The sequence below is a fragment of the Myotis myotis genome, unplaced genomic scaffold (genome assembly GCF_014108235.1).
Source record: "Myotis myotis isolate mMyoMyo1 unplaced genomic scaffold, mMyoMyo1.p scaffold_m19_p_12, whole genome shotgun sequence".
Taxonomy (NCBI): domain Eukaryota; kingdom Metazoa; phylum Chordata; class Mammalia; order Chiroptera; family Vespertilionidae; genus Myotis; species Myotis myotis.
Window position 1 is genome coordinate 27,150,769 of NW_023416316.1, and position 266,514 is coordinate 27,417,282.

The 266,514-nt window shown below is 43.4% G+C and overlaps 10 protein-coding genes, 2 long non-coding RNA genes, 1 other non-coding gene and 2 pseudogenes across 25 annotated transcripts; 6 read left to right on the forward strand and 9 right to left on the reverse strand.

Moving 5' to 3' along the window:
• The first annotated feature begins 17,470 nt into the window (after positions 1–17,470).
• GNE (glucosamine (UDP-N-acetyl)-2-epimerase/N-acetylmannosamine kinase) lies at positions 17,471–104,306 on the forward strand. 7 transcript variants are annotated; one of them, XM_036330386.1, is made up of 12 exons: positions 17,471–17,648; positions 23,773–23,978; positions 29,765–30,216; positions 34,346–34,498; positions 37,183–37,395; positions 48,396–48,483; positions 49,728–49,938; positions 53,847–53,976; positions 54,310–54,531; positions 56,303–56,485; positions 59,370–59,486; positions 60,277–62,393. In XM_036330386.1, exons 2-12 carry the CDS (start codon positions 23,815–23,817, stop codon positions 60,510–60,512), a joined length of 2,169 nt encoding a protein of 722 aa, XP_036186279.1. In that variant the 5' UTR covers positions 17,471–17,648; positions 23,773–23,814; the 3' UTR covers positions 60,513–62,393. The 7 variants fall into 7 exon arrangements, with proteins under 7 accessions (XP_036186279.1, XP_036186277.1, XP_036186274.1 ...); XM_036330384.1 differs by lacking the exon at positions 60,277–62,393 and adding an exon at positions 104,215–104,306 and having other exon boundaries at positions 17,518–17,648; XM_036330381.1 differs by having other exon boundaries at positions 17,518–17,648; positions 56,366–56,485.
• On the reverse strand, positions 24,474–29,159 carry LOC118667660 (annotated as a pseudogene).
• Positions 50,878–51,814, reverse strand: LOC118667321. The gene is made up of 2 exons (XR_004971232.1): positions 51,759–51,814; positions 50,878–51,110 (listed from the first exon to the last, which is right to left on the reverse strand). It is a non-coding gene; the product is annotated as an uncharacterized LOC118667321 (long non-coding RNA).
• LOC118667839 lies at positions 53,399–53,505 on the forward strand. Its single transcript, XR_004971416.1, has one exon. It is a non-coding gene; the product is annotated as a U6 spliceosomal RNA (small nuclear RNA).
• On the reverse strand, positions 55,755–94,555 carry CLTA (clathrin light chain A). Of its 5 annotated transcripts, XM_036330388.1 has the most exons (7): positions 94,204–94,555; positions 82,116–82,153; positions 79,953–80,070; positions 75,488–75,599; positions 71,194–71,247; positions 70,015–70,050; positions 68,615–69,058 (listed from the first exon to the last, which is right to left on the reverse strand). In XM_036330388.1, the coding sequence occupies exons 1-7, from the start codon at positions 94,412–94,414 to the stop codon at positions 68,887–68,889; spliced, it is 741 nt and encodes a 246-aa protein (XP_036186281.1). In that variant the 5' UTR covers positions 94,415–94,555; the 3' UTR covers positions 68,615–68,886. The 5 variants fall into 5 exon arrangements, with proteins under 5 accessions (XP_036186285.1, XP_036186281.1, XP_036186283.1 ...); XM_036330390.1 differs by lacking the exon at positions 71,194–71,247 and having other exon boundaries at positions 94,204–94,554; XM_036330389.1 differs by lacking the exon at positions 70,015–70,050 and having other exon boundaries at positions 94,204–94,554.
• Positions 88,333–89,492, reverse strand: LOC118667320. Its single transcript, XR_004971231.1, has 2 exons — positions 89,078–89,492; positions 88,333–88,587 (listed from the first exon to the last, which is right to left on the reverse strand). It is a non-coding gene; the product is annotated as an uncharacterized LOC118667320 (long non-coding RNA).
• A 162-nt stretch (positions 104,307–104,468) lies between the features above and the next one.
• On the reverse strand, positions 104,469–106,235 carry CCIN (calicin). The gene has a single exon (XM_036330387.1). It carries the CDS (start codon positions 106,233–106,235, stop codon positions 104,469–104,471), a length of 1,767 nt encoding a protein of 588 aa, XP_036186280.1.
• Positions 106,236–110,002: 3,767 nt separating this feature from the next.
• Positions 110,003–131,209, reverse strand: GLIPR2 (GLI pathogenesis related 2). 2 transcript variants are annotated; one of them, XM_036330393.1, is made up of 5 exons: positions 131,088–131,209; positions 122,910–123,018; positions 122,518–122,621; positions 120,643–120,720; positions 110,003–111,546 (listed from the first exon to the last, which is right to left on the reverse strand). In XM_036330393.1, exons 1-5 carry the CDS (start codon positions 131,098–131,100, stop codon positions 111,386–111,388), a joined length of 465 nt encoding a protein of 154 aa, XP_036186286.1. In that variant the 5' UTR covers positions 131,101–131,209; the 3' UTR covers positions 110,003–111,385. The 2 variants fall into 2 exon arrangements, with proteins under 2 accessions (XP_036186286.1, XP_036186287.1); XM_036330394.1 differs by lacking the exons at positions 120,643–120,720; positions 122,518–122,621 and having other exon boundaries at positions 111,480–111,546.
• A 7,013-nt stretch (positions 131,210–138,222) lies between these two features.
• Positions 138,223–139,594, forward strand: LOC118667709 (anaphase-promoting complex subunit 13-like). Its single transcript, XM_036331486.1, has 2 exons — positions 138,223–138,277; positions 139,295–139,594. Exons 1-2 carry the CDS (start codon positions 138,223–138,225, stop codon positions 139,534–139,536), a joined length of 297 nt encoding a protein of 98 aa, XP_036187379.1. The 3' UTR covers positions 139,537–139,594.
• Positions 139,595–145,534: 5,940 nt separating this feature from the next.
• Positions 145,535–212,088, reverse strand: RECK (reversion inducing cysteine rich protein with kazal motifs). Of its 2 annotated transcripts, XM_036330395.1 has the most exons (21): positions 211,928–212,088; positions 199,890–199,948; positions 192,677–192,751; positions 191,717–191,753; positions 187,558–187,643; positions 185,817–185,864; positions 173,253–173,286; positions 170,754–170,951; positions 169,414–169,681; positions 166,024–166,203; positions 165,518–165,730; positions 163,930–164,066; positions 161,823–161,963; positions 159,967–160,158; positions 158,920–159,042; positions 156,505–156,676; positions 152,204–152,396; positions 150,478–150,688; positions 148,947–149,020; positions 148,009–148,164; positions 145,535–147,091 (listed from the first exon to the last, which is right to left on the reverse strand). In XM_036330395.1, the coding sequence occupies exons 1-21, from the start codon at positions 212,025–212,027 to the stop codon at positions 146,882–146,884; spliced, it is 2,907 nt and encodes a 968-aa protein (XP_036186288.1). In that variant the 5' UTR covers positions 212,028–212,088; the 3' UTR covers positions 145,535–146,881. The 2 variants fall into 2 exon arrangements, with proteins under 2 accessions (XP_036186288.1, XP_036186289.1); XM_036330396.1 differs by lacking the exons at positions 191,717–191,753; positions 192,677–192,751; positions 199,890–199,948; positions 211,928–212,088 and adding an exon at positions 184,141–184,242 and having other exon boundaries at positions 187,558–187,645.
• Positions 212,089–219,308: 7,220 nt separating this feature from the next.
• On the reverse strand, positions 219,309–221,225 carry LOC118667324 (annotated as a pseudogene).
• A 3,516-nt stretch (positions 221,226–224,741) lies between these two features.
• On the reverse strand, positions 224,742–225,701 carry LOC118666771 (olfactory receptor 13C7-like). Its single transcript, XM_036329099.1, has one exon. It carries the CDS (start codon positions 225,699–225,701, stop codon positions 224,742–224,744), a length of 960 nt encoding a protein of 319 aa, XP_036184992.1.
• An 11,435-nt stretch (positions 225,702–237,136) lies between these two features.
• LOC118667710 (olfactory receptor 13C7-like) lies at positions 237,137–238,093 on the forward strand. The gene has a single exon (XM_036331487.1). The coding sequence runs from the start codon at positions 237,137–237,139 to the stop codon at positions 238,091–238,093; it is 957 nt and encodes a 318-aa protein (XP_036187380.1).
• A 7,786-nt stretch (positions 238,094–245,879) lies between these two features.
• On the forward strand, positions 245,880–246,935 carry LOC118667711 (olfactory receptor 13C7). The gene has a single exon (XM_036331489.1). The coding sequence runs from the start codon at positions 245,880–245,882 to the stop codon at positions 246,933–246,935; it is 1,056 nt and encodes a 351-aa protein (XP_036187382.1).
• Positions 246,936–255,431: 8,496 nt separating this feature from the next.
• LOC118666772 (olfactory receptor 13C7-like) lies at positions 255,432–256,391 on the forward strand. The gene has a single exon (XM_036329100.1). It carries the CDS (start codon positions 255,432–255,434, stop codon positions 256,389–256,391), a length of 960 nt encoding a protein of 319 aa, XP_036184993.1.
• The last annotated feature ends 10,123 nt before the right edge of the window (positions 256,392–266,514 follow it).

Below are 266,514 nucleotides of genomic sequence, written 5' to 3' on the forward strand. Positions count from 1 at the left end.
GTTTTATCGTTTCAGGTCAAGTCTGTAATTCATTTTGAGTTGATTTTTGGTATGTTATAAGGTAGTGGTCCTATTTAATTCTTTTGCATGTGGCTGTCCAGTTTTCCCAACACCATTTATTGAAGAGACTGTCCTTTCCCCATTGCATTCTTAGATCCTTTATCAAAAACGAATTGATTATATCTGTGTGGGTTTGCTTTTTTTTTTTAAGTTATTTAGGTGACATTGGTGACAATATGTGTGAGTTTATTTCTGAGCACTCTATTTTGTTCCATTTGTTTATATATCTGTTTTTATGTTAATGTCATGCTGTTTTGATTACCATAGCTTTGTAATATAGTTTGGAATCAGAAAGTCTGGTGCCTCCAGCTTTGTTTTTCCTCAAGATTGCCTTGGCTATTTGGGGTTTTTGTTGTCTCATACAAATTTCAGGATTTTGTATTTATTTCTGTGAATTTTGTATTTATTTCTGTGTATTTATTTTTGTGGATAAGGATTGCATTGAATATATATATATTGCTTTGGGTGACCCATTTAGAAACTGCTTCTTTGGTCTAGTGCTATGGGGCTCATGGATGCAGGCCCCCTTGGCTATCAGAACTAGGTGGTTTGGGGCCTGTCCTTCACATGACAGTCTTAAAAGTTAGGGTGCTGGATGTATGGTCCAAACTCTTTGCTCCTCACAGGTAGTGAAATCACCCCCTTTTTAAAATGAGGAAATAGAAAACCAGGTTGTGGAAGTGAATTGTTCAAGGTCACATAACTTGCTAGGTGTAATGATCCTTCTTCCCAACCTAGAGCTTTCATTTGGAAAAAAATTAACTAAATGTGTGGTTTACAGGAAAAAATTAACTGCAGGTGTGAATTTTAGAAAAATATTAACTATACATGTGGATTTTAGAAGATGAGACAAATTGACTATCAAGTTACTACTCTGACTCACACCCAGAAAACAAATATGCCCACAGTGGTTTATGTAGTAAAGCTTTTACATAATCTTTACTGCAGGAGGTGTCAGGGCTATCCAAACGTTACACTCCAGAGCAGTGTCGCCAACCTTTCAGACCTCACGGGCCACCAGTGGTCCGCGGACCACCGGTTGGCGACGGCTGCTCCAGAGAACACAGATGCCTGAAATTGCAAAATAGAAGCTCACCAAGTTAAGTGGTTTTTAAAGTCACACGTACAGTGAGCAAGAAGTCGGATTTTTTGTTAGGATTGGTTTACCCATTTCACCCAGTGTTTAGTTTATTCATTCATTTAGCTAATGTTCCCTAAACATCCCTTAAGGAGCTTACTTCAGGGAAGGAGTCAGAAATGTAAGAAGTAAAATCCATGTCAGACAGAGTGAACTAACTGGAAGAGGTCCCGGGAGAGAAGGACACACGGACTGTTACTGAGTGTCCTGGTTGCTGTCTTTCAGTATCTAGTAACTACAATATGAATTGTTCTGACAATTTCACCTTCCCTTATGGTAATGGACACACTAAGCGGCTGGCTGGTTGGTTTCTGACATGGGGGGTAACTATTTATCCTGATGACAGCACCCGGGGGGCGGGGGGGGGGTGCTATTCCTCAGGACGGCTGACTGTCTTTACGCCTCAGAAGCATCACAGGGTCTGAACCCAAAGAGGGTTTCTCAGAGAGGCCTGCAGTGACGACCTCCATCTGTGGAGCCTGCTGACTCTATTGCTTTGACCACGTTTGTTACGCTGGCAATGGTGGGCTTCCTTAATGTAGAGGTGGCCCGGCTGGCTTGTGGCCTGGTAAAAGCCCTGAACGCCACCTCCAGGGCTACAAATGGGATAAACCAAGAGCTGAGCCAGGTCAGGGAGGCAGTTCTAGAAAACTGGGCGGCAGTAGATTATTTGCTGTCGCAGCATCACCATGGGTGTGAGGGACTTAAAGGGACGTGCTGCTTTCACCTTTCTGACAAGTCTCAGTTGATAGAGAACATAGCCAAGATCCTGCATTTGGTGTATTCCATCCCTGGGAACTGCTTTCAGGGCAGAAGCAGATACAGTCCGGCAGGATGAGACTTTTCATCTAAAACTAATCTCATAGATACGAGATGATAGAATAGCAGTGGGGAAACGGTAGGGGCAGGAATAGAATACTGGGGAATAGCTATGGTTATGGGAAATATTAATCATGCTCTGTTAACTGTGATTGCCTTGTGTTGGTTAAAGAAAGGGCATTCTGACCTGGATGGGAGTTGTATGCCCCCAGGACCTGGGAGTCAACCTTGGACCTGGGAATTAAGAACTGCCTATCAAGCCTTAGCTGGTTTGGCTCAGCAGATAGAGCGTCGGACTGTGGACTGAAAGGTCCTGGGTTTGATTCCAGTCAAAGGCACATGACTGGGTTGTGGGCTCCATCCCCAGTAGGGGGCGTGCAGGAGGCAGCCAATCAATGATTCTCATCATTGATGTTTCTGTCTCTCTCTCACTCTCCCTTCCTCTCTGAACTCAATAAAAATATATATATATTTTAAAAAAGAACTGCCTATCATCATGGAAAGATTAACAACTTTGTTGCCCAAACAATGGAGTCCCATCCCAGCCTCCTACTTCACCATGCTTGTAATTCTTTTTTTTTTTTTTTTTTCATGCTTGTAATTCTTACTTCCTTATGTAATCCCTGTCCTACCCTATATAAGCAGCTGGCTTATGGGGGCTGCAGAGCAGAATTTTGTGGATGTCCCGCTGCTCTCTCATAGTGCCGACAGTATTGGAATAAATGCTCATGTGATTAAAAAAATTATGACACAAAATAGTAATATGGGGGGGGGGAGGAATTATGACAGCACCCCAAACATTGCATTTTATTGCACTTGGGTATCAACCTGTTATGCATGTATAAGCAAAACCATTGTTCTTTCCTCATTGCCTCTCTGTTCCTCAAGTTCTCCTTCAACACAGTCCTTTTAAAAAAAAATTTTTTTAATTGATTTTAGAGAGGAAGGGAAAGGAAGAGAGAGAGAGAAATATCAGTGATAAAAGAGAATCATTGCCTAACCGGTTTAGCTCAGTGGATAGAGAACTGGGCTGCAGACTGAAAGGTCTCAAGTTCGATTCCGGTCAAGGGCATGTACCTTGGTTGCGGGCACATCTCCAGTGGGAGGTGTGCAGGAGGCAGCTGATTGATGTTTCTAACTATCTCTCTCCCTTCCTCTCTGTAAAAAATCAATAAAATATATTTTTAAAAAAGAGAGAGAGAATCATTGATTGACTACCTCCTGCGTGCCCCCTACTCGGGATTGAGACCGCAACCTAGACATGTGCCTGACGGGGAACTGACCCATACCTGAACACTGCTAATTCCTGCAGGTTTCCCAGCATCTTGGTTAATCGGAAGAAGGGAAATGCCACAGTTTTCATTAGTGACCAGAAGTAGTTTCCAGAAGTTCTAACCATGGATCCTGTTGGCAACACTTTGAAAATTCTAAATGGAGTTTTAAACGGATGCTTTATGAGAATTTAGAAAGGAGGGGGAAAACCATTTACTATGTATATTGTCAATTACTGTGCTGGGTGACTTACATGTATTATCTCAATCCTCAGGGAATCTTGGACATGGGTGTTACGCATTGTCCTAATTTTGCCGGTGAATAGAGGTACTATTTGAGTAAGTATGGCAACACCCATCTGTAGATCAAGTCATGTAAGTGGAAAATTACAGTAATGATTCATGAGCCACAGCGATTGAAAGGTCACACCGTAAGTACGGGTGTACAATTCAATAAAGATATTGGTGAAATGACAGCCAGCGCGATTAAAGTCTTAAACAAGAAAAACTGGGCCAATGCTTGGGCAGGTGCTCTTAGTTACATAAGTACAGCGAGGAGGCTTCCTTAGATCCCCCGTTTATTTAGGCCTCAGTTCACAGCCAGCCTGCCAACACCCCCACCCTTCCTGGGCAAGACAGAGGGAATTCAGTATTAAATTCAGTCCACGTCGCTGCCTGCTTCCTACATCCAGGCCTCAGTTCTGCGGCTCTCAGAGGGACGCATGCTCCAGGCTGGAAGGCAGCCCCGCAGCAGGAACAGAAAGCGGGGAGCCCTCCGCCGCATCTGTGATGTTTACTCATGCGAAAGGGCATGATGCCAAAAGTTAAAAGCTGGGTTGTATTCTCCTCGATGCTTCCACTGTCTTCCCTAAGAATGAGTTTATTGCTAAGAAACAGAAAATGCAATCTGGAGGGGAAAGGTTTACATTGTCCTGCTGTCTAACAGCAGAGCGAGAAGGCGACCAAGGCGGTGCCCGGTGTTCTCCACCCGCCTCAGGTCGGTTCGACAGCCAGCCCCGCGCTCCCACACCCGGGCTCTTCCTGTCAGTCTGGCCTCCCTGGGCCTCTTCGCCTTCCACTTGCTCGACACCTCCGCTCGGACACCATGTCTTGGAAGATGCAGAACAGCTCATGCCGATCCTGCACATCTCGGCTCTGCTGGCCCACCCACGGAGGCCTCTTCCGGCCTGACTCCCCCTCTGGCTCTCTGGTCCTGACCTCAGTGCTCACCCTACCCTGCCCTCCTGTCTTCGCCGCCTCCCCTCAGCGTGCACGCTTTATTTTACTTTATTTCATTAGTTTATTTTATTTTATTTATTTTATTTTATTGACTCATAAACCTATTCCCCATGGAACACACACATGCACGCACGGCCCAGACCCGCATGTTAGGGTTCTGCAGCTTGTTAACCAATACCCATTGGTAATAAGGCAGAACCCGGGCTTCCTGCCTAGCTCTGGGGGTGCAGACGCACCCACTCTGCCCCCGAGAGCCCGGCTGCTCTTCACCTGCTGCCAGGTCTGCTGAGTCACGGGGGGCTTCACAGGCCCGCAGCACTTGGGGCAGCGCTAGGAAAGCGCCCCTGTTTTCCAAATAAGAGAGAGTTTCCTGCGGCTGCATCATAACCCACCAGTGATTACAACTGGTTTTGTTCTTGCTGGACCAGAAGGACCCTCCCGAGGGCCCTCCAGCTCTGCCCTGGAGCATTTCCAGGGCCTTTATTTCCCCTCGACATTGTCTGAGGAGCTTCCGGTCACCCCAACAGGCCGTGCCTCCAGAGCCCTTCTTCTTCTCCTTTTTTATTTTTCAAATCATAAAAGAAAGTTTAGAAAGTTTCAGAGGTAGTAAGTGAGCAGCTGGGAAACACGTTACAGAAGCAAAAGAGGACGCTTGGAGTTTTGGAGAGGGAAAGGCTTAGGTGGGAGGTGAGGAGGGATGGGAAAGGGGTGTGTGTGTGTGTGTGTGTGTGTGTGTGTGTGTGTGTGAGCCCTTCTTTCTCCTGAAGCCCTCTGGGTCAGTGGTTTCACTTCGCTCTCACCTGGCCCCCAAGTCTCCCGCTTGTCTGTAGGTCTGGGATGCTGAGCTTTGAGTGACATCTCTCTGAACCCAGGTCCCTGTCTGCACGTTGCCCTGACAGCTGACTAGCCCGCTTCCTGCCAGCAGAAAGCAAGGCCGCTGGTCTGTGTCTCATTGTATGAATCTCCTTGTTCTGAACCGCCTGACTCCCAGGGATCACGCTTCCTTTCTGAAACCCCAGTTGTTCCCGCGGACCTTCCCGGAGGCCTTGTCACAAGGTCTCCGACATTTCTATGTTTAGTCTCAGGCTCCAGAAGGGAACGAGCGGGAATCAGGCTATGCGGCCTCGCTAACTTGCAGAGGCTGGAGGTGGCAGCTCTGTTTCCAGGCTCCTTTGCATAGCTGATTACATTCAGTTTGAATTTTGTAGAGTAAGACAATTGCTTACCGATATTTATCTTTTTATTTTTTAAATATATTTTATTGATTTTCTACAGAGAGGAAGGGAGAGGCATAGAGAATCAGAAACATCGATGAGGGAGAAACATCTATTGGCTGCCTCCTGCACACCCCACAATGGGGATGTGCCCGCAACCAAGGTACATGCCCTTGACCGGAATCAAACCTGCGACCCTTGAGTCCGCAGGCCGACACTCTATCCACTGAGCCAAACCGGTTAGGGCCTGATGCTTATCTTTTTATTTTTTGATATCTTTATGGGCTTAGAGTGCTCCGGTCCCTGTTGCACCTGCGCACTCTCCACCTCCCCCTCCAATTACAGCATCAGCCGATGTCAGTACCAATAAGGCTGGTGATTAGAGGAAGCCTGTTTGACAAGGTCTGGGCAGCTACGCAGCCCCCTCCCCCCCACCCCGCCCCTCGGCTGACTTCTGTGTATAGGACGCCCCTCCATTTTCAGTCTAACAATTTTAGGAAAAAATAGCGTCTTATACACGGAAAAATACGGTAAGTGGAACAACAAATTGCTGTTGTTCTCTCTGTCTCTGACTCTCTCAAATAAAATAAAAAAGATCTATAATCAGCATGTTAATCCTATTGGGAGCAAAGAAGGCACTCTGAATATCTCTTAAAGTGACAGACTAAATGCATTTAGTGTGCATTGGAAAAATACATAATTAGAAAATTAAGCCTGTGATTTCACAAACATTATTGGTTAGGACAAGGCTAAAAAAAAGGATTAATGTTGATTTCAGGAAAAATGTAAGTGACGTAACATTACAAGCAGATAGGCCAGCCATCAGACTGAGAGACACTGTCTCCGCCAGTGCCCGCGTTGCCCACGGGAGCCTGCGTCAGTCCGGGCTGGGGAGAAGGGAACTCACTGAGTGTCGGGTGCTGGGTGTACATTTTTCACAGGTGTCTCCAACCTGGCTGCAGCCCTCTCACTATTATCTCTGTAGAAGGATCATCGACCTTACATTCTACCTAAGGAAAGCTAAAATAAAATGTCAGCCCAGCCAGCGTGGCTCAGTAGTTGAGTGTAGACCAATGAGCCAGGAGATCGTGGTTCAATTTCCTGTCAGGGCATATGCCCGGATTGTAGGCTCGATCCCCAGTGGGGGAGTGCAGAAGGCAGCTGATCAATGATTCTCTCTCATCACTGATGTTTCTTTTTTTTTTTTTTTTTGCGTGTCATCCTTTTTTTTATTTATTGCTTAAAGTATTACAAAGGGTATTACATATGTGTCCATTTTATCCCCCCGCCCTAGACAGTCCCCTAGCCTCCCCTATCCTCCAGTCATCACTGATGTCGAGGCCTGCGACTATTAAGAAAACTTGAATCCCTAGTTTAATGTCTTTATTTTACTTTTTGGCTCAAGGTGGTATCTTAATAAATATTTTGAATGGGTCATGTGTGAAAACAACGTGAAAAGATTATTGAGACTTTGAATGTACTTTTTTGTTTCTGTCTTCATGAAACTCAGAAGAAACTAATTTTTCTAGTGGAAAATAAAATCATCAGGCAGAAATATCAACAACAGGGAAGTACCACCCAGACACTCAATGTCCTCCTCCTTGCAAGCTACTGTCCAGGAAGACAGGAAGAATTTAGAGCCACATATTTTTTCCTTCCTTTTCAGAGAGGCGGGGCCCAGGATTTAGTCGGGGACTCTGACTCTTATTAATGACTGCTCTGTTGCAGCTAAACCAACAGAAGGAACAGCTGCCCTGCTCCTCGACTCAACAACGCTGGGTCCAGAGCTGGTGCTGCGGGATGGAAACCAGTGTGTGTTCTTACCAGGAGCTGTGCTTTCCAGGACCTCACGTAAGTAACTGAGCAGTTGGGGAGCTTTATCATGGAAACTGCAATCGGAAGCAAAGGGAGAAGAGGAAAGCTTTGGTTCTAAACCGGTCACCTCCATCATCACTGCCAACTCATGCCGGTCATTTTCTGGTTCCCATTTGTCTCCTGGCTGCTGCGCTGAAACGCACGGCCTCCCAGCATTTCTAAACTGAAAGCTGAACACGAACTCTCCTTTACAGTCCTCATTCTGTCATCCAGGGAAGTGGATCTGCTCCTGCTTCTGGAACCTTCTGCTTCATAAATGTAGTTTATTTCCCAAAGTGAAAGTTTGCTGCAACTCTTTTTATTTGTCCCTTTGCTTTTGAAGCATGGTACGTGGAGCTGCCTGGTCTGTGCTTTTTTCTCCCAGTTATTTAACTTCTAACTAGCCACGTGAGGGCGGGGAGTGCACTTGCTCTGCGCTATATGGTATCCAAATGTCCAAATGAAATGGAAATGACCATGTGGATCAGCATGTCAGATAGTGTGCTGTATTATAATGTCATTTATTTAACCTACATTTTTGTTGAAATGTGGAAATTCAGATGTTTTAGGAAATCATCATCACATTTCAATTTGGTGATTATATATATGTATATGTATATATACAATTTAAAGATGATATATAGTTAAGGAGTGGCTTGTAAGCACTTTTCAATCAAACATCATTCTTGTAATTATTTTCAACGTAGTCCACTTCTAGCTATACTATTAAGCCTAATTTCAATTTTCCTCCTTCAATGAAAATTTATTTTTTAGTAGCATTTGTACTTACATTTAAATTCAAGGTCAGATTTTCTGAACTTCTAGTTTGAACTTCTTAGGTTTTTCCTCATGTCTTCAATAAAACCTAAGAAATGGTTGTTTCTAGTTACAAAGGTAATAGTTGCTCTGACTTGCATTTTTCAAGTGGCTGACTTTTTAAAAATGTGCCTTGGAATGACCGTTTCACCCACCTGCTGATATCTGGTGGTTCTATGTCCACATACATCAACTCTGAAATACTGCGTATCGCCTTTAAGCTCTGTTCCGAGGTTCCCTCCCACTTGATATTTTCCAATATTCCTCAGCAAAACTTCCCTCCTATCAGGCTAGTCCTCCCCTTTTCATGTTATTCTTGCCCCCTTCTTGTTCTCTTCAATCACACCATGTTCTCTTCTAGGAAAATGCTCATTTAAAATCTAAGGTTGATAGGATTTCATGATAGACTGATTTGGGAGATAAAGGTAGAAAGGTCAAGGATTCCTCCCAGGTTGGAGGTGGATGATAATACCACTCCCTGGAGAAAGCCCAAGTTTATGGAGAAGAAAAAACTTCATTTTAGCGAGCTGATGGAAGTGCCTGTGGAACTCAGTCACATGACGATGCCCGCAAAGGAGTTGGATGTTTGCGTTTGGACAGAGAAGACTGGGCTAGAGATTCAGATTTAGAAACAAATTTCACTGGTTGTGTTAAGCCATGCAAGTGGATGGGGTCACACTAGATGTTTACTAAATGAGATAAAAGAAAGGCTAAATAGGGAATCCTAGGAAACATTAATTTTTAAGGAGACATTTGAGGAAGTATAGAGAGATTTGAGGTAGATGGAAAATCAGGAGGTGTCACGGAAACCCAGGAAAAAGGAAGTTTCAAGGATGAGACAGTGACCAAAATTGTAAAGAAGGGGTTAAGAGAAGAGCAGCTGGAGCATAGGGAAGACTGGCCAGTTGGAAAAAGTGAGCTGGCAAAGAGGGCACAGGGCCAGGAAAGCCCCACTGAGAGTTAAACACAATAAACTGACGTCCCCGGATTTCCGCAGAACCTTATCCTGTAAAAGTAAATTTAATCATGTCTGAGAGTCCAGCTGTCTAAGATTGAGATAACTGCTTTGTGTAAAGTAGTATAAAAGAGCTCTGAACTGGCCAAGAGTAAATGTATAACAGACTGGGAGTCAGGGGCCTTAGAAAAGCTGGTGAGACAGGTAGGACAAGAAATGCAGTTGGGTGCCTTGGGCTAGAACTAACAATAGATTTCAAAATAGATATAGCCCTAGCTGGTTTGGCTCAGTGGATATAGCGTCGGCCTGTGGACTGAAGGGTCCCAGGTTCGATTCCAATCCAGGACACATGCCTGGGTTGCGGGCTCCATCCCCAGTGGGGGGCGTGCAGGAGGCAGCCAATCAATGATTCTCATCATTGATGTTTCTATCTCTCTCTCCCTCTCCCTTCCTCTCTGAAATCAATAAAAATATATTTTAAAAAATAGCTATAAAGTTTGGGGGATGAATTATGCCTCATCACGTATCTTTCTCCAGGTCCTCAATCTTATGAAAATGTCCTTTAGGTGCTGCAAATTCAACATGTCCTAATCAGAGCTCAGCTTCTCGGCTCCTCTAGCCCATCCACACCTGCTTTTTCTTTCCTTCAAATGAGAGCATTGCCAGTCACCCAGTTTTTTGAAGTAGAAACATCAGCCATTCTCTTCCATCATCATTCCTTCTGCCACCAAGTTCTGTCCATTCTTTCTCCACATTCTTTTGATTCTGTCCTCTCGCTCACACTTCATTTCCACATCCATCACCTTAAGTCAGGTCCTGAAATACTAATTCCTAACTGGCCTCCCTTCTTCTAGTCCTTCCTCCTCTTCCCAGCTCATCTTCCACAACTCTAATGAAGCAAATATGATCATGTCACTCTCATGATTAAAAAAATCTCCCAATTCTAGCGAGGAGAAAGCCTGACCTCCTTAGCATGACATCACTCAGGGCCCCCACTGACCTGGCCTTACCCCACATCTTAGCTGCATGTCCAGCTGCTTTCTGCCTCCACACACCTATCTTATAACACGACTAAATTTCTCTTTGTTCCTCAACTCACCATGCTCTTTTACACTCGATTCACTATAAAGATAAGCAACCTTGTACTTCTAAGATCATTAGCTTCGGTGCTGGAAGGGGGGAGTTGGGGGAAGTTGAATGCAAGTGAATTGGACTAGCCAGAGGGAAAAGAAAGGGGGTGGAAATGGCTCTTCGCTAAGAGTTGTGATCTCCTCATTTGACTCAATGCTGATGAGACTGTATTTCTTAAATAAGTCATGATTCAAGGATAAGGATATATCAGGGAGACAAGAATACCTAACAGAGCTAACTTCACAACAGAGAAGGACTTGAAGTCTGAGTAGGGTATAAGCAGCTGAGGAACAGCCTTTTAATTGTGGGGAATGACATCAACAGAGGCAGACAGCGATCTGTTCAGGGCAGAAGGACCTGGGGAGGGGAGCAATGTTGGTAAGGCCGGGAGGAGGTCAGGGCATAATTGTTGGAGACTTTCAATGCCAAAGTTGACCTCCTAGGCATACTTTACCCAGCAGGGAATGGGGAGACATGGAAGTTTTTCTTAAGCAAAGCAATGACTTAGTGAAAGCAGCAGGCTTTTAAGTAGATTAATCAGGCAGTAATGTGCAGGACAGATTAGAGAAGCAGGGAATGCAGGCTGGAAGAGCAAGGAGAAGCACAGTAATCTAGGTCTGAGATGCCATATTTGCTTAATTACAATAAAAATATCTCTACATTAAATGTGTACAATGATTAAAAATAAATCTTGAGTTTAGGTATGTAAAATCGTGAAAATATAGACACCTCAGAATTAAGGAAATAAAAAGATGAAGATCTGGATGAACTAAGGTGGTGATGTTAGAAATGGGAGGGAAGAGTAGATGCCAAAAAAAACACCCACAAAACATTTTGAAGAATTTGAGAGACTGGATGTTAAAACTTAGAGAGAGAAACAGAGACCGAGAGAGAGAGAGAGATGAGAGAGAGAGAGAGAGAGAGAGAGAGAGAGAGAGAGTAGAGAATATTACAGTATGACTCCATGATTTTCAGTCTGAATGAAACTGGCAAGGGATACCATTAAGAGAAATGGGGAAGTCAAGAGGAAAAACATTAAAATAACAACGGCATACTTCACAGATCTAGAACGAACTCTCCAAAAATTCATCTAGAATAAAAAAAGACCCCGAATAGCTGCAGCAATCCTGAGAAAGAACAAAGTAGGTGGGATCTCAATACCAGATATCAAGCTGTACTACAAAGCCACTGTTCTCAAAACTGCCTGATACTGGCACAAGAACAGACATATAGATCAATGGAATAGAATAGAGAGCCCAGAAATCGGCCCGAACTAATATGCTCAATTAATATTTGACAAAGGAGGCAAGAACATACAATGGAGTCAAGATAGTCTCTTCAATAAATGGTGTTGGGAAAACTGGACAGATACATGCAAAAAAATGAAATAGACCATAAGACCACCAACTTACACCATACACAAAAATAAACTCAAAATGGATAAAGGACTTAAATGTACGACCAGAAACCATAAAAATTCTAGAAGAATCCAAAGGCAATAAAATCTCAGACATATGCCGAAGCAACTTCTTCACTGATACAGCTCCTAGGGCACTTGAAACTAAAGAGAAAATGAACAAATGTGACTACATCAAAATAAAAAGCTTCTGCACAGCAAAAGAAACCATCAACAAAACAACAAGAAAGCCCACTGGGTGGGAAAACATATTTGCCAACGTCATATCTGATAAGGGCCTAATCTCCAAAATTTATAGGGAACTCATACAACTTAACAAAAGGAAGATAAACAATCCAATAAAAAAATGGGCAAAGGACCTAAATAGACACCTTTCAAAAGAGGACATTCAGAAAGCCAAGAGACATATGAAAACATGCTCAAAGTCACTAATCATCCGAGAGATGCAAATCAAAACAACAATGAGGTACCATCTCACACCTGTCAGAATGGCTATCATCAACAAATCAACAAACGACAAGTGCTGGAGAGGATGTGGAGAAAAAGGAACACTTGTGCACTGCTTGTGGGAATGCAGACTGGTGCAGCCACTATGAAAGACAGTATGGAGTTTCCTCAAAAAACTAAAAGTGGAACTCCCATTTGACCCTGTGATCCCACTTCTAGGAATATATCCCAAGAAACCAGAAACACCAATCAGAAAGGATATATGCACCCATATGTTCATAGCAGCACAATTCACCATAGCTAAGATCTGGAAACAGCCTAAGTGCCCATCAGTAGATGAATGGATTAGAAAACTGTGGTACATCTACACGATGGAATACTATGCTGCTGTAAAAAAGAAGGAACTCTTACCATTTGCAACAGCATGGGTGGAACTGGAGAGCATTATGCTAATTGAAGTAAGCCAGTCAATGAAGGAAAAATACCACATGATCTCACTCATTTATGGATAATAAAGACCATTATAAACTTATGAACAATAATAGATACAGAGGCAGAGCTGCCTCAAACAGATTGTCAAACTGCAGCGGGAAGGCCGGGGAGGGTTGGGTGGCAGGAGAGAGGGGGGTAAGAGATCAACCGAAGGACTTGTATGCATGCATATAAGCATAACCAATGGACATAAGGCACTGGGGGGTAGGGGAGGCCAGGGGATTGTCAAGGGCGGGGGAAAAAAAGGACACATATGTAATACCCTTTGTAATACTTTAAGCAATAAAAAGGAAAAAAAAAACATTTAGACAGAAACACAGAGTCAAAAAAAAAAAAGTTGTGAAAGCTTCATTTCCCTCTTCTGAATGTGGGGCTGAAGGTCACTTTAGCTATAGAACTAGGAATAGCAAGCTGCATAGAAAATAGCACAAAAAAAAAAAAAAAAAAAAGGAAAAACACCAAACTAAATTTTATACATTGAGTATGAGTTGAGGAAATGTCTAGCCGGCAATTGAAATTATGGGCCCAGAACTAGAACGAGTATATGCAACCAAGGAATTATCTACACAGAAGTCAAAATGGAAGACTTGAGAGTGAAAGACATTCCAAACGATGGTGTGTGTAGGGGACCAGAGGCAGAGGTGTAATCGTCAGGGACTGGCCACATTTAGAGACAGGAAGCAGGGGAGGGAGGAAGAACAGAAATGATTTGAAAGGTTGAATTAGAGTCATTCCAGAGGAGGGGAATGAAAGACATGAACAGAGAGGGGTGGAGGCCTTTTGTTCATGCTTTGGACTTACAGATATTAATTATGTATCTTTGGATGTGTCTTAAGCATCCACAGAGGTATCAAGAGCCCACTTCAGTCCTCCAAAGGGATGGCATGTGGGACCCCATCTTCACTGTCAGCTGCACGCCCAGTACTAATTGGCTGTTCATCAGCTCCTGGACCAGTGCCTTGGCTGGCTCCCCGGCCTGTGTGAGAAAGCGTGAACCTTCCCAAAGGCTTATTGCTGGTCTGAATGCTGTTGATCTCAGCCTGATCCTTTGAAGTCCAAAAGAGCTTACTTCCTACTAACTCCCCCTCCCGCCCCACTGTTCTTTCCTCCCCACGGAACTCTTTAATGAGCAGTTATTTTAGAACATAATGTAGTTGATCCAACATTTTATAACAGAGCCAAAGTTAAAGGCAAACTTGTTTTTAACACTTTTCCTGTTCTGCTGGAATTGCTGGGCCAATTAAACTTTCTGAACTCCTATTAGTCAGGGGTGACTAGACACTCTCTGGCAGGTAGATAAGTAATAAATAATACTTGCATAGCCCATACAATACATTTAAAAATCCCAATAAAGGGCAGTATTTTACACAGTCATTGTATTTGTTTGTACTTTTGTTCTATAATTGGGAAAGCTAGCACAGGGACAGCTCACCACTACAGGCACTCTAAAAAGCTGATTGGCTGATGTGATAAACTGATTAGTGACTGGGGATATGAACAGTGATTAATGGTCCTGAAATACAAATTTCAAAAAATGCTTCTCTTCTTGTTATGAGTATCTATTTATTTATTTATCGTCACCTGAGAATATTTTCCTCACTGATCTTTAGAGAGAGTAGAAAGGAAGGAGGAGAGGAAGAAGAGGAGGAGGAGGAGGGAGGGGGAGAGAGAGAGAGAGAGCGATCCACCAGCTGCCTCCTGCACACACCCTGATGGGGGCCGGGGATTGAACTTGAGACCCTTTGGTTCACCGGCCGATGCTCTAACCCAGGGGCCACATGCAAATACAAATATTGTATTTGCTCCTGTTTTGTTTTTTTACTTCAAAATAAGATATGTGCAGGGTGCATAGGAATTTGTTCATAGTTTCTTTTTTTAAACTATAGTCCGGCCCTCCAACGGTCTGAGGGACAGTGAACTAGCTCCCTGTTTAAAAAGTTTGAGGACCCCCTGCTCTAACCATTGAGGAAACCGGCCAGGGCAGTTTTTATTGTTAGAGAGAGAGGAGGGGGAGAGAAAGAAACATTGCTGTGAATGAGAAACATTCATTGTTGCCTTCTCTGCAAGCCCCTACTGAGGATGGAACCAGAAACCTGGATATGTGCCCTGACTGGGAATCGAACCCACAACCTTTTGGTATATGGATGATGCTCCAACAAACTGAGCCACCTGGCCAGGGTTGTATTACCTATTATTAAAAGTATTTATATTCCTAGCTATAATCTGAAACAATGTTTAAAAAACATATTGTACTTATAATATGCGTACAAAAACATGCACATCTTAAATGTACAATTAAAAATTTTATAAACTACACACACTCATTTAATAAACATCCAGATTTTAAAAAAACTGAACGTCAACACTGTTTTTGAAATTAATTTTTCTTAACTTCCAGAGAAAAAAAGTGACGTTCTGTTCTGGGTATTTGCTGGGATGGCATGTAACTTTAAAAGTGATATGCCCAGACCTGGCCGTTGTGACTCAGTTGACTGAGCATTGTCCCATGAACAGAGAGGTCACCAGACCCATTTCTGGTTAGGTCACATGCCCGGGTTTCAGGCTCCACCCTGGTAGGGGGCATGTGGGAGACAGCAGATCCCTGTTTCTCTCCCTCCCTCACCCTTCCTCTCTCTAAAATCAATAAGACATTTTAAAAACTTATATTCCCCTCTTGAACATCTCCTGGGACTTTTAATACCACTTGTGGTAGGCAAAAGAATACCTCCCCAAAGATGTCTACATCCTAATCCTCAGAACCTGTGAATGTTTCCTTACGTAGAAGAGACTTTCCAGATGTGATTAAATTAGGATTTTGAGGGAAGATTATTCTGACCCACTGTAATCATATGGGTCCTTTTATGTGAACAAGGGAAGCAGGGGCGTCCGAGAAGATGTGGCAAGGGAAGCAGGTCAGAGGGGCCACAAGTCAAGGAATGTGGGCAGCCTCTAAAAACTGAAAAGATAAGGAAACAGATTCTCCCCCTGCAGCCTAGAAAGGCAGACCTACTGATTCCTTTTTTCTTAAAAAAAGAAAAAGAAAAAAAAGATATATTTGGCATACATTATATGTTTCTGGTGTACAACATAATGACTCAATGTATGTACACAGCATGGGGCAAAGGTAGGTTTACAAACAGGTGTGAGTACACGAAACAGTTTATTCCTGTATTTATTATTTATTGTATTATTTTGCCCCACCCTGCATATTGCTAAATGATCACCACAGTGAGTCTAGTTCATCTCCATCACCACACATAGTTACAATTTTTGTGTATGTGATGCCTACACTGCTACCTTGATTTTAGCCCCATGAAACCCCTTTCAGACTCCTAAGTCCCAGAACCATAAGATAAGCAATTGTGTTGTTTCAAGCCACTAAGTTTGTTACAACAATAGTAGGAAATGTATTCATCATCTATAGTCTGGTGACTCTGTGTTCAGACTCGTGTATCTTATTGCCTGTCGAGTAGCTTCATGTGGCATCTCATAGATCTCTCCAACATAACACATCCCAAATTAAAACCGCTGTTAACGCCCCACACCTGGGCACACCCCAGCTTTCCCACCTCGGTAAATGGCACCAATCACTCAGCACTAATGCCAGACACCTGGGTCATCCTTGTTTTCTCCTTCTGTCATCCCTCACACCTAATCCATGTTTCACCTATTCCGCTTCCAAACTAAATCTCATATCCATCCACTTCAATTGAGTTTCTCTGCCACCATTATTTTTCAATTAACTTTATTATCTTTCATTCGGATATGTGCATATACTACAAAACACAAAAGATACTATAAATAGGAATTTAGTGAAAAGGCCGACTCCTCCCAGCCCTATCAGATGCAATCAGTGACGCCACGTTTGTTATGCCTCCTTCCAAAGTGATATTTCAAAGTGACATTTGAAAAAGAAAACCAATGACACTTTGTTGCACAACATCCCTTAATGTTCGTCCTTTTGTGCCTGAGGTGACCTTTCAGTGGCTCCAAGCTAGCTGCAGGGGATTCGGCATGAATAGAAAAATCAAGGTGCAAAAGTTCGAACTTTCAATGGGTTGTTAAGACTGTTGAGTTTCACCTGCGGTAAATCATGTAATGGTTGTAAAAAAATATATATTTTTTAAATGTTTTGTTATCACCAACTCCAAGCTTGTCAATGGTGAGTCAGGACCATTACAAATTCATCATCAGGAGCTATGTGCGCGCCCTGCCACCGCTTTTTCCCCCCCAGCTTTGTTCTCGGCCGGGCCGCGGGGGGCCGGGCGGAGCTCGGGGTGCGGTCGCTAGTGTTCGCCATCAGAGCCCCTAGCAGTCAGGGCTCCGGGCCCGCTGCACGACAGCATGGCTATGGTCCCGGCCTGTGAAACGCCTGAGGGCGTGGGAGGCCAAGACAACTACCCGAGCGAGGACTCGGGTTCCCGCCCAGGCGTTCGGGGGGCCCGCGGGGCCGGGACTGGGGCTGGCGACTCCCAACAACGCCACGACCACGGAAGGCAGCGGCCGCCCCGCCTCCCCAGAAACCCTTAGCGAAGGAGGTGGGGCGTAGGAGGGCCCAGCCAATCACGGATAGCTCTCAGGTGACGCAAGGGCGCGCTCGCCGATTCGCGCCGGGGAGGGTGTGCAGGGTGCGGGCTGGGGTCCAGCGACGCATCAGACCCGTGGGCCCCGTTGCGGAAGCCGACGGCGGGCTGGGCACAGCCTGCGGGCGGGCGCTGCCTCCGGCTCTCCGCCTCGAGGCGTGGCGGCGGCGGCGGCGGCGGCGGCGCGGGAGGGAGCCGCGGACCAGCGACTGGTGAGAGCCACGCATCCGCCGGGGACGCGGGGCGCGGGCTCGGAAGAGCATCCTCCCGGCTTCTAGGTCCTCCTCCTCCTCCTCCGGTCCCCAGCCCGCGGCTTCGCACCGCTTTCCCCCCTCTCCGGCCCACACCGGCCCGGGCTCGCCCCCTCTCCCGCGGGCCTACCCGCCCGGGCCCCTCTGTAGTCCCGTTATAGGCCCCACCTGGCGGCGGGTGGCGCAGGCAGCGTCCGGGAAGTGGTGTGTGTGGTTGGGGATGGGGGCAGTGGGAGGGAGGCCGGCGCGACGCTCCCGGAGCAGTGCTATCCGGGAAGAAAACGGGCGGTCCTGCACGGTAATGCCCGTTCAGGGCATCGGAGGGCGGAGAGCTACCTGCTAGGCAGGTTGCCCTGGGGATAAAGGTTGAAGTGAGAGATGGCTGGGAAGGTCTGCGCCCGACCCGGACTGCGTTCTGAGCCTGCGCTTCCTCGGAAGTTTGATAAAGGTTTTTACCCACACGCGTGCGCGCACAGACGCACACCCCGTCCTGAGCACACTGTACACCTGCTGCGGCACGGAAAGTATTCTGGGCTCCTCTGGTGGAGAGAGGCGGGCTGGGCACAGCTTAGCATTATAGGCAGCTGATGAACCGGACTGTCGAAGCCAAACAGAAATATCGCTCAGGAATAGGGTCCTGAATTTCAGAACACTTTCAGATAGCCCCGTCCTTCTTATTTCTGTGAGTCTCATCCTCTCTGCACTGAGGAAAGCCTAGTCCCCCCTTATCCATGGGGGACAGGTTGCAAGATCCCCAGTGGATGCCTGAAACCAGCAGATAGCACGGAACCCTGTTTCCCCCTGTGTATACACATCTATGATGACGTTTAAGGCTTTTACCATGTGACTAAGCACTTATGCACTGTGTGCCTTTAACTGTTGCAGTTTGAAGTGCGACAGCAAAACTAGCACGCATTCCCCGCCTTCACTCGTAGAAGATTCATTCTTACTGTAGATTTTAGCAACCTCAATATATATCTTCTTATTGAGTTGAGAACTTTTCACGTTTTCATTTTGAGGAAGCACTTGACTGCTTCTCTTTGGCATATTTGAACTGCCAGCATCACTACTCTTACTCTTTGGGACCAGTATTAAGTAAAATGAAGTTTATTTGAACAGGAGCAGTGTGATACTGTGACAGTCAGTTAGATAACCTAGGCTGCTGCTAAGTGACTAAGGTCGGGGAGCATATATATCATGGATTCAACACTGAACAAAGGGATGAGTCACGCTGGGACGGAGTGGGGTGAGGTGAGTTTTCATCACCCTACTGAGAACATCGTGAAATTTAAAATTTTAGAAAGAATTATTTCCGGAATTTTCCATTTAATAGTCTCAGACCGCGGGTAACTGAAACCGCAAAAAGTGAAACGGGGCGGGGGGGGCGCCTACAGTATCATGTTCTCTTGGCAGAAAGGTCTCACTCATAGATGTTTATGAAATGAACAGACACAAGGCAAACGCTGGATGTGGGCAATGTCCTAAATGCTGGGTTTGATTGATTGATTTGAATGAGAGAGGAACATCGATTTGTCGTTCCACTTATTTCTACATTCATTGGTTGATTCTTGTATATGCCCTCACTGGGGATCAAACTTGCAACCTTGCCATATCAGGATGATGCTCTAACCAACTGAGCTACCTGGCCAGGGCCTATTATTTTCTTTTTAAGATTTAACTTCTTTCCTTAAAGAAGTTTTGGCCTAAGTAACTTTTTTTTTCTTCAGGAAGTTATCTTTAATGTCTATGCTAAATAAATAACATTTACACACAAGTCAAAAACATCATGGGCTTTTGTTTGGATCCAAAGTATAAGAATCCAAGGTAGTGGGCACACGGTGCAATATACAGGTTTTGTAACATAGAAACACACACCTGAAATCTATATGTTCATGTTGACCAATATCACCTCAATAAATTTTAAAAAACACACAAAAGAATCCAAGGTAAATGTGGAGTTGCATCAAGTATTTCAAAATCTAGAATCAAGCATCTGCATATAAGAAATCACCTTGATTTTAAATTTTTCAAGCGTATTTATTCCTCAATTTTAAATTCTGCATTGGACAAAACACATGAATGTATTTGTGCAAATTAACTTTAAAAATATATTGCCGAGACCGGTTTGGCTCAGTGGATAGAGCGTCGGCCTGCGGACTGAGGGGTCCCGGGTTCGATTCCGGTCAGGGGCATGTGCCTTGGTTGCGGGCATATCCCCAGTGGGAGATGTGCGGGAGGCAGCTGATCGATGTTTCTCTCTCATCGATGTTTCTGACTCTCTATCTCTCTCCCTTCCTCTCTGTAAAAAAATCAATAGAATATATTAAAAAAATATATATATAGTATGGCTTAAAAGTCATCAATTATTCCTACAGCAACATACTATATAAGCACACCTGAACATTGCTCTTCTTTAGCCATCATTCTTAAGTGAACACACTATATACACCTACAGGCAATAGAAACCTAATTACTTTGCCCCAAATAGTAATAAAGGATTAAAATGCTATTGAAACAAGTTAATTTCTAGGGGTTTGGGTAAAGACAGTAAACATTAATGTAATTCAGGAAACAAGATTTGCAAGTCTTATCTATTCCCTTTATATGCTAGACATTTCTTGTAGAAACCTTATCGGATTGACCTAAGTAACTCTGTATTTTTCATAGTTTATTTTTATAGCTAGTTTACTCTCAGTTTTGGTAGAATAAACTTTGAGTTACCTGGTAAATACTAAGCATTTTAGTGTTGCCAGATATTTACTGTTCTTTTAAAATAAATACAAATCGACCAACCATGAATGATTTGCTTTGCCTCACCCAGCAAAGTAAATATCACCAAAAATTTACTCAGCTTAAATGTAATGAGTGGAAAAAGGATTATGTATAAGAACACCTAAGACAACCAGTTTTAGAAAAATATGTCTGTCTCTTTAATTATGAGGTAGTGCTTAGATCTTATTAATACGGCACCATTGTTTTCTTAAAATGTTGATGAGATGCCATAGGCCAGTGATTTTCAACGGGTGTGTTGCAAGAATCTTTAAAACTTGAACTATCTGAGTAAATAAAAATTACACCAATTTTTTGTCAAATTTGCAAAAAATATATTTTTTGTTGTGTGGCAGAATTTCAGTAGTTTATGTGTGCCATGAGTTGAAAATTGCTGACCCATGGTAAAATTGGTTTTGTTTCACTTAGTCACAGAAACTATTGATAATATTAAGTGAGGACTTACTGTACAATTCTTGACAGAATGCTCATTATCTTATAAATGCTTTCTTTTTTTTTTTTTAAATATATTTTATTGATTTTTTACAGAGAGGAAGGGAGAGAGATAGAGAATTAGAAACATCGATGAGAGAGAAATATCGATCAGCTGCCTCCTGCATATTTCCCACTGGGGAAGTGCCCGCAACCCAGGTACATGCCCTTGACCGGAATCGAACCCGGGACCTTTCAGTCCGCAGGCCGATGCTCTATCCACTGAGCCAAACCGGTTTCGGCGCTTTCTTTTTTTTTTTTTTTTAAATTTTATTTTATTGCTTACAGTATAAATGCTTTCTATTAGGTGGAATTAGCTTTTACTGAGATTGTAAATTCACAGTGGCCCAGTGATAGGCAATTTGTGTGAACACGGAAGTTCTAGCCTAAGAGAGATGAGCTACCAACAATGGAGGGCTACTGATAGGCTTTCCACTGAATTTCAGAGTTTACCCTGATCTGAAGGGAGCTCCGTTTAAAAAAAAATTTTTTTTATTGGCTTCAGATAGGAAGGGAGAGGGGGATAGAAACATTAATGATGAGAGAAAATCATTGATCAGCTGCCTCCTGCACACCCCTCACTGGGGATTGAGGCCGCAACCTGAGCATGTGCCCTGACCAGGAATTGAACCGTGATCTCTTGGTTCATAGGTCGACACTCAACTACTGAGCCACTCCAGCCAGGCATCTAAAAGGTAGCTCCCTTTTTAATGGCATCTTTACTCAAGCTTTTCTGGATTCCTAAGTGCAAATTCTAAACATTGGTACACTTCCTGAAAGATAAGCATTGAGATCAATCTGTGAAGTGAAATTTTATCCCTTGTCCCTGATTTTTACTTTTTGAATGAAGGGTATAAAGTGGTAGAGAGACAGGAAGGCAGAGGAGAACAATAGTGTGTATCTGTATGGTAGGGCCACAGTGCTCAGAGGCAGGCAGCAACTAGAAGGGTTGGGTGAGGAGGAATGAGGTGTATGTGAAAGCTCTCCAGAAGAAGTGACATTTAAACTGTTTTGAGGTGTGAGGAAGAGTTCAGTCAAGAGGGAAAGGAAGTTTTAGGGAGAGGTACTTGTACCTAGAAAAGCACAGATACGGAGACCCACTGGTTGAACTTCAGGTCTTCGGCCCAGAGTAAGGGCATTTGAAATGGATGGAAGGATGGGCTAGGTCCAAATTAGAAATTTGCGCTTTGTCCATAGGTGATGTATCCTGGTTAGCATGATAATCAGATTAATGAACTTTAGAAAGATCACTTGGAAAGTTTGCGGGAGGCAGGGCAAAGCTAGAGACAGGCAAACTACTTTGATAGCTGTTACCATAGTTCAGACCTAAAATGAGGGATTGGGATGGAGAGGAGAGAGATTTGAAAGATATTCAGGAGATGTAATTGATTGGGCCTTAGGAGGCACACTGTGACGAACAGAGGAGACAAGAATGTCAAAGCATTTGGATGAATGGAAGGCTCATAACTAAGTTAGAGAACAAGGAAAGAGAAACAGGTTTAGAAAAGAAAATGAGTTTGGTTTGCTAACTTTAAGGTGCCTGTGGGACAGGAAATTCTGGTGGCATTTGGAGTTGTGAAGTTTGTAATCACTGGCTACAGGTGCTAATGAGGCCTTAAAGGTAGTGCTTTTTTGTTGTTGTGTTTTAATCTTTGTCTTATTCATCTTTCTATTCATCAGCACTGATCATAGTGCTTTATATATACAGGGTGTATGGTGTGAAGTTGAATAGATATCATCCTTTATAATAAAACCCTAATATGCAAATCGACTGGGAAATGACCGGTCACTGTAACACACACTAACCACCAGGGGCAGACGCTCAATGCAGGAGCTGCCCCCTGGTGGTCAGTGTGTTCCCACAAGGTGAGTGCCTCTCAGCCAGAAGCTGGGCTCATGGCTGGCGAGTGCAGCTGCGGTGGCAGGAGCCTCTCCTGCCTCTGTGGCAGCGGTAAGGACCTCTCAGTGGATGTGGCAGTGCTAAGGATCCTGTGGGGAGTGCACCTAAGCTGGCAGTCAGACATCCCCCTAGGGGTCCCAGACTGCGAGAGCGTGCAGGCCGGTCTGAGGGACCCTCCCTCAGTGCACGAATGTTGTGCTCCCAGTCTCTAGTCCCATATAGGATGTGATACTGAATCTTGAGGAAGTAATTTCCCCTCTCAAAACCTGTGTTTTCCTTTTTGATAGTGAAAGAGTTGAACTAGATAAGTAATTCTTAAAGTTTGCTATAGTCTGGTATGTTGGGATCAATTGTGAGGTATGGCAAGTGATTTTTAACTAATAAAGAGCTGATGAAGAAAAAAAAAGAGCTGATGTTTGTTTGCCTTTTAAATGATATTTGATTTATGTCACTCTTTTTTAATTGCATTCCAGTATTTCTTTTTTTTAATCCTCACCTGAGGACATGCTTAGAGGGAGGGAAGAAGAGAGAGAGAGATAAAGAAAGAGAAACATTGTCAGTTGCCTTCTGTATTCTCCCTGACTGGGGATCTGATGGAGCTCCCACCCAGGTATGTGCCCTGACTGGGAATCGGTGGGCAGTCTTTCGGTGCATGGTGCACAGGATGACGCTCAACCAACTGAGCCACTCCGGTTTCACAGTATATTTTCTTAATTGTGAGAGAAAGGGGTGGAGTTATAATTAGTCAGCTGGAATTTCATAACTCTGGATATACCAGTGGCTGTGTCCCTCACAAGTACAGTGGGAAAAAAGGTTAAAAATCACCATGCTAAAGAGTGGATAAGGACTTAAAGTCGTAAAATTCTGTTTATATCTAGGACCTTTCATTCTGATCATAAATCATTTTTATTTTTGTAACTTCAGAAACTCTATTTTAAGAACTTTTCAAAAAGAAAAAATCAAGTCATGGAGAAGAATGGGAATAACCGGAAGCTTCGGGTTTGTGTTGCTACCTGCAACCGTGCTGATTATTCTAAACTTGCACCGATCATGTTTGGCATTAAAACGGAACCTGAGTTCTTTGACCTGGACGTCGTGGTGCTTGGCTCTCACCTGATCGATGACTATGGGTAAGACGAAAGCATTTTCTTATGATACTCTTCATTGCAACATTGTGTACTGGAGAGAGCTTGGATCCAGGAACTACCATGTGGATCCAGCTTCAGATCCTGGTTCTACCACTTAGGTGTTTTGCTTTACCCTTTTGAACTAAGTTTTTACTGACCTTCCTGTTGGAAGCACACTATCATTGTGCACACAGTGCTCTTAGAATGGTATCACAGTGAATAGGAGCATCTTAGTAACATTTAAAAATATGCCTTATAGGGCTGCAACATTGATTCAAATATTCTTTCCTGAAAATAATCAATGAGGCATATTTGTCCCCCATCACTCTTTTGTTAAAATGCTTTCCCTGTTTAAAGATTTTTGTTCCATCTTCTTTTTATTGATTATTTTTTTTTTTAATATATTTTATTGATTTTTCACAGAGAGGAAGGGAGAGAGATAGAGAGAGTTAGAAACATCGATGAGAGAGAAACATCGATCAGCTGCCTCTTGCACATCCTGTGCCCGCAACCCAGTACATGCCCTTGACCGGAATCGAACCCGGGACCTCTCAGTCCACAGGCTGACGCTCTATCCACTGAGCCAAACCGGTTTCGGCGATTATTTTTTGTCTTGCATGAGTTGAGATGTGAGATTTCAGGTTATTTGACTGGACAAAGCTCCTGTGACAGCCTTCATAGGAACACACAAGAGCCCTCTCCCCGGTGTGGATGCGCACAAGTGTATGCAAGTTGAAGGCCAGGGAAAAGCGTTTCCGCACCCTTTAAAAGTGCACTGAAAAGGCCTCTTTCCAGGATGAGCCATAAAACGTCTTTAGTTTGGAGCTCTCAGGAAACGCTTTCCCACATTCCACACATGTGGTTGCAGGGCCATGAATGAGGTGGAGATGCTTTCTCAGGGAATTTCTCGTCTTCAGCGCTCTTGCGCATTCACTCTGAGGACAAACACATTTTTCTGGAGCATCACATTCTCCATTTTTTCTTGGCTTATTTCTAGCAAATTCTACAAGCCGGGTGGGATCTACGAGGCCTAGTGTTGGGTGTTCTCCAGGAGGAAGCTTCTTGCCTGTCATGTGCTCAGAATGCTCAACAAGTGATTTCTCTCCCACATTCTGTTGAGGAAGTTCTTGTTTTGCCCCCCCTTTCCATGTATTGCAAGGAACATTCAGAAAGGGAGTTTGCATCATCAAAAACCTGTTGAGAAAACTGTTGCTCTGACCCACCTCTCAGGCAGTGGAAGGACTTAAGAAATACGTCCTCTTCCAGGATGGGTTTGGAAAACACCTCGTATGATGCACTCTATGTAACAGAGAAGGGATCCTCTTTACCAACCTGATAGCTAATCTCCTGGTCCCCATCTTCATCCCACAAGCCCTCATCACCATGAGGGGCTCCTGCTGGGCTGGCTCTGGTGTGGCTGGATTTGGCTTATTCCCACCGAGGGCCCTTCTGCCCATGCCTTTCCATCCATGTGTCTCTGTCCTTGTGTTCAGTTGCTGCTCCATGCTGTCCTGTGGTTCCTCCTCAGAGGTTTGCACCAGGATATATCAACCACTTCCAGGTAGCAGTGATCTGGGTAAGTCTTCAGCAGGCACCTGCAGACTGTCAGAATATGAGAGCAGGGTCCTCTTCTGTCCTATTCACAGGTCCCAGCACTTAGCACAGTTGTCCATTGATATTGTGTCACTCATTCTACTTCCTATTCCATTCCTTTCAGAGCAAAGAGAAGGAGGAAGGTACTTTACTCCCAATGGCATTTAAAATCTCTACCACTTAGTTTTTATGTGGCCTTAGAGAAGTAGCTTAGCATCTCTGAGCCTCAGATTTCTCAATTATAAAATGGAATGCAAACCTTTGATGTAGGTTATTGTGAAGAATGGAGATAGTGATATAGAGAATTCATGACAGTGATGCTGCTTAATGGATGCTTGATAAATATCTATTAATATTATATGTTATATTAAGGAGAAATGGCACTTATATATTGTGTGATATAATAATGTGATTTCATGTTATCTGTTTTGTGAGTTCTAATGGTAATTTGACATTAAAACTGGTATATAGATCAACAGCATATAAAGTAGTAGATATGGAACAAGATTTAAAAAATCTAAGTTATTTACTAGGCAAAGTAAAATGTTATATTACCATTGCTATTTATTTTGATGACATTAGGTTTGTTGTTGATCAGAGGTGAAATATTAAAAATGAAAATTGGGAAATTTTTGAAGGAGCAGAATATCTAAACCAAAGATGAACATTCATTTTGTTATATGTAATAAGTAACAGTTAGTGCACCCTTGTGGCATGAAAATGTTAATGCAATCTCCAAAGATGGTCAGAAATACAATATTAAATGTGAAAACAGCTTGTGTTAAAGTAAAATTGTTTTTTTCAGACTGTTCTTTAAAAACAAGATAATAACAATAGCAAAAACAAATAAATAAAAACCTACCTCCAAAAACCAATTTAGCAATTTTCTCAAAGAACTTAGAGTAGAGAAGAAATTTATGGACAGCTTAAAATTTAATAGCTTTTAAAAATGTGAAACTCTGCCTAAGAAAACCCACGTTAGGGTTCAACTTGGTGGTATAAATTATGTGGGTTTGGACAAATCTATGATGACATGAAGCCATTGTTACAGTATCATACAGGGTTGTTTCACTGCCTTAAAAATCTGCTCTACTACAGAGGCAGAGCTGCCTCAAACAGATTGTCAAACTGCAGCGGGAAGGCCGGGGAGGGTTGGGGGGAGGAGGTAGGGGGGTAAGAGATCAACTAAAGGACTTGTATGCATGCATATAAGCATAACCAATGGACATAAGACACTGGGGGATAGGCGAGGCTAGGGGACTGTCTAGGGCGGGGGGATAAAATGGACACATATGTAATACCCTTTGTAATACTTTAAGCAATAAATTAAAAAAAAAAAACATCTGCTCTACGTACCCATCCCTTCTTTACCCTCACCCCAGGAAACCACTGACTTTTTCTTTACCATCTCCATAGCTTTGCCTTTTCCAGGATGTCATAGAATTGGAATCATACAGTATGAAGTCTTTTCAGATTGGCTTCTTTCATTTAGCAATATGCATTTAAGTTTCCTTCATGTATTTAATAGCTTGATAGTAATTTCTCTTTAGCGCTGAAGAATATTACTATAAACATCTGTATTGCAGCTTTTTGGGTGGATTGTGGACATAAGTTTTCAGCTTCTTTGGGTAAACAGAGGAGCACGATTGCTGGATTGTATGACTAGGGTACATTTAGTTTTGTAAGAAACTACCAAGCTGTCTTCCAGAGTGGCTGTATCATTTTGTTTCCCCCGCCAACGAATGAAGAGTTCCTGTTGCTCCAATTCCTCATCATCATTTGGTGGTGTCAGTGTTTTGGATTTTGGCTAATATAATAGGTGTGTAGTGGTATCTCATTGTTTTCATTTGCATTTTCCTGATGACATAAGGTGTGAAGCATCTTTTCATATGCTTTGCCATCTTTATATCATCTTTGGTGAAGGGTCTGTTAAGATCTTTAGCCCATGTTTTAGTTGGTTGTTTTATTTATGAGTTTTTAGCCATGGGCCAAATAAGAAATCCTAAGGGAAATTAGAAAATATTTTGGCCCTAGCCGGTTTGACTCAGTGGATCAGCCCTGGGGACTGAAGGGTTCCGGTTTGATTCTGGTCAAGGGTACATACCTTGGATGCAGGCTCGATCCCTGGCCCTGGTGAGGGCGCATGCTGGAAGCAACCAATCAATGTTTCTTTCTCTCTGTCTCTCCCTCTCTCTTCCTCTCACTTCTAAAAATCAGTGGAACAATATCCTCGGGTGAGGAGTAACAAAAATTAAAAAATAAAAATAAATGTTAAAAAATATTTTTAACTGTATAATAAATATTACAGTATACCAAATCTGTGGTTGTAAATGAAGCAGTGCTTAAAGGGAAATTTATAGCTTTAAATACTATATTAAAAAGAAGACAAGTTTAGAGTCAATGATCTGTTTCCACTGTAGTAAAAAAGAAGGAAGTAATAGAGTGGAAATCAATGAAATATAAAAATAGATTAAACAGCAGAGAAAATTAAGTCAAAAGTTTTTTCTTTCAAAATATTGTAGCCTTTAAAAGAATAAAAGAGGGGACATGTAATACTTCCAATAAAGATTTAAGAAAGAGAATAAAAGGGGAATATTAGGCTAAGAAAATTGACAATCAATTTAGATGAAATGGCAAACCGATAATACATTACCACCAAGCGGGCTTATCTCAGAAATTTTAACATCTGAAAATCAATTAGTATAATTCATATCTCAACAGAATAAAGGGGAAAACCCATACAATCATATCAATACATATTAAACATTTGATGAAATTAAACAGCTAGTTATGATAAAAACTTGTAGTAAAGCTTGGATAGAATGGATAAAGGACACCTGTGAAAAGCCTATAGCTAACATAAAATTTATGCTTTCCTCCTAAAATTGGGAACAAGGTAAGGACTTCCACTTTCACCACTTCTCTTCAACTTGTGCTAGATATAACAGCCAGTACACTAAAGCAAGATATATAAAGACATAAATATTGTCTTGCCCTAACCGGTTTGGCTCAGTAGATAGAGCGTCAGCCTGCAGACTCAAGGGTCCCAGGTTCGATTCCGGTCAAGGGCATGTACCTTGGTTGTGGGCACATCCCCAGTAGGGGGGGTGTGCAGGAGGCAGCTGATCGATGTTTCTAACTCTCGATCCCTCTCCCTTCCTCTCTGTAAAAAAATCAATAAAATATATTTAAAAAAAAAAAAGATTGTCTTTATTTACAGGAACATAGCTTGTATAGGAAAATCCAAAGGAATCTATGAAGTGACTACTAGATATCCATATAATGTACAATGATGTATGTAAAGAATCATTCATGATCAGAGAAAATTAGTATTACGTGAATTAAGTAGATTACAAAATTGTATGTAATCTCAACCAGGATAAAATATTATGCATAAAATGGCTAGAAAAAATCAAAATAACACTGAGTGTATAGGTTTATGGATGATAATTTTGAGTATTTTCCAATTTTTAAATAATAAATGTATTATGTATTTAGTAAAATAGCCATATCTTTTAGAATCTTACCATAACTGACAGGAAACCTTAAGACATTGAGTATTGCTGTGGTTACTGAAGCTTGAAACGGCATTTCACAGCCAATTTATGCTGTGAAACTTACATTTTGCTCCAATCAGAACTAGGTTGCATTGATAGTACCATACAAGGAAATTCAGGTGATAATTCCCATCATTCAGAAATTGGTATTGTTGTGATATGTCTGGTGTCCTGGTTCCCTACTATGTTTTTAAAATGGGCTTTGCTTTTATAAGTAACATTTTTCCCTATTAAGTAGCATATTTATTTTTTAAAATTTATAAATATAGAAAAAAAAAGAAAATGTCATGACCAATGTAAATTTTGGTCTCTTTTTTCCTAATAAAAAAATTCTCCCTCAGATAGTTTTCCCTCCAGGGACTCACTGAGAGGGGCACAAGTGAGATTTCCCAGATGCTGGATGGTTATGTCCTAATCTGGGTGGTGGCTACAGGGTAATGCAGGTAGGAAAATTAATCAAGTGATCTATGCATTATGGTCTGTTTTTGTTTTTTTGTAAGTTATACTTCAATTTATTTAACAAGGAAATTTTATAAAATATTTCTCTCTTCAGAGTTGCTTTTAGATTGCTTTTCTCATGTTTTTGTGGTCCTGTATTTAAGAACATGCTCTCACATCTTTATTTCTCTCTTGCTTCAGAAATACATACCGCATGATTGAGCAAGATGACTTCGACATTAACACCAGGCTACACACGATTGTTAGAGGGGAAGATGAGGCAGCTATGGTTGAGTCAGTAGGCCTGGCCCTAGTGAAGCTACCAGATGTCCTTAATCGCCTGAAGCCTGATATCATGATTGTCCATGGAGACAGGTTCGATGCCCTGGCACTGGCAACATCTGCTGCCTTGATGAACATCCGAATCCTTCACATTGAAGGTGGGGAAGTCAGTGGGACCATTGATGATTCCATTAGACACGCCATAACAAAACTGGCTCATTATCATGTGTGCTGCACCCGAAGCGCAGAGCAACACCTGATATCCATGTGTGAGGACCATGATCGCATCCTTCTGGCAGGCTGTCCTTCCTATGACAAACTCCTCTGTGCCAAGAACAAGGACTACATGAGCATCATTCGCATGTGGCTAGGTATGTATCAGACTTTATTCAGTCTTTTTTTTTTTTTAATATATTTTATTGATTTTTTACAGAGAGGAAGGGAGAGAGATAGAGAGTTAGAAACATCGATGAGAGAGAAACATCGATCAGCTGCCTCCTGCACATCTCCTACTGGGGATATACCCGCAACCCAGGTACATGCCCTTGACCGGAATCGAACCCGGGACCTTTCAGTCCGCAGGCCGACGCTCTATCCACTGAGCCAAACCGGTTTCTGCCTTTATTCAGTCTTAATGGTTGTGTTTGTCAGTACTGGGTATGTTTTAGCCCTTCCAGAAACTATCATGGATGGAATATGCCATTAGCAATCAGAAGGCTAAGGCTTTAGTTCATAGATCTTACTCTATGGTATGACTTCACCTCTCGAGACGCACCTTTTCTGTAAAGTAGGCTCAATGGATTGAATCTATGATATATTTATACAGTGGAATGCTTTTAATCCATTAGATATAATGTGATGGGTGAATATTTAGTTACAGAGATAGATCCTGACATAGCAAAAGGGGGGGAAGCAAGCTACAAAATTTATGTATAATATGCCATTTTTATGAAAACAGTAACATAATGGAAAGTTCAAGAAAGTATGTACACCAAGTCATTTATAATATTTATTTCTGGTTAGTAGAATTATGGGTGTTTTTATGTTTGTTTTCCTTTATTTTGGTTTTTAGTGCAATGAAAAATGTGTTATTTTTATTTCTAATGTCTTTGTTACATGATTGTTGGAATACTCATATGAGATAATGAATGTTGAAAGTAGTTAATAAGCCATAACTATTTATGAAAAAAGATTTTGATGATGATGATTAAAAGCAAAGTCATAGTTGTACTACCAGAGTTTGTTATATATGTAAATAAGCATTAAGGTCTGAAATCTTCAATGTTCATTGATCTAGCCTCCTGGAATTACCTTTGCTAAACAGAGGCAAAGAAAATAGGGTTACAAATAGAATTTCATTTGGTTAATTTATTATAGAGTACTATCTAGAGAACAAACCAGGATTAATTATCTGTTGAGGTATTTAGGGCTCTCCTTTTTAAAGAGGTAGAACTATTGGAAAATGAAGTTAATGAATAATAGGTGATTGTGCATATTTTAAATCAGATCACATTAAAACAGGAAAGGGATCAGGCTTTCGTATTATAGAAGTTAATCCATTCTACATATTTCTTATTCTTGGACAGATTTGTAATTATTAAGAACTCTGTCTAGATAATGCTAGTGGAAGAAACTTGTCTCTTTAGTCTCTTCTTTCTGTATGCTTCTAAGCAAACATTCTTTCATTCTGTTCTGATTATATTGTTAGCTCTTATATGTATTCTGACAAACTTTGGATTTTTGAAAAACCTGTAATGAATAGAAAATAATCCTTATAAAGCAGAATGTAGCAAGCTTGTACTTGAAGGGCTTAAAGTTCCATTTGGAACCACTTGAGCAGTTTATGAAAAGAAAGATGACAAATGAGCAAAAACTTGATTTAAAAAACAACAGTGTGTGTTTTGGGATGGGGTGAGTGGAAACAAGACAATGAGCCCAAGCCACCTACCCCTAGTAATGATACATTGTGCAGTGTCTGTACCTGCTTCTTCTGATGTTTATCACCTTACTTACAGGAAAAAATAGGATTGCAACTTTGTAACCAGAACATTAATAAATAACAGTCCTAATAAAAATATTAGCTAAGTTAAAAAGACATGTTAAATTCCCAATATTGAAAGAAATGCCACAGTAAATATAGAACTTGAACACAAAACAAAATGATGGTACCTTAATGGAAAGGGTTGTGTGGAAGGGTTGAAACTGCTGACTGAATTCTGGGGATAAAGGCAGAGTGATAATGTCAGAAGTTGTGCATTGAGAAGCTTTGCACAAAATGTATTATTGCCAGAGATGGGTAGCTCCAGCTTATTGTCCTGTGTTTTCTTTTTCACTAGTTTTTGCTCTGTAGCTATCCTTCTTTTATAAAGAATCTAGCTCCAGATAGAGTCTTGAGTTACAAAGTGCAATTTCGCATTATATGGTTATTTTCTATATAGTGCAGATATTTCTTAATCACACTTAAAGGAGAAAATAAATGAGAAATGGAAATTCTCTTGGGGTTAACTGCTGGAATTTTTCTTCATCTCCCACTTTCCCCTTAGCAATAAGTTGTAACCATAAGTTATGTAGAATGATCCTCTGCATGGGACCACAGAACCTCTCTGACATCTTCACTCTCAAAGTAAAACTGTTCCCCTCTCCCCCCTACACACACGCACAGCCATGGTCAGAGACACTTGTCCCAAAAGTGTTCTCAAGACAGAGTACATGGGCGCAGTGAACCAAGAGAAAGAATGTGGGGTGAAGGGGCCCTCTGACAGGTGCTGTCTTCCTCCTAATAAAAATATTAGCAACATTGTGTACATTTACATTAAGGTTCTTTGTATGTAGCCATGGGGAATCATGTATGAATAACTAAACTATACATTAAAGACTGACATCATTCCTTTATTTACCAACCACAGATGAGCTAATTCACATTATAGAAACGTGCATTATAGCAGGACCAACTTGTACCTTATCTTTTATCTCTTTCATTGTTGTTTCTCTCCCCATAGTTTGTTTTTTATTTATTTTTTATTTTTTTATTTATTTCAGAGAGGAAGGGAGAGGGAGAAAAGGTAGAAACATCAATGATGAGAGAGAATCATTGATTGGCTGCCTCATGCATGCCCCCCACTGGAGGTCGAGCTTGCAACTTGGGCATGTGCTCTGACTGAGAATTGAACCATGACCTCCTGGTTCATAGGTCGACGCTCAACCACTGAGCCATGCTGGTTCAGCTCTCCTCATAGTTTCTAAAGGCCCTGATCTATATCTAGTGAATTACTTAAATTTATGTTGAACTCATCTTTCTAGACTTTCGATTCTGATAGATTCTTTTAGGCCTTTGCACAAAAAAATTTCTACTTTGCACAAAAATTTAATAATTATATCCCCCTAACCCTATTTTGGAACATAATATAGGATCAATAATTTTTTTAATATAATTTGGGAACCTATAGTATTTTTTAATATATTTTATTGATTTTTTACAGAGAGGAAGGGAGAGGGATAGAGAGCTAGAAACATCGATGAGAGAGAAACATCAATCAGCTGCCTCCTGCACACTTCCCACTGGGGATGTGCCCACAACCAAGGCACATGCCCTTGACCGGAATCGAACCTGGGACCCTTCAGTCCACAGGCTGATGCTCTCCACTGAGCCAAACCGGTTAGGGCGGGAACCTATAGTTTTTAAATCAGTTACTACTGAAGAGTCTTAGTAAAAATTCTGTTACCATTAAATCATAAAAAATAAACTGCTATGTTTGAATTTTGAAATTAATAATATATAATGCATTGTAAAATTGATCATTAAAGTTAATATCAAATAAATATACTCTCATTAAAAAATAAGTGACTGGAGCCCATTTTATGGGATAATATAGGCCCTATTGATAAATGTTCTGTGTTCTTTGGCATTGCACTGTCCATCTGACCAATTTACACTTAAATCTTTGCTGAGGAACTGTCCTTGGGATCCTAGCATTGGGATAAGTGAAGCCATTCTCACCCTTTGAACAGAGTTAGAAATATTAGCCATTTGTTGAATCTGGTGGGTGATGGTAGAGGAAGCTCCTATGTATTATATGAAATATATTTAATGCTCATTCAACCTCTGAATGTCCTGATTTGCAACATATTATTATTCATTGATATTGCTGATAATTCATTAAAGACACTAGTTTGAAATTGGGAAGATTCCGTTTCCTAATGCTTTGGAATATTTTGGACTTGAAAGAATGAATTCTAGTTAGTGTCTTCTATTTAAAGTCATATATTTTGTTTGTGGTAGCAAGCACCTTTGTAAAATGTTAAGTTTGTCGAATCCTTGGACTTTTTGCTATAAGTTTTTATCATTTGAACCCAATTTGGATGACTGGCTTAAAATGTAACAACCTTTTTTCCTTATCATTTGTAAAAGCACAGACTGGGATCTGCCTTTTGGAATTTTCTTCTTCCTCCTTTGAGATTCTTAACTAATGAAGCAATGTGGTTTGATTTTTCTTTGAACAGGTGATGATGTAAAACCTAAAGATTACATTGTTGCTCTACAACACCCCGTAACCACTGACATTAAGCATTCCATTAAAATGTTTGAGTTAACATTGGATGCACTTATCTCATTTAACAAGCGGACCCTAGTTCTGTTTCCAAATATCGATGCAGGTAATTGGTGCCACCTACCTTTCCAATTGTACATTTCTGTTATGTCTTCTTTTGACTGCCCTTCCTGTCTTGCTCATTTTATGTTGAAGGCTGCTGTATTCTGAAATGCGTTGCAGTTTTCAAAGGATCACCAATTTTGTAGCAGATTGAAGAGATTGTGATGTTTTTGTAAAATCTAGTAGAAACTTAATACTAAGAAAAAGAAAAATCTCTCTACTCTTTATTCTAGTTTTATATTAAATCTCTTTCCTCCAGTTTACACCAGTGAGAAAATGCAATAGCAAAGAGACAAGCCTTAGAAGTTGAAAGAGTGTCTTTATTAAAGTAATGATTCCACTGACTATAGTAAAATAGCCATATTATTATTTCTTCTCTTCTTTATATTAACTGTACCTTAAAGTAATCTTGAGTTTAAACAATTTAGATCTAGAGTCCCCAGTTGATCCCCAAGCCTGACCTTATTGATCACCTACCAGTGGGTGGTACTATAGGCTTTGGTGCTAGTGAGACCTTAACCATGTTAATGGAGATATGAGATATGAATGAGAAGTGCCTGACATAAAGAATTTTCAAATATTCATTATTAGCTGACACCACTCATTGCTGAGCTGTTAGGCACTTTGTGGAAAAGGAGGCAGGACTATTTTCTCCAATGTCATGATGTCATCATCTTTCTCTGAAAGAATCCTTGTCTTAGTGGTAATTGGAAAAAAAAAAGTTAACCCACAACCCCGATTTTGTCCAGGTAATTTAACAATATTTCTGAAACCTTAATATTTCTTCTTTTATAATCCTTTAAACTTCTGTGTAAATATTTGTAATTTTATATCTCTCTTGTTTAATATTCATTGCCAATTGTGTTTTGTTTTTAATATACTTTCCTGATTGCATATACCTTAAATTAGAAATATTTTTCCCCTCTGAAAGTAAAGGTTCCCAGGAATGCCTAAATCATGCCTACCACTCCCCTTTCCTTCTCACGGAGTTTTTGATAAAATATACACAAGGAACAATAGGGAAATAAGAATCAAGGCATCATTTTCTCATTATCTGTTTAGTACCCAGTTCTGTAATATAGAACCCTCAGGAAAGCACGATTAGTATCTGTAATCTAGGCTTAAGGCCAAAAACAAGCCTTCAACTGAGCCCAAATTTGAATCTTGGAATAGTAGCACCTTCTGGCATTCTGCAATGGTTATAGGCATGGCTGGGCCTGTGCTAAAGAGTAGACCCTGTCTCTATTATCTCACTACACAGAGAAAGTTAAAAGGAGAGAGAACACTGCATTCCCAGCTTTTGTTAAATCAGTGGCTACTGCCCACTGGGGAATGCAGTGTGATTGCTGTCCTGCCTTCTAACCAACCAGATTAGCAACTTTGCTTCCCTTGGTAGCTAGGGAAGGGTGAGTAGAGAGGCAAGCGGAGAGGCCTCTCCCTCATATATCTGTAACATTATTTAAAATCACACATCCTATATAATAAAGAGCTAATATGCAAATGGTCATCACGCCCTCACGCCGTAACGGCTCAGACACTCAACACTGGGAAAAGAGGAATGGGGACCAGCCAGGTACAAATGAGCTCGTGAGAGAGGAATGGGGACCAGCCAGGCTGCAGCCTGGGAGAGGGACAAGCCGCCCACCCTGCAGTCCCAGGCACCAGCGGCTAGGGCTGCAGCCCAGGAGAGGACAAGCCGCCCGCCCCACGGTCCTGGGTGCCGGCGGCTAGGGCTTCGGCCTGGGAGAGGGACAAGCTGCACGCCCTGCAGTCTCGGCCGCCTGCCCTGCAGTCCCAGGCACCTGTGGCTGCAGCTGGCCCGGGCACAGCCGGCCCGGGTCCTGGGTACCTGCGGCCAGCCAGAGGCAGGGAAGCTTGGGTCCTGGGTGCCTGCGACCGGCCAGAGGAGGGAGTCCTGGGTCCTGGGTCCTGGGTGTGGAGTGAGGCAGTGGTGGTTAGGGGCAATCAGGCCAGCAGGGAAGCAGTTAGGGGTGATCAAGCTGGTAGGGGAGCAGTTAGGGGTGATTAGGCAGGCAGGCAGGCAGAGGTAGTTAGGGGTGATCAGGAAGGCAGGCAGATGAGCAGTTAGGAGCCAGCAGTTCTGGATCGTGAGAGGCAGTTGGACTTCCCCGCAGGGTCCCGGATTGGAGAGGGTGCAGGCTGGTCTGAGGGACCCCTCCTGTGCATGAATTTCGTGCACCGGACCTCTAGTTTAAAATAAGATATCAGCCACAGTAACAGAATCTATCTGTATTTTCTTGGAGCTTAGTCCACATAAGTGGGAGAACTATCCCACTGAGCTGTTGTCAGCTTGATGGGTGGAGCCTGAGACCTTTCCATTTAGGAACACCCAGCTTCAGAAATAGAAACTAGTGGCCTGTCTTGAGCCTCTTAATTGTTGTTTAAGGTAAAGACTTTTACTGGGGAATTTACAAAAGGTATTTGCTTTGCTGGGTGCTGTTTGAAAAGTCCAAACTATTGCTGTTTAAAGTTTCTAGATGAGTTGAAGCAGAGAGCTAACCAGACAACTAGTCATCACTCATGAAAAGATCAACAATTAAAATGACTATTTCCTGAATAACTGTTATGAGTATTTATGGGAAGGTTTCTTTAAGTGGTGTTATACTTGCCAATGAAAATCGTTTCTCTCATAAACCATGTAATAGTTGGTTCTGTTCATTTTCACAGGGAGCAAAGAGATGGTTCGAGTGATGCGGAAGAAGGGCATCGAGCATCATCCCAATTTTCGTGCAGTTAAACATGTCCCATTTGAACAGTTTATACAGTTGGTTGCCCACGCTGGTTGTGTGATTGGGAACAGCAGTTGTGGGGTACGAGAGGTTGGAGCTTTTGGAACACCTGTGATCAATCTAGGAACACGGCAGATTGGAAGAGAAACAGGTATCTACCTTTGCTTATATTTCAGCTGACTAGGCTTAATAGATATATATGAATTATTAAAAAATGTATGATGACATACATTTTTATCAGTGAGTGAATGAAGTTAATGACCAAATGTAGCTTAAAATCTACATAAAGCACACTGTGATTACCAAACTTTTTAAGGCTCTACTTATATTTTTATTGTCTTTGTTTATTAAGTGTGTGTGTGTGTGTGTGTGTGTGTGTATGTATGTGTATATATATGTGTGTATATATATATATATATATATATATATATATATATATATATTCTTATTGATTCAGAGAGGAAGGGTGAGAGAAGGACCTATATATATAAAAGCCTAAGTGACCATTACAACCGAACGACTGGTCAACCAGTCGCTATGACATGCACTGACCACCAGAGGGCAGATGCTCAACACAGGAGCTGCCCCCTGGTGGTCTTTGCGCTCCCAGAGCCAACTTCCCGTGGCCCCTCCCCCCACCTCGGCCAGCCCCCCGATAGGCCTTGATTGCCGGCCAGGCTGAGGGACCCCACCTGTGCACGAATTTGTGCACTGGGCCTCTAGTAGAAACATAAACATCAATGATGAGAGAGTATCATTGATCAGATGCCTCCTGCACACCCCACATTGGGGATTGAGCCCGCAACCTAGGCATGTGCCCTGACTGGGAATCAAACCATGATCTCCTGGTTTATAGGTTAACACTCAACCACTGAGCCATGCTGGCTTGGCTTTATTGTCTTTGTAATATCAGTTAGAGCTAAGAGTTTCTTAGTTAATTGTGTCTTTGATGGCTGTGTTGAAGGGAGAATGTGTTATCAGTATATGAGTGCTAGTCTTTCATTTTCTGGGGCTAGTAGAGTCCCTTTAGTCAATACTTCAGACTAAATGGCAATTCTAAATAAGATGCCTCCTTAATAACTAAAGTGTAAGTAGGATGATTAATGAATTTGCTAACCGGGCTTATCCTATCATTAACCATTTGTACGCCATAAGCATCTTTAGACGCAAGCGGCAGACCTTTTTTAATTAAATTCAAAATATCGTGGCAGTTAACTGGTTAACATTAGTCTGAGTCCTAATACTGTCTATATGCAAATATATTTCTATAGCTAATGGAAAACATATATGTAGTTCATAGAAAAAGAATTGGAGTCCCAGCAACAACAACAACAACAAAATCACAGACATTCCAGAAAACTGGGATCTTAAGCCAGCCAAAGGAATGACATTTCAATTTTTCATTTTTATTTTTTTATTATTATTTTGTTAGCTTTTTTTTTCTTTGTTTTCCCTTTTTTTTGTGTGTTTTTTTTTTTGCTCCTTTCTTTGTTCTCCATTTTTTTGTTTGTTTGTTGGTTGGTTCCTTTATTTCCTAATTCTCTTCACATTTTTTCAACCACGTGAGCAGCAGACACGTGAGCGGCGCGCTTTTGTCCAGGGAGCATCAGCCCCATGAGCAGCCTGCCTCGAGCCTAAGAGCAGCAGCCTCATATGGCCTGCCTCTGTCCAAGGAGCAGCAGCTGTGTGAGTGGCCCGCTTCTCTGTCCGAAGGGCAGCAACCACGTGAGCAGTCCGACCTGTCCGAGGAGCAGCAGCCGCACGAGCAGTCTTCCTACGTCTGAGGAGCAGCAGCCCTGCGCAGCCTGCCCCCATCCGAGGATCAGCAGCTGCGCACACCCTGCACTAGTCTGAGGAGCAGCAGCTGCACAAGCATCTTGCCCTCACCCAAGCAGCAGCAGCCGCATGAGCAGCCTGCCCAATCCAAGGAACAGCAGCTGTGTGAGCAGCCCGCCCGATCCGAGGAGCAGCAGTTCTGCGAGCGGCCTGGCCCCATTCGAGGAGCAACGGCAGCCCACCCTGGTATGAGGAGCAGCAGCCGGTCCTAGGAGCAGTAGCCCCACAAGCAGCCCACCACATCAGAGGAACAACAGCAGCGTGCAGCCAGCCCCCATTCAAGGATCAGCAGCCACGTGAGCAGTCTGCTCCAGTTCAAGGAGTATCAGCTGTGTGTGTAGCCCGCCCCCATCCAAGGAACAGCAGCTTCGTGATCAGCACATCCTCTGTCTGAGGAACAGCAGCTTTGTGTGAAGCCTCCCCCTACCAGCCAGAGGACCCAGCACAGCTATGAACAGCACCCACCAGAGGTGCTGCTGTCAACTGAGGAGCAGCTGCTACCACAACCGCCAGAGGAGCAACCACAGCCCGAGGAGCCACTGCCACCTGAGGAGCAGCCCCTGAATGACTCAACATCTAGATATGTCAGTGAGATCAAACATGGGTAAACAAAGAAGCCCCCAAAGGAAAGAAAAGGACTCGCCAGAAAAGCAGCTAAGTGAAACAGAGGCATGCATCATGACAGAAAAAGAATTCAGATTAAGAGTCCTAGAATGCATAAACTGGATGGAGGGAAAAATCAACAACTTATGCAAGAATCAAGAAGAAACAGATGAAAAAAATCAACAACTTAAGTAAGAATAAAAAAGAAATGGATGAAAAAAATCAATAAATTATGTAAGAACCAAGAAGAAATGAAGAGTGATATAGCTGCAATAAAAAACACCATTGAAAGTTTCAACAGTAGACTAGGAGAAGCAGAGGACCGAATTAGCGAATTAGAAGACAGGGAAGCAAAACACACCCAAACTGAACTGCAATTGGAGAAAAAAATTAAAAGATAGGAGGAGAGCCTAAGGGAGCTATGGGACAACATGAAACGAAACAACATACAAATAATAGGGGAGCCAGAACAACAGAAAGAGGAACAAGACTTAGAAAACCTATTTGAAGAAATAATATCAGAAAACTTCCCTGAGGTGGGGAAGAAAAAAGTCACACAAGCACAGAGAGTCCCAAACAAGGTGAACCTGAAAAGACCCACACCAAGACACATCATAATTACCATGGCAAATGTTCAGGACAAAGAGAGAATCTTACAGGCTGCAAGAGAGAGACGGAAAGTTACATACAAGGGATCTCCCATTAGATTATCAAATGATTTCTCAACAGAAACACATCAGGCCAGAAAAGAATAGACGGAAATTTACAAAGTGATGCAAAGCAAAGGACTGAACCCAAGAATACTCTATCCAGCTAGGCTATCATTCAAAATTGAAGGGGAAATAAGAAGCTTCACAGACAAAAAAGGCTAAGGGAGTTTATCACCACCAAGCCAGCAATGCAAGAAATGCTAAAGGGACTGGTGTAAAAAGAAGAAATAAAAAGCTCAAAAAGAAAACAGCCACAAAAAAATAGAAATGGCCACAAACAAGTACCTTTCAATAATAACTTTAAACGTAAATGGACTAAGTGCTCCAATCAAAAGACATCGAGTGGCTGACAGGATAAAATAACATGACCCATACATTTGCTGTCTATAAGAGACCCACCTCAGAAGAAGGGACCCACACAGACTGAAAGTGAAGGGATGGAAAAATACCTTTCAGGCAAATGGAAATGAAAAAAAAGCTGGGGTAGCAATACTTATATCGGACAAAATAGACCTCAATGTGTAGGCCATAACAAGAGATAAGGGAGGCCACTTCATAATACTAAAGGGATCAATACAAAAAGGATATAACCCTGATAAACATATATGCACCCAATGCAGGAGCACCCAAATACATAAAAAAATCGCCTGGAAGATATCAAGGGAGAGATTGACAACAATACAATCATAGTAGGGGACTTTTAATACACCACTGACATCACTGGATAAATCCTCTAGACAAAAAATCGGCAAAGAAACAGCAATCCTAAATGACTCACTAGATCAGATGGACTTAATTGACATCTTCAGAACATTTCACCCAAAAGCCACGGAATATGCGTTCTTCTCAAGTGCTCATGGGACATATTCAAAAATAGACCACATATTGGGTCACAAACAAAGTGTCCCCAAATTCAAGAAGATTGAAATCATACCAAGCATCTTCTCAGACCACAATGGCATAATATTAGAAATAAACTACAATAAAAACAACTCAAAATACTCAAACACTTGGAAGCTGAATAGCATGTTATTAAATATTGATTGGATTACCAGTGAGATCAAAGAAGAAATGAAAAACATCCTGGAAACTAATGACAATGAAAACACAACAGTCCTAAACCTATGGGACACAATGAAAGCATTTCTGAGAGGGAAGTTTATAGCTCTACAGGCCTATCTCAAAAAATAAGAAAAAATGGTAGTAAATCATTTAACTCTACATCTCAAAGAATTAAAAAGAGAGCAATAAGAAAAGCCCAGAGTGAGCAGAAGGAAGGAGATAATAAAGATTAGAGCAGAAATAAATGACATAGAGACCAAAAAAACAATACATAAAATCAATGACACCAAGAGCTGGTTCTTTGAAAGGATAAACAAGATTGATGAACCTCTAGCCAAGCTCACCAAGAAGCAAAGAGAGAGGACCCAAATAAACAAAATCAGAAATGATAGAGGCGAAATAACAACAGACCCCACAAAAATACAAATGATTGTTAAAAAATACTATGGACAACTCTACTCCAACAAACTAGACAACCTGGAGGAAATGGACATATTCCTAGAAAAATACATTCCAAAACTCAATCAGGAAGAATCCAAAACTCTCAATAGGCCAATAACTATGGAGAAATTGAAACAGTCATCAAAAAGCTTCCAGCAAACAAAAGCCCAGGACCAGACGGCTTCACAGGGGAGTTTTACCAAACATTCAAGGGAGAACTAAAACCTGTCCTCCTCAGACTACTACAAAAAATTCAAGAGGAAGGAACACTTCCAAGCTCATTCTATGAAGCCAGCATCACCCTAATACCAAAACCAGGTAAAGACAACACAATGAAAGAGAATTACAGGCCAATATCCCTCGTGAACATAGATGCCAAAATCCTCAACAAAATCTTAGCAAATTGGATCCAGCAGTACATCAGAAAGATTATACACCATGACCAAGTAGGATTTATCCTAGGGATGCAAGGATGGTACAATGTCCGCAAATCAATAAACGTGATACATCACATAAAAAAATTGAAAGAAAAAAACCACATAGTCATATCAATTGATGCAGAAAAAGCATTTGACAAAATCCAACACCCATTTTTGATAAAAACTCTCAGCAAGGTGGGAATAGAAGGATCATACCTCAACATAATAAAAGCCATATATGACAGGTCCACAGCCAACATCATACTCAATGGACAAAAACTAGCACCATTTTCCCTAAGAACAGGAACAAGACAGGGATGCCCACTCTCACCACTCCTGTTTGACATAGTACTGGAAGTGTTAGCCATTGCAATTAGACAAGAAGAAATAAAAGGCATCGAAGTTGGAAAAGAAGAAGTAAAACTGTCCTTATTTGCAGATGACATGATATTATACATAAAAAACCCTAAAGACTCCATAAAAAAACTATTAGACTTAATAAATGAATTTGGCAATGTAGCAGGATACAAAATTAATGCCAAGAAATCTATGGCATTTCTATACATCAATAGTGAACTTATAGAAAGAGAGACTAGAAAAACAATCCCATTTACCATCGCACCAAAAAAATTAAGCTACCTAGGAATAAACTTAACTAAGGAGGTAAAAGACCTCTATCAGAAAACTATAGGATGTTGAAAAAAGAGATAGAGGAAGACATACAGAGATGGGAGAACATACCATGTTCTTGGATTGGTAGAATCAACATCATTAAAATGTCCATACTACCCAAAGCAATCTATAAATTCAACACACTCCCCATTAAAATACCAACGGCATATTTCACAGACCTAGAACAAACTCTCCAAAAATTCATCTGGAATAAAAAAAGACCCCGGATAGCTGCAGCGATCCTGAGAAAGAACAAAGTAGGTGGGATCTCAATACCAGATATCAAGCTGTATTACAAAGTCACTGTTCTCAAAACTGCCTGGTACTGGCACAAGAACAGACATATAGATCAATGGAATAGAATAGAGAGCCCAGAAATCGGCCCGAACCAATATGCTCAATTAATATTTGACAAAGGAGGCAAGAACATACAATGGAGTCAAGATAGTCTCTTCAATAAATGGTGTTGGGAAAATTGGACAGATACATGCAAAAAAATGAAACTAGACCATAAGACCACCAACTTACACCATACACAAAAATAAACTCAAAATGGATAAAGGACTTAAATATACGACGGGAAACCATAAAAATTCTAGAAGAATCCAAAGGCAACAAAATCTCAGACATATGCCGAAGCAACTTCTTCACTGATACAGCTCCTAGGGCACTTGAAACTAAAGAGAAAATAAATGGGACTACATCAAAATAAAAAACTTATGCACAACAAAAGAAACCATCAAGAAAGCCCACTGCATGGGAGGACATATTTGCCAATGTTATCACCGATAAGGGTTTAATCTCCAACATTTATAGGGAACTCATACAACTTAACAAAAGGAAGATAATCCAATCAAAAAATGGGCAAAGGACCTAAATAGACACTTTTCAGAAGAGGACATTCAGAAAGCCAAGAGACACATGAAAACATGCTCAAAGTCACTAATCCGAGAGATGCAAATCAAAACAACAATGAGGTATCATCTCACACCTGTGACAATGGCTATCATCAACAAACGACAAGTGCTGGAGAGGATGCGGAGAAAAGGGAACACTCATGCACTGCTGGTGGGAATGCAGACTGGTGCAGCCATTATGGAAGACAGTATGGAGTTTCCTCAAAACACTAGAAATGGAACTCCCATTTGACCCTGTGATCCCACTTCTAGGAATATATCCCAAGAAACCAGAAACACCAATCAGAAAGGATATATGCATCCCTATGTTCATAGCAGCACAATTTACCATAGCGAAGATCTGGAAACAGCTTAAGTGCCCATCAGCAGATGAATGGATTAGAAAACTGTGGTACATCTACACGATGGAATACTATGCTGCTGTAAAAAAGAAGGAATTCTTACCATTTGCAACAGCATGGATGGAACTGGAGAGCATTATGCTAAGTGAAATAAGCCAGTCAATGAAGGGAAAGTACCACATGATCTCAACTCAATTTTGGATAATAAAGACCATTATAAACTTATGAACAAAAATAGATACAGAGGCAGAGCTGCCTCGAACAGACTGTCAAACTACAGCAGGAAGGCCGTGAGGGTTGGGGGGCAAGAAGGGGGCGGTAAGAGATCAACCGAAGGACTTGTATGCATGCATATAAGCATAACCAATGGACATAAGACACTGGGGGGTAGGGGAGGCCAGGGGGTTGTCAAGGGCGGGGAAAAAAAGGAGACATATGTAATACTCTTTGTAATACTTTAAGCAATAAAACAATTAAAAAAAGAAAAAAGAAAAAGAATTGGTCTAGAAACAAAGACATTAGTCCCAGCTCTTTTTCCCATTCTTCATAATTACCACCCTAACTCTGTATTATCTTTTATTTTTTGGCCTTTTTTGTGTGTTTATTTGTAAAGCATTCTTGACCTATACCAGGGGTGGGCAAACTTTTTGACTCGAGGGCCACAATGGGTTCTTAAACTGGACCAGAGGGCCGGAACAAAAGCATGGATGGAGTGTTTGTGTGAACTAATATAAATTCTAAGTAAACATCATTACATAAAAGGGTACGGTCTTTTTTTTTTTTTTTTAGTTTTATTCATTTCAAACGGGCCGGATCCAGCCCGCCGGCCGTAATTTGCCCACGGCTGACCTATACTGAGTAGTAGTTTCTTTAATTTTAAAAATTTTATTTTTATTTAAATACTTCATTGTTTAAAGCATTATTCTGTATTATCTGTTGACCTTCTTCCTTTTCATTCCCAAAGTATTATTTTGCTCCCTACTTCACAGAGAAAAAAAATTGAAGCCACCAGATGAAAATTCTTTCTACTTCGTTCATTCATTCATTAAGAAAACATTTAATAAGCACCTACTATGTGTTAGGCATTGGGATTCAGTAGTAAACTAGTCTAAAATGGGTTGAGCTCTCATGAAACTTCCATTCTAGCGGGGGGAGAGATGATAGACCAAAAAATAAATAGATAAATTCAGCTGTGTGCTTTCCAGACTATGCAAAAGGTAATGTGTGGGCTACATTAGATTAGATAAGGAAAGGCCTTGTTTAGGAAATGACACTTAAGCTGAGATAGTAATGACACGGAATTAGCTATGTGAGGATCAGGGAGAAGAGGAAAACCCTACTATGAAAACCCTAAGATAGGAATAAGCTTAATGTACCTGTGAAAGATGGGCCAGGGTAGCTGTAGAGTACTGAGCAAGAAGAGTGGATACAAGATGATGTTACAGAAGGAGGCAGACCTAAGTCAGGGTAAACAATTCGGATTTTTTTCTAAGTATGATGGGAAGCCATTTAAGAGAGAAGATGACTCAATATTTCTTTCATTTTGGAAAGGTCATCTGGCTGCTATATGGAGAGTGGAATGTGGTGGGTGGGGCAGGAGTGGAAGCAGGGAGACCAGTTAAGAGGTTTTCGGTTCATGTGAGAGATGACAGTGGCTTAGACTATGTGGTAGTATTAGTGATGGAGAAAAGCTAGATTTGGGGTTTACTATAGTACTTGCTGATGCTTGGATATGAGCAGTGAAAGGAAGAAAGGAATCAACAATAACTCTTAGGTTTTTGGATGAGGGTACTCTTTCTTGATACGGGGGACACTGAGGGAGGAGCAGATTTGGGAGGGGTGGAATTGAGATTTCTCTAATGGCCATGTTAAGTTTGAGAAGCCGAAGAGGACATGGCCTGTAAACAGCTAGATAGTTCCAGGGAGAGTTAGAGTTGAAGATAAAAATTTGAGAGTGACTGGCATGTGGGGTGGTATTTAGTTAGGATATCAGGTCAGCTGCCGAATCAGAGAGACCCAAAATAATAGTGCCTTAAATAAGTTAGATTTTTGTTTATTTCTTACTGGTATGGCAGAGACTTAGCCACCACCTATCTTGCTATCAAGTCCACATTTTAGCTGTTGGGAAAGGGGGAAGGGGAAGATGCCTTTACCTTTAAAAGCACAGCCTGGAAGTTGCAAATATTTTTTCACTCATCCTTTCAGAATGTAGTCACATGGCCATATCTATTTGCAAGGGAGGCTGAAGAATGTACTCTTTAGCTGGATGATTAGATGCCCAGATAAAAACTGTATTGCTAGTACAGGGAAAGGATATAGACGGTAATGGCACACTGTACTTGAGAGAGTATTTAAAACCAACGGGATTACCTGGGGAGAACATATAAATAGGGAGGAGAGGGGAGCCCAGGATCAACCTCTAGAGCAGTGGTTCTCAACCTTCCTAATGCCACGACCCTTTAATACAATTCCTCATGTTGTGGTGACCCCAACCATAAAATTATTTTTGTTGCTACTTAGTAACTGTAATTTTGCTACTGTTACGAATCGTAATGTAAATATCTGATATGCAGGATGTATTTTCATTGTTACAAATTGAACATAATTAAAGCATAGTGATTAATCACAAAAATAATATGTAATTATATATGTGTTTTCCGATGGTCTTAGGCAACCCCTGTGAAAGGGTCGTTCGACCCCCAAAGGGTTCACAACCCACAGGTTGAGAACCGCTGCTCTAGAGCTCTTCAGCATTTGGTGTTCTGGTGAGGAAGGGAAAGCCCGTCAAGGAAGACTGAAAAGGAATTGCCGGTGAGGTCAAGGCAACCAGGGGGGGCGGGGGGGGGGGTATCATTAAAGCCCAGAAAAAAGTATTGCCAGAAAATGGTGTTGAATGCTGCTGACAGTTCAAATAAGATGTGAACAGAAAATTTAATATTGGTTTGAGCAACATAGTCTTATGTCAGAAGCAGTCTTTGTACTTTCTGCCACCACACTTTATAAATACAGGCCCAGCCCTAGCCATTTTGGCTCAGTGGATAGAGCATCGGCCTGTGGACCAAAGGGGTCCAGGGTTCGATTCTGGTCAAGGGCATGTACCTTGGTTGCAGGCTCCTCCCTGGCCCAGGCCCTGTTCGGGGCTCGTGCAGGAGGCAACCAATCGATGTGTTTCTTTCACATCAATGTTTCTCTCTGTTTTACCCTCTCTCCTCCACTCTCCCTAAAAATCAATGGAAAAATATCCTCGGGTGAGGATTAATAACAACAACAAAAACCACAGACCCATCTGTCTTTCCCCTCTTTATACTGGATGGTGTGGGGTGTGGGGTTTCTCTTGCCTGTCCACTGCTAGCCTTGTGTGTTCTAAATCACCCCTCCTGCCTTCTCAGGGACTTATCAGTCATTCTTTTCTCTTTCATGTATCTTTAGCTTCCTTATCATCTAAACATGCCTAAGCCTCGAATATCTTTTTTTTTTTTCTTTTTTTTTTTTTATTATTAGTTAAGGTATTACAAATGTGTCCTCATCCCCCCCATTAACCCCCAACCTCCCCAAGCCTCGAATATCTTAAAACAAAACAATAAAAATACCCCTTCCTTGACCTCATACCTCTTTCCAGCCACCACCCTTCTGCTCTTCTCTTCCTAGCCAAGTTTATTGAAAAACATGGCATTTCACTATATTTACTCCTTCATGTTGGTCAGAAACAACGTGGAGAGAAGGTGATTGCGTGAACAGCTGATGGCTAATTGACTAACTGACCAACTTGGCCTGACCAGCTGATTGAACAACTGGCTAAGTAGATGGGAGGGAGGGCAGACTGAACGAGTGGACATGCTAGATGACTAGATAAATGACTTGTGGATTCTAGATTAATCCACCTTACTTATTTCAAGAAACATACAAAAATTTGATTGATTTTATTTGGGAATGAAGGACCCTAGTGCCCTTAAGTATTTGATATATGTATACTTTTGCTGAGAGAGCTTTAAAGGATAAACAGTAGAAAAGTTGATGTCTTTCTAAAAGAAGACTTATTTGAGACCTCTGGGTTTCAGGGATAATTATGAGGATAACATACTGCTAATTTCTTTATTCTTTGGATATTCCTGCTTCTGAATCATCATACTGTGTCCCTGGATTTTCCTAGGGGAGAATGTTCTTCATGTTCGGGATGCTGATACCCAAGACAAAATATTGCAAGCGCTGCACCTTCAGTTTGGTAAACAGTACCCTTGGTGAGTACATACTCTCTTTTTTAAAAGTGATTTAAAAGAGGAGATGCCTTGAGCACCATTTCCAGCTGTAGTCACTGTTTAATCATCCAAACAGCTCTCATTCTCCATCCCTAAGATCCCTAGCTGATAGTGAGACAGAGCTTGCTAATATACCCCCTATTACTGTACCAAGGATTCTGATGGAGAATAATTTTATTTGTCTCAGTTAGTTAACATAGCTAGGAAATACTTCTTTAGCTTACTTTGAATTTCCATAAGTATTATAAAGCAGTATAACTGATTATCTTTTAAAATAGTGTAGTTTAGCCTGGCTGGTGTGGCTCAGCAGTTGAGCGTCAATCAAGAGGTCGCGGTTCGATTCAATTTGATTTGATTCCAGGTCAGGACACATGCTGGGTTTTGATTCTCAGTATGGGGCATGCAGGAGGCAGCCAATCAATGATGTTCCTCTCTCATAGATGTTTCTATCTATCTCTTTCCCTTCCTCTCTTTCTAAAAATCAATAAAAACATTTAAAATAAAAATTATCTAATTCTGCCCTGGCTGGTTTGGCTCAGTGGATAGAGCATCAGCCTGTGGACTGAAGGGTCCTGGGTTCGATTTTGATCAAGGGCACATGCCTGGGTTGCGGGCTCGATCCCCAGTAGGGGGCGTGCAGGAGGCAGCCAGTCAATGATTCTCTCTTATTGATGTTTCTATCTCTCCCTCTCCCTTCCACTTTGAAATCAATAAGAATATATTTAAAAAAAAAAAATAAAAAGAGATATAATAATCTAGTTCACCCTGAAGGTACAAGTAAAAATAAAAAAGTCTGGTTCAGCATTTTAATTTAGATTACCCTCCTTTCTAGTTCAAATTAATGAGTTGTCCCATGTATTCGAATGTTTTTTCCTGAAAATAACTTTTCCCCACGAAGGTAAAGATAAAAACTAAAAAAATTCATTGTCACAAACTGTTATATTCTGATATTGGCTTACCAAAACTAATTTTTCGTTGATAATATAGGTAGTTTCTAATGGTACCTCAGGCTGGAAATAGTTGTATTTCAATCAACAATAGAATTAAACATTGCATTGGTGACATGTGCTTACTTACTGTGTTTGCTAAAGAGATCCATATGTTGTTATTTTCAAAAGAAAAAGTACAAATTTTATTACCTCAAGTCTGAGATTCCATTAATATGTCTTCAATATTATTTAGCATGTATGAGAGAAGCATTTAATTGGACTTTTTGGGTATTGCAGCTCAAAGATATATGGGGATGGAAATGCTGTTCCAAGGATTTTGAAGTTTCTCAAATCTATTGATCTTCAAGAGCCACTACAAAAGAAATTCTGCTTTCCTCCTGTGAAGGATAATATCTCTCAAGACATTGACCATATTCTTGAAACTCTGAGTGCCTTGGCTGTTGATCTTGGCGGGACAAACCTCCGAGTTGCAATAGTCAGCATGAAGGTAAAAGTACTCCTAAGATCTTAACTTCATATCTCATGTGAGTAATTGATTTTTAAAAAGTATGGTTGGAAGGTAAGACTAGAAGCATACATGATAGCTTGTAATCATTTGCCCACAGTATTGACTTTTTGTGGGGGTTTTTTTGTGTGTGTGTTTTTAAATTTTTATATTAATTTCAGAGAGGGGGGAGGGAGAGAGCGGGGGAGGGGGGGAGAAAGATAGAAACATCAGTGATGAGAGAGAATCATTGATTGGCTGCCTCTTGCACGCTCCCCACTGGGGACCAAGCCCACAACCCAGGCATGTGCCCTTGACTGGAATAGAACCTGGGACGCTTCAGTTCCCAGGCCGATGCTCTATCCACTGAGCCAAACCAGCTAGGGCAGTATTGACTTTTTGGATCCATTACAGTATTTGTCATTATTTTACTAATCATTAACATTCAAAGAAGTAAAATTCTTGGGGAAGCCAAGTTAGGAGACTTAAGTTGACAATGGGAGACCACTTCGGCCCCAGACAGGGCTTTTGCCACCCAGGACACCTGAAATTCTGTATTTGGTTAATAGCTTGGATTATGGAGTATGCTGATTCCTTACCTAGGGACAGTGTCTGCAAATGTGACAGGAATGGTATCTCCTCTAGAATATGATTTTGGTTGAGTACAGCATACTTTCACTCCCTTAACCAAACCATCACCACAGTGCTGACAGAGGTTGAGAGAGCCTTCATAAAAATACCAAATTGTCTGTGTTAAAATGATCTCTGATGATTTAACAAGAAAGAATAAACCTACCAGAAAAATATTTATTTGAAATATTGTTGATATATAAAGTTTCAGGAGTTTATTAGAAATAGCAAAGATTTTTTTTCTTTTTTTATTTGGAAATAGCAAAGATTTTAAACACAAAGTTGTTTAGGTCAATAAAGAAAAACAAAATATGATTTTCTCAAGAGAAGCCGAAGGCCTCCTTTATTAATACTCTTTACAAAGTTCCAGTAAGAGAATATTTTCTTAACATGAAGATAATATATTCTACATCAGTGGCCAACACCCTTTGTCATGGTGAATTCTAGAGGCATTATTACTGCAATCAAGAGGAAAAGAAGGATGTTTCTGTAACATTATTGAACATAATTCTGGAAATTATGATGGGAATAAAACATGGAACAAACTGCAAAAATGGAGAGTGTGGACAGGATAAAACAAAAATGTTATTTATAGGCAATGTGAATAAACAACCTTATATAATTAATAAGCCAATTGAGTAAAATAGCTAGATATGATAAATATATAAATATCAATAACTTTCTACTTATATGAAATTGAAGGCAAAGATTTTAGTTCTCCTTTAGGTAAGTGAGTGTTTCTCAACCCTGATTGCACAATAACATTATCTGGAACCTTTAAAAAATATATAAATACCGGCCCCCTGCCCCCACCCCCAGAATAATTAAATTGGAATCTCTGGAGGTGGAGGCCAGGCATCAATATTTGTTCAAAGCTGCCCAGGTGATTCTGATACACAGTGAAGGTTGAGAATCACAACTTTAGGTTTTATGGCACTCACTAGCGGCCTGGTGCACGAATTCGTGCACACTGAAAGGAAATTAATTAGAAGAAATATTTTAATATTGCTATTCGCCCTTTCTCTATAGTAGAAGTGTCAACCAAATTCACAGTTGACAATGACAGATGGAAACACATGTTCAATTGGCACCAGCGAGAGCTTTATATGTATCACGCATGCATGAGTCAACTTATCCTTTTATAGATATAGAATAAACTTGCTTAATTAGACCTGCTTTCTGATTTAGCTAACCTTTTTCCAGCCCAGTGAAGCACCCCAACTTCTCTTTCAGGTAATTGTCAGCAGCACAGCAGCAACTATCAATATGAAGCAGATTATTATTGCAGATCATGCAGGGAGAACAAAGGGTAAAATATTTAACTGCAGCAGTGTTTGACTGTATTCTGCGCAGTGAGAAAACCTGAAGTCATTTTCAAGGTCCACCATTTCTTCTTTTCAGTCAGGTCAAGTTTCTAAGCTTTCTAAATCTCCGTTTTCTGGCTAATGAAAATAGGATTCCACCAAGTCTCCTATCTACCTAATCCAGGACTACTGTGAGGATAAAATGAGATGAGGCACGGGAAAATGTTTCACAGACATTTGGTTACAGCGTGAAATGTTTCCACTTGGCTATAAAGCAAGTCATGTTCCTGGGCTGAAGAAACTCCAAGGATGCTAGTCGCTAGGGAGAGGAAGCTGGGCATTGCTATGTGATGTCATTACCCGGATGGTCGGACACTTAGCATATTAGTCTTTTATATATATAGATAGATGAGTGACCACTCTAACCTTTGTAAATGTATAAAAATCCATTAACAACAGAAGTGTGGAAAAAGAGATCTTATTCAGAATATCACAACAGAATCATCTATGAATAATCAAAACCAGACAACTGTGTCATCTATATAAAGAAAATTATAAAACTTTACTGTAAAATGTAAAGACTTAAGAAATATCCTGGTTGGGAATGCTGAGTATTTTTTAAATGTCAGCACTTTCCAAATTGACTTGTGAATTTAACATAATCGTAGTCAACATTTAAATGAAAATTTAAAAAAGCATTTTTCCATTTTATATTTTTTAGTTTTAACTATATTATTTATTTTATTTAGTTTTAAGTATATTTTTATTGATCTCAGAGAGGAAGGGAGAGGGAGAGAGAGAGATTGAAACATTAATGATGAGAGAGAATCATTAATTGGCTGTCTCCTGCACACCCCCCACCAGGGATTGAGCCCGAAACCCAGGCATATGCCCTTGACCGGAATTGAACCTGGGACCCTTCGGTCCACAGGCCAGTGCTCTATCTGCTGAGCCAAACTGGCTAGGGCTAAATGAAATTTTTAAAAGTTTAACATCATTATTCTGAAATTTCCTTAAAATAATGCCCAAGTGAGAACAAAGACAATTTAAAAACAAGAATAATAAGGAGGGACTATCCCTGATGGTATTAAAGCATATCAGAAAACACAGTAATGTAAACATCATGGTACCATACCATTACTGGCTTCAGTTATGGGAGGTGATTAAAGCTTAGGAACTTGAGGAAATTTACTTAGTTGCCTCGGAATTTAAGCAAGGAAAATTTGTCAACCTGAAAAAGTAAAATATGACCTTTTAATGAACATTAAGATTAGCCAACATTGACTATGCTTAAGAGAAGGGCCCACCCTGGCTGGTGTGGCTCAGTGGTTGAGTGTCGACCCACAAGGAGGTCATGGTTTGATTTCCAGTTAGGGCACCTGCCCGGGTTTCAGGCTTGATCCTCGGTAGGGGGCATGCAGGATGCAGCCTATTGATGATTCTCTGTCATCATTGATGTTTCTATTTCCCTCTCCCTCACCCTTCCTCTCTGAAATCAATTTAAAAAATTGTTTTAAAAAAGAGACAGGGTGCTCGCTTTGGCAGCACATATACTAAAATTGGAACGATACAGGTAAGATTAGCATGGCCCTTGTGCAAGGATGACACGCAAATTCGTGAACCGTTCCATATTTTTTGGTGCTTTTTTGTGTGATGTCTGTACATAAAGGCAGTTCCAAAATAAAGAAAAACTTAAAAAAGAGACGGGTGGGGAGTGGGAGGGATGGTCATCTGATTGGCTCTGGAGTTGTCATTACCTCAACAGTCATATCCCAGACTGACTTCCCAGAAAACGACTTTGGTGTATCCAAGGGCTGGTCCAAGCCAGACAATGGCTCCCTTCTAAAACAGTCATCGGAATCTGTAGAACTGTCCTATGGCGGTGTCTGATACATTGTGAAAAAGGACAAAAGATTCACTGTGTGTGCTCTTTAGTGAAGACCAGTGAGACAGAAGGTGTTGTTTCTTCTCTTTTAGGGTGAAATAGTTAAGAAGTATACTCAGTTCAATCCTAAAACCTATGAAGAGAGGATTAATTTAATCTTACAGATGTGTGTAGAAGCTGCAGCAGAAGCTGTAAAACTGAACTGCAGAATTTTGGGCATAGGTAAGATTGTGAATTACATGTCCAAGAAATGTTCATTTTAATGTACAAAACTTACTGAGTCCTGCTGCATGACTGAACATCAACTCCCTGTCTCCAGGCCCTGTCTGTGGCCACCAACCAGCATTATGGGAAAAGCATTGTTAGTACTGTATATCTGGGAACTATAGATTTAGCTCAGGACTGTTTGTCATTTCTTTGCAATCCTTCGTAATATTTGTCTTAGGATATGTTGGGTGAATTAATTTGTGTCCCAAGCCCAGAAAGTTGGCACACTTTTCTAAGATTGCTAATTAGAGTTCCTTTGCCTGTGTGTGTGTTTGTGGTGGAGCTCAGGTATTTCCACAGGTGGCCGTGTAAATCCTCGGGAAGGAGTTGTGCTGCATTCAACCAAACTGATCCAAGAATGGAACTCTGTGGACCTCAGGACTCCCCTGTCTGATACTTTGCATCTCCCCGTGTGGGTAGACAATGATGGCAACTGTGCTGCCATGGCGGAAAGGAAATTTGGCCAAGGAAAGGGCCTGGAAAACTTCGTGACATTTATTACAGGCACAGGTAAGAGTAGGGGACGGTTGCTTCAGGAGCAAGAGTGTGTGCTGGGGCACACCTTTAACACTTCGCAACTTGCTTGAGTAGGGCCTGAAAGTGAGCCACACAGGAGAGCTGCAGTCTGCTCAGGTCGTTTCTGAGCATGGCTGTGGCCTTCTAAAATCTCAGGAGCTTGTCAGAGCTATTCAAACCCCTTACTCCCCAAAGCTTCTCATCCCCCAGCTTTTCCTCCTAGTGCGTTTGGTTAGTATATTGTTTGCCCCCAGTTACCCAGTTCCCTAAGCAGCAAAGACCAAGTATATTTTGCCTTTAAATGCCTGTGACAAATGCCCCTTGTGCAGCCCCCTGGGCTCTGGGAGAGTTCTGAGGTAGGTGAGATAAAGGCAAGTCCTTCGAGCTGGTCAAAATAAACCACCACAGTTATTTAAGAATAAGGTTTGTTCAGCTCCCTCTAGTACTGCCATCTGTACTGGGAACGGGGCTACTTTTCAAGGCCACTGCCAATTTGTGTGTGTGTGTGTGGTGGGGGTTGCGGGGGGTGGCGAGGGGAAGAGGCCGAGGGATTAATGGGACCAGAAAATGCCAGGAAGCTCTTACTAATATTCAGATAAAGCATTCCCCTGGTTGTTGCAAACTTTTGTTTAGTTTCCAGAGTTCCAAAAAAGTTGCCAGTTTAGTCATTGCTTTAGTGGAGGGATGCACTTTTGGAGTTTCCTACTCTGCCATTTTTGCTGATGTCCCAATTTGTTTTTTAAATGAGGAAGCCTCAGCTAATACATGGTCTAGCCAGCATTTGATCCTAGATATGCCCAACTTCAACACTTGTGTGCTCTTAAACTCTACATTATACTACCTCCCCTTTAAGCTCATATACTTCTTCTCTTAGTCCTGAACACAGTGTCACAAGTCGGGCTATCATTTCCTGGCACAGAGCAGTTAATAAGCTGCAAATGAGAGGGGTGGGCATTGAAGAATAGGTGCCACCAGAAGTAACAGATGGCTGGGAAACTAAAAAGCAGAGCCTGCTAAGGCAGAACGGCCTTTACTCCTCAGTAACTCCCAAATTCCATAACAAGACAGTCATTGATATTCGTAATTCCTGAATCAAAAATTTTTAGACACGGTATTAAGAGGAGGCAAAATCATATTCATATTCTGTTTAAGAAAGTAGGAGGTATTTGATACCTTAGAAAGATTGTCTGCCCCCAAAGCAGGGTCTGAGACAAGGATTTAGGGGTGGGTATTTTATTTTGGCAGTGATCCTGGGAAGCAGGAGTGAGGGAGTGGGAAGAGAGTAGGAGGAGAGTCACTAGAGGAGACATGATCAAAGTTGTCTTGAGGGCAGTGGGGGCTGAAATCGACTGGAACCTCCCAAAAAGCCTGCAGAATACCATCCAGAATTGTCCACTTGGGTCTGCTGGCTCCTGTCTTGCCTCAGTTGAGGATTGCCTCTGGGCACTGTGCTTGCATGGTTGACCGAGTTCTTTAGTGTTGGAGAAAGCCTCGGGGAGAACAGTGGACAGTGTGCACTTGAGGTGGTCTGTCATCACAAGATGAGTCAAGCAGATGCAACACAGGGTATCAGAGGATCTGCTAAAATTATTTCCATCCAAGATGATTCCAAATAGTTTTGGTACTTAGTAAGTTTCAGCTACTAGGAAAGTAGGCACTGTACAGAACCTCATATTCCCAAGCTTTCCTTAACAGATGCGGTATTGCCATATCAGTTTTCTGTCTCAAATGAAGAGCCACCTCAAGGATTGCTGTCTCTCTGTAGGAATTGGCGGGGGAATCATCCATCAGCATGAATTGATTCATGGAAGTTCCTTCTGTGCTGCAGAACTTGGCCACCTTGTTGTGTCTCTAGATGGGCCTGATTGTTCCTGTGGAAGCCATGGATGCATTGAAGCATATGCCTCTGGAATGGCCTTGCAGAAGGAAGCAAAAAAGCTACATGACGGTTGGTTTCTTTCTTCTGAGGGATTAAATAGCCAAATGGTAGAAAAATACTTCAAAGTAGGTATTCCAAAGGGGGCTGAGCACTGAAACCTGAGCTCTTAACCTTTTCCCTTCCTAGAATACGAGTGGGGCTCTCTCATACTGAAGCTCCAAAGCTTCCTTAGTCCTGACCCATGTCAACACTCTTCCTCTGCAGGGGTGGAGGGGGACAGGGGTCCTGAGCTCCAGGGGAATGGGGAAGATGTCTTTCATTTTTTTAAAAAATATATTTTTTTTCATTGATTTCAGAGAGGAAGGGAGAGGGAGAGAGAAATAGAAACATCAATGATGAGAATCATTGATTGGCTGCCTCCTGCACACCCCCTACTGGAGATTGAGTCCGCAACCCTGGCATGTGCCCTGACCAGGATCGAACCTGGGACTCTTCATTTCTCAGGCCAACGCTCTATCCACTGAGCCAAACCAGCTAGGGCTGTCTTTCATTTTTGTTTTCTAAGCTCCTAGCACAGGGGCTTAATACACATCAATACACATTTTAATGAAGAATTAAATGGAGGAACGTAGTTTAGTTTTTGAATTCTAAAAGGTCTATTTGAACTAATGCTGTTTCTAGATGTTATAAAAGTCAAGATGGTTTCCATTCTAATGCAAGAGGAAGTCATTTAATATCATGTGTCTCAAGTGCAGAGAGAATGATGGCCAAGAAATGTAGATGTATATAAGGACACCAGCGTTCCCTCCCACCTTCTCCCTACAGTGAAGGGAGTGTTAGGGTGCTGTCCTAAGAGGTCGAGAGTCAGAGGGTAAATAGCACTAGTGAGGCAAGTCTGAGTGGGCACAGGGACATTTCCAAGCTTGGGAGACAGTGATGTTGTGCATAAAGGCAGAGTATCATGTAGTAAGAGGTAAGCCAAAACCAGCAGCTAATGGAGAAGCCACTGAAAAATTTTAGGGAAAAGATACAGTCAGATCTGAATTTTAGATTCTTCACTGAATTGTAAATTTTTGTTTCCTGGGAGGAAAATGGTAGTTGAATAGAGGATAGCTTTAAATGGGGCAGTTCTATAGAGTGACTTCCAGTCTTCTGGATGGACAAGTTGGGGTTGGGGATATAAGACGAGGAACAGGTTTTGAAGGAAGGTAATAGTTGGGTACCAGTGGGACATCCATATGCAGGTGGAAATGCATAGGAGGCAGCCGGCTACAGGGGCCTGATGCTCAAGAGAGAGGACTAGGTTAGAGGTAGGGATTTGGGAATCAGCATGGAGGTGACAGTTAAACCACTGAAAGGGAAATGAATGATTTAAGTCAAGAATGGAATCCTGCAAAACAGGAACACCAGGAAAGGGTCAAGTCACAGAAGCCAAAAGTGGAAGTGTTTCAGGGAGATTGTAGCCTGTAGTGTCAAATGCTGCTCATGAGTAAGAGAAAATCAGAAACGTTCTTTGGTTATGGTCATGAGGACATCACTTGAAGCCCTGAAGTATTTTTTTCAACCTTGTTTTTATCACCCCTGATAAGGAACCTGCTTAGATGTTTTTTCCTAATCATCTCACCCCATGAAACGCTAATACCACAGATATGTTCTTTGTTTATGTACTCTCTGTATAAAAAGATTTTTTGTTGCCAAGAATCAATTTCTGCCCCCTCTCCCCCGGGGGGGGCAAATGCCTGTCTTAACGAAATTCAATCAAATAGTGGAAGCAGACGCCTAACTACAATGAGGAAGAGGGGAGAAGTGGAATCTGTTAGCACGTGCAGGTGGAAAGGAGACAGTGGAAATGGAAGCAACGGTTGGGAATGCAGGGGAGAAAGGATGGTCCCTACAGAAAGGACCTTGAAGAGGGGGGAAGAGATGAGTGCAAAGCCTGGCAGAGGGTCCAAAGAGAGGGAACAAAGGAATGAAGATGTGCAGGTACAACCCTGCTTATAGTTGGGGGCTGAAAAGTAAAGGAATTCCTGCCTGTCCTTTATTATCTGAGAGGTCATAAATATGAAAATGGCTTGGTCAGGTGAGAGTGAGGGTGGGCAGGGAAAGAAGGTCTGAGGAGGTGAAGCCTTAGGAGAGGCAGCTGTGAGTGCCCCCAGGAGATAGGCGACCACCAGGTGACATTCAGTAAGCAGTCTGCATGGTTTAGCTTTTCTCTCATCAGAGCCCATGCTCAATAGAGAAGGAGGCAGGTTGATCTGAGTTGGTGACTGGCAGAGTGAGGGACAGAAAAAAAGGACTATAGGTAACAGAAATACCTACTGTTTATTTACCATTAGTCTGGCCCCCATTTAACTAAAAATACTTTATGGTCCATTATGTCATTTAATCCCTAAAATAATCCTGCTAGGATGGGTATTAGTATATTACCCCAGTCTCACAGAGAAGAGAAACATGGTGACATGAAATGGACAGGGTTGTGCAGCTCGTAATGACAGAGCTGGCAGTGAACCAGGTCTGTGCTGTTTCCTAGGTGCTGTGCCTTCCTCCATGGAAAACGGGGCGCTGGCCAGTGATGCCACATTGCATCTGGGCTGGATAAGGAGGGGCGGAGTGCAGAGGAGTCTGATGGATTTGCTGGGGGGAAGCACTGCAAGGGCTCTGCTTCATCTGGAAGTGAGAAGTGGGAATGCTAGAGGGGAGGAGGCAGTTCAGCTCAGAACTGAGGATTTTAGTGAGGGACGTTTTGGGCAGTGTATGAGCAGGCAACGAGAGGGCAGCAGAGGCCTCTGGGGAATACATATGGATGTTTATGAGTGATGAGCTTTGCAAATGTGAAAATACTGTCTTCTCACTTGGGGGCTCGCTGCCCACTGGCACCATTGTAGTTTGGCCTCCCACAGGGCTGCCACAGCTCATGATTGACTGTCTCTCCTCCTCACCTCTGCTCAAACAGAAGACCTGCTCTTGGTGGAAGGGATGTCAGTGCCAAAAGACGAAGCTGTGGGTGCACTTCATCTTATCCAAGCTGCGAAACTTGGCAACGTGAAAGCCCAGAGCATCTTGAGAACAGGTGAGTGTCAGCTCCTGGCATCTGCCGAAGGGGACAGGCCCTGAGACCACCTGGGGCTCCCCCAGATGTTCAGCTTCCCTCAGGACTGGTGCTCTGGAGTGTTACTTAGAGGCATTTTTCCTGTTTACTGAGAGAAAGGGACTTGCCTTCAAGGCATTTGGCAGCATTGTCTTTTTAAGCGGGATTTTTTGTTTCTTAGTTTAGTTTTACGACTATGAAGAAACAACCTGTTCATTTTATAGGAAATTTAGAGAAATATGAGTAAGGAAGAGTGTCACTTTCAGTTTCACTGTTTCAGAGATATCAACTATTAACATTTCCTACCAGTATTTCTATTTTTTTATAGTTGAGACCATAAAGTACAGTACATACCATTTTATACCCAGCTTTTTTCCAAAGTATCTCATGATTATTTTCTCATAGTCAGAATAAATCATGAGCTTGGCCAGTATGGGTCAGTGGTTGAGCTTCAACCCATGAACCAGGAGATCTCGGTTCAATTCCTGTTCAGGGCACATGCCTGGGGTGTGGGCACGAACACCAGTGTGTGTGTGGGGGGGGGGGGGGGGTGTGCAGGAGGCAGCTGATCAATGATGTTTCTATCCCTCTCTACTTGTCCCTTCCTCTCTCTGAAAAAAAAAAAAAATCATGAATAGCTTTAAAAGTATGGCTTCAGGTACTTTTTATTACATAGTGTGGATGTTCCTGGCTGCTGGCTCTTTTCCATCTTCATCTTCGGCATTTTTAATTTAGTTCTCTTCCTGAAACTTATTTTTTTATTTTTCTGTAGCTGGAACAGCTTTGGGTCTTGGGGTTGTGAACATCCTCCACACTGTGAATCCTTCCCTTGTGATCCTCTCTGGAATCCTAGCCAGTCACTATATCCACACTGTCAAGGATGTCATCCGCCAGCAAGCCTTGTCCTCGGTTCAGGATGTGGACGTGGTGGTTTCGGATTTGGTGGATCCTGCCCTGCTCGGGGCCGCCAGCATGGTTCTGGACTACACAACACGCAGGATCTACTAGGCTTCCCCGGAGTGGTCACTGACAGAGACTCTCAGGTTGTCTTTTAGATGTGCATTTCTTAAAAAGCAAATCTGATATTTAAATTTGGTATTTGGCAGGTGACTTTGCAGAGAAGTTTGTGTTTTTAGTCTCCTCTTCCAAAGTCACCTTTCCCAACCCCCATTTTTGTAGCTGCTGCTCTTTCTGGGGTCATTTCGGCTCACACCCTATAAATATCACTCACAGTTTTCTGTGTCAAAAGGAGCTATAATAGCCTTAGACCTCTGCTTACTAGATGTACCACTCAGACCGGCAGGTGTTGCTTCGGAATGTGACTTTGATACTAGAGTTTGGATTATTAATCCTTCCTCCCTAAACTTAGATGATAGAAAGGGATCTAGTCGGCACAGAAGGAAATCTCACCATGAACTTTTTAAAAAAAGTTTTATTGAGGTGTTTTTAAAGTGCCCAGTTTGATAAGCTTTAGTATATGTATGTACCTGTGAAACCATTCCCACAATCATGATACTGGACATATTTGTCACCCCCAAAATTATTTGTTATTACTCTCACAGAACCTTGAGCAGCTTAGACCAGGGATCTGAATGACAGTGGCCTTAGTGACCTTGTCTTCTTAAGGACAGCTGAGAACCCACTAGGACTTACAGTCTCTGAAGGAGATTAACCATCTCAAAAGGATTGTTGCTACTGACAAGCAGACACCTCTCCCTTCAGTAGCCTTTCATACAACATTGAATATGGCCCTGGAGTGTCTATCATGACAGTGTTTGTGTCAGACCTAGAGCCCACGTCTGTGAATCTGGATTCCGGCTCAATAAGATTCCATGCTTTCATGATACAGAGGCCACGGTTCTTGCTGTCAATTACAACCTGGAAGAAAAACTAATAGCCACTACTTATTAAGTGCCTACTGTGTGCCAGGTTCTGAACTAGGTGTGCCTCAAGTACATTATTCTAAATTGTTGCAGCCTGTGACATAGGTGTTTTAATTCCCATTTTAAAGAACCTCAAATTGTCTTAATGTTTAAACATACCTAAAACTATGTGGCTAGTGAGTCTTAAGTGACAGGGTTTGATCCCAGATCCCCTGTGCTTTTTCTGCTAAGCTACATAACCTCTCATATCAAAAAGCTTTCAAAATGTGAATATATTCTAATTTACTGCAGGCTATCAAAAGCTTTATTTAATAATATCTCAGTAGTAATAACTCGATTTATTCGTGGCATAATGTGTAAACAGTGAATTGAATCAAATATTCCTCTGTGCTGTATAAATTTTAGGAGCACAGTATTTGAACTAATGATAGGTTTCATGGATACTTTTAAATGAGCTAGAAAAGCTTATACATATGTTTTTCAAACTGTTTTATTACTTTAGGAGAACTGCAAGGTTTCTATAATAATATTGTTTCAGTATTAGCAGTATAAAATAAAGCTAAGTAATCCATACTACATTTGTTCTCCTTCCTAGTGGGTTAATGTGAAAAAAAAAAAAAAAGATTCTTAGAACTCTACCAGCCCGGAAATAGTCCCGGTCTTGGTTATTGTTGAAACATTCCCAGTGATTCCTGGGAGGGAAGTAGTCTGCTTGGCCATCAGTGTCTGGGGTAAGAGGGTGTACGGTGAACGGGCATCAGATGTTCCTTCATGAAATATGTAACCACTCTATACATCAGATAATTGCATTGCTACCTAAATATATGAAGGATGGTACTGAATCTAAAACCAAATCTTAGTTTTCATTAAATTCATGGGGAGACTAATATATTCCAACACAATTATTGCATATGGTTAATTATCATATCTTAATTTATTTTAATGTAAATGTTTTTGTTACTGAGCCAAATTCTAAAGAAAAAATAAATATACGTCCTTGTGGAAATCCTAGCACTTTTATTATATTGTTCTTAAATTAACTAAACTAGCTAAAAGCACTTCCCTTCCCAGAAGAGATTTACATTTTTGCATTGCTTTCTGAAGGTCATGTAATTTCTTTAAGTCATCTAATATGGATTTCTTAACCAAAAGAAAAATAACTTTGATAATAGAAAGCATTATTAGGTAACATTTAAAAAATATATTGTGAAATGATCACAGTCTGTCACCATATATAGTTATAACATTTTTTTACCCTTGGGAAGAGAGCTTTTAAGATCTACTCTCAGCAACAAATATGCGACACAGTTATTAACTACAGTCGCCATGCTGTATATTACATCCCCAATTAATTACTTATTTTGTAACTGGAAATTGGTAACTTTTGACTCTTCACCCATTTCATCCACCATCTATCTACCCTCCCACCCCTGGCAACCACCAGTCTGTTCTCTATACCTATGAACTTGGTTTGTTGTTATTTTTTAGATTCCACATGTGAGATCAGACAGTATTTTTCTTTCTCAGTCTGATTTATTTCACTTAACATAATATCGTCAAGGTTCATCCATGTTGTCACAAATGGCAAGATTTTATTTTTTATGGCTGAATAATAATCCATTATCCTATATAATAAAAGCTTAATATACAAATTGTCCCCTTGAGCGGTCGTTTGACCAGGAGTTCAATCAGAAGACCGGGAGTTCAACCGCTTGCTATGACGTATGCTGACCACCACCAGGGGGTGGCTCAGAACATGGCAGGCATTGCAGTGCTGGCAGCGGGCAGCAGTAGAGGTGCTGCCAGTCCCGATGGGCCCTGACGAGAGTGGAACCATGGTGGGATGGTGGAACAGGTGAGTGGCGGTGCCAGGCCAAGGTGGGTGCAAGCGGGGGCTCAATCGCCCCACCGATCACCCCATAGACAGCGACCAGTGGCAGCGGCGGGGGTGGGGCTGGCTCCTCGGCGCTAAGGGAGCTGCCCTGCAGGCAGGATGGTGGAGCAGGTGAGGGGGTGACACCAGGCCAAGGTGTGGCTGCAAGGTTAGGGGCATGAGCTGGGGCCTGATCTCCACAGGCCACCTCGAGGGACCCCAACCGTGCACGAATTCGTGCACCGGGCCTCTAGAGTGTGTGTGTGTGTGTGTGTGTGTGTGTGTGTGTGTGTGTGTATTCAGCACAATTTATCCATTCATCTGTCAATGGAAACTTAAGTTGTTTCCATATTTTGGTTATTTTCTATAATAATAAACGGGTAATATGCTAATTAGGCCAGACTTCTTTGAGGTGTCATTCTGGATGTCCTTCCTGACAAAGCCAGGGCGGGAGTGAAGCCAGCCAGGGTCCAGGGTGCCCGCAGGTGGCAGGAGGAGGGAAGCAGCCTGGGTGCTGGAGGGCGGCCGGAGGAGGGAAGCCAGTGCCGGCAGCCGGGGGAAGGAAGGCCTACTCTTGCACAAATTTTCGTGCATCAGGCCTCTAGTTGTAAATAATGATGCAGTGGACACAGGGCACATATAACTTTTTGAGTTAGTTTTCTTTAGACACTCAAAAGTGGAATTTCTGTGTTTTATGATCTATTTTTAATGTTTTGAGGAATCTCTGTACTGTTTTCCAAGTGGCTGCACCAACAGTGCACAAGGGTTCTTTGCTTTACATCCTCTCCAACACTCAGTATTTGTCTTTTTGATAATTGCCATTATAATAGGTGTAAGGTGGTATCTCATTGTGGTTTTGATTTGTATTTCCCTGATGGTTAGTGATGTTGAGCATCTTTTCATGTACCTGTTGGCCATCTGTATTTCTTCTTTGGAAAAATATTTATTCAGATCCTCTTCTCATCTTTTCTTTTTAAATAATTTTATTGATTTTTTACAGAGAGGAAGGGAGAGGGATAGAGAGTTAGAAACATCGATGAGAAACATCGATCAGCTGCCTCCTGCACACTCCCTACTGGGGATGTGCCCTCAACCAAAAATACATGCCCTTGACCGGAATCAAACCTGGGATTCTTGAGACCACAGGCTGATGCTCTATCCACTGAGCCAAACCAGTTAGGGCCCTTTTCTCATTTTTTAATCAGATTGCCTTTCTTTGCTATTGAGTTCTATGAGTTCTTTAAACTCAGTTTTGGATATTAACACTGTATGATATATGATTTGTAAATATTTTCTCTCAGTAGGATGCCTTTTTATTTTGTTAATGGTTTCCTTTGCTGTGTGGAAGCTTTTCAATTTGATGTAGTCCCACATATTTAGTTTTGCTTTTGTGATCTCTGCTTTTGGTGTCAAATACAAAAAAAAAATCATCACTCACCAAGACAGATGTCAAGGAGCTTAACTGCGTATGTTTCCTGTGGAGTTCTGTGGATTCAGGTCTTACATTCAAGTCATTAATCCATTGAGTTAATTATTGTGGTGTATGGTATAAGATAGTGGTCCAGTTTCCTTGTCAATACAATTTATGAAAGAGACTGTCCTTTATTGTATACTAGAGACCCAGTGCATGAAAATTCATGCACTGGAGAGGGTGCGTCCCTCAGCCCGGCCTGCCCCCTCTCACAGTCCGGGAGTCCTCAGGGTGGGAGGCAACCCTTCCATCAGGGGAAGGCAACGCCCCCATCACAGCTCTGCTGGCAGTGCAAGCCTTGGCCGGCCCTGGTAACCTGAGCCTCGGGTGGCCCTGGGCGGCTGGGCAGCTGCCATCTGAGGCTTGTCTGTGCCTCGGGCCCACCCTGGGCAGCTGAGGGCGGGTCTGAGGGGACTGGGCGCTGCCATCTTTGTGATGTGTGATGGTCAATTTGTATATTCCCTTTATTAGATATGATTGTTGGCTCCTTCGATGTAAGTTAATTGACCATACATGTATGGGTTTATTTCTGGGCTTTCTATTCTGTTCCATTGATATATGTGTCTGTTTTTATGGCAGTACCATACTGTTTTAATTATAATAGCTTTGTAATATAGTTGGAAATCAGGGAGCTTGATGTCTCCAGCTTTGTTCTTTCTCAAGATCGCTTTGGCTATTCAGGATCTTTTGTAGTTCCATGTAAATTTTAGGGTTGTTCTATTTCTGTGAAAAATGCCAGTGGAATTTTGATAGGGATTGCACTCAATCTGTAGAATGCATTGGGTAGTATGGGTATGTTAATGTTAATGTTAAGTCTTCCAACCCATGAGCACAGAATATCTTTCCTCCCTAGCTGGTTTTGCTCAATGTTTAAAACGTTAGCCTACAGACTGAAGGATCTCAGGTTTGATTCCTGGCACCAGTCAGGCGTGTGTGGTAGGCAATCAATCGATGTGTCTCTATCCCATCAATGTTTCTCTCCCCCTCTCCACTCTCTATAGAAATCAATGGAAAAAATATCCTCTGGTGAGGACTAACAAAAAAAATGTTTCCATTTATTTGTGTCTTCTTTAATTTCTTTCACCAGTGTCTGATAATTTTTAACGTACAGATCTTTTACTTCCTTGATTAAATGCCTAGGTATTTTCTTTTTAATATTGTTGTAAATGGGATTGTTTTCTTAACTTCTCTGATAACTTATTAGTATATAGAAACAGCTTTCTATGTATTGATTTTGTATTCTACAATTTTACTGAATTCATTTATTCTAACAATTTTTTGGTGGACTCTTTAGGGCAGTGGTTCTCAACCTTCCTAATGCCGCGACCTTTTAATACAGTTCCTCATGTTGTGGTGACCCCCAACCATAAAATTATTTTCGTTGCTATTTCATAACTAATTTTGCTACTGTTATGAATTGTAATGTAAATATCTGATATGCAGGATGTATTTAGGTGACCCCTATGAAAGGGTCATTCGACCCTCAAAGGGGTTGCGAGCCACAGGTTGAGAACTGCTGCTTTAGGGTTTTCTATATATATCATGTCATTTACAAATAGTGACAGTTTTAGTTTTTCCTTTCCAATTTGGATGATGCCTTTTCTTTTTCTTACCTAATTGTTCTGGCTATGACTTTTCAGTACTATGTTGAATAACATTTAAAATTTGACATAAAAAGCAAAGTGGCCCCAAGAAAGCAGTTTGAAACTAAATGTTGAGCACGTGATGAGACCATGGGAACAACTTTCTCCTTTTTATGTAGCCCTGTGTGGGTAATGTAGGTTTTAGAAGCAATCCCAACTTACTGATTGCTGTGTCACAAGCCACCTCAAAACTTAAGAGGCTTAAACAATAATCGCTATGTCATGGTTTCTATGGGTCAGGAATTTGGGAAAGGCTCTCCTTGGCAATTCTAATGCAGGGTGTCTGATGCACTTCCAGTTAGTACCTGGAGCTGGAATAGCAGGAGGCTGGGATACTAGCGACTGGCCAAGCACCTCTCTGCTTGTAGTTTCAGGGCCTCTCCATGTAGGTTGGATTGGGCTTCCTCACAGCATGTCAGCCTCAGGGTGATGCTGAAGGACTACCAGAGCTTGTGTGTTCCAACAAATAAGCAGGCAAGCTGCATTGCCTGTTATGACCAAACCTTGGAAGTCACATGGCATTACTTTTGTCATATTATCCAGTCACCTCTTGATCTGAATGTCAGAGACTTTACTGACATTTTACAACGGTCACATTCACCTTAAGAAGCCCATTTGGTATGGAAGGCAAGACCAGTTCAGATGGCACCACCAGAATAACACCAAAAGGTAAGCTGTGGGCATAGAGGGCCATGGGAGCTCAGGGGAAGGAGTAAGGGAAGGCATTGTAGAGGTGTCCTTTAAGCTAATTCTTAAACTGGATTTTGACATGTTGGATGGCATTAACAAGGCCCAGAAGTAACAAATGGTTGGTGAACAACAGTGAGTGATTGCCCGATTGCAACCAGGGTAGCTAATGGGAAGAAATGAGTAAAGAGGCCAGGTGGGCAAGATCAAGAATGCCCAACTAAGAAGCTTGGAAAGGGGCAGGTAGGCAGAAAAATAATGGCGGTTCCTCTCTCCTTCAGACATAACTACCGTAGGAATGTTGGTGGACTTTCCTTCTTGGCAATGGCAAGACTACCCCCCTCCAGAGTGTGGTATTAACAGGAGTTTATGTCGATTTCCAATTTGAAAATAATATCAGGTAAATAAGCAGATTTCGGTAATGTGGCTTTATTAGTTACGTGAACCATCACCTAAAACAGGGGTGGGGAACCTTTTTTCTGCCAAGAGTCATTTAGATATTTATAACATCATTCACGGGCCATACAGAATTATTGGCTGCTGTGGCTCAGTCAGGTGAGCACTGCCCCATGCACCAAGAGGTCACGGGTTCCATTCCCAGTCAGGGCACATGCCCAGACTGCAAGCCTGATCCCCAGTAGGGGGAGTGCATGAGGCAGCCCATCAGCGTTTCTATCTCTTCCCTCGCCCTTTCTCTCGCTCTAAAATAAAAAATATATACATTGAAAAAAAAATCTTGTTATATTTGATCAAACATTTAATTAACTCACCCCTAATGCCTTGGCAGGGCCAGACCAAATGACTTCTCGGGCCTTATACAGCATGCAGGCTGGACGTTCCCCACCCCTGACCTAAAATGTGACGGATTCTGAGGGCACATAACAAATGTGTTGATGCTTGAATAGAACACAGCCTCCTAGAGGCATCTGTTGTGTTGAGCAGTGTGGTCTAGAACTTTCTGTGCTGGAAATACTGTGCTGTGCCATACGGATAATACCTAACCACATGTGCCCCTGAGCATATGAAATATAGTAGGACTAGAATGTGCTTTTAATTTTAATTAACTCTAATTTAAATAGCCATATGTGTCTACTGTATTAGCCAGCAATTAGATAAATATTTGACACCAGAGATATGAATATGAGCAAAGTGCTACGGGGATCCAGAGTAATGGGGCTAGTCACACACTAATGCCACCGTGACTCCGGTTTACTGGCTGGATCCAAAGGCGTAAGGTCTCACTATAGTCTATGTACCCCCAGAGACACCGCCACTGAAATATACCATCCAAGACCCTAAAATAAGGGACAGACAAGAGCCATCTGGGAGAAAATATATAGGTTGGTGAGGGGTTAACTTTTAGCCCGGGAACTCCCTTTCCAAATGGAAACGTCAAAGACAATAGAAACTTGGAGCTATTTTAGTTGAGAGCAGGGGTGGAGGCCCAATGACTGTGCTGCCTCGGACTTAGAAATGACAAAAGTAAATTCCTTATTCCTTTGAACCTCACTCCAAACTGCAGCACATCTTGAGATCAATAATGAAGCTACATGTTTATTGTTCAAAACAAATTTATTCTCAGAATGCACAAAAAGCACAGGTTGAGGCTACCGTGGGAGGCTTCCCTCCCCCTGCTGCCACCTCCCCCTCCTCTCTGCCCAGGAGAACACAGTTGAAGGAAGAAACATGCAATCACAAACAATGAGTAACTCTAAAGACAAAAGGTTTGGTCCAAAAGAACTCAACATGATTAATCCAATTAGGTGAAGAGCTTCACTGAGTAGGATTAAGATATTGCAGATGTAGTGTTTCACAGCGTGGCTCTTCAGTGCACCAGGGGGGCCTGCTTGAGGGAGATGAGGACAGAGCGCATGCGGGAGACGTCTTTGGCCTGCTTGCTGGACTTAGGGTTAAAGTCACACAGCCGGGCCACCCGTTCCCACTCAGTGCCTGGGGATGACTCGTCAATGTCATTTACAAAGGCTTCTTCTGCTGCCCTGGAATCAACAACAAAATATGTTGGTTTAATGTAGAACCTTGTGAGCTACCTGGTGGCTGCCTTGTTCTAGAAGCGACTGCATCTTCATGCCTGACTTAATGGCATTCTGGTTTTCTAAGGAATCACAGCCCTTGGCCCAGGTCAGAGTCAAGAGCAGACATGTGGCCAGCTCTCTTAGGCACAGGGTGCCTGGACTGCTATGTAAAATGTTGGAATACAGGTGTTTGGTTTCAGGGCTCCTCTCTCTGTGTCTGTCTCTGCTGATACAGAAAAAAAGCAAGTCCTTAGCCAGCTACACAATGCCTTCTTTAACAAAAGCAAAGCAGCAGGCTTGTCAAGAACTTGAACAGTACTTTATGTTGGGCTGTGCTAAGTTTCAAGTAAATTTAGACTTCTAAAAAGCCCACAACTCATTGCGTTACAGCTTCTGGATTTATTCCTAAGGCTGGAGAGAAACAGGGTAGATCAGAGGGAATTCAAAACAAGCTCCCATGCTAGCAGGCATTAGAGACTAGAGCCATTCTGGAAGGGGTTTTTAGGACATTCTCCAGTTCAGCCATTTTCCCTCCAGCCAGGTACCTTGGGCCACACCGAGGGCACACGTGGCAGGGGTGGGCACCCAGGGGCTGGAGAGCCCATCAATGTTAGGTGCTTTTTGGTAGGATGCTGCTCTAACATTCTTTCAGTCAAGGTCAGCCCACCCCCACTTGGGAACCTGCTGGTGGGAGCTATAGCTCAAAAGGACAGTGGTTAAGAAGAGGGAAGACACACTATATTCATCTACTTCAACAAGCATCACGGGCAAAGCAAAAGCAATGGAGATGACTGGTCTGTGGGGACAAAGGGTTGCACTCACAGGGATGGCCGTGGCAAACACTGCTGAAGCCAGAGCCACTACAAGACTGCAGCTGCAGAGCACACACAGTTAGGGGCAGTGAGAAAGATTTACTTAACTGTTCTAGGCTGTAGCAAGGATGGCTTATGTTTGTGCTTAAAGGTGAAGAGAAGAAAAGAAACAAGGAGAGAAACTTTAGGTCAGATACAGAAAATGAGAATGAGCTCAATGCAGATGGTCAGTAAGCTAGACATGCCCTTGCCACTCTATGATTGGGAACGTGCAGCTGGCTTTGCTGGGCTACCCTGCTGCCCAGCAAACCCAGATTCAACCTTTCTAGTCTCCATTTCTACTCCAGAGAGAATGTGCAAAAATCAAATCCAACACCACCTGTAAGTCCAGCATTTCACAAGTCTCGTTGCAAATACATCTGGGGGCCCAGGAAACCCAGTTTTGTCTTCTACCAGGATGAACATCTCAAGGCTCTAGGCTTCTCAGCCTGTTGTCCACCCTCCCCACAAATTCCTCTCTTCCTCCATTTCACTTTCATGTTTCTTCAAAATCTAGTCCTAACATTTAAAGAGGAAACAGCAAGAACAGTTTCCAAGTCTTCAACAAGACTGCTTAGATAACATGAACCCCTTAAAAAAAAAAAAAAAACTTCCAAAGATGCAATTTTCTTTGGGAAGAAAAGCCAAAGTGGCTCATATCAGCCAGCTTTGGCTACCTTGACCTTGAAGCTGGGGCCTCTCTGAGCAAGGGTGAGGGAACAGGGCATCACAAGTTGGCAACTAAACCATTTCTGACATATAAGACCATAGAGAAACCATTACAGGCCCCCATCAGAGACAACCCCCTCTGCCCAAGGGAGAGGCAACCAACTCCACATTCTTCGAAGAAACCACGTGTAGAAAATGTGCCCCGACTGGTTCCTAACCAGGACATCTACCTCTCCTCATCTACCTCTGGCAGGGGTGTAGTGGTGGCAGCAAGAGGTCAGAGCCCTCCAGTCCCAAAGCCTTCCCAGACAAGATCACAAATGATCCACATTTTGAAAGGGAGTCAGCTTCCTTCTGTCCAAAACCCCAAATATGAAAAATGGCAATCAGAGTTGTAGGAAGTCATGATTCTGCAAGACAATCATTGGATCATACCCCAGCTTACCACCTATTAGTCAGCCCCCGAAGTGCCAGTTTGAAATAATTTGAAAAGCAAAGCAACTTGTGGCATAAAAGGTGCATTAACTCTAAATGAAAAGTAGAATAAAAAAAGGAAAAGGAATTAGTTTTGCAACATACACATAACCAATCACGTCAGCGAAGGGTTGTTTGTAGAAAGCTTCATCTGCCACCCTAGACAGCAAGAGATCCAAAAGGCAGGCAAGCAGGCAGGAAAAAAGAGAGAACATTGAGAAGCAGAAACATCTCAAATCCACAATAGAGGCACAACTTCTCTGGGAAAGCTGTTCCCATGGCTCTATCCTAACCCAGCAAGGGTTCCAGCGCTGGAGACTCCAGCAGGCACTGTTTCCTGCTGGCCTGCTCCACGGGGATTCTCCCTTTGCCTTACCTCAGCCACAACAAGCATTTCTTAAGAACCTACTTATGGGCTAAGCCCGTTTACAGTCACTATGTTGGTTCAATTCTCAACCCCAGCAACCTAGGACATACTAAGTGTTCTCACTTTACAGATGAGGTAATGGAAGCCTACAGGTGAAGCAACTTATTCAGCAGTAAGGCAACGGGCAGAACTCCCAACCAAAGCTGCCTGGCTATTTTCACTGCATATTAATACTTCCCAGCTGGTGTAAGCCATGTCACCCTCCTGCCAGGCTCAGTCACTATCACTGGGTGTACCAGACAAGCCAGGTCCCAAAGTCAGTTTTTTCTTGCATTATCCAATTACTGCTTCCCCACACTGGCTGGGTGGGATCAATTTCCAGTATCTTAGGAACCCATATGGCCACTTCAAAAGTCCCACCTTAGAGAAAAAAGCAGCTGGAGGCAAGTGGTTTAGTGGAAAGAACTGCAGATTAGGTTCTGGCTCTGGGTTACTGTGTCCCTGAACAGACTGTCTGCCTGTTCAGTCCATGCCAGACTTGACTGCTTTAACAAGGTGAGGCCCAGAAGCCAGCACTTAATTCTTTCTTAACTCTCACTCACATCAGGAATGTATCAGAATGGCAGGGCTCTGAAACAAAAAGGAAAGAGCAGAATGCTGAGTGGAGGAGTTTACACCACGGAGGACAGGCTGGCCACCTCGTCCACTGTGGGTGGGCAGGGAACCTCCCTCAAGGAGCCTTACCCTGTCCTTTGCCAGGTCAGTCTGGGACACAGGCGTGGAAGGGACATTTTTTTTAAAGGACAATCATGCCTGGTTATTAACAAACTCACATATTTATTTGAAGGGAAATGCTAGTGATTTTTTATTTTTAAACTCACACATACCCTTTCTTCTTTACCATTTTGGTTTTTATATGGAAGTGTTCTGTGGAAATTTAAAGAAAGTAAAAATAACAGCAAGATTGTAACTCGCAGTGAGTCAGTAGGAAAACAGTTGTTTATGGGCAAAGTAAGTGTGAGGGAAAGGAAAGGTAGGCCAGCTTGTAAACCCATAATCCTTTCAGTTTTCACAAAGACTAAACCTAATCAATTTCAACTGTGTTTTGCTTCTGCTGGAAGAAAATAAAGGTTTAATGACTCCTGTCAAGGCATCACTAAGACAACAAAAGCCTGAATATCAGGCTTTGGCTCCTTTGCAGCTAGCCCCAAAAGTGCTGGTCTGTGACAGCACTGCTCTGTCATGATTACAGACCCAGGACAAATGGAAAATCTCATACAACAAACACAGACGGCCCTCCACCTGCTTGTTCTTCACCCCCCAGATAGAGGGGCCTCAGAGCAGCAATCCTCAGGCAGGCAAGGCAGGAAGGGGCTCAGGGAAGCCTGGGAGATGAGGGGGGGGAATGCTTTCGGGCATCTTAGGAGGCTGATACTCACGAGGGCATGGAAAAATGTTTGCCTCACTGAGCATCACGGATTCCCCAAACTTTTATAAGCCTTGAGAAAAGTGAAGCTAAGTCAGTACCAAAGCTACCTATAAAAGGGGGAATGTTTGTTATGGTTTAGGAAGGGACATGGTCTGGGGTTGTTCTATAGGAAAAAACTCCTCTGACTGGCTACTATGAAAAGAGAATTCTTTTCTATGTGCTGTCCCTTAATTCATGGCTCTTGTGCAGTGACATTTAGGCCCCAACTCAGGATAAAAGGAGGGAGATGCAGTCTGAGGACTGACAGACTAGAGATGCTGTGACAAGGTCTGTTGACTGTTCTGCCCCCTGTACGGTGCCTGGCACAGATGTGCTCTGAAGGCTTCAACGGAGGCATCTGGAAGCAGAAAGCCTGAGATACTTGCATTAAAATAGGCCCTTGCTACCCGGAGTCTCCTCTTTCAAACTTCCCTGCCTTATCTTTGTGGTCCCCCTTAAAACATCCAGTTGCTGCAAGAATCACCCAGTAAGAATGAGAATGCTTGAATTGAGCACCCTCGTTTTCTTTCCTCAAAATATTCACTATTTACCTGTAGACAGACAATGAGAAAGATAAGTCACTTTAAACAGATAATTGAGACTTCTTTAGTCCCATGGGACTCTAATGTTTGAGTCAAGCTTAAATGGGGGAAGGGAGAGCCATAAGCAATGTCGAAATCTCCAGGGGAGGAGGGTGTATACCATTGGAAGAAGTTCCCAAAGTGGTTCTATAATGGCTTCCACCTCAGCCACTGAAGAATTGGCGTGAAGTGTAAAAACCATCCCTGGATCCTTGGTGACAGTGGCTAGTGCGGCACTAGCTTTACACACTGAGGGTCAGCCCTGTCTGTGCTGCAAGGTTTTTACAAGGCAAGTGATCTGGTTTCTAAACAGTTCTACATTTCCAATGAGTGGTTAAGTTTAACTCTTCCTCTCTCTGGTACCTGAAATTCATCTCTGAGACTATCCAACCCAACATCCTCAAATTCTACGTAAAGAAAAGTACACCAAGCCCTAAATCAATGCCCAGATGGACTAAACCTTTAAGACTAAGCTCCTAAAAACAGGTGTAATCAGTCTCTTCAAGGACAATCGATTCTGTATACAGACAGAAGGGATTCAGTTTAGCAAAACTGGCTTGAAAAAATTTCTGCAATGGGAAACCTATCCCCAACATAATATTTTAAGTCTGAGAATCTGAATGTCAACTTGCTTAAGCCTCAGGGACCCTGAACAGGGAGGGTCAGCCCAGTTTTGCCAAGTACTTCAGAGCAGACTGATAGGCTAAGGCAACACACTAGGGTAAACAGCGTCTTATACAAAGCACCCACTCATCTCTCTTTAGAGCTGTGAACTCACAGCTGGGGGAAACTATCTTGAATAAGCAAAAGATAAAGAGGCCTGGCCTGTCAGCACTTCAAAGCGATCACAAGCTCAGCAGAAGCCCCCAACCTGAGAGCAGTCCCACCATACTTATCACAGAACTTCAAACGGAACCAGTAAGCACAGAGAATGCATCCACCACAGGAAGGTGGCCAGGACAGAGGCTCAAACCTGGCATCTGAGGGGCAAATGACAGAACCAAGGATGGCCAACAGGAGATCACTGAAGACTGCTACATAAACAGTCCATCTGTTCTACCAGGGTTGCCCCACAATGGCCCTGGCTGGCAAAGCCATCAGCTCCCTCTTTTTTGGCAAATGTCCATATAATAGAGCTGACAGAGAGATGGGCACTTAAACCCACTTCTGCCTCTGAGGATAGAAGCCTAAGACTCTTCACCTTGAAAATTAAAACTATCCCCAAGACCTGTCTTTATACTGAAGTGAGTGAAGTCAATCCAGCAGGGAAAGCAAGCCCACGGACACCGTGGCGAGCAGCACTGCCTCTGCCTCTCTGAGCCAATTCCTCATGGATGCTAGGCATGCAGCATTAAGGACACAGCTACTGGTCAGTGGGGATACGAGAATGTTTCCTCCAACGACTCAAGAGCATTTTTTTAAAAATCAACTCAAGATTTTTTTAGACACAAATAAATACCCAGAGAACCCTTAATTCTGAAGTCGCTGTGTTGGACGACCTTCTTTGGCTACCTAATTACTAATCACATTTTCCCACTAACAGACTCCTCTGTGAAGCAGCTTTCAGAGGGCAGGGTTATAGTTAGGGAATACAACATGATGAAATTTATCATCATTTCCAGTGGACTAAGATCCTGGTATTATAGTCATGAAACGGCCTTTCCTTTCAGGGTTACATCTTTACACATGGACCTGATCCATGAAATAATTTTTCCTTTGCTGTATCATACCATTACAGGTGGTACATATGAATCAAACTCTTGGTTGAAGAGCTAAACTCACTATAACTGGGAAGGCTAACAGCTAAATTATGCTCACATGAACCAAGAGACTTGCAACCTTTATTTCAAGCATTTTTCGAAAACCTGCGAACACATTTCACACTGAAAGAGATATTAGCAGCTGAGAACCTATCCTGGCTTTGGAAATGGATTTGACTCAATCTTGGAATACAAGCTGTGCCAAGAAGCACCATGGACTAACCTGTTGTTTGCTTTTGTTTTTTGTAACTGCTCATCCTGCCTCGCATACCACTCTTCCAGCTCCTTTATTGCTTTTTCTTTCCACTCTGCTTCTTGCTTCCGAGAGTTGGCATCTTTGAAAGAAAGGAAAAACAACACAAATGAAACAAAACCTGTGCAAATGTATATTGGGAGAATAGTCAGGAGGGAAGAAAAAATTCTATTTTTCCCTGTTTGTATATCCAGTTCTTGACCTCAGTGATTCTATCCAAGGTGTTTCACCACATTTTATCCCAGTCCCCTGACACTATCACTAGTTGGTAGTTTTTGTTTTTTTTCTTTAGGGCTTTAGGAGGGGCGGCCAGGGGGTGGGGGGGGCACAAGAGTGGAAATACTGGCTTCTAATAGAAACAAGCCTTTGGGGGCACCAACTAGGGAAAAAGCAATTACAGATTTTTTTTTCTTTTTTGGTTAATCCTCATGGAGGATATTTTTTCCAATGATTTTTGAGAGGGAGGAAAGGGAACTGAAAGAGAGAAACATTGCTGTGAGAAAGACACATCAATTGGTTGCCTCCCACACATGCCCTAAGGGGATCGAAACTCCTGGCCAGGAATCCAATCCATGACCCTCTGGTGTGCAGGCTGACACTGTAACCACTGAGGCACACTGGTCAGGGCTACAGATGATTCTTTAACAATGCTGCCAATATCAGTTCAGGGTTGGCTATTCATATTAGATAATCCTTTTTAAAAATATATCTTTGCTTTCAGAGAAGAAAGGGGAGGGGGAGAGAGAGAGAGAGAAACATCAGTGATGACAGAGAACCATTGATCGGCTGCCTCCTGCACGCCCCACACTGGGGAATGAGCCTGCAACCCAGGCATGTGCCCTGACCAGGAACTGAGCCGTGCCCTCCCGGTTCACAGGTTGACACTCAACCACTGAGCCATGCCAGCCAGGCCATATTAGATAATCTTTTAACAAAATCTCACAATTTATATTCCACACCTGAGGTTGAAAATTTTTCTATAAAACACAAGATGGCACTCTCTTAACTAAATATGGTAGAAGCACCTCTATGAAGCAGAATGCTATTAGGAAAATGACCAGAGGTAGAGAAGATTTAGGAACCAGGGAACAGTAGAATATAGATGTTCGAGTTGGGAGGACTGCAAAATATTTATCCCTGCTTAGACTGCACAGTGAGTTTGTGACAGAGCTAACGAGAAACTCCAGTGGAGTGAACTGCAGGGCATTGGGGATCATTATTAGCAGTTATTCACAAAGGTTCCAGAAATTAGAGAAAATGCACACCCAGCAGGAAGTTTTTCGGGTTTAAATATGGGTTTTCCTAACATTTAACTAAAATAAAGAGACACATGACAGTAGATAGGAGAAAAGGCAGTATGCCACAGCCACTGCCGCAGTTGACACCTCAAGTTACCCAGATACTTCACTTGAAAACATGCTCTTAAGGACATCCTTTCTCACTTAATCTTTACAACAATCCCATGAAGGTAAACTGTAGTCTCATAGTCAGCAAAGAAAAACTACAGCTCAGAAAGTGAGAAATCATTATAAAGGTTACAGTGAGTGACAGAACCAAGACTCAAACCCAGGTCTGGCTGTAAAGCTCACATATTCTTACTTCATTATGCTGCCTCCAGGGGCGGGACAGAAAGGGAAGCAAGCCAAGAAATAATCTTAAGATGAGCCTGAAGGTGGCAGCCACTGGTCCAGACTAACGTTTGGACAGTAGAGAGCCAGAGCCCACCCTGTAATTAGTATCCTCAAGGGGAGAGTATAAAGCAGTGGTGATGACAACCATTCAAGGGAAGAACTGAAGCATTTGAGGGCATTTTAGGGACTTTGCAAAAAATGTCTTGTAGAAACAACCTGCAGAAAGCAGTAACTGCTAGAAACAGCCTGAGAGCATCTAAAAACCCCAAGTTTCACATTATAAAAGAACTTTCACCCTGTTATCTAACTTATCAGATGGTGACCTATTGCTCAGAGGATAATTATTTTACTCAGATTTTCCACTGATGACTCAGTATATAAACTTCTGGTGCATGTCTGTCCACGTCACTAAGTGTATGCGGAATGGAGGACGCTATGATGCAATGGGAGATGCTGAGGGTTGCCAGTGCCATGTGGGCAAGAAACTGGAAAATACTATTTTCAAAATGTAAGGTCTCCTTTTCAAGACTGGTGAAATTACTTCCAAAAAACTGCCCTTTGATTGAGGAGTATTTTCTTTCTGTGTAGTCTGATAACTTTTTAAATGTTATTACATTAGTAGGAATAAAATATCATGGAAATTTACTCAAATTTTTGTCTAAATAAAAACTGTTACCATCTGTACAAACTAGGTTCTGCATAAAACAGTCCTTTAAATTGTCTTCTTTTACAGATTTATGAAGTGACACTGGCAATAAGAATTTAGAATTCTTAAACGTTTAGCTTGATGAGACAACTATCCAAGCCATAATACAATCTCTGAGTATGGAAGAGAGAAGAGGGAAGGATAAAGAGTCCCCTTAGAAAGCAGGGCACACTGACAGCTGTCTCCTTTGGCCATCCTCATTACTATTCACAGAAAAGCAAATTATTTCACAACAGCCAGTAGCTAAGCTGCAAACCAGTGACACTTGGTTCTCTATTCTTAGCATTTTGTGCCTTCTCACAGTTCTTGCAAAGAAAAAAGGTGAAAATGAAGAAACACCTAGTTCATGGATCAATCTAATTCAGTTCAGTTAGAATGTAAGGTCAAATGTTTGACTTCCCTCAGGAAGATATCTTCAGTTAAGAAGACAATACACTTCATGGAATATTTCCCAAATGTTCAATTTGATAATTGAAGAAGAAAATGCAATTTTCACAGACACTAAAGTGAACACTCTCCACAAACAAGACAACTTTGCTAAACTTTGGGAAAAGATTAAGTTGGGTTCTGTAACATGAAAAATATCTAGTAGTAGCAATACCAGTTAAGTCCTGCCTCTAAGCCTACTAAGAAGAGATATACAAAGAATAAGCAAGGGCTGAGGCGGCCGGCACCATGAAGACCTATTTTCATCTACCTAAAGCTGTACCCTCCAGTAGAGTAGCTATTAGCCACATGTGGCTATTGAAGTTTATTAAAATTAAATAGTTTCTCAGTCATACAAGCCACATTTAAAGTGCTCTATAGCTACATGTGGCTAGTGGCTGCCACACCGAACAGCACAGATACAGAGTATTTCCATCACTGCAGAAATAACTAGTGGATAGTGCTGTAAAGGTTCAAACATAAGTGTGCCCAGTATTTGAGTCACATAAATTGGGCTGGAGAGGCAACAGATTTTACATTAATTGGCTGTGTTATCAGGGTCACAACCCTTCCTATTTCTAGGTGTCAGTTACCCCATCTGAAAAATGAGTCATGTTTTTACGAGTTCAGTGGTGTCTAGGAAGGAATAATGCTGACACTGTGGTTATAGAGAAGAATGTTATATTTCTAGATTTACAATAAAATATTTAGGCATGAAGTATATGATGTCTGTCTCTTAAAGTGGACCAGAAAAAGTATGTGATTGTATATTTACAATACATGTATCTTCTTTCAACTATTCTGTTTGAAATTTTAGTAAAAAGCTGAGGGGAAAAAAATACCCACACTCTGCCATACTCTCTAACCCGCATATACAGATACCAAGTCTCTCCTGATCTTGCCCAACAGCTGACACTTCATGTACACAGAGAGCCCTTCACGTTAGGCCAGGCTGGCTGGCGCTGATCTTAGGCTTGGCCTGCCTAACGAGATGGTGTATACTAAATGCAATGTGGCTGAAGGGATGGGTATGGACTCTGAAACAGGGCAGACTTAAGCTGAAATTCGGACTCTACTTCTTATCTGTGTGATTAAAAAACTTATTCTACCTATGCTTTTCACTTTCCTCACCCACAAAAGTGTAAAAACTTACCTTTCAGGGATATGAGGGTAAGAAAAACAAATTGTATGTTTTCTAACATAGCTCACATTTTCCTCTTAAGCGCTACTTCAAGTTTACAAAGCGCTCTCATAAATACCATTGCAGAATTCCCAGGGGATTGGTAACACTGATCTTACTCCTCTCAGATGAAGAAACAGATTCTGCAAGGTTTGTGCAAGAAAGTGTGCACAGTTGGTAAGGGCTAAGGCTGAGCCTTGAACCCAGTCTTCTCACTCCACGTCCCCGGCTCCCTTCCCTAGCACCACTCTGGTCTTCTTGAGAGGAGAGGATCTACTGGCTGCTTTCGGGCTGCCCTAATCCTTACACAGTAGCCTGTCATTAAAGATCTCCACCTGAGTAGCCTTGTGACCTTCAGGTTTAGAAAGATTATCATCCCAAACACTAGACAAGGACATAATGGCTAATTCAAGTGAAAAAGGAATAAAAGGAGAGTCAAGGTCAACTATTCCACTGAAAACAGATACCCAAAGACAGAAAGGGATTCCTTACCAAGGGCTTCCAAGCGTTCCATTTGCTCTTCTCTCCATTTACGGATACTTTCAGGCTCTGATTGCAATCGATCCACTTGTGAAATAGCTGCGTAACTGTCTGTCGGACCATTACTCTCCTTAACACAAAACATAATTGTACTCTATCAGTACCAAAAACTCCTTCCTGAAATGCACTTCATCGAAGTTAGAACCCCTGGTTATGTACAGCACTAAAGATTGTTAAAATGTTGAAGGATGACCTTAATACCAATAACACAACCTGATAGGGAGCTTTCAACATTACCACACTTAATCCTTACAGCCCAGGAAGAGGCAGAGTAGTTGTTATCCTATCTGTTAATAAATGGGACATGAGTGGGAGATAGGAAAGTCAGGGAGGTGAGTAATGGAGTTACTGGGAAACAGTGTTATCAGTTTTTGTTTCCTGACTTGACACAGAGATTAGGTGATATTTTCAAAGTAACAAAGGTAAGTACATAGTAGAGCACGGTTTAGACCTTAAGACCTACATGCTATTACACAATGCAGGAAATAGTTCACTTAATACCACCTTCATCAAAATATAGTGAATTTGAGAAGAGTCCAAAAGAAAATGTATAGTTATACATCAAGGAAAAAAATAAAAAGGGAGGCAATCGTGGGGCGTGCATGCACGTGCACAGACTGCTCTTTATAGTGGGTTAGATTTGGGAGCTAATAAACAAACTGACAAAAACTCAAACAGAACTTAATCTCTAGAGAATTATTCTAACTAGACTATCTACAAAGGTGGAAAAATTTATTTAAAGTATTAGTAGTAACTAACTTATTAGCATTTTTCATGTATCAGGCACATAAAAGCTCTCTTCCCCAAACACCTTGCAAAGCAAGTTTTTATTCCCATTTCACAGCTAGGGAATTAAACTGAGGCACAAAGAAATGACAGGTCCAAATTCATAGCTAGTAAAGCAGGGGTGAGGAACATTTTTTCTGCCAAAAGCCATTTGGATATTTGTAACATCATTCACAGGCCACAGAGAATTATCAACTTAAAAATTAGCCTGCTGCCTAGCCAGTGTGTTTCAGCTGGTTGAGTGTTGCCCCATGCACCAAGAGGTCACAGGTTCCATTCCTAGTTGGGGCACATGCCCAGATTGCGAGCCTGATCCCCAATAGGGGGAGTACACGAGGCAGCCCATCAGCGTTTCTCTCTCCCCCTCCCTTCCTCTCTAAAATAAAAACATATTTAAAAAAAATCAGCCAGCTATATTTGGTCAAACATTTAATTAACTCACCCCTAATGCTTTGGCAGGGCCAGTTCGGGCCTTATATGGCCTGCTGGCTGGACTTTCCTCATCCCTATAGTAAGGATAAAGCCAGGATCTAAACCCCATTCTATTTCACTCTAAAGGCCAATCTCTAAACCTTGGATCGGAAACTACAAATCAGGAGGCCTGCCACCTGTTTTGTAATAAAATTTTACTAAAACACAGCTAAGCCCATTCGTTTATGGACTGTCTATGGATGCTTTAAACTGGAGCAAAAGAGTAGTTTGACGGACCTTATAACTCACAAAGCTTAATATCTTTACTATGTGGCCCTTTATAGAAAAAGTAAAATTAGTTCACCCTTGGTTTAAAAGGTTCAACTGCTGGCCCCACCACATACTTACTGCCTTTGTTACTTTAGATCAGTGGTCAATAACCTTTTGTACCTCACGGACCACCAGTGGTCTGCGGACCACTGGTTGGCGACCGCTGTTTTAGACTACTGATTTAACCTGTGTGCCTCAATTTATTCATCTGTAACACAGGAATAACAACAGTACAGGTCCCTCGCATTGTTGGGAGAATTAAATAAGTATAAACAGTGCTTCATAGCACATCACAGAGAGTGTTTAAATTCACCGCAGCCTCCATCATCATCATCATCATCATCAAGGTTCATTTCTTGAGAATAAAGCTGGTTAACACTAGGGCCTGGTCAATAACATTTTTTAAAAAAAGCTCTATATAAGTGTCACTTCTCTTCGAATCCTTCTACTTTGGCAGGTAACATACCAGCTATTAATATATCCAGGAAAATCAAGGGAGTGGGGTCCTTCCTGAATCAGTCCATTCAAATTACAGGAAAGGAAGACTCTTGACCACTATAATTCAACACAATTAAGAGTACTCTGTACCTGGTAGTATTCGCCATTCATCACTCCATCAACACCATCTGCAAGACATAAGATTGCAATTTGTCAATCAGGGCTGGTCAAATGCTGAGCCAAAAGTGGTTTACAGAGTAAAATATAGTATTATATGTAGTAAGTATTCTAAGTTACTCCTATCTCTCTATCTCTCTCTCTCTCTCTCTCTCTATATATATATATATATATATATCCTATCTAATAATAGAAAAACATGGTAATTGACCACACCTTCGCTATGCTTCCCATTGGCTAATCAGGGCGATATGCCAACGAAGATGGTGGTTAATTTGCATACGTAGGCGCAATGCTCAGGAGGCGAAAGGGGAAGGATGGAAGAAGCCGCCTTCCGCTGACGGTGATCGGAAATCCAGGGGGCAGGCAAGAGCCAGGTGGCCCCCGGACCGTGATTGGGAGAACCAAGGCCGCCTTTGCCTGCCCCCCAACCCCCCCCCCACCGGTGAGGAGAATCCGGGCGGGGTAGGGAAGAGGTGGCCACCAGCAGCTGCCTCTTCCCGCCCCCCTGCCCCAGCCAGTGTTCAGAGAAGTACCTGTATTTTTTTTTTCCAAAGTACCTGTATTTTTAATAATTTCTTGACATGGTAAAAGAATTTTACATTACGATCCAAGGGTGGTGGGGTGAAGAGAAGGAGCAGCAGAACAATCCAACAAACAAAAAGGGAAACAGAAATGCATGGTGGAAGGGATTTGAAGGGTGGGTAGGGGCATTGCCCAACTAAAATGCAATTGGTTTGTTGCTGAGTACTATTCATGGGAAGACAGCATCCCGACTCCTTCTCTATACAGCATATTGGGAGTAAAAATGATGCAGCCAGGTGGAAATATGATTAGGGGTTGGAAGACAGACAGGGAAAGAAGTAGTCAGAAATAGACACTGAGAGAGTCACTGGCTGGCTGGCTGCAAATACTGACTCTCCAGTAGTGATAGAATAAAAAAGTGGGGGATATTTCTGGAAGATTCAAGAGATAGGGGGCAACTCTTCTATGGTTTTAACTTGCCCAGCAGATTTCCACATACACACGTGTACACGCCTGTGTTTGCATGCACACACATATACACATAACTGACTGCCCTCCCTGGAAGCACAGAAGAAGAAGCCACCCGCCCGAGGTCCCGGGCTGCAGCCACCCAGAGAAGCTGCCAGCCCTGTGGTCCAGGGCGGCAGCACCTGTGGCCAGGGAAATAGGTTCCCTCTTCTCCTACTGCAGTTATTACTTCAGTATTCCCCTTCTGAATTTCTCTCCTGTGCTACAACCCAACTCCACTTTTCATCGGAAGGATACGGAACAGAGAGAGCAGTGTTAAAAGCTTACATTTTTAAGCCAGTAAGGTTGGTACTTAAACATATAAATGGAAAACTAGAGTCCTTAAGGTAACAAAGGCTACAAAGGAAGGGACAGCACATGACCTATTATATCCAGCAATCCATATGGGGACTGAAAACTTTGCAATGATGACAATTAGTGAAGATATGAATCAACTAAAATAGTTGAGAGGGACAATTCTTCCATCTTTGAAAATATCTACATCAAATCTGTTTAAATAGATTTTCATCTGCATAATATAACACATTCTGACAAGACCACCATCACCACTAATGTGGTCAGTGTTGTGCTGATAAATGTTTAATAACTGAGGAACCCCCGCCCCCCGAGTGCACAAATTTTTGTGCATCAGGCTACTAGTGTGTGTGTGTGTGTGTGTGTGTGTGTGTGTGTGTATCCTCTAATCTAATAATAGATAAACATGGCAATTGACCACACCTCCACTATGCTTCCCATTGGCTAATCAGCAGGATATGCAAATTAACCCAACCAAGATGGCGGCCGGCGGCCATGCAGCTGAAGTGAGCAGGAGACTTGCTTATTCCAGTGATGGAGGAAGCCAAGCTTCCTCCCTGCTGCAGCCGGGCTCTGAGCTCCACTCTAAGCAACAAAGTTGCAATTATAGACTCTAAACAAACCCCAGATACCTGCTTTCAGCAGGCCGTGGCCTCAGAGCTGGAGTGGCAACAAAGTTTCAATTATAGAAGGTAAATAAATCCCAGAGTAAAAAAGAAAAAAAGGAGAGGTTGGGAGCTTCAGTCGCCGGCTTGGCCAGCCTGAAAACAGCCCTCAGCCCCTCATCCAGACTGGCCAGGCACCCCAGTGGGGACCCCCACCATGAAGGGGGTGTGACCAACTGCAAACAGCCATTAGCCCCTCACCCAGGCTGGCCAGGCACCCAAGCAGGACCCCCACCCTGATCCAGGACACCCTTCAGGGCAAACCAGCCGGCCCCCACCCATGCACTAGGCCTCTATCCTATATAGTAAAAGGGTAATATGCAAACTGACCCTACCAGCAGAAAGACTGGGAATGACTGGTCACTATGACACACACTGACCACCAGGGGGCAAACGCTCAATGCAGGAGCTGCCCTCTGGTGGTCAGTGGGCTCCCACATGGAGGAGCTCTGCTCAGCCACAAGCCAGGCTGATGGCTCCCAGTACAGCGGTGGTGGTGGGAGCCTCTCCTGCCTCCTCAGCAGCGCTAAGGATGTCCGACTGCAGCTTAGGTCTGCTCCCCGCTGGCAAGTGGACATCCCCCAGTGCTGCCGGGCTGCTAGAGGGATGTCTGACTGCCAGCTTAGGCCCGATCCCCCCTGGGGAGCAGGCCTAAGCCAGCAGGTGGTCATCCCCCGAGGGGTCCCAGACTGCAAGAGAGCACAGGCCAGGCTGAGGGACCCCCCGAGTACACAAATTTTTGTGCACCGGACCACTAGTATATAATAAAAGCCTAATACGCTAAGTGTCCGGTTGTCCAATCAGCCAACCAATCAAAGCATAATATGCTAATGATATGCTAAGGCCGCTCAACTGCTCACTGACCACCAGGGGGCAGACGCTCCGACTGGTAGGTTAGCTTGCTGCTGGGGTCTGGCTGATCCAGACTGAGCAAATCGGGCTGCACACACCCTAGAGCGGTGGTTCTCAACCTTCCTAATGCCTCGACCCTTTAATACAGTTCCTCATCTTGTGGTGACCCCCAATTTCATTGTTACAAATTGAACATAATTAAAGCATAGTGATTAATCACAAAAACAATGTAATTATATATGTGTTTTCCGATGGTCTTAGGCGACCCCTGTGAAAGGGTCGTTCAACCCCCAAAGGGGTCGTGACCCATAGGTTGAGAACCGCTGTCCTAGAGCCCTCCCGTAGTCCCTCTCCCTGGCCTACACACTTCCAATCCGGGCTGAGGGACCCCCCCCCCCCCACGCCGAGTGCACAAATTTTGTGCGCCGGGCCTCATGTGTGTGTGTATACATATAATTGATTTCAGAGAGGGAGAGGGAGAGGGAGGGGGAGAGAGAGAAACAGCAATGATGAGAATCACTGATCAGCTGCCTCCTGCACTCTCCACACTGGGGATCAAGCCTGCAACGAAGGCATGTGCCCTGACCGGGAATCAAACCGTGCCCTCCTGATTCATAGGGTGATGCTCAACCACTGAGCCACAATGGCCAGGCTACAATCCAGTCTTACTGACACAACTATTATTATTTTTATTATATTTTATTGATTTTTTACAGAGAAGAAGGGAGAAGGATAGAGAGTTAGAAACCTCAATCAGCTGCCTCCTGCACACTCCCTACTGGGGATGTGCCCGCAACCAAGCTACATGCCTTTGACCGGAATCGAACCTGGGACCCTTCAGTCCGCAGGCCAACGCTCTATCCACTAAGCCAAACTGGTTAGGGCCTGACACAATTATTTATAACCAAATGAGAAAGTCTACCTCAGAAATATAAAAAATGCCTAAGACCTAGAGCTGGGGTGGGCAACCTTTTTGTGAGTGCGTGCCAAAACCAGCAAAATCTCTGACTCAAAATTCTTCTGCGTGCCAACCCTAATTTTTTGAGAACATGTTACACCTACTTGATATCTCTTAAGGTGTATGTATGTGAAGAACCTTGAAGAAATAAAATTCATTCTAGCGACAACAACACGGTATATGATGATGAAAAATACATTTTTTAAATGTATACATGTACACTGATAGTCCGACAGAAAACTTTATGACTCCGTTTGATATTATCAGTAGGACATTTGTTGCTGCATCACTGATGACAGAGATTTTACATCAGGTTTATATTTCGTGACCTTCAGAGATATGCACGAGCTACTATTCTGAGCCATCAGGCTACTCCTATTACGAGACTTAACAAAATTCCTCACTGAGAACAGAGATTCACAAGCATATGTGGATGAAACCAAAACACTGGTCGGATCTAGGAAGGCAGGGAGAGTTAAGGCAGAGGCATAGAAATTGCTCTTCCCCTCTCTCATCAGTCCATGTCTATGGTCTTTAAGATAACTTGTTATGTAAAATTATTTATTTATCTAAGATGCACCTACACTGAATTTACCTGAAAAATAAAAAAGTCGATATTAAGAAAAAAATTGTAAATGGAAGATTATAAGAGAGGGTTTTGCGTGCCAGCACAAGTTACTGGTGTGCCATGTTTGGCACGCATGCCAGGGGTTGCTCATCCCTGACCTAGAGACTATCAATCCACATAGTACAAAATGGTGGCCCATATGCTGAACATACTTTAAAATATAAAGTACTAAGTTAGAAAATTCCACAAGATCAGGATTTCCATGTTTGGGGGAAGGGGCAGGCAAACAGAAGATATGGCAATAATGGGGCTGCATTCCTGAATTGGTAACACTGTTGGACATGAGGGTAGCCTTCATATGGAGCATGCTCTGGACAATTTGCCAGTACTCCTTAGCCCCAACTTTTTTTAAAAGATATTCAAACTGATTTTAGAGCAAAAGGAAGGGAGAAACACTGATGTGATAGTGAAACATCGGTCAGCTGCCTTCTGCATGCCTCCTACCGGGGATGGAGCCCAGGATCAAACAGGCAACTTTCAGGTGCATGGGGAGATGCCCAACCAACTGAGCCACACTGGCCAGGGTAAGCCCCACAAACCCATTCTGTGTTTCACTAATTTAATTACCTGACTAGTCTGATAAGCATGTGTTCCTAACCTAACCTAACCTAACCTAACCATGAGGCAGTCTCTACAGTGTTGCACACCATTCCTCTGGAGTGGCTGCTCTAATTTACTTCAAAAGCCTCAAAAAAATTTAGCTTCCACCTACATAATCTGTATTCTGTATCTGTTGGTTGACCCACACTTACTAGCTAACTGGAGGCCTGGTGCTCAAATTTGTGCATGGGTGGGGTCTGATCAGGCCAGGGGGAGGGGCCAGGGAGGTCAGCTGGCTGCACTGGGCATCATAGCGATCGGTGGTTCCAGTTGCTTGGCTTTCATATATATATATATACTAGTAGCGCACCAGTACCTCGCTGCCACCCTCCAGTAGCTCTCCGCCTGCTGCCCTGCCATCCTATAGTTCCCCCCAACCCCCTTCCGCCCCTCATAGCTTGCTGCCCTGCCCCCTCCTGTAGCTCTCCACCACCCGCTTGTAGCTCGCTGCCCCACCCTCCTGCTGATCCGTGATCCAGTCGTTACACAGTTGGTTGTTATGCTTCATGGCATAACGACCATTTACATATTACATCTTTATTATATAGGATAGGTTATGTAGAACTTGCATTATTTTGACCAATTTTTTTTCAAACTGCAATGACATTTTATTGAATGGAGTAGGAGAGGAAAGATGAAAGAAGAGATGAACCTAAATGATTTAAGAACTCAAGTAATAAAAGGAATGCCAAGCACTTAGTATGGGCCACCATCAGAAGGCCCTCTGAGGGCAATATATGAAAATATTTCACACAGCTTTCCTCTAGGGGTAGGTGCTCTCAGCCTCATTCTTTCCTTTTAAAAAAAAAATAAAAATGAAAATTGATTTTTTACAGAGAGGAAGAGAGAGGGATAGAGTTAGAAATATCGATGAGAGGGAAACATCGATCAGCTGCCTCCTGCACACCCGCTACTGGGGATGTGCCCGCAACCAAGGTACATGCCCTTGACTAGAATCGAACCTGGGACCCTTCAGTCCGCAGGCCAGCGCTCTATCCACTGAGCCAAACCAGTTAGGGCTCATTCTTTCCTTTTAACAAGCAAAGATTTCATCAAACCACTCCTCTGGTCTTGATTCCTAACTAATTACAGGCATACCTCTTTTTTATTGAACTTCACAAATATAGTGTTTTTTACAAATTGAAGGCAAGACCCTCAACCATAATAAAAAAGATTACGACTGCCTTTACTGTAATGCTTGCTTTATTGCAGTGGTCTGGAATCAAACTGGCAATATCTTCAGGGAATTCCCATAAACCCAACTTTAACTGCCCATTTTCCAAATCAACACTAACATTTTATCCATTCTTTTAGTCTCTTGCTTCTCCCAATTACCATCCCCTTGGCTTTGAGAGTAATGAAAACTTTTCTCGATCATTTCCCCAGCATGTCTTCCTGATACCAAAACATTGTTTTTTAAAAAAGGAAAATGGAGACAGAAGAAAATACCATGTTAATTTCATTAACTCAACCCCTTGGTTTCTATCCTGTTGGTTTATCTAATGTGTATAGATGAAATTTTTCAGCAAAACTGGACTCCTAAAACATAACTTTTTTTCCAGTAATCCATTCTTCTATATCATTAAATTCTCAACTTTAGTAGGATGAAGACACCTACTACTTATCGCTTCTAATGTGCCAGACTCAGTATTAAACACTTGATATACATTAAGTTTTAATCCTCACACAAACTTACATGTATCAGCACTTTACAAATGACCTTAGAGTATGCATAGGGTTCCTTGAAGTAAATAAGGTATTCTTGAAGGGGCAGATAATTGATGACACTATTTTCTCTTACATTTATTTTTTTGCTTAAAGATGTAAGAAAAATATTAAATGCATGTATTATGAAATAACCAGCCTTTAAAAAGTGGTGTAATACCTGAGCAAGCCAGGAAGTCACAGGATAGATCATCTGATAAATGAACACAAACTGCAGGATCTAAGCATTTACCAGCACACTTCAGCTTTACTCTGTTTCAACTGCTGGCTATGAATCTGTAGGAGGGAGACATTGATGTGAGAGAGAAACATCCATCCTCTGTACACGCCCTAACCGGGAATCAAACCAGTAACCTAATTCTTTTACTCCTCTGCTTTATTTATGATAGTACAAAAATCAGTTTCTCATAGTTTTTGTCATGGCTTTTTATACTCCAAGTTGTTTGTGCGTCCACCTACCCATATAATTATTAAAAATACTCTATAGCCCTAGCTGGTTTGGCTCAGTGGATAGAGCATCAGCCTGCGGACTGAAGGGTCCCAGGTTTGATTCCAGCCAAGGACACATGCCTGGGTTGCGGGCTCGTTCCCCAGTACGGGGTGTGCAGGAGGCAGCCAATCAATGATTCTCTCTCATCATTGATGTTTCTCTCTCTCTCTCCTTCTCCCTTCCTCTCTGAAATCAATAAAGAAATAATAAAAAAAAAAATACTCTATAGCCCAGGCAGCATGGCTTGCTCAGTGGTTGAGCATCGACCTATGAACCAGGAGGTCATGGTTCAATTCCCATTTAGGGCACATGCCTGGGTTGTAGGCCGATCTCCAGAGTGGGGTGTGCAGGAGGCAGCTGATTCTCTCTCATCATTGTTTCTATCTCTCTCTCTCCCTCCCCCTTCCTCTCTGAAATCAATAAATAATAATAATAATGATAATAAAAGTACTTTATAAACTTTTGGAAATATAAAGTTCACCAAAAAACTAATCAAAGTATTTGTGAGGGGGTGGGGGGGATATTAAACTGAACCTCAGTAATAAATTTATTGATGTAGAATTGCTGGGCCACAGGATATACATTTTAAATTTTAAAGGTTTCTAAACACCAATCATGCGCCCCGTTTCTCAGACCTTCACTAAGACAGTTTTATAATGTTTTAAAATTTTTGCTAATTTGATAGCAAAAAAACCCACCTTAAGGTGGCTTTGTTGTGCTGATCTTATTTCCTATGAGGTAATTAAAAATCTGACATTTGATTTTCATCTTTACTGATCTGCCTGTTCTGCCCATTTTTTATCTCTAAGTATTCTCTCTGTATGAATTATTCCTCTCATACTACAAGTGTTTACCCCATTTACTTTTTATGGTTTATGATATTTAACACCTAAAACTTAACTTGTATGTAGACAATATCAATTTTTCCCTTTATGATTTCTGTAACTGTTTTTATGCTAAAGGCCTTTCCTATTCCAAGATAAATATTCACTTTTCTACTGGTACTTGAGGGGGAAAAAATCCTCTCTTTAGTCCACCCAGAATTTATTTTTGTGTAAGACAGAAAAGAGATGATTTTTAATCCTAGAGCCTACAAGCCAGATGGACATTCTGGTTAATAAATTACAGCTAACACACCAACTATTCAGTTAATATATTCCAGCCCAGGGCCATTCCCAATAGGAAAGTCTTTGATCACTATTCCATCACAAAACTAAGAGAAGTTCTCATCCCATACCTCCTAGGTCACATGCTATCTGTCCTTTGGATCTGAAGACTCTTCCAAACCCATTGGCAAATGCTTTGAACTCTGATACCTTACCACTGTACTTACATTCAACTGGCCCAAGTCAAAGGACTGTCTGTTGCTACAGAAACATGCAGAAAGGACATTAGGGCGCCTTAATTTATTAGGACAACTAAGCTAAGCAACCTGATGCTCCAAAAGGAAACTGTCTAGGGCAGCAGTCACCAATCTTTCAGACCTCACGGACCACCAGTGGTCCGCCGACACCAGTTGACGGCCACTGGTCTAGGGCATCCAGACAGAAACAAGGGTCAGAATATGATTCCAGAGATGTAAGACTCTTTGTCCCAAACCCACCTTACACCTCTCAAACCTTTGAAGTCAAGCAGACCAGGGTTTGATTACAGTAGAGCCATGTATTAGCGTAAATGCTATGTTAGGATCATTGTTTAAACTCCATGATGGTAAGTTCTCATCTGAAATAGAATGACACTACCACTTAGAACCTGGCACAAAGTAAATGAGTAGTACTACTAAATACCATGCATGAGATTTCCTTGAACTTATCAGCTTCACCACTACCAAGAAAATTATTCTCCATCTCCAGCTTTCCTTTAAAATTCATGTACCTCCGTTTCCTTCTCCTCCAAGAAAGAACCTGACAGAAACATACCACATAGTGCCTCATTGCCATACTCCTTTAGTAGCTCCTTAATCACCTCTTATTTTCCTCCCTCCTGAATGCAGGTTTTCAACAGCTCTAGAATTAGGCTGCCTCTTTCCTGACCACCTGTTCTTCCTCAGTATCTCTGGAACCACTTCACCAGGCTTGTTACCTCCCATCTTTAAACCTATGTATGCATCTTTTCCACCTCTCCTAATAACTGAGAGAATCGCCCTGGGTTTAAGCCTAATCCCTCTGGTTTCTGCCTGCCCATCCTCCATGGGCCTTTCCCCCAATGCCGGAGGAGTTCATGTGTGCTCCTCAATCTGTTAGAGCAGTGGTTCTCAACCTTCCTGATGCCGTGATCCTTTAATACAGTTCCTCATGTTGTGGTGACCCCCAACCATAAAATTATTTTCGTTGCTACTTCATAACTGTAATTTTGCTACTGTTATGAATCATAATGTAAATATCTGATATGCAGGATGTATTTTCATTGTTACAAATTGAACATAATTAAAGCATAATGATTAATCACAAAAACAATATGTAATTATGTATGTGTTTTCTGATGGTCTTAGGCAACCCCTGTGAAAGGGTCGTTCGACCCATAAAGGGGCTGCGACCCACAGGTTGAGAACTGCTGTGTTAGAGCCTCCTGCCTTTAGCAGGACACAGAGCTCCCTCCTAAAATCTGTTTCCTCAATACACTCCCTGAAAGCCCATAGGCCTTGTAACACCCTTCTCTCCCTACTTCCAAAAAATAACAGTAGCTAGGTACTGTGTGTAGTCAGTGTACTGTGTGTAAGCACCTTACAGGTGCTTTCTACTGTAACCCCAGCAACCCTATGTAGTGTGTGTTTTGCACCTTTTACAAAAGAAAAAACTGAGGCAAGGCACTGGCGGCTCCCTGGGCTGCCTGAAAAGCTCTACGGACACAAGCAGTCTAGGGCAGCACAGAATCCTGAGAGGCAGTGCGAGAGAAAAGAGGGCGGGGAGAGAGGGAAAGAAAGGGAAAAAGAGGGTGAGGAAGAGTGAGAGAAAAGGGAAAAAAGGTCTAAGTAGTTCTCTAATCCCCCAAGGAAGTGCTGACCGCTGCACTATTACCAACTCCAACTACACTGTCAGAGATCAGGCTTTAAATCACTAAATGCTTAGTTCACTAAGAAAGTCCTTCCTAGGAACTAAGTCAGCAATCATCCCTTCCTTCCCTTTGCTGAAAGCTTAATACACCAAAGACCCATGAGTCTAACTCTATTTTCTCCCTTTTATCTTTTCAAACTGCCAGTCACCAAGAATGGACATTTTTGCCCATTTTTCTGTGAGTATCTATGTCCAGACCCACTGCTAGGCACTGTGGATACAACAGTGAGCAAGAGGTAACACTGTCCTTGAATCAGGACAGTCTTCTGACTATGGGTCCTACTTCTCCCAACACTGTCCTACCCAGGGCAGCCACAACTGCTTTTCAGAAATCATATGGGGGACAGATTGGTAGGAGGCAGCATGGTATAGTATAAAAACCCAGAGACTGCAAACGAGCAGTCTCCCCACGTCCACTCCGCCCCCCCCCCCCCCGCCAAAGATTCTGCTTGGCTGGCACAGTAATTTGAGATTTCTGAGTCTGAATGCTTTTCTGAAGAGCACCATTCTAATGCGTCAAAGACTCCAACAGATAATGAGTCTCCAACACTCATTATCTCACACCAGCATGTTTCTCTCATTTACGTTAATTGCTTGGACCCTTAAAGTAACTCCCATTTGCCCCACGAGTGCCTTATTCTCCTTTAATAAGAATTTTTAAAAAGTAAATGCAAGCCCTGACCACGTAGCTCAGTTGGTTAGAGCGTCCTCCTGATATACCAAGGTTGCAGGTTCGATCCCTGCTCAGGACACATACAAGAATCAACCAATGAACGCATAAATGGAACAACAATCCATGTTTCTCTCTCTAAAACCAATCAATAAAAAAGTAAATGAAAAGCCACGTCTCACTTCCAGCTAATTTCCTCCTTCCCTATATGATTGAAAAGATTTCTGCCCCTCATCCTTTCCTCCCACCATGACAATCCGAAACATCACACACAGATAAGGCATTAAATTAAAAGGTCAAATTGGCATACCGCTTTTTGCTTGATTTTTTTTTTTCCTTGAGCTTGGCTGGGGAAAGGCCACACATCACTCTCTATCCGCCTCCTTCTCATCTTTCGTTCTGCTTAGGCAACACTGCCTATCAAAGCCATGTCCAGCGCAAGCAGAGCTCCTGCAGTCCTACCGTAATACGTTCGAAAAATGGCAAAACTCTCACCCCTCCTTGGCCGGCTTCTTTCTCCAAGGCTAGACCATCTTTCCTGAGTTTCCTGTTCACTCCTTTTTCCTCCTCATAACCCAACATTCTGTACACCGTCCGTGCTTAAGCGCATCACTGCCATTTTTGTCTGTGTGTGTCTGAAACAATACTGTTTTCTTCCTGCCCTCCTTTCCTATTAACTGGTCCCGTGCTGGGCTCGGACTGGCCTGCAAGTCGGCCAAACTGCGCCAATGCGGCGGTGCTTCCGAGGCCGGGCTCCCAGCAGAGCCAAGTGCTCAATGAACAGTCCCGGAACGGAACGAGCTCCTTCGGGCTCCTCGGCGTGACTGTCACCCTATTTGCTCTGCTTTGCTTCCTTCCTCAGCCCGCGCCCAGGAGCGCTCCCACACACCCACAGGTCGGCGTAAGCGTCCCGAGCCTAGGTTTCTTGCATGACTGGGCCGGGGTCTCGTTTCCTCTCTGCCACTCCTCAGCCTCCCGGTTCCGCAAAGAACAAGTTACACGGAGCTCTCAGATCCACTGAGGGCCGAGCTTCCAGACCAGTCCTCCCGCCCCAGACGCGCCCGCACTCTCACCCGGACTCCCCGGCGGCTCGCCGTGCGGCTGGGGCCCAGGGGCGCCGCCGTCGAGGATGGCGAAGGCCTCGTCGTTCTCGATGCCCGCAATCTCGCTCTCCTGCTGCGCCAAGAAGGCCGCGGCCGGGTCTTCTTCGCCGGCCACCCCGTTCCCCAGAGCGGGGCCGCCGGGAGTGCCGGCAGGGGCGCCGAACGGATCAAGTTCAGCCATGGCGGGCAGTTCAACGGCACAGACACCGACGCTGAGAGACACACCGACAAACCCACCGACACCGCGCCCGGCAGCAGCCTCTGTGGCGGCGACTACGCTCGGAGGACAAGCTGGAGGAGTGAGAAGGCGGAAGCGGAAATCCTTCCCCCATATCCGGTTGGTCTAGACGAGGTTGGCGAGCCGAAAAGGTAACAACCAATCAAAGGACGGCAATCGCTCACGAGCTACCCAATCAGCAGAAGGAGGGGCGGGCCCCCGAGGAAAACTCGTGACTTGAGTTGCTCCGGGGAGGGGCGTGGGGCGTGAGAGCGATCAGCCCCGTGGGCTCGAGAAAGGCGGAAGTAGCGCTTGACTTAAAGCAGCCATTGAGGCTTCACCGGCCTGGTGCCGACACCTCGGAGGGGACGCTGGTGCTGAACCCGGCGTGAGGTGAAGTCAGGATGGCGATGATACCAGACAGAACCTTCTGGAGCTGTTACATTCTGTAGCGATCACCCGGTTCATAGGAAACTGAGGCCTCTGTGTGGGAAGGGAGGCAGTGGTCCTGGCTCCTCCGTAATGGCACTAGCCACAACGCTTATATGTACACACCTTTCCCAGCGACGGACTTGTTTTTGAAGTTCCGTCCGTGTTTTAAACCAGGGACATGTTTATAACCTGGTTAATCTTGTCTACGCCATAGGAACGATATAGAGGGGTTCCAGTTTGTCAGGCCCATGTAGAGGAGGGAAGCTCATGCAGCAGCCTGCACTCCTCTACCACCACCCCAGAGGGGAAGAATCGAACACCAACAGAGGCCAAAGATGTCTCCGGAAGTAGTCAGCAAGGGACAAGAAGCTGGTTTTTAAAAATATACATGCGTTTTTTTGTTTTTATTTAAAGGTAACAAAGCTATTATACACCGAGAAGCTAAATTACAGAGACTAGTCACGTGCCTCGCCTTAGGAAACCTGTGAGAGGTGAGATGGAGGGGAGGAGAGGCAGGGGGTGGTGCTGTGCTCTGGGAAGCGATTTGGCTCAATAATGGAAGAATCAGGTAAAGTACATGCATTCACTAGTATGTAGTTGAAGAAAGTGTGGTGTAGTCAAATCATGGAGGGCTTGAGTGCCCAGGTGAGGATTATTCCTGAATTGCAGAGCCTTCTAGGAGCCTTTGCAGGACTTGAAACAGGCAATGACTTGGTGAGAACCTTGTTCTGGAGCAGTGGTTCTCAACCTTGGCTGCACATTAGAATCACCTGGGAATCTTTTTAAAATCCTCATTTCTGGGCCTCATCCTCCGGAAATTCTGTTTCTTTGTTATGGGGTGGGGCCACAACATTAGTAACAAAGAAACAGAATTTCCAGAGGGTGAGGCCCAGAAATGAGGATTTTAAAAAGTTTCCCTGGTGATTCTAATGTGCAGTCAAGGTTGAGAACCACTGTTCTGGAGGAATCTCCTGGCCGTGAAAGAAGGCTCTGACTGTAGGAAGGGAAGTTAGGAAAGACACAGCTGCCATCATTCCGGAGGGAGATGGGGGAGGGGGGACAAGGATAATATTCTAGGGCAGGGAGCATCGGGCTCAGGTGGAAGGTAATGTACACAGTGCTTGGTAAGTGAGAGCACTTAGGAGGCAGAGGAGAGTTACAGATAACATTTACAGCTTGGAAACCCCTGGACAGAAATAGCCACAACAGAAAAAGCCAGATGAGTAGATGGAGCAGGAGATGAGAGAAAGGAAGAATTCAGTGTGGACATATTGAACCCAGGGACCTGTGGGATAGTCAGGAGACATTCAACAGGCGATTGGAAATCTAAGTCTGAAGTTGAGGAGAGAGGAGGTTTTAATGCCACCAATGGTGGGCAAAGTTGTTTAGGGCCGACTCTTCTGCTGAAAACAACTAGAAGAGCTGGGGGGGGAAGGTTTTTAAAATCTCTCTGAAGGCATCAGGGGATGAACAAAGCAGTGAGGAATTATGGGCCCAAGTTCCAGGAGAGGAGGAAGCCAAGAACAGTGAGCCTACCATTTGGAGCCACTTTTCCTCTCAAGGTGATTGCTATTTCTAAAAGCAGAATCTGAACCCTAGTGGGTTTAACTCAGTGGAGGGAGCGCCCGCCTGGGTATGAAGGGTCCCGGGTTCAATTCTGCCCAAGGGCACATGCCTGGGTTGCAGGCTCAATCCCCAGTGTGGGGTGTGCAGGAGGCAGCTAATCAATGATTCTCTCTCATCATTGATGTTTCTATTTTTCTCTCCCTCTCCCTTCCTCTCTGAAATCAATCAATCAATCAATCAATAAAATAAAAAGCAGAATCTGAGAAGCTGAGTAGATAATTCAATAAACAAGGCTGGGGAGAAAATAGTTGACCTACCAAGGAGGAGCCCTGATAAATATACAGGCTTTTTGTTGGAACCCTGAAGGCTACTGCACACTAGGAATAAAGGTGAAAACAGACTAAAGCCCAACTTTAAGTGATACAGATCCTTGATTGAATTAAAGTGATTCAGGCTTTCTAGTGCCCTTAGCCTAGCACTGCCTGCCAAAAGCAAAGGTTAAATTCTCTCTGATAGGAAAAAATGTCATGCAAAAAATAACCAAGCATGTAAAGACAAAACATACTCAGAAACATTCTCAGGGATAGACATATAGTAGGAAGCCCAGGGGATTCAGATAATGGAGTTACCAGGCCTAGACCTTAAAATCGCTATGATTAATGAGTTCAATTAAAAGCAAATGAGGATTTCAGCAGCTTGAAAATTTGAGAACTAAAATTTACAGTAGCTAATATTAAAAATTCAATGGATAAATTTTAATAATGGATTAGACATAGCTGAAAAGAGAATTAGTGAACCAGGAGGTAGAGCAGAAAAATATCCAGGTTGAAACACAGAATCAAAAGGCTGAATAAAACACAGAAAAGAGCATTTAAAAAAACACATATGGGCCCTAACCGGTTTGGCTCAGTGGATAGAGCATCGGCATGCGGACTCAAGGGTCCCAGGTTCGATTCTGGTCAAGGGCATATATGTACCTTGGTTGCAGGCATATCCCCAGTAGGGAGTGTGCAGGAGGCAGCTGATCAATGTTTCTCTCGCATCGATGTTTCTAACTCTCTATCCCTCTCTCTTCCTCACTGTAAAAATTCAATAAAATATATTTAAAAAAACACAACACATATGGGATATGAAGAATATGATTTATAAACATATAATTTTAGCTAGGAGAGGAGAAAAAGAATGAAGCAATGTTAAGAGAGAAAATAGCTAAAAATATCCCAAAATTGATGAAATAAATCAAGCTTAATATCTAAGAATCACCATAAATTCCAAGCAATATAAAACATACCCTCCCTAGTGAATATTTAAGAAATCTGTGTCTCTTGTGCACTTTTAAATTGGCATCTAAATTTTTTCATAATAATTAGTTGCCAGGGATATAATTTCTAATATATTGTAAATATTAATCCTTTTAAATAAAATTGTTTCATTGCTCTTTTCAATGTATCCAGTGGCTTCAAAAACAGTGATTTGATACTATCCATTTAAAAAATACATGACAGCTGTTCATTAACCTTAAGAAATTTGAGATTCACTTTTGCTCCATGGACATATACTACCATTCCAATACTTGCCCCCTAAGTTCTATCCTATTAGAATTTTGTGCTTGAAAGACTTATTGATCGTTATAATACAGTAGCATCAATAAAAATCACTGATATAAAATCCATGGGGAGAATGTGTATATTTCTAGGGCTGAAATTCATGAATTTCAAAAGCAATTCTGTTGGGATTTATACTAGTATATAACCTTTTGAAATAACCAAGTACTGTCAATTATAATTTGCAGAATGCTATAATTAAAATGTTTATTTCAGTATGTGGAAAAAAAGACATCAATTTATACTTCTTTGTTACAAAAATATGTAACATAAATATAATTGACTTTTAAAAAATACCCCATGATCGTAAGATTCTGAATGTTAAAATTTTGTTTTGGATTGACATCATTGTAATTATTAACAGTATAAGCAACAAAAATACACCCAAACACTTTGTAATTATTAAATATAACAGGTAAAATTTGCCCTAACTGGTTTGGCTCAGTGGATAGAGCATCAGCCTGCAGACTCAAGGGTCCCAGATTTGATTCCTGTCAAGGGCATGTACCTTGGTTGCAGGCACATCCCCAGTGGGATAAAATAAAATATATTAAAGGGGAAAAAAAAGAACATGTATCCACAATTCTAAAAAAAAAAAAAAAAAAAAAAAAAAAAAAAAAAAAAAGTAAAATTTTATTAGAAATTCCTGTCTTAATGAGATAGGCTTGTATTATCTGTTGCTGTATAATAAATTATCTTGAACTTCGCATCTTAAAGTAACAGACATTTATTATTTCACACAGTTTCTGAAAGTCAGGAATCTGGAAGGGCTTAACTGGATGTTCCTCACTGTGGTTTTGATGTGCATTTCACTGATGACTAATGATATGGAGCATCTTTTTATAGGATTTTTGGTCATGTGTGTCTTGTCTCAGATCCTTTTTTTTAATTGTGGGGGGTTTTATTTTGCCTTTTATTGTTGAGTTGTAAGAGTTCTTTATATATTCTAATACAAGTACCTTGTCAGAAATGTGGTTTTCAAATATTTTCTCAATTTGTGTCATTTCACTTTAATAGTGTCCTTTGAAGAACAAAAGTTTTAAATTTGAATGATGGTTACTTATGTTTTTGGAATAATGTCTAAGGAACTATTGCCTATTTGAAATCATAAAGACTTACACCCGTGTGAGACAGATAAAAGTTTTCTAAAAATTCAAAATCAGAAATAAAAATGGGATCACTGAAAATTTTAAAGACATTATAAAGATCATAAGAGAATATATGTTAATGACTTTGAACATTTTATTTTATTTTTTTTCTTTTTAAAATATATTTTGTTGATTTTTTTACAGAGAGGAAGGGAGAAAGATAGAGGGCCAGAAACATCGATGAGAGAGAAACATCGATCAGCTGCCTCCTGCACACCCACCACTGGGGATGTGCCCACAACCAAGGTACATGCCCTTGACTGGAATCGAACCGGGGACCCTTGAGTCCACAGGCTGACACTCTATCCACCGAGCCAAACCGGTTAGGGCAACTTTGAACATTTTAATGAAACAGAGAAATTCCTAGAAAAATACAACTTAAAAATAACAGGAGACATAGAATTGAAAATTCCTAAGAGTAGTAAAAACAATTTAATAAATTAAAATCTTCCTACAGCCCTTGCTGATGTGGCTCAGTTGGTTGAAGTGTTGTCCGGTACACCAAAAGGTGGTTTGATTCCTGGTCAGGGCACATACCCACATTGTGGGTTCGATTCCTGGTCGAGATGCCTGCCGGAGGCAACCAATCAATGTTTTTCTTTCACATCAATGTCTTTCTCCCTCCCTCCCTCCCTCTCCCTCTCTGAAATCAATTAAAAACAAAAACAAAACACCTTCCCACACACCCACAAAACCCTCCATTTGGTTTCATTAATGAAAATTCCAGTCTTTACAGATTCTTCCATAGAATGTTAAAAAGGATACACTCCTCAACTCATTTTATGGGAAGCATAATCTTGTCATAAAACTTAACAAAAACAATAAGAGAAAGGAAAATTATTGGCAAACTTATTTATGAAAAAGGTTATAAAACCCTGAGTGGGAGTGGAATGGAGTAAGCACATTCCTCCTGGTCTTTCCCAGTGCATGCAGCAGTAAAACCTAGCCAGAATGCAGGAAGCAGAAGCTGTTTGAGAACTTTGAAAAGTACATAATGGCAGGTGAATTGGGGAAGAACCCCAAAATATGAAGCACTGAACTGGTAATGAGTTCACCATTTTTTTATCCTCCTGCCACTTGGCCTCAGCCATGGGCAAGGTTATGAAAGCACATGGCAGAGTGGGCTAAGTAAAGCTCTAGCTTTCTGGCTGGAGAACTAAGAAGAGGAACCCCAGGGAACTGAATAAATAGTATAAGGGAGATCATAGAATAAATAACATAATGTTATTTATAAACTCCTTTCGAACTTTACACCTTCACAACTTTAGGTTGATCTGGTCTTCATCAGCATATAAAAGACTTGGAGAACTGAATTTACTGTCACCCAGGTCCCAGACTAGCCACTGGGTGGCGCACGATGGGACAGGTCAGAACCCCATTGCAAAGTCTTTGAAAAGTGAAATGAAATTCTAACCACAGCTCACAAAAAGTCAGTTGGAACTAATGGCCTGAACCTAACTAGGTCAGTTGCATACTAATACAAAAATATCAACATTCTTCATAGGATTTAAACAAAGACCCAAAGTCTCATGTCATAATGTTCAAAATGTTTAAGATGCAATCTAGAATTACTTGGCATATGAATAACCATATAAGGAAAATTTCCACTCATAAATAAAAAGACAACACATGTCAATACCAAGATGACTCATACTGTATATTGCAATTATCTGACAAAGACTTTAAAGCAGCCATTATTAAAAATGCTCTAACAAATAATTGCAAACACTCTTGGAACAAATGGAAAACTAGAAAGTTCCAGCAAAGAAATGGGAAATATGTTTTATGGAAATGTTAGAACTAGAAAATAAATAAATAAATAAATAATAACTGGATAGACCCCCCCCAGGAAAATGGAGATGTCAGCTAAGCCTGGAGGGCTGGGGACTGGGGCAGCTGGGAGGAAGAGGAAGGGGGGGGGGGGAGCAGGGGAGAAGAAAGAAAAGGAGGAGAAAAGAAAAAGTGGGAAAACAAATAATAAAATAGAAGACTTGCCGAAACCGGTTTGGCTCAGTGGATGGAGCGTCGGCCTGCGGACTGAAGGGTCCCGGGTTCGATTCTGGTCAAGGGCATGTGCCTGGGTTGCAGGCACGTCCCCAGTGGGGAGTGTGCAGGGGGCAGCTGATCGATGTTTCTCTCTCATCGATGTTTCTGTCTCTCTGTCTCTCTCCCTTCCTCTCTGTGAAAAGTCAGTGAAATATATTTAAAAAAATAAAATAAAATAAAATAAATAAAATAGAAGACTTAAAATCCAAATATATCAATAATTGCATTAAATGTAACTGTTTTAAACATACCAATAAAAAAAATAGAGGTAGTTACAATGAATAACAAAACATGAAACAATTATATTCTGCCTACAAGAAACTCATTTTAAATGTAATGCTATAGATAGGGTAAAAGTAAAAGAATGGAAACATTAATACCAGACAAAGTAGATTCAAAGCAAGGAAAATTATAAGGGATAAAGGCATATATTACATGATAATTAAACAATCAATTCACCAAGAAAACATTACAATTCTAAATATATATGTAAGTAACAACAATGACCTCAAAATACACGAAGCAAAAAGTGACAGCACTTGAGAGAAACACACAAATTCACAATTATAGTTGGGGACTTTACCTCTCCTATGACAAAAATCTATAGAACTAGCCCTGGCCGGGCAGCTCAATGAGTTGGAAGAAAAGGAGGAAGGAAGGACTACATTGGTTAATATATCAAATTATAATTCCCCTCTGCTAAAGATTTATTTTAGCAAGCACCCCAGTGATTCTGCTGCAGGTGGTCATGGTCAATACTATCTGGTACAGCAAGGAAAAGAAATAATACTGAGAAAAGGACAAAAAGGACAGTGTCATCATTAGGCAATCTGGTGGCATGGTGAGAACAGAAGCCAGCCTGAGTGGGTTAGAGGCAGATCTGGAGCCAGAGAGCATAGACAACCTTTGGGAAGCTCAACTGAGGGAAGAGATGGGCAAATAGTAAAAGGAAGACCTCAGAGCTGAAGTGGCTTTGTTGTCAAGATCAGAGAAACGAGAATATTTATGGGATGGAGAGAAGAGAAGAAATCAGGAAGGGGATGTAGAGAGGGAATTGAGGAGCCTGAGAAGTTGTTAGGGGACAGAATGAGGAGACAGGAGGGATCAACATCAAATTGTGGAAGGGCACCTCTTCCTCTGAGGCACAGAAAAGAAGCCAAAGCTCTGGAGAGACTTGTGGTGGACGTGGGACTGTTTATGGAGTCCAGGTCATCAGAACTCTCTGGAGCTCTGCTGGCAGGATGAGAGAGAAGTGGCTGAGAAAGAAGAGAGGGAAGCCGTGAGGCCCCAGGACACCAGAGAGGGTTGGAGAATCAGCTGTGGGGAATGGCATCCAGTCAGTAAGAGGTGACTCCGTGGTCAGCTAAGCAGAGTGGGCTGGGGGCTGGGGCAGCTGGGCTTAGTTGCATGGATCTATAAGACCCCGTTCCTCTAGCTGGGGGGATGCAGTGAGGCGAGCAGAGGTGGGGGCTTCCCAGGATTGGGGAACGGAGAAGTATGGGACAAGTTCCAGGGGAGAGGGGGTCAGCAGTGAAGTCCTAGGTTCTGGCCTAGAAAGAGGACACACTGTGTGTGTGTGTGTGAGTGTGAATTGAGTGGCTAAGTAAATTCATAAATGAATGAGGTGAATGGATGAAAGAGGACTGTATATGGCGTTCAAGGACTTGGTCAGTTTCTTCTAAATTGTTGAGGATTATATGTAAGTACATAAATGAATGAAAGGGAAACAGAGGTAGTTAGAATTGAAGGAAGCTCACCAAAGCTTTGAGGTAGGAAGTTTCAGAAAGCATTTTATGGAACCTAACTTAATATAAGGGCCAAGAACCTGGACCCTTGCCTCACTCCTTTACAGAAGCAGGAAGCAGACCGACAAATCTCAGAGGGAAGGTGGCGAAGGGTGGGTGGGTGAGGAAAGATTAACCAAAGAACTCATATGCATATACGCATAACTTATGGACACAGACAATAGTGTGGTAAAGGCCTGGTGGGGGCAGAAGTGTGGTGGAGGGGGTCAATGGGGGGAAAGAGGGGACTGTAATACTTTCAACAATAAAGGTAATTTTTTAAAAGTCCTCCTGTAGCACTTTTTAATATATGCCAGGGACTGTCCTAAGCGTTTTGCATGTTGTAACTCATTTAAACTTCACATCATCCTGTGAAGCCAGCACTCTTATTATCTGCCTTATACAGATAAGGAAACTAAGGCAGAGAGGTGTTAAGTAACTTGCCCAGGATTACCCAGTAAGTGATGGAACTGGTATTTGAACTAGCCCATCTGTACCCAGCGACCGTAACCAACCACTATACCATCCTGTCTCTCTTAGCCTGTCATTTTGCCTCATCCCCAAGCTTTTCTCCAATAGATATTTTCTCTCTTCACCCTTTACTGACCTCTCTTCCGAGTCCCTCAGACCGCATATTTCTGGAGAAAGTTTTCAATGAACCTTGCTTACTGTAAATAATTGTAAGAACTTTCCCTCAAATGATACCCAGACATACCATAACTTCATAGTAAAATACCCCCCCCCCATCTTCTACACTTCATCTTCCACCCCCAACCCATTGGCTATGCCCCATCCCTGAGCCAGGCCCATATCACCTTCTTCCTCCCCAGCCCAGGGGGCTATTCTCCCTGACCTGGGATTGGACCTCCCCTGCCTTCCTGGGAAGACTCTAGGGAAGTGAGTGTTGGAGGAATCTAAGACCTTCCAACTAAACAAATGCTTTACCTATCAGTCTATCACAGCGGCCGCCAACCTTTCGGACCTCATGGACCACCAGTGGTTCGCAGACCACCGGTTGGCGACCGCTGGTCTAGCAGATGCCTGCAACTTGACTACAGGGTTATAGAACAGGGGGCTTTCTGGATATCATCTTGGCCAGTTCCCAGGAGATGTCTCAATCTCACCCACTAGCCTCAGGTTGGAAACCTCCAGTGACAAAGTGACCCTGAATTTCCACCCACTAGGAGCCAGTGCCCAGGACATGCCTCCATGCTACCCACCAGGGACTCCTTCTCAGCCTCAGCTTGGATCCCTCCAGTGACAGAGTGGTCCTGAATTTCTACCCCCTGGGAGCAGCCCTAACCCAGAATCTCCACCTTCAGGATGAACACAGACTGGAACACAAAGAAGGAACCAACAGGCCATCTTCCTTTCTTTCCCTCTCTCATTAAATTGCGAATAATAATGCATTTACTTATTCTCCCACTTAAAAAGTGGTTTAAATCCTTTGAAGAATCTTGCAAGGTAGCTTGGCTAGACAGCAGGCAGGACAGTCCAGTGCCTCTGGTGGGGGGGCCACGATCTTCCACTCGCCTGTCTTTTGGTCCAGCAAGTAGGCATTTGGATTGATGGTGTAGTCCTTCGTCTGGACATCGCTGGCTGTGGTGATGCCTCCACAGACAAAGACTTTGCTGTCTCCAATGGAGCAGATAGCATGGGACACATCCAAGGGACAGCAGTTTGGCAAGAGAGGCACTGTGGTGGTCGTCTTGTTGGCCTTTATCTTCTGCAGGTTGATTTCCACACTCTGCCGGTGGCTGTGCACACAGAGGTTGTTGTCTTGATCAAAAGAGAGCAGGGGCCGGTGGTTGAACTCAATGGGGAAGGTGATACACTGGACTACGTCCCCAGTGTTGGTGTCAAAGCAGTCCACCACCCCGACCCGAGAAATGTAGCCCTTGACCAAGCACCGCCCAGTGACAATGTACAGGTTCCGGTCACCCTTGGTGATCACGGCTGTCCCATCCATCGGAATGCTCATCTTTCCTGCCAGGTACCAGGCCTCCTTGCGCTCATCATAGCGATAGATGTTAGAGACATACCGCCTTGGGGCAATGCTTCCACCCACTGAGTACACTGTCCCCCCGCAAGTCACCATGGTGTGGAAAACAAGCCCAATTGGGAGGTCAGGCAACTTGGTCCAGGAGTTGTCATCCATGTCATACCGCCAAGCTGTCTTCAGACCTGAAATCTGCTCAGTGGTGCCACCAGAGATGTAGATGTAGCGACCAGCAGAGGTGGCGCTAAGTGCTGCTGCCCGGTAGGGCATCTCTGAGAGCTTCAACCACAGGTTCTCCTGTATGATATAGGCAAATACTCCATCATTGAACTTGCCCTGGGCCTTTTGGCCTCCTAGGATGACCACCGAATCAAGCAGGGCCCCTTTCCGCTGGTAGCTCAACAGGCTGCATGGCTTCTCCTGCTTGCGGTCCACGAGGACACTCTCAATCATGGTTGCGTGAGCTGAGCTGTTCTCCATTCCCATCAATTTGTTGCAGGCGAATGTCAGTGTCTTGTTGGAGACGGCATTAAGATTGATGTACATGAAGAACTTCTTGAAATACTTCTCCCGCTCATCCTTTCGAAAGTACACCCAATTGATGAGCGCGCTGAGAGCCTGGTCCTCATTGAGCACGTGCAAGTTTTCATCTCGAAGCAGGCGGCCAAAGATGACGGGTGGACAGCGCATGAATTGCATGGAGCCCTCAGGACTAACCCAGTAGTGGAAGTTGTCACGAATGCCGGAGTAGGCCAAGTCTGATACCTCTTTGAGCTCAAACAACTCGGCCAAGAAGAGGTAGTGCAAGCAGTTGGCACGACGGATGGACTTAATCAGAAAGTCACTGCAGTGGATTCGAAGGCGTGGCGTGTTGAAATACTGGGCCCCACGAAGGAGTTCCTCCACATTCTGCTCTGAGATCACCACCTTGCCACTGTAGAAGTAGTCCAGGAGCTGCTCCACTGTGGTTGGACTCAGGTAGTTGGGGTCAATGGTGATGAAGAGCTCATTGGTGGTCTTCATGTCGTTGCTGGAGATGAGGCTCTTCACGAGTGGAGAGACGGCAGCCAGCACATTTTGATGTGCAAAGAAGACGTGGTGATCCACAGTGAGGGCCATGTCCCAGTACTCTTTCCGTTTCCTCTGTTTGTTCAGGTTCTGCAGCACAAAGCTGTTGTAGTTTTTCTCAGTGAATTCCAATTTCATGGTGCTTTCTTGCTGTCTGAGGCAGAAGAGCAGCAGCAGGTACTGGAGAACAGACTTTCTCAGGCCTTTGGGATTCAAATTGATGGTTGTTTGTGGAGCAGTTGATCAGGGAGGAGTGGGTGTGGGAGAGAGGATGATGTCATAGAGTGGATGAGGTCATCACAATGCAGGTCCCCTCTGAGGCCTTTCTGCCAAGACCAAATACCCTATTAGGACCTAGTGCCGAGGGCCCAGTGCTCAGAAGGAAACCAGGATTGCAACTCCTACCTGGGACCTTCAAACCTCAATTTAAGGCTGCTTCTGGAATGTCAGAGCCACTTTGGATGGGGGTGGTGTAGGGAGGGATAAGGGAAGGCGGGGGAAGGAAAAGGATTATTAGATCGTCTAGAGCAGTGGTTCTCAACCTTCCTAATGCCACGACCCTTAAATACAGTTCCTCATGTTGTGATGACCCCCAACCATAACATTATTTTCGTTGCTACTTCATAACTGTAATTTTGCTACTGTTATGAATCGTCATGTAAATATCTGATATGCAGGATGTATTTAGGTGACCCCTGTGAAAGGGTCGTTTGACCCCCAAAGGGCGTCGCGACCCACAGGTTGAGAACCGCTGGTCTAGAAGAATCCTCCCAGTGTACAGGAGGGAAACAGACCTAGAGAAGAGAGGGGACTTGCCCAAGATTAATAGCGAGCTGGGAGCAGAGCAGGACCCAGAACCCATCCTCTGTAACTTAGGACTTTTTCCACTCTCCCAGGCGTCTCCTAACTACTCAGCTCTCCCCGTCTCTGGTTCTTAGGCCTTGAAGTGTCTTTCTTGGGCAAGACTCCTGGGCATCAGAGAAGAAAAGCTCTGACGTTTGTGGCGGGAGATGCCATTCCTTAAAATAGAGGAAGAGATGGAGGCCACTCCCTGATGCAGGAGTTGGCGGGGTACTGGGGGATGGGAGGGCCTCCGAAGCCCTGATTATTTCAGTTCCACAGCAAACGGGGACATTCACCCCACATTTCCCAGTCTCTAGTTGTAAACTGTTGGCGTCTGTCATGGGTCAGCTCTCTCCAAGTTGCCCATTCATGTGAGATGGGAATAATAGTACCTGCTTCAGAGTATTGAGTTAACATGAGAAACTCGTTTAAATGAGAATGTTAAGCACGGTGTTTGGCTTGTAGAAAACGTTCAATAAATGCTAGCCGTCATTATTTTATTACTATTACATTAGTCCAGCCAAGCAGGGCATTCCTGGCTCCTTCCTGCATGGATACTGTCGGGAAGTCTGGAATGTGCCAGCCCTTAGGGCGCTCCTGAGCCGCCTGTGGCCACACGGTGGGGCTGGAGGGTCATCTCCCGCCTGTGCGGGACCCAGTGGGTGGACACTACAGGCTCTCAGTTACCCGAGCGCGCCACCCCGCTGCACCCCTCTCCGGGGTGCGAAGACCGGTGGGGGTTCCCCTCTTCCGCTGGGCTGCCAGGCGCCTGCGTCCCCCAGGACAGAGGAGCAGGGCTGGTCCGTCTGCTCCGACCCCGGAATGGAAATGCCTGGCCTCTTAGGCTCACCACACACAGACCTGTGTCCAGGTTACCGATGGGGCACCGAGCGCAGACAGGGTGTGCGGGACCGCGAGGCCTGAGAGGAGCCGTCTCAGGTCGAGGCGTCCGCCCTCGACACCCCGCCCGGCGCGCGTGTTGAGCTGGGAACCCCCAAGGGCTGGTCCGGCGGGGCCCTCAGAAGGTTCGGCTGACATGGATCCCTCCTTGGGATAGACGCTGCGGGCACTCCGGGAGCCCCACGCCGGCCCGGAGGCGGGGTGCCCACCTGGTCGAGTCCGCGAGCAGCCTTGCGGATGGCGCGGAGAGGACCTGGGCTCGCCCCCGCCTCGGGTCTCCTCCAACCTGGGCGCGGAGCCCCACTCCTGGCCCTCCGCGCGCCCTTAGCGCCCCCACTGGGAAAACTCAGCGTCGCCTGGAGCCTGGGGGCGTGAGCCGGTCAGCGCTTCCTTTCCCCGGCGGAGTCAAATTCTCATTATTCGCGGGCTCTCCCGCATCCTTCCATTCCAGACCTGGCCTTTCCTTCATCTTGGCATTTGATACTTTGCAAATTACTGAAAAGGACCTACCTTTTCATGCCGAATGCGTTCACCTTGATCCCTGGCGGGGACAGAGCATGCAGTCTCCTGAGATACCTGTCGGCACAAGGCTAGGCGCTTGTGTTTTCCGACAGGAAGGCAGCCGAGACTTCAGCCCCTCCACAGAGCGGCCTTAGATGAGCTCCACCTGGCTCCGTTCTCCCCCCCCCCCCCCCCCCTAAGCATTGCTGAGCTCTGATTGTTTCTCCAGCCCTGATCTCGCAAGACTTGGGCAGAGGGTGAGGCCTCTTGGTGTTAATGCCAAACACCTTCTCACTCCCCTTGGCCTCCAGGCCTGCCCTTCGGAGAGGGTGGCAGACCTCACCTGCTGGGGCATTTGTACCCAAGAGTAGGAGCTGGGAGGGGAGGGTCCTACTGCTTCTCCCGCTGCTTTGCCCCCCCCTCCATACCCTGCAGCCTTGGGGCCATTTTGGTGGAGGTGGTTGTACCCCTTTGCTTTTATTTCAGGCCCCCTGAACACCAGGGTGGGCAGGTCTCCCATCAAATGCTTCCATCCATTTAAGAAAGCCGGGCCTAGGAACGTGTCATGGAGACCTTTTTCCATGTTCCAGACGTTGTACAGCTGGACAAACTGGGGCCCAGAGAGGATGAGGACCTTGATCAACTCAGACTGCTCAGCGCTCGGCTTGGAGCCAGAGTTCCTGACTCCTTCTGCTGCCCTCTGGTTACAATGGAGACCTGGAATCTGGCTTCTCGTCTGCTTTTATTGAACTTGTGGGAGTTGTCATCTTTAAGAAATCCAATAAAAGGCATGCGATTACTGCCCATCTGCTCAGTCAGCTTTTTTGTCTGGGTTTTCTTCACTCTGGGAAGCTCCTCTGGTCAGCTTTTTCCTTACTCCAGCCAGCTGAGGACGGGCCTAAAGGGGCTGGCTGCGTGCCAGCGTCCACGCCTGGTTATAGATGTGTACGTACTGGGTGGAGGGTGTTTCTTAGGAAGTTCACTAACTGGTCAGTGAATCCGTTGCTCATGGTGGTTGCCTAGAGGTGGCCTGAAAAGGACCTCAGCCCAGGGCCTTCCATCCTTCCTTGGCTTCCTGCCCAGCTCAGCATTTTCTGTTCATGACGACTCCCTAGAGGAGGGGACCCTAATATTTTAACTTTCTGGGACCATCAGTTGATATATCAATTTGTTGGGAAGCCCTGAAGAAAATGAGGTGCATGTTTTAAAGATACACAGACCTGACCTGGAAATAGAAAACTCAGGAACCGTCTTTCAGTATCTCTACCTCTTTTGTACTTTTAACAACTGGCTTTTTCACTTCTTTATTCCGTATTTTCCAACTCATAATTTGGCTTGCATATAACTTTAGCTTGCCATGGCCCTAATTCAAACTCATGGCATCCTTACTTTTTTCAGTTCCACTGGTAAATTCTCTCATATTTCTTACCAAATTCCTGGTCCATGACCAGTTCATGGATTGACTACCTTTGGATCCCATGTCCACTCTAGTCCAGTCAGCTGTGTGATGGTAGGTCACATGGTTCACACCATGGCAGCCTAAGGAGACAATCTACAGGGGAGAGGTTGGAAATATTCAGAAGCTTGAATTACAGGAACTCAGAGTTATGGATTAACCTTAGTCATCGATTCAGAATCGGGCATGAATCACAGGGAGGAAATTTTTACACAAAAGAAAAAGATTTTATTTTTGTCTTAGTCAGTATCCCTGGGTGAAATGAAGGGCACAGCACGAAACTGTGTTCACAGTGCAACACAGACCTTCTGGAAACAAGTTTCAAAGACTGGCCTGCTCAGACTCCAGTCTTGAAGCAGGCAACCCCGTAACCCCTGCCCCTGCTGTCTTACCCCCTAGTGAGGTCATGATTTCAGGGACACTCGGCTTGGCGTCTGGGCTGGTCCCTCCCCCATGGGCCGTGAAATTGTTATTTAGGGGAACTTTGTGTAGTTTGAGGCAAAACAGAGAGCCAAATTATCAACTCTAAGCCCCGCATGGGATATCTCCTAGGAACATTTGGGCCTGTCACACATTCCAGGAAGGAGCAGCGGCACAGCTGCAGCCACAGCTGCCAGGAACAGCCTGGCTCCCGCCCTGCGTGTCGGGGAGGGCAGGGGCTGGAGGGTTTCCTCTGGGGGCCCTGAGTGAGCTCACCCTCACCCGAACGCTGACTTCATCCATCCAAGGCCGTTTGGCTTAGAGCCCAGGCAATATGAGGGGCTCTCTCCCATAACAGGCCCTGGGCCACCTAGCAGACTTGGGGTGTGTGTGTGTTTCAGGCCTCACCCAGCTCCCCAGAAATCAGGGGGTGCATATTGAGCTATGAAATGTCAGGGGGCTTTAAGAAAAAAAGAGGGGGGGCATCAAGGGGTGGTGGTAGGAGGAGAACTTTGTTATTTTAAGGTAGAAAAATGCAAGGAAGTGAAGCTTTTTTCTCCATTTGTTCTTTGGCAATCCCATCCGAGAATTTCAGGGGCCATGCAGATGACATCATGTCTTACAACAAAGAACTCTCAGTAATTCTGTGAAATGGAACCCCTGCCCGCACCATGTTTCTGATGGAAGCTGCTTTATTATTTATGTGTTTAAAGCTGTGTTCTATGTCACATTTAAATGAGGGTTTAATAGTCTTCAATATCTACCACAAGTAGATTCTAATGCATGAAGATCACAGGAAATGACCGTCACCTCCCAGCATCACAAACATTTGGAGTACAAAAAGTCCAGGGATGGATATTAAAAGTAAGAAAGGTACAGAAGAAGTTTACTTTAAAAATAACCCCAAAAAGTTTAAAACTTGATTTTTCCCCAAAGTCCAAATAATTGTGGTCTAACCATCAGAGTAAAGGCTTCATTGGCTCAATCCTTTGATAAGAATTAGTTCATGCACAACTGTATATCCAAGGGTGTGTGTGCAAGGCACGCACATGCATCACACACGCAAGCACATACACCCACAAAGACGGATACACAGCTGAGCTTTTGATGTTCTAGGCACTTGATATCCATGTTCTTAGTCTGCCACCTGCCCATTACATTGGGCAAGTTACTTCTTAGGAGGCAGGACATTTTCTTCAAAGTAGCCCTGGTTGACAACATTCCCTGCTGGGAAGTATCTAGCCACCACGAAGGAGGACCCGTCACTTGCAGATGCCTTTCCCACTCCCATCTTCTTCGTATTCTTCCATACCATGGCCGTGAAGTGTCCTGTAGGGGAGCAGACAGGGGGAGAGGGACACAGGTTAGTTAGCAACGTCTGGAGAAGGATGTTGCAAGAGATTCTTTAGCTCCTGCACCATCCTGCCAGGCTCAGGGCAGCTTGATCTTCACAGACACCCGTCAGAGACACGGAACATACCAACTGCCTGCTTTTCTATAGCATCAGGTCCTCTCTGCTCGCCTCACCACTTATCCATGCCCAAAGGTTTCGTGGCCTCCCAGACATCATGACGAATCCAAGTTACCCCGACAATTAGGATACCACCCTACCTCGAACCTGCCTTCAACCCTCCCCCACACTGCACTCTTCAAAGTCGCCAACGATCTCCATGTTCCTCTCCAATGGTCACGTTTTGTCTTCATCTTACTCGACATCTCAAGAACATTAGGTCGACTCCTCACCTTTTCAAAGCACTCCCCTCTTGGGGGTTCCATGATGCCACCTCTTGCCGTTATCCCCATCTCACTGCCTCTTCCTCCTCCTGATCTCACTTGTAAATGTTGGAGGACTTGCACTTCCCTAGACTCAAATCTGGGCTCACTTTTCTTGCTGCACTCCTTAGGCAATTTCATCTTTCCCTGGCTCCTACATTCACTTCTCCAGCCCAAACCTCTCCTCTGTGTTCCAAACACAACTACTTACTTGACATTTCCACTTGGATGACTCACAGACATCTCACATTTAACCTCACTCTTGATTTTGGGCCACCCCAAGTTATCCTTCTCCCCACCATCCCATTTCCCTTTCATGACAATTCTATGCACGCAATCCTAGGGATAGGTCTGTATTCCTCACCTGTAGAGAGCGCCTGGGAAGGCACATGGGCATTTCTTTAATTATTGTCAGCTGAATCCAGTGGCGTTGGCAGAGCCACGTCCTGGAAACAGACCTTGCCAGAGGCAGGAGTGTTGTCAGCCTGACCTTCAGCCCAGGTGCCAGGGGGTGGGTTTCGTTATCTAAATCCAGCCAAGCACCAGGAATCAATACGACTCAGGCCCACCCAAGAATGCACATAATCTCCTTTGTCTTGACCTTTAGTAAAACTTCCTGGTTTTTGCTGTATAAAATAAACATGCTGTATTGGCTCTGGGTGCCTGTCTCTCCATCAGAGGACAGTGGTCCCTCCCAGTCCCAGCTTTCCCTACTGTATGTGTGTCTGTCTCTTTCATTTTCTCAAGCCCCGTCGCCCCTACTCAGGAACCGGACCGCTCTCTAGCCGCGCTGGACATGGGAAAAGAGAGAAATATTTATATTCACCCTACTTCATTCCCCCACAACAACCCAATCCTGACAAATCTAACTATATATAAAAGACATCTCAAGTCATCCACTCCCAAAACTTTGGTCCCATCCACAAACTTTTCTCACTTGGACCATTGCAATAGTCCCCTGGCTGGTTCCCCAGCTTCCACCTTTGTCTTCTCCAATTCACTTTTTGCTTAAGTAGCCAGAGTGATGGTTCTGTGACTAAGTCAGACCTGTTCCTTCCCTGCTTAAAAATCCTTCGATTGCTTCCAATTGCACCTGGAATGAGAGTGAGTGCTTTGGACCAGTGGCCTCTTTTCCATTCCTTGAACACCCCAGGTTACTTCCCACCATGGAGCCCTGGCACACACTGGTGCGGAATACCTTCTGATGACCAACGTCTTCTTGTCCCTTAGGCCTCAGTCTTAATGTCACTTGTTCAGAGAAATCTTTCACAATCCCTTTGACTTCCGGAACATCTCCTTCCCAACATAGTCTTTTTTTTTTTTTTTTAATATATTTTTTATTGATTAAGATATTACATATGTGTCCTTGTCCCGTTACCCTCTACCCCCCCGCCCCCCGCTCATGCCCTCACCCCCCCGTTGTCTGTGTCCATTGATTAGGCCTATATGCTTGCATATAAGTCCTTTGGTTGATCTTTCCCCCTTACCCCTACCCCTCCCCTACCTTCCCTCCAAGGCCCGACAGTCCAATCAATGCCTCTCCATCTCTGGATCAGTCCTTGTTCATCAGTTTATGTTGTTCATTATATTCCACAAATGACTGAGATCCTGTGGTATTTATCCGCTCTCCAGTTCCATCCATGCTGTGGCAAATGGTAAGAGTTCCTTTTTCTTCTTCCTCTTCTTAAAGAATACCTTTCAGCATTTCATATAATGCTGGTTTGGTGGTGATGAACTCCTTTAGCTTTTTCTTATCTGTGAAGCTCTTTATCTGACCTTCTATTCTGAATGATAGCTTTGCTGGATAAAGTAATCTTGGTTGCAGGTTCTTGCTATTCATCACTTTGAATATTTCTTGCCAGTCTCTTCTGGCCTGCATGGTTTCTGTTGAGAAATCAGCTGACAGTCGTATGGGTACTCCCTTGTAGGTAACTGACTGTCTTTCTCTTGCTGCTTTTAAGATTCTCTCTTTATCTTTTGCTCTTGGCATTTTAATTATGATGTGTCTTGGTGTGGTCCTCTTTGGATTCCTTTTGTTTGGGGTTCTCTGCGCTTCCTGGACTTGTAAGTCCATTTCTTTCACCAGGTAGGGGAAGTTTTCTGTCATTATTTCTTCAAAAAGGTTTTCAATATCTTGCCCTCTCTCTCCTTCTGGTACCCCTATAATTCTGATGTTGGTACGCTTGAAGTTGTCCCAGAGGTTCCTTACACTATCTTCATATTTTTGGAATCTCTTTTCTTTTTTCTTTTTCGGTTGGGTATTTTTGGTTCTTTGTATTTCAAATCTTTGACTTGATTCTTGGGATCCTCTTGTCTGCTGCTGGATCTCTGTAAATTATTCTTTATTTCAGTCAGTGTATGCTTAATTTCTAGTTGGTCCTTTTTCATGTCCTCCATGGTCTCAGTATACTTATTGAGGGATTCATTAAATTTATCGGCGGTTTCCATAAAATTCTTGAAAAACCTTATAAACGTGGCCTTGAACTCTATATCCAGTCGTTTGCTTTCCTCCATTTCTGCCATTTGTGACCTGTTTCTTTGTCTCCGCATTTTGGCAGCTTCCCTGTGTTGATAGAGTGGCCCTGCGTGCCAGGTGTCCTGTAGGGCCCAGTAGCTCAGCCTCCCCAGTTACCTGGGGTGGACACTCTTGGTGCACTCTTGGTGCCTTGGTTGTTGTAGGATCACTGGAAGGAATTGACCTCCAGGCCAATTGGCTGTGAGAATCAGCTGTGTCTGGAGTGGGAGAACTTCTGTGCTGAAGACACCCTTCTGGGGCAAGACTTGCTTCAGTGGGGCTTTGGTGCTCACTGAGTCTGCTCCCTGAGTGTGTCCCTTATGGATCTGAGGAGTTGCAATCTGGATGGTCCCCCTCTGACCACTGGGTACAGTGGCTCCTGGATCTAAGGAGGTGCTAATTCAGCCTCTGCCTGAGGCCACACAGCAGCCACGAAGAGGCTCAGCTGTGAAGCAATGCAAGCGCTGCGGGGCCTTGGGCCTTCTCTTGGAAGTTCCGGGTCTGCCTGGTTCGGCTGCAGTTAGGTACATTCACATGCAAAAGCCTCTGCCGCAGCCTGGGTGGGGCGGGGTCTCAGGGAGTCAAAGAGCAGAGAAAGCAGCTATGGCCGATTCTCCGCCCGGAGTCACGTGTCTCGGAGTCGCGCGTCTCAGTGTCCCGGTAGTGGCTGCAAGCACCTCTGAGGGAAAGCCGCACTCAAGTTCGCCCGCTGCCCGAGAGTCCGCTCCTCCCCGTATGAGTCCTGAGTCCCCAGAGACTTCCCAGAACCGGAGTTCAGAGCAGTCGGGAGCTTGTGATTCAAAAAAAAAAACAGCCGCGTCCTCAGGTGCCTCCCCCTTTCCGCCCACACGCGCGAGCCGCTGTACCTCTGCACTTCACCTCCGCAGCGCCTCTCAGTGTGCTTTTCTTTCCTTCTAGTTGTAGAATTTACACTCAGCCAGCCTTCCTGTTGTTCTGGGTGATGTCCACTCTGTCCTTTAGGGTATTTTTCAATTGTTGTGGGAGCGGCAATTTCCCGGTGTTTATCTATGCCGCCATCTTAGTTTCTCCCCAACATAGTCTTATCACACCTGTTTTTTCCCTTCATAACATTCCTACCATTTGCAATGTTAGATTTGAGTACTGGCTTATTGCTTGGCTTCTTCATGAGGCTAGAGAGCCCCACATGGGCAGATATCAAATTGTTTTATTCACCAAAGTATACCCAGGACCCTGGCACAGCCTGCACATGCAGCTTTTACTGAATGAGTGAATGGAATGAAATGAGTGAATGAAAGGCATATGAAAGAATCCTCTTGGATTCTGGCTCTGCTTTCACTAGAAGTGCAGGCCTTCTATGAACTCTTTGAGACCTTAACAAGGTAGAGCCTCCTTCAGTTCCCTCTGCTCTCAGTCAAACAGACCAGTTCTTTCTCAAGTTACTGCCTGATCCTCCAGACACTTCCGTGGCTTGCTGAAGCTTCTCAGTATCAGTCATCCACTCAGGTCACCTGCCCCTTACTCATGGATCCTTTCAAGCTGCTAACATGGCTTAACTTCCTACTCCCCTCCCATTTTGGGGTCAAAGAATTGATGCTGCAAAGGTACTCTTTGCTCAATGCCATAAATTCTTCTTATTTCCTGAGAGTAAAGGTCGGGAGCTCATCTCTTCCACTTTTACTATTGAGGTGACAGATCAATGGGATATTTACTGCCACGTCACAGGATGGCATCTGTTTGCTAAAATAACCTTGAGGCAATTGTGTTTCCTCCTGGAGGGCAGGCACCACAGCAGCCTTACTGACCACCATATCCCCACTGTTTTTTTAGTACTGGATTTGGAACATAGCAGATGCTCAATAAATATCAGATGAAGAAGAGACAGAGGGAAGGAAGAGGGAGGAAAATCACGATCAGAGTGGCCCAGTTTCTCACAGAGTGGTTCAGAAAGAAAGAGGGTAACCACTTTATATCCATTAGAATGTGTGTGTTTTTTTAAAAGAAACAGATTTTGGTGAGGATGTGGAGAAATTGGAAAAGCTGTACATTGCGGATAGGAATGTAAAATGGTGCAGCTGCTGTGGAAGACAGTATGGTATTCCTCAAAAAGTTAAACATGGAATTACCATATGACCTAGCAGCCCACTTCTAAGTATATACCCAGAAGAATTAAAAGCAGGGATGTAGATATTTGCACGTCAATGCACATAGCAGTATTATTCACAAGGACTGAATAGCCAATGGGGGAGGACTAAATGTCCATCAATAAATGAATAAATAAAATGTTGCATATACATACAATGGAATATTACTCAGCCTTAAAAAGGAATGAAATTCTAACATGTGCTACAACCTGTATGAACTTGAGGACATTATGCTAAGTGAAATAAGCCACCCAAAAGAACAAATATTGAGTGATTCCCACTTATATAAGGTTCCTAGAATAGTCAAATTCATAAAGACAGAAAATAGAATAGTAGTTACTAGAGGGATAGGGAGGGAGGGGAGTTATTGTTTAATGGGTTCAGAATTTCAATATGAGATGATGAAAAAGTTCTGGAGATGAACTTTTTCATTCATAGAGTGGTGGTTGCACAACACTATGAATGTATTTAGTCCCACTGAACTCTACACTTAAAAATGGTTAAGATGGTAAGTTTCATGTTAAGTATATTTTACCACAAAATTAAAGCAAGAGAGAAAGGAATAAATGCACGAATGCATAGATAAATAAATAAATAATGGTAGCTACACTTTTCCAATTTTCCAGGGACAAGAAAACAGTGATATCTCCCATGTGTATCAGAAATGGTAAGGACTGAATACATAACTGTTCATTGATTAAATGGTGTGTTTTCCCCTACAGTTGAACTTTTTAAAAAAAATTTAGGTATAGTTTACTTATTTGTCTACATACAAAAAAGATTTCCTTTCTGAAAATAACCAAACATAAACACTACTCAATAGAGTCGATGTGATACGGTCAACGCAAGAATGAAAAGAAAACAAACCTTAAGTACAACTGTGCATCTTTTCTGCTAATCCTTACACTTGTATTAACCATTGCCCAACAAAACTCTGACTTTCACCTCAGAACAGAGAAACACTTCTTGCCAATTCACCCTGGTCCTTATGGTTGTGAGTCGCAGCTCCAGGCTTCTGGCAGCTTTGCCAGGTGTCACCGCTTCTATGGGCTTTCTGTTCATCAAGGCTCACGTCCTTTCTCAGGCAAGCCTTTTCTCTCAACAGACCACATGCTTTGGCCATAGACCCGCCCACTCCCTCTGTCACCCAGAAAAGGAAGAAAGAGCTGCTGTTTATCCACTGGTTGCCAAGAATCTGATTACAGACACAACATGATCTTCGGCAGCATGAATGCCTGTGGAAGCCTTTTCCAAACAGATGAGACTAAGTTATCTTTCTTCTGGCCCGGGAGGTTTCTGTCCGCACTGAGATAACTGAGTATGGTATTCACAGATGAGTTAAAGGACACGACTTCCTTAGCAACCATCAGATACACACTGGTTTCTAACTCTAAACTACTAACAGCTTGCTTTTTCTTTTTCTCCTAAATAGATCACATCCTCTTTCCTGCTCTGGACCCAAACTTTCTAAAATATACATTTGATAAAACACATTAAGTTACAGCAGGGCTTTGCCAGGGACTCATGCACAACCGTAAGAAAGAATGAGGAAGCTCTTTTTGTACCGACAGGGAACAATCTCTGCCAATCTGCTGTGTGAAGAAAGCCAGTGCAAAACAGATCCCGTATCTGAAGACAGAATATAAAAAAGAAAACAAAAACATATATTTACACAAATACTGGCATAAGCTCAGAACAACTCTACAACGATACACGGGAAACTGGCACCGTGGTTGGCCAGGGATGGAAGGCAGGCTTTTCCCCTCCTACAGCTGACACGTATCAGGCCACATGAAAGTACCGCTAATTCAGAATACACCAACAAACAAACCTGCTCGTTAAAACAGAACATAACAAAGGAGTTGCAAGAAACCATCTCCCTCCACTCAGCACTTGGCATAGAACTGTGTTCTTTACCACAAGATGCTGACAGGGGTGGGGTGGCTGGAAGGAGATTGTAGATATTTCAAAGGCCCTTCCACCTACACCATGACCTTAGGTCAGGGGATCCCAGAGCAACGGTGCCGCTCTGGGGGAGGCTGGGGTGGGAGACGGGCCTGCAGATCTGTAAGGGTCTTGCGAGCCCTGATGGTAACTCCCCCCAAATCTGTGCTCCTGTCTTAGGCTCAGGCTCTGTCCGTCCCCAGGCATTGCCCACGTTCACCTGGGATGACATAGGGACTACAGTTCTTCTGGGGTTTTCCTCTTTAGGGGTGGGCAGTGTGGAGCGACGGTGAGGCGGGTGGTCAGTGATCACGGAAAGCTGAGTCCCGCTCCTGGCTCAGCTTTTTATTCCGTATCAGTGCAAACAGCTTTCCCATTCTTCCTTACTGTTGCACATGATTCCTTGCCAAGATCTACTATATACCGTGTGCGGTTCCTGCCTGGGAGCAGGGGCCGTGGAAAGAGCATCAGGCTGAGGACAGAGGTGTAGAGAGGTCTCTGCCCCTTCCTGGGGCTCAGCGTCCTCCTCTGTGAAACTCGTGGCCTGAAGCCCCACCCCACCCCCAAATGGTGCTGCAAGGTTCCGAGCCGAGGACGGGTAGCAAAGCTAACCACTCGCTCTGACACCTGTCCAATGGCCCGTGAGTCTTGCTCACGGCGGAAGCAGACCCAGACACTAGAAAATCACACGGCTCCTAGACACAGATCTTCATGAGAAGGACTCCAGGTTCTGCCAGCACATTTTAATCACTGGAGGAGCCGTTACTGTCCCCTCCCTCATCGGTGGAACTGGGTTGCCACAGAGCCATCACTTCTCCCTGCGGGCCCTGGCGCCAGTCCCCTCAGGCCAGAGTGCCCAGGGGAGAAGCATTTCAGCAGATGTTTTGATTCCTGCCCCATAGTCCTGCCCACAGGGTTGCAAGAACTCCTGCCCGAAGGGGTGAGCAGAAAACCACAGGAAACACTGACTGGTTCTGAGAAATGTCACTTCCTGCTTCTGAAGAACCTCCAGAGGGTAGGAGGCCGTAAGAGGCTGCACCCATGGGTGGGGTGGGGAGGAGAGGGATAGGGTGGGTCAAGAATCCCCTTTTCAGTTTTTCTGGTCAGAGAAACTCACAGCCCCTTCCAACCCATCCTGGGCCGCCTCAGGTGCACCTGCGGTGGTTCTGAGGCAAGACAGGAGCCGGGTGAGGCCTGGTGAGGGGCCAGAGGGAGCCCGGCGCTCAGAGATGCTGGCAGGGCTGGGGTGGGCCTTGAGTGGGTTACATGTTTACTGCTCACAGGGGAGGCCTACGAGAAAGGCTGGATGGTCCCCCAGTCAGCGGCTCCTGCATCTAAACGCCACCTCCCAGAATGTCCTGTAGAGGCCAGCACCTTGCCCCTCTCCCTCTAAGACAGGGAAGGACGGGACGTCGACCCACGTTCACACAAATAGCAGTGCCAGGGCTGAGACTAGCTCCAGGGGTTCTGCAACCCAAGCTCACCTGAACCTCAATCGGCAGCCTGAAGGTGGAAGGAGAATGCCTGGGAGGCCATGAGGCCTCGGGCTGTGGCAGGAAGGCAGCAGGGCGTGAAGGGAGGAGGGAGTTAAAACCCAGAGAAGAGTGAGCGTGGCCCTTTTCCTGAAGCCCCAGGAAGCTGTTGGCAGTTTACGCAGGAGAGCAACGTGGGCAGAGAGGGTTTGGGAACATCCTGGGTGCTCGGGAGCAGGCTGGATGTAGGGAGCAAGACCAGAAGTAGGATGACCGGTCACAAGTGCTGAGGCACCACTTCTGGAAAGCAGCACCTGGCAGCTTTTAAAATGCACAGCCCCTTACGACACACGCCCGTCATCCGGAAATTTGGAGCTGGCGGGGCGGACAGCATTGGCCTGGGAGCTTAGATGGTGTGTGTGTGTGTGTGTGTGTGTGTGTGTGTTGGGGAAACAGGGTTTTACCCTTTGGGCAAAGTCAAATCAGACAAATATGGGAGAGGTAAAACAGGAGGGAAATGATTGGTTTTCAGAGGGTTAGCTCCTCTCTGACACCCAACAGTCCAGGGCGAGGCCAGTGGTGCCACCCAGTCACTCACCAGTCCCCGAGGTGAAGCCAGGCTGCTGGAAGTTGTAGTTCTTAATTTCACTGTACCACCGATCAGCCACCTCCTGTCCTGTACGGAGAAGACACTGTTTAAAACTCAGCAGCAAAATCAACCCACTCCTATTCCTTCCATCTACTCCCACCAACCGCAAGCCACTCACCCCACAGGGAGGGGTCCGAGAAAGCACCCATGAGCTGAAACAGGACTCCTGCCCAGGGGCACACCCGAGCTCAAGAGGTGGCTTGGGGGTTCGGGGGAGCCCTGGCCTGGGATCACCCGCCTCTGTTCCTCGCCCGGCCATAAAGTCGCCGTGGCATCCTAGGCAAGGCCTTCCCCGCCCTGGGCCTCCGTAAAGAGGGTTACATGCAGTGCACTCCAGGGGCTTCTGATGATGCTCCTAGTGTTCCAGAGCCTCCCCTCCTCCCACCCCAAGCCTGGCTCCCGGAATATCCACAGGAGGGAAGGCAACTGGGCTGCTGGGCCCCGGTGTCCGCGGCAGGCAGACGGGTCCTCGCTGGGAGCAGCCCCTGGCCTAGACGTGCTGATGGGAGAAACGCCCAGCATTTCCCTGGGAGCTGCGATCTCAGGGTCAGAGCTGGAAGGAGCCTCGGAGCTCAGAGCAGAATCGCAAGCTTGAATGTGTGCTCACGCCACCTGGGGCTCTTGCTAAAGTGCAGTAGGCCTCGGGGCAGCCTGTGAGTCTGCATTCCTAACAAGTGCCCAGAGGCTGCTGCTGGCTATGCACCACGCTCTGAGCGGCAAGGAAGGCCTTCGAGAGCCGTGGCCACACACTGGCCTCGTTGGGGAACATGTGAAAGCTGCTGGTGCCTGGGACCTGCCGCAAACGGATGGTACATGTATCTCTGGAGGAGAGACCCGGGCCCTGGTGTGTTTAAAAAGCACCACAAGATCCCATGTGCAGCCAGTGTGGGGAACCGCTGCCTTAGCGACCACTTACCCAGCCCCCTCTCTGTCGAGATGGGAAACTGAGGCCAGAGACGGGAAGGGCTTGCTCAAGGCTCCCTAGGGAGCCAGTTCAAGGCTGGGAGGGAACCTCCTCTCCTACTGGCTCTTTCCCATCCCTCTCCCTTCTCCCCTGGGCCCGCCAGGCCCAAGACCAGGCCGGGGAGGCGGCTGCGGGCTGTGAACTCCTGCCTTCCCCGGGAGCATGCGCGCCCCTCTCCCCGAGGGGCCCGGAGCGGGGGAACCAAGAGGACACTCGGGCCTCCCCAGGGAACTCCCAGGAATGTGAGGCCCGGGAGGGAGGAGGCGGCTGCCCCTGGGCTTGGAGAAGGCTGCAGGGAGGGAGGCCGTGCTCGCCAACATTTTTCCTAAAAAGCCAGGACAGGGCTGTCAGACCAGGAAGCTCAAGAATGTCTGGCCCGTGTGGCGGGGTCGCCACTGCAGGCTGAGACGTCAGATGAAGGGCTGTCTTGCCCGTGATGGTGATTTTCTTTCCGACGTGTTAAAAGCTCTGCTGTGCTTTTCTGGTGAGAATGTTACTACCCCAGCTCCGTGAAACAATCTGTTTTAGAAGAATGGGACGCAAGTAACATTCTTCTGCAGCTGGGGATGCTGGGGAGCAGGGTCGGGGGGGGCTGCCAGAGAGGCCTGCGGCGCACCCTGCTCCTCCGAAAGGGGGTGCGGGCAGTCCGACTCCTCTCTGCGTCCCCGCAGCAGCACAGGCCTGGCCCCACCAGGGACGCTGCGGGGGCCGCCCTCAGCCCCGGAGTGCGGAGCTCGGTTCCTGCCCGGCTCTGCTCTGCGCCCGTGGTGCCCATGGCTACCCGCGGAGGGAGGGCCCCAGGGGCTGGAAGGGGCTGCCGAGGCCGGGCAGAGGGCAGGGGAGCCCAGAAGGCGACCCACCTGGCTGATCGTAGGATGCCCAGGCCAGGTTCTCCCCGCACTGGCCGCGGCTGGACTCCGGGCTGTGCTTGAGGATCCGCGTGCTGGCCAGCGCCTCCGAATACCTGCCGGGAGGATGGTGTTTCTCAGAGGGGCCGCCCAGGGGGGCCCGAGATGAGCCCTGAACCGGCGTGGCCGCCCGTCCTTCCGGGGCTCCGGGCTCGGGGCTCCGGGCTCGCAGCGAACTGGGAGCGTCCCTTCTGAGCAGCTCTTCTGAGCCCCAAACAGCCCATTTTACAGAGGAGCAAACTGAGGTTCAGAGGAACAAAGGGGCCTGCAGGGTCGTTATTCAAGCCTGACTGATCCTGCCCCCCAGGGCCCAGGGCCGTCACCCCGGGGCGCAGGGGACTCACTGCTGAGCCTCCTGGTTGAGCTTCTTGCACAGCTTCAGCGGAGGGACGCCATGCTGCTGCCGGTACTCGTTGTGGGCCCGCAGGACCTCGTTGTTAAACTGCTTGGAAGCTGCAATGATTCCAAAATGGAGGTTGTCTCAGTGCAGGGAGAAGACCCACCGGGGTGTGAGGGCACCTTCTCAGCCAATAGCAGGCCCCTCAGTGCCCTAGCCAAAGGGACAATGTGAGGAGTGCTCCACCCCTCTGCCCCCTGTCTCCCTCCCTCCACCCCTCTGCCACCCTATCTCCCTCCCTCTACCCCTCTGCCACCCTATCTCCCTCCCTCATACCTCTGCCACCCTCTCTCCCTCCCTCACCCCTCTGCCACCCTGTCTCCCTCCCTCACACCTCTGCACATCTGCACCTATGGATTATGCAGGGCCCTATGGGCCATGTGAGGGATCTGGGTCTTTATCCAAAGCAGTGGGAAGCAACTGACTGGGGGCAGAGGAGTGAGCTGGTGAGATCAGTGTTTCTGAAAGTTCCTGCTGGCTGCTGAGTGGAGGATGGGCCAGGGGTGCAGAGCAGATGTTGGGGTGGGGGTGGGGGTGCTGGGAAGTGAGCAATGGGACTTCTGAAAGACAATGTTTGAATAGACTGGATATCTCAGACTGGACCTATGGTGCCTGGTGGGAACTGGGCAGGACTGGAGGCGGGCGCTCAGAGAGAGGGGCCGGGGTGGAGGAGCCCCCACACTGGGCTGGTAAAATCAAGAAGACAGAGGGACAGGTGAAGAAAAAAGGACCAGGAAGGACAGCATTGGGAAGTGAATGAGGGGAGAGTGTGGAAAAGAATGTGTTGGCGTTGGGTGCAGAGGTGCATTGAGGGATGAAATGGAGCCTGTGCTCAATGGGGTCATGACCTTAGAAAGGGCAAGGTCTGGGGGACTAGGATTAGGGAAAGAATACGTGGGGGAAGCCAGGTCAGGAAAGGTCAATAGTGGACAGAAGTCACATCAATTTGGATCTGAAACGGAACCCCATCCATCCAACACCCCCGTTCATCCCTCCATCCTTCATTCATCCATCCATTGATCTGTCCTCTCTGCTGCAGCAGCATCCACCCATCTCTCTGAGCACCTCCTCCGTGCCAGGTCCCGTATGGTGTGCGAGGTGCGCAGGGACAAAACAGCCACGTCCTGCCTCAAAGAGCTCACACTCCGAAGGGAGACAGCCTGCAGACAGACACTAGCAAACGGGGCGACAGGGCCCCGATGCAGCTGAGCACAGGTGCAAGAGGAACTTGACAGGCAACCTAACGCGGTCTGGGGACTCAGGAAGGAGGTGACCCCAGAGAGGAGGCCCCAAAGATGTCTGGACAGCAGCAAGCCAAGCGTGGACTGTGAAGGCCCTGAGTGACAGCTGTAGGGATCTGGGAGTGTCCCTCCGTGGGAATGGGGTGAACTGGGTGAGTCAGGAGTGAGGGCTACAGAGAACCCTTAAACTGAGCTCGTCCCATTTGGCAGGAGCCTGTCCCCAAGGCCTGGCTGAGGGCAGGCAGGGAGTAAACTGGAGAATGACAGAAGCATCAGGAAGCATCGGTTATTCCTGCCATTACCCCAGGTCATGTTCGTCAGCTGTCCTCCTCCGCTGTCTTTTCACCCCAGGCGCTGAGCAGATGAGCCATCAGGGAATCCCTCCCCTTCTCTCAGCCAGATCCCCCTGTCTCCTGGGCCTTCAAATCAAACTCACTGGGCCAGGGAGTGGACTTGAGGGGGAAGAAGGCCAGACTTGCCCTCAGGAGCTTTTGGCCAGATGCCAACCCAGGGGAGATGAAGGCAACTGCCCCTTGTGTAGGCAGAGCTGTCCCAGGGGCTTTCGTCCGGTGAGGCCCAGGCACAGCGATGTGGGCAGGACAGGGACGCGAAGCCCGTGGACAGGCAGCCCCTGGAGCCAGGGCCGGGCTCCACTTGGTCCGCAGGGCGGTGGGCCTGCAGTCTCCTTGGCAGAGGGATATTTATAAGGCTGCTAAAAACTAGGTCACTGCACTCCCAGACTATGGGAAGTTAAGAGAAATAAAAGTGAAAGTTCCTGTGCTCGACCTAAGCTTGCTGCCTAGAAACCAAAGCCAGTCATTGTCCCCACCAGGCCCAGTTCCCTGGGGCAGGGTTCCCAGGAAGGGGTCAGGAGAACTTCCTGGTAATCGTGACGGAGCCCTCCCTCCCCACCCTCTGGGAGGCACCCCCACCCCCTCGGAGGAGTCCCCTCCCAGCACAGCAGACAGTCCCAGCCCTGGAGGCTCCACACAGCAGGGACTCAGCCTCAGGGAGACAAGAGATCACTGGTGACCACACCCAGCAAGAGGCACACCCCACTTCTGTAGAAAAGCCCAAGGACGAAGATAAACATCGGGAAAAGAAGGTCGAAGGAAACCTACCCATCCCGCACCAGGCAGGGAGGGCCTCACGGCCAGCCCTCAATGGGGAGAGGGATTATGTCCTCGTAGGAGGGCCCACGGAGCTCAGGGCTGGCCCGGAATGAGGGAGGTCTTTTCTTCTGCATGTTGGCAACCACTGCTGGGTGCCGGGCTGGGCACCCTCTCATTGACTTCTCACCACCATTTGTGGGAGCTGTCCATTTTTTAAAAGGAGGACACTGAGGCTCAGGAGGGGAGGTAGCCTGTTCACATTCCCACAACTGGCTCAGGGGTGGGCCCGTGAGGAGAGAAGCGCTGTCCTTCACCCCACACCACCTCCAGGGGATACAAGTCAAAGGACATCAGAGACAGAGGGACTGACCAGACCTGGAGGAGGGTCGGGCTCAGTGAGGTTGGCAGCTGCCTTCAAATCTCTGAGGGGAGAGAGGGGGGGAAGAGGAGAAAAGAACTGAGGTTTCAGACCTGCCTAAGGGGCCCCAGAGGCGAACCGGGGGCTGCAGGAGTAGAAGCTCCAGGGGCAGGTCTGGGGCTCAAGGTCAGAGCTGCTGGGAGGTGGAAGGGGCTGTCTGGGCTGGCTCCCTGGGGCTGAGGGGTGAGGGGAGGGGCAGGGCTAGGCTGCCTTCGGGAGTGGAGGGCACAGTATCTGGGGGGGGGGGGGGGGCTGACCTGTGGGCTCTCGAAGGTCCTTTGGGGCCTGGGCTTCTAAATGCCAAAGGCTCCAAGGAGGTCCGTGCCCTCCTCCCGTCTGGCTGTGGGCTAGCACAGGCTCCTCCCTCAGCATCTGTCCTCCTCTGAGGCCGCCTCACTTCTCTCCCAACTCCCGCCAGAGGCCAGGACTGTCAGAGGCCGGGGCAGGAATTGTGGACAGGCTCCTTCTGCCCTTGGCAAGAAGCTGGTGTGAAACACTTTGGCCAAGTCCCCTCACCAAACCAAAACCTAGTAACTAACCCAACTGCAGTGACAGCCCCTCCCTGGAGTGGAATTTTAAACCAATCAGTCTCGAATTTCCTGATCACTAATGGGACAAACTGCCTGATCAGACCTGCTGCTTCCCCCGAAGGGGAGAGGACCCTGCCTAACGTAACACACCCCTTTAAGTTCTTAGTCTCTCGCTCTTTATGCCTATAAAAACCTCCCATTTGTACCACTAACTCATCGGAGCACCCTTCTAGTTGCTAGAAAGCAATGAACCCATGAACTGCTGACTAAAGCCAATTAGATCTTCAAATGTACTCGGTTGAATATTGTTCTTTAACACTGGAAACTGCCCTGGTCCCACCTTTGGGGTAAAACTGGTTTATCAGGAAGGAAGAATAAAAAGTTGAGGGGGGGGAAAGAAAGGAAGAAAGAGCAGCTTCTGTTCCAGGAAATTCAAGAGGCAAATACCAGCTCTGCCTCTGACTAGCTGTGTGATTTTGGTCAAGTTGCTTAATCACTCTAAGCCTCATCCCCCCACCCCTCACCCCCCACCCCCGTATAGAAAGATGGAGATAGCAGTGTCCACCTCACAGGGCTGTTATGAGAATTAAAAGAATTAATCTAAGTCACCGCTTTAGAACAGTTCTGGAACACAGTGAACAGTTACTCGGTGTCAATTATAATGATATCATTACTAACAAAGCCTCTGGCTTTGGGAGACGCTGTCCCATCGGATCCCATCCCTGATTTCCACGGGAGCCGGACTGCTGGTATTTGTATTAATCTTTTTTTTTTTAAGCGTATTTTTATTGATTTCAGAGAGGAAGGGAAAGGGAGAGAAAGATAGAAACATCAATGATGAGCGAGAATCCTTGCTCGGCTGCCTCCTGCACGCCCCACACGGAGGATCGAGCTTGCAACCCGGGCATGTGCCCTGACCGGGAACTGAACCGTGACCTCCCAGTTCATAGGTTGAGGCTCAACCACGGAACCAGGTCAGCCGGGCTCTATCAATCTTCGATGACCTCTTTCAGCACCTCTGAGCTCATCAGATATTTGCTGAGTGAATGAGTAAGCAAATGAATTGGACCATAGTCTTCTCTTTACAGATGAGGAAGCTAGAGTCTTTGGGAGGACATGTGAATTTCACAATTTCATACAGTGAGTCCACATTCGAGCTAGATCTAAGAGCAGCCTCCTCTGTTTCAAATCTCTCCTACTTTCCACTTTGCATGTACTTCCCTTTCCCTAAGCAAGAATGGTGGTTGATGGTTCCAGGCTGACCCTTTGCAGATGACAGTCACTGAGGGACTGCAGGAGCCAGGGCAGCCTGTGCCCATGCTCCAGGCCTGCCTCTCTGGGTTCCACATCCCCATCTGTGTGAGAAGGAAGTATGACACCTGTGGTTTTCAAAATATCTTCAAAGCAGGGAAACCCTTTCTTTGAACTTTCTGCCCCTCCCCCACCCCAGCCCCAGCAAAATCAACAGATGAAAATGGACCAGCTGGAACCGATGTGGCCCACGCAGCCACACCCTGCAGAGGTGTCAGGGCCCTGCTCAGTAGAAAATTCCTGGGCCAGTTGGTCCCTAAATGCTTTCTGCCCTGATGGCAGAGGTGGGTGGAGGGGACTTCAAGATTTTTAGAGGGAATTAGAGGGTGTGCAGAAGTCCCTCCTGAGCCAGATTCCAGGCTGAGAAGGAGGCAGGGAGCAGGTGGCAAGGGATCAGTGTGGTACGGGAGAAAGCCCACATCCGGAAAGTTAGAGAGCTGGCTTCAAATCCCAGTTTGTCCACCTACTGGTCAAGGTCTGAGTTGGGCATGGTACTCAACCTCTATAAATCTACACAATCGACAGTAAGAAGCTCCAAGCCTGGCATGCACCAGGAGCTTAACAATTGGTTGTCACTATATTAGGGACTAGCGGTTTCCACTGAGCCCAAGGCCTGCGCTGAGGGCCCATTGTCTTTCTCTGCCCCCAGCACAGTTGCTGCAAACTGAAGCCCAGCAAGGTGGGCGATGGACCTGGACATCTCTGCATACTGGGCTGAGCGTCTCCTGGAATTAAACCTGTGTTAGCGCAGTAACAGTTTTCCAGCAATGCCTACCAACCCCAAGTAGCTCTGTGGTATCTCTGAGGTTTAAGATTAAAGAGAGATGAGCTCCTATGAGGAAACGAGGGCACAGAAGAGGCAGGGACAGCTCCTTACAATGGTCTTCATGAAACCACATCAAGCCCCTTATGGCTACACATTTGTGAGAACTACGGGCCCTGCAGCGCAGACCTCAGGCTGGTGGCCTGGAGCTGCTGGTTGGGGCTGCACTGAAGGCCCATTGGGCCTGGGCTACCCAGAAAGCTCACTTTCTATTGGAGACCCTTAGGGGAGCCAGGACGGTCCTGGGCGCTCCCAGTCTTTGGGAGAGACACATACAACGCATGTGGCTATGAGGGAGAGAGGCCTGAGCCAGCATTCTGGAAGGTCCCTGGTTGTGTGTGGGGGGTGGCACCTGCCTGAACCAGCTCTAACCTGCCCTCTGCCACTGTCCCCTTTCTCTGAAACCTGCTTGATTCTGTATCTTCAGTCCTAGAAGCTGTCACCACCATCTTGCACCCAGACATACCTGTGGCACTGTCCTCTCATTTACAAGTTAGTCACCAAAACTGGCTTGAGGGTACCACCTCCCAAACCCATCCTCTCCTCCTCTGCAGTTCCTTAGAGTCCCTGTCATCGGTTGCCTGACAACTGAAGCACCCTCTTCCTGACCCCCAGCTCTGCCCTCTTCCCACCTGATCACTCTCCTGCCGCCGACAGTGAACACCTTTCTATGGCACTGCAGGTCTCAGGGATAAAGTCCAAATTCCCAAGACTCTCTGGGGTTTGGCCACCTCCTCCAGGAGCTTCCAATAGCCCTTTTGCAAAGGAGACCTCTCCTTCCCCTGAGCTCCCACTGCCCTTCACCTGCTCCTGTCTAGTGGCTGAGCCCCTTCCCGCCTCTCATTGAAGCATGTGATGCCTGTCTCATCCCCAGATGATTTGATTCATTGATTCATTTCACAATCCAAATGAACACTCCTGAGGACCGGGTCATGCCCTCCACAGCACCGAGGCCACCGTACAGAGCCGACAGACGGTGGAATGGATGGAAGAAAAGGGAGGGAGAGAAGGGAGCAAGAAGGCAGGGAGAGATGGGCAGATGATTGAACAGATAGAAGATCGAGCACTCAGCCGACAGCAGGGCAGGAGAATTGCTTCTCAGGGGAGGAGCTGGAAACCACTGATTAAAATTCGGCTTTAGGAAATTTGTGGATTTTCTCTTAATCTACAGGGAAAGGAGTTGATTCCTTAAAGTGCTCACTCACATCTGCCATGCTCTTGCCCCATCACCACCTACCGACATGAATTTTAGCTTCATGACGACACCTCATGTCACCTCTCCACACTGTGAAGGACCCAGGGGATCATTTGGGCCACCTCACTGTACAGATGGGGAAAGAGCCTTGCTCAGGATCACACAGCAAGAGTGAGCACAGCCAGGGCTGGAGGCCAGACCTGTCACTACAGGCAAGGCAGTGTAAGACCAATGCCAGGGGAAGGCATACTCCCAGCACGTGCCCATGAGGCTGCATCTCGAGGACAGATTCAAGAAGGGACCCAGCTTCACCCTCCTCAGGCTGACACCCCAGCCTCCACGAAGCAGGACTTCTGTTCAAGCTGTTCATTAGGGCCTCCCGTGAGGCAGTAGCTATGCCCAGAGAGTCAGGGCCCCTGTCTGGCGGCCAGGAGTGAGGTGTCTGTGGGAAGCCGGTCTATAGCTGGGCAGTGTCCCAAGCTGACTGTGTAGGGGGAGGCTGGCGGTCACCTCCCCCGCGGCCGGCTGCATCTCCCTGGCTGCAGCCAAGAAGAGACCTGCCCTCCTTCTAGGCGGAGGGAAGCCAGGGATGGCCTCTCAGCCCCGAAGTTGAGTCTACCAGGATGGGGAAGATTTTACACCTCAGGGAAGTGGAAGAGGCAGAGTGATGGGGGTGGGTGCTGGGACCGGAGTGCCAGCCTCCGGATGGCTGAGTGGAGGTAGGAGGTGATGACACCAAGTCCCAGAGGACTCCAAGTTGGGGCTGAAGCATGTACCCTCTCCCACCTGCAGGCCATGGGGTGGACGGTGTTGCGAGTGGCAGGTAAGATCTGCATTTTAGAAAGTTCACCGGGGGCAGCCACAGTGCTGAGCACCGGCCACCAACAGGTCGGAGAAAAAGGGGAAGCGGGAGTCTGTGCCCTGGTGGAGCCCGACACCCGGGCACATACTAGCAGCCTGGCACACACCCTGGCACACAGCCTGGCACAGAGGGGGCCTCAGGGAGGAGGGACAACGACAGAAGGATGCTCGAGCTGTCCTTAGGAGGACTGCTTGGAGCACGCCGCTTCTCAGGGAAAGATGCTGTCACCGTTTGGCTTTTTCCAACTTCTAACGCTGTCCGCCAGAAACAAAGCAACAGCCACGCCTTGGCCGGACCCTGAGCGCCGGGAAGCCCTCCCAGGCGCAGGCTCCGGCTCCCAGGCAGGGGGTCCCTCCCTCAGCCTCGCCTTCCCTCCCTCTCTCCGGTGGCCCCGCGGCCACCCAGCTTCCTGGCTGCCCCGGAAACTGCCTTCCACGCGCCTCCGGGCGCCTCGCCCCCTGCGCCGCTCCATCCGCGCCTGGGTCCCCGCCTGGCAGCCGGAGCCGCATCCCCGCGCCCAGGCGGCCGCCCAGCCCGGGAGATGCAGCCCGCCGCGGGGAGGTGACGGCGAGCATCCCAGAGCCCGCGGCTCCGAGCCGCCCCCACCCCGCCCGGCCGGCCCGGCGGCCTCACCTGACTTGCCCATGGCCGGTTCGGCGCGCTCCCGGGTTCCCGCTGCCTCTGCGCTCCGGGGCCCGCGAGCCGCTAGGGTAGCCTCGGAGGGGCCGGGCCTCCGCAGCCCCTCCCCGGCGCCGCCCGGCCCCCGCCTTATAAGGCAGCAGCCGCTGCAGGCGAAGGCGCCGGGGGCCACCGCCGGCTGCCCCGAGGAGGCGCTGCGCGCCCTGCGCCCCGCGAGCCTCCCCAACCGGCTCCGGGGAACCGGCCCCGCGCAGGGACTCCAGGGCCAGCCCCAGGCTCTCCAGGTGCGCACCGGGGCCCGGGGCCTTTGGGGTCTCAGCCCCGAGCTGCACCCTCTCGGGACTCGGAATCACGCGCCTCCCAGCAGGTTCTCAGTAGCCGTTCAGCGGACCCTGGCGCTCACCGTCGTGGCGCTGGAGGAGAATCTGGCGCGGACTTGGAGCTCTCCCCGCCTCCGCCCCGCGTGTGCCGCCTCGCCGTGTCCAGTGACAACCGGGCGCGTCCGTCCTCTCCCCGGGACAGACCCTCTGGTGCGAATCCGGGTTGGAGTTCGAGTGCTGGCTCGTCTCTGCCGATTCAAGTCCTACCCATCCCTCAGGGCCTTCTGTCCCGTCCCCTTCTTGGCCTTGCGGGCAGTGGTCAGTACACACCTGGCCCTGGGAAGCCTTGGTCCCAGCGAGGCCCCGCCCCTGTGTGAGAAGGGCACTAGCACAAGGGCATAGCCTCCGTGTGACTCCCAGAGTAACTTCTTCCTGGGGAAAGAGCTCAGTAAATTCTAATTAAAGGACGCTGGTTTAAAGATCTTTCAATAAGCGGGCACATTTAGTTTTCGCTTGTTGATTATAGGGAAACAGTAAGGCTGGGCACCACCCTGTTTACTCCCTCACACTGTGACCAGGCAAATACTTATTGATTTGAGTACTTCCCGTGTTAGAGTGTTAGACAGCTGGCTCATTCGGAGTCAAAAGGGACTCTGGTGCTAGGCGGGCATCTGATCCTTTATATTCAATTCTCTTTCCCGTTTGCCAATAAACCCCCACTGACGTGGCCAAATGAACCAGTCGGAAGAAATCCCTGTCGCCTCCAGCATCTCCAGAAGGCTGCTTCCATCTTAACCAAAACTTCAAGGCTACGTTCGGGAGGAGACAGCTGAGCACAGGGAGCCACTCACTGCACACAGGGAAGCCCATCAGGGGACCAACAAGTCCCACTCACATCTCCCTGGACAGAGGCGAAGGCTGAGGCTAGAGAGAGCCTGAGAGTGGGTGGGGGGCAAAATCTGAACTCAGTGGCATCTTCGAGTCTATAGGCCTTAGAGCCAGCAGGCACGTGGAAGGGACAGTGTGCGGAACAGTTAGGGCAGTGCCAGAGCTGCCCCCTATCAAGAGCTCTGAGCAGGTTGGAGGGGGTCAGTGCCCAGCGGGTCCTAGCTGGTGCCCAGGCAGCACAGGCAAGAGAAACGGCAGCAAAGAGAGTGCTTGGCCCAAGTTATCATTTCTTTTTGGTTTAATGTCCTAGTTAAAAACTCCTGATGTATTCTAAGATCATTAAAAGTCTCTGTTCTCGAAGTTTCACGGTTTTAGCTTTTACATTTAGTTTTAGCTCCTACATTCATTTTGATTATTATGGCATGTGGTATGCAGTCAGGGTTGTAATTCTCTCTCTCTTGTTTGGCATATGAATATCCAGTTGCTCCAGTACCATTTCTTGAAAAGATAATTCTCTCGCAGTTGGCCAGATATATGTGGCTCTCTATTCCATTCCATTGATCTATGTGTTTTTACACTAATACACACGAAGTTACTGCAGCTTTATGTACGTCTTGAAATCAGATAGTGTAAGTTCTCATTTTTTTCTTTTCAAAGTTGTTTTATCCATTTTAGGTCCTTTGCATTTTCATACAAATTTTAGAATCGGCTTGTAAATTACTGTAAAACAAACAAACAAAAGGCCTGCTGGGGTTTTAATTGGTAATGCCTTGGATAGATACATACACTTGGGAAAAACTGGCCTCTTCATAATATTGAACTTGCTGACCCATCTGTGTGGTGTATCTGTTTACTCATATCTTCTTTGATCTCCCTCGATTATGCTTTTGGGGATGTTGCTCTCTATTTAGTTCTCTATTCTTGCAATGTCTTTTTTAGATTTAGAAATCAGGGCAATGCTAACCTTAGAAAAGAAGTTGAAGAGGGTTCTCTCTTCTGTTTTCTGGAAGAGTTTGTGAAGAATTAATATTATTTCTTCTATGAACATTTGCTAAATCATCAATGAAGCCATCTAGGTATGGAGGTGTTTTTCTTTTTTTTTTAAAAAAAAATATTTTATTGATTTTCTACAGAGAAGAAGGGAGAGGGATAGAGCGTTAGAAACATCAATGAGAGAGAAACATCAATCAGCCACCTCCTGCACGCCCCCCAGTAGGGATGTGCCCGCAACCAAGGCACATGCCCCCGACCGGAATCGAACCTGGGACCCTTCAGTCTGCAGGCCGATGCTCTATCCACTGAGCCAAACCGGTTCGGCGTGTTTTTCTTTTTCATTTTGTTTTTGGGGGGGATGGGAGGTTTTAAATAATAAATTTAGCTTTATGAATAGATACAGAACCATTTAAGTGATCTCTCTCTTCGAGTGAGCTTTTGGTAACTTGTACCTTAAAAGGAATTAGTCCATTTCATTCATCATGGGATTTATAGGCAAAAAGGAGTTGATAGTGTGTTATCCTCTTACTGTCTGTATGCAGTGTGGCGGTGCCCCTTATCTTGTCTGATATTGGTAATTTGTGTCTTCTAGAGGTTTATCAATATAGCCCATCCTCATGTATTAGATTCTGTATTTATGAAATTGCCTGCTAGGATTTATTTGTAACCCTGACATCGATACTCTAAGTGCTGTGACAGCCATCTGAGGACTGTGCAGGGCGCGGGGAATTTGAGTTGCCCAACACACAGTTCCCAGGTGATGTTGGAAAGGAGACTCTCGACTTGTGTCGGCTCCCATATTGTCAACAAGCGGCCTCTTCCCAGTGTATTTAGTGCCGTGCTTCTTGCATTTTTGTGTTGGTGACTTTGCTGTTTAAAATGCCCACAAGTGCTGTGTTGAGGTGCGGTGTAGTGTTCCTACGTGCAGGAAGCCTGTGGTGTGCCTGATGGAGAAAATGTGTGTGAGATAAGCTTCATTCGGGCATGAGTCATCGTGCCGCTGGCCGTGAGTCCAGTGCTCATGAATCAACAATATAAATGAGGCCAAATCAAAACAGATGTGCAGAGATGAATGACAATTAGAATACTTAGTTAGGAACGTGGGGCAAGACTGGAAGTCATGTGGCCCAAGTCCAAGTCCTGTCTCTGCTGTCCAACAACTGATTCTGATCCAGGAGCTTGAAATGAAGACAGTAATACCTATCTTAGAGGATTTTTTTTTTTTTTTTTAGATTCAGATGACACGTAACACATTGCAGACGGATCACAAGAATTCTGTTTTCTGTTCTAAGGCTTGTGGCCAATCATACTTTAAAAAGATATTAGTTTGTAAGAACATGCAATAAATAACTTCAAAATGCAATGGGTATTTAATTTTAAAGCGTGCCTTTAGCATCTATGTAAAATGGTTTTTTGTACTTGTTCAATGGAAACTTATCTGGCCACTGGGTAAAACTAGCAATAAAACTACTGGTCCGCAGTGTGTTAAAAGCACCCTTTAAATGCCGCATATGTTTGTCTGTGCCGTATTTCACGGTCACAATTTTTATAGGCATAGTTTGTACTTTAAACCAGCTATCGCCAACCTTTCGGCCTCACAGACCGCCTGTGGTCCACGGACCACCAGCGGGCGACTGCTGCCTTAAGCCATCCTTTGGGGAAGAATTCATAATGATGTCAGAGAGTGGACTCTGAGAAGGGCTGAGTCATGGGGTGTAGAACATTCTGGGGACCATGGAGGACGGACACAAACCCCCTCTGAACAGGGAGGGACGGGAAACTTGCTGTGAGGCTGCTCGGCATGCGGAGGACTCTCTGAGCACAGAAGACCTTGTACCTAACTGCACACCAAAGGGGGGCCGACAGTCCCGTGTTCTCTTTCTGGCGTGAAGGCATGCAGCCCAGGCTCAGCCAAACAGAAGCTCTGTCCAAGAACCTGGCTCTGGAGGGGCTGGCCCAGAGGTGTGGAGGGGAGCTGAGAAAGAGTCTCGAATTCTTCAGTATTTAGCCCCAAGAGATGAAAGTAGATGTGGCCAAGTTTCCTTCAATGAGCAAGTTTAAGTTTTCTCCCATCAGCAGAGTTTTGCCTTGATCTAGACCAGTGGCTCTCAACCTTCCTAATGCCGCGACCTTTAATACAGTTCCTCATGCTGTGGTGACCCCCAAACATAAAATTATTTTCGTTGCTACTTCATAACTGTAATGTTGCTGCTGTTATGAATCGTAATGTAAATATCTGATATGCAGGATGTATTTTCATTGTTACAGATTGAACATAAAGCATAGTGATTAATCACAAAAACAATATGTAATTATATATTCAATATGTGTTTTCCAATGGTCTTAGGTGACCCCTGTGAAAGGGTCATTCAACCCCCAAAGGGGTCGCGACCCACAGGTTGAGAACCGCTGATCTATACAGAGAAACCCCAGTCTGGCCATTGTGGCTCTTGATCTACAGAGGTTTTTGGAATAAAAATTAATTGTAATAGCTGGGTGAGTGGAAGGCCATGGAAACTAGAAAAGCAGAAGAAAGAAAAACCTTGGCAGAAAGTATCCTTATTTTACTAAGTTATGCTCTCTTTCTTTTTTAAAAAAATACATTTTTATTTATATATATTTTTGTTGATTTCAGAGAGGAAGGGAGAGGGAAATATAAACATCAATGATGAGAGAGAATCACTGATTGGCTGCCTCCTGCACGCCCCCCACTGGGGATTGAGTCTGCAACCTGGGCATGTGCCCTTGACCAAAATCAAACCCGGGACCCTTCAGTCCGCAGGCTGACGCTCTCTATCCACTGAGCCAAGCCAGCTAGGGCTATGCTCTCTTTCTTATTGCTGTTGGAAAATATATGGAATGGGATGAAGCCAAAGCTGTACGGAGAGGCAAATACCCTGCATAATAAATATAAACATAAGCTTTGAGTTACATCTGGGTTCAAACTATCCCTGCTCTGCTACTTACCAGCCATGTGATCTCAGAGAAATTCTTTAACCTCCCAAGCCTTAGTTGCATCAACTGTGAACAGTGTTAATAGTACTATTTGTCTCTATAGAGAAGTTGTGAGAATTGCATGAGGTAATTCATTTAAAGCACTTGGTAGTGTGCTTCTATGAAAGTAATTCTTGGACAGTTTTCAGTAAGTGGTCCAGGAACCTTCTTGGCCATTTGTCACATGACAGTTCTCCCAGTGGGGACTGTCTGTAGAAGAGCGTGATACACAAGGCTCAGGCTGTTGTGGTCCCATGAGATCATCGATGTAAGATATAGCTGAACATGGCGTATTTGGTAGATTTCACATTTTGCTGGTATGGCGTCGAGTTTTCCTATGAGCATATAGACCAAGTCCATCTGTCAGAATCCAAATGAGAAAGAAAAGCTGTAATTAGATGACATCACTGTCAATCTTGGATAAGTAAGAGGGAAGTAGGAAGCTGGAAGGGAGAGGACTTGTCACCAGGTCATGTCCATGGAACTAAACTGTTGATGAGTCTCTTATTGTCCCTCCTTCGTAAGAGAGCGGCTTCTCTGACTCTCTGCCCCGAGCTTAGGAACCAGGAAGGGGAGAGAAGCTTCACTATCAAAGGGCTGAGAAAAATGTGTAGATAGTGACTTATTATTACTTAATACTTCCTTGTTGTGAAAGTAAAACACTTTAATGAAAATTCCTTCTAGGTGGTATCTGTATTGCTATGGATGGAATGTTTGTGTTCCCCTAAAATTCTTATGTTGAAACAATCCCCAGTGTGATGGTATTTGGATGAGGGGCCTTTGGGAGGTGGTTAGGTCATGAGGTTAGAGCCCTCATGAATGGGATTAGTGTTCTTATAAAAGAACCCCCCCCCCCCAAAAAAAAAAGAAACCCCAGTCTGGCCATTATGGCTCAGTGATTGGGCATCAATGCATGAATCAGGAGGTCACAGTTCAATCCCTGGTCAGGGCACATGCCTGGGTCGAGGGCTCAATCCCCAATGGGGGACGTGCAGAAGGCAGCCAATCAATGATTCTCTTCATCATTGATGCTTCTATCTCTCTCTTCCTCTCTCTGAAATCAATAATAATAATTTAAAAAACCCTCTTTTTTTTTTTTTTTAAGAAAGAAACCCCAGAGAACTCCCTCTCCTTTTCTACCACGTGGGGATACCACTAGCAGTGAGCAGTCTATAAGCCAGAGAGGGCTCTCACAGAACCCGACCATGCTGGCATCCCGATCCGGACTCTAGAACTGTGAGAAACAAGTTTCTGCTGTTTATAAGCCACCCAGCCTATGATATTTTGTTATAGCAACCGGAGCTAAGACATGTATCTTAGAATTCTGAACCTTACATATACTGACTTATAATAAAAATAATCTATTACCTAATTTGGAGCCTGGAGGGAGAAGACTCTCTCCTGATCTTTGATTTAAAAAAATAAAATGAGCCCTAGCCAGTTTGGCCTGTGGACTAAAGGGTCCCGGGTTCGATTCTGGTCAAGGGCACATGCCCGGGTTGCAGGCTCGATCCCCAGTAGCGGGTGTGCAGGAGGCAGCCGATCAATTATTATTTCTCATCATTGATGTTTATGTCTCTCTTTCCCTCTGCCTTCCTCTCTGAGATCAATAAAAATATATTTTAAAAAAATAAATTTGGGAGGGGTCTCCTAAAATGGCCTGAAACATGATTGATATCGTCAGTATATCTTAAATGTTATTATACTACTTATTTAAAAGGAGAAAAATAAACTAAGTATTGAACTAAAGGAACTAGACAAATTACAAAACATAATTAAAGAATCATAAACAAATACTGCATTCTAGTTAATGAATAAATTCTAAAATGTTTAGAGGTGAAATGTATGATGTTTGCGACTTACTTTGAAATGCATAAAAAATGGATTCAAGTTACTTTGAAACACAAATAAAATAAGGTACATGGATAGGAGATATGGATAAAAGTGAAAAAAGCAAACACAGCAAAATGTTCATTAAGAATCTAGAGGGTGAGTGTATGGATTTTCACTTTAAAATTGTTTGTAGATGTCCTAACCCATTGGATCAGTGGTTTGAGTATTGGCCTGTGGACTGAAGGGTTGAGGGTTCGATTCTAGCCAAGAGCACATACCTCAGTTGCAGGCTTGATCCGCCCCCCCCTCTCCCTCCGCCCCCCGCCCCCGGTCGGGGCTGTGGTGGAGTGAACCAATTGATGTTTCTCTCTCACATTAATGTTTCTCTCTCTGTCTCTCCCCCATCCTTCCACTCTCTCTAAAAATCAATGGGAAAAAAATATCCTCAGGTGAGGATTAGCAACAACAACAAATAAAAATAAAATTGTTGCCCTAGCCGGTTTGGCTCAGTGGATAGAGCGTCGGCCTGCGGACTGAAGGGTCCCGGGTTCGATTCCGGTCAAGGGCATGTACCTTGCTTGCGGCAACATCCCCAGTAGGGGCTGTGCAGAAGGCAGCTGATCGATGTTTCTCTCTCTTCGATGTTTCTAACTCTCTATCCCTCTCCCTTCCTCTCTGTAAAAAATCAATAAAATATATTAAAAAAAAATTGTCTGTAGGTTTGAAATTTTCATAACAAAGTCTTTAAAATTAATTGAATAAGTTAATATAGATAAAAGCAGAAAAGAATACATTAGAAAACAGAAAAGAACAGAATTGAAAAATATAGCCAAGGGCTGGAAGACATATTAAATAGACAGGTCTTTACAAAATCAAATAGATTAAAATGTGTATCTAAAAGGAAAGAAAAATCAAATGTATCACATTAGTAATAAAAAAGGGGATGCAATCTCTTCTTAGAAGTGTTCAGGAAAATATGGACAATTCTCCACTAGTAGATTTTCTGAACTGGACAGTTTTCTAGGAAAATACAAATTACCAAGTTTTATTTAAGGTGGGAAAATATCTAAATGAACTGATATAGCCTTAAAAAAAAAAAAAGGGGAGATCAGCTGCGGGGGAAAGAAAGGAACGAGCATTTCAGGATCAGGACAACCACACGAAATTGACAAGCTCGGAGCTGCAGGAGAACGGACAGTGAAGTACAGAGAGATGGAAGGATCTTGGATTTGATTGATGACGCTTGGCGAGAAGACAAGCTGCCCTACGAGGATGTGGCAATACCACTGAATGAGCTTCCTGAACCTGAGCAGGACAACGGTGGCACCACAGAATCTGTTAGAGAACAAGAGATGAAGTGGACCGACTTGGCCTTACAGTACCTGCGCGAGAACGTCCCCCCCGTAGGAAACTGACATCTGGCTCCCTTCTCATGGACAGAAATTTTTTTTTAATACAGAGATACAGAATGCTTAAAAAAAAAAAAAAAAAAGGAAAATATCGCTGCTTATCTAAATACTAGTGGCCCGGTGTATGAAATTTGTGCACATTAAAAGGGAATTAATTAGCCCTAGCTGGTTTGGCTCACTGGATAGAGTGTTGCCCTGGGGACTAAAGGGTCCCGGGTTCGATTCCGGTCAAGGGCATGTACCTTGGTTGTGGGCACATCCCCAGTAGGAGGGTGCAGGAGGCAGCTGATCGATGCTTCTCTCTCATCTATGTTTCTAACTTTCTATCCCTCTCCCTTCCTTTCTGTAAAAAATCAATAAAATATATTTTTTAAAAAGGGAATTAATTAGAGGAAATATTTTAATATTGCTATTTGTCCTTTCTTTATAATAGAAGTGTCAGAGATGAAAGAAAATTAGTAAAATGTATATGAATATAATATATAAATTTTTTAATAAATAGTTACAACATGATATAACAACAAAGACATATAAAAACAACATGTTGTAAAAACAACACTGATACAAACAATGAGTGATAAATTGATTAAACTTATTCTAATATCTCCCTGTACACCACATTAAGAGTAAAAACTCTTTCAGAGTGCTTGAGTAATTTCCCTTGTACGAAGTATTGACAACTTTAACTTTAACGTCACATGCTCTTCGAACTTGAGAGAAAGCAACTCATAACTGACCATGTGCAAAAACAGGTTCAGGTAGGAATATTCCTACTCTGTCTGGAGTTTGTCCTTGTGATTTATTTATTAATAGTCATCGCAAATGCTGGCATCACGGGAAACTGCCTTCAAGTTATTTAAATGGGAGCCCGGTGTCAGATGGGGACAAATCAGTTCTTAGAATCAGAATAACCTCTCCTTCTGCAGATCCTGCTAATACTTCAGCTTCGATAACGTTAGGTCACAATCTTTTGATAATAAATCCAGTACCATTACAAAGACCCCATTTACTATTAAGATTTCCCAGTAGCATGATGATTACACCCACTTTCAATTTTAATTTATGACATGGCATTCCCAAAGGAGTAATACTATTAAGAATCAATGGAATCATCACTCAAATACGTGTGAAAATCTCCAAGTATATCCAAAATTTCTTCACTTAATTTTTGAACATGTTCATTTTTTTGGACAAAGAATTGCACATTTAGATATATTTTTAATATTATCTATAGATATACTATTTCCAAAGGTAGCTTCAGTAATAGATCTGTTACAAATCATTTCATGAGGGATTGCAATAATATCCATTCCTAAATGAAAATTGCTATCCAGTTTGCCATCTCCAAGTTTTACTAACCGTTTACTATTAGCAGAATCCTCTGATCTCATATTTGTTTTAAGAGACAACTTTCTGAAACATCCCTAAATATTGCAGTACTTTAAACTCGTTTGTACTATGGCCGATTGTATAGCATGTGGCACAATACTGAGACACTGTCGAAAATCCCCTCCAAGAAGGAGAACTTTCCCACCAAATGCAACATTCAAATTCATAATTTCTCTTAGTAATCTGCCTCTGGGCGCTCCAGGCACTCTGAGGGCGGGGTCCTCCCTCAGGCCTCGCCCTTCCCAGAAACAGCTCGGGGAGGGCACCGCAGGGCCGGTGGGACTGATGGAGGTGGGGGGGTGGCATGGAGGTGGTGCCTGCGCTTCTGATCACTTGCACACTATGTTTTATACCACAGCATGTGGCAGCAGCTGTGAAGGTCGCCCCGGCAACCCAGCACTGACTGCAGGACTGACTTCTGGTTGGCTGAGCCTCCAGTCGTTACGGAGTTACGGACCCAGGGTTTTTATATATTAGGATAGCTGGACCCAGCTAGGTTTGCAAGCAAGTTCTATCAAACTTTTGAGAGACAGATAATTCTGATACAATTTTCATGTTCTAAAGCAGTAATTTTCCACCAGTGTGCCATGAATATTTTTTCCTTTTCACTTTTTGCCATGAATATTTTTTAAAATATATTTTATTGATTTTCTACATAGAGGAAGGGAGAGAGATAGTTAGAAACATCGATGAGAGAGAAACATCGATCAGCTGCCTCCTGCACACCCCTTACTGGGGATGTGCCCGCAACCAAGGTACACGCCCTTGATTGGAATCAAACCTGGGACCCTTGAGTCTGCAGGCCGATGCTCTATCCACTGAGCCAAACCGGTTAGGGCTGCCATGAATATTTTTAAAACATGCAATATCTGACTAGTCAGGGGCACTGACCTCTTTTTCCTCAGATTGTCAAATTAAAAAATGACAACAGCTAACAGAACAATAACTGTCTGGTTTGATTGAATCAAAATTATACCTTTTGTTGTTGTTGTTGGATTGGCAAAAAACACATTTTTGGTGTGCTGCAGAATTTTAGTAATTAGTTTATGTGTGCCAGGAGATGGAAAAGGTTGACTATCACTGTCCTAAAACATAGATAACCTCCCCTGTTCAATTCATGAAGCTAGAATTATCCTGATTCCAGAACCTGAAAAATATAGCAAGTACAAAAAACCATAGTGAATGTAAATACCAAATCCTAGATAAAATACCAACAAGGTGAATCTAACAGCGTACATCATGACCAAATAAAGTTTATTTTAAGGGTGTAGGGATGGCTTAATATTAAGAAATATATCCAGAACTTATAATAAGACAAAGAAAAAATATAAGGTAAACGCATGCTGAAAATATCTTTGATACAATTCAATATCCATAACTGAGTTGAACAACTTTTTTACTTTCCCTTAGCAGAATAAAAAGAAGCATCCTGAAACAAACAGTAAAACACATCAGACTGCTTAACAGTAAAACAATGGGACATGCCCATTCAATCAAGAGCATAACAAAGTTTCTTGCTGTCGCCACTATTATTCAACATTGTTTTAGCCAATACCAGGACAACAAAAAAGACAGAAGAAGAGTAAATATTGGGAAAGGAAGAGTATAGTTTTCATTGTGACTCCTCCCTGGAAAAACCTAAGAAAATCTATTAAATTAATATTAAAAATTTTTAATGATAGCCAGACCCAAGAATATTAAAAAAAAAATCAATAGCTTTTCCCACACAGCATCAATAACCAGTTAGAATGTATCATTGGGGAAATACTGACAATAGCAACAACAACAACCCATTTTAAAAGCAACCAAGTACAGATTCATTTCTCTAGACCAGTGGTTCTCAACCTTCCTAATGCCGCGACCCTTTAATACAGCTCCTCATGTTGTGGTGACCCCCAACCATAAAATTATTTTCGTTGCTACTTCATAACTGTAATGTTGCTACTGTTATGAATTGTAATGTAAATATCTGATATGCAGGATGTATTTTCATTGTTACAAATTGAACATAATTAAAGCATAGTGATTAATCACAAAAACAATATGTAATTATATATGTGTTTTCTGATGGTCTTAGGCGACCCTTGTGAAAGGGTCGTTCGACCCCCAAAGGGGTCGCGACCCACAGGTTGAGAACCGCTGCTCTAGACACATAGCCAAATGGATTCTATTCTAAGCATGATATCCCGTCCTCACCAGTGACAGCCTGAGCTGCTTTAGGAAGAAAAGGAACACTCACCGTGATGAGGGGCGCTGTCCTGGCTGATGGGGAAGGTGGTCTGGACTCACACGTGGGCCAGAGGCTGGTCCGCCATTTCAGTGCCAGCAAAGCCTGAACAGAAGAGGTTCCTGCCACAGCCTCAGTGGGCAGCCTGGAGCTCTGCTCTGGGCTGACGCACTGGCCACGTCTGTGTGACTCAAGAACGAGGGGGGGGGGGGGGCTCCTTTTCTGGGTTTGGAGGGTGAGGATTCTCGGGGAGCTGGGGAGAGACTCTGGAAATGTGGGCCTGAAGAAGGCCTGGGAGAGACGATGGAGAGGCACTAAGGAGGCTGAGTGGGGTCCGGAAGGAAGGAGCATTCAGTGGAGCGCCTCCAAAAGTGTAAAGCAAGAGGCCTTCCCCACCTTGGGCCGTGCGCGGGGATGACTGGCACATACCGCCACCTCTCCCGGTCCTCTTGGCACTGCCCTGGCCTGCTGTGCTGGCTGCTTTTTGCTCCACTTCCTTCCCTAAACTGACTCTCCACCCTGCTCTCTGCCCAGAAGGCTGACCTGCAAGGTTACTGCAGCAGGTTCCCCTTTCCTCTGGTTTCCGACTGGGTTCGGCAGGGGGACGAGGCCGAGGGAGGGAGGGAGGACGTGCCAGCTCCACGCAGCGCCTCCCCTCACCCCTTTGGGCGTAGGGGAGCTCATCCCGGCACACTCCCTGTGCTTTCTTACACCTGCTCACACCCGTGTCATTAGTCTCACTAGTAAGCCTCTCTCGAATGATCCTAATTTGGGTGGCCCCCCTATTTTCCTGCCAGACCCTGACCAAAATAAACACTTGCCTGACTGCTCGGTAAAGCGACTGTCCAGCAGAGTTCGGAGGGAGAGTGGCCTGGGGATAACAGGTGAGGCTGAGCTTCGCCTGATTACCTGGTGAGAGTCTGGCCAAGATGGGGCCTCCACCTGTGAATCACTAGGCAGGCACGTGCCAACCAGCAGACGCCATCCCAAACATGAAACCATGTTCCCTCACTTTCCTCACAGGGCACGAGGTAAGTCCCGCTCCCACGCGGACAGCGGAGGGGCCCTGTCCCCATCAATGCAGTGATTAATGCACAGGGACGGCTCTCGTAGGATTCTGCACCCACTGGTAGAGTCAGGTGCACTGTGGGTGACTTTATTCTTTGCTTATATTTCTAGGTACTTTGGGGAATGCACATGTTATTTTTATAATGAGAAACAGTACTAGTTTTGGAAAAAATGAGAGAAGGTGGAGGCGTGGCAAGGGTGTTAACAAACTTCCCGTGTGGTGTGAAGGGCCCCTGCCTTACCCTTACCCTCACCAGCCTGCCTCCTGAGAACTCAGCTCCACCTCAGATGTGGCATTGGTTCTCTGTGCACCATTTTGCTCTGGGCCAGTGAGAGGACGAGGTGAGAAGCACCGTGGAAACGAAAGTGCTGGAGAGCTGATCAGTGACTTTTATGATTCCTGCTGCTCTTTGGTCCTGCCCGATAGTCAGACCCACCCCGCAAGCCTGCCTGTCGGTCTGCCGAGCCTACTCCCCTCAGCTGACCGTGTCCACCTGTGCGTGGGGCGCTCCGCAGGGCGGCTCCGTCCCCGAGAAGCACGCGCCCTGCCCAGCGGCCGGCGCCAGGGAAAGTCCAGACCTGGCTGCAGTGCTGGCTCTGCCCTACTCCCTGCGGGAACTGGACCAGTACTTCTGCTCTCTGGGCCTGTTTCCCTCGAGGGACAAAGTGGAACCTAGCCCTTCAGCTTCGGGATTGTTGGGTTGGGAAAGGAATTTCCCTCTGCTTCCCTTCCCCTTCCCTCAAGCCCCTTCAGCAGCTGAGAGAGGGGGAAGGCTCGGGGCACAGTCTCAGGTTCCTTTGAGAAATACACTGAGTGGCCAGATTGTATTGACCACCCCATCAGTACAATGAAGTGAATTAGTTATGCAAATAATAATAATAATTAAAACCTTGAGAGTATTTGCTTAGGAAGTTTTCAATATTCAGTATTTTTGGAAGTGTCAATGAAGTCCTGATGGGGTGGTCATAATAATCTGGCCACTCAGGGTAGAGCGCCCCCTGTGGGAGTGTGGGAGGGTGACCTCCAGGAGCCTGTGGCTGAAGGAAAATCATTAATTAAATCAAACGAAGGAACATATGTTTTCTATGGATTTTGTGTCAAGGTCATTAGTGTTGCTGGCAGGTGTGACTTTCTTCCCACAGTGGAGCTGAAACAGACCCCAGCCTCCCCTGAGGGAGGGGCCCAGGCCCCGGGGAGGCCAGCACCCAGCCTGGCCCCGTTAACATGTCCTCAGTAGAGTCCAGAGCAAGCGACACAGCTCACCCCAGAGCGAGAACGGGCTTCATTTTAAATGTCCACGTTGCCCGGAAGTGCACACATAACCATATAAAGATCATTTTTATTAAAATATAAAAGTTTTCCAATATATTGCATTGAAGACATTTATATAAAAAAGCAATTGCAACGAACATGCTACATTGGCATTGAGATATTCTGAAAGCTTAAGTGCCCACGTTTAAACAACATTTTGGTATAATAAGCATATCCTTATATATTTCAGAGGGTACATATAATACTGAAAAAATACTTCATGTAAAATCTAAGTTTATGTGCATACAAAACAGTATTACACTGAATAGCTTATTTCAAACTGTGAAACATTCAAAGTATTCAATTTCTTAGACAACATGCAAACATTTTAACATTTAGATTGACATTTTAAATATATAAACCATAATTCTATAATTTTATATCAGTAAAGAAAGTCAGACAGAACACGTATCTACATTGTGCATGCCACAAACGCAAATGTGTCTTCAAAACGGAAAGTACTGGGTTAGTACACATGATTGTCACTTTACAAATATGGCTATTCACCTTCTTCATAATAAAATAGGAAAATCATGTATTATTTACATGAGCTACTAATTATTTCATTTTTTGGCAATTATTTAAGTAGCAGCAATTGGTTTAAAGATTGATGTTTAAAAACTCTTTACCTCGATGAATACTGAGAATGGAATATACATCTGGTTAACATAAAGATGCACAATGCAAGATGCTTTGATGCGATAGACCTCCTCCCTTTCACCAAAGTCACAGACACATGCTTGTAACCACTGAGATTGATTCCATTTGGTTAGCTTGCTTTTGCTTGTCACAATGGATGGGTTCCTAAACTAAATGCTGTAAGTTAAGGCTGCCTGATGATCTAATGATAGTTCCAAAGATGCTTTATCTCCATTCTATCCTTTAATGCAGGGGCTCTTCACTGTGCCCCCAGCTTCTGCACAGAGTAGGTTATTGTCTGTAAACAAACACACAAACACTAGGGGCCCTTAACACTTACAGGAACTCTAAAATGAAGTTCCTGTGATACAAAGCCCACAGTCGAGTGAGTTATCTTTCTAAAAAGTGACAATGTCATTCATCAGTGACATTGAACATATTTTAGTGAGGGACCCACCTAATGAGCAACCTGTAAATTGGAAGGCAGTGATCCACCAGAAGAAACATCCTCTTTTCATTAGTATTTGGAGGGAAATTTTTGGACATTTATAAAAACAAAACCAAACCCCTACTAATATTGGCAGATTAAAAAAAAATACTGTGTGGTGAACAGAGGTGATGAATGCTTTGACCTGGCCACTCTCCAACCTGGAACCTGCAGGCAGGAAAGTAGACTGAGGAACATTCTGCATGTCTCATGGGCGGTCAGTGATGTCCTAGACCATGTGCAAGGTGAAGCCCAGCGTGAGGAGGAAGAGGCCAGAGTGGAAGGGAGCTCCGGCCCGGACCCCGGCTGACGGCACGGTGCTGGAGACCTGCACCTGAGAAATGATGAGGGCAGAGAGCGGGACGTGGGATGCCAGGGTAGGGCTGTCGGCGTTGATAAGGGATTCGATCTTCTCGGCTTCTCTATTGCAGGCCTCAATCTGGGAGAGGAAAATCATATTCTCTTAATATAAAACCACAGAACCCATGAAAAGGTCAAGTCAAATTCCACATCTACTCCAACACAGGGAATGTGCTTTCACTTTGTCGTTTTCTTAGCCAAAGTAACATTTAATTATGGTCTTAATTCACTACATAAGTAATAACAGCATCAATGGAAATCAAATCAGAAATGAAAGGATCCACAATGCCACTGTCCCTTCTTTTTCCACAATCCTGTCACTGCTTATCCACATTCAGACATTAGCTTTCATGGTTAAACACACAGTCACAGGGAATGGACTTTCATGCCTGTTCACACATCTAATTGCTGAAGGAGCAATTAGAGGCAAGTAATTAGGCTGAACGAACTTCCTAATGATGGCAGTTTAGAGGCCGCTTGTATTCCCCCCTTCGCTTGGGCCCTCACTATTTTGATGCTGAAACTTGGGGGTTTCTGTGAGTGAGGTTCACCTCGATATTGTGGGGAAGAAAAACTGGGGCCCACGAGACCAGCTCCTCCCCCCCGGTGGTAGCACAGACTCAGGAGACAGGAGTCTGTTCTGCTTTGTCACTGTGCGACCTGCCTCCCTTGCCTCCCTAGGCCCAGCTGCCTTGTCTGTAGGATGAGCAGATCATTCCATCTGCCCACACTGAGAGTGACAGCATCTCAAGCTCTCCCCTCGCCGACTCAGCATTCTGCTGTCAAATGTGTACCTGGCCCGTCACCTGGCAAAGTGCTCGAGGGTGCAGCTCTGTCCCTCAGACACTGCCCAGCTTCTCCCTCCTGCCCTGCCGAAATGCCTCCTTTCCTCTCCTCACCACCTGATCCTCCCCATGCTGGTCTGTGCCCATCCCCTGCCAAGTCCACCGAACTTGAAGTTGACAACATGCCGCACAACTGTATGCTGAACCCCACCTGCAGAGCTTTGGGATAATGATCGACAGGAATGATCAGGATCACTATTTCGGATTCAATGCTGAAGTATCCAAATACGTCACACTGTGGGACGGACACGTGCATGCGGATTTTCTGAAGTATGTCCAGAACCGTTATTGGCTTTTTGTTCGTTACCTAGAAAGAGAAAATAAATTTCTATTATCAGAAAAAAAGAACTCCTCATTACTGCCTAAGCCAAGGGGCTGTTTTGGCCAAGGAACCCGTCAGTGCAGGGCCCTGCAGCTGGATTTGAAGTTGATGCCGATGAGGTTTTGCCTGACTTGGAACTCTGTAGCTAAAATAAACACTCGCACCAGAAGCTCTGTTTCAAAGTGACTGTTCTGAGGACAAGGGGGAGATGGGGGTAACTTTCGAGGCAGTGACAGGTACTGGCTGCTACATGTCTGGGAGCCCTGTTTCCACCTGCTTTGTGTACCTGTACTTCAATGATTCATTCGTTAACAGTGGGCAGTAAAAGCGATGGTACAGAAAAAGAAAAGAGGCAAAGCTCTCACGGGATGGTGGCTGGCTCTGGAAGCAGCCCACAGGGGAATGGGACCGTGAGAGGGCAGGCAACCCCGAGACCATCTGGCAGCTACCAGTCTCTGGCCGCCTGGTTTTGCCTCTAGACCTAACCTGCTTCCTGTGCCAGGAGGGGACCTTTCCCAGAAAGGCTCGGGCTGTGCTGCCCGGAGCAAGGTCGCCACCCAGCCAGGGTGTAGGAAGGGAGCCCAGGATCGGGACCCAGACAGCTGGAGTTCAAACCCTTGTTTCACCGCTTACAAGCTGAATGGCCTCGGGCAAGCTGCTTCTCTGCAAATCAGTCTCTTCATCTATAACTGGGACAACACACTCTACTCTGAAGGGTTACAGCGGTTTACCAATAAGGTTTCCACCCAGCATATAAAGCAACTTACCTTGGCAATTGTATCCAGTTTTTCTTTGTCAAATAAAACTCTTAACATCCCAGCACATAATGGGCAACAAGCACCTGTGCAACAGAAACCATATCATCTGTGGTCAGAATTAGAACCAAGGACACAAAACAGTTGGTGACAGGACCAACCCTTCGCTTTGTGCTAGGGGAGTTACAGCTGGCCTCCCTGATGACTGCACTTTAGGTCCCCTGACCAACCCGGGGTCTTACAATCTATACATTTACCCAAATCCTTCCTCCATCCTCGCTCCACCCTTTACCACTTCTCAGGGGGAGGTGCTGTGGTGCGAGGCAGCACAGAGAGACACAAAGCCTAGACCTGCCTCGCCTCAACCTCACTGTGACCCTGGGCAAGTGCTCTCCTGGGCTTTTGATTTCTACCTGAAAACAAGGGAGCAGGTACTTCAGGGATTCCATGGGTGTTTAACTCTAATATAACTTTAAAAATTATTTTAAACTGTTAAAAAAAGCCAACAGAATATCAGAACAAGGTCTCCAGGAGGAAGGAGACTTTGGTTTACTCACTGCTAAGCCCCCAGTGCCTAGAAGAGTATGTGGCACATAGTGGAAGCTCAAAAAACAATTGATGAATTCATGGGTGGAGCAATGGACTTGCTGGTCTTCGCACTAATCTGTTCTGACTTGGGATAAAGTCTCTTCTGCCCGCTCTGTTTAACTGAAGAGTAAGAGACTGTAAGGGAAGTTGTTTAAGAAAACTGTTATCGCTTATAATAGTCTTTTTACAAGACTTCCTCCATTATATGCAACTAAAACAACTAAATTGGATCCTAAGGCCAATCTAAGACAACAACTATCTTTTTTTAAAAAAATATATTTTATTGATTTTTTTACAGAGAGGAAGAGAGAGGGATAGAGAGTTATAAACATCAATGAGCGAGAAACATCGATCAGCTGCCTCCTGCACACTCCCCACTGGGGACATGCCCGCAGCCAAGGTACATGCCCTTTACTGGAATTGAACCTGGGACCCTTGAGTCCATAGGCCGATGCTCTATCCACTGAGCCAAACCGGTTACGGCAGACAACTGTCTTTTGTTTTTCTCCTGGACCATGTGGGTTAGGCCTTCTCTCAATTTCAAATGTTTGTGTTCATCAAAACTACTTCAATTATTCATTCGTTAATTACTAATTCTTTGTTCATTAACTTTATGGTAATATATATTTTAAAAGTAAACATTATGCATTTGAACAAATAATCATAATTTTAGTAATTAAATACTGCTTTATCTGTTTACATATAGGTGTTCGGTATGAGATTTTGCTTGAAAAAAGTTGGCCATATTGTTTTAAAACCACTGGACCAGATGATGTCTAAGGTAATCCACAGCTTTTTAAGGTCAACCCAGAGTTATGCACCTAATCAGTATCAGGTAGAGTTAAGATTTTTTTTGAAATTTTTAAATAAGCTCGTAACGCTCTCCTCAGGGATTCACTGTCTGGAGGCAGATAATCAAGGCTTCCCAATCCCGCCCCTGCCCCACCCCACATACCGGGTGGGACGATGGGTTTGCACTCAGCTGCCGAGAGTGAAGGACACTTCACAGCAGCACACTCCGTGACAGAACTGTGCTCCGAGAGGACCCCGACGGCCTGGCAGGGCCCATAGTAATCGACTGCCACGCGGTCCGAGTAGGCTGCGCACACGCTACTGTAGGTCTCCCCATTGTGCCCACAGACGGGCTCCGTGGCTCTGCAGAAGGGCTGAGGGCAAATAATCACACTTAGCCTGGAAACCTGTATGGTGCACGTTTCCTAACCGAGGCTCCACAGTAGGTCTCCCTACTTTCAGGAAGGAGAAAAGATGCAGATATAAGTTCTGGGGACCCTCTTAATTAAGCTCCTGAGGTGGGCTCCACATGGTGGAGGGGGACAAGCGGGCTGTCCCAAAATGAACTGAAGAGATGGCTGTTCTCAGCCGTTCTGGGACTTGGTGCTCACTCGTGTGAACCGATAGGAGATAAAACTCCCACTCCCTCAGACTTCTATCATTCCAGAAGTGCCCGTTTGAAGAAAACAAAATCAATCTTCATGCAAATATGGAGGCTTTATCATTTCACACTTGGGTACGGGATAAGGAGAAGGAAGAGTGGAGAGATCCGTGGGGCAGAGAGACTCTATCTAGATCAGCGGTTCTCAACCTGTGGGTCTCGACCCCTTTGGGGGTCAAACAATCCTTTCACAGGGGTTGCCTAAGACCATTGGAAAACACATATATAATTACATATTGTTTTTGTGATTAATCACTATGCTTTAATTATGTTCAATTTGTAACAATGAAAATACATCCTGCATATCAGATATTTACATTACGATTCATAACAGTAGCAAAATTGCAGTTATGAAGTAGCAACGAAAATAATTTTATGGTTGGGGGTCACCACAACATGAGGAACTGTATTAAAGGGTCGCGGCATTAGGAAGGTTGAGAACCACTGCTCTAGATCCATTAGCAGGTAAGGACTCTGTGAGAGAAAAATAGCCAGGAAGAGGGCACAAGAGAAGAGAAGACTGGGAATTCAATGTAGCAGGTATCAGAACACAAGCTCCCTGGGGAGACAAACTGAGGAAGGGATTTTCCTGACAATGAAGACCAGGAAATGAGAAGCAATCATGCCAGGTGTTAGCTGGCTGTGGGCAGAGGATTCCCGGGGAGAGGGGCCAGCACACAGATCAGTGGTGTGTGGGAAGCCTCAGTGGGGTTGTCCTTGAGATTATTCTTAAAACATGAAAACATGAATACAGATTCCACAACCTTATAAGACACAAAGATAAACTGATATAAAAAGACACTGTCTTAGAGAAACTTCTGATTAATTTCAGTGATGTGATAGGGACTTCATTGGAAGAGTGTTTGGAAAAGAACTCTTTTCTTGGTTGTTTTAATGCCCATTCTTCCTGATTTGTTTTCCAGTGAGGGCCCACAGAACTACGGAAAGTGGAAATGGTGCCGACTCATGCCGAGGGGGGAAACTTTAAATTCTTTTCCTATAAGAAGCCACTCTCTTTTCTTGCTGGTACACTAGACGGGCAAAGGCACACACACTAGCAAGGAAGTCCTCCGGAGTCGGGAGGAAAAGGCCGTCTGGGGATGGTTCCTTTTAGTAGAGGGCCGAGTTCTCTGGATGGAACAGGGTTCATAGAAGACCTTCGAGTAGTCTTCATCTGTAAAAGCAATTTTATCTCTGTGACTTGGGCTTGTCAGCTATACAACTGTACCTGGCACGGGCCTTTGTACAAGAGGCTCTTCCCTCGCTGGTACAAAGTGCAGAGATTGCTGTGCTCCATGTGGTTCGTGTCACAAACCGGATCTCGGACCTGGTCGCAGGTGAGCTGTCGTGGCAAACACTCGAACTGGCTACACCCAAATTTGTCAAAAGTCGTCAGGCAGACTTGTGGTTTGGGTATGCACCTGAAAAACACAAAGGTGCACCAGGAGCCAGGAAGGACTATGGGGAGGGGGTGGCAAAGCACTGACAAGGACAGGAGGTCGAGAGCAGGAGAGAAACTGAAAACACTTCCTATCCCCAAGAGCTTACGGAGAGCAGGAGCGTCGAGCACACACAGAGTAGGCTATTGGCTAGAAGAGCACACACAATGCTAACGGGAATCAGTCATCCTGACGAGGAGCCTGGAGAAAGCACGGGTGGCGTGGTCCCTGGCTGGAACCTGGAGGTTAAGGAGGCTGCACTGGCCTGAAGGCTGAGGAAGCAGCATATGCAAAGGTGTGATGCTCAAGACTCTGTGGTGCTGGGAAGGGCAGGTGATCCTGAGGGCAGGAGCAAAGAATGCACAGGTGGGAGTGGCATGACATGAGGCCATCAAGTGGGGCTGATGCTGGAAGCCCTGGAGTCAATAATAAATGAAACATTTTCAGGGACTTAGTTTTTAGCTTGGCTAATATCAGTCTGTCTTAAGAGGAGGCTTCACAACATGTGCTGAAAAATTCAGGTTTCTGTGCTGACGAGGCTGGGGACCTGATGCTGGCTGGTTGCGAGTCCCTGAGAGAACATCACTCCATGAAGCCAAGTTTTCCTAGAAACATCTGGACCTTGCTTCATTCTCAACTCCTGAACTAAGAGGGATTAGGGATGATGATTCTTTTCTTCTTTAGACTTTTCTGCTTCCCTCATTTCTATAAAGAGTATTTATTACTTTCTACAGGAAGATAATATGTTTAGCTTTCACTGGGTCTTTGAAGTAACAGATATACAAATATTAGTCTGTAAAACAAAAGAAGATAGTAGCCAGCATTATTTAATTTCAAAGGAAATTACTTCCATCATCTTAGGGATAAGCCTCCGGCACTGAAACCACCACCACCACCATCACTACTGCTATGTATGGTTGTCTTTTCTTGTGGGATTGAAAATTAGATTGTGTGCAGTTATGGAAATTTAAGATATTTGAAGGGAAATAATGGAAAAGAATATTTAGAACTTAATCACTTACTAACATGGAAGGAATGAGAACCAAGACCATCAGGAGAAACTTGGTAATTTTACGAAGAAAAACTTTTCAATTTGAATATCTATAATAATAAAAGCGTAATATGCTAATTAGACTGGACAGCCGAACGACCTTCTGGACGACCTTCTGGACAAAGCCGGGGCTGCAAGGGCTGAGCCCCTTGCATGAATTTTGTGCATTGGGCCTCTAGTATAGAAATAAGAGGACCAATAGGAAAAGTTGAGAACTGGGGGGTAAATTAAACATGGGTTACTGTCTTGCTTACTGTTGTGACCTACCATTTAGGAATATGCCTGGTACATACTTTATGAAGGAATACTTTTTTTTTTAAACAATTATTTTTGAACAGATAATACAAGCCCATGGTGAAACTGAAAAAGTGTGAAATGGTATATAGTGAAAAATAAGTCTCTCTCCTATTTTTGGTCCCAGTCACTGAGTTCCCTTCACCAGCAGCAAACACTATTACTAAATTTCCATAGAGGACATACCAATCCTCCTTCTAGCCCGCTCTTGTATGGGAGTGCCTATTTCTCTATATTGTGTTATCCAACGGGTTTTTTTTTTCAGAGTGGAAATCTTTTTTTTTTTCTTTTCATTTTTTTAGTGGTTTAAAGTATTACATATAGTATTACATATGTTTCCTTGTTATCAAACTTTTTATCTTTGTCAATCTGGTAGATGGAAAATGGTACACCTTGGAGTTTTAATTTAATTTACATTTTGCTTAATATGAGGAAGGTTAAGCATTTTGGTAGATTAGTATACATTCATCAAATTCATTTAATTTTCCTCCTGGGAACACATCTAGATTACGTTTCCTAGTTTCCCTTGCAGGCAGTGTGGCCAAGTGACTAACTTCTAGACAATGGAATGTGCTGGAAGTGGAGATGAATGCCACTTTTAAACCTGGCTCATAAAAGCTTCTCAGGAGCAATCTCCATCACCTCCCTTCTCTCATCGCTGGCCTGATGCAGAAGATACAGAGGAGGACTAGGAGGCCGAGGTCAGAGCTGGCAGAGACACTAGACGGAAGGATCCTAAGTCTCTGAGTCACCACGTGGAAAGCCACCTGCTGAACATCCAAATGGACTGTATTTGAACTTCTGTAATGTTAAAGTAATGATACTTTGGGGTTTATATACAGTAGCTAGAGTTACTCACCCTATTAAAAGCATCTTTTATTTTTATTTATTGATGAGAGAGAGAGAGAGAGAGAGAGAGAGAGAGAGAGAGAGAGAAAGATTTCTTGTTCCACTTATTTACACATTCATTGGTTGATTCTTGTATGTGCCCTGATCGGGGATCAAACCCGCAACCTTGGTGTATCGAGAAAATGCTGATTCAAAGAGCATGTGTATTTCAAACCTTGGACAACACTAAGCAACTGAGCTACCTTGCCAGGGGTAAAAGCACCTTTTCAAGTGTTCAAGAACTATTTGTTACTTCTTTTTCTATGTTTATGTCCTTGGTCCATTTTTCTATTATGTTATCACTCTTTGCCCATTTTTATATTAGACTGTTGATCTTTTTCACATTGATTTGTAAGGACTCTTATATTATAAGGACATCGGACCATTCTCTGTGATATTCTTCCCAGTTTGTTATTTGTCTGTGACCATGAAGAACATTTTCATTTTCATATAGCTGCAGTTTTCAATTTTTTATGTTGATTTTGTATTATACCAGTGATGGCGAACCTTTTGAGCTTGGCATGTCAGCATTTTTTGAAAAACCCTAACTTAACTCTGGTGCCGTGTCACATATAGAAATTTTTTGATATTTGCAACCATAGTAAAACAAAGATTTATATTTTTGATATTTATTTTATATATTTAAATGCCATTTAACAAAGAAAAATCAACCAAAAAAATGAGTTCGCGTGTCACCTCTGACACGCGTGTCATAGGTTCGCCATCACTGTATTATACTCAGGAAGGACATCCCACTTTTGAGATTTTATACATTTTTTAATTATAAAACCAAGATAATCTATTAGAAAGATTAGCAAATAGAGGAAAACAAACAAGCAGATACTAAACAACCCTCAATTCTACCTCCCAACACAACTATATTATCCTTTTGGCTTACTTCTTTATATATTTTTTTTAATGCATAGCACTCTGTCTTCATTCCATAGGAACTTTATGGCCTTAGATTTCATGGTATAAACTTTGCCAGATGGGCAACCAATTCCCTTTGCTATTTCTTTAACACATCAGAAACTCTTCCTCTCCCTCCCTACTGCAGAGTTTTAAGGATGGAGAGAGGCAACTGCTTATTTCCCACAAAGTCCTTCCTAAGGAAAGGGTTGTGGCACTGGGATGTGCCCTGCTCAGGTCCATGTGGCGGCCAGTGAAGCCCAGCTCCAGAGGCTGCAACCTCAGAGCCAGCAGGACACTCGCCCTGTGGCCACCACTTGCAGAAATCCACGAAGGGCAGGTCAACTCTACCCTGAGCTCGTGAGAAAACTGCAGGGAAAGGGCCCCTAACAAAAAATGTCAAATAATACTGAAGCTGCATTTTCCAGAGATTTCTCACATTCAGTTCCTAAAATGGAGGTAGGTAAGTAAAAGAAAATTTCCCATTATTATCGGGCATAAATAGTTAATAATTAGAATACATTCATTTCTCTCATCTCATGTTACCCCTCCTTGCCTCACACTTTCTGTTCCAGTTTTTACAAAACTGTTGCTATAGCTCCCAGCATATACTGTGCTATCTCATGGCCAGCAGTCAGTATCTTTGCTCTCTCTGCCTTCACTGCAACACCATCTTTCCTCCAGTGTAAACCTTGCCTGCCATGTCCCACTCATCTTTCCAGACGAATGTCACATCGTATAGGCTTTCTCGGCCTCCCCCAGGCTGCACCAGCTGCTCCACTCCTAGGCCCCCAATCACACAGCAAGTCACCAACCAGCTTTCCCTGGCTCTTGCCCTCTAGACTCCCACCAGGGCAGAGACCTTCTGAATTCATCCTTGTATTTTCATTGTCTGTACATACTAGATGCTCATCTTCAGTTAAAAGGATGAGGAGCCATTTGACTTACCTTTGGTTTTTTGGGCAGGGGTTAGGATTACATGGGTCTTTTGAGATGCATGATCCAAACTCAAACTGCTGGTCCTGGAGGCCCACACAGCGAGCAATGCACGCACTGGGGTAGGTGCGTCCATTCTGCCCACACACGGGGACAAACTGGTCTGCACAGTTACAGGGCAGTCCTGAAGAGAGGAAACAGTCTCAAGATGTGGACTTGTATATGTCCCTTTCCCTGATATTTCCTTAGGAAGGCAAACCACTAACAATCATGTAGAGGTCTCATGTTAAGATAGATTGAAAATTAAGTTTAAAAAAAACTTGCCCTACAATCTCTGAAAGGCAGCAGGCTCTGAAATGCCACTTGCTGAATAATGGCTTTCCTTTGTATCATTTATTGCCAGATAATTGAGGGCCCCCAGACTTTGATGCCAGGGTTAGAGACCCCTATAAACAAAGGTATAGGTAGAAAAAGTAAAGAATGTTCTTCCTAATCTGGAGTATAAAATCTAGAATTTAGAAGTTTAAAGTTTGGCTTGGGGGATTTCTAGACTGTACCCACCTTAGATTTTAGGTAAGCAGAATATGGACCAACAAGTACAAAAAACAAGACAAAGTAGAGAAGGTTATAACTCCTCACAGAGGTTCTTCCCGTCTCCTTCTGGAAGGGGGAGAACAAGGTAAGTCGGGAAATTATTGTAGTTTTGAGGCTTAAGAATTTTTATGAATGTCTCTCTCTCTCTCTCTGAGTCATGTTTGGACTGGAACACTATCTGGGTACCAAGAAATGTGCATTTTGGGGCCAGTAAAATCTCCTGAGAGTCTGTTAGCTAAATAGTCATGAACTTAATTTATTGTAGGACATGAGGGGCTGCAGGGAAAGGGGTCCTGATAATTGTAAAGTCCATCTTTCAAAATCATTTAAATGTAAGCAAATACATAAAAAAATAAATGTCTCCCGGCTACATCCTTAGTTCACTCTTCATTCCTATGGAAGTTTCATAGTTTTTCTAAGCAGAATTATTGTCCTTAGCAGAGCAGAGCAGAGTAGATAAAGGATAATAATAAATAAAGAACAACAATTAGCAATGAGGGCTGGTGCTTATTAGGGTTCATTGAGGATGGGGTGGAGTTCATCTTGCCTATACTTCCCCATCAGTCTGCTGTTCACTTCTTATTTCCAATGTGCTGGAGATACAATGTAGGTAAACCCTATCCTGTTCTCCCCAACCCCACTCCAGGGAAAGAAAAATCAAATAGCTGTAGCAGTATGAAACCAGACAAGGGCAACCACCTGGTTCCTCTTTACCCAGAACCAGCGGTATTTCAGATCTGGGAAAAAGCAGAGGCCAATAAATACCAGTAGACTGCAGCTGCTGTTGACAACTGCAGCTTCATCTCAAGAAAAGAGCATCTCATCTCACCAACATTTTCACCTACTGTAGCTGGTGTGAGCATTCCAGTAGCAGAAAGCATAGGAAAGTCAAGAAAGTAGTATTCTTAATTGTATTTGTTCAGAAAAATTCTTGTCTCAAAATTAAAACAATTTTCCAGGTTAATTTTTTGGAGAAACCCCTAAGGAAACCAGTGGAAAGAACCCATGTGAGGAGTTTACAGCCTTCTGTCTTGTTTTTGGTATTACCCTTTAACTTCCCAGAAATCCCCCAAGCCAGATTTCAAACACCTAAATTCTAGATTTTATACACCCGACTGGGAGAAACAGTCTTTACTTTTCCTACCTATAGCTTAGTTTATAGGAGTCTCTACCATATATGAACCAGTGGGCTAAACTAAGGTAAGTCAAGGAATAAAGTGGTGAGCTTGGCTGGTGTTGCTCAGTGGTTGAGCAACGACCTATGAACCAGGAGGTCATGGTTTGATTCCTGGTCAGGGTACATGCCTGGGTTTCGGGCTCGATCCCTAGTGGGGGGCAGCTGGTCAATGATTTTCTCTCCTAATTGATGTTTCTATTGCTCCCTCTCCCTTCCTCTCTGAAATCAATAAAAATATATTTTTAAAAAAGAAAGTGGTGAGAAAAGCATCAGAACAGAAACAAACATAGAAAATACACAGACATTTTAGATCATGACCATACTTGCAGGGGTAAATGGGGTATTTTAGCAGGTAGAAAAATTCCATTTAACTAAAACCATCCCAATCACTGACCGACCCTGTTCTTTTTGCATGAAATTCCAGAATATTAGTGCTGGAAGGGCCCTAAGAAACCATTTTGTTTAATGCCTTCAATCCATAGAGGAGGGAACAGATCCAGAGAGGGAAAGTATCTTGCTCTCATAAATACAGATTATGCACTCATTTTACTGTGTATTTTTGCAATTGAGGCAAGACCAGAGAAGCTGCCCGGAAGGAAAAATGGGTACAAAGGGAGGCTGGCCTGCCAAGGACCTCTCTCCGTGACCACGGTTACCTGTGAAGGTGCGCCGGTCATCTTCTGAACTGTGTTCACTGAGGCACAGGCGGGTCGAGCACACCAAATTGCCAGCAAAACAAGAACAAACATTGCAGTCGATATTAAAGGATGTTCCATGACCTGAGAGAAATAAAATGTTGTTCCATATCATGCATTTATAAATAATCATAAATTTAAAGCTTAATAGTTTTAAAAGTTTTAAAATAGAAGTTCTTGAAAATTGACTTCTGAATATACAATTTTGGAGTTAAATCTGTATATTTATATTTATATTTGTGTATTTCTCCCTCACCCTCTCCCCCAAAGCCCTAACGGGCTGGTCTCACCAGACTGCTCCCTATTCTCTGAGAATGTTTCTGGCTGCTCTTCTGCCTCAAATGCTCTCCTCCTTCTGGAACTTCACTCATCTCTCCAGGACCAGCCCTGATGCCACCTTTGGACCACAGATTCTCCCAATGCCCTTGCAGAAATAACTGGCTTCTTGAAGAGTGCTTGGTTTGCTACTTTTTGTGGCTCAAATTCTCTCCCCTCTTATCAAGGAAAGCATGACCTCAATCCCTCATCTCAGTCTCAGCTCCACAGGGCACTAGTATGCTCTTTCGTATAGAATAGATATTAATCAGTGAAAGTTTATGGAAGGAAGGAATTTGTTTATCCTTAGATATTTTCTGTGATACAAAGTACCTACTTGACATTTTTTTTAGCTAAGCAGAATATGAACTAAATGCTCTAGGGCAGAAATTTGCAAGCCAAGAGCACTCTTTTTTCAAATAAGATCTCATACATAAAACTTAGCATAGTGCATGGCATACAGTTAAGAGTTCAGTACGTGTTAATTATTATTAGCTTTTAGTCCTTTCTTGAGGAGGCTTCTAAGAGAATTCCTCAGAAGTCCTGGTGTCCTTGTATAGTTTGAAAAATACTGCCCTGGAGTATCTGATTTTTAGACTTTGGTGGGAATCCATTCAATGTTCTTCCTACAAAGTTAAGATAACTAATCTCATATTAAAAACAAAAAGCAAATAAATACAGTTCAAGACTCACTTTTTCTTTTTCCTCCAACAATACAAGACTTCTGAAGGTCTATACAGTGCATCTCCATGCAGTTTTCTAAGAGTCCACTATGTCCACATGAACAAATTTTATAACAACCAACTTCCGAACCTGCGGACGATGGCACCTGGATTAGTGTCCCTTGACGAACGATGAAATCAGAGGCTTCTCCCAATTTGCAACCTGTATAAACAAAAATTAGCTGAGAGAGATGGTATTGTTCTATGATACTATTTTATGCATTAGATACATTTCACATAAGTCTTATAGGTTCTGTGTGTCTATCAAAGATTAAGAGACTTTTTCACCAAAGTAAGTTTTGTTTTGATTCACTGGCCAAAAACATATTCTCGAAAACAAAAATTCCATGTTCTATGAGATGGTGGTGATTAAGGACCTATATCAGTGATGGCGAACCTATGACACGCGAACTCATTTTTTTGGTTGATTTTTCTTTGTTAAATGGCATTTAAATATATAAAATAAATATCAAAAATATAAATCTTTGTTTTACTATGGTTGCAAATATCAAAAAATTTCTATATGTGACATGGCACCAGAGTTAAGTTAGGGTTTTTCAAATGCTGACACGCCAAGCTCAAAAGGTTCGCCATCACTGACCTATATCCCAAAGTTGCTATATTCTGTTTAAAATTGCTACAAGATATGTAGTTTTTTTATTTTGGGAGGCTTATCAAAGATATTTTAAAATCACAGATATTTTTAAAATAGAGTATAAAAACTGATAGTATTTTTAGAATAATCTTGGTCATAAAACTTTTAGTGATGGAATGTAAGTATACCTTAACTTTTTAAAAAAGTTGAATATTTGATTGGGCTTAAGGGAAACCCATTAATTTCAAATTTTAACAAGATTTGTTATGACTCTATAGCTGGTATATTATGGTATTATACAAATATTATAGATTATCCTTTGAGACATCATGCTTATTTAATTTTATCTTTTGTTCCTTTTTATTTTACACACATTTAAAAATGTTAAGTCTAACATGATATAGAAACATTTTCAATTGGGAAATAAATAAATGAAAACACAATGTTGCCTCAACTATATTTTAAAGGAACCGACAAAGAGCTAAAGACTACCAAAATTCTATGGGATAAAAAATGTTCTGCCTTAAAGTCATATACATTTCTATACAACATTAAATTTATGGAGTTGCCCTAGCCGGTTTGGCTCAGTGGACAGAACATCGGCCCGCGGACCCAAGGGTCCCAGGTTTGATTCCGGTGAAGGGCACGCACCTCAGGTGCAGGCTCCTCCCTGGCCCAGGCCCTGGTGCAGAAGGCAACCAATTGATGTGTTTCTCTCACATCAATATTTCTCTCTGTCTTTCCCTCTCTCTTCCACTCTCTCTAAAAATCAATGGAAAAATATCCTCAGGTGAGGATTAAAAAAATAAATAAATAAAATAAAAATTTATGGAGTAATTACACATCCCACTGAGAATGCCTTTTCTCTAAATATTAAAAAAAGGAAGAAAAACCACAAACAACATTCAGTACATATTCTCAAACATTACAACACAAAGTACAAAGTATAAAAAACTGGTCCAAAGTTCTTTTTCCTTCTGTTGTCAAGAACCATATAATCATTATGAGAGCCTAGTTTGGATCAATATTAGTTTATAATCTAAATGACTATTGATAATTACATTTGTCTTTGTCCTTTTTGCTTACACAAATGACATGTTTACTAGGAAAACCACAAACATTATAGAAAAACATAATTTAGAAAATAAAGTCCCTTGTGATCTTATAGGATAACTCCTATAAAGAAACGCCAGCAACACATCCATAGTCATCCCACCCCATCTACCTCTCACCTTGCACACAAGAGTATGGAAGGCAGGGATCTCCAGATGGACACCCTTTCCGGTTTACCTCACAGAGCTCATTAGCAGGGCAAGGATTGGGGTTACAGGGATGAGTCACCTCTTCTACAATGTTACCTAAAGTACTTGGCCCTGAAAACAAAAACACAGGTCAGTTTAACCTAACCAAAAGAGTAGCAGAGGTCTGTAAATTCTCTGGATTAATTATGTCTGAAATAAATGGACAGCTGATAAGCATAAAGCAAGGCCTGATTCTAGTAAGCTAATAAAACACCCAGATTTTCTGGTCATTTGTGAATTTAGTACAAACATATATTCATTCGTTTATTTATTGGGTATATATAATACTAGAGGCCCGGTGCAATTAGTGTACTGGTGCACGAGGGCGGTGGGGGGGGGGGGAGGGGCGGCGGGTAGTCTCTCAGCCCGGCCTGAGTCTTCTCACAGTCTAGGAGCCCTCAGGGGATGTCCGACTGAGAGCTTAGGCCCGCTCCTTAGTGCTGCTGTGGGGGTGGGAGAGGCTCCCATCCCCGCTGCTGCACTTGCCAGCTGTAAGCCTGGATTCTGGCTGAGTGGTGTTCCCCTGTTGGAGCACACTAACTACCAGGGGGCAGCTCCTGCATTGAACGTCTGCCTCCTGGTGGTCAGTGCATGTCATAGCGACCGATTGTTCCACTGTTTGGTCAATTTGCATATTAGCCTTTTATTATATAGGATGCCCAGCAAAGTTCTAGGTACTGGAGATATAGTAGTGAATAAAACAGACACACCTGAACAGAGTTTATATTCTGATCTGGTCAGGAAATAGACAATAAGGAGCAGGGGAGAGAGGGAGAGGGAGAGGGAGAGGGAGGGAGAGAGAGAGAGAGAGAGAGAGAGGAGAGAGGGAGAGAGGGAGAGAGGGAGAGAATGTTGTGAATACATTCGTTTTGCTTACTTTATTTTAGGCCAGACTCAGACTTTAAGTCTAATAGAGGTAGAAGGGCTCTTGGAGTTTATCTCATCCAGCTCAATCATTTTATAAATAGGGAATCTGAGGCTCAAGATGTAGTCTGCTCAAAGTCACAGAGGCCTATGATTCTAGTCTAATGCTTTCATTTTTTGCTATACTAGTCACAAAGGCTAAGGGAAATAGTTTGTGGTCTTGAGAAAATACGGCAGATATTTTACTAGAACTCCAATTTTACTTAGGATAGCAATGTGCCCACAGCTAAAGATAACCTTTCCCAGTTTCCCTTACAATTAGGGGTGGTTTTCCCTTACACTAGGATATGGTGGCGAGAATTCCAGTAGCCATGTTGTGATGATGAAGTCTAGGAAGTAATTTTGATGATGGAAGCCAAGCACTAAAGATGATGGAGAAAGAAAAAGGAACGTGGATTCCTGATGATGGACCCATCATAACAGCCCTGGACTATTTCTTTCTGGGCTTTCTTTTACTTCTATCTGTTGTTCTGTTATTTGCAGTTGAACTTAATCCTATCTGACACAGGAAAACAAAGCAGGCGCTAAATTCACTCTTTCCGGCCAGTTTATGGCACTAACGCCCCCTGGTGGCAGCCTACACCCTCCTTGGTGTGCAGGCGTTCTACTTGTTACCCCTGGTTTCCACCATACAGTCACCTCCTGCCAGGAAGCTCAGATCCAGGATCCCTCCATGGGATACCAACATATTCTTCCAGCTCTCAGCACGAGTATTGGGCAGAGAAAAAACTTCCACTTTCATGTGCTAACTCCAACCATCATTCGTTACTCCCTATTCGGTGGGTGAGTCAAGCCAATGCCTGGCTTGAGGAAATTCCACTTCCTAGTAAATCATGGCAAGGAGACAGCAATGATATGGAGCTGGTTATCTGAGAATGCTGGCCCCTGATTCACTGCTTAGAATTCCTGATTGCAACAGCTCACTACCTCCTCAGTCTGATATGATAATTGCTTCTGTTTATATATTTTAAGATGACAATTATTTCCAAAAAGGCCAAGCAAGTAAGATAAGAGTCACCAATTGAGAAAGTAACATTAAACCACATGTTCATCCAAAGCAAACATTAAGGGCAGAGATGTAAGGGAGAAGTGTTTGGAAGTTTAAAAATCTTACTGAGGTATGTATCCAAAGGTATACAACTCTCCAGGTCATCTGTAGGTGATAGAAGCTCACAAATACTTTCAGCTGTATGGTCTTCAGGGAATTTGTTCTGGTCCCCACATTTCTTGAGAATCTCCACACAGTCTGATCTTAAAAAGGAAAACACATACAAATTTAGGGTTCAAGGAACCTCCTCATATTGTCTAATCCAGCGGTCGCCAACTGGTGGTCCGGAGACCACTGGTAGTCCGTGAGGTCCAAAAGGTTGGCGACCACTGGTCTAGTCAATATCAATTTTGTTTCTGAAGCTTTCTAGAAAGTGAGTTTTAATAACAATGTTTCACACTTGGTTAGGTGTAAGTATGGCAAAAAAGAAGAGGAATCATAGCAGACTTAAGGTTGAATAGTAAGCAATGTATTACACTATGGAAGCATCCCTAACTTTCTCTTAAGAACCTGAGATCAAAGGTCTTGCTCAAATTTTGTAATTATACTTACTGTTACTACCATCAATGTGGCATTTCACTCATTGAAAGAAAATTAACTTAGGCTAGTTGATTTGCTCTTTGCGAAATTATACATCCTTTCTCTCAGGAGCATGCTTACTTTTTCCCTCCCTTTCTTCTTTTTAAAAATATTCTTTTAGTTATAAACATTAAGGTGTTTGGTCTATAACAATTAGAAAGTATACTACTTTAAAATTTTCTCAGTCTTCATTAGGGATTTGACTCCTATAAGTTTTCTATGCTAAGAGTCTATAAATTTCCCACCTGTTGATGCTTGCTTGTCATCCAGTAGTTACCCTCATCTCTCCCCTAATCAGGTCATCCCCAAATCATGTCAGAGGACAAATCTAGACCCTGTTTAAGACTGAAATAATTGGCAATCAGTCATTAAGTGCTCAGCAGCACCAGCCACACAATGATTTAGGGGATGGATATTTATTTGGTTTTGGAAAAGCTTTTAAAAAAAGTGTCTGAAGAGCAGCTGACATTGAATACAATGTAGTTAATGCTTTTGGCTTCACCCACCATAGCAGCTTTCATCTTTATTTTGTCCTAGATCTCCTAAGCAAACCACTCATAAGTGTTTACTAGGAACAGGCCCTAATGACTATATGCACTAACTCCTTCACTTATCAAACATGTGTCAGGATTATGCTAATCCCCAAAGAGGATACAAGAAAAAAGCAGGCAAGAAGAATAAACTCAAGGAGAGCCATGCTGAACAGAATATAAGTACACAATTGAAATATAAAAATAGAATTGTGCATTGAAGATACTCAATAAATGTTTGTTGAATCAAGTTCCTTAAGATTAGTAAAAATAAGAAATCTGTAGTAAGGATTAACTACCAGCTGGAGAAAAGTGGGAAGAATCCATGGGAAAGACAGGTATTTGAGGGGTTAGGAAGGACAGGCTGTGGGCAAATGGAGATGTAGGAAGAAATTTCAAGCAGAGGAAGAAAAGTGGCAAAGCCTGTAACCTGTGGGGGTGATGGGCAGAGGGAAGCGGTGGGAGAGGAAACTCCAACAGGCTACGGGTGAAGATCACGGAGGGTCTGAACCCAGACTGGAGTCTTTATGATGAAAGAAACTTACTTGCAAATAATACTCCCCCGGGATTTACTATGACAAGGTTTAATCTGCAGTGAACAAGCTATTGCTTTCCACATTTCTGGCTGGCACTTTTTAATGTCAAGAACAGGTATGTTGATAAATGGCATCTTTATGCTTCCTTTTTCCCATAGCTTCATGTCATTCATGGCTCCTTGATCTGACTGAGCATTACAACTCCTGAAAAGCTCTGTTGGCCTGAAGAGAAAAAAAGGCCAGATGGAATCAAGAGGCAATTACTTTATAGAGAGAAGCGGTGGGTAAAATTCTAATCAGGAAATCCTCCTAGATTAGAAGGAACTCTGTTACAGTGCTTCCTTTCCCAGAGAGGATTTACCACGTGGAGTAAAGCATTGAAAGGTGAAATCATAAAGAAAGACTACTGCCTTTTAACTTAACAAAATCAAAATATAGTGGTCTTTTCACTTATTTAAAAACAAGAAAACCAAGGACAAAATACTTCCATTCCATGTACAGTAATTTGCTCCTACCTGTTGTTAAAATTAGTACAGTAAGTAAGGTTTCTACAGCCCAACTGGCAAGGTTCCCGAACATCTGCTAAGCAGGTCAACATGGACACTTCCACTGGATTATATTCACAAAAGCGGTCAAACTCTTGCCAACTCTGTGTATTGCCCCAGCTCATACTATAAAGTTTAGTGCAGAGTTCCCTGAAATGAAAGCACAAATGCAGAAACATATTGGTAAGCCAAATGAATAAATATTTGATTTGCATAAAGTTCAAACTCTATGAATTGCATTTTAGAATATGTGAAAAAAATTACAAAAACCAAAAGACCAAGATCTATCTCCTAGAATTTAGAGCCAGAAAAAGTGATCTTTTTCATGAAAGAATTAGCCTTCTTTTATCACCCATCTCTTTCCTTTTTGCTATAGTTGCTAGAAAGCTCAGTGCTAAATTTAATGTTTAATTTATAGTATTTGTACATCCTCATTCTTTTTTTTTTTTTTAAGTATATTTTATTGATTTTTCACAGAGAGGAAGGGAGAGAGATAGAGAGTTAGAAACATCGATGAGAGAGAAACATCGATCAGCCGCCTCCCGCACATCTCCCACTGGGGATGTGCCCGCAACCCAGGTACATGCCCCCGACCGGAATCGAACCTGGGACCTTTCAGTCCGCAAGCCGACGCTCTATCCACTGAGCCAAACCGGTTTCGGCTACATCCTCATTCTTGGCAAAATTCTTGCCCTCCAAATTTCTGATTTCTCTTTTACCTTTATGTAAAGTTAAAGCATACAATTTTGCCTCCACAAAGATATATTTCACTATATTTATGTTCCAATCACAGAAGGCAAACTGTTACATGGTCCTCAGACATCTTTTAATAAGCACTACAGATTTAGGGTTCACCAGTTTCTCCCTGAAAAACTATCCCAAACCACTTATATTTCTGAAGATATATTAAGACATTCTCTATGTAAAGGCTTATGAATTCCAAAACTTCTATCTACTATTGTAGTTAATACATGACATTCTTATTTTCAGTAGTCAATGATTACAGTGCAACTTAAATACATGTATATAGTTAAAATAATATCATTACTATTTCTAAAGTGCTTTTACATGTTATATTCATTTAATTTTTAAAATTTATAAATATAATAAAAATGTAAATACATGTAGTACAAAACTTTAATACTACAAAAATATGCAAGTTCACAAGTAAAAATTCTCCACTCCTGTAACATTTTATTTGATTTTCATAATTACTCCTATGAGGAGGGTATCGTTAATTTCATGTTTGTTCATTCACTCTATTAATGTTTATTGAGTGCCTAATTTGTGTGAGGCCCTGTTTAAGGCACTAGGTATGCAGTGGTGAATAAAAGAGACCAGGTCTCTGCTCTCAAGGACTTATACATCATGAGGATGAGGAAGGTGAGATCATGTTACATTAGGTACCTTGATCTGGAAATCAGTCCTTTCTCTAGTACAGACCAACTTAACTACTCTTTAAGCCCTTTTGTTAACATTCTGTACAACATCTCAGAGTTAGTTTTCCATATATAAACAGAAATTATACAAATTGAGATACCAATCAATCATCTTACAAAGTTTAATGAGGACAAAATAAGATGGAAGTTAAAGCATTAGTTGACAGAAAACCTTACATCAAAGTAAGAGAGGGCAAACAGTGTTTTTTACTGAATTTTGAGACAACACAGCCATTCCAATCTCCAGCGACTTTAGGGCATAAACTCTTTTGTGGACATTCAAAGAATTGCTCAGCATCCCTCCCACAAATACATTTATCAGTTCTTTCCAGCAACCCAATCTCCTTAATTACAGGACCAACTTCACTTCTCTTTAAGTCCTTCTATTAATTTTCTTTGGATATTTTCCATCTCTTTGGTAAAGTTTGATGAGCTATTCTAGGCACACTTTTTTGCTAAAGGCCCATCCAATTTAGAAACCACAGGAAAGATGGTTTTACTCCTGTTATGTCAGATTCACTTCAGGATATTCTAGTAATATTTGGTCCCTTCTCACCCTAAATACCTCCAATAAAGTAAACTTCTTTCTCACCTGTGTTCCACCAGGACCTTAGTTATCTCCATTTATTCTTGTCTCTAGCTTGTGTCTCCTCCATCCTGTATCTGTACTGTCAGTTTTTATCCTTAAGTGTATCACCCAAATGAATGTCTATACACTGCTACCTAACTTTGGGTATAAGTGTCAACCCAGGCTATTTACTAATCTATATAAAAAGTTGGTTAAGTTCAAAGTGTCATAATTTAACAAAGAGAATATCCCTTAAGATGACAGACATATTAAAATATATTCTAAATTATAAGCTTACTTAATATCCTCAAGTGTGGAATCCATATTGTATTACTTAAAAATATTTATTAGCCCTGCCAATACTAATCCTCTCTACCCCAAAATACAGTGCTTTCACCACTCAATGTACAAAAACAATGTTGTGTATATAGTAGTCCCCCTTTATCTGCAGGGGATACATTCCAAGACCCTCAGTGGATAACAAACCCTATAATATCCTATGTTTTTGCCTGTGCATACATACCTATGATGAAGTTTAATTTATAAATTAGGCACAGTAGGAGATTGACAAAAACTAATAAAATAATTATAATATACTATAATAAAAGTTATGTGAATGTGGTTTTTTTCTCTCTCAGCAAATTAGCATGAATTTCTTTTTTCTTCTTCATAATTTCACTGATGAAAGATTCATTTTTATCGTAGTTCTTAGCAACCTCAGATTTTTTTCCTTCCTTATTAAGTCAAGAACTTCCACCTTTTCACTTAAAGGAAGCACTTTCTGGCTTTTCTTTGCATATCTGAATTGCCAGCATCACTACTCTTCCTTAAGCTTTGGGACCATTAAGTAAAATAAAGGCTATTTGAACACAAACACTGCAATACCTTGACAGCTGATCTGATCACCTAGAAGGTTACTAAGTGGCTAATGGGCAGGGAGTGTATACAACCTGGAGCTGTTGGACAAAGGCATGATTCACATCCTGGGAAGGACAAAGCAGGATGGATGAAGTGGATGGTGTGAGATATCATCACACTACTCAGAACAGCATGCAATTTAAAACATGAATTATTTATTTCTGGAATTTTCCATTTAATATTTTCTGACCATGGTTGAACAAGGGTAACTTGAAACTATGGGAAGCGAAACTGCAAATAAGGGGGGGGGGAGGAGGAATTACTGTATATATGATACTCAATAAATATTTGCTGGATAAAAGAATGAAAAATTTTATATCTTCTAAACTCAAGTCTACACAATGCAAGAGTATAACAGATATTTGTTAGACTTAAAAATCATTAGTTAAAGTGCTATTTTCTACTGGTTTTAATAAAGGAAAACGAGATACTGACCTACATGTTGAAGTGTTTGCTTTAGAACAACAATGCAATTTAGCCCCATCAAGGCCTGTAGAGGGGGGAGGGTGCAGAGTGACTCCAGGGTGAACAGACTGTGAGCTTTCAAGAAAACACTGCCAAAGAGGATCCTGAGGCAAGGGCTGGGTCTTACAACCCTCAATGAGGCCGTCGACAATCTCCATTTCCGTTTTCTTAGACATTAGAATTCTCTTGCAGGCACTTTGGCAAGCATGGTCTTCAGCTCTGTCACAGCAATATAAACCTACATTTTCAGGATATAAGCAGCTTAATTAGCTGGTTTTATGTCGTGTACTACTCAGAAAAAAAGAACATGGTGCTATACTGGAAACCATTACTACTCTGAGTCATATATCAATATCTGCAGTATACAGGGCCCACCAAATTCTCTCTCCATTACTTTGCAGTATAGTAAATAAAGCTATTTAACAGGTATACCTATAGACTAGGTATCTATCACCAGAACTCACCATTATTGAAAAACAAGTCTTTCAATATTCCAGTATAAATCAAAACAATGGCATCTGGCTTATAAATCCTATCAGTTTTTTGTCAGTTGGTTAATTAGTCAGCTTTTTAAACTTTGATAACCTGAAAAAAATTGATTATAGGATATACAAGCTGACATTTTAAAAAATAGCAGGATCTCATCTCATTTAATGATGTTTCTATAATAAAAAGTAATAACTGTTTATTAGTAAAAATCCAAACATTACAGATACATATAATATGGAACAAATAGTTATATACTAAAAATGTATCATACTATACATTTAGTTCTGCAACTTTGTTTATTATATATTGAACTTCTTTCTATGTAAATAGATAGTTGTTGTTATTATATAGCTATATGATTTAGTTATCTAGTTATCACTTTTAATCAATAACCTATTGATGGATGTTTAGGTTTTTCTAATTTTTCTTTATTATCACCAATATTGTAGCAAATATCCTTTATATGTGTAGATAAAATTTTGCCAATCTGTAAGTGTTGCTGAAGGATAAAGTCTGATAAGTGGAATTGCTAGATTAAAAAGTATAATTATTTGAAATTCTCATGGTTGTAACCTCAAATCTGTACTAACAAATTCTCCCACCTCAGAATAGAGTGCCTGTTTCTTCATACCCTTGCCAGCTCTGTTGTTCTGGCATATTTTAGCTGTGACAATAATGTCCAATCTGTAAAATCTAAACACCAAAGGAAGTCTGGTATCTCCCAAATGCCCCAGACTGCAGATTTCTACAAAATTTTACTTCTATTTTATAAGTTATTTTACCAAAGATTGAAATGAGAGAAATATGTCCCTTTTACTTACTATCTGTTGGGTTCCTCATTGGGTAAGATTGGGTATAATTGTTCACACAGTGTATTAATTGTGGACTAATAGAGGCACAGTAATTTTCCACTGCTTTGATCTGAGATGGGCCAGGAGAAGAGTCTGTTCGAAAAATGGCTTGACAGTATTCTCGGCAGTTTGTGTGATGGCCTGCATAGCTGCAACATACTGAGCCCACTGAGGGGAAAAAGGAGAGGACATTGAAATGGATCAGCTATTTGCTAATAAATCATCATCATGACAGAACAACATGTGTCGTTTTATTTTGGAAATAAAACCATGCCACAGAAGACAAGTACTTAAAATCAGCACTAATGCAGGCATAGCCATTAGGACATTCAGGTGCTCACCAGTATAAGAAAGTCACTATTGGTCAACTTATAGTCCAATGGCTTTCAGCAGGAGTAATACCATCCCCCTGGGAGAATGTGAATGCATATGTTAATGTTTCTGGTTTTCGTGACGTGGGTAACATTAATGCAATTTAGTGCATGGGGGTCAGGACTAGTAAATGTTCTGCAACATACAGGGCAGTCTCACACAGCCAATGTTTCCCAAAATGCCAATAGTGCCCATGGTGAGAACTACTAGAAAAGCTTTCCACATTAGATTTGTGGAGATTTAGAAACAAAGCAAAGCAAAACAAAACAAAATAAAACAAAACCCCAAATGTCTCACATTTATAAAATAGGACCATGAAAAACTAAGAGATAGCCCAGCTGGTGTGGCCCAGTGGCTGAGCATCGACCTATAAACCAGAAGGTCACAGTCCAATTCCCTGACAGGGTACATGGCCTGATTACGGGCTCCATCCCCAGTAGGGGGTGTGCAAGAGGCAGCCAGCTGATCAACGATTCTCTCTCATCATTGATGTTTCTATCTCTCTCTCTCCCTCTCCATTCCTCTCTAAAATCATTAAAAAATATATTTTGAAAAAACTAAGAGATATCAGGATCATTTCATAAGTTTGACTATTATATAATTTTATATTTTGAAACAAAAGCCCCAAAGTTCTACAATGTTTGAACATCTGCAAGAATATGCCTAAATTAAAATAGTCTTCACTTTACAACTGATATAACCTTTTCAATTTTGAAAAGTAAAACCCACATTTGACTCTGGATTTATGTATTTTTAAAAATCAAGAGGACCATTTAAAGTATCTGGGAAGAGCTAGATGAGTGACTGGGTAGTGCAAATGTGGAATTTATAATGGAAAGAGCAAGAAATATTCATAGAGAGGCTAAGCAATCTGTGGGAAGCTGAAGGAAGACAAGATAGAGGTATGGCAGGAAAAGGGTAAGAGAAAGGCAGGTAGGAAATCTCTGATAATTATTAGAGATGGTTATGGAGGAACCAGAATCAGATTTCTGGTGACTGTGCAGGCAACTTCCAGAAATAATAATGGTAGTGATAAGAGCATATATAAATTAATTAAACGAGGACTGAACTAATGCAGGACAGGCCTCAATTCCCTGGGCAAGGACACTGTTTCATACCTATTGTGCCACATAAGTTTTCGACTTGTAATTACTACCAAATTTACTGTGTTCACTGATGCATTGTTCATTTGCATCACAAAGAACAATTATTAATGGCTACATTTATCACATTTGTCAATGTCAAGGAGGATAAAGTGGGTGGGGGTCTTGGGGAGATGCTGAGGACAGAAGAAAAATGTTAGAACAGGATAAGGATGCCTATCTTCTGATTCCCCCAGTATGCTGGCTTCCTCACCACTGTGGGAGGACATAAGATTATGTGTCAGAGAGTATCTGGAAGAAAGGGTAGAAGATAAAGTATAGACAGCTAATGTTTATTATTATTCTTTGATATACCCCACTGCCAAGCTAACCTAGACAACTCTTCGTTCCTCAGATGTGTTTCCTATTCCCTTCATTTGGAATGCCCTTCCTCCAACTCCACTGTTCACAACTTGCCCATCCTTTAAGGCCTAGCTCAGTCACCAACTCATGAAGTCAACTCTAAGCATCCCTGTAGGATATGATCCCTCCTTCCTCTGAAGTCCCACAGCATTTTTATCAGTGACACCATCCAAAAGCCACATGTCCCAGAGTTGTTTGTCTATAGGGTCTGCCCCTATAGATGTGTATTTGCTCCACACACAGCACGTAGTGAAAGTCCGCTGACTGAACTGAGCGGCAGCCCTCAGCAAGTGCAGCATGGTGTCCCGTGGGAGTGCTTAACTTCTGAAAGTGATCCTATTTACTCAAACGGGGTAAATCCGTGACCTTCCTCTAATACATCTAGCACTAGTACAGGGCATGGGAACGAATGGCCTAAGCACTCCAGAGGAAGGTGCCTATCAGAATCCTGCGGGCACAGTCCTTCAGATGGTTTACTAAGAGCCTAAGTTATAACGCAGGGTCTTGGCAGTGTTCATAACAGCTAAATCATAATCTGCAAACTGTGCTTTGCTCTTTGGACTGTTGGTGTAACCGTCAATAACATACTTACTTTCATTTCTGCTAATGCAACTGAAAAGAGCATTCTGTAAATTAAAAACAAACAGAAATTAACAACCACACTGAATTTCTAATTTTATTTCACTTTATGGTTATATGGAAATCAGGATATCACAAACATTTAATTCTTTCTAAATCCAAGACTGAAAACAAAAAAGCTATACGATGGCATTCTGGTGAAAAGGGAAACCATCTTCTAATACACATTAGGGATCAAGATTGTCACCTGAGCCATAAATGGACCATGTTATGGCAAACCAAGTTTATGTAAAGCTATACCAATGTGTGTATGTGGGAGAAACTACAATATATTAATCTCAATTATTTTTTGCAGGAATATATAGAAGTTCCAGAAAATGATATATAATAAAGGACCTCTAGGGAAATATACATATTTCATATAACCACTGCATTTTAGAGTTGCCAGAACCTTAGAGGTCATCTTTAATTGTTATCAAACTTGGCCATGCACTAGTATCACCTGAGCTTCCTAGGCCTTATCCTAGACCAGGGGTCCTCAAACTTTTTAAACAGGGGGCCAGTTCACTGTCCCTCAGACTGTTGGAGGGCCAGACTATAGTTTAAAAAAAAACTATGAACAAATTCCTATGCACACTGCACATATCTTATTTTGAAGTAAAAAACCAAAACGGGAACAAATACAATATTTGTATTTGCATGTGGCCCGCGGGCTGTAGTTTGAGGAACCCTGTCCTAGACAAAGAAACAGACTCAGGAGTAAAGCACAAAAATTTAAACAAGGCTTCAAAGGTGTTTCTTACATAGCCATCCTGTGGACAGATGGGAATCTCTCTATCATTTTACAGATGAAAGTCTGGTTTTCTCAGCAGGGGATAAACTGCTCAAAGTCACAGAGCAAGTCAAAAGCAGAGCCTGAGACTCAAATTAGTGTTTATAGAGCTCTTAGATTACTCTTAGATAATATCACACTGTGTTAAAGTCATTGTAAGGAAAAGAAGAAGTGAAGAAAGACAAAAACAAAATATTCCTATACATGGCCATTTGGATATTCAGGGCTTGTCAGCTATGATTATTATCACTCACAATTGGAAAAGGATGAATTCTTAAAAGAAATGATATGGACATAAATAAAAGGTAAACGGAAATCAAGTGCACCCTATTGTTGAATAGAGATGATTTGGGCTTTTAAGTTCAGCTAAATTGCCGGAAGCCGGTCCATCCTTGCTGCTTGACACAGTCGCTGCAGGATAGAAACATCTGCACAGCATATGTTTCAAGGGACCTGGCGTATATAGCATACTGTTCTTAATATGTTTGCTCCCCTTAGCGCTGTGTTTTAACCAAGGTGACCTCTCTGAGAAAGGTTGTTTCCCCAGGTAGGGATTTTTCCCTGAAGTTAGGGAGGGGATGAAACTCCTTAACTAAGTGCCAGGCGGGTAGTTAATCACTTTAACTACAAACAATCATGCTTAAGCTACATAATCTTTACTCCCTGGAATGGAGATAAGAAACGCCCTAACCTTTGTAATAGAAATTGACAGGATTAAAATCAACTGGGATAAATACGGATGTAACAAGACAATAAACAGCAGAACTTCGCTGGAGATCCAGACCAGAACTTGGCTGGAGATCCTGGCTAGAGATCCTGGCTAGGCTGCTGATCAACTGAACGCTGTCTCCGTGTCCTTCCTTCTTCGCCGACTCCATCTACACCTTTGGGAACCCCTGGACCTGCTGGGGTTGGACCCCGGCACTAAATCACAAGCCAGCCATGTGACCTGGACTTGTTAAAGGACCAGCTTTACTGATATTTAAAACCTAGCTTCAAGCCCGGCCGGTGTGGCTCAGCAGTTGAGCATCGACTTATGAACCAGGAGGTTGTGGTTTGATTTCCAGTCAGGGCACATGCTAGGGTTGCGAGCTTCATCCCCAGTAGGGGTGTGCAGAAGGCAGCCAATCAATGACTCTCTTTCATCATTGATGTTTCTATCTCTCTTTCCCTCTCCTTCCTCTCTGAAATCAATAAAAAAATATTTTTAAAAAATAAAAATTTGACCTTACAAATAAAAGAAATATCACTCTGGGTCAGCCTGTGGGATCACTTTGCTTGAGAGATGTACAAAAGGACACAAAATCTGAAAAATGTCAGAGATGATCTAATCTAACTCCTTATTTGACAGATGCCAGAGACAGGCCTAGAAAGGAAAACACTTATAGACCCTAGATTTTACCCACACCAAGATGGTAGAATTGGGTAGAAAGAAACCTTACAGCCTGCAAGCTTCAAGTATTTGCTGTATGGCTCTTTACAGAAAAAGTTTGCTGACCCCTGATTTAGAAGAAGGGCACAGCTGTCTCCCTTGACATCATATTCAGAGTTCAGAAATATTCCCTAAGTATCTTTCATTTCTCTTAATGTCTATTGATAGACCCTTCACAAATAGATTTACTCTAATTTGTTGAACCAAACACGTATTTCCTCAGTGTTAATACTGTTTTTATATCTCTATCTTTACCAATTTTAATGTTTAAAAGAATGGGCCTTCGCCAAAACCGGTTTGGCTCAGTGGATAGAGCGTTGGCCTGAGGACTGAAGGGTCCCCGGTTCGATTCCGGTCAAGGGCATGTACCTGGGTTGCGGGCACTTCCCCAGTGGGGGATGTGCAGGAGGCAGCTGATTGATGTTTCTCTCTCATCAATGTTTCTAACTCTCTATCTCTCTCTCTTCCTCTCTGTAAAAAATCAGTAATATATTAAAAAAAAAAAAAGAATGGGCCTTCAACCCTTCTCTTGATTACACTCATCATGATTACATAGACTCTAATCATGTCACCTTTTGTGATAAAAGGTTTCTAATCTTAAGTAACTATATTTAGGTATAAATTATTTCTTAGGTAACTAAACCATAGATAACTCCACTTTTCACTGTTTAATTACTGCTGATTAGTTTGACAGGGCTTAAGATATACACATAATGAGTCACAGCATTAACTTATATTTCCTCATTTCTTTTGTTTATTATATATTTTTATTGATTTCAAAGAGAAAGGGAGAGGGAGAGATAGAAACATCAATGAGGAGAGAGAATCATTGATCGGTTGCCTCCTACATGCCCCTCACTGGGGATTGAGCCCACAACCTGGGAATCGAACCGTGACCTCCTGGTTCATAGGTCGACTCTCAATCACTGAGCCATGCCAGCCAGGCTTTCCTCATTTCTTAAGATAGCCAATCTTGAGTTCTTAGTCAATTGTCCTTCAAATGTCTGATCGCCATCTGGTGGCAAAAACAGGAAGTAACTGAGAGTTTATAATTATTGGTAAATAATAAATATATTATTAAATGGAGCCTCTTTTGACATTCTGCCACCAATATTATACCCAATGTGCCTCCCTATAACAGCGCCCTCACCACTCATTTTACCCTAGACTAGATCAAACTTACAGTGTTACTGAAGTGAAGATCTACCACAACATCAGAGACCCAAAGAACATGTCAGCATACTGGAGTTGACAGGGTCTCAAGACATCTTCAACTTCACTATACAGCTGGACAACATTATTGTGCTAACAGATACAATACAGTAAGTCTGCACTTAACATCGTTGATAGGTTCTGTGACTTTCACAAAAGAATATATAATGCTATTTTACCATTGGCTAATTGATATAAACAAGAGTTAAGTTCCTACAGCATCTCTCACCAGCATCATTACTAAACAACGTTGAACAAAATGATGTTTTTCAATGATGTGCTATATTAACACATTGCATACCGCACAGAAATCTCTAAGACATACGCCAGGGACCGCACGTTTTTGGGAAACTGCACGTTATTTAAATCATCATAATGCACTTTAGGTGTTGTTTTTCAATAATTATAACATTTTTATTTACAAAAACAATTAAACAATTAAAGTTCCTAGTACTTTTTTAACATATGGTACTGCGTAAAACATTTTCCTCTATGAAGAGGGACCAAACAAAATTTACATAAGTATCTAGATTCGTTCCTTTTTCCATGGGCGTGAAAAACAAGAACACTCGTGGGCGGTCCTTAACAGATGGCGCACGAAACACGAGAAAACTCCTGAGCGGTACGAAATGTGTTAAGTGCTTTCTCTACTCATCCAAAGAATGCCTAATTTATAGACTTTATACAAGTGTTAATTATTCTGAAACAAAGAACCTGTGCAAGTCAGCTGTCCAGAGTGAAAAAAATTCCTGTTAAAAATCCTATATAATAAAAGGCTAATATGCAAATCAATCCAACGGCAGAATGACTGGTCGCTATGATGCACACTGACCACCAGGGGGCAGATGCTCAACGCAGGAGCTGCCCCCTTGTGGTCAGTGCGCTCCCACAGGGGGAAGCACCACTCAGCCAGAAGCCAGGCTCACGCTGGCGAAAGCCTCTCCCACCTCCGCGGCAGTTGGACATCCCCCGAGGGCTCCTTGGACTGTGAGAGGGCTCAGGCTGGGCTGAGTGACACCCCCCCCCCCCACCCAGTGCATGAATTTTGTGCTCCGGGCCTCTAGTTCTAGCTATAAAAATACTAATTGTAGCACCTTTTTACAAGGCAAAAAATTTTTGTTCATCCTTTAAGTCTTACCTGTTCTGTAGAGATTTCCCCATTACCCTGAACAGGGATTTTTGTTCCTCCAGGCACCAATGTGTCTTGTACAGACTTCTAACAATGTACTTGTCTCACTGTATTGTAATGAACTATTTGAATTTCTCTCTTCTCATGATCTAGACTATGAGCTTCTAGTAGGTAGTGGCTAAATCTTTTCATCTTTGTACCCTGAGAACAGTGTCTGACACCAATTAAGTCTATCATTTTGGAGTGTATAAATTCAATGAATGCTGAGTGAATAAATGAATGACAGATACAAAGACAAAAGAGACATAAACTCTGCCTCCAGGAACTCAGAGTGTAGTGTTAAAAAGTGACATGTGAACAGAATTATCCTATAAGATGACAAATGCTATATAATAAAGCATGTAAAGGACTTTAGAAGTAGCAATCAATTTTATGTGTGTGGAGGCAAGAGAACTTGGCAGGAAAGTTTTTAAATAGAAACTAAATCAAAATTTGAAGCAAAGTTGCCAGTTGGATAGGGGTAGTGGTGTGCTGGGATCAGCTTTCAAGGGAGTTTGGGGATTGGGGGAAGAGTCCAAATTTTGCCGTATTTGCTGATGTCCATTATACCCTAATCATAGCTGCTTTCAAACTTAAAACTGGTTTACGCCGAGGCCGGTTTGGCTCAGTGGATGGAGCGTCGGCCTGCGGACTGAGAGGTCCCAGGTTCGATTCCGGTCAAGGGCATGTACCTGGGTTGCGGGCATATCCCCAGTAGGAGATGTGCAGAAGGCAGCTGATCGATGTTTCTCTCTCATTGATGTTTCTAACTATCTCTCTCCCTTCCTCTCTGTAAAAAATCAATAAAATATATTAAAAAAAAAAACTGGTTTACAAAACTCCTGAATATTTAATAATCGGTTATCCCTAGCTAGTAAGATCCCAGTTCCATCATATCACTGAATGGGGAGTAATAGGATAGATTCAGAAAGAGGGACTTTCAGGTAGAACAAACAGGTTGTACAACTACAATTAACAAAACTCCTCAATGGCTCACCTATAGGATAAAGTTCATGTTCCTCAGTCTGACATACCAAACTCTTCTCTATCTAGCCTCTGACTCTTCCCTCCCTTATGCAACTTATAATTTCTGCTATAAACCATGTATTTTATTTAAGGGAGTGATATGACTATATTTGGTCTTTCAAAAAAACTATTCTAAGAAAGTAGTAGATAAAAGAAGAAATTAGAGATAGGAAAGCTAGTTGGGCAGCTGTTGTCCAGAAAGTGGTTTAAAGGCCTCAGCTAAGACAGTAATTGAGGATCTGGAAAGCAGACTGACTTAAGATATATTTCGAAGGCAAATTTTTAGAGCTTGATAGCTAGTTATTTGTGGGAGATGATGAAAAAAATAGTCAATACCTCTTAGGTTTTTAGTTTATGTGTCTGGAACCAAGCAAGACATGTAAGAAAAAGGTTTAGTTCATGTGTGTGTGTGTGGAGGGGGGAGGGAGGTATGAGCAGAAGGGAAGGAGGGAAGGAGGGAAGGAGGGGTAAGGAAGGTAGGAAGGGTAATAATCAGTTTGCCTGATTTGAAATGCCAATTGAATATCAAAAGTACACATTCAAGAGTGATTCAGGAGTACTTAAGCGAAGCTAACAAAGATTCTGGGTTTGTCATCATACAGGGGCAATGACGTTATGGGGGAGTAGATGAGATTGCCTAGTGGGGAAAACCTGGCCATGGAGATTAGACCAGGTCATAATACAATCTGAACGATTAAATTTCCCTTTTGGTATGATCTCATTCAGGTGACTTCTCGGAAAAATGGACTAGAGAGGAAATATACTAGCACTGGGAGACTAAATAGGAGTTATTATCTTCCCCAAACTATAATATAAAGTATGACCAAATGAAACAATATACAAATGGAACATAATCAAGGTTTTATAGTATCTTAAGCCAGTACTGCAGGACCTAATAGGTTTCGCTCTTTTTGGAGCTCATCAGCTGCAGGTAACGGCTCAAATCTACTCTGATACAGTACACCTATATAGCATTTTACCATTTACCAAGCCTCCCATTCAGTTTTCTACTTACTATATCACGGCAATTTTCAGAGCTTCCTTATCTTTACATTTAGGTCCCCTGAAGGCTTTGCTGGGACAAAGTACCACAAGATTCTTTTTGCTAAAACCCCCCACAGCTGACTGTCTCTATTCTTAGAACCACTGCAGCACAGATCCAATCACACTGAGGTGTAGGAGGCCTCCAGCTATCCAGATAATCCTGCTGGTGCTGATATTCTGGTAATCCTATCTCTAAATGGGGATATTTTGTTATCCCTTTTCTTTATGCTTCTGGTAGTAAATCTAGAATCAAGGTTAATTTGAGGGAAAATGAAGCAAAATAAAATACACAGAAATCTTTAGAACAAACATTTAATTTTGAATTTCCTGAGGATATACTGTATGTAGACATACATAAATATGCACCAAACACTGGCATCCAGGGGTAGGTCAAAGTGTATGGCAGGCTACCATCTGTGTTACAGGGGGGCAGAGGAGGAATATATGCACATATTTGCTTTTATATGCATAAGATATTTCTGGTAACGTAAGGAACTGAGTGGTTGCAGTACAAGAGGTGAAAGAAAGACTTTTTATTGTATAACATTTTAAATTTTGAACCATGTGAATATTCAAAAAATAAAATTTAACACATACCTGCACCCTTCTCTTATGCATTTAGCAGCACGTTGATAGAATGATGCTGAAAGAACTGAGCCTAAAACTCACAAGGCCAACCATCTTTGTTATTGAGCTTCTTAGAGCCTCTTTTTAACACCCTGAATCTTAATTTTATTTTAGTATTTTTATAGGACCAGAGCTCCAGGACAGAATATTATTTTAGTTTTGTTTAGCAACTGCTGAGTTTACAACTTAAATGCCTAAAGATTTTTAAAAAGTGAGTCCTCACAAAAATATCTTTTACAGACTTTCCTTCACAGTTTCTCATCTTCCTTATAAAGTAACATCAAATAACTGGACTGAACAAAGCTAGGAAAGAAAGGAGAGAAATGAAGATGACATTTCTGAAAATATAAAGAAAGCATAAAGAAGAATCTGTGGACGAAGTAAGTCTGATGACAAATTTGTAGCATTATACTTCAGTGGGTCATGCAGCAAGTGGAAAGGTGTTTATATTTATGGCCATTGTGTTAAGAGAATGGCAGGTAAGGACTGACATAAAGGTACAAAATGGATTTATCAGCCTGAAACTAAAATTTGTGTCATTAACCATTGCCAGGTCCCTGGAAATTTACCAGCCTCAGATAATCTTGATGTTTATTATGACGTTCAAGGAAGAAAATAACTATCATCAGACAATTTTTAAAAATTACACTTGTATCACAACTCATGGAAAACATGGGTTCGTTTTTACTTTAGTTCTAATCAGCCAATGTGCACTAGTATGGCTACACTGATGGTTTATAGCCCGCATTTGTTCTGACTGTTGGTGCCTATGGGGTTCCAGTTATTAAATATTTTAAGTATCATCTCTGGTTCTAGCATCATTTATTCATGAATCCGGTGGCCTGACCAATACTTCTAGGGCTAAGGACCGAGCCTGTGAAAATGCATGGAGAACCTGGAAGTGAGCATTCTCATGACACCACGACAGAGTTCCAAGCCACTGGTTGATTTTGGTGGCCCCAACCAAACAGATGTGATTCTGAAAGAAGTACTCTTAACTACTGAAGGAAGCACTCTTTCTTAAGTGTTGGTCAGAATAAGAGAACTGTAGAGTTGAGAGATCTTTAGTCAAATCTCCTGTCCACTACAGAAATCCCCTTCACAACAGGTGAATCCAGTAAGCCTTTGCTTGAACACTGCCAGTGATAGGAAGTTCTTTTTCTTGGAATATCTCATTTCATTTTGAACATAGGTCTGGTCCTCTCAGATTAGTATCTGGCTCCTTCTCTTCTAGTTCCCTAAAGAAGCAACTTTCAAAGCCCAGCTCTCTCCCTTTTTCTATGCTTTTTCTTTCATTGTTTTCTTTTACTCTTGAAGTTCAAGGTTTACTTCACAGTTATCTTCGGGCATGATTTCTCTTCTCTTCTTTAGTCCCGCATTCCTAACTACCTCTGAGATATAGGTATTAACATTTAAAAAGACCTAACACTCAACATACTTCAATTTCTTTAAACAACTTTCCCAATGTATATGCTATTGTTGTGTATATACTGTTGTGTATTTGCTTTTTTAAAAAACTAAAAAATACATTGTTTTAAACAATGTGTATGTTGTGACTTACTCACTTTGTATTGTCATCATTCTTTTTTTTTCTTTTGCATTTCAATAATTATAGCTATTTTAGAACTTCCTTTAGAGAGGAAGTCTTTCTATAAAGGGTCCAATAATGGCAATTCTCTGCTTTTGTTGTCTGGAAATATCTTAATTATGAAAAAAATTTTTTGCTACACATGGGATTCTAGATTAATAGTTATTTTCTTTCAGAGCAGTTTAGGTATCATTCTGTCTCTGGCCTCCTCTGTTGCTATTGAGAAATCAGCTGATGGTCTCCTTTAAAGGTAATGTCCTTTTTTTCGGACTGCTTTTAAGATCTTTGGCTATGAGGTGTGTCTATAAATATACATTTTTAACATCCTGCTGGGGATTTGTTGGGCTTCTTTAAACATTGAATCTACTCCATATTCTTTCTTCTCTTCTAGTATTCCAATTAGATGACTTTCTCTATCCACCATTTCCCTTAAACTCTTTCAGCCTGTCCCTATATGCAGCTATGCCAAATAATTTCTTCAGTTCTTTTTTCTTTTTTAAATATATTTTATTGATTTTTTACAGAGAGGAAGGGAGAGGGATAAAGAGTTAGAAACATGGATGAGAGAGAAACATCGATCAGCTGCCTCCTGCATACCCCCTTACTGGGGATGTGCCCGCAACCAAGGCACATGCCCTTGAACGGAATCGAACCCAGGACCCTTTAGTCCTCAGGCCAACGCTCTATCCACTGAGCCAAACCGGTTAGGGCAATTTCTTCAGTTCTATCTCCCAATTCACTGATTCACTAATAATTATTTTTTTATTTCCCCGAATATCATTTCCTATATTGAATCCATCAATAAATTCTGTGGATGGATTCTGCCTTCAAGTCTCTCATTTATTCCTGAATACTCGACTCTGTTGCTATCAGCCTAGTTTAGGGCCTCATCTGATTTGGTTCAGTGGTTGATGTTGACCTATGAGCCAGAAGGTCACGGTTCAATTCCTGGTCAAGGTACATGCCTGGGTTGCGGCTTGATCCTTGGCGTGGGGTGTGCAGGAGGCCGATCAATGACTCTCTCATTGATGTTTCTATCTCTCTCTCCCTCTCTGAAATCAGTAAAAAAAAAAAAAAAAAAAAAAAAAAAAAATATATATATATATATATATATATATATATATATATACACACATACATACACACACACAACAAAACAAAAAAACCCTGCCTCTCGGTATTCAATAAATATTTACTAGTATTGATTTGTGTAAGAAACCAGATGTTATAAAATCAGACATAATAATGTCTTACATTTAACTGATTTACCTTAGCTTCATTGAAAACAAAACTCAGAATCTTAAATGTTATTAAAATGTTTTAACTTTATTCAAGTAAGTAAATTCTTAGGAAATCCCCTCAAAAGCGATTCTGCATCAGCTCACCAGGAAAGAGAAACATTAGCTCCTTTGAATATATTATTCACTCTCTGAATCTCTAATCAAACTATAAAAAATCATCCTTCAGGATAAATGCTAACCCCTAATATTGTAAGCCTAAAGGAAAACTTACACAACTAGAAGTTCACCCCAGGGACCACTCTAGTGTTAAGAAAAAGATACTAAAAGCCTAATTTTATAAATTATTCTAATGTTGATAAACAACCAATCCAGTTAAAATAGGTTCCATAATACCAAACTTACCCAATTCACTTTACCCATTATCTTTAAACTAAATTTCAACAATCATGACAGTGATTGTTATTTGGGGTTTATAATGCAGAACCTTCTTTCTGTATTAAAGTGTTCTTGTCTCTCTTTTCATTTCTAAATACATATAAGAAATCAAACTGAGTTTTGAAATATCTTGAATTATTAGGAGGTTCAACTTTTTTATATATACAAATGAACTCTCTTGGCATGTAGCTTTTTGGAAAATAGGTTCTTAATTCTAAACCAAGTAAGAGAAATAAACTACTAAAAGTAAACTACTCTTAGTATTTCTTTCATAGGACAGTGTTTATCTCTCTTACCTTTCCTGTCCCGTCCTTCATCAACACATACTGGCAGACTTCCTAGGGCAATGCGGAAATCCAGACAAGAGAAGGGAGCACACTAAAATAATGGAGGACAGGCTACAGGAGATGGACAATGTCAGACATCATGTGGGAGAAAAGAAGGAATTATAGTTAGCCACTTTGTTCAAGAGAAACTAAAACTAGTTATTTCAAAGGTAGAGAGATAAGAAGGAAAAAAAAAAGATCTTTTACTTCTTTATAGCAAGGCTCTCTTCAATAAGAGAGGAAAGTTACAGTTAATTTGGAAATTTGTCTTCAGAGGAACAGAGGTAAGTTAGCAAATAGTACAAAGAGACAAAAGATAAATAAGATTCTCCAATTTAAAAATATTAACCAAGAGGCAGAATTATAAGCTTTGAGAAAAGAAAAAAAGCAAATCAGAATATAATCTAGAAGCAGTTAAGAAAGTTGTCCTGTCTTTCTTCTCCAAGAGCACACAGACTATTAGAAGCAATAGAACCCTGGCCAGGTGGCTCAGTTGGTTAGAGCATCATCCCATATGCTTTGAGGCTTTGGATTTGACTCCTGCTAAGGGTACATACCTAGGTTGCAGGTTCAAACCCTGGTAGGGGCTTGCACAGGAGGCAACTGACTGATGTTTCTCTTCCCCCTCCCCACCTTTCTCTCTCTAAAATCAATGAACATATCCTTGGGAGAGGATGAAAAAAAAAAGCAATAAGAATTCCAATGTTTATATATAAAAACTAGAGGCCCGATGCATGAAATTCATGCAAGAGTAGGCCTTCCTCCCCCCCCCAGCTGCTGGCACCAGCTTCCCTCTGGCACCTGGGACCCGGGCTTCCCTCCGGACGCTGGCAGGCAATCAGGACATGGGCTTCCCCCGTAGCCCTGCTTCGTCCGGAAGGATGTCTGGTCTAATTAGCATATTATGCTTTTATTATTATAGATGATGAATGAGGTATAGGCATTTAAGTATCCTTAATTACATGGTCTTATACTATGAAAAAACAATAATGCTGTCACATTTAACCATGAAACTCTAGAAACAAAGCAGTCCCAATAAGGAACCTTTTCACATCAGGGACACTTCTGTACATATTTGCATGATATGAAACACCTTACCTACTTCTGCCCTAATAACTCTCCCCTCTCTATATCACAGTGCTTAAAATACCACCATTGGGAGACAAGAGTCCTTCAGATTTAATACAGCCTTTGTAAGTTAGTACTTTCACCTCACCCCACCCCACCCAAATGCAAGATCCTACGAAAAATTGAAGCTATTTACAATAGCAATATGGGTTTGTTTCTTTTCTTTTCTTTTTTTGGGGTCAAGGGATAGGAAAAGGGGAAAAGAGAATATGGATCCCAAGAAAAATTATTTTACAACTTTGGATACAACCAATTGCTTTGTTAAGAAAACATTATAGGTTAAATCCTCTGTATATGTGATTTAGGCATTCATTTAAAATTAATGCTTAATTTCAACAAAAGTCAACTAAAGTCTTAAGATTTCTAAACAAGACAAATGATATTTTTGTCAAGGCTATATTTTCTGAAAAGTAAAAGGCAATTTATGTAAGAATGAATTCATTTTAAAATTTAAGTGATTCTATCAATTTTTATAATATCTGAATAGTCTATCCAAATTTGTTAAATACTATACATACCTCATATTCTTTTCTGCAAACTTTGGAAATATCATTTTTTGAAGATGCCTAAATGAGACAACAAATTTCTCCATTAATTTTATTATACATTGCTATTCAGCACAGAATAAAAAAGAACAGGGAAAACCTTATGCTCAAATATTTTAAAATTCCTTATATACAACAAACACATTTCATGCAATTTCTCTTAAACAAACATCAGCCCCAGAACCTATCGGATATGCTAGAACTCACTCTAACCTTTTATGGCTTTAATCTCACATAATAACATAGTCTTTTTGTTATTTCAGAAACTAGATAACTTTGAAGGAAATGTAAATCAGAAGACTTTTTATTTTTTTAGCTGAATTCCACTCTGCAGCAAATTTTCTTGTGAAGCTCTGCCAGGATATTTATATTTTGCTTCTTCTTTAACCCTTCATATTATAAGTTCTCATACTAACTTTTCCTCAGAAAAGATTCATATATAACAAAAAGGGCAATTAAAGAGGGAAAGGCTATCCCTAGAAATTAACAAGTTATTTTTATGTAATTCTCTTAACAAGTTAACAGAGATATTTTCTCTTCTACAGATGAAGAAACTGATGTTCAGAGAAATATTAAGTTTTTACATAGAAAGTCTGTACTTTCTACATAAAACAAGCCATAACAAATCTGCTGAGGGGTGGTTATTCTTCCACATGATATCAGTCCCTATTTAGAGATGTTTTAGAGCCATGGCCTCTGGTCCCTATCACCTAAGCTCATGTAACTTTGAACAGGCCAGCTGAAGAGGATGGGGACTAGATCCATTATAGTTCCAATCTCCTGCAACTCAGCTTCATCCCAATGGCTGGAGGAGAGCAGCAGATAGCTGGGCTGTATACTGCCCAAAGGATGTTGCAGTGGTATGTATAAAAGTGAAAGTGACACTATGTCTCACATACCCCTGTCCAGAGGACAGTAATTAGAAGAAGAAAATCAAAGAAGCTTTCCAGCTGTGGTTTCAGGTCCACCTAAACTTCCCAGTTAAGTCTACTCCCACCACTTGGAGTATGAGGAATCAGACTAGTTTTCTGACAACACTCTGAGGAGCCACATGAAAATGAACGTAATGAGGAGTAACTCTGGGGCCTAACTTGAACTGGACTAGAGATATATCAAATAAAAAAGAAGTCATAATTCACTGCAGGAGTCATGCTCACCTTAGGAGCCGAGAAGGGATATAAGAACATACTCAGGGAAAACCCAGGATGAAAGACAGAAGGGAAAATGAAAGCAAAATAAGCCAACTGTATCAACTGCTCTTACTTAGGCATAGCCCAAATTCACATGACTATTTGGAGTCATTCAGCACTGACTAAGCATGACCACAGGCAAAGTACAAAAGGCCTCAATTCCTACAATATTCATTATTTTTCTTCAATAATTTTTATTTTTTAATTACAGTTGACATGCAATAGTATATTAGTTTCAAGTATATAACACAGTGATTAGACATTTATATAACTTATGAATATTCTTTCTTTGTGTGGCAGAGAGGTTGAGAAAGAATAAGAGAGGGCTCGGGGTCTTATATGCAGCAGCAATAACTGAAAAAGCAGCGAGTCTAAAAGGAAGTGGTATCTGCAAGAAATAATAAATTTTCAGCTTTATAGGTCACCTCTCCAAAGGTATGAGGTGGCCAAGGTTCAAGGCATATGCACAACTAAAACCCAAACTGCACTTCATGCTTTTCAAGAGCCTGATTGTTCAGTATTACCTGCTTGCAAGCCTGTCGACACTCCAAGGTAATAGCCAGTTCACAGCAGCCTAAGCCAACCCAGCCATCAGATTTCTTAAACACACCTTAAAAACAAAATGTTCAAATGTTTTGGTCATAAACAGTGACAAATACAAACAGCATGTCAAATTGGTTTGTGGATACCACTAAGAATCAAAGTGTTTACAGAAAAACTAGCTCAGACAAAAGGGCCTCAAAATTAATAAGCCTCTCCCCTCAGCCTTATTCCCATGCTATCAGTCTCCTGAGGTACCTCACAGCGTAATTATCAGGTCCTTTGTTTTTTTCTCTCATCTCCCTGCCCACCCTAAACCCTCTAGGTCAGTGGTTCTTAACCTTCCTAATGCTGCGACCCTTTAATACAGTTCTTCATGTTGTGGTGACCCCCAATCTCATTGTTATAAATTGACCATAATTAAAGCATAGTGATTAATCACAAAAACAATATGTAATTATATATGTGTTTTCCGATGATCTTAGGCGACCCCTGTGAAAGGGTCGTTTGACCCCCAAAGGGGTCGCGACCCACAGGTTGAGAACCGCTGCTCTAGGTCATTCTCATTCTTGGGTAGGTAGCATCTTTAGAGGACATACAGGTTCAGGAAAGCAAGGAGAGGCCTTCCTCGCCTTTAGACTGTGAAACAGAGGCAAAGATTCCAATTTAACTTAACAAAGAGGTACTGAATTCAAACATATTAAATACCTACAGTAGTGTGAAGCCCATGACACCATTTAAAATCAGTACTTAGTAAACAGACAGGAACATCTCCTATGAGCCAGGACTAATTTTGATGGGCAAAATAACTCTTCTGGTTCAGTTTATGTACAGCAGCTAATTCTCCAACCAAATCACTGATAACAAGATATATCATAATATCACTTTTATAAAATTATAAAAAATAATTTAGTGTATTTTTAGAGCCGTTTTTGTAATCAAATGGCAATGAATGACTCATAGAATAAAATTAGGAGATATAATAATCATGAAGAGGAAAAAGATTTATGCTTGTAGGGATGCTGCAAACTCCTTATATCTTTTAAAAAATTTTTTATGGCCCTGATGGTGTTGCTCAGCGGTTGAACATCAGCCCATGAACCAGGACAAGAGGTCACAGTTTGATTCCCAGTCAGGGTATATGCTCGGGTTGCGGGTTGATCTGGGGGCGTGCAGGAGGCAGGCAATAGATGATTCTCTCTCATCATTGATGTTTCTCTCTATATATACCTCTCCCTTCCTCTTTCTAAAAATGAATAAAATGATATTTTAAAAAATGGTTTATGTTGCTTCCATGTAATACATGGGTCTTCAAACCTACATATACAATAAATTAGATTATTATTTACATCTGAAAAAAATGTCAGGGATTCAAAAGCTATAAGTAGCATAGTTCTCCAAATCAAAGTAGGACTTAACACAACAAACAGAAGCATTCTGCTAAAAAACAAAACAAACAAAAGCAAAAAAGTGGCCCACAGATAAAGCTCTAAAAATATAGGGTGGGGCAAAAAAAGGTTTATAGTCGTGAGGATGCAAAATACAGTTTATTGTTGTATTATTAATTATTGTAGTATTTTCCATACAAATAACTATAAACCTACTTTTGCCCAACCCTGTATAATATAAACCATCCCAATTGTTACAATTGGCTAAAAATACTGAATATCATAAGCCTCTATATCACTACATGTTTTAAGAGTAAAAAGGGCAACAGACTCTTTTCTAGCCCCATTGCCTAGTTTCCTTTAAATCTTTGCTATTGAGAATCACTCACATTTTAGATATAATTTTGAATGGAATCACTGTAGGTCATAAATTCTGTGAACTTTTATACCATCATGCCATATATTGCTGTTTCCACATACCCAGTGGCCTCTTAGAAAATATTAAATTATTTGACAAGCATTTATATTTGCTGAGCTTCTACTATGTACAAGACACTCTATTAGATATTCTGTGGACTATGAAATAGATAAAATATATGATTTATTCCATTATAGAAATCAGTTTGGTAAAAATAATGTGTATGTATATGTATATGCATATATATCTATAATAATAAAAGGGTAATATGCTAATTAGACCAGGTTGCTGGTTGTCTGGTCCTCCTTCCGGACAAAGCCACAGTGGCGGGGGCTGAGGCAGAGGTGGCTAGGGGCAATCAGGCTGGCAGAGGAGCAGTTAGGGGTGATCAGGCTGGCAGGGGAGGGCAGTTAAGGGCGATCAGGCCAGCAGGGGAGGGCAGTTAGGGGCAATCAGGCTGGCAGGGAAAGGCGGTTAGGAGTAATCAGCAGGTAGGCAGAGGGGTAAGGGGCAATCAGGCAGAGGCAGTTAGAGGCAATCAGGCAGGCAGGCGAGCGGTTAGGAGCCAGCAGTCCTGGATTGTGAGAGGATGTCCAACAGCCCGCAGGGACCAGGCCTAAACCGGCAGTCAGACATTCCCTGAGGGGTCCCGGATTGGAGAGGGTGCAGGCCGGGCTGAGGGAACCCTCCCCCACTTGCACGAATTTCATGCACTGGGCCTCTAGTATATAAATAAAATTCCAGGACATTAGAGGGATAATTAGGAAGACAGGTAAGAATGTGGGCAATGCCAGAAAGACAAATGTTTGAAATGCAAATTTCACACTGTATGACAGCCTTTAAAGTTCAGAGATATGTAAGGTTTATTCCCGTTTTTCAAGGCACCGGCTTTAACTAAGACTGGAAAGTAAGCTTTACCAGTAATCCTAGGAGACCATGAATGCAAGGCTAGGGAGTTTGGCTTTTATTTCAACAGAAATGGATACCCTTGAGGGATTTTTTTTGAAAGGCTGGGGAGGACAGCTGTGATATGTTGAAATACTGGTACCAGTTACAAGTTTATTACAATATTCTATCCCAAGAATGTAATAAGAAAGGCTTGCCCGGCCGATGTGGCTCAATGGTTGAGCTTCGATCTATGAACCAGGAGATCCCTGGTTTAATTCCCAGTCAGGGTATGTGCCCAGTTGTGGACTCGATCCCAGTGTGGAGCCTGCAAGAGGCAAGCCAATCAATGATTCTCTCTCATCATCGATGTTTCTATCTCTCTCTCTCTCCTTCTCCTCATTCTCTCTGAAATGAATAAAAATACATTATATATATAAAAAAGGCTTGAACGAGGAGTAGTGAAGACAGATGCAAGATTTTATAAGCAGAGAGTCAAAGGAGTTAGAAAGAAAAAGCAGCCAAAGATAACTTGATCTCCAATAGTATCATTCACAAGAGAGACAATCATAAAATGAGTTTGGTTTTGGATTTGCACTTCAGATACCACTTAGATGCAGTGATCCAGGTAGAGATGTCTAGAAATCACAAACAATTGACTAGGGCCCTAACCGGTTTGGCTCAGTGGATAGAGCGTCAGCCTGCGGACTCAAGGGTCCCAGGTTCGATTCCGGTCAAGGGCATGTACCTTGGTTGTGGGCACATCCCCAGCAGGGGGTGTGCAGGAGGCAGCTGATTGATGTTTCTCTCTATTGATGTTTCTAACTCTCTATCCCTCTCCCTTCCTCTCTGTAAAAAATCAATAAAATATATTTAAAAACCAAAAAAAACCAAAAAACCAATTGACTAGGATTTGAAAGTTACCTTCCCAGAGCTGATTAGTTAGCAGAGTGAGTGTGGAGAAAGAATGGAAGAGGATTGTACTCAGGAATAACCACAGTCCTGGGGCAGTGGTTGGCAGTGGGAAGTGGGGGGTGTTAAGAGGAAAAAGGTAAGAAAGGGCAAAGTACAGCCACAAGGAGGTAAGTGGTCAATATCATCAAATGTCACAGAGAAATCAGAGAGAGAAGTACTGAGAAAAAGCTGTAAGATTACAAACTCAGATCCTGGTGAAGTGGAGACAAAAATACAGTTAACACATTAAGTGCCCTGTCAGTCACCAGTGACTGACATCATACTTTCCGTCCAGAAGACAAAACAGGGTGGGCACTTAACATGTTAAGTATTGAGTAAATGAGGATAAAGTATACATTTGAAAATTTGATTGCCTATGGAAAAGAGAGGATAGAAACTCAAGGGCATACATTAAGTTATAGGGCTATGACACAGATTTTACCATCACAGTAAGTTTTTAAAAATAAAAGTGCTAAATGTTACACTTCTATTACTTACCTGGCAAAGATGAATTCATACAACTCCAAATTTCAACCTAAAATTGTAATCACCAAAAGGCTTTTATGTAGATAACCAGTTCCTAAATACAACACTTAATTTCTACAGAAATTATGTACAGTTGTTTTGATTACGTTTGTGTCTATAACAGTCAATGTTCTAGTACTATATGAGTATCAACCAGCTATATTTATGGGGGGAAAAAATCAAACAAATGCAAAATATTGCTTGTTCTTTTCCCATCTTCCCATCTAAGAGCACTTAAGATTAGTCTGGTTACTCAAGCTGCTTACTGGAATCACTGTTTCTAAGTACAAAGACAAAAGTATAGAGTGACTAAAGGAAAATGAATCACTCAGAATTGTGTGATCTCCATCTCCCCCCTCACATAACCCAAGCTACTGTATCATATCTAAAGAGACTCACTCAGAGCAAGCTCAGATTTTTTAGCTTGGTTTATGAGCACCTCAAACACTGAGGATGATGACCCAAACATTAGAGACATTTTAAGTTACATGATTCAGACAGGCAAGCAATACATCTACTGTATACCAGAAAATGGGAAGACAGGAATAATGAAAAATCATACATTTTCCCTTATCACAAATACAACTTTTCAAAGTCAAAGTAACTATAAAATTTAGTTAATATAGTTTTCATAAAATTGTCAAAATATAGTAAGTACAACTCCAAATTCCAGATAAACTATTATAATGAAATTTAAAGACTACATTTGTATTTAATATTATTTTTTCCTATGTCAGAGAATAAACAATAAAAATGAAAGATATTTTATCTAGCAATTTATGTGAAGATCTTTTTAAAGTACCTAGATAAATCTAACATTTTACTTTGACCACAAACCTCCTTCACATTGAAAATTTTGCTAAATCTAAAGGGAATTCATTAGATGACTTCATTTAGACAAAACCTTCCATAGTTAAGTTAAACAAGACCTACCATTGTTTCGGGGCAATAATCTGGGGCTCGCTGCAACAGATGTTTTAGTCGGGATTCACTTTTTGAGGAGAATATCTATTTGACAAAAGAAAAAAGTTTTTGTGGCATTTTTTCATAAGAAATAAAAAGAGGTAAAATGTATTATCTTCTGAATTTATCAGTTGTCTAGAATATCTTCCTCTTATAAATGGAAAACCTTTGAAAGGATCTACATTAAAATGACATTTTTAAAAAGGTTGGTTAATTTGGCAAATAATCAAGAAAATGCAAATATAGCAAGTCTAGACCCTATTTCCTAATGACCAAAAATAGAGAAATTCAGGCTACCAAACTGTAGCCTGGGAGAAAAAAAAAGAGAGAGAGAGAAGAAAAGAACCCCAGTAAATTTATCTTAAACTGTTCTACAAAACTGCTTAAGTCAACTGACCACAATAAAAAATACACTACGTTATACCTTGATATTGGTGAAGAATTTGTGAATAGCATTATGGCATAAACTTCTCTGCAAAGTGCCATGAAATAGAAACAAAACTGTTTTTTAATATAGATGCTGAGGAGCTGACAGTTCACTCACAAGGCTACCTGGCTCACTTCCAAACAGAACTTTAGTTAATGAAATTAACTATTTGATGTCTAAGTAAATTATAAATCTTCATGTATATCAGACAGACCTTCATGGTTAGTTAAAGCTATAAAATCCATAAATGCTAAGGACAGTGAAAAAAGATTTATCTACAGTTAGTTTTAGTAGCCTTTTCCTTCCAAACTACCAACAATCTATCTATCATCTATCTATCTATCTATCAATCTATCTATCTATCTATCTATCTATCTATCTATCTATCTAAAAGGCTAATATGCTAAGTGTCCATCCAACCAGTCACTATGACATGCACTGACCACCAGGGGCAGATGCTCAACACAGGAGCTGCTGTGATGTGCACTGGCCATTTACAGAGAAAAGGCACCTCGGACCTGGGGCCCACAAAGCAACACTCGGCTTCCCCCAAGTGGGACACAGGTCCTGCTACCACCCCGAGCGACAGCCCATCAAATTGCAGCTGATGCTGCTGAGATCCCATGGTGCAAAATGGGGCCCACAGCCCAGCCCAGCCTGGAAACAGTGGCTGTGGGCCGGGTAATGATGTCACATAGCAACACCTGGCTTCCTCTCCTAGCAACTAGCCTCCTTGGAGTTTCTTCAGCCCAGGAATACAACTTGCTTTATAGCTAGATGGAAACATTTACACTTTAACCAAGTGTCTGTGAAGTGTTTTCTCATGCCTCATCTCATTTGATCCTCACAGAAGTCCTGGAGTAGGTAGATAGGAGACTCGGTGGAATCCTATTTTCTTTCCATTAGCCAGAAAATGGAGATTTAGAAAGCTTAGAAACTTGACCTGACTGAAAAGAAGAAGTGGTGGACCTTGAAAATGACTTCAGGTTTTCTCACTGAGTCAAACACTGCTGCAGTTAAATCTTTTCCTCTTTGTTCTCCCTGTGTGATCTACAATAATAATCTGCTTCGTGTTGATATTTACTGCTGTGTTGCTGATAATTACCTAAAAGAGAAGTTGGGGTGCTTCATTGGGGTGCTTCATTGGGCTGTAAAAAGTTAAGCTAAATCAGAACGCAGGTCTAATTAAGCAAGTTTATTTTATATCTATAAAAGGCTAAGTTGGTTTGTGCATGAGCGATACAAAGCTTTTGCTGGCGTCATTCGCACAAGTGTGTTTTGATCTGTCACTGTCAATCGTGAATTTGGTTGACGCTTCTATTATAGAGAAAGGGTGAATAATGATATTAAAATATTTCTTCTAATTAATTTCCTTTCAATGTGCATGAATTCATGCACTGGGCCACTAGTAATTAATAAGTGAAGAGAGCTAGAATATTGCCATTTTGCAACCACTAGTGACTTAATGCATTTAGGTGATTATCAATGATGACTGATAATATTATAAAAAAAGACAACCAGATACAATACTATTTATGAGGAAGACTTAAACAAAACCTAACGTGAATCTGGTCAAACCTCTGGATGTGTTTCATAAGGTAGCTGCTAGCCATGTGTGGTTATTTAAATTTAAACTAAAATCATTACAATTAAATAAAATTAAAAATTCAGTTCCTCAGTCTCTTTAATCATATTTCAAGTGTTCACTTGGCACACGTGGCTAGAGGCTACTGAACTGGATCACAGATATAGAATATTTTCATCACTGTATAAATTTCTATTGAACAGTTCTGCTTTAAATCTACCTACTAATTGCTAAGAAATAAAGAGAAAAGAGAAACACGTTAAAACCATGGGGATGTGAACAACATGATTCAGACCGTGGGAAACACTACACTACAGAATAAATTACCAGATCTGTTCATCAAATTGTAAGAAGAAACCCATATATCAAAAGAAAAGATATATATAACCAAAAGATATATAACCAATATATTTCTTAGATTCTGATTCAAATTAAAAATAAACTTACCCTATATAATAAAGATGTAATATGCAAATGGTCATTATGCCAGGAAGCGTAACAACCAACCGTGTAATGACCAGAACACGGATCAGCAGGAGGGTGGGGCAGTGAGCTACAAGTGGGCAGCGGAGTGCTACAGGAGGGGGCAGGGCAGCAAGCTATGAAGGGGAGGCGGAGGGAGATATAGGAGGGCGAGGCAGCAGGCGAAGAGCTACGGGAGGGCAGCAGCAAGCTACTGGCTACAAGCAGGTGGCGGATAGCTACAGGAGGGGGCAGGGCAGCAAGCTATGAGGGGGAGAGGGAGTGTGGGAAGCTATAGGAGGGCAGGGTAGCGAGTGGAGAGCTACTGGAGGGTGGCAGCAAGCTACTGGCGCACGAATTCATGCGCGGAGCTACTAGTAAAACAATAAATTTGAAAAATAACTAGATATTTGAATATTACATTGTAAAAGAAGTGATAATGATGTTTTTATTTTTAGACTACTTTAATGAGTATTTATATAAATTGAAAATTTATAGATCAAATTATATGACAACTGGGATTTGTTTCAATATAAACTTGTCTCAATATAATTGGGGGTGGAGGAGTGGATGGGTGTATAAATGAAACACAACTAGCCTTGACTTAATAATGCTAAAGCTGAATATGGGAGTTTGTTGTGTGTGTGTGTGTGTGTGTGTGTGTGTGTGTGTGTGTATAAAAATTTTTTTTATTGATTTTAGAGAGGAAGGGAGAGGGAGAGAGAGATAGAAACATCAACTATGAGAATCGTTGATCAGCTGCCTCCTGCATGTCCCACACTGGGAATTGAGCCCACAACCCCGGCATGTGCCATGACATGACTTCCTGGTTCATAGGTCGACACTCAACCACTGAGCCACACCAGCTTGGGGAGGGGGGTTATTATATTTTTATTTACGTGTGTGTGTGTGTGTGTGTGTGTGTGTGTATGACAATTCCCATGATAAAAAGATAAAAAAGAAGAAAAGGAAAACAAATGGAAAGGGAAAGACAATGAAAGGCAAGAAGAATAAAAACAGGTAGAAAGAAAGAAGTAAGCATATGACTTTGGTAGTGGAATGGAAAGAAGTACAGAGAAAGCTATGCTTTCACTCATCCTCTTTTGCCTCAACTTTATCTCCTCACAAAACAGAAACAAATAAACAAGCAAACAAAGCAAAGAACCTACAATACTTGAAACAGTTTAGAACAGCAGAAAGAACAATGTACTGAGCGACCTACTTGGCCTCAACCTGGTGGCTAAGAGCATGGACTTGGTAATCAAACACTTGGGTTTGAGTCCCTGGTCCTCTAGTTATTTCCTTTGAGACCTTGGCAAGTAATTTAACTTTGCCATACCTCAGTTTCCTCATCTATAAAATGCAGACAATAATATTATCTCCTTCAAGGACTTAGTGTTAGCATTAAATGAAATAATGCATGTAAAGAACCTGGTACACAGGAAAAAATATTTTAAAAAAAAATGTGTTCCCTGGGTTTCAGTTTTTTTAATATCTAACAAACAAAATTAAGAAGTTAGACAATCATCCTAGCCAGTGTGGCTCAGTTGGCTGATGCGTTGTCCTACCCAATGAAAGGGGGCGAATTTGATTCCTGGTCAGGGCACATACCCAGATTGTGGGTTTGATTCCTGGTTGACAACCGATGGGTGTTTCTCTCTCTCCCTTCCACTCTCTAAAATCAACAAAAAACATATTCTTTGGTGAGGATTAATTAAAAAAAAAAAAGTTAGATAGTCCATCAGGTCACTCTGCCTCCAAAATTATAATTCTATAAAGCAGATTAAATTAACCAAGAAAGATAGTTATTAGGAATATAAATAACTGATATAACTTATTAGAAATGTAAATTACTAATAATAATATTAGGACTATAAATAAGTTAAATAACTAATTTAGCTTACAGAGGCAGCATGTACATTTTTAGATAAGAAAGACTTGAACAGAAGCAGTTACTTTTCTCACTAAACTGATAATCACACTTAAGAAAGATGCATACTTACCCAGTATATCAGAATATGTACTATGATTACACAAATCATCTAAGAGCAAAAAATTTAATAACCAAAACTGTACCCCATTCAAGGCAGAAATAATCAGATCACAGAGCTTACACTCCTGATCTTGAGAGGTTTTTAACTCATACTTATCTCTTCTTTCTGTCATAACTTATTTAGTTTTGTCTTCAAACAAGCAAAGACTCTCTTTTTGAAACAAATCTTAATTTCCTGCACTGACTTACTGACTTGCCCAAATAATATCCTACATTTTCCTTTCATTGCATCCATGTCTTCACCAAACAACTTGTACACATTCATTGACCAACTTCCTTAAGCAATGGTATGATATGAGTACAACAAAGATGAATAAAACAGATTACAATCTCTATATTCAAAGAATTTATAACAGCTGGAAAGATACTGATATCTACACTAATAAAAGAGGAAGATGTAAATTGACCATTCCTTCGCGGTGCCCACCAGCCAATCAGGAGTGAGCATGCAAATTAACCCAACAAAGAATGGCGGGCTTGTGGGCAGCGCGCACCCACTGAGCAGCTGGGGGTGGGGCAGGATGCCTGTGTCCCGCCCCGCCCCAGCCTCTCCAGGCCTCTGGGCAGTGTGGGAAGGTAGAAAGGCGGCTTCAGGCCGGAGCAGAGGCGGAAAGGCGGCTCTGGCCAGAGCAAAGGCAGTGCCGGCAGCCAGGGAAAGGAAGGCCTATTCTTGCACGAATCTTCGGGCAGCAGGCCTCTAGTATATATATAAAAACAATACATTTTTGCAAACTTGAAATATTACATAATAAATTTAAATGTAAAAAAAGGTTTTAAATCTCTGCACTATGACTTTTGAGCCCCACCACCCCAGTCAGTCAATCTAGAAATATTTATTGAGAGTTTTCATGTGAGGCACTAGTCTAAGCAGTGAGTGAAGGATTCAGCATAAACAAAGCAAACAAAATCCCTTCTCTAGAGTATCTCTCCTAATTTTTCTTTTAAAAATTAAGGGCCTTTTCTCAGATCACAAACTCCTTGACATCTGATACCTTCTTTCGTTGACTATTATAAAACACCAGCCCTAACTTATCTAAATTCAAATTCTAAAGTTTTAATTCCAAATTTCCAAATGTCTTCACACAGTGGTTTTCACTGATGACTCAGCAACTCACCTTCCCCTCCCCTCCCCGCCCCCAAAAGAAAATTTTCCCAACCTCCCATAACCGTCAGGGATACTACTATTCATTCCAACTTAAAACCTAAATGTCATCAAGACTCCATACTTTCTTTATTCTCTACTGAAGAAATAATTATTCCTTACTCCGGGTATTTCCTTTCATTTTGAGTGAGCTCTGCTAGTTTTAGCAGCCTGGCTTCTCTCCACATGGCTCACTCACTCACGCCTCCAAGTGACTGTGAAGACTGACTAGCTGAATGACTTACCCGACTGCTGAGTTTGGTAGAAGAAAGTGAACATATGTAACCCAGACCTTACTTCTCTCCTCATCTGGGAATAAATCTAATTCTGCAGTTTAGTGTGTACCTGGAGATAAAAGTTACATTCAACACTTGTGTAACTACTAATAAGAGCAATATCTAGGGTCCAATTTGCCTTATTTCTTTGCCTAATTCCTCAATTAAAGTGAAACTAGGTCAGGGAAGAATGTTCTATATTAGGGTAACTACAGTATTCATTTAATTTACTAAGTGATAGAATTTCCAACATTTCTGAGTTTAAGAAATTAGAATTTGCCTGTTGCAAGTGGCTCATAAAAATCATTCACCCTATTAGAACACCTAGTGGAAAAAAACAAGAAGAAACAAAGCAAAAAGTCAGGAAAGCAATGTTTCCAAAAGTAGCAGAGCTTTTAAAAACTCCCTTATGGTGACAGCATCAAAGGGCCATTTTTGCTTTTAAAAGCTATTTTTCTGGCAATAAATTTGTAGAAAACTTAATCTGCTATAGTGTTTCGACATGAATTCTGAGGCAAGCCAAGTCACTGTCTTGTTTTATAATTAGAAAGTATTTTGCAAAAATCTTTCTAAATTCATAATATTGCTTGAGAGTACTTTTAATCCCAGTTAGATAGCTTTCTTGGTTTTAGGCAGTGACAAAATCCAGGTAATTACTTGAGAACTCCAAAAGGTGATAGAGGCCATTACTTCTCAAGCACTAAGGCTAAAACTACACAACCAAGATGATGAAAGAAAGGGAAGACTTTAAGACTTTAGGTATTGTCTCAGTAAAACTCGCCTGAAAAGGCTCAACAAGAAAAATTAAAACCTACAGAAAAGTTTCAAAAGTTGTACAGTGAACATCCAGTCTTCATGTAGATTGGCCCACTATTTTGTAACATATGGTTTAACTTTCTGCATAAACACATATATTACTATTATTTTGATGAAACATTTTAGAGTTCATTGCAGACACAATATTCATTCCTAAATTCCAGCATGCATCTCTTAAGAACAAGGTGGAAAGGCGGCTCCACCTACCTGGACACAATACAATCACCAAATTCTGGTTCAGAGCAAGCACTGATTCAATATTATTATAGTCTATATTCAAATTTCACCAATTTATCCCAATAATGTTCTTTTTATAGCAATCTTTTAATTCCAGGATCCAATCCAGGATCATGCATTGCATCCAGTTATGTAATTATAAACAATTACATAACTAACACCCTCTAGAATTATTATGTACGCTTACCTGTTCACATACATCATGGCACATTTGGTTATCCTTGGAATGATCACAACACAATGCACCTAGGAAGAAAAAACAAATACCCAAAGTTGCCCACTTTAAATAAACAAGATAATTAAGCTAAATTGAATGGTTACAACAAACAATTTATTCAACAGATTATTATTACTCATTTTAATTCAACAAAACTTTACTGTGTATCTAGTAGAAGCCTAGGACAATGCTCGGTTGGTTCTTGCCCTCAAAAAGCTTGTAGTCTCATAGGAGAGACTGTCATGTAATAATAGCTAATGCACTGTGTACTTTCCATGTGCCAGAATTTTACTAAGTTTGCTTTATGCATTATCTTTTATTTTTTAATATATTTTATTGATTTTTTACAGAGAGGAAGGGAGAGAGATAGAGAGTTAGAAACATCGATGAGAGAGAAACATCGATCAGCTGCCTCCTGCACATCTCCTACTGGGGATATGCCCGCAACCCAGGTACATGCCCTTGACCGGAATCGAACCTGGGACCTTTCAGTCTGCAGGCCGATGTTCTATCCACTGAGCCAAACCGGTTTCGGCTGCTTTATGCATTATCTTATTCAATGCTTACAATTGCCCTATGGACTCTATTCTAGAACTATACTTATAATGTAAAGTTAAATTAAAAAGAAAAAAAGAGTGAATTTTGTTTTGGACATGTTAAATTTAGGGTTCCTACAGGACATCCAGATAGAAATTCCAGTAAAGTCAGAAATCCAGTCTGGATTGCAGGTAAAGCCAAGTCTAAAGATCCAAATTTGGAAACATCAGCATAAAGAAGGTATATGGAAATCAGTGACATTGCCTAAGGAGAGTTTCTAGTGAGAAGTGAACACAGCATCAAATTCTAAAGAACAGCAATATCTGAGACATGGAAGAAACAAAGACAGAGATTGAAATGGAATGGTCAGAAAGGTAGCAAGAAAGTGGCATCACAGAAGAGGGAGTAGCTAGTGTCATACACCAGAACAGTCAGGTTAGTTGAAGACCAAAAAAGAAATGGGTTTACTAATTACGAGGCCACTTAGTGGCCACAATGTACTTTCTGTGAAGCTGGTGGAAGTGAATGATATTAAGAAGTAAACCAGAGATGAGGAAGTATTTGTTTATAGCAAATAAAGTTAGCTCTAGAGAAGTCTAGCAGTAATGGAAGGGAAACAGAGAGTGGTAGTTATAGGAGGATACAAGGATCAAGGGAAGATTTTTCCAATTTTTTAGACTGGCCTTTGTCCATGGTTCTGGGGAAACTCTAAACCCCTGGAATTTCCTGAGTAATAGGGATGCCTCTGTTATGTTTATGAAGTGACCCAAGGTCTCACCTAGATATCATCAGGTACAGAAAGGTCACCCACGTGATAAGAGAGTTGCTTTGATCCTCAGGATATCACCTCGATCTCTCAACCTCCAGCAGGACAGGGGAAACGAAGATTGAGTTCAACCACATGGCCAATAATTCAATTAATCATCTATGTGACGGAATCCTAATAAAATCTCTAGATACCAAAGTTCAGTGAACCTCTCCTGGCTGGTGAAGACCCTGATGTGCCAGGAGGATGATGCACATTGATTCCATGAGGAAAGGACACAGAAGCTCTGCATTTCCTCCCAGACCTGACCATGTATGTTTCTTCTTTTGACTGGTCCTCCTGATTTGTATCCTTTATAATAAAACTGTAATCATAATTATAGTACTTCCCCAAGATCTACAAATCATTGCAGTGAATTATTCATTCTGAGGGTGTCATGGTAAATCTGGATTTATAGCCAGCTGGTCAGAAGTGTGGGTTGGCCTGAGGACCCCCAAAGTGTGGCTGGTGTCTGAAGTAAGGGCAGTCTTGTTAAGGCTCATGCTCTTCAACTTGTATGGTCTGTTCTAACTATGGTGGTCAGTGCAGAATTGAATTGCTGTATACCAGTTGCTGTATACCCAGAATATAGGATGTGGGTTGTATTTGGGACTAAGGATATAATAATGAATAAATGTTATGCTCTCTGACTTCATCCAGGTTACAGTCTGATGGAAGAACAAAGTCTAGACAAGAGGAAAGGATGAAAGGGCACTCATAAATCAAGACAGCCTACATTTTCTCAGTGAAATAGTGATTAGGTCTGAAAACAAAAAGGGTTGAGATGGGGTTGGAGGCTTGGACTGAAATTGTAGAGGTCTGGAACAGCCACTCTGAAGAGCAGAGAAAGAAGGTATCCTATCTAATAAAAGAGTAATATGTAAATTAACCATCACTCTGCAACAAATATGGCGGCGCCCATAGTGGCCAGGGCGGGACACTGGTGGCGTCACCCTGGCCATGCGGAAGGAGGGAAGGGGCCTTGGGTCAGAGGCTAGGGCTAGGGATGCTGGGCTGGCACCCCGGCTGCATGGAGGGAGGAGAGGGGAGGGGCCCCAGCCACGTGGAGGGCAGGGAGGGGAGGGGCCTCGGGCATCATTGCAGGCTGGGCTGAGGGCACCCCGCCCCCCTGTGCATGAATTTCATGCACCAGGCCTCTAGTATAAATATGTTTCTCAAACTTGTGTTCTATTAAACACTGTTTCATGAGTTGTTATTATCTATCCCTCAAGAGAAAAAGTTCCATATACAAATAAATATGGAAATGATAAAGAGAATTCTTCACTGCAGGACTTCATGAATACTTTAAAATGCTAATATTCATTATTAATCTCCTATAAAGGGATCTAAGTAGACTGATTTCTCACAGCACAGAAAACTTTTTTGATGCCACTTATTAACATTTTCAGAGTGTCAGTTTGCCAAATATCAAATTAGAGAAAAGAAAAAATGTTGCTGAACAGCATTATGGGCCCAGAAAAATTCATAAATTGGCTATACAGATAATCAGGAGGGGTGTGTTACTATTCTAGAGCAGTGATTTTCAACCCTCTTCATCTAATGGCACACATAAACTAATTACTAAAATCCTGTGGCACACCAAAAATATATATATTTTGCTGATCTGAAAAAAAAATGGCACAATTTTTTAAAGATTTTAAAAAATTGATTATTAGAGAGAGAGGAAGGAAGAGGGAAAGAGAAACATCAATGTGAGAGGAAAACATCAATCAGCAGCCTCCCACATGTCCCCTACCAAGAATGGAGCCCACAACTCAGACATGTGCTCTGACCAAGGAATCTAACCGGCAACCCTTCTGGCAACCCTTCCGTACACAGGATAATGCCCAACCAACTGAATCACACAGGCCAGGGTGGCAAAATTTTGACTTATTCATAGTAGACAACTATTGTGTTGGCTGTTGTCATTTTTTAATTTGACAATCTAAGGGAAGAGAGGTCAGTGCCCTGACTAAATAGTCAGGTATTGCATTTTTTAAAAAATATATTTTTATTGATTTCAGAGAGGAAGGGAGAGGGAGAGATAGAAACATCAATGATGAGAGGGAATCATTGATTGGCTGCTTCCTACATGCTCCCCTACTGGGGATTGAGCCCATAATCCAGGCATGGGCCCTTGATCAGAATCGAACCCTGACCTCCTGGTTCACGGTCGATGCTCAACCACTGAGCCACACCGGCCAGGCAGGTATTGCATATTTTAAAAATTCTTGTGGCACGCCAGTGTGCCTGCTGTGGCACGCCAAACTGAACATCAATGCTCTAGTCTAACATAAAGGTCACATGAGGGCAGAAAATCCAGCTGATCATGAGCAATGATACATAGCTCAGGATAACATATGGTCCCAATAAGCAGAGGCTTAGCAAAAAGTAAACAATCAGGCAGACAAGAGTCTGATTTGGGCCTAGGGATTTCTGAAAAAGTTTCTTAGAGGAAAGGTCTAAAGAACAGAGACACAAAATGTGTTATAATTAAAACTTCAATAACAATGGAAGGTTTTATTTAAAATATAAATATAAAAAGCCCATTTTTTCCTACTTAAAGGTGAAGGTGAAATTTATAGTGGAGTGACTCCCCCAAGTTAAAATTTTAAAAAAACTTTTTTTTCTTTTAATTAAGAAAAGAAGAAAAGGCCTGACCAGGTGGCTCAGTTGGTTGCAGCGTCGTCCTGTACACCAAAAGGTTTCAGGTTTGATTATCAGTCAGGACAATACCTAGGTTGCTGGTTCAGCCCTGGTCGGGGTGTAGATGGGAGATAACTGATCAACATCCCCCCTCTTCCGCTCTCTCTAAAATCAAAAAAATATTTCCTCAGGTGAGGATTTAAAAAAATGACCTATGCTCTCACTGTCCTGCTGGAACCTATGTTAACATTTTGACATATTTTCTTTTAGTCTTTCCAAATGCCTGATATTTCTGACAAAACGGGGTAAAAGAGGTCAGCCTGAAGTTTTCTGGCAATAACTCCCTTCCCCCTCACAATCAAGCATTCCTCTATAATAGTATATTTCCTCCCTGGAGAAAACTGCCACCCTCCCTTGAACAGTCCAGGGAACCTATGCCCATCACATTTTCCACACTCTATTCTTAACTTTAACCATTATTATGTTGATGCACGTTTCTTCCTCTGGGACAACAAAAAGTTATTAGAATCTTTAATAACGCATATTTTTCAAAACATAAATGTCTACAAATAGGCATCAATTCATGTCTTCATTAAGAATGGGGAGAAGGGTTTCAAATGTAATTAATGTGGCAATTAAAGTTCTTTGTGCTTTTTAGAGCTATTAAATGGATTAATTGGGTCAGTCAACTATTATAGTACAAAAAACTCTCCAAGGCCTAATGTTTTATACAAAAGACAATGAATTTTGGAAATTTGTGTTTATAATTTGATTCTAATCTAATTTCTTAGTCTTTAAGAAAAACTCTTATTCTCACAACATGGAATTGAACAAATAAAGGTAAATCAAAATAAAAATTGATATTGATATAATGAAAATAGTGTTATTCTCATTAAAGACATAAGAATGAATGTCTTATTTTGCATTCTTATTCCAAGAGTCTGTAATTATAAAATTAATAGACAAAAAACTGATACTAAAGGCCATGTATCTTGTGTTTAAGAAGGTATTAGTGTAACCCAGAACTATGCAAGCCAAATTATCCAATAATTAGAAACATCAAAGTTTGGCCGCTGGTTTGGGCCACATGTGTACTAAAGATAGGCAAGTAAGCAGGAAGCACATGCTCCAGCCACAAGGGAAAAATGCAACTTCTAAGACCAACCAGCATTTAAAAAAATAAATACACACCCTAATTTAAACTAAAATATTCATAGAATTATAGGATTTTTGAAGTTAAAAGAGAATTTGCCACAGAAGCCTCTCAAAAGCTATAATTCAATTTGGTTAATGAAAAACCATGCTTGTTTTCTTTTCTAAAGAAAATAAAGATTCTCTCTAATTAATGCCTTCCTAAAAAATTACTAAAACAGAACATATGTATCCCAAACTATTGATGGGGAAAAACTATATCTGAGCTGATACTAGAAAAAGGTCATTCTAAATAAAAAAGACATGTTAATAAAAAATCTGTTCTTTAAAAAAAATAAAAAAATTTTTAAAAAAAGGCCCTAACCGGTTTGGCTCAGTGGATAGAGCGTCAGCCTGTGGCCTGAAAGGTCCCAGGTTCGATTCCAGTCAAGGGCATGTACCTTGGTTGCAGGCACGTCCCCAGTAGGAGATGTGTAGGAGGCAGCTGATCGATGTTTCTAACTCTATCCCTCTCCCTTCCTCTCTGTAAAAAAATCCATAAAATAAAAAATAAAAGATCTGTTCTTACTTTTAGTCAAATTTTTATTTCCAAAACAGTCTGGAAATGGACAATTACTTTAAAAATGTTTAAATGACAACTGCAACTTTAATTTATAAATGCATTATTGCAATTGTTGCACTTATCCCTTTAATATATGTGTGTGTGTGTATATGTGTGTATATATACATATAGATAGATATAGATAGATATAGATACATAGATATATAGATATAGATATATATCAACAGCCAATGAAGAACCAAACAGTAAAAACAGTAAAATGATTATCCATATACCCAACTACCTGGATTCAGTATTACTAACATCTTATCATCTTGTTGTACTGCTTTACCTATCTATCTGGACAGATATGTATTTTCTATTTCTTTCTGAATCACTCGCAAGTTACAGATAACCTTCTCCATTGCTTGCCTCATATTGCACTGCTGCAAAAACCAATTACAGACAGTCCTTGGGTTACGCTGGACTCGACACGTCGTTTTATGGTTACATCACCATCTCCCATTTATTTATTAAAAAAAAAAAAGTTCAGTCATTTCAACGTATGTACATATGTGCTTTATGTTTTTTGTTATTTATTTACCACAAGTAAAGGTCAGGAATTGTTATCTTTCTTTTAAATTTTTTTTTTATTGTTTCACTTCATTACTGCTGTGTATGTGCTCCATGTGAGTGACGTAGATGCTTATGTAGGTGGGTTCCGGCTTACGGCAAAAATCGCGTTTCGTTGCGCTGTAGGAACAGATCTCCAACGTAACCCGAGGACCTACTGTATATTCATTTAATTCTATTACCGATATGACTCCCAGATTATTATTATTTTTTTGTTAATCCTCACCCAAGGATATTTTTCCATTGACTTTTTAGGGAGAGTTGAAGAGAGTGGGAAAGACAGAGAGAAACATTGATGAGAGAAATACATTGATTGGTTGACTCCTGCATGAGCCCCAACAAGTGCCCGGCTGGGGAGGAGCCTGCAACTAAGGTACATGCCCTTGACCAGAATCAAACCCGGGACCCTTGGGTCCACAGGCCGATGCTCTATCCACTGAACCAAACCAGCTAGGGCCAGATTAATTTTTTAATAGCCCTTTCATTTTATTACTCTTCTAATCAAGAGCCTATAATGGCTTCCTGCTTTTCTAATTCTAAATTTTGCAAATCTTCTAACTTTTCCTGCCCTGACATTCTATTATTTCTTAACAAGGAAAGCCTACATTTACCTTGAACACAGCTTTCTGCCTGAAATGCTCAAGTGCCCTCTCCTGCTGACCTAACTTAGTGAGCCTTTCTTTCCAACAAATCCAAGCCATGTTGGGTTTTTTTTGTTTTTTTTCTTGGCTATTTAAAGCCCTACTATTCTAGTCAGGACTAGAAACTTTAACTTAACTCTTCTCTCATCATTTCATGTTTGTACTTATGGTATCCCCAGACTGGCTGTAAACTTCTTGTACCCATTTAGCACAGTGCTCAGCTCAAAAATTTGTATTCATTGGTTATTAAGTAATACTTTTCTACTTATAAAATGCCTTTGTATTAGGAAAAAAAAGTACAAAAAGTTGTATTTCTCTCACTGTACCACTTCAGTACCACATTTCATATGGTCACCAACCCATAATTTAACAAACATCTTATGAGTTTGGCCTAGGTCAAAAGATAAATTTGATCCCAATCATATACTTAGTTAGGCACAGAGGTATGCAACCAATTGGTGGTGGGCTCTGCAGCTATAAGGTCAAGAAGAGATGGGTGGGAAAAATTGAAGTTTCATGGTGGTGCAGTTAAAAGAGGAAGCTGGTTGGTGGAGAGTAGGAAATACAAGAGATGCATGAGACAGAACCAATCAGAGGTACAGAGAGACTGTCTCCAAAAGGAGTCTTGACTCCTGGCAGTCTTCTAGTTTCCAAAATAGTCTCTGAAGTTGTGTTGTGCTGAATTTCCTACCCTTGGATTTCTATGTGCTCCCCTCTTAGAGGCCACATAACTAACCCCCTAATCCTGAGCCGCCTTGGTTTCTGTTCCTAAGGACAGCACCTTCATGTCTTCAGATCTTGGTTCTGAACTTTACCTTCTAAAAGAGGCCTCTCGTCATCACTATGTAAAGAACCACTCTCCCTCTACTCACAGAATTCTCTATGTTATCATCTGGTTTCCTTCATAGCATCCTTATCACTATTAGAAATCATCTTATTTATCTCTTTATTGTCTATCTCTCCGTGTAGAGGGCCGCCTGGGAGGCACCTAGGCATTTTCTTATAGTTATTGTCAGCTGAACTCAGAGCATAGGCAGAGCCACTCCCTGGGAACATGCTTCCCCAATAAGGCTGGACATGTTAATCAGGCAGGGGCGGAACTAGATATGTAAATCTAGGCCTTTAAAATAAACCTGCTGTGTGGCTCAGCCCGCTTTTGCAGCCTCTCCATCAGAGAGGATGGCGCCCACCTGGCCCCAGCTTAAAATCTATTTCTGCATCTTGGTCTTTCTTTAATTTCTTAATCCCCAGCTCCTCCACTCAGCAAATGGACTGTTTCCTTTTCCATGCGGGACATGGAGAAGAGAGAAACAGGCCCCCACATCTCCGCTCCTAGAATGTAAGCTCCTCAAGAACATCAATCCCACACGTAGAAGAGTACCTGACATATAGTGAGCAGTAAGCATTCAATAAATATATTTTGAATAAACACCTGTAGTATCTGTTTTGCTCTTTTAAAACCCACATTTTTAATATATAAAAAAACACCTCTTGATATTATTCTACTTTTTTTCCGTAAGTGGCACATGGTGGAAAGTATGATTAATGAAAGGTTGCCTAAACCTATGGATATAAGACAGGAACTTTTAGCAGTATACCAGAATAAACTGTCATATCTGGTCTATCACCAACTCTAGCTCTTTCTGCAGTGTGTGGGCCAAGATACTTCTTTGGAAATAAAATCTGCTTCTTATTACTTTCCTCCAGATAGGCGTTTGCTTTTTCTAACTTAAAATTTATTACATTCTTTTTCAGGATTCTGGATTGACTATTATATAATTCCTCAAATGTCAACTTATTGAAACCTAGCCCGTAATTTTGCTCTTCGCCTCTTTTGTTCTGTAACAAAACATCTTAAATAGAAACAGAGCTATTATCAGGCGCATGACAGATCCACTGCATTTTAAGGTCCCATCCCATCCTTCAAAGGGAACACTAGAAGTGTGTGTTAGGGTGCAGGGGGCGGGGGGAGGACAGGGGTGGAAGGAAAGTGCACTGGAATAGGAAGCGTGGCATTACTCCAATGTAGAGGGTGTGGCCAAACTTCCCAAGAGATGATAATCATTGAGCAAGTAATATCACTCTCTCACCTCGACACCCTCCCCAGAATAGGAATGAAAATCTGTGTCAGAACAGATAAGACTTGTAAAATCTTATACCAAAGTAAACAGGCGTATCCAATCTTGAACGGGGAAAGGACAGGGGAAAGAGCAGGAATACAAGCTCAGCCTTCACTGAAATACAATTTAATACTGTGTTCTCAACTTTTGCTTAGGATTGAAGAACATTTTCCACACTTTCTGCAGATACACAGAGGAAGCTTTTGTCCATTGTAGTACTCAATGGCCTTTATGTAAAGAAACAGGTAATAAATGTTTCCTAGAATTTAGTACAAGGGACAAATCTCACATTTAGATCAAACTGAAATTTTTCTTTTTAATCAAACAATGCAAACTCTATGCTGTCATGGACTTTTAGAGTTGGAAGGGCCTTTAGAAATCATCTAGCCCAGGTGCTAGGAAGGGAAAAGCGTTCTAGAAGCAAACGAGTTTTTATATTTCTACTAGAGGCCCAGTACACGAAATTCATGCACTGTGTGTGTGAGTGTGGGGGGTCCCCTCATCCCGGCCTGCGCCCTCTCACAGTCCGGGATCCCTCTCGCAGTCTTGGACCCCTCGGTCCTTATTGCCCACCTTCTCGCTGCTCCTAGCGCTGCCAGGGATGTGGGAGACACTCCCGCTGCCACCACCACTGCCAAACGGCTCGCCAGCTGTGAGCTTGGCTTCTGGCTGAGCAGCACTCCACCTGTGGGAGCTCACTGACCACCAGGGGGCAGCTCCTGCATTGAGCGTCTGCCCCCTGGTGGTCAGTGTGCATCATAGCGACCAGTCCTTCTGCAGGTTGTTCCGCTGTTCAGTCGATTTGCATATTAGGGTTTTATTATATAGGAGGATAATAATTTTATTGATATAAATCATGATAAATTGATTAAACAAGGCCATTAGACTGAGGTGGCTTTACTGCTTTCCTTAGTAGCCTACCTAAGCAATCCAAAACCTAACCTTATAATACCTTAAGGCTAAGGAATTGAAACCTAAGGACAATCAATCACAAACAGCCACCTAGGCTTTCCTGAATAAGGTATCCACTTAAACTATCGCCAAACAAATAATTTCTCTGCTTTGCTTCCACCTCTTCTCTATGAAAGTCTTTCCCCTGAACTCCTGTCATGTCCTGTTTGGTGCTGCCCATTTGAATCATTTGTTGCTCAAATGAACTCTTAAATTTTTAATGTCTCACTTTATATAGTAACAATCACGTAACACAAAATCCTCCTTTTACAATTAAGTTGTTTTTAGTATATTCATGGAGTTGTGCAACTATCACCACAATCTAACTTTAGAACACTTTCATCACCCTAAAGAAAATCCCATATTCATTAGCACTCATTTCCCCATTCCCCCAGCAAACAAGTTTCTTTACCACAGGAATCCCTGGACCCTTTCAAGGGATTCTAACAAGCTTTTTGAATTTATAAGAAAGGGGGTACAATGTGCAGTGTTTCCCAAACTCATTCAACAGCTAACATCTCAGTGCTTACTATATGCTATTCTAAATGCTTTTCATGTATTACCTCAATTCCCACACCAAAAATTTATTATATATGGATCTATATATATATAATAAATGTGGATATTAAAGCACAAAAAGACTGAGGCTAAGTAACCTGTTCAAGTATTCTTAACTCGTCCACTCTACTACTCTACAATCAACCACAGAACCAACTAGTTGTGAGATGAGAATGAACCATGGGCCATAACTTTGGAAATGCTTTAGTTCAGTATCTTTAACTTAATGAGACAAATGAGGCCCGGAAAGATAAGCTGATTTAGCAAGAATACAAAGCATTCTCTCTCTCTCTCTCTTTCTCATTTGATTTCCATCTAATTGACAGCTAAATTTAGAACCCAATGCAATGAACTAATCCCAGGTTCCTGACTTAATTCTCTCCCTTCTTTAAAGACTTTCTTTGCCTAAAAACACCACAACAAAACCACAACCCCTCCAAGCTTTAACACTGTAAGCTGTTGGGGCTGGTGTTGCTCTTTCCCGGTGCAAGCTCTCGCGGTCAACGATGCACCGCTCCATCCCTTTTGCACGTACAGTGCCTCGCTGGAGGACCGGTCAGTTTTCCTCCACCCGAGGCGGAGGTCAGCTCCCTCCCTCTGTGCACCCACAGCCCTTCATCTGCTCTGGACACTCCTGCCTTGCATTCCACAGCTTGTGTCCTGCTGTATGCACCCCACTTTCTAGCCAGAGAACTACTGGGGGGCAGGCAGGTATTCGCATCAACTCCTAAAGCCCAGCAAAGGAGGCGCAGTAAGCCCTGACCACTTTCCTCCCCACTTCTGGTTTAATTCCTCCGGAGCCAGAACCGAAAGGAACCGAAGTCCAAAACTCTGCTCCAGCCTGCCAGCCCCCAGAGAGCGAGGCTGCCTGATGGTTTAGCGTTTCCAGTCGGAGCCCGGCGCCCGCAGCGCCATCGGGTCAGAAGGCTTGGCCCCTTCTCCTCTGGGACTTGGGCCCGTCCACGCTCGCCGCCCGAGGTCTGCCTTTCGGAACCCGGCGAGGGTCCAGTCACAATAACGGGTCAGGGCGGCGGTGGGCTGGCTGCACCTCCCAGACCCGTCCAACCCTCGCGACGATCCGCGGCGAAGGCATTTCACGCTTTTCGGGACAGACCCCCGAGTCTGGTGAGGAGATAAGGGACGAACTGGGATGCCCGGTCGGGTGGGTGACAGAGCAAGGCCTCGAACCTGCGTCCCCGCTCCCGGCTCAGCAGATCTTTGGGGCGGGGAAGGCGAGGGTGGAGCGGGGTCCGCGCTCGTCCCGCCTCGGCACCCCTCCCCGCCGGCTGGGACCTCCGGCCCTGGGTCACCGGACGCGGCCGGGTCTGGGGGTCGCGCGCCCCCCCTCCCAGCCCCGCGCCATCTTGGAGCGCTGAGGCGGCCGCCCCGGCCCGCCCCGAACCGCCGCTCCAGCAGTCACTCACCCGCACTGCCCGGGGCCAGGCCCCCTGCCACCTCCGCGACCCCCGCCACGGCCAGGAGAAGCGGCAGGGCAGCGAGCGGAGAAGCCCGGACGGTCGCCATGTCCCGGCCCGGAGGTCCGCAGCCGCGGGATGCTCGGACCCAGCCCGGCCGCCGCCGCCGCTGCTCGCGGAGGCCCCGCCCCGGCACCCTGGGCCTTTGCTGATTGGCTGCGGCGTGACCAAGCCCCGCCCCTCGGTCTGAAGGCGTTTCCAAAACCTGCCGGGGGCGGAACGTGCCCGCGACCCCGGCTCTTTGTTACGGCCCAGCTGGGAGTCGGCTTCCGCAGCGGAGACCCCCTGCTGCACCTCCGGGGGGAGTCAGAGGGTGTCGGAGCTGGAGGCCCTTAGGACGCCTCTGCCGCCTCCCGGGGTTTGCAGAAAAGGTCGCGGAGGCTCAGAGAGAGGACCGACCTGCCCGAGATCACACCGCAAGCCCTTTTATGAGAACCGAAGCCTGAGAACTAAGACGAAGTCCAAGGCTGAGCCAGAGTAACTTATCCTTCTCGCGGACCCTCCATAATCTCTCTCTTTTTTTAAAATAAATATACTTTATTGATTTTTTAGAGAGAGGAAGGGAGAGGGATAGAGAGTTAGAAACATGGATCAGCTGCCTCCTGCACACTCCCTACTGTGCCCGCAACCATGCCCTTGACCAGAATCGAACCTGGGACCCTTCCGTCTGCAGGCCAACGCTCTATCCACTGAGCCAAACCGGTTGGGGCCCTCCATAATCTCTTGATATCCTTTCTGCTCAGACACTGCCTCACGCTCAAAGAAGGCGTGTCACCCAGGACAACGCGGCCTCCCCTACCGTCTGAGGTTCTCTGCCGCAGACACGGCGGTGACAAGGGCCCAAGGCACAGACTCACCCCCGAAGTTCTTTGACGCGTGTGGCTTCCATGTGTCATTGATGCCTCATCCTATCAGGAAAAGGTTGGGGAGGAATGCTTATGTATCTAGATATGGAGAGCCTCGAAGGTCAGGTTTAGACTGTAAGACACAGTTTGGAGGTGGGTCCCCACTTCACCCCTCACCTCTCCTTCCCCGCAGTTACTGGCGGGGGAGTGTTTGAAAGGGTACAGTGGCTAGCAAAGCACTCATTCTCTCACTCTGGGTCTTCCTCTCTCAGTTCCCGAGTTAATACCTTTTCCCTCTCCCTTCCCTTAAAAACAACAACAAAACATAACCAGAGTTAAACATTTTAAATCTTTTAATATCGTTAAATATGCAGTGTTTACATTTCCCTTATTGTCTCATAATCTCCTTCCCCAGTTTTTCAAGTTCCAAACAAAGCCCATATATTGAAGTTGGTTTGTATGTCTTTAGGTCTCTTTATACCGATGGTCTCTCTCTCCACGTTTACAAAAGGACAACATGAATAAATTATGATAATCTTCCTAAAGCATCTGCTCTGATGGCAACTCTCTTGCTTCAAACTCTCTGAGAGGCCACCGTTTTTCTTACAGGATAGAATGATGTACGATTGTTGAACATGGTGCCAGAGGTTCTTAGCAATTGGACCCTGAAACAGCTTTTTCCACTTCATCTTCACACCCTCCCTGTACCCCTGCCATCGTCCTCTCAGAACCTCCTATCTTGTTCCAGACCTCTTCATTGCTTTCACCCCTTTCACAACATGTATCTCCTCTGCCCAGAATTCCCCAATTCTTGTGGTAACCTGGCTCAGCTGAGGGAACTAAGATGGTTGCTCTGGGCCCAACTGGGCCCTAGAACAGTGGTTCTCAACCGTGGCTGCACATTAGAATCACCTGGAAATCTTTTTAAAATCCTGATTTCTGGGCCTCATCCTCCGGAAATTCTGTTTCTTTGTTATTAATGTTGTGGCCCCACCCCATAACAAAGAAACAGAATTTCTGGAGGATGAGGCCCAGAAATCAGGATTTTAAAAAGATTCCCAGGCGATCCTAATGTGCAGCCAAGGTTGAGAGCCACTGCCCTAGAAGGACCTGAGCAGAAAGAGGGCTCGTGTAAAATGACTGACACATCTTGCTTTACCTTGAACTGTCCTGGTTTTAAAACTGCAAGTCCTATGTCCCAGGAACTTCATTAGTCCCAGGCAAAATGGGACAGTTGGTCTCCTTACTTCTGTCCACCTCAGAAAATGTCATAAGGGAAGCCTATAAGAGGGTTTCCATATAGAAAAATGGGGTCATATAGGTCATTGATACCACTCCCAAGGTAATTCAATAGGTGAACTGATTGCTATAAGCCGTGGAGATGGGTCATTCGACCATTGCTCCCTGTATTAGCTTCCTAGGCTGCCAGAACAACGTGACACAACCTGTGTGGCTTAAACAACAGAAATTAATGTCTCAAAGTTCTTGAAATGTATGTCTCTAAGTTCTTGAAACCAGAAGTCAGAGATCAAAGTGTTGGCAGGGTCGGTTCCTTTGAGAGCTGTGAGGAAATATCTGATTCATGCCTCTCCTAGCTTCATTGGTTGCTGGCAGTCTTTGGCATTCCTTGACTTGTGGATGCATCATCTTGGTCTCTGCCTTCATGTTCATGTGGTATCCTTTTGTGCGTATGTGTCCATCCAAATTTCTGCTTTTATAAGGACACCAGTCATATTGACTTAGGGGGCCCACCCTGCTCCAGTATGACTCATCTTAACTAAATACATCTGTGATAATCCCTATTTCTAAATAGGGTCACGTTCTGAGGAACTGGGGGTTAGGAATTCAGCATATGAATTTGGGGAGGGCAGCACACAATTCAACTCATAGCAGTAGCAAATGAAAGACCATCCACCTACCCCTTCAGAAATCATTGACTCTGAAGGAGAGGCTGAAGAAGGAAGAAAAGGATAAAGGATTGGCCAGTTGCTGTTCAAAGATTCTAAATTCCCCAGTAACAGTAGTTGAGCTCACCTCAGTTGACTCACAGAAGTGATACCTGAAGTCTTATGCACAAAGAGAATGCTTGAATACTTGAAAATCTCATAGCTATAGAATCAGAAATGACTTTATTTCCAGGTAACTCTCATGAGATATGGCAGCAAAGTTGCTCTGGATGAATCAAACAATGTAATTAAGCTGAGGGGCTCTGTTAGTAGAGACAATTTCTCTACTACCAAGGTGTGTAATTGGGACAGACATGTTAGGAGAATGACTAAATCTGAGTTGTGGAGACACTAAGTGGAAGCTGCTTAAGATCCTCCCACCCCGAATGATGGCTGACCAGCTCCTATATCCTGGGGGAAGTCGGAAAATAGGGAGACTGAGGTACTTCTTGGCCAAGCATTCTGTGGTTCAATATCTGGATCATTAACCCTCCTGTAAAGGGAGTCAATAAGCAGATGGGACCTGGAGACTCTATTGACCATTATTGCCCATTGAGGCAAATAGCTGGACACTGGCCTCAGGCACGGTCGATGGGCTTGAACAAATAGCACATCCATTTTAGATTATCTTGCTGTTTTGTGATGAAGCCAATAGCTTATCTCCAGTTTCCCTCCATTAAGACAATCAGATCAGGTAGCTTTCCCACAAGATAGAAAGCAGCAATGTAATTTACTAGTAGTGGAAAGAGCATGGGCTTCAGAGACACCCGAGTCCAAATTGCACTCGACACTAGCTAGCTGTGTGACCATGGGCAAAGTCTTTCGACTTCTCTTTCCTTTCCTTTTATCTTCAACTTCTTGAGAAGATTAAAAAAGACATTGTAAATGTGTCTCACATTCCCGTAAAACTAAAACTTGACATATGCACGAGTTTACTCAATGTTCATGCAACTGCACAAAATTTTATATGCAACACATGGACTTTAATAGAACAGAATTTGGCCTTTATAAACTAGCTTAAGTAACATTTATAATGTGGCATGATTATTGTGTGGTCAGTTACATGTTCACTTGTTGTTGTGCAATTGGTTGTGACACCATGAGGAGAACACGCACCAAGCAGATGATTCTGAGCCTCTCCCGACACTTGATTGAGAACAGTGCACATGTGTACTGCCTGGTACAATTATAAGCAAGCAGATGTGCATGGGCCCGGATTAAAGAAAAGATCCGCACAGAACTACACTTTTTCTAATCAAGGACACATTTAAAGAAGATAAAATAAATGCACGGGAAACGGCATGAAAAAATTTATTCTGAGGACTATTCAAGAGGCAGTCACTTCACCCCACCAGGAGATCAAGGTTCCATTCCCAGGTAGGGCACATACCCGGGTTGTGGGCTCCATCCCCAGTGGGGACAGCCAATCAATGATTCTCTCTCATTATTGATGTTTCCCTTTTCCCTCTCCCTTCCTCTCTGAAATAAAAAAAAAGAAAGAAAGAAAGAAAGAAAAAGGGCAATCACTTAAACAAAACATGGTGGTAACCTCTAGAGCAGCGGTTCTCAACCTGTGGGTCGCGACCCCTTTGGCAGTCAAATGACCCTCTCACAGGGGTCGCCTAAGACCATCCTGCATATCAGATATTTACATTAAGATTCATTACAGTTGTGAAGTAGCAACAAAAATAATTTTATGGTGGGGTCACAACATGAGACACTGTATTTAAAGGGCCAGAAGGTTGAGAACCACTGCAGGGTGTGAAAAATTAAAACAGGACAAGTTTGTGTGTGTCTGTTGTCTTACTACATATTAAAAGCTATTTAGAATATCTATATTTAGGTTTCTCAAATCAAACTCTTGAGAAACCTCCATTTGGGAAGACTGAGTTTTGCTCGATCAGCCTATCCTTATTCAAGAGGTGTTTTTACAATGTCTGCTTGAACATGTCTGTTTCAATTCTGATGCCTCCTTTCACGCTCTCTTCCACAGCTGGAATAAATATGTCATTCTGTTCTTTTTTAGCTTTTTGTAATCATGATGATGTTTTGTGTTTAATTCTAATTCATCTGAAGTTTATGGTAACGTATGGTGTGATGTATGGATCAAAGGCGAACCTTCATTCGATTTAATATTGTTGCTGTCCCACTATTTATTAAAAAGTGTTTTCTTCTTTGTGCTATTAATTTTGATCTGACATGTACATATTAACTTTGAATAGTTGGAATTTTCTGTTATCTTTGATACCACTGATATTACAAAACTTAAACAATAGTGGTGTATAGTTTAGTAGTTGTTACTTCATAATATGTTCAAATCTGAGAGGAAGAATCTAACATTGTTACCTTCAAAAGAGCCTTGTATTGTTCAATTGTTCTTCACTAGCAATGCATGTTGTTCAGTAGAGTCTTGGGGAATTATAAATACTAAATAACTATGTTTTTAAGCCCAGGTTTCCTATTGGCCTTACCTCAGACATAGCAAAATACAAATTTTTGGGAATAAGCATATTAAAGAAGTTCTGTTTGTTACAATTTGAGAGCTTCCACTGTAGAAATTGAGGTCATTTTTATTGTACTTCTCCTTCTAAGCTCTGGCCAATCACTCTGCCTTACTTTATATTCACATAACACAATTTTTTTTATTGACTCCATCTGTCATGTCTAGAATTGTGTTTGTTCTGATTTTTTTGATACTTACTACTGTAAATATGGTATTATTCCTGTTATTTTTTTTCTGTCTATTGATGATATGTAGAAACACAATTGATTTTCGAGAAGGTATTTCTATCTCCTTAACTTTTCTGAACTCATATTACTGTTAATAGTTTTCTGGTTAATTTTTAGAAACACAAGAATAGTGTTTTCTGCAAAATTTGACAGTATTTCTTCCTTTGTTATATGCATACCTCTTATTTTGCATTTGAGCACATTTTTATATCTACTTGCTCTTGTGCATTTTAGAGCTACTTGGATAGGAATGCATGGTTTCTAGTCTAGCATGTAAGAAGCTTGGAGTGGCCACTCTGTGTTAGCAAGTAAAAAGATGAACATGTTGGTAAAGCAACAATTCTTCTTAGAGCCGTAAAAGAAGTGAGGTCAGAGGGCAAACTGCTGCCCTAGCATTGGAGAGGCCAGACTGGGTTGCTGATGCCTGAGGACTTGGCACCCAGCAGGGACTTCCACGCAGGCGTTGCTTCCCTGCCTCTTCCTTCAGTCCCTCAGCCCTGGCCCCAAACCTTCCAGGACCTGCTGCTCAGAGTGTGGCCTGCAGAGCAGCAGCATAGGCATCACCTGGGAACAGGTGAGAGACGTAGAATCTCGGATCCCACTCAGATTCACTGAATCTGAATCTGCATTTTCACAACATCCTCAAGGTGATTCATGAGCACATTAAATGAAATTCAAGAAGCTCTGGTCTCGGGAGCTTGCAGAAATGTCCACCAGATGGCAGGATTGCAGCAGGCATTGGCAGCAGAGCCACAATAGGGCACCAAGTCTCCTTTGAATAGTACCGTAAAGGGCACTAGCAGCTTGGAGCCATCACCCATGAACTGTGGAAAGCACGAATGGGAGAGCGAGCCCAGAGGAGAAAGAACCCTATTCAGTGAGTGGCAGGTTGTGGTGTGTGAGCCGTGAATCCCCCCTTCTCTGGGCTTACCCCAGGTGTTTCCACATGCATTGTCTAGGGCAGTGGTTCTCCACCTTCTGGCCCTTCAAATACAGTTCCTCATGTTGTGACCCAACCATAAAATTATTTTCGTTGCTACTTCATAACTGTAATGTTGCTACTGTTATGAATCTTAATGTAAATATCTGATATGCAGGATGGTCTTAGGCGACCCCTGTGAAAGGGTCGTTCGACCGCCAAAGGGGTCGCGACCCATAGGTTGAGAACCGCTGGTCTAGTGAGAGGGATGGCGTGATACATCTCATTTTTACAGACAAGGAAATCGAGGCCCAGACACTCAGCCGAGCACTCGGCAGTGGCAAATGGTGTTGGAGACAGAATTGGAAGGCAGGTCTCTGGCTGCCTGGCCTAAGCTGCGAGCACCTCTAGACAGACATGGCTCAGGTGCTGACCGGAGCCACCTGCCTACCCCACTCCTTTCTTCCCCACCCAGCTGCTCTTTGAACAGCTATCTTATTTTCTTTGGGAGGGCTAGAAACAGCTGTTGTAATAATTCAGTTCGGAATGTTAATGGGCTTTCCACCATATGAAGGGCATTGGACTTAGCCTTCAAGGGAACAAAGCTTCAGGTGTAATTTGGAACTAACAGGATCAGCCCTGGTCCCCAGAGGGTCCTCCGGGAATTTTGATGCTCCTGAGTCTAGGGCCAGTGCCAGCTGTGAGCCTCTGACTCTTCCATCAGCTTTCATCCCAACCTATTTACTTTTGCTGTTTTCATTATAAGAACGAAGATTCACTTGCACAAGCTCAAGTACATTTTTTTCTCTAATTTTTTTTCCTAAGAATTCATTTGTATTAATTACGGAAATCACATAGAATTCAAGAATAGAAGTCTTTTTTTTCTTCATTTTCAAAGGTGGTTTTATTTGGTTTTTAGAAAAATATATGCAATTACTGGGTTAATACTGTTTCTTTGGATCAGACCCCTACTTTCTCCCGAACGGTCTTCTTCACGAATCCACAGTCTCCAACAGTGCTTGGGGACAGCTCAAGTTGGCGGCTGACTTCCACATTTTCCAGAAGCAGGGAGGCAGCAGGAGCTGCCTGCGTGTAGTTTGTTTCCCTTGCCCTTTCCCAATGCAGTAGGCACTGTGCATGTGAGTATGGAAGCGCCAGGCCCACCTCTCCGGGAGCACAGCCCTGCCCTCAGGGCTTCTGGGGTTTCTCAGGGAAGAGCAGCCGAAGGAGTGGCAGCCAGAGGCCAGTGTGCCAGGGGAGGGACTTACTGCGGGGCTTAAAGGGACCTGGGTTAGGAAACTGGTACCAGGAGCCATCCTCTTTCCTCACTGCACACACACACTTGCTGAGTAAGCAAAGCAGTGAGCAGCTTCAGGCTTCAGGGGTCTACAGACACAGGTCTGAGTGAGAGAGGGGTGATGGGAGATAGGAAATGAGCAGGGGAGCTGGGGGCCCCATTAAGGAGAGGGGAGAGGGCGGTATTTCCCCCTCTGCTTGTCGACCTGCTTCCTCTTCTGGATGCAGCTGAAGATCTCCTTAAAGAACGCTTTGTATCTGGGAGGGGGTGTGCTGGTGCTGGTGCTGGCACCCGCGGTGGGTGGGGCCCTGGCAGCTGGGGCTCTGGCCGGAGCCCTGGCAATCGGCACAGCCTTGTGGGACAGTGAGTCCCCCTTCTGCGGCTGGCCCTCCTTCAGCGGCTCCTCGGACCTGGCCTTCAGGGCGCTATTCTGTGTGTCGAGTTCCTGCAGCCGGGACACACCGCTCTGCTTCACAACCTTGGCCTTCGGGATGCAGGTCCCCTCGTGGCTCTTGCCGACGTCCCCGCCCGCCAAGCTGCTCAGCACCGTCTCGCTGCTGCAGCTACTCCTGCTGCTGCTGCGCTGGAGGGGCTCCGGGAGGGGCCTCCGCTGGGCCTCGGGCACCGTCAGGGGCATCCCGTCCAGCAGGCTCCGGCCGGGCTTTCTGAACGGGACCCACAGGAAGTCGGGCACCAGCTTTTCGATCCCAGGCACGAAGACACGCTCCGCCTGCAGCACCCGCCGCAACTCAGCCACCGCGGCCTCCAGCTCCAGCGCCCGGGCCCGGTAGGCGCTGGCGGCCCGCAGCTGCTGCTCCAGCTGCTCGTTCTCCTTCAGCACGAGCCCGAACTGCTCCTCCAAGGCCCCCCGCCTCTGCTGCTCCAGGCTCAGCTGCGCCAGCAGCGTCCTCACCGCCTCCGCCAACAGCTTGTTTTCTTCCGTGTAGGGGCTTGGCTGACCTGGCAAGGAAGCGAGCTTTTCTGCAAACACGTGGCCACACACGCAGCGCTGGCGTAGGTCACACAGCTCTCTCCCACCGGGGAAGCCGGGGGCGGACTTTGGGCCACGCTTCCCCTGGCTCCTCCCCGCTTGGCCACATGACTCCAGCTCCTCCACTCGGCTCTGGAGGCGATGGACGCGGGCTTTCAGGCTTCCGACCAATTCCATCACACTCAGGAACAGCTGGTGGGCGGCCTTGTTGCCCGCCACAAGCTGCTGGTTGGCTTTATCCAGCTCCCTTGTTAGGATAACGAGGTACTCATGGACCTTCGATCGCTGCTCCTGCACCTGCGGCGGGCGCTCCATCTGCTCGGTCAGGTCCTCCGTCTCCTGCGGCTGCTCCCGGCTGTTGTGTGCACCTGCTGGAGGGAGTCCTCCGCCTCGGTTCCGACCCAGGGACGTCTTCCCAAGCTCGGCAGCAAGTTGGAGATCCTGCTGGAGGTCCTAGCGGTCGCACCAGGACTCGTCCTCCTTCTTCTCAAACGCCTCCAGCACGTTTCCCGCCAGCATCTCGGCCGGCCGGGTCTCCCAGGGGCTCTGGCCCCCGCCGCCGTCCCGCCTCAGCCTCTGCCCGGGATGCTCCGCCGGCCGCTCAGCCTTCAGCCAGAGCCGCCGGTTCCGGTCCGCCTCGCGCCGCCCAACAACCCCCAACGGCCGACACCGGGCGGGAGCGCCCCAGCTAGAGCCTCGACCCAGCCCCTCCAAGAACAGAAGTCTTCATAGAACTGAGGCTAATTGAGCCTGAACAACGTGTGCCCAGACTATAAAGAAATTTAAAACATATTTGGGGGCCTTGGCCGGATGGCTAAGTGGGTTGGAGCTTCATCTCATTCACCAAAATGTTGCGGGGTGGGTTCTGAGTCAGGGCACATACCTAGGTTGTGGGTTTGATCTCCGGTGGGGGCGCATGCAGGAGGCATCCCATTGATGTTTCTCACGGCGAGGATTAAAGAATTGGGGAGGAAGCAAAGGGTTATAAAAATCTTCATTTCCAACCCTGTTGTTCTTATTTTTTCTTTGTTTTTTAAAATCCTCACCCAAGGATATTTTTTCCGATTTTTTTTTTTTTTAGAGAGAGAATGGAAAGGAGGGAGGAGGGGGAGAGAGAGAAAAATAAAAAACATTGCCGTGAGAGACATGCAACAGAGGTACATGCCGTTCGTTAACCGGGAATCGAACCCAAGACCTTTCTCTCCTTAGGCTGTGGCTCTAACCATGCAGCCAAACCGGCCAGGTCCCCAACCCTCTTATTAATCATTAATAAGACTTGCTTTAACCACATTATTAACAGCGAATTAGATGAAGTGGAGACCACAGAACAAAGATAAATGCAGAGACAGCACAGAGCGTAAGTGAGAAGCAGAGACCCCACCCAGGAGCCCCAGACCCACCCTGTGTCCTGTTGCTCACCCCTTCCTGGGCTATAACCACTTTTCAGAGCAGAGGCCCCACCCACCTCTGGGTAGCATGGAGGCTGGGATTGTGGTCAACTCAGGCCCACATGGAACTTTCTCCAGGATGGATCACATGTTAGGTTATAAAACAAGTCTTAACAAATTTAAGTATGAATGAATTCATACCAAGTATCTTTTCTGATCACAATGGAATGAAACTAAAAATCAATAGCAGAAGGAAAGCTGGAAAATTCACAAGTATGTGGAAATTAACACACTCATGAACGAACACCCATTGGGTCAAAGAAAAAAAATCACAAAGGAAACTAGAAAATAAATACATCCAGACAAATAAAAACACACACCACAATGCACCAAAACCTATGGGATGCAGCAGAAGCAGCCCGTCAGAGACAGCTCACTCCAACAGCTAAAACGGACGCGATGCTGATAACGGTCTTATTGCAATCTTCGACTAATCGGAGCTAGATTAAAACCCCCTCAGATTACCTCGCCAAGGGTTACACCAATGTACTGGGGTGAATGAAAGCAAGGGAGGCAATTTTAAATCTTTTTCTCAGTTACAATAGAGGCTAATATGCAGTGGGGTGCCCATGGGCTTCTTTTATAGAGAGGAAATACTTGAAAGCATTTCTGGATATTAGTTTATCAGACATGGTTGTGAGAGATTTTGGTTTATTCATGCATTCTTTTCACAACAGGAAGTCAAAATGTGGGAAATGACTGATTGAAGCAAAGGTCTGCGTACAGGAAATAACTGAGTTATGTTAGTACATTGTGGGAGAAAGCTTAAATTGGGCCGCCATAAATCAATGCATTGTTATTAATGCTTTCCCATTTCAATTATAAAACACAAAGCAAAGACACAAGTATGTGCACACACATGTATACAGTATGGGGCAAAAGTAGGTTTACAGTTCATACAGAAAATAATCCAGTAATAAATAATACAAGAATACACTCTGTGTTTTACACACTCACACTGTAAACCTAATTTTTCCCTATGCTGTACACCATTCTTAAAAGAGGTGCCATTTTCAATACACAGATTTTTTTCTGACATTTTAGATAATACAATTACATTAGTGGGTATTATGGATTCCAAATGTCTTCCCCCCCCCCCCAATCAAATAGGTTTTAAATATATAGACAGCAATAGAAAATGAATATAACTTTGGAGGCCCCTATCAACCAGTAAGGGGAGGGAGCTGATTTTTTTTAAAAAATTTATCTTTATTGTTGAGAGTATTACAGATGTCCCTCTTTTTTCCCCCTATAAACCCTTTGCGGCGGGAGCTGATTTAACATGGGGATGAGGAAGGAAGAGGGAGAAAAGAAAAAGAGAAAACAACCTCCTATATATTGATAATAGTTAAAGGACCTAGATTTGGTAATTAACAGACTTTTACCAATATAAATTTAAGAGGATTAAAATAATCTCTGTAATACAGTAAACGCATACTATTTCAATATGTTCCTTGGGTGTAGGAGAAAGTCGTGGACTTAGGGCTCCGGGAGCTACGCTGCTCCCAAGGCCAGTCTTACCTGTGCCACTGGTGGTAAGGAGTAACTGTTACTGCTGGCCTCTTATTAGTTGTGGAATTAAGAATGATTTTTGCATTTGCTTCCCCACAATCTTTTTGGGGTTTCATCACAGTGTGGCGTTCATGGAGTGTGTGCTGGGTGTATGTAACTGCCATCCAGGTGGCACATCAGCTGCATGGATGAAAGTTGGGGAGCTGCTGGCACCCAGTCATGTAGCTCTCTAGTAACTGCTGCAGTGAGGGGGCATATCTGCCTCTGAGCTTCTCTGCACTGACAATACAGAGGAGAATATGGCCAGCCGGTGTGGCTCAGAGATTGAGGATCGATCTATGAACCAGGAGGCCATGGTTTGATTCCCAATCAGGGCATATGCCTGGGTTGCTCAATCCCCAGTATGGGGCGTGGAGAAGGCAGCTGATCAATGATTCTCTCTCATCACCGATGTTCCTCTCTCTCTCTCTCTCTCTCTCTCTCTCTCTCTCTCTCTCTCTCTCTCTCTCTCCCTCTCTGAAATCAATAAAAATATATTTTTTAAAAAGAGGAGAATATGGTGAATGACAAGATTCCATTAGATCAAAACCAAGCAGATGCTCGAGATAAGTCATGCTAATATATGAGTGGCGTGCCTGTCATGGTGCTAATGATCGCTAATATACATTGAGGCAGATGACATTTTTTAATTGATCCCTGTATCATATAGAGCAAAGGTCTTTGGAATGAGACCAGAGCAGAACAGAGTAAGCAGCAGTTCTACACAGGGAAAGACAATATACTCTAAGGCCCTGTAGTATTCATATTTTTGTTTATTTCTTTTGACCACATCTGTAACTCTTTATAGCTATTCATCAAGTTCTGGTATCAGAGGATTTAAGATTTGGGCAGCAAAATATAGCTATTATACAATACAGCGTAGTTTTGTATGAAGCCAACAAACTAATCAGTAATGCCAGAAATGAAAAGGCTCTTTCCACTGGTAGCCAAGGACCTCCCTGGGTTACCATTTTCCCACAAGTACAATGAGGAGTTTGGAGGTCTTGCATTCTGACAGTCTGGGAAACTGTGACAGTCACTTAGTTAGGTGTTTCTGACTCACCAGGTTCCTCAGAGCAGCCTTCACATCCTTGTTCCTCAGGCTGTAGATGATGGGGTTGAGCATGGGGGTCACCACCCCATAGAAGAGAGAAATGAGCTTGTCTGCAAGGTCCTGTTTGTCTGCTCCCAATGGGTCCTTGGATTTGGGTTTCCCGTACATGAAGAGGATGGTCCCATAGAAGACGACCACGACTGTGAGGTGGGCAGAGCAGGTAGAGAAGGCCTTTCTCCTTCCCTCAGCTGAGGGGATCCTCAGGATGGTAGCAATGATGAACACATAGGAGACAAAAATGAACAGGACTGGGATTGCAAGGAAGATCATATTGGCCACAACCATGCTGATCACATTGATGGAGATGTCAGCACAGGCCAACTTCAGAACAGCCAGGATCTCACAGGTGAAGTGGTTGATGATGTTATCGCCACAGAAGGGCAGCCTCATGGCCTGGGATGTCTGAACTACTGAGTTGGCGATACCAGCTGCCCAGGAGCTGGCAGCCATGGGCAAGTAGGCAGCCTTGCTCATGACCACGGGGTACCTAAGGGGGCTGCAGATGGCCACGTAGCGATCAAACGCCATCATGCCCAGCAGCACACACTCTGTGGCTCCCATGGCAAAGGAGAGAAACATCTGCACAGCACAGGCTGAGAAGGGGATGGTTTTCCTTGGGGTCAGGAAGCTGTCAAGAATGAGGGGAACTGAGGAGGTGGTGTAGCAGATGTCCAGGAAGGAGAGGTTCCCCAGGAAGAAGTACATGGGTGTGTGCAGGTGGGAGTCAGAGATGGTCACCAGGATGAGGACCCCGTTGCCCAGCAGGATCACCAGATACATCAGCAGGATGAGCACAAAGAATGTTTTCTCCAATTTTGGGTGGGCAGAGAGGCCCAGGAGGATGAACCCCACCACGGGGGAGGTCTGGTTGGACCTGTCCATGCTGTATCTACTCTGTCACTTGCAGTAACTCAGAAGGTCAACCTCAGCACTTTCTGACTCCAAATGTGTAAAATCCCCACCCGGCCGAGCAAGTGGAGAATAGCGCTGACAATTTGGTCATCTCTACAGGATTCTAGGAAAAATGTAGCAGAGATCAATATTTAACCTCTGCTTTCGGTAAGAACAAACAAGTTAATTTGGACTAATTCTCCTGCAGATGGCAATTATAAACACTGGACAAACTATATAAAACTTCTGTGTAAAGTATCGGCAAGGTAAATAAAACAACAAGGAATCATAGGGTCATAATTCTGGGGTAAATAGGAACTCAGAGAAATAAGACCAGCATTTGAGGCTGTTTTCAACTGGGACATTTGCAGCTTCTGGAGGTGGTCACCGAGAGGCCAAGAAGCACTGCTGACAGCCTCCTGGAGGTGGGGAGCAGGTTTTGAAGTGCAAGGCCCACCATGAAGTTGTTCCTAATTAAAGTTCCTTCTGTTGGGGGGTCGGGGGGTGGGGAGGGGAGGATGGGAATCCGGCCCCCAGGGCAGCTCAATAAGAATAAGAGTGAATCAGAAGGAAACACACATTTACAGGTTTTGTAGCTAGCTTCAAATTTTCCCAAGCCCTGAAATTGGATTGAGGCTGTCTCAGATTTTTGGTGCTCCCAAATATCTAACAGAAGCAAACATAAATCCACTCTGAAGGAAGGTAACATCACTGCAGCTTCTAAATCATTTCAACAAAAATTTTGCCAATACAACATCTGGTATGTATATATTTTTAAAATATGGCACTCAGGTGACAAGACAACATAAATGAAAATCAACAGGGTGATTCAAGTTGTGGCTCATGAGCTTGTGAAGGTTAGTGCTCTCGTGGCCACCGCTGTGCCATGTGTGGGCCATGAATCGTGGGCCCTGGACCAAAATGGGCCACTAAGCTGCATAGTTCACAGTGGTCAAGACAAGGAAACAACTGAAGTGTCCTTCAATCGATGATTGGATAACAAAGATGTGGGACATCCATACAATGGAATAGTACCCAGCTGAAAGAAAAGATGAAATACTGCCATTTGTGACAAGGTGGATAGATTTTGAGAATACCATGCTAAAGCAGCAAAATCAGTAGACAGGAAAAGTCAAGAACCATATGATTTCACTCACTGGTGGGCTATCAAACTTAAAGCAACAAATGCAAAAACAAGACAAACAAACAAAAACACAGACAACAGTGTGGTAGTTACTGGAGGGAAAGCAGGATCAGGGAGGTAGTAAAGGTAGAAGGGGTCCTACATGGTGAGAGAAGGAGATTTGACTTTGGGTAGTAAACACACAATGTAATATACAGATTGTGTATTATATATAATTGTGCACTTGAAACCTATGTAATTTTAATAACCAACATCATCCTAATAAATTTATTATTTTTTTTAAGATTAGCAATAGGTAAAAAAAATGAAACTCAAGTGTCCCTTTCCTTGGGCTGGTGGGAGCCAAGAGCCTCTGCTTGGTGTTACCTGTTGAGAGAATTAGCCCAGACCACCGTGCCAAGGTCTGAACAGGCTGCTGATCCTTTTGTACAGTTAGCGCAGCAAATGGGCCTTGCTGAGGTTGAAGGAGAATTCTGACTGATCATCCCGTCTTGTCATCCTCCATCTGCCTGCACGGGAGGCACTGGCTTCTCCCTGACACTGTTCATAGAGCCCTATCAGCTCTTCTTTCTGGGAAGCTTGAATGTCTCCTCAGACTGCGAAGAGCTCCCCAAACTGGGATTGATGCTGGACCAGTAGAAAACTGTAGGCAACATTGAGGGTGTTGGGCACTGAGTTTTATTTGCTCTGTATCTAAAATACTCATGAACTTCCCACACGTCCATAGCTCCAAACGTTTTTAGTTATATGACCCCTTCCTTGGTGTACAGGGGCACCTCCTTCCTGGAGAACCAGACACGCCCCGGTTGGTACTTCACATTATAGCTGTTACCACACCAGTCCCATCATAATTCAATTCAGGTTGACAGATGTGTATTGGGCATCTGCTCTGGGCCAGGCAGAATTCTAGGTGCCAGGATCACAGCAATGAATGGCATAACCCCTAACTCAAAAAGCTCAAAATCTAGAGGGGAAGTGGTGATCACCATTATTAATTATGTAAGTAATTACATCGTCATCATTGTCAATGTTGTCGTCATCATCATCATCATCATCATCATCATCATTGTCATGGACTGTAATAATCACTCTAATGCTACTGACAATAGGCCTTAGGGTCTATTTCACAGTCTGCTCCCTTTCCAAAGCAGAAAGCCCCTTACTGTATTCCTCACAGTCCTCCCGCCTGGCCTGACACCCTGAGTGATTGGGGGGGGGGGGGGGGGGGTGCTATGATTAACTTCCTGGCCAGGGTCTTTTCACTTGGAAGTGGTTCCCCTTTGATACTGAGCTAAAATATGCTCCTTTGCAGCTTTCATCCCTCTTCCACAGAAAGCCCTCAAAATATCCAGAAATAGCTTGGCCAGCGAGGCTCAGTGGTTGAGCATTGACCCATGAACCAGGAGGTCACGGTTCAATTCCTGGTCGGGGCACATGCCCAGGTTTCGGGCTAGATCCCCAGTGTGGGACATGCAGGAGTCAGCAGGAGGCAGCTAATCAATGATTCTCTCTCATCATTGATGTTTCAATCTCCCTCTCCCTCTTCCTTCCTCTCTGAAATCAATAAAAATATACACATTTTAAAATCCAGAAACAGTGTGGCTTCAGCACGAACATAAACAAGAGTAGTCTCTCTTCTTCTCTGAGGGCCTTTAAAAAATCAGTATCTCTCTTAGAGGCACATGCACCACCCACTCTCTCTAAAAAAAAAAAAAAAAATCAATGGAAAAATATCCTCAGGTGAGGACTAACAAAAAACAAACAGAAAAACCAACCAACCTGCGCTTACCTTTACCAGAAAAATGGTGAGTAACAACATTTGTTTCCTAAGGGCTGGAAGAGGCCACGTGTCAGACATGGTGACACTGGGTCTGAAGCTCCAGGGTGAGAGTTCAGAACGTGTGACAGGTGCAGGGTCCAGCCAGTCCCTCCCTCCGCCTGCCGTGTGTGTTCAAGGGCACATTCTCCAAAGGACTGGACAGTGCCCTTAGATGATAATTTAAACTCCAGTCTGCTCTTTGGGACCATTTTAGTCCCTAAAGTCATTTAAAGTTTGGAAAGTGAATTGTACTCAGTTTAGAAAGTTTGTATTCTTCTGGGATAAGATCCCCAAGATCCAATTAGGATGAAGGCGCTGGGGGAGGTTTGCTGCCTGCTTCCTCTTTCCCTCCCTCCATTTCGCCCTTTCTCCTTCCCTTCCTTCCTCTTCTCTGAACGCTGTAATCCCATTCAGAGTCCAGAAGCCCCCAGTCTTTTCTCCTGTGTTGTAGCCAAGTCTGTGCTTAGTGTTTTTTTTGTTTGTTTGTTTGTTTTTATTTTTTATTGATTTCAGAGAGAAAGGGAGAGGGAGAGAGAGAAACATCAATGATGAGAGAATCATTGATCGGCTGCCTCCCGCACTGGGGATTGAGCCGAAACCGGGGCATGTGCCCTTGACGGAATTGAATCCGGGACCCTTCAGTCCGCAGGCCGATGCTCTATCCACTGAGCCAAACCAGTCAGGGCCTTATAGTGGTTTATAGAAAGTCTGAGTGAAAGACATACTTTTCCTTTAAATTTTCAACTCATTGGATGAGGCCCGTTGAAGTAACCTGCCCTGTTCTTCCTCAGACTTCACTTGAAATCTATCTAAATCATTGTCCTTGCAGCGTCCTATCATCCGTGCATGTGCTTTGAGAGCTCCTGGGAGTCACTGACAGAATGCGAACCAGAACAGGGATGGGTACAGAGAAGGGTACATTCCTTTATTCAGCAAGTGACTATTGCATACAATGCGGTAAATATTCTGCCTTCCGGAGTGCACCCTCTAGCGGTCAGAGAGAGTCACATGAAAGAAAATTACCAAACAAGGTAGAAGTGCAGGGCAGGGAGATGCCCACACTGCTCTGAAAGCCGGGGGAGGCTGGGGCCGGACTTCCTGCCGGTGACCTGAGGTCCGCGGTGAGCTGGAGCTGGCTCACCAATTGTGCAATCTCCTCCCAACTTCCGTGTAGCGATGTTGCTGGGAGTTTGAAATTGGATATCGTGGGAGTGTTTACACCACAGAAATTGGCACATGATCCAGATCCGGGCTTTTTTTTTGCTCTGGAGATCCAGCTGTGAAACATTTACAGCACACTACTGGAATGGATGAGTGGCCGTTTGCCGGAGGAAGGGGAATTGGGAAGCACCCCAGGCAGAAGGGGCTGCATAAACAAAGGCACCGAAATAAGAGCCCAGCGCTGGGGAGTGATCAGCAGGGCAGTATTGCTAGAGCAGGAAGGGGCAGGTGCTGCAGATGGGGAGGAAGGCAGCGCTGGACCTGTAGTTGGTCTTTTTGAGCATTCTGGGGAGTTAGGACTTTCTCCTGTAGGGGAAGAGGAGCTGCTTAGGAGTTTTAAGCAAAGGTCTGACATGATCAGATTTGCATCTTAGGCTGATCCTTCTGGGCACAATGTGGAGTCCTAGAAGGAAAAGCAAGACAGGGACAGAGAGCTTATGGTAAAGAAAAAATAACTGTAAACACCCCAAATCTGAGGACATAAAAAGACATCCAGAGTCTGTAAGCCCGTAGTCTCCCAAATAGACTGAACACAAAGAAGCCAACACTAAGTCACATTATAATTAAACTATGGAAGTCAAAGATAAAAAGACAATGTTGAAAGCAGCAAGAGATAAGTGACTTGTCACATGCCAGGGAACTCCCCTAAGGCTATTATGCAAGACTAGATGGGTAATGTTTGTAGAGAGATGGAAATTCTAAGAATACAAAAGAAATGCTAGAAATGAAAAACACTGCAATGGAAAGGAAAAATGCCTTTGATGGGGCTCATTAGTAGACTGGAGGACACAGCTGAGACAAGAGTCTCTGAGCTTGAGGATATGTCACCAGGTAGTTCCAAAATAGAAAAGAAAAAAGACACCCCTCCTCCCCCCAAAAAGTAGAGCATCCAAGAACTGTGATAAAACTATGAAAAGTGTAACATAACGTGTAATGGGAATACCAGAAGCAGAAGAGAGAAAGGAACAGAAAACTACTTGGAGAATGTAAAGGGATCCTGAGATCAAAAAGTTTGAGAACTACTGCCTTAAACATTTCTTTTAATTTAAAACAAATAACTGGACGTATTTGCCAAACTTTTAGTGCAGAAAAAGAGCTTTTTCTTTGCTATGAGCCCACAATTTGGACTCTTCACTAACCACACCTATGATACATTGTCTATAATGTTCTATTTCAACTTTCTTAAAGTGGAGTAAAAACTCAAAGACTTCTTTTTTGCAAAAGTATCAAAGTGCAGAATCTGTCTAGAATTTTACAGCGATCTCCCTGACATCTGATATGACAATAATTTATTTTAACAACTTGCCTTTAATGAGTCGCTCCAAAGCAGCGGTTCTCAACCTGTGGGTCGCGACCCCTTTGGCGGTCGAGTGACCCTTTCACCGGGGTCGCCTAAGATCATCCTGCATATCAGATATTTACATGACGATTCATAACAGTAGCAACATTACAGTTATGAAGTAGCAACGAAAATAATTTTATGGTTGGGTCACATGAGGAACTGTATTTAAAGGGCCAGAAGGTTGAGAACCACTGCTCCAAAGCATTCCACTTAGTTTTCATAAAAGCAACTCTTTTCACCCTTTGTGGCTCAGTGTATTTAGTTTAAATAAAATTAATATAACTACAAGGTTAACAACTGGCTTGAGTAACCAGAGGGACATAGATAACTGCCTCTTAGCGTACCTCCCCGCCAGTAGGAGCAGACCTGCCTGACACCCCACCCTCCCTGAGCCGGTGACTTGCCATGGTTGTTGGCGCATGCATTTTGCAGAGGGAATGAGTATTGTTAGTTCATCTGGGGAAACAGTTAAAGGGAGGTTGATTAAAAGCACTCTGTTCGCAACAAGTGGCAACAACTACTAAAATTAGCACCTCACTGTCAACTCAAGCCCTCCGTGTCTACTCCATTACAGGAGAGATTTTGTATTTCTCGCCTTATCCTCAGTGCCTGGCTGAGAATAAGGAGATGGGCAGAGGAATTCACTGTTTTGACTGAATGTCAAGACAACCTTTTGGTCCCCGGTCTCCTGTGCGAGCTTAAACACCCTCCCTGCTGTCTCCTGTTTTGTTCTGTGTTTCTTTTCTTCTCTTAGTTTTGAACCCCTGCCCTCCTTTCAGTCTTTTTCTTGACCCCTGACCTGTCCCTAAGCCTTATAGTTTCTTCTCCTGACAGGTCTCTCACATGGGTGCCCTCACACTCTCCCCTCTGGCCTCCCACCTGGCTCTTCCTTGCTTCTGGGCTCCCACAGAACTTAGGGGCACTTGGCAATCATCTCACAGACTGTAGCTGTCACCCGCCCTTGTCATTTCTGCTCTCTTTCTAGTGTGTGGTGCCGGCCTTTGGTCCATGTCTCATGCTTCCTGTTTTTAGGGGCAGAGGCCAGGCCTGGGCAGCTCTGGAGGGACAGTGTTGAGGGGCTGCAGGGAGGGCCAGCTTGCTCAGGAAAAAGGCAAACCTTCGGCCTCTTGCTTTGACACTTAGCCTTGCAAAAACCAGTACAGAGCCCCGCTAACAGACACCATTGTGGTCAAAGCACACCCAGACCTTCGTTATCCCTCTACGTCCAGGAATGTCTGCAAAGACATTTCTTTGTTTTTTAAAAAGAAATGTATTTTATTGATTTCAGAGAGGAAGGGCGAGGGAGAGACAGATGGAAACAGTGATGAGAGAGAATCATTAATCGGCTGCCTTCTGCACGCCCCACGGTGGGGACGGCGCCTGCCAGCCAGGCATGTGCCTTTTTTTTTTTTTTTTAATTAAATCTTTATTGTTCAGATTATTACATTTGTTCCTCTTTTTTTTCCCCCCATAACTCCCCTCCTCCCAGTTCCCGCCCCACCCTCCGCCCTCACTCCCCACCCACTGTCCTCATCCATAGGTGCACAATTTTTGTCCAGTCTTTTCCCGAATCTCCCACACCCCTTTCCCCCCCAGGAATAGTCAGTCCATTCCCTTTCTATGTCCCTGATTCTATTATAATCAACAGTTCATTCTGTACATCAGATTATTTATTCACTTGATTCTTAGATTCACTTGTTGATAGATGCATATTTGTTGTTCATAATTTGTATCTTTACCTTTTTCTTCCTCTTCCCCTTCTTAAAGGATACCTTTCAGCATTTCATATAATCCTGGTTTGGTGGTGATGAACTCCTTTAGCTTTTCCTTATCTGTGAAGCTCTTTATCTGACCTTCAATTCTGAATGATAGCTTTGCTGGATAAAGTAATCTTGGTTGTAGGTTCTTGGTATTCATCACTTTGAATATTTCTTGCCACTCCCTTCTGGCCTGCAAAGTTTCTGTTGAGAAATCAGCTGACAGTCGTATGGGTATTCCCTTGTAGGTAACTGAGTTTCTTTCTCTTGCTGCTTTTAGGATTCTCTCTTTATCTTTTGCTCTTGGCATTTTAATTATGATGTGTCTTGGTGTGGTCCTCTTTGGATTCCTTTTGTTTGGGGTTCTCCGCGCTTCTTGGACCTGTAAGTCCATTTCTTTCACCAGGTGGGGGAAGTTTTCTGTCATTATTTCTTCAAATAGGTTTTCAATATCTTGCTCTCTCTCATCTTCTGGCACCCCTATAATTTGGATGTTGGTACGCTTGAAGCTGTCCCAGAGGCTCCTTACACTATCCTCGCATTTTTGGATTCTTTTTTCATTTTGCTTTTCCGGTTGGGTGTTTTTTGCTTCCTCGCATTTCAAATCATTGACTTGATTCTTGCGCTCCTCTGGTCTGCTGTCGGGAGTCTGTATAATATTCGTTATTTCAGTCCGTGTATGCTTAATTTCTAGTTGGTTCCCCAATATAAGATCGAGGGTCTCATTAGTTTTCTTGTAGATCTCATTAAGTTTATCGGCGGCTTCTAAACAGTTCTTGAGAGACCTTAAAAGTGTGGTTCTGAACTCTATATCTTCCATTGACAATTTTGTCCTGTTTCTTAGTCTCCGAATTTTGTTATGCTTCCTTGGTGCACCCCCTAGTGGTCTTTGTTCGCAGTCTTATAGTTAAATCTTGATTGTTGTAGCTAATTCCAGGGAGGGTTTGACCTCCAGGCCAAGTGGCTATGAGAATCAGCTGTGTCAGCAGTGAGAGAACTTCTGTCCTCTAGAGAGGTGCTAATCTAGCCTTTGCCTGAGGCTATCCGGCAAATGCCTCTGTGCAGGGCTTGGGCGGGGCGGGTCGCACAGGATCAACAGGGTGGGCTGGAGAGAGCAGTTATGGCGGCTCTCAGTCCTGTCCCCAGGGGCTCTGCCTCTCTGAGTCCCAGCACCCACTGCAAAGCTCAGAGAGAAAGCTGCACTCGCTCTGACCGAAGCCAGACAGTCCTGCTTCTCCCGTTTGAGTCTGGGTCCCTAAAGACTCGCCTGTATCTGGAGCTCAGAGTCTGCGACTCCCTCCAGATTGAAAACGCCAACCGCGCCCTCCGCCGCCAGCCCGCTCCTCGCACTCCGAACCTCAGAATTTGACTTCAGCACTGCGCCTCCTCTGAGTGTCCGTATGCGTTTCTCTTTCCTCCTAGTTGTAGGACTTCCACTCAGCCGGCGTTCCTGTGGTTCTGGGTGCTGTCCCTTCCGTTTTTTGGTTTCACTTTTGAAGTAGTTGTTCAAAGCAGCAAACTCCGGCGTTAACCTATGCCGCCATCTTGGTTCTCCTAAAGTAGTGTGTCGGGCATGTGCCTTGACCAGGAATTGAACCGTGACCTCTTGGTTCATAGGTTGATGCTCAACCACTGAGCCACCGCAGCTGGGCTAAGGAATATTTCTTTGTAGTGAGAGGCCTTACATAGAACTGTCTGAATCTTATCTAATTGGGTTTACAGGACACCAGCCCTAAGCTCCTGTGAGGACTATCACCAAACTTTAAATTGCTTCTGGGATTAAAACTGGCCCCAAACAACCAGAGCTCTAAATTGCTCCACGGCTCCGGGACAGAGCCTCTGGGGAGAGGGTGAGGGGCGAAGAGCAGGGGGTGTCTGCCCTGCGCATGCAGGCTGGGCATGGCTGCCGGGACCCCTGGGAAGCAGCTCCTCAGCCTGTCCTTCCTCTTGTTCTCTTGCTGGGCATGGAGCAGGCCACTGACAGGGAGCAGCCAGAGCCCCTCACCTGTGGTCAACCCTAAGCCCTCCTTACCGGGCTGTGAAAGTGAAGGGATGGCTGAGTCTCAAGACAACTAAGCAGGATTTGCTTCCAGGCACAGCCCCAGCAGGGAGGGCTGGACCAGGGACGGGCAAGCAGGGCAGCTGCAGCAAATCACCTCCCAAGCCCGGGGCCTTCCAGCATCCTCCAGCCATGAGACCGCTGTCCAGGTGAGCGCCTGTCCCCACCATGGCTCACCCCACACTGAGTTCTCTCTGTGGCTAAAGCTTCTTCAGGTAGGTGGTGGAAGAGAAGAGGTGGTTGTGAGGGAGACTTGGTCACAGCTTCCATGTCTCTGAGGGTTTTTCTAGGGGAAGGGAGCAGGCATGTCCTGGGAGCCTAGACCCGTGTGGGGGCAGACAGAGTGAGGAGTGGGGAGGACATTAGAGGAAGGAAGTTTCTCCTTAAAGTCGGGGAAACTTTCCAACAATCAAGCCTGCCTGACAAAGGAATGGGAAGCAGGCACTCACAAAACTCCAGATTTTCACAGCAGAAATGGGAAAATAGTGTTTCATAGGAGGTGTTCCTACAAGGGCGGTGAAAGAGGTAAGGCTAGTTATTTTACAGCATTCCTGCCAAGTCTGCGAATCTCCAGTCAATAATATTAATATCTCTAAAAACAGATTTCTTTTCCCTAAATATTTCCAACGTCCAGAGTTAATCTCTGAAAATTGCATGAGGATAGCTTCCCAATGGCTTCTCCTATTCAATCGCCCCCCAACCAGCAACAGTGTAATAGTCACCGATGCAATGAGGGAAGCCCAGAGACCCCCTCCCACCCCCACACCCCCACACCCAAGCCCTGCTCTGAGCAGATACTTTGGAGAAAGGTGCGACCCCTGTCTCTTTCATGAGTGTCCTAGGGAGAGTGAGGAGGACCACGGCTTCATCCTTGCTCCTCTGCTTCTCCGTGAACCTGCTCTGGCACACAATGGAGGAGCCAGAATACAATCAGGGTGGTGAGGGAGGAGCCCGGGGGAGAAGGTCGGGAACCAGGCTCCGGGCCTGGCCCTGTCTGCGCTGCCTGTGACCGCTCTGATCTTGTCTCCCCATTTTAACATGAGCAATCGAGGCTTGCGGTTTTCTCTAATGCAGGGGGCCGTTCTGTAGTGACTGAAGGACAGCCTATATGCAGTGCCTCCTTTGGGTGGCCTCTCTGCAAGGCTGGGTAGAACTGTCTGCTTTCCTGTGGAGAAAGCATTGCTGTGGCGTTGCAGTGGCTATCACGGTCAACTCACACAGAGAAGGGTCTGAGCTTGGAGTCGTGACATAAAACAGCTCCAGAAGCATGGAGCCTGGTCACAGTGTCACCGATGCTCACAGTGGGAGGCATAGAGGACACTTGTCCTTGGATTCTTTTCCTGCTCCCCAACCCCCAGGGCTGGAGTAGACTGAGGAGGCTGCAGTGCCGTGGACTAAGGCATGGGTAGAGAGGGGGGATGTGGAAGTGCTTCTGTTAGGGTCTCCTTCGTCCACCAGCCAGAAACTCCTTACTGACAGTGTCATGAAGGGAGGTCACCAAACATTAGAAATGAAGTATAAACCAGGCATCGAGTAACACATGTAAATGCTAGGCAGACCCTGATCATCACATTCCTTTTGTACAGGACTCCAGGGGGAGCCAAATTACCATCAGAAGAATTATTACACAAGCACAGAATTAGAGCCAGGGGAGTGAGGCAAAGTCAGCGGTCAGCATCACTGAGTAGGACAACCTCCCAGGACACTGGAGGGACAACTTGGGGACAGGCAGGGCTGACCCTCCGGGTTTCTGTTTTATGGTCCTCCTGGAGGTTTATCCTTATGCAACCCTTTCTTCAAGTGCTAACACTATTGATCCGGCTAAAATTCTTTCCTAACTCATGGTTTGATTAGATTTCCAGACTGTCCCTTTCCTGCTTTTGATGTGGGACAGCCTGAGATTTAAGGTAACTTTAGTAGACAGTGAATTTTGTCCCTTAGACACTGATATTATAAACTGGTGTGTCAAAGGGTGCATTTAATTATAATTGCTGGAAGCACCTCATTATAATCCCCAATATTGATCCCTATAAACATGTGTCTGCTGTCCTCAGTTTCCCTGAAGGTAGAAGAGAGAATTTAAAATGGAAGAGGCCAACCAATCCAAGGTAGCAGAATTTGTCTTGCTGGGGCTTTCAGATCAGCCGAAGCTGGAGAAAACGTTCTTTGTGCTCATCCTGCTGATGTACCTGGTGATCCTGCTGGGAAATGGGGTCCTCATCCTGGTGACCATCCTTGACTCCCACCTGCACACGCCCATGTACTTCTTCCTGGGGAACCTCTCCTTCCTGGACATCTGCTACACCACCTCTTCCATCCCTCTAGTCCTGGATGGCTTCCTCACTCCCAGGAAAACCATCTCTTTCTCAGCCTGTGCTGTGCAGATGTTTCTCTCCTTTGCCATGGGAGCCACCGAGTGTGTGCTGCTGGGCATGATGGCGTTTGATCGCTACGTGGCCATCTGCAACCCCCTTAGATACCCCGTGGTCATGAGCAAGGCTGCCTACGTGCCCATGGCTGCCAGCTCCTGGCTGGCGGGTGGAGTCAACTCTTTGGTGCAGATCTCTCTTGCAGTACAATTACCCTTCTGTGGGGACAATGTCATCAACCATTTTACCTGTGAGATCCTAGCTGTCTTGAAGTTGGCTTGTGCTGACATCTCCATCAATGTGATCAGTATGGGGGTGGCCAATGTGATCTTCCTGGGGGTCCCAGTTCTGTTCATTTGTGTCTCCTATATCTTTATCCTCACCACCATCCTGAGGATCCCCTCAGCTGAGGGCCAGCGAAAGGCCTTCTCTACCTGTTCTTCGCATCTTACTGTGGTGGTCATCTTCTATGGGACTATCCTTTTCATGTATGCCAAACCCAAATCCAAGGACCCACTGGGGGAGGACAAGCAGGACGTTTCAGACAAGCTCATCTCTCTCTTTTATGGGGTGCTGACCCCCATGCTCAACCCCATCATCTACAGCCTGAGAAACAAGGATGTGAAGGCCGCTATGAAAAACCTAGTGAGTCAGAAATGCTTCACCCCGTGATACTAGGAAGAAGCAGAGTAGTATCTTGTGATTCTGTGCGCACAGGGGATCCCCTAAGAAATGGCCACATGATAAGTACAGACTTGCTCAGTTTTATCACACAACTGTCCAAACAATGTACATCAGGACGGGACTTTCCTGAGTGATTAACAATGCAACATCAACTCTCTAGGATGAAGAGGGGGTTGTGCTAAATCATGTAGAACCAAGAGTAAGTGACTTTTAACATTTATTTTTATTCTGAAAAAAATAAGCAATAAAATTACAACTTTGTAAAAAAAACTATACTTCTTTCTTAGTTCATGGACAGACTAGCTGAAATTTGTACGTGCCAATTACGTTGTTCTCTGCTCTACTGTGTAATGGGGAGCATGGCATTGAGGAACAGTTACTAGTTAATTGGTGTCCAAACTAAAATCCAATCTGCATTTTGGATAGTTACCAACGCCAAGACATGCCAAATGACATTACTTAATGCCTCTTTGTAGGAGCTCAGAGTGTTTCCAGTTTAATTATTTCCTGTTTAATATTCTAGAGCCAATTTTGGGGAACTCCTCTTGCTGTACATAGAGCATATCTATTCCTACTCTTCCCCCTCAGTCCCCAACTAATCTAATTTCTGCAAAGAGAAAAAAATTTTTAAACCATTATAACTTTGCTCCAGAAGGTAAAGGGAAATATAACTATAATGTATGAATAGATAGAAAAATAGGGAAAGTAAAAAAGGATAACATGAAAATTCTAGAACTAAAACCTGAAATATTCAAATTAAAAATAGAAGCTGGGCTTTTATTTATTTTTTTTTAATTTTTTATTGATTACGTTATTACATATGTGTCATTACCCCCATACCCCCCACTCATGCCCTCACCCCCCTGTTGTCTGTGTCCATTGGTTAGGCCTATATGCTCACATATAAGTCCTTTGGTTGATCTCTCCCCCTTACCCCCACTCTCCCCTACCTTCCCTCTGAGGTTTGACAGTCTGATTGATGCTTCTCTGTCTCTGGATCTGTTTTTGTTCATCAGTTTATGTTGTTCATTATATTCCAAAAATGAGTGAGATCATGTGATATTTATCTGAAGCTGGGCTTTTAAATTATTGGAGATTACAGAAGGAAAAGTCAACAAAATAGACCAATAAATTGTATTCAATCTGAAAAACAGAGATAAAAGATTGAAACAAATGAGTCTTTGAAAATTTTGGGACCATAAAAAATGGTCTAACATATAAATTTGAATCACAGAAGATAAAAAGAGAGAAATAATGAAGCAGAAAAATATTTCAAAAAAAAATAAATAGAGAAAAATACCTAAGACGTGGCAAAAGACATAAAAACGCAGATTCAAAAAACAGAAATTTTTATAGTAATACACAAAAATAAAAAGAATAAAATATATCATAGATACATCATAATCAAACTGTTGAAGAGGAAAAATAAAGAGAAAATCTTAAAAGGAGATTTGAATGACTGATGGCTTTTCATCAGAGAAAACAAGCTAGAATACAGTGAAAAACATTTTAAGAATATTAAAAAAGAAAATAAACCATTCTATAAGCAGCAAAAAAATTTTAAGAATTAATACAAAATAGGAGAAACCAAGATGGCGGCATAGGTAAACACCTGAAATTGCTACCTCGCACAACCACTTCAAAAATACAACGAAAAGACAAAACAAACATCATCCAGAACCACAGGAAGGCTGGCTGAGTGGAAATTCTACAACTAGAAGGAAAGAGAAAAGCACACTGAGACTCAGAGGAGGTGTGGAAGTAAAGTGCAGAGGTATGGAGGCGCACAAGGAAAGGGCTGGCAACTGAGGATGCGGTTGTCTTTTTCAATCAGGAGGGAGTCATAAGTTCCGGACTGCTCTGAACTCCAGTTCCGGGCGAGTCTCTGGGGACCCAGACTCATACGGGGAGAAACTGGACTGTCTTGCATCGGGCGGAACTCAAGGGCGGCTTTCTCTCAGAGGTGCTTGCAGCGATTACCGCCGGACACTGAGACCCAGGGCTCTTAGGACAGGGCTGAGGATCAGCCATAGCTGTTTGCTATGCCCTGTTGATTCCCTGAGACCCCGCCCCACCCAAGCTGTGTGCAGAGGATTTTGCATATGAATGGCCTGGCCCTCTACAATCTAAAATTACCTAACAAACTGCAGCTGGGTCAGAGAGACCCAGAACATCCAAAAGAAGGCCCAAGGCCCCACAGCAGCTTGCATTGCTTCACAGCTGGGCCTCATCCGGGCACCTCCAAACCCCAAACAAAGAAGAGAAATCTGCAGATCTCTTCGTAGCTCCTGATGGGTAGCCTCAGGCAGAGGCTAAATTAGCACCTCCTTAGAGATCCAAGAGCCAGTATACCCAGTGGTCAGAGTGGGATCATTCAGATTACAACTCCTCAGATCCATAAGGGACACACTAAGGGGGCAGACTCAGTGAGCACCAAAGCCCCACTGAAGCAAGTCTTGCCTCATAAGGGTGTCTTCAGCCCAGAAGTTCTCCCACTGTACACACAGCTGAATCTCACAGCCAATTGTCCTGGAGGTCAATTCCTCCCACTGATACCAACAACAATCAAGGCCTAACTACAACAAGACTGTGCACAAAGCCCACAAAGGGGTGCACCAAGAGTGTCCACCTCAGGTAATTGGGGAGGCTGAGCCACTGGGCCCTATAGGACACCTAGCACACAAAACCACTCTACCAACACAGGGAAGCAGCCAAAGTGTGGAGACAAAGAAACAGGACACAAATGACAGAAATGGAGGGAAGCAAACGACTGGATATAGAGTTCAAAACCACGGTTATAAGGTTTTTCAAGAATTTTCTAGAAATCGCTGATAAATTTAGTGAGACCCTCCATAAATCTAGTGGATATGAAAAAGAAATTAAGACACTAGAAATTAAGCATACACTGACTGAAATAAAGAATATCATACAGAGATCCAACAGCAGACTAGAGGATCGCAAGAGTCAAGTCAAAGATTTGAAATACGAAGAAGCAAAAAACACCCAACCGGAAAAACAAAAAGAATCCAAAAATATGAAGATAGTGTAAGGAGCCTCTGGGACAACTTCAAGCGTACCAACATCCGAATTATGGGGGTGCCAGAAGAAGAGAGAGAGCAAGATATTGAAAACCTATTTGAAGAAATGATGACAGAAAACTTCCCCTACCTGGTGAAAGAAATGGACTTACAAGTCCAGGAAGCACAGAGAACCCCAAACAAAAGGAATCCAAAGAGGACCACACCAAGACACATCATAATTAAAATGCCAAGAGCAAAAGACAAAGAGAGAATCTTAAAAGCAGCAAGAGAAAAACAGTTAGTTACCTACAAGGGAGTACCCATATGACTGCCAGCTGATTTCTCAACAGAAACTATGCAGGCCAGAAGGGAGTGGCAAGAAATATTCAAAGTGATGAATAGCAAGAACCTACAACCAAGATTACTTTATCCAGCAAAGCTATCATTCAGAATTTAAGGTCAGATAAAGAGCTTCACAGATAAGAAAAAGCTAAAGGAGTTCATCACCACCAAACCAGTATTATATGAAATGCTGAAAGGTATTCTTTAAGAAGAGGAAGAAGAAGAAAAAGGTAAAGGTTCATAATTTTTTTATGAACAACAAAGACATATCTATCAACAAGTGAATCTAAAAATCAAGTGAATAAAAAAACTGATGAACAGAATAAACTGGTGAATATAATAGAATCAGGGGCATAGAAAGGGAGTGGACTGACAATTCTCAGGGAGAAAGGAGTGTGGGGGGTGCGGGAAGAGACTGGACAAAAATTGTACACCTATGGATAAGGACAATGGTGGGGGGTAAGGGCAGAGGGTGGGGTGGGAACCGGGTGGAGGGGAGCTATGGGGGGAAAAAGAGGAACATCTGTAATAATCTGAACAATAAAGATTTAATTTAAAAAAAGAAACAAATAATAACAAATTACAAAAAAAAGAATAATACAAAATAATGGTTCTTTTAGATAAATGAAAACTAAGAGTATTTATTTCCAGCAGATCCGTATTACAGGAAATCTAAAGGAAGTTTTTCATGTTGAAAACTTATGGTATCAAATGGAACTCAGTTTTTTAAGAAGGAAAGAAGAGCACTGGAGATTATAAATATGTGGGTACATAGAAAATTCTATTTTTCTTTTAATTTCTTCAACATTTATATGAGCATTTAAAGCTGAAATTATAACATCATATGGATTATGGTTTATGTAGATCTAATACAGATTATGTAGACCTGAGCACATATTATCTAAGTTCTCTGCTTCAGGGTCTTTCCCAGGACTGCTATCAAAATGTTGGCTAGGGCTGGAATCTCATCTGAAGGTTTGACGGGAAGGTTTATTTCCAAGCTTATTTACATGGATATTGGTGAAATTTGGTGCTTTGAGGGTTGTTGGTCTGAGGACCTCAGTTCTACATTGTCTGTTGCCCAGAGATTTCTCTCAGTTCCTTGCCAAATGGGTCTCTCCAAAACGGCTATTTGCTTCATCAAATCCAGAAAAAGAGTGCAGTCTTCTGGTTAAAAGCAAGTCACTAACAGGGAGGAAATTAGACAAAGCCATAAATCCCAGTAGGCAAGAATCACTGGGGCCATCTTAAAAGCTGCCTCACCCTAACTGGTTTGGCTCAGTGGATAGAGCGTCGGCCTGCGGACTCAAGGGTCCCAGGTTCGATTCCAGTCAAGGGCATATACTGTGGTTGCGGGCACATAACCAGTAGGGAGTGTGCAGGAGGCAGCTGATCCATGTTTCTAACTCTCTATCCCTCTCCATTCCTCTCTGTAAAAAAATCAATAAAATATATTAAAAGAAAAAAAAAAAGCTGCCTCCACATTTCAGATTCTACCAAAATAGAATGGCCTCCCTGGACTGTGTTCGATACCTCCTATTCTATGAAGTGTTTTTTGTTTTTTGTTTTTTTTTTTAAAAAAAACAACTTGTGAAGGCTGTGGAAGAAATACTCAAGCCCAAGGACCTGTGCCAACCTCTGTCCCCAACATGGTTTTCTGCTTCCCTCCACCCCTTGCCTATCCCTTTATTTGTAAATTATCCTCCATGTTCAAGGCCTGGCTAGAAACTGCCTCCTCCTTGAAGTCTCCCCACAGCTCTAGAGCTCCAGGTGAAAGTCTTCCCAAGTCATGACCTTGAGCACTTGGTTTAGAAGCATTGTGCTCACAGCTGCGGGTTCCATGTGTCACAAGCATAGCATGTTTATAAATAATTCTTATCTTCCCAGCTGCTCTTTTCAAGAATGATAAGCCTTTTGAAGTTTGCAGAAATTCAATCAGGACATGGAAATGCTTCCCTGGATGTCCTTCAGTGGCTTAAGAGTGGGAAGTTCCATCAGGAACAAAGGAAGGAGAAAAAGAAGTCTTCTCGGAGTGCTTTCAGCAATAATTGGATCTTGGGGACATTGATTCAGAAATATAAAAAGTTTTCTGACTTCCTATGATTCCATTTCCAAACTTTTAATCACTCCAGGGAACACAGTGGTTCTAATTACAGTGCTGATTTCAATTTTCCTTCTACATGTGCTAGTGGTTCCTTTGGGTATTTTGCCTAAAACACAGAACCAAGGCAGAGTGGAGGAAACCGGCTTTCATCACTTCTTCAGATAAGAGGCGGATATCGCAGCTTGGGCTTTCCAAACTGGTGTTGCTACTTCTGGCCCATGGCTGTCCCCAAACATAGGGACCTTTTCTCAGTAGGCTCCTGATCAAGGTAAGTGAGAGTTCTTATAAGAGTAATCCTTAACCTTTTATTAACACAGTAATATTTTCAGCTTCTGGATTTTTCTTCCAAAGGGGTGAGGGCTTGAGAAGGGAAGAAGTGAAACAATTTCGGTGGTTTCACAAAGATTGAGGGCCATACAGATCTCCTTCTTCCTGGGTCAGAAAAGCCGAGATGGCAAGAAACCTATGAAACTTTTCAGTCTCATTTCATGAACTCACTAACTTCAGAGACACCTTGAGAAATGAGAGGGTCACATGGTTTCAAAGCCTCCTCCTGTCCAACTCCTGGGAGCACCATTCACATTGTGGCCATGGAAATGGCTGGAGTTGTCCTGGAGTTATGCTTCAGAGGATATCGTTTATGTTGTCTACAATATAAGTGGGGTCTCCTGGAGCTCTGTGTCACTGTGGCTTGGAATGGAAGCGGCCTCATAGCCTGAGCAGCCCATACTTTCTGAGTCTCCCTACTTAAAGAGTAGCTCTGCTTTATATTTGAGGGTTCTGAATTTAAGAAAACAAAAGTTCTCTTTCATACCATCATTGCTCTCGTCTAGTCCCAATTCAGAAGAGGGTAACTTGAGGGTCAAAGAGAGGAAACGAGTTCTGAACTCTATATAGCAGGTTAGAAGGTTAAGCAGAATATAGCCCAAATTTGTGGCTTACGGCTGGATGACTTTCCACAAAGTCAATGTGATTCTGGAAGGAAGCTAAATGAGAAAAACTTAGAAAGTTGCCTGCTTGGTTCAATATAAAGAATTTTCTAATACTCCAGAGCTCTGCAAATAATGGAGAACACTGTTTGGTAATGTAGTGACCTCTTTATCATGTGAAGAGATAAAGCTGAAACTGAAAAGCCATGCTCCAGTGTGGTGCAGAGGATCTAGGATGGGATTGAGGGTTGGGCTAGATTACCTGGGGAGTGTAAGTAGTGGCAGGATATTAGTCTGGGTAACAGATATATATATATATAAAAGCCTAAGAGACCGTTATGATTGAACAACCAGTTGCTATGATGCGCACTGACCACCAGGGGGCAGACACTCAATGCAGGAGCTGCCCCCTGGTGGTCAGTGTGCTCCCACAACCAACCTCTTGTGGCCTGCCAACCTCCCACAGTACCTCCCCACAATGGCTCTGATCACTGGCCAGGCAGAGGGGCCCCACCCGTGCACAAATTTGTGCACCAGGCCTCTAGTATCTAATAAGAAGCTGAGCCAGAAGGCTCAAGGACTGTTAATATCCACTGATTCTTGTGTGGACACTCACCAGGAGGGAAGGAGACCTAGTAGAATGATAAATAAAAAAGCACCAAAGGAGCCTCCCGTAACTCCTATTCCCACCAATACCCTGAGTGCCCTTCCAGATGCTCTGGCCTCTCCTAAACCTTGTAGCTTCCCCTCCCTGCCAGACTGTGAGCCCATTTAAGCCTGGGCCATGGGCCACCCTTGTTGCTCATAGGAATTGTCATTTCTACATACTGGGTTATTAACAAGTGTTTTGATGGATGGCTGTTCAGACACAGACAAAAGGATGGATGGATGAATAGATGGATGGATGGAGAGCCCTGGAGATGGATGAGCAGCTCATGGTGTTGCCCATGAGAAAGGAGATCTTGGGAATGACAGGAGTATGTTTTCTGTGAGAATGATCTGGAGAAAAGAAATAAAGTGAGTATTCACAACTAATCATATCTCTAGCACCTGGCACAGTGGAAAAACATGGAGCAAACCTAAAGTCATTTTTATGATCGAAGTTTAATGAGGTGAATTGGCATATAAGACATGGAATCACTAAAATAAATGTGCTGTCTCTGATTAAATGCATTAAATGATTAGAACCACCATTTGAAACATCATAAATTTGATGTCTTATTGCTTCTTTTTCTTGGGGAGAAATAGAGACTGTGAACTCTCAGAACTGTTCTCTAATCACTCAGCCTGATTGAACTCAAGACCAGATGTCCTATGTGAGGCAAAGAATGTTGAGTTTGGATTTCAGTATTTTCTTCAGTTAAAAGAGGAGACCTACCATGGAAAGTGCCAACTGGACAGCCTCCGTGACAGAGTTTATTCTCCTGGGCCTCTCTGCCCACCCAAAGCTGGAGAAGATGTTCTTTGTGCTCATCCTGTCAATGTACCTGGTGATCCTGCTGGGCAACGGCGTCCTCATCCTGGTGACCATCTCTGACTCCCACCTGCACACACCCATGTACTTCTTCCTGGGCAACCTCTCCTTCCTGGACATCTGCTACACCACCTCCTCAGTTCCCCTCATTCTTGACAGCTTTCTGACCCCCAGGAAAACCATCCCCTTCTCAGCCTGTGCTGTGCAGATGTTTCTCTCCTTTGCCATGGGAGCCACAGAGTGTGTGCTGCTGGGCATGATGGCGTTTGATCGCTACGTGGCCATCTGCAACCCCCTTAGGTATCCCGTGGTCATGAGCAAGGCTGCCTACTTGCCCATGGCTGCCAGCTCCTGGGCAGCTGGAAGTGTTGCCTCCATAGTTCAAACATCCCTTGCAATGAGGCTGCCCTTCTGTGGGAATAACATCATCAACCACTTCACCTGTGAGATCCTGGCTGTCCTGAAGTTGGCCTGTGCTGACATCTCCAATAATGTGATCAGCATGGGAGTGACAAATGTGATCTTCTTGGGGATCCCAGTTCTGTTCATATTTGTCTCCTACATCTTTATCCTCACCACTATCTTGAGGATCCCCTCAGCTGAAGGGAGGAGAAAGGCCTTCTCCACCTGCTCTGCCCACCTCACAGTCGTGGTCGTCTTCTATGGGACCATCCTCTTCATGTATGGGAAACCCAAATCCAAAGACCCTTTGGGGGCAGGCAAACAGGACCTTTCAGACAAGCTCATCTCCCTCTTCTATGGGGTGGTGACCCCCATGCTCAACCCCATCATCTACAGCCTGAGGAACAAGGACGTGAAGGCTGCTCTGAGGAACCTGGTGAGTCAGAAAATCTTCACCCAGTGGTGTTTGGAGAACAGATGTCCCTGTAGTTCTGTTCCCATTGGCTGCTTTCACCCACCAATCTCAAAAGAACGTGTCCCCCAAAGAAGACACATGTGAGCAGTGATGCACCTGTCTGAAGTGGCTCAGTTGGTTGAGGATCACCCTGTCCACCAATGGGTTGCCACTTTGATTTCAAGTCCGAGCACATGCCTGGGTTGTGGATTTGGTCCCAGTTGGGGCACTTGTGGAGGGCAGCTGATTGATGTTACTCTCTCACCCCCCTCTCTCTCTCCTTCTTCCCGCCCTCCCTCTCTTCCACTCTATCTAAAAGCAATAGAAAAATATCCTCAGGTGATGATTAAAAAATAAAATGACCAGAAAATCAAATGACACATAAAATGGAAAATTTTACGGGACCTATTTTTTTTAATGTAAAACCTAATGGGAGAGTGACTTGAGGGAATGGAAGTGGAATGCTGCTAAACACACACACACACACACACAAATAATTAGTGACTTTTCTGATTCTCTACTGGGAACATCTGAACTCACCTTTGTGAGTAGGTTGCTCCATTTTGGGGAGAAAAACAGTTTAATGTACCTTGGTGTTACACAAAAAACAAAAATCCTACTCTGGAGACAGTGTGGGCAAAACTTCATGACATCTATAATAATAAAAGCATAATATGCTAATTAGACCAGACGTCCTTCTGGAAGTCCTTCCCTCCGGACAAAGCTGCAGTGGGCAGGGGCCAGGGCAGAGGCCACCGCTGCAGTGGCGGGGGGCCAAGGCCCTTGCACAAATTTCGTGCATCGGGCCTCTAGTAACAGTATAAAAACCTGTCTTCATTGTAGGTGAAATGGCACATTTTCAAATTTTATTTTTCTTGAAGGCAGGGCTAACATTGGAGATGAGAATGAAGTTGGTCTTCTTCCTTCCCCTGAGACTCAAAGGAGTTGGAACCATGGAGATTCCATGTTCCTTTGAGGGCAAGTAAGCCAGACCCTGTAACACAGGTGTGGAGGGTCTTAGCTTGGGAGCACTCATAGCTGAAATCCATTAATTCCATCCAGTTTTAAGGTTAATTTTCCTGCCCTCAGTTAGTCTTGTTCAAGTACATAGTCTGGCTCTGTAGCCTGGAGAGTTAAAGGATGGACCTATTGGAGGGAGTAGAGCAGGGTGCCACTGCCGTCTGAGAGAAGCCAGAATCAGAATGGTAAGGCGTGACAAGATTAAGGTGCCTGACAAGAGGTCCAGAAGTAAAATGTGTGAGGCTGTCAATCAGTAGAGGAACTAAAAAGGGCAAGCTATTGCAGGGCACAGAGCTTTGAATATCTTTTTCCTTGAAGTAATTGGATGTCCATTTTTTTTCCTGAGAATCAAGACTTTCTAATGAAGAAAGAAAAAAAAAAGCTCCTTGCCTGCCTTGCTTGGGTGCCCGGGATTCCTCCTGCCTAAGACATGGCCAGCAACTCTCTTTGGCCCCAGGGTGCTTTCCTGCGCATACTGGGCAGAAACATGGACACCAGTCACTGCCTGTGTGACCCCTTCCATAGTCTCAGGCTGTAAGAGTGAGCACATGGGGCATGTTCCTGTTTCACCATCTCAAAGACAGTGTTATCTGTGCCACCCTGGTGTGAACTTTTCTTTCCTTACTGAGCATGGAGTCGTTCCATGCACTTTTTAGCTCACTATAGAGAGGATGATACTAACTCGGGAATTAATTCCAACCTTTATAAGTCAAGAATTGACTTAAAAATGAAACATACCACCTGGTTGAGCATCAATCTATGAAACCAGGAGGTCACAGTTTGATTCCTGGTCAGGGCACAGGCCCGGGTTGCAGGCTCGATCCCTAGTGTGGGACATACAGGAGGCAACCGAGCAATTATTCTCTTATCATTAATGTTTCTATCTCTCCCTCTCCCTTCCTCTCTGAAATCAATAAAAATACTTTTTTAAAAAAACGAAACATAACTGAAGAGCAAAATTCCTTTTCAATAACTTTATTTCACTAGTTTTGACTTGGAAAACTGCCTAATTCCCACCCAGATCTTTCTATAGGACAGAAGGACGTGCTTGCTGCCAGCAGACAGCCTTCAGCTCTCAGTCATCCTCAGGAATTACTAAAGAGGGCTCTTAAGTAAAAAGAGCTGATTCGCCCAACATCATGCCCCCTTCCTCAGAGCAGCCCATATCCAAAGACCGATTCATGAGGGATATAAATGTCTTGCTCCCACTGGGACAATTCTGTAGTGCCAGCCCAGTTCTATGGGGTTGGCCAAAGCCTTTGTTGAAACTGCATCACCGTCCAACTTCTCCCTCTGCCCAGTCCTGCTTCCTGATCCTCCCTCCCACCAGTGTTGATCTCAAGGGTGCTTTCTAATGAACCTCCTGCACTCCAATCTCCATCTCAGAGTTTGCTTCCCGGCAAAGTCAAACTGTGACACCACGCAAACTCCAATGCTCAGGGAACACATGTTCTCTTTTCATAATCTGTGAACACTGGAAATACTTAGCGAAAATCATGCAGGATAGTTGGGTGAGGCAGTCTAGTGTAGTGTTAGCATCAGAAGTTTTGGAACCAGACGTTGGTTAGATTCCAGCTCCCCTTTATCATGCTTGTAATCTTAGTTTGTTTTATATTGTAGATAACTTTCTCTGGAATTTGCCCTCGCCCTGCCCACTATAGTTCAGTATTTCCCAATCTTTTTCTTGGCACGAAATACATAGAAAATAATGGGATTTGAATGGCGCCCTGGGGGTAAGTGGATGAGTCTATTCATGGGTGAAGGCAATTCACCTGGGGGCTTAGGTCACTGCATGTCCTACTCAGTGACCCTGGAGGGGCGAGGTGGAGGGGGCACTGAGCTTGGCATATCTGGAGCCTGTAGCACACCAGCTAGAAAGCCTACCAAAGGCAGAATGTCTTCTTCCTTCTCACCTGATTAAAGGACAGTCATGTCCCTTCTCCTGACCACAGATGGGTAGACTCTTGACCAAAATTTGGCTAACCATATTCTTCTCTCCAAGGAACTTGGGATTTGGATATAGAGCCCCTTGTTGGTTGGCATAAGGCTGGGGAGTGAACATACAACCTTGGCATATTGGGATGATGCTCTAACCAACTGAGCTACCCGGTCAAGGTGGCACAGGGTTCTTAAACTGAGAGACCACATAAACCCAAGACTGGTGTGGCCATGGGCCTTGTAAGACAGAGAAAGCTGGTCTGCAGAAAGAGATGTCAAATCAAGTGAATAAAGAGAACTAACCCACGAGAAAACAGAAATGGAAGCTGCAATACATGAGCTAAGACTTGAAGGCATTTTTTTCTTTCATTTTATGAGAAAATTAAAACTTATAGAAAAGTGGAGAGAATAATAAAAATGAACCCGTAGGTATTAATCTCTCAAATTCAACAATGATCAGTTCATGGCCAATCCTGTTCACCCATACCTCCATGGATTACTTCTCCCTCTCCTAAGTTATTTTGAAACAAATCCCAGATTATTATAGCATTTGTAGTGCAGCCTAGGTATCTGGGGTCAGGGGCCCCCTAGGTTTTAAAATCATGCTTCCCTACCATTTATACTGTATGTTTGTTCATTTACTTATAAAATGTGTAGATGTTTTACTGTACCAACATGTTACGCACACTCTAAAATGTTTACAAAAAAAATAGAAATTGAAATAGACAACAAGAGCTAATATGGGGCAAAGAATAAAACAGGGGTAGGTCAAAAACTCATTTATTAACTTAGCCGCTGACTATTCATTAAGTTGCTACAAGCCAGGTCCTACTTTTATGCTTAGGCTGCATCTGTGGACAAAACAGGGGGAAACCCTGCCTCTGTGAGACTTACATTCTAGCAGAAGGGAAACAGGCAAAAAGCAATAACCAAAACAAATAAGAAAGCAAAAGAGGATGCTGGGAACTGCATGGAATCAGGACTGAGGTATAAAGGAGGGCTGAGCACATGCGTCCAGTTTTGCTCCTTTCTGAAACCCACGAAAATGACAATAACGTGTTTTTTGTTTTATTTTTGCAATGACAAAATGTATAAGGTGAAGGAGAAGAAGGAGACATCAGAGTGATAATAGTTGGAAGGCTGGAAATATGGCTGGATGAGTAGTCATTTCCATAGTAGATTTGTTAGAACCAAATCCTAAGCCACAAACTAGGAGGGCTGAGCAACATCCAGATTTCTAGCACAAGAGAAGCCATCATACCAGGTACCTTTGGAACCAGGAAGAAGGGGGTACAACTAAGAGAAGAAGAATTCGATTAAAAACATATTTAAAAACACAGTCCCTACAACCCCTCCCCCATTGTATGACACTGGTCAACTGTCCCTTATCTGCCCCAACAAAAGGTTTATTCTCTGCAGAGTGTAAACCAACGGCTTTCTGCACTGAGGGACAGCAAGCACAGTTGAGAGCATGGGTACTGTGTCATTCCGGGGAGGAGAAACTCTCATTTCAAAGGATCAAGAATTAGAATAGCTTCTGATTTTTGCACCAGTAGTAACTTCAAATTCAGGAGGAAGACGATTTCCAATAAGTTCCTAGAATTCCATACCACACAGTGATGGTTAATTTTATGTGTCAACTTGACAGGGCCACGAGGTACCCAGACCTTTGGGCAAACATTATGCTGGGTGTGCCTGTGAGGGTGATGAACACTTGAATCGACAGACTGAGTAAAGCAGATTGCCCTGCCCAACGTGGGTGGGCCTCATCCATCCGCTGAAGGCCTGATTAGAACAAAAAGACTAAGAGAGAACTCCTGCCTCCTGACTGCCTTTGAGCTGAGACATTGGTTTTCTCTCTGACATCCTTTCCTGCGCCTGCCTTATCTCGATCACGCACCGATAAAAGTCCCTCTTCTCTCTCCGTGCCTTGCTGCTTGGGTTAGCTGAGGACACTCATTTCACCCCACATAAATGTTCTACTTCGGCCTGTTCCTAAGAATAGGAAATAAGCCATAGTGACAGCTTAGAAGCAGAAAACATAACAACCACTTCCTCTGATGTATTTCTTTTTTTACTTTTTTTTTCCAATTTAATTCTTTTTTTAAAATTTTTTTATTTTTTTATTTTTTATTGCTTAAAGTATTACAAAGGGTATTACATATTTACATATGTGTCCATTCCCCCCCACCCCCGCCCTTGACAATCCCCTGGCCTCCCCTACCCCCCAGTGTCTTATGTCCATTGGTTATTCTTATATGCATGCATACAAGTCCTTCGGTTGATCTCTTACCCCCCTCCCTCCTGCCCCACCTCTGATGGTATTTCTGTCACCTGACAGAAATACCATCACACTACAGCCATTCCCGACTTCTCCTGAATGGGCTAATACTATAAGATAATATTCTCAGGTGAGTCTTCGCCCAGATTATGGCAAGTTTTTCCTTTACATAAAAAGCTAAGTTTTTAATTGTTGTTCAGTTTTATAAAATGGAACATGCTTTGTAGGCAGATACATTTGTAGGTGGTAAAACTATGAAGAAAATCAAGAGTGTATATTTGCTTTTTATTGCTGTATAACAAGCCACCACAAAATTAGCGGCTTAAAACAACATTCAATTATTGCCTAACGGTTCTGTAAGTGAGATGTCTAGGTGGGCTCTGGGAAAATTCAGATTGTTGGCAGAATTCAGTTTAGAGGGCTGCTGGCCTAGGGACCTGGTTTCCTTGCTGGCTACTGGCAGGGCTCACTCTCAGCTTCTTGCTGTAGTTCTCAGGTCCTTGCTGTAGTCCCCTCCATCCTTACAGCCAGAAATGGCAGGCGCAGTACTCCCCGTGCTTTGAACCTGTCTTCTACTTCTGCCATTAGCCCAAGAAAACTGTCTGCATAAAAGGGCTACCTGATTGGGTCTGGCCCACTTGGATAATCTTCTAATCTTGAAGTCAACTGACTTGGGACTTTAATTACACTGACAAAATATCTTCACAGCAGCACCTAGGAGAGCGTTTGACTGAATCCTCAGAGTACAGGGATCCTGGGGTGAGATGGACATTATTAAATTCTGCCTAGAATAACATGATTTCCATGAAAGTCAGAATAGTGATTACCTCTGGAAGAGAAAGAAGAAGGGCGTTTAATTGCAGTGAGAAATAAGAGGGGATTCTAAGGCACTGGAACACCCTAATTCTTAACCTGTGGTGCTACATGACATCTATTTTACTATTTTTCCCTAATTACTACATATACACTTTTACATTCTTCTGTATATGTAATATGTTTCACAGAAAGAAAGAAAAAATCTCTGCAAGGCATAATGATCTGTGACCATGAATGTAGCATATATTTGACTCTAAGACTTTTATTTTATTTTTTAAATATATGTTATTGATTTTTTACAGAGAGGGAGAGAGATAGAGAGTTAGAAACATCGATGAGAGAGAAACATCGATCAGCCGCCTCCTGCACATCTCCTACTGGGGATGTGCCCGCAACCCAGGTACATGCCCTTGACCAGAATCGAACCTGGGACCTTTCAGTCCGCAGGCTGACGCTCTATCCACTGAGCCAAACCGGTTTTGGCAAGACTCTAAGACTTTTAGAAGCCAATGCACAATGGAGGTGTGTGTCATTTGTAAAAGAAGTGGGAAGAATCACTCAAGTCTCTTATTTGTTCCTGACATTGGGCAGCCTCCTCTTGGACACCAAAGACATCTGTGGAATGAGAGCTCAACACGTGTGCCACCCTTCATCCCCGGTATTAATGTTAGATAGAAGGGGGATATTAGAATGTGGTTGAGATGTGCCAGAAAACAGTATTCCTGGTTTAAGATGCTCCTGTCTGCTGTCTGGGTGGCCACAGCTCTCAGTTGGGTTCTTGAAAGTGGAGGATACCAGGTCCCAATGGTAAACCAGCCATGCTGTCACAGAAGCTCAGGTATGGGATACTCCTGCATCCACACATAGGAAAGACTTCAAACAACAGGATATCACTTTTGCCATCAAAAGGCCTTTTTCAAGCTCACAGCTGCTGTGAAACTCTCCTGGAAGGAGCCCAGACCTTACTCACTTATGACCCTCCCCCTGCCCTTTAAAGGCCTGGCCTATGGTAAGAGCTCAGAATCTATTTGGCGGGACACAGATAAAAGGGCACCTTCTAGGTCACTTGCTTCTTTCCAGCCCTAAGATCCTGAATTTGGAAATGGCCAAGAATACTACTGAGCTGCAAGGATTTGTCCTGTGCCATGGGTTTCACATCCTCTTACGAATATCATAGGCTCTGGGTGAGAGTTCTCACTGATTGAGGTTAATTCTGGCAGGACCAGAATGACCCTTCTTCACTGGTGCTTTCAACAGCTCAGCAGGCTGGGTACAAGGGAGGGAGGGGGAAAAAAGTATTTCTGGCAGGACTTTAGAATAAATTGGATCTTGGGGACATAATCCCAGATGTATAAAGTTTCTAAACTTTGTCACTTTAGTTTCTAAACTTTAAATTACTTCAGGGACTTGTATAATCCCCCTAGGAGGGTAGGATTTAAATGGCTTCATATATGCAATGGACGGTCCTTTGTGGCTTTTACCCAAAGACAAGAAAGCGTAGCTTTAACACATTTCAGGCTCCAACTCCTCTGGCTGCTACTTCAGACCAGATTGGCAATTTCCTGACCCCGGACTATTCCCAGACCTCAGAGAAGTAATTTTCTTTATCAATTTATCTACAAAAAAAGGTAAGAGAGCAATTTTTAAAGACGGTGTAGATGTAGACTCTTGTGGTCCCAGCCCCCTTGCTGACTTCATGCCTTGAGACTAAGTGTCATGGGGGTAACTTGAAGGAAAGAGAAAAGGACATCTCATTGGTATGAGAGAAAGTCCAAGAAGGAGAAGCTCATGAGATCACCTAGGCTCTGGGATGGAATATCATTAAAATAGTCCGTTCCAAAGTGAGTGTTAGGGAAACAAGGCCCGGAGAGGAAAGGGGACTTATCGATTCCCACACGTTGAGTGATTGGTGAAGGCCCACTTCTCCTGACAAGTGCACCAGAGGAGTTTGTCAGGTAAGTGAAGGAAGGAATGAATGAAGGAAGGAAGGAATGAATGAAGGAATGAATGAATAGCTTAGGGGCCTTTAGACTGTCAGACAGAACTATAAATGAGGAAGAGTCCTATCCAAAAGTATGTGGAGAGGGGAACCGCCAGCAATTGAGGATGGAAGAGACCAGTTAGTGCCCCAAGATCTATGTCCCAAAGGGGGGAAAAACATACAAATGAAATATAACACTTCTCACAAAATTGATTAAAATGAATCAGCCACACATGGTATAATTTGAAGTACATGAGTGATTCCTATCTTGAATTTGATTAGAATATTAAATTCCATCAGGTGACATTTCAAGCATCTCTGTGGGGTGGCCAAATAACCTCAACTAGATTTTGATCTACTTCTCTGCATTTTACTTAGAACAACACAGAGAACCATCCACGTTGCCAGAGCAGTGCTCCAGCTGTTCAGCAAGGCATTTCCCCACTGGCTTTCTGACCAATTTAGGCATCAGAGAATCATGAAGCTGGCTTTCTGACCAATTTAGGCATCAGAGAATCATGAAGCTGGCTTTCTGAGTTCTTGCAGGTGACAGAGTAAATGCACCATGGACAGGCCCAATCAGACCTCCCCAGTGGTGGGGTTCATTCTCCTGGGCCTCTCTGCCCACCCAAAGTTGGTGAATACATTTTTTGTGCTCATCCTGCTGATGTACCTGGTGATCCTGCTGGGCAACGGCGTCCTCATCCTGGTGACCATCTCTGACTCCCACCTGCACACACCCATGTACTTCTTCCTGGGGAACCTCTCCTTCCTGGACATCTGCTACACCACCTCCTCAGTTCCCCTCATTCTTGACAGCTTCCTGACCCCCAGGAAAACCCTCCCCTTCTCAGCCTGTGCTGTGCAGATGTTTCTCTCCTTTGCCATGGGAGCCACAGAGTGTGTGCTGCTGGGCATGATGGCGTTTGATCGCTATGTGGCCATCTGCAGCCCCCTTAGGTATCCTAAGATCATGAGCAAGTCTGCCTACGTGTCCATGGCTACCGGCTCCTGGGCAGCTGGAAGCTCCACTGCCATGGTGCAGACATCCCTTGCAATGCAACTGCCCTTCTGTGGGGACAACGTCATCAACCACTTCACCTGTGAGATCCTGGCTGTCCTGAAGTTGGCCTGTACTGACATCTCCATCAATGTGATCAGTATGACAGTGGCCAATGTGATCTTCCTAGGCATCCCAGTTCTGTTCATCTCTTTCTCCTATGTGTTCATCATTGCTACCATCCTGAGGATCCCCTCAGCTGAGGGAAGGAGAAAGGCCTTCTCCACCTGCTCTGCCCACCTCACAGTTGTGGTCGTCTTCTATGGGACCATCCTCTTCATGTACGGGAAACCCAAATCCAAGGACCCATTGGGAGCAGACAAACAGGACCTTTCAGACAAGCTCATCTCCCTCTTCTATGGGGTGGTGACTCCTATGCTCAACCCGATCATCTACAGCCTGAGGAACAAGGATGTGAAAGCCGCTGTGAAGAACCTGATATTTTGCAAACATTTCGCCCAGTGATGGAGGAAACGTTCTGATGGTTCTCTGCTCTCTGGCTTCTCTCACCTGAGAATCTCAGACTTCAAGATGAAGGGCCAACTGCATCAAAGGTTACACAGGCAGTCTAATTCCACAGAATGGCTATGTGTGAACAGAAAACGTTTTATGAGACTTTTTTTCACCTCATTCTACAAGCAATTCTACAAAAGTATGTTCCTGTTGGTAAAGCCGTATAGTTCTCTATCTCTGTGATGTATAGTGCACAAATTGATGTCAAGAAAAAGCAGCTCTTGAAGTTTTATTGTTTAACTTATAAAAAGCTCTAGTCTGAAGGTCTGAAACTCAATGGCTCTTTGGCTTCTTTCTTTGAATATCTTTGAGTGGGTCCTTATTTTATGTTACCCTTCAACTCTTCCTGTTCCATATTAAATAGAATATTTTTATCTTTATCCTCATTGTTTCCTTCTCCTTATTAATTCTTAAAACTGTTTCCTAAGTTGTTCCCTCCCTATGTCTCCATAAGTAACCCCTTTCCCTTCTCCTCAATCAAAGCTCCCACCAGAAAACCAGTCGTGCTCTTGGAGCAGAGAGTAATGAGGAAGACGTAGCAAACAGATGCAAAAGTCAAAGGTTCAGGCTTCTTGTCTTTTCACTTTTTAAAACATTAGTCATCTCTGGGTTCTATCCCTAGATATCATTGGCCTCCTATCGGCCATCAGAGTAATGTGGGAACTGATATGTGTCAAGGAGGATCTGGTTAATTGCTTAGTCACCTGACCTTGTTCGACCAAGCATGCAGCCACGTGGCAATCATCACTCACTTTCTACCTAAGAATCCCCAAAGCCACAGACAGGTCAGAGGGAGATGCAAGTGAGCTCACCAGGAGACATCTAAGATTCACCTGCATAATTGGTGAGGAATTCCAAGCCAGCTCCCAAGAGTAATCAATCTAGAAGTCCAGAGAAAGGAGGGAGCAGAATGGAAAACCTCTGACAGTTCATAAGGACTTTTAATCCAATAAAGAAGAAACAAACTAACAACCCAAACCATCAGTCTTTGCTGATAAAGACCGATTGCAGGAAGGCGATGTAAATGTTGAAGAAAATTCTCTTTAGTATTCTCAGGGAAATTCAAGGTAAACTCTTTTGGGGGACAGGAATACTAACATATTATTACCCTTATTCAAATGTATTATTTCAACTTCACAGTTTGGGGTCAGTGATTTCTCATGCTTTTATTCTAGTGACTAAAACCCCAATGAAATCTTTAAGATGAAATTCTGAATGGAGCCAGAATGGAGGTAGAAGATGGTGGAGGGAATAGGGTTGTGCCAGCTCAGACTGCCCTTCATCTCCATCCCCCAAGGGTTCCTCAATCCAGAGTCACCACCCAACTCAAATGGAATCCATACCATTGTCGCCAAGAAAATTAGAAATTTTATAAGCATATTCTTGCTCCATACCAAAAATAAATTTGAGACACTTAGGGGGAAAATATAATAAAAAATAAATTACCCAGTTAATCATTAAAGAGATAAACAACCTAAAAACACCAACCACCTACTAAGAAATGGAGAAATTGTCATGCCAGGCCCAGAGTTTCACAGATGAATGTTATTAAATATTCACGACACAGAAGGTTTTAATACTGTTCAAATAATTACAGAGCATACAGCAAGATTATCTTCCAAATTCCTTTAACCAGCCAGCAAAACATGAGAAACATGTACTATACTCATGCTTCTTCTTGTGATTTTGTGAGATGATACAATGCCTGTATGATGAGATGAAGTGAGGTGAATGACGTAGGCATCATGACGTCGTGTTAGGTTACTATTGACTTTCTAGTGAAAGATCGGAAGGAGGACCGATCATCTGCTTTTGTTTTTGAGAGTATATGGCTTCTTCACTCTGTATACTACCCCTGGCTTCAGCATATGCCCTGCGGCATTGCCACACAGTACCAGAGTTCATCTGTCCTTCCGTGGTTTATGCCTTGGTGCCTTTGTCCTTTATTTTATTTATTTTTTTAATCCTCACCCAAGGATATTTTCCCATTGATTTTAGAGAGAGTAGAAGAGAGAGGGAAAGACAGAGAGAAACATCGATGTGAGAGAAACACATCGATTGGTTGCCTCCTGCACGAGCTCCGACCAGGGCCCAGGCTAGGGAGGAGCCTGCAAACCGGACATGTATCCTTGCCCGGAATGGAACCCAGGACTGTTGGAAGCCGATCCACGCTGGCTGCTTGAGGCAGTCCCTGCAGGGATGTTTCAAGGAACCTTGAAATAGAGATGAGAAACGCCACTAGCCTTTGGAATGGAATGGATGGGGTTAAGATCAAACAGGATAAATGCAGATGTAAGAGGACAATAGGGGGAGGACCCTGGCTAGGAGAGGAAAGGTTGTTTCCCCAGGTGAGGACCACATAGTATAAATACAGATGTTAGATGGCAATAAAGAGGAGAACCTGGCTATGATGATCACCAGAACACTGCCTCCGAGTCATTCATTCTTCGCCGACTCCGTCCACACCTTTGGGAACCCCTGGACCCGCTGGGGCTGGACCCCAGCACAGGACCCTTTGGTGAGCAGGCCAAAACTCTATCCCAGGGGTCCTCAAACTTTTTAAACAGGGGGCCAGTTCACTGTCCCTCAGACCATTGGAGGGCCGGACTATAGTTTAAAAAAAAACAACTATGAACAAATTCCTATGCACACTGCACATATCTTATTTTGAAGTAAAAAAAACAAAACGGGAACAAATACAATATTTGTATTTGCATGTGGCCCGCGGGCCGTAGTTTGAGGACCCCTGCCCTATCCACTGAGCCAAGCCGGCTAGGACTGTACTTCAATGAAAGTAGGTTCCATTGGGCATCTTCTTCAGAAGGGCCTGGTTTTATCACAATTAAAGACTTGCTTTGGATGCTATCCTGTATACTTAGTCAACTTCAACTCAGCAGCCTTTAGCAGATGCAGCCTTTCTCTCCAGTAATTGTTGTAATCTCAGTCCAAGCCTATTCCTGAGTGCGTAACCATCCCTTACTTGCAGTAAGGCAGTGATCCTGGTGTCACTCCTCTCCGGGGATCCTTGCTGCAGTCTCTGTACAGGCTCCGTGCTTTCTGGCACTGCACATGGTTGTCAGTCGAAATGCATTTTGTGTTTGTCTCTTACCCATACATTTCATGCCTTTTCTATCTTAAATAAACACGTCTTGCTCACTGTGGCCATAACTTTTGCAGTTTGAGGTTCAACAGCAAAACTAGCAATAACTTCTTTGTCCTTCTTCACAATTTCACCCAGCGAAGATTTGTTCTTAGTGTAGATCTTAGCAACCTCAGCATACTATTTATTTATTTTTCTTTAAGCTGAAAACTTTCACCTTTTCACTTAAAGGAAGCATTTTATGGTTTCTCTTTGGCATATCCAAACTGTAGCATCACTACCTCTGCGCTTTGGGGCCATTATTAAGTGAAATAAGTTGTTGTTGGGTTTTTTTTAACACAAGCACTATGAACTGTGATGGCATCTGATGCCTGAGATGGCAACGGTGATTAACAGGCTGGTGTGTCGTAGATATGCTGAACTTATCGCACCACTCAGAAGGGCACACAATTTAAAACTTATTAATGATTTCTGAAACTTTCCATTTAATATTTTTGGACTGTAGTTGACTACGGGTAACTGAAACGGTGGAAAGTGAAACTGTGGATAATGAGGGAGGGACCACTATAGGCAGCTTTATGGTGCTGGACTGGAACTCTAAACCATAGTTTCTACTTTGCCAGCTGGCTCCCTAAGGGTGCTGCTCATAGTGGGCGCTAGAGGGTGAGTGAAGGCTGGGGTGGGGAGGGAAGGGACTTGCTCCTTCCGGTTGCTTCCTGTTCCTGCCCAGGTTGCCCCTGCAATGCCCTGAGTGAGGCCCAGGAGCAGCGGCAGTGCTCCCTACTCAGTTGGGTCCAATGTCCTGCATCTTTCCACGTTCTCAGAACCAGGCTCCTTGTTCTGGTCTCGGTTCCAAAAGACCCCTCCTCAAACACCCACATAAATTCCATAGGAATCAAACATTAAAACATAAACAGTGAAAAAAATGTTCTGGGTGAGAGGGAAAGGTAAGGAGAATTCTGGAAAAGGGGCAGTTTATTCTGTAGAACCCATGATGCTTCACGACCCAACCTCCATCCCGCTACTCTATTCTCCTAAAACCAGCAGCTCAGGCTCAAAGAATATGGGTGGTGTCCTGGCTCAGTTAGGGCCCTACACAATGGAACCGTACAGGAATTTTAACTTTCTGTGTGAGGAGGTCCTGGAGGCAAGCATCAGAGTCTTAGGGCAAGAAAAAGAAGGAATGCTATGGTACCTAGAGGGCTAGATTGGTGATTCCGGGCCATAGACGGGCGGGGCTGTGGCTTTCATGTCAGTGTTGCTGGAAGAGGTGGGTGATGGGGGAGGGGCGTCCTGGCCCTGAGCACAGGGTCCTCCAAGCTTCACTAGCCTTTCTTTGCAGCTTAGGTCCCATTAAAGGACTCTCAAGTGACTGCTGCCTCACACTCCAATCCAGGCGGGCAGATTGCAGTGCCTGCCCCACTCTCAGGATGGCAGCTGCCTAAAGAGTGCCAGCTGCAGGCCACCCGGCGGCTAGACAGAAGAGCAAACAGAAGCCAGAGAAACTAGTGTAGTCGAACCACTAGAGCAGTGGTTCTCAACCTTCCTAGTGCCGCGACCCTTTAATACAGCTCCTCATGTTGTGGTGACCCCCAACCATAAAAATATTTTCGTTGCTGCTAATGCATAACTGTAATTTTGCTACTGTTATGAATCGTCATGTAAATATCTGATATGCAGGATGTATTTTCATTGTTAAAAATTGAACATAATTAAAGCATAGTGATTAATCACAAAAACAATATGTAATTATATATGTGTTTTCCGATGGTCTTAGGCGACCCCTGTGAAAGGGTCGTTTGACCCCCAAAGGGGTCGCGACCCACAGGTTGAGAACCGCTGCACTAGAGGCACAAAAACACGCCCAGAGCATTCCAGGAGATTCAGGTCCAGCACAAAAGTCTTTCTGATAAGAAGGCGATTGGACACTTGTACACAGTGAAGTTTGGAAGCAAAACATGATCTGATGCAACTGGAGGAGAATGCAAGGTCAGAGGAAGGTGGAGTGGGGAGTGAATAACAAAGACTTGAAAGTATTCAGAGAAGGAAATGCCAGGATTTGAATCCAATCTGTCCAGCTCTGAAACCCACACCCTCTGGGCTGTAGCCGCACCAGATGAGGCTTCCAGTGGGAACCAGGGATGGGTAAGAACTCAAATAGACCCAGCTAGCACTCAAGAGATTTCAGAAGGAAGTGGAAAGACAAGCAAGATTCGGTCCTTTCTTCCAGAACACACATCCACTGCCCAGCCGGACTCAATTCCTCCTTTAACGAAACAGACGCTGTGCTGACCCCGGCAGGCAGAGGCAGGCCTCGGTCCTGTTTCTTTATAAGTCACCAGGTAAATGCCACTTCAGAACATCCTGCCACAGCTCTGTGGCAGCACTAAGGCTTTCAGCCCACACACACCCTGGGTCCCTCAAACCCGGCTGAGAGAAAACACGGGGAGAATTTGGGCTCAGGGCCCTGGCAAAGGGCAGGGTGTGGCAGAGGCCGGCTCGCACCACGCTTCGTAAGGATTTAGCTGACGGTTCCCCAGTGTGGACCCCTGTAAAGATCTTTGGTTTGCTGCCTCTTCCTGACCCCCCCCCCCACCCCCCCGCCTCAGCGATGCACGTCCCCCACATAATGACAGTTCAGTAACGACTTGCTGACTAATGGCTTTGAAAAATTCTACCACTTTTCAGACCGTGACTTTCTCTTTTCCATATGACAGTGTTTTCACCCAATGACTTATACTACAAGAAGCAGTATTTTAACTCGATGGTTTCAGGCAAAGATACACTCACCAGCTTATTCCTCAGCACTGCGGCTTCTAGTCGGAGGATATCATATGGAACAAATGGGAATTACTTGTCACAGAGACATGAACCCAAAACATACAGCCAAGTGAGAGGGATGAAGAGGCAGGCTTCGTGGGCTGTGCACACACACACTGTTTTTCCAGGTTTTGAAGCATTCATGTGTTTATTTTTATTTTGCTCTAAAAGAATTTTCTGTGATGTAATATTTTTAGTGCAGTTTGAATGCAAGATCACCGCGAACCTCTGAAATGTCTAGATGTCGCTGAAGAAAATGGTGCAGAAAGAAGACAGAACCTTCCCAAGAGTCGCTTTTCCAGCAGTCTCGCCCACTTTGGTGAGGACTATAAACTTCACTATATTGCATCTAACATACAAACTCTGTTTTCTAACTGCTACTTGTTACATAAACTTGTTTTTATTGTTCAATTAATATTTTTGTCTCTGTGAGTACTATTAGGGTACATTGGGACAGGATGAAATGCATCACTTTTTTTTTTTTTTTTTTCATTAAAATTAATAGGCTCTAGCTGGTTTGGCTTTAGTGCATAAAGTGTCAGCCCGTGAACCAAAGGGTCCCAGGTTCGATTCTGGTCAAGGACACGTACCTTGGTTGCAGGCTCCTTCCCGGCCCGGGCCCTGGTTTCTCTCACACCGATGTTTCTCTCTGTCTTTCCCTCTCTCTTCCACTCTCTCTAAAAGATAATTAGAAAAAATATCCTCGGGTGAGAATTAACAACAACAAAAAAATTTTCTTTTCTTTTAATCACCTTTTCCCCTTAGCAATAAATTTTTCAGGAAAGAATTGACATATTTAAGCAAAGGTAGGTGTATTTTTTTGGATTAGCAATGCTCTCTACACTGTAGAGTCTACAGAGTAAAGATGAAGCTACATTGCCTCGTGGAGCTCATGGCTACTACCTTGGGAACCAATGGAAGCAGCTGGAAAATTTAAGTCCTTGGGACTCATTGCACCTGCCACTCTTCCTTGCTGTAGACAGAAGACAACATTGTCAACATGTGGAGTTTGTGATCCTAAGGACCAAGGTTTGGCCTCTTATCACTAAGAGGAAATGACTAGAAACCCATTGGTAACACCCACAAAGACTCAAATAAACATAAAGACATGGGTATGTATCCGTGCGGATGAAGTTTAACTGAGTATAGCAGAGCATCACTGTAATGCGGCTGAGGGCGCAGGCCAGGCTGAGGGACCCTACCGGTGTATGATCAGGGCAGGGAGGGACATGGGAGGTTGGCTAGGCAGGCAGGGACCGCAGGAGGGCTCCAGGGCGTGTCTGGCCCCTCTCTCTTAGTTCTGATCAGCCGGACTCCAGCAGCAAGCTGATCCACCGGTTAAAGTGTCTGCCCCCTGGTGGTCAGTGCACATCATAGCGACTGGTCGACCAGTTGACTGTCTGCCTCCTGGTGGTCAATGCATGTCATAGCAAGCGGTTGAGTGGCCTTAACATATCATTAGCATATTACACGTTGATTAGTTGAATGGCCCACCAGTTGACTGGACACTTAGCATATTAGGCTTTTACTGTATAGGATTGATTTCAAGAAGAAGGGAGAGGGAGAGAGAGATAGAAACATCAATGATGAGAGAGAATCATTGATCAGCTGCCTCCTGCATGCCCCCTACTGGGGATTGAGCAACCCAAGCAAGTGCCCTGACTGGGATTTGAACCCTGTCCTTCTGGTTCATAGGTCGACTCTCAATCATGGAGCCACACTGGCCGGGCCCCAGTTCTTTCTTTTTTGCTCCACTCTCCCCTAGTCCATTGTTTTCATTCAAATGATCAGAGCTTGCTCACCACTTTATTTTAAACACTTCACCCCAAAGAAAGGGGCACAGAAGGAATGGACAGTTTTTATCTCAAGGACTTGGCCCAGAAGTTGAAAACATCATTTCCATTCAATTCCATTGGCCAACGTTTAGTCACGTGGTCACACCCAGAAGCAAAGGATGGTGGGAAATATCATGTTTAGCTGGGAAGCCATGAACTCAGTTACAATTTAGGGGTTTCTATTAGTGAAAGGGAAGAATGAAAAATGGATATTGAAAGATTATTGGTCTTTGCCACAATAACATTTGTTTCATGAATGACTGCTGGATCGTGGCTGACTAGATGATTGGGAATGTTTGGAAAAGGGGTTTGATCACTCTGGAAGGTGATTAGCTTAGGGCAGTGATGGCGAACCTATGACACGCGTGTCAGAGGTGACACGCAAACTCATTTTTTTGGTTGATTTTTCTTTGTTAAATGGTATTTAAATATATAAAATAAATATCAAAAATATAAGTCTTTGTTTTACTATGGTTGCAAATATCAAAAAATTTCTATATGTGACACAGCACCAGAGTTAAGTTAGGGTTTTTCAAAATGCTGACACACCGAGCTCAAAAGGTTCGCCATCACTGGCATAGGGGATATATTGTTGCTAGAGGATGAATAAAGTTCATAACTGATTAGGTTTGAGGAAAGGAAGACCATGGAGTCTGTTGAGATTGATTGTATTTGGTGATGTTGATTGAATTAGTTGGTAAGATAAGAACTTTGATAAGATATATAATTCCTGGTTTAATATAAAAATACAAACAAAGGGTTCAGCTATAAGTTTGGTCATTTTGAGAAAGTAGCTTTTTTGAATTGCCAAATATTAAACGTTTGGAGTAAAAATTGGTTATATTAAGTTATTTTTTTTTAAGTGTTCCATTCTCTCTCCTGCCTTCCCTTGTGCATTGTATGTCAGTGTCAATATTCATTCCACTTGAGGTCCAGCTGGTCTCTTAAAAAGCTAGCCACAAATAGCTCTCAATAGCACCTCTCGGAAGACACCAAAGAAGTAAATCCGATCCTAAGTAAAATGCCAATATTTTCACCCGTTAGGAATTACAGGAATTTAGTCATAGAACTTGAAAATAAATTGAAGTCTCTTTTTAGCCATTTTTTGTTTTTAGTGGAGACCAAGATCCCATTCATTGGAAAATGTTTTCATAGGCATGAATGCTTGTGTTTGATCCAGGAATAATAAATGATTGACTTTACCCAGCACCAGGGTGGGGTGGGATTCCTGGCACTTTTTTTTTTTTAATAAGCGAAGGAAAAAACAACTGAACAGAAATTTGTTCTTTCAACAGCTTCTCTTGAAAATGTAAATGAAAGAGACTTGGGTTGTTGTTGTTTTTAATCTTCATTGCAATAATTAAAAATATGATTGCACAAAGCTAGAGGGAATGCTGTTTTAAGGCAGCGTAAGTTATCTGACCTAGATGTTGCCACCAACTAACAAGGCATCTTCAGTTTGTTAACTTTTTTATCTTAATGGGTTCTGAGTTCAAATGTTTTCTTTTCAAATGTAAATATTGGCTTTTGCTAATTTGAAATTCTTGAGCTTTGACTTGAGTATGCACAGAAAAGATCACTTTTGTTGGAAGTAGCTGGGAAAGCCAGTGCTGGAATTTAAAAACAGCTAGTGTGTTTTAAGTCATTACATTTCATTGTACAATCCTTTACCATGTGGAATAAAATCTAAAATTCTTTATAACTAAAACTTTGATGCTAAGCATCATAAAAGTAAGGTCTGTCTCATTCAAAAAGTCCTCTAAACCAGCTAGTCTCAAACTTTCTGTCCTGGCGATTAGCCAAAATTAAAAGCTACCATATCTGATGTTGATGCGGGAAATAAACACTCTTATATTCTGTTGGTGCTAATGTAAACCGGGTCCTTTTTTTTAATATAGTGCTATAATATTAGGTAGACATGCAGAACACGTGGACTAAATAAAGAAAATTCAACCATCTTCCAAGAGAGAGAACTAAGAAGCCTGGAGGTTAAAAGTCCTGTCTCACAAGTGGAGTCCCCATGCTTTTGCTGTTGGGCGGCCAGGTTTGGGGGCGGCGGGGGAGCCAATTCAATTATTCAATTTGAGTTTCGGATAAACAATGAATATTTTTAAATATAAATAGGTCTACATACTTTGGGACATACTTATACTTTTTTAAGTATTTATCGTTGCCTGGAGGGCATGGCTCAGTGGTTGAGTGCGGACCTATGAACCAGGAGGTCACGGTTCGATTCCCGGTCAGGGCACCTGCCTGGGTTTTGGGCTTGATTCCTGGGCGTGGGGGTGGGGGCGGGGGAGAGGCGGGGGCGCATGTAGGA

Coding starts and splice junctions, on each gene's coding strand:
- RECK (XM_036330395.1), bottom strand. CDS start 212,027: ATGGCGACCGTCCGGGCTTCTCCGCTCGCTGCCCTGCCGCTTCTCCTG. Junction 150,689..152,203: donor TGTACAAAGGCCCGTGCCAG/GTACAGTTGTAT, acceptor ATTTGCCCTCAG/CCCTTCTGCAGAGCCACGGA. Junction 149,021..150,477: donor CAAACCCATCGTCCCACCCG/GTATGTGGGGTG, acceptor TCTGTTGCACAG/GTGCTTGTTGCCCATTATGT.
- GNE (XM_036330386.1), top strand. CDS start 23,815: ATGGAGAAGAATGGGAATAACCGGAAGCTTCGGGTTTGTGTTGCTACC. Junction 53,977..54,309: donor CTGCAGAATTTTGGGCATAG/GTAAGATTGTGA, acceptor GGTGGAGCTCAG/GTATTTCCACAGGTGGCCGT. Junction 54,532..56,302: donor GACATTTATTACAGGCACAG/GTAAGAGTAGGG, acceptor GTCTCTCTGTAG/GAATTGGCGGGGGAATCATC.
- CLTA (XM_036330388.1), bottom strand. CDS start 94,414: ATGGCTGAACTTGATCCGTTCGGCGCCCCTGCCGGCACTCCCGGCGGC. Junction 82,154..94,203: donor CGAGCCGCCGGGGAGTCCGG/GTGAGAGTGCGG, acceptor TATGTCTTGCAG/ATGGTGTTGATGGAGTGATG. Junction 71,248..75,487: donor AAAACAAAAGCAAACAACAG/GTTAGTCCATGG, acceptor CTTGCTGTCTAG/GGTGGCAGATGAAGCTTTCT.
- LOC118666772 (XM_036329100.1), top strand. CDS start 255,432: ATGGACAGGCCCAATCAGACCTCCCCAGTGGTGGGGTTCATTCTCCTG.
- LOC118667709 (XM_036331486.1), top strand. CDS start 138,223: ATGGATAAAAGTGAAAAAAGCAAACACAGCAAAATGTTCATTAAGAAT. Junction 138,278..139,294: donor GTTCATTAAGAATCTAGAGG/GTGAGTGTATGG, acceptor GAAATTGACAAG/CTCGGAGCTGCAGGAGAACG.
- LOC118667711 (XM_036331489.1), top strand. CDS start 245,880: ATGGAAAGTGCCAACTGGACAGCCTCCGTGACAGAGTTTATTCTCCTG.
- LOC118666771 (XM_036329099.1), bottom strand. CDS start 225,701: ATGGACAGGTCCAACCAGACCTCCCCCGTGGTGGGGTTCATCCTCCTG.
- GLIPR2 (XM_036330393.1), bottom strand. Junction 120,721..122,517: donor GGCATCCTACGATCAGCCAG/GTGGGTCGCCTT, acceptor TTCTCCGTACAG/GACAGGAGGTGGCTGATCGG. Junction 111,547..120,642: donor TGGCTTCACCTCGGGGACTG/GTGAGTGACTGG, acceptor GCTCCCCTACAG/GACACTTCACGGCCATGGTA.
- LOC118667710 (XM_036331487.1), top strand. CDS start 237,137: ATGGAAGAGGCCAACCAATCCAAGGTAGCAGAATTTGTCTTGCTGGGG.
- CCIN (XM_036330387.1), bottom strand. CDS start 106,235: ATGAAATTGGAATTCACTGAGAAAAACTACAACAGCTTTGTGCTGCAG.